Source organism: Camelus ferus, chromosome 4 (genome assembly GCF_009834535.1).
Source record: "Camelus ferus isolate YT-003-E chromosome 4, BCGSAC_Cfer_1.0, whole genome shotgun sequence".
Taxonomy (NCBI): Eukaryota; Metazoa; Chordata; class Mammalia; order Artiodactyla; family Camelidae; genus Camelus; species Camelus ferus.
Window position 1 is genome coordinate 4,295,169 of NC_045699.1, and position 266,694 is coordinate 4,561,862.

A 266,694-nucleotide genomic window follows, 5' to 3' on the forward strand; every position below is an offset into this window, starting at 1 on the left:
GTTCAGACCACGTGCAGGTCGACACCCAGGGGTTCCCAGGGGTGCTGGCTGCCCTCAAGGCATGGTAGTCCAAGGGTGTGGTGGCTGACCCCAGGGGCTGTGGGGGGACATTTGGAAGAGTGTGGGCAGCTGCTCCCCTCCCATGGGGTCCTCCCTCCTTTTCATTCTTCCTAGACTCCCCCATCCAGTGGGAACAGCCTCTCTTCCCCCACAGGGTTCTGCCATGGGACCCCCTTTGCCCCAGGGCATGCTGGGTGTTTGTGTGATACATTACCAGATTGGTGTGATGCTCTGAGGTCCCCTGTTTCCCTTACGTTTCAAAGGTGTGGCCTGAGGTTAGCATGCTGGCTCTCTCCTGACTTCCCCAGGGCAGGACAGGTACAGTGAGAGCCCTGCCCTGCCTTCCCCAAACCCTGATCTCCTTTCCCCAGCCTTCAGATCCCAATGTACCCGCCGTGTCTCAGGTCCAGGTTGACTTCTGTTTGTGTGTCCTCTTCCTGGTCCTCTTCAATTGATTCATGAAGATGCAGTTGTTGTTTTATATGTGGATCAGGCACTGTGTGCCGTGGGAGGGGCCTGGGCCCTAGGGGGTCACTGAGCCCCTTCCAGTGATGTGGATGCTGGGGCAGGCAGGTCCAGCTGAGCTGTGGGGTCAAGGCCCTGGGGGGCCTGCGGACCTCACCTCCTGTTTCAGCACAACCCTCAGGCACACAGGACCACCCTAGCACAGATGGACACCTGAGGGCACTGAGGGTGAAGGGCTCCCATGGACACAACCAAGCAGTGACAGCTGCGCCCCTTTGGTACCAAGTGATGTACTGACTCAGCAGTAATGACTGAGCCCCGATTCTGCCCCAGCCACCGTCCTAGGTGCTCCCTGAGGTCTGAGAGTAACCTGGTCACTGCCTCTTCCAGGGGACAAGGACAGAACCCCCACTGCAGCCTGCTTGCCTGACATCTCCACCCCTCACCTCATCCCCATGTGAAGCAGCCCAGGGCCAGGAGTCCCGAGGTCTCTGAAGTTGTTGGCCAGGGGCTGATGTCATCCCCGGAGCCTCAGCTTTCTCATCTGCAAAGTGGGCTTGGCGAGACAGTTGAGTTTGCTCACAGCATTGCCACAGCAGATGAGAAGCCTCCTGGCTCTTGTCTCTCCAAAGCCCAGGACTGGGGAGGTGGCCATGCTGTGGGAGCCCACGGGAGTCATAGAGAATAAAGTTATGGTTCCAGAAAAACGCTGTGGCCATGGATTTTATAGAAAGAACAAACATGAAAAATATAACCTCGTTTACTCACCAGGGAGCCCTTGACAGGATCAGCCAGCAAGGCAACTCTCAGAGCGCTCATCTAAGGTGCCTGCTGCTCCAGGGGGTGGGGATCTCAGCTTGCTTCCTTTCAAACAAATATTTCTCATGGTTTTCATCCTCCCCTCCCCCTTTTATGACTTGGATTTGTTTCGAACGATTAATTGCTCTGTTGCCTTTTTCTTGGTTATTCTGTGACATTTGTAAGCAATATCCTGATGATTCTAAAATGTGTGTGATTTAGAACCGAGAGTCTAGTATGGCCAGGGTGTTGAGCAGTACGAAACCTTGGCTCCTCACTGGGCATGTGAACCTGCCTGGGCGCTGGGAAAACCAGTATGGCACCAGCTGGCAAAGCTGAGGAGTCCTGACAGTTCCACCCCTGGGCAAGTGCCTGCATGACAGGTGTCAGGAGACCAGCACGGGAGCATCTCCAGGAAGCTCCTCTCGGCAGCGAGGTTGTGGGGCAGCCACGTGTCCCCTGGCAGGACAGTGGACAAGTGGTGCGTGTTCATACAATGAGAACGATGCTGTCCTGAGAGTAAATTAATTACAGCTACGTCCGTAGCCACGCGAAGAGGCAGGTCACAGAAGAATGTGTATCACATGGTCCTATTTATCTAAAGTCTGACAGTATTCAAGATTACACACTACGTCAGTTAGGGAGGCACGCATCGGTGGCAAGGCTGTGTCTGAAAGACACAGGGCAGGTCGGCACGGAATTCAGGGCGGCAGTCACGTCTGTGGAGGACGATGGGAGGCGGGATGAGGACAACCTGACGGACACACAGGTGCTCACTTCTTGGTCTTCTTTTGGCATGCTTTATACCTCACACACGTGCTAGAAATAATCACGTCTGTGAACTCGCTGTTGTTAAAAAGAAGTTTTTGAAGGTCTATCTGGAAAGTCTCCCAGGTCTCCACGCTTCAGAAATTCCACTCCCCCACCTTCCTGCCCTCAGCCCCAAACGCCTGCGCACTTTCCTCTCCGTCCACCTCCGAGTCTCTCTCCTTCCCACGGGCCCCTGGGCTTTGCTCTTCCTCCCCCGGGGCCAAGTCCCCTCCGTTTCTGCCAAAGGGAAGACTCTACCATCTCATCCCGTCCTCCAGAATGAACAAAGGATTCATGATAAAATATTCTGGCTTAATATTCTCAGCATGCATTCCTGTTGAATTAGTTCATCCACAGTGTCCATGCACGTAGCACCCTTCCAGTGTGTTGGAAAACTTGCTAGAGCTTTCAGATCCCTTGCCAGGTGTCCCCTGTCATCCTACCAGAGACCCAGCCTCTGTCCCAGGGCATGGCCCCTTCTTTCCCAGGGATCCTTTCTCATGGAGCAGCTCTGTATTTGGGACACTCTGCTTGGGGGGGCTTCCCACAGCAGTGGGGGAAGCTGTGACTTTCCGGAAACACATAGGGTCAGTCCCTGAGTGATGGACATGTTCACAGCCTGAATTGGGGTCTGCCTACAATTTATAGATGGCCATTTTCTCATCACTGTGCCCACTCTTCAAAGTTATGTTGAAGTCCTGACTCCCCAGGACCTCAAAATGTTACCTTTTTAGAAATAGCGTCATTACAAATGCAATTAAGATGAGGTCATGCTAGAGTAGGGGGGGCTCTGATCCAACACGATTGGTGCCCTTAAAGAGGTGACACAGCCATAGACACAGAGGGTAGAGGCCACCTGAAGACAGAGGCCTAGGCTGGAATGCTGTGGCGGCGAGCTGAGGAGCCCAAGGATGGCCAGCCACTGACCAAACCCGGGAGAGGCAGGGAAGGATCCCGAGGGACCTTGGACTTCTGGCCTCCAGACCGCGAGACAATAAATGTCTGCTGCCTAAGTCACCCCCTCCGTGGTACTTCACCGTGGCCGTCGGAGGCAAACATACCAGGTGTCGTCACAGAATAAAGCTAAAGCCACCTGGAGCCCCGTCACTCCGAGGAAATGGCCACTGAGCTTCCGATGACCACCCTTCTAGCAGTTTCAATGCACAGAGTCGGACACTGACTCACAGCTTCTCTAGGCTGCTCTGAGACCTGCTTTGCCACCTAAGGATGTATACTGTAGATCTTCACATGTAGATTTTCAGCATCACTTTAAATGACTGCAACATCCCACGCACAGATTGAACATACTTTAACAAAGCCCCGTTGGTGGATACTAAGGTTGTGCTCTCTTCTCCCCCCTCCCTTCATCCTTTCTCCATCCTTCCTCCCTCCCTCCCTCCCTCTTCCTTCTCCTCCCTTCTCTCTCGCCCTCTCCTCCTCACCCTTCCTCTCCCTCCCTCCCTGTATCTCTCCCTTTCTCCTCTTGCTCTCTCTCCCTCACTCTCTGTCTCTCACTCTCAAACCTCCCTGACTCTGTAAAGAAATGAGAAAACACAGACCTTTCTGATCACAAATGTTTTTAAATGCCTGCGTATTAATGACTGGTGAGTATGTGCGTTGGCGAGAGGAGGGCGATCTTTCTTGTCTTAAATGAGAAAAAGTCATAGGAAAAATGGGCTTTGTGTTGTCAAACATTAGCCTGAGCAGACACCCTCTGAGAGCTGGACCCCAGGGGCTTCCTGAGACCAATTGCATTTTTCCTGAAGGAGTGTGTTTAACGTCAGCACCCTGAGGAGCTTGGCCCAGAAGAGCCCTGAAGGCCAAATATTTACACAGCCAACCTCAAAGCCCCATGGAAATGACCTCATGAACATTGTTTTTAATTCATAAGACATGGTGATGAATAAGAAGCACTGCCTTGTCTAACACTCATTTCTGGACAGTGGGAGCTGGGGGACTGGGTTCCTGAGAGACAGCGGCACAGGGATGGCATTCAGTCCTGGCTCCTGCTCCCTCGCTGTGTGGCCTTACGTAAGTCACTGCAGTTCTCTGAGCCCATTTCTGCTATGGAATGTAGATGGGAGCGGTGCCAACCTGCAGCTGTATGGTGAGGATGAGATGTAATGGTGAGTGCAGATCTGTCTGCGTGGGCGTTTTTCAGTTGGTGGTGGGACTCGGGGTCCACAGCCTTGCTGAACTGGGGTCGTCTTGTTTGCTGTTGAGGGCTTGACGAAGAGCCACCGTGCCCTGCTCAGGGTTAAATTAGATGGCAGGGGAGCCTCCAGGAAACAGCCAAGCCAATAGGATATACGAGGGGTGTTCTCTTTCCCAAATTTGGAACCTCCCGGCTCATGAATAGCTGATAAGTGACTGTCCTCTGGTCCACCACCCAGCCCCCTGCCTGCATCCCCTTGGACCACAGCAGCCAATACTCAACTGCCAGCACCTGCATCTCCAGCTGAGGACTTCCACCTCAGGCCCTTGCTCTCTGCCTGTGCGAGGCAGGCCAGAGATGCCTGAGGAGTAATGAGTGACCTTCAGGGCCAGCCCTCAAACAGAGACTGATGGGAGCCAGCGGATCAATACTATATCTCCTTTGTCCCCTGGGTTGGCTACTCCTGAGGAGTGGGTTCTACACTGGGCCCCAGAATTCTCCTGGGGGAGTAAGCTGCCTACAGTGGTAACCGTGACAACACACCCTCTGTGAGTGTGCCTTCCCTTCCTTGCCCCACATCCCTCCCGGTTTGTGTTACTACCTGGGATCACCGCTCAGACAAGGCATCTGCACTGTAACGCTTGTCTATGGCTCTGCTTCTGAGGCAGCCTGAGGGGCATGTCTTCATCTCTGAATCACCCAAACCGCGACCCCCTATGGCCTGTACCAGCTGTCTTCCTCTTCTCAGCACATTGTACTCCATCCTTCTGGTTGCTCAAACTCAAACTCTTGGCAACGTCTTTGATGCCTTTCCGTCTTGACTACTCCCCACATCTGTTCCATCACCGGCTGGCTCTAACTACAAAACCCATTAACAGACTTCATATATCCCAACTGTGTTTCTGAAAAATGATTATAAAGGAAAAATCCTGAGAAGAAGAAAAGAAACATTGCATACAGAAGAATATAGATAAAAACAGCAGACTTGTCAGAAGGCATGCGAATCAGAAAATAATAGAGGAATGTTTATTTTTCACTGTGTGATTTCACTTACTAGAATTTTTTATTGAGGTAGAGTTGATTCCCAATATTATATTAGTTTTCAGGTATACAACATGATTCAATATTTTTATAGATTATACTCCATTTAAAATTATTGTAAAATATTGTCTATATTCTTTGAGCTGTACAATATATCCTTGTAGTTTGTTTATTTATGGAGAGAGCCTTGATGTACAATATTATATAATTTACAGGTTTACAGCATAGTGATTCACAATTTTAAAAGGATATACTCCATTTATAGTTATTAGAACATATAGGTTATATTCAATGTGATGTGCAGTATGGTTTTGTAGCTTTTTTATTTTATACATAGCAGTTTGCACCTCTTAACCCTCTACCCCTGTCTTGCCCTCCCCCTTCCTTCTCCCCACTGGTAACTACTAGTTTGTTCTCTTTATCTGTGAGTCTATTTCCTTTTAGTTATATTCCCTAGTTTGCTTTCTTTTTTAGATTCCACATATAAATGAGATCATACAGAATTTGTCCTTCTCTATCTGATTTATTTCACTTAGCATAATGCCCTCCAAGTTCACCCATGTTGCTGCAAATGGCAAAATTTCATTCTTCTTCATGACTGAGTAGTATTCCATTGTGTGTGTGTGTGTGTGTGTGTGTGTGTGTGTGTGTGTGTGTGTGTGTGTATCACATCTTCTTTATTCATTCATCTGTTGATTGACACTTTCACATCTTGGCAATTGTAAATAATGCTGCCATGAACATTGGGGTGCATGCATTGTTTTGAATTAGTATTTTGGGTGGGGTTTTTTGGATATAGATCCAGCAGTGGAATTGCTGGGTCATATGGTAGTTCTATTTTTAATTTTTTGAGAAACTGCCATATTGTTTTCCACAGTGGCTACACCAATTTACATTCCCACCAACAGTGTACAAGACTTCCCTTTTCTCCACATCCTCACCAATATTTGTTTCCTGTGTTCTTTTTGATCATGGCCATTCTGACAGGTGTGAAGGGACAGCTCATTGTGGTTTTGATTTGCATTTCCCTGATGATTAGTGATATTGAGCATCTTTTCATGTGCCTGTTGGCCATTTGCATTTCCTCTTTGGAAAAATGTCTATTCAGTTTTTCTGTCAATTTTTAAATTGAGTTGTTTGCTCTTTTGATGTCAATTTGTATGATCTGTTTACATATGTTGAATATTAACCCCTTATCAGTCATATTGTTTGCAAATATTTTCTCCCGTTTAATGTATTGTCTTTTTGTTTGGTTTCTGGTTTCCTTTATTGTGCAAAAGCTTTTAAGTTTAATTAGATCATATTTGTTTATTTTTGGTTTTGTTTCCTTTGCCTAGCAGTCCAAACCAAAATATATCACTATGATTTGTGCCAGACAGTGTTCTGCCTATGTTTTCTTCTAAGAGTTTTATGGTGTCCAGTCTTACACTTAGATCTTTAATCCATTTTGTATTTATTTTTGTATATGGTGTGAGAAAATCTTCTAATTTCATTCTTTTACATATAGTTGTCCAGTTTTCCCGCACCACTTATTGGAGACACTTTTTTTCACCACTGTATATTCTTTCATCTTTTCTCATATATTAATTGACCATAAATGTGTGGGTTTATTTCTGAGTTCCCTGTTCGGTTCCATTGATTTCTGTGTGTTTTTGTGCTGGTACCATACTGTTTTGATGACTGTAGATTTGTAGGATAGTCTAAAGCCAGGGAGCATGATGCCTCCAGCTCTGTTCTTTCTCAAGTTTGCTTTAGCTATTAGGGGTCTTTTGAGTTTCCATGGAAATTTTAGAATTATTTCTTCTACTTCTGTGAAAATGCCATTGGTAATTTGATAAGATTGCATTGAATCTGTATATTACCTTGGATAGTATGGTTATTTTCAAGAATGTCAATTCTCTCAATCCAAGAACATGGTTTATCTTTCCATCTGTTTGTGTCATCTTCGATTTCTTTCATCTATGTCTTAAAGTTTTCCGAGTACAACTCTTTTGCCTCCTTAGAAAAGTTTATTCCTAGGTATTTTATTCTTTTTGATGTGCTGGTAAATGGGATTGCTTCCTTAATTTCTCTTTCTGATAGTTTGTTGATAGTGTATAGAAATGCAACAGATTTCTGTGTATTAATTTTGTATCTTGCAACTTTACTGAAATCATTGATGAGCTGCAGTAATTTTTGGTGGTGTCTTTAAGATTTTCTATGCATAGTATCATATCATCTGTAAACAGTACAGTTTTACTTGTTCCTTTCCAATTGGGTTCCTTTTATTTCTTTTTCTTGTCTAATTGCTGTGGACAGGACTTTGACTACTATGTTGAATAAAAGTAGTAAGAGTGGGCATCCTTGTCTTGGTCCTGGTCTTAGAGAAAGTGCTTTCAGCTTTTCACCATTGAGTATGTTAGCTGTGGGCTTGACATATATGGGCTTTATTATGTTGAGGTATGTTCCCTCTTATACCCACTTTCTAGAGAGTTTTTATCATAAATGGGTGTTGAATTTTGTCAAAAGCCTTTTATGCTTCTGTTGAGATGATTCTGATTTTTATTCTTTGATTTGTTAATGTGTGTATCACATTGATTGATTTGCAGGTATTGAAAAATCCTTACATCCCTGGAATAAATTCCACTTGATCATGGTGTATAATCTTTTTAATGTATTGTTGGTTTGGTTGCTAATATTTGTTGAGGATTTTTATAGCTAGGTTCATTAGTGATATTGACCTGTCCTTTAATTTTTTTGTGATATCTTTGTCTGATTTTGGTAACAGGGTGATGCTGACCTTGTAGAATGAGTTTTGGAAGACTTCCTCCTGCAATTTTTTGGAATAGTTTCAGAAGGATAAGTGTTAACTCTTCTCCATATGTTTGGTGGAATTCATCTATGAAGCCATCTGGACCTAGACGTTTGTTTGCTGGGAGTTTTAAAATTACTAATTCATTTTCTTTAATGGTAATTTGTTCATATTTTATTTCCTCCTGGTTCAGTTTTGTATTTCTAGGAATTTGTCCATTTTTCTAGATTATCCATTTAACTGGCAAATGGTTGTTCATAGTAATCTCTTATGATCCTTTGTATGTCTGTGGTACTGGTTTTAACTTCTTCCTCATTTCTGATTTTATTGATTTGGCTCCTCATTTTTCCTTGCTATATCTGACTAGAGGCTTAATAATTTTGCTTATATTTTCAAAGAACCAGCTCTTAGCTTCATCAATATTTTCTAATTTAAGTCTCTCATTTATTTCTGCTCTGATCTTTATGATTTCTTTCCTCCTAATAATTTTGTGTTTTGTTTGTTCATCTTTTTCTAGTTCCTTTAGGTGCATAGTTAGGTTGTTTATTTGAGATTTTTCTTGCTTTCTGAGGTAAGCTTGTATCCCTATAAACTTCCCTCTTAGAATTGCTTTTGCTACAATCCCATAGATTTTGTCTGATACAACTATTGTCGCTCTGACTTTCTTTTCATTTCTGTTTTTATGAATACCTTTTTCCATACCCTCATTTTCAGTCTTTGTGTGTCTTCAGATTTAGAGTGTGTCTCTTGTAAGCAGCGTTTACAGGACTATTGTTTTTGTATAATTTCAGCCATTTCATATCTTTTAATTCAGCATTGAGTCCGTTTACATTTAAAATAATTATTGAAAGCTGTGTACTTATTGCCCTATTGTTAATTGATTTGGGGTTGTTTCTGTAATTCATTTTGTTTCTGTCTTTTTTGTTGTTGTTGTTGTTCTCTTCCCTTGTGATTTGATGACTCTCTCTACTGCTATGGTTGAATTCCTTTCTGTGTGTGTGTGTAGATACGTGTCCCAATTATAAATTTTAGGTTTGTGGTTACTGTGAGTTTTATATATTGATATATATAACCTTTACCAATGCTATTTTTACTTTCATAATTTTTATGTTTCTACTTTTAGCCTTTTCTTTTTTGCTTAGAGAAGTCTCTTTAACATTTCTTGTAAAGCTGGTTTGGTGGTGCTGAACTTTTCTAGCTTTTACTTGTCTGTAAATTTTTGATCTCTCCATCAAATCTGAACAAAAGTCTTGCTGGGTAGAGTATTCTTGTTTGTAGATTTTCCCCTTTCATCACTTTAAATATATCATACCACTCCTTTCTGGCTTGCAGAGTATCTGTTGAAAAGTCAGCTGATAGCTTTATGGGCATTCCCTTGTAACATAATTTGTACTTTTTCCTTGCTGCTTTTAATATTCTTCCTTTAATTTCTGTCATTTTATTTACAGTATGTCTTGGTATGTTCCTCTTTGAGTTGATCCTATTTGGCACTTTCTGTGCTTCCTCGACCTAGATGTCTGTTTCCTTTCCCAGGTTAAGGAGTTTTTCAGCTATTATGTCTTCAGATATTTTCTGTGCCCTTTTGTCTCTCTCCTCCCCCTGGAACCCTTATAACATGTGTCTTAGTGCACATGATGTTGTCCCAGTGGCCTCTTAAACTGTTGTCATCTCATTTTATTCTTTTTTCTTTTTCCTGTTCAATGGCAGTGGTTTCCTTCTGTCTTCCAGCTCGCTGACCAGTTCTTCTGTAACATCTAATCTACTGTTGATTCTTTGCAGTATATTTTAAATTTCAGTTATTGTATTCTTCATCCATGCTTGGTTCTTTATATTTTCTAATTCTTTGTTTAAAATGTCTAATCTCTCATTCTGTCCGTCCATTCTTCTCCTGAGTTCTTTGATCATCTTTTTGATCATCACCTTGAACTCTTTATCAGGTAGGTTGGCTACTTCCACTTCACTTAGTTCTTCTCCTGGGTTTTTTGCATCTTGTCCTTTCATTTGGAACAAGTTCCTCTGCCACCTCATTGTGCCTAGTTTAATTCTTTTAATTTCTTTTTTTAATTATTTATTTATTTAACATTTTTTATTGATTTATAATCATTTTACAATGTTGTGTCAAATTCCAGTGTTCAGTTAATTCTTTTAATTTCAATGTGTCTGGTAAGCTGGTTATGTTGATTGACCTTGAAGAAGTGGCCTGTGTGTCCCCTCGGTGCACTGTCCTCTGGTCACCAGAGCTATATACTCTAGGGGTGCCTCCTACGTGGGCTGTTTCCTGCTGTTGTGGTGGGCTGACTACTGTGCCTAGCTGGCCCCTAGCTCCGGTTGCTTCCAGGCCCTGCATTATGCAGAGGCTACTGGCCACTGGTGGCTGGCTGCTGTACCTGGGGTCCTGGGGCTGGTGCTGGCTCGGTGGTGGACAGAGCTGTGCTCTGGAGGGCTCAATGGTGGGCAGAGCCAGTGTTCCGAGATCTACTTCTGACTTGATGGTGGGTGCGACCAGTTTCTGACATGGTTGGTTGCATGTTCTTGGATGTCTCAAACCTGGTGCTGGCCCGTTCGTGAGTGGAGCTGTGTCTTAAGTTGGCTGACTGAGGAGGCCAGCATATCTTAGAGCTGCTGCTGGTCTGCTGGTGGGTGGGACCAGGCCTTGGGGAGTCCAGGGGCTGTTATCAGCCTGCTGGTGGCTGGGGTGGGGCTCAGAGTTTCCTACAGCTAGTGCCAACTGACCAATGGGTGGAGCCATGTCCTGTTATCTCTGGCTGCAGGCTCGTGGTATCTTTGAGCTGGTGTTGGCCTGCTTCTGCTTGGGGCCATTTCCTGACACAGCTGGCCGTGGGGCTCAGGGTGTCCTGAAGCTTCTGTTGTCTGCTGGTAGAGGGAGCTGGATCCCAAGGTGGGTGGCTGAGGGGACTATGGTGTCTCAGTACTGGTGTTGGCCTGCCTGTGGGTGGGGTCAGGAAGCAGGTAGTGTCAGGGCTGGTACCATCCTACTGGTATGTGGCCTGTATCCTGTCACAGTAGGCCCCAGTGCTGCAGTGGTCCTGGGGCTGGTATCCACCCACTGGTGGGTGAAGATGGTTCTGGGGCTAGTGCTGGCTCATTGATGAGTGGAGATGGGCCCAGGTATTTCTAGTTGTAGGGCCCTGAGGGTCCAGGAGCTGATGTTGGCTCACTGGTGGACAAGGCCAGTGCTTGACACAGCTGGCTAAAATTAAAAGCACAACATTATTTGCATCGGCACCAAAAACTGAACTGTTTAGGTAAAAATCTAACAAAATATATATATGATATTTCTGTATGAGGATTATACTATATTGATATATGAAAAAAAACTATAAAGTTCTAATAAAAGAATCAAAGAAGTTTTAAATAAATGGAAAGATTTTCCATTTTCAAAGGTAGGAAGACTGAATGTCAAGATGTCAGTTCTTCCCAATTTGATCTAAAAATCCAATGCAATCTCCCTCAAAATCCCAGCAAGTCATTTTGTGGATATTGATAAAGTGATTATAAAGTTTATATGGAAAGGCAAGAGACCCAGAATAAGCAACCCAATGATGAAGTAGGGAAAAATTGAAAGGACTGACACTGTTTGATTTAAAGAAATATAATAAAACCATCATAATCAAGACAGTGTAGTATTGGTGAATAAAACAGAAAAATAGATCAGTGGAACAAAAGACAGCCTGGAAAAGACAGCCTAGACTGACTACAAATAAAGTCAATGGGTATTCAATAAATGAGCAAAAGCAATTCAATGGAGAAAGGATAGTTTTCAACAACTGGTGCTGAAACAACCAGACATCCACATAATTTAAAAATTAACCTAGACATAGACCTTATACCTTTCACAAACATTACTTCAAAATAGAACACAGACTTCAATATGAAATGGAAAATGATAAAACTTCTAGAAGGTAAAGTAGGAGAAAAATCTAGGTGACTGTGGATTTGGTGAAGATTGTTTAGATACAACAGCAGATGCATGGTCTAATGAAAGAAAAAAAGAAGTTGGATTCCATTAAAGTTAAAAACCTTTGCTGAGTGAAATATGCTGTTCAGAGAATGGGAAGACAAGCCACAGACTCAGAGAAATTATTTTAAAATACATATCTGATAAAAGGCTTGTATCTAAAATACACAAAGAGCCCTTAAAACTCAAAAATAAGAAAACAAACAACTCAATTAAAAATGGGCAAAAGATCTGAAAAGGTAACTCACCAGATAAGACATATAGATGGCAAATGAGTATATGAAAAGATGGTCAACATCATATGTAATTACAGAATTGCTAATTAAAACAATGAGATTCCATTACACACCTATTTGAATGGTTAAATTCCAAAACACTTCCAACACCAAATGCTGGTGAGCATGTGAAGCAACAAGAATTCTCATTCTGTGCTAGTAGGAATGCAAAATGGCATAGCCACTTTGGAAGTCAGTTTGGCATTCCTTAGAAAGCTAGACATTTTCCTACCATACAATCCAGAAATTGTGCTCATTGATATTTCCCCCCAGCTGTATTGGGACATTATTGATGCATAACATGTGGAAGTTATTTAAGCTATTCAATGTGATGATTTAATACATGTATATATTGCAAAATGACTACCACAATAAGGTGAGTTAACAAATTCATTCCTCACATAATTATCACTTTTGTGGTGATAAAATTTAAAAGCTACTCTCTTAACAACTTTAAAGTATATAATATAGCATTGTTAATTATAGTCACCATACTGTACATTACATTACCAGAACTTACTCATCTTATAACTGGAAGTTTGTACCCATTGCACAGCATTTCCCTATTTCCCCCATCCTTTGGCTGTTGGCAACCAACATTTTGTCTGACTTATTTTACTTTCTCAAGGTCCATCCATGTTATTTCAAAAAGCAGGATTTCCTTCCTTTTTTGTGTCTAAATTGTATATAAATTATATATAAATACCACAATTTCTTTATCTGTTCATCCACTGATGGACACTTAGGTTTCCATGTCTTGTCTATTGTAAATAATGTCCCAAATACCATGGAGTGTAGACATCTCCTCAAGACAGTGTTTTCATTTCCTTCAGATATATACACAGAAGTGGGATTGTTGGATCATACGGTAGTTCTAGTTTTTATTTTTTGTGGAACTTCCCGTATTTTTCTCCATGGCAGTTGTACCAATTTGCATTCCCACCAAAACTGCACAAAGGTTTCATTTTCTCCATTGTCTATTTGTCTATTTTTATTCCAATAACATACTGTTTTGATTACTATCGCCTTGTAGTAAAGTTTGAAATCAGAAATTATGATACCTCAAACTATGTTCTTCTTTCTCTAGATTGCTTTAAGCATTCTGAGTCTTTTGTGTTCCACACAAATTTTAGGACTATTTTTTTCTATTTCTGCAAAAAGGGTCCTTGAAATTTTGTCAGGGATTACATCTATAGATGCCTTTGGATAGTATGGAAATTTTAAACAATATTAAATATTAATTCTTCTAATCCATGGACACTGGATATCTTTCCATTTATTTGTGCTTTCTTCAATTTCCTTCATCAGTGTGTTGTAATTTTTAGTTTACAGATTTTATGCCTCTTTGGTTAAATGTATTCCTAAATATTTTTTTTTTAATTGGGGCTATTGTTCGATTTTTTCTTTATTTTTCTGGATAGTTCATTGTTATTGAATCAAAACACAAAAGCTTTTTGTATGTTGATTTCTTATCCTACAAATTTACTTAATTTATAACTTGTAAGAGTTTTTGGTAGAGTATTTAAGGTTTACCTTATATATAATATTTGAAACAGTGTCAGTTTTATTTCTTCCTTTCCAATTTGAATGCCTTTTATTTCTTTTTCTTGCCCAATTGCTATGACTAGGACTTCCAGTACTACGTTGAATAAGAGTAGGTAGAGTGGGCATCCATGTCTTACTCCTGATCTTAGCAGAAAAACTCTTAATCCTTCACTGTTGAGTATGATGTTTTCTGTGGGCTTGTCAGACATGGCCTTTATTATGTTGAGGTACATTCTCTACCCAATTTGTTGAGAGCTTTTATCATAGAAAATGTTGTATTTTGTCAGTTGGTTTTTCTGCATCTATTGAGGTGATAATATAATTTGTATCTTTCATTCTATTAATGTGTTATATCACATTTATTGATTTACATATGTTGAACCATCCTTGCATCCTGAGGATAAATTGCACTGGATGATGATATATAATCCTTTTACTCTACTACTGAATTCAGTTTGCTAGTATTTTATTGAGTCTTTTTGTTTGTTTGTTTGTTTGCATCTTTGTTAATCACTGATTTTGGCCTGTATTATTCATTACTTGTAGTGTGCTTATCTGACTTTAGTATCAGGGTAATTTTGTCCTGGTAAAATGAATTTGGGGTGTTCTTTCTTTTTCAATTTTTTGAAGAGTTTGAGAGGGATTAATGTTAATTCTGCTTTAAATGTTTCATAGAATTTACCAGTGAAACCATCTGTTCCTGAGATTTTTTGATTACTGTTTCAATCTCCTCACTCATTATTGGTCTGTTAAATTTTTCTGTTTCTTCATGATTCAGTCTTTTTAGGTTCTATGTTTCTAGAAATGTATACATTTGTTCTAAGTTATCCTTTTTTTTGGTGTGTAATTTTCATAGTAGTCTCTTATGGACGTTTGTGTAATGTCTCCTCTTTCATTTCTTTCTTTCTTTTTTTTTTTTACTGGAAGAATTAGGGATTGAACCCAGGACCTCATGCATGCTAAGCATGTGCTCTACCACTGAACTATTACCCTCTCCCTCCTCTTTCATTTCTAATTTTACTTAGTCCTATCTTTTTTTCTTAGTCTAGCTAAGGGTTTGTCAATTTTATGTATATTATCAAAAAGTCAACTCAGTTTTGTTGACATTTTCTACTGTTTTCTGGTCTTTGTTTTATTTATTTATGCTCTGATTTTTGTTATCAACTGTTAACTTTGGGAATGATTTGTTCTTTTTCTTATTACTTGAGATGTAAAGTTAGGTTGTTTAATTGTGATCTTTCTTTTCTTTTCTTTTTTTCTTAGCATAAGCATTGGTTAAAGGATGAGATAGATTTGTGGACCAAATTAAACACACGCTTTTGGCTTCTATTGTTTGTTTTATGAGGGGGAGGCAATTAGGTTTCTTCATTGATTTCTGCTTGGAGGAGGTACTGGAGATTGAACCCCTAACCTCTTGAGTGCTGAGCATGCGCTCTACCACTTGAGCTGCACCCTTCCCCCTTTTCTTCTTTCTTAATGCTGCCATTTATCACTATAAATTTCCCTCTTAGGCATGCTTTTTGCTGCATCCCTTAAGTTTTGATATGTTGTGTTTCCATTTTTGTTTTAAGATTTTAAAATTTCTCTTTTGATTTCTTTTTTGATCCAGTGGTTTTGCAAGAGTATGTTGTTTAACTTCCCCACATTTTTGAATTCCCACTTTTCCTCCTGTTATTGATTTCAGTTTTCTACAATTGTGGTCAAAAAATGATAATTGATACAATGTCAATCTTACATTTGCTAAGGCTTTTTTTGTGACTTAACATATGATCTGTCCTGGAGAATGTTCTGTGTGCACTTGAGAAGAATGTATATTCTGTGTTGGGTGTAATATTCCATGTATGTGTTAGGTCCATTTGGTCTAAGGTATAGTTCAAGTCCAGTGTGTCCTTATTGCTTTTGTCTGGGTGACCTTATGCATTGTTGAAAGTGAGGTAGTGAAGTCCCTTACTATTGTTGTACTTTTGTCTGTTTCTTTTTTCAGATCTGTTAAGTATTTGCTTAATATATTTAAGTATTCTGATTTGGGGTACATATATATTTATGATTATTGTATCTGCTTAATGAATTAACCCCTTTATCATTATATAATGACCTTCTTTGTCTCTTGTTATGGTTTTTGACTTAAAGTATATTTTATCAAAGTCTCCTGCTCTCTTTTGTTTTCCATTTGCCTGGAATATTTCTTTTCCATCTCTCTACTTTGAGCCTATGAGATCCTTAAAGGTGAAGGGAGTCTCAGGTAGAAAGTATATAGCTGGACCTTGTTTTTAAATCAATTTAGCCACTCTGTGCCTTTTGATTAGAAAAATTAATTAAGTTACAATTAAAGTAATTATCAACAGGTGAGAGTTTACTGATTTTATCTTACTATTTTCTGGACATTTTGTAGTTCTCTTGTTTTTATCCTTTTCTAATGCTGTCTTTCTTTGTGGGTTGGTTTTCCAAGTTGATATTTTTTCTCTATCGTTTATATATCTATTTCAGGTTTTTTCTTTGTAGTTACCATGACACATAAAACATCTTATAGGTATAAAAGTCTGTTTTACACTGATAACAACTGAACTTTGATCACATACTAAAAGTGTACCTTTTTACCCACCCCATAATATGTTTTAATGTTATAATTTACCTTTTTATTTGTATATCCATTAACAAATTCTTGTATGTATAAATATTTTTAATAATTTCATTTTTAAAATCTTTACACTAAAGTGATTAACATGTCACCACTTTATAATACTAGAACGTTCTGAATTTGACTATCTTCCTACTTTTACCAGCATGTTTTATATTTTCATATGTTTTCTTGTTACTAATCAGCTCTCCTTCATTTTATCTTGAAGAACTCCTTTAAGCATTTCTTGTAAGGTGGGTCTAGAGCTGATGAACTCTATCAGCTTTTGTTTGTTTGTTTTAGAAACTTTATCTCTCCTTCATTCCTGAAAGACAGCTTTGCTGGGTAAAATATTCTTGGTTGGAACCTTTCCTATTCAACACTTGGAATATATCACTTCATTCTCTCAGCAAGGTTTCTAATGAGAAATATGCTGTTCATCTTATGGGATTTTTTTTTTTTTATGTGTGAACATTTTTTTCTTTTGCTACTTTTGAAATTTTCTGTTTGAGTTTAGACAGTTTTATGATAATGTGTCTTAAAGAATATCATTTTGAAATGTTGAAATTTGGGGATTACCAACTAGCTTTATGAACTGGGATGTCTAAGTATGTCCCCAGATTTGAGAACTTCTCTGTCATTATTTCCTTAAATAAATTTTGTTTTTTCCCCTTTGTTTCTACTCTTTCTGAGACTTCAATAATGTGCTGTTTCTTTTAATGTTATAATTCATTAAATTTTTCTTTCCTTTCTTTTTCATTGTTTTTGTTTTTGCTCCTCTGACAGGATGACTTCAAATGACCTGTCTTCTAGTTCACTAAATCTTTCTTCTGCTTGATTAATTTAGTTGTTGAAGTTCTCCTTTGACCTCTTCAGTTCAGTCATTGTAGTCTGCAATTCTAGGATTTTTGTTTTATAGAAATGATTTCTATTTCTTTTTTGATCTCTCATTTTGTTCATGTACTGTTTTCCTAACTTCATTTACTTGTCTATCTTTGTTTTCTTGTAGCTCACTGAATTACTTTAGGGGTATTATTTTTAATTCTTTGTTAGACAGTTATCTCTATATCTTTAGGTTCAGTTATTAGAATTTTATTAATTTCCTTTGGTTGTATTCTTTTTCTTTAATTATTTATGATCCTTGTGGTCTTGTAGTGGTGTCTGCAAATTTTGAGGGCACAGGCACTTCTTCCAGTCACTACAGACTAGCTTCACCACTAAAAGTCCTTTGCCAGCCAACATGTCAAGATATTCTTGGTGGGAAGTCTGGTGGTATCCATTGGCAGGCTTGCTGCTGGAGCTCTTGGGTGACTTGGTGTTGAGGTGAGTCAAAATCATTGCATCTCTGCAGAATTGCCAAAGAAATACTGAAGAAAAAGAATGAAGCTGGAGGAATAAGCTTCCCAGACTTCAGACAATACTACAGAGCTACAGGAATCAAAATAGCATGATATTGGTGCAGAAACAGACATATGGATCAATGAAACAGAATAGAGAGTCCAGAAATAAACCCACAAACTTTTGGTCAATTAACCTTTGATAAAGGAGGCAAGAATATACAATGGAGTAAAGACTGTCTCTTCAGCAAATGGTGTTGGGAAAATGGGACAACTGTATATAAATCAATGAAGTTAGAATACTCTCTCATACCATACACAAAAATAAACTCAAAATGGCTTAAAGACTTAAACATAAGACTAGACATTATAAACCTTTTAGAAGAAAACATAGACAAAACATCTGACATAAATCTCAGCAATGTTCTCCTAGGGCAGTCTACACAGGCAATAGAAATAAAAGCAAAAACTAACAAATAGGGCCTAATTAAACTTATAAGCTTTTGCAAAGCAAAGAAAACCATAAACAAAATGAGAAAAAAACCTATGGAATGGGAGAAAATATGTGCAAATGATGAGACTGACAAGGGCTTAATTTCCAGAATACATAAACATCCCATACAACTTAGCAGAGGGAAATATATACAGGATCTTGTGATAGCTCACAGAGAAAAAAATGACAATGAATATATATATGTTCATGTATAACTGAAAAATTGTGCTCTACACTGGAATTTGACACAACATTGTAAAATGATTATAACTCAATAAAAATGTTTAAGAACAAACAAACAAACAACTCAATCCAAAACAGGGCAAAAGACCTAAACAAGCAATTCTCCAATGAATACATACAAATGGCCAATAAGCACATGAAATGATGCTCAACATTGATAATTATTAGAGAAATGCTAATCAAAACTACAATGAGGTATCACCTCACACCAGTCAGACTCACCATCAACAGAAAGTCTACAAATAATGAATGCTGTAGAGGGCGTGAAAAAAGGGAACCCTCCTACATTGTTGGTGGGAATGTAAATTGATGTAGTCACTATGGAGAACAGTATTGAGCTTCCTTTAAAAACTAAAACTAGACTTACCATATGATCAGCAATCCCACTCCTGGGCATTTATCTAGAGAAAATTCTAATTAGAAAAGATACACATACCCCAATGCCTACAGAAACACTGTTTACAATAGCCAAGACATAGAAGCAAACTAAATGTCCCCTGACAGATGACTGGGTAAAGAAGACTGATATATAGATATAGATATAGACATAGATATAGATATAGATATAGATATAGATATAGATATATTTCACGATGGAATACTATTCAGCCATAAAAAGAATGAAATAATGCCATTTGCAGCAACATGGATGGATCTAAAAATTATCATATTAAATGAAATAAGTCATACAAAGAAAGACAGAGAAAGACAAATATATGATATCACTTATATGTTGAATCTAAAAAATTATGGCACAAGTGAACTCAGTTTACAAACCAGAAATAGACTCATAGACATGGAAAATAAAATTATGGTTACCAAAGGTGGAAGGGGTGGGAGGAAGGGATAAATTAGAAGTTTGGGATTAACACACACATTATTATATATAAAATAGATACATAACAAGGACCTACTGTATAGCACAGGGAACTATTTTCAATGTCTTATAATAACCTATAATTGAAAAAAATCTGAAAAAAGAATATATATGTATGTATAACTGAATCACTCTGCTGTATACTTAAAACTAGCACAATATTATAATTCAACTATACTTCAATAAAAGTGAACAAACAAATGAAAAACCAGTCTGGCATCAAGATAGACATATAGAACAATGGAATCAAATTGGGAGCCCAGAAATAAACACATACATCTTAAGTTAAATTGATTTTTGATAAGCATGCCAAGACCACTCAAGGGTGAAAGAATAATCTCTTCAGTAATTGTTCCTGGCAACTGAATTTCCACATGCAAAAGAATGAAATTTTATCCCTATCTCACTCTCTCTATAAAAATTAACTCAAAATGGGTCAATGACCAAAGCATAAGAGTAAAAATAATAAAACGTTTAGAAGAAAACTGGGGTGAATCCTCATGACAATTGATTCTTAAGCATGACACTAAAAGCAGAAGCAACAAAAGGAAACATAGGTACATTGGATTTCATCAAAGTTAGACATTTTGTGCATCAAAAGACCTAAATAAGGAAATGTAGAGGATAAAACTTGCCAATTATATATCTAACTGAAAGGTCTAGTTTTCAGAATGAGGAAGGAATTCTTACAACTCAACAACAAAAAAGACAATTTTTTTTAATGGGCAAAAGACTTGACTAGACATTTCCGAAAGAAGATACACAAATTTCCAACAAGCACATCAACATGTGTTCCACATAATTACGGTCACGTAAATTGAAGTCACAATGAAACACCTCAACGTAGCCTCTAGAATGGCGAAAAATAAATAAACAATTAAAAATACTGACAATCGTAAGTGCTGTTGAGGCTGGCACTCATATTGCTTGTGGGAGTGAAAATCTCTGTGGTCACCTGGAAACAATTTTCCAATTTCTCCTGAATTTAAACATATACTTAACATGACTCAACTATTTCATTTCTAGGTAGTAGACCCGAGATAAATTCAAACAATATCCACCCAAAGATTTGTACTTTAATGTTCATGTTATCTTTATTTACACTGGTTCCAAAACTGGGAATAATGCAAATGTTCGTTAATTAGTGAATGGGTAAATTGTGGTACCTCCATCCAATGGAACACTACTCGGCAACCAAGAGGAAGAATTAACTAGACAGACAGCAGCATGGCTGACTCTCAAAGCATTATGCTGAGTGAAAGAAGCCATCCTCAAAAGCCTGCATGTGACTCTTCTTATGTGAGAGTCTGCCAAAGGCAAAGCTATACTGACAGAGAAAAGATCAGTGGTTGCCAGGAAATGGGAGTGGGTTGACTGAAAATGGGCCTAAGGGAACATTTCAGGGTGATGGAAATGTTCTGTATTACGATTGTGGCAGTGTTATATGATTGAGTGTATTTGTCTAAACTTATCGAGCTATACATTTAAAATGGTTATATTTTATTGATGTAAATTATATCTCAATAAAGCTAATTTTAAAAATCATATTCATGATCTATCCCCTTATTGCCATCTCACTGCCCTCCGGGCTCTTGTTTGGACAACTGAATTTTCCTCCTGGCTGGAGCCCCCTACCGTCCATTTTCCACACACAGCCAGCAGGTCCTTCCTTGACACTTGAGAGTAGCCAGATGGATCTTTGTAAACAGACATCAAATCTCATAATCTCTCCATTTAAATCCCTGCAGCAGCTTCCTATTTTACTTAGAAGAAAACCTACCCCTTTCTGTGGCCTCTGGGTTCTCTGCTGGCCTCTGCCCCTTTCCCTCTACTCTCAGACTTGCCCACGGTCCTCCAGACACACTGGCCGAGGCTGCTCTGGCTTCAGGCTTTCCTGACATGCCTTCCTGTGGCCACCATTTTGACTGTGGCCTCTGCTGCACTCACCTCATAACAACTCAGCTCATGCCACTTCCAAAACCCTGCAGTTGGCATTTCCCAAACTTTACCACTCTGTGAAATTTCGTCCCCATCTTCACTTTACCAGCATACTATGCTATCTATACTATACTGTCTATACTATCATTTTGTAATTTTTTATTTAAACTTACTCTATTTTAATTTCAGCCGATGTACTTCAAAAAGAAAACTAGGGTGCAGGGGCTGGAGGGAACTGGGTGTTACTCTAAAAAGGCCATACGAAGGGCCCCTGCGGTGGAGACATCCTGTGTCTTGACTCCATCAATTTCAACACCAAGTTCAACATCATGGTTGTGATATTTTACTATATGGTTTTGCAACGTTATTAGTGGGAGAAACTGGGTGAAGTGTACTTTGAATCTCTGTATTATTTTACACAACTGCATATAAATCTACCACAATCTCAAAATAAAAAGTTTAAATTAAAAATACGTAGAATGAAAATTAATCGAAAAATAATACAAGAGACAAAAGGAGATAAATGGATTTTATGTGTTCTAAGATCCTTATGCTGCTCAGCAATTCATAAAAATATACATTTAAGTTAGATTTTAATAAAATAGGGTTACATGCTGTGGTCTCTGGTTACTACAGAAAGAACAGTAAGCAAAGGTATTTTATAGCCAAGAAGCTAATAGAGTGGGAAAATGAGAAAATAAAATCCAGAATAAAGCAAGAAACAAGGGAAAAAAGGAACACAGGACAGGTGAAACAAATGAAAAATGAGTGAATGGTAGCTTTGAAATACATCAATAATTATCAAATGTAAATGGACTCAACATCCTAAGTAAAAGATAAAGATTGCTAGACTGGATTTTAAAAATCAACATGTTGCTTACAAGAAATATGCCTTGATTATAAGGTTATAAACTAAAAGGACATAAAAATATATCTTTCAAACTATACAAAAATAAGCCAATATCTGGCAAAAATCACATTAAGTAATAATATTAAAAATAAAGGAAGACATCTCATAATGATGCAATTTAATTTGAATGTTCTACATTTGCATACACCTTATAATACGGCCTGAAAATATATAAAATTAAAATTAACAAAATTAAAAAGAAAAAGAAATAAAAGGAACACTTACGCATTTTTCCCCACTTTGGTGGGATATAAATTGGTGCAGCCACCATGGAAAAAAACAGTATGGAGATTCCTCAGAAATTAAAAGTAGAATTACCATGTAATCCAGCAATTCCACTCCTGGCTATTTATCAGAAGACAACAAAATTACTAATTAGAAAAAATATATACCGCTATGTTCATTGCAGCATTATTTATAATAGCCAAGATGTGGAAGCCACAAGTGTTCATAAACAGCTGAATGGATAAAGAAGATGAGATACACATACACAATGCAATATTATTCAGCCATAAAAAATAATGAAATCTTGCCATTTGCAACAACATGTTTGGAGCTAGAGGGCATTATGCTAAGTGAAATAAGTCAGACAGAGAAAGACAAAAACCATATGATTTCACTTATGTGTGGAATCTAAAAACACACAGCAAATGAACAAACACAACAAAACATAAACAAAGTTATAGATACAGAGAACAAACATGTATTTCCCAGAGGGAAGGGAGGGAGGAGGAGGAAGGAAATAGGTGACGGAGATTAAGAGGTACAAACTTCCAGCTGCAAAAAAGAAAAAAGAGATTAAGTCTACAATCACGGTAGGAAATTTTAACACATCTCTCTTGGTAACTGATGGGAAAAGCAAAATATATCTGTTGGTATATAAAAGATTTGAACAACATGAGTAAAATAGTGTCACTTGTAAGCTCAAGTGTATCTTGAGCTGAGATCTAATCTATATTTTGTGACTCATTTGACAATGCTTTTCAGCATAACCTTGTGATAACAGAATGAATGCAAGTAATAGGAGTGGAAAGTTAGGGCGATTTTAGGGACTGAAACAACTCAAGGCATTTGCAGAAGCTCTCTCATAGCAAAAGTTATGTTCTTGTTTCAGTCCCTGTTCTATTTAAATCATATATAACTAATACCAGTGAGGATAGAATTAGACTCAAAATTCTTTTAATAGTTTGAAACATTGGTTGAATGCCTTGAAACTGATTCTGTGAGACGAAAACTGAATTGGTAAAGGTAAAGTATTATATGTTTCATTTTGGTGTGAAAATAGTTTAACATTTAAAAAATTGAGAAATAACATACATATATACAAAAATGCCCAATTCAATGAATTTTTGCTTATGTGTATACACATCTAACCAGGTCATAGGCTATTTCCAGCACCCTGGAAAGCTCCTCATGCCTCTTCCCAGTCAACGCCCTCCCCACAGAGGAAAAAGCAATGTTCTGCCTTCTATTATCATTGGTAAGTGTTGCCTGTTCTTGAACATTATATGCATGGAATCATTTATACATGCATACATGTATATGTATATGTGTGTGTGTGTGTGTGTAAATGTACATGTGTTCATCTGTCTACCTATCATCTGTTTGTCTATCAACAGATGAATGGATAAGGAAGATATGATATATATACACACATACAATGAAATATTTACTGAGTCATGAAAAGAATAAAATATTGCCACTTGCAGCAACATGGATGGACCAAGAGATTATCAAACTCAATCAGACAAAGACAAATATTATATATCATGGATACGTAGAACCTAAAAAAATAACACAAATGAATTTATTCACAAAACAGACACAGACTTATAGATATAGAAAACGAACTTATGGCTACCAAAGGAGGGGGGATATATTAGGAGTATGGGATTAACAGATGCATACTATTGTATATAAAATAGTTAAATAATAAGGATTTACTGTACAGCACAGGGAACTATATTGAATATCTTGTAGTAATCTATAATGGAATAGACTCTGAAAAGAATATATATATTTATATCTGAATCACTTTGCTATACACCTGAGAATAACACAACATTGTAAATCAACCATACTTCAATTTTAAAAGAATTGAATTATAATTTAAAGCATAAATAATATTCATTGCAAACATACTGATACAAATAAATTGTTGAATAAATAAACAAATGGGGAAAGTAGACAAATCTCTCAGGGAGAATTTCATACAATTTTTTAGATATCCTGCTCTTAAAGAGATGGAACATAATTCCTCTTTTCTTAATTCTGGGTTACTCATGGTGACTTTCTTCTAAAGAATGTAGTATGTCAAGGGAGGCCAAAAGAGTAGTTACAATGGAAAAATATGATGAAAATATGGGCTATCTCAAGGCAGGTGACCAATGATAGCATCAAGAGTGATAAATCCTATTGATAGTATGTAACCTTGATATAATGTGATGAGAATGATACTTTACATCTATGGTCTTCCTCTGAAAAACGTATTACCCCATTATAATCATAAGAGAAACATCAGGTGAATCCCAGTTCAGGAGATTTCTGCAAAGCTCCTGGCCAATAATCCTCAAAACCATCAAGGCTTTCAAAAACACAAAGACAGTCTGAAAACCGTCACAACTGATAGAAGCCTAAGCAAACAAGACTACTAAATGTAACATGGCATTCTGGGTGGGACCTTGAAAATTTTTTTTAAATAGGGGAAAATTAGGAAATTTGAATAAAGTTAATAAGATATCAATATTGATTGTGACAGGGTAAGCCATTAATAGGGAAAACTGAGTGTAGGGAATATGGAAACACCGCAGTTTCTTTGTGGTAATTCTGTAAATCTAAAATTGTTCTAAAATCATAAGTTTACTTAAAAATTAACTGGGCATACTTGTGTGGATCTATTTCTGGGTTCTCTGTTCTGTTCCATTATCTGTATGTCTGCTCCTCCTCCTTGGGCTTTGTCAATTCTGCTGATCTTTTCAAAGAATCAACTTTTGGTTTCGCTGATTTTCTCTACTGCTTTTCTGTTCTCTATTTTGTTAATCTCCCCTCTAATCATTATCATTTCCCTTTTCCTGCTAGGTGTGGGTTAGTTTGTTCTTTTTGCTAGTTCCTTAAGGTGGAAATTTTGATTGATTTGAGGGTCTCTTCTTTTTTTAAGAACTGTTGTGCTGTTATATGAGTTTTGATAACTACATAATATGTTATAATGACTGGGGTGATAGTGTATCACTAAGTCCCTCATCTGTCCTTGGGGTGATAGTAAGATCTCTTTGTTCTCCATCTGTACATTCAGGAGATCATGGTATCCCTTGGATCCTCATTGCATTTTTGGTTGAAAGTAGTATCATTTGGTTCGCTATCTGTGCATTAGGATTACGCTAGATCTCACGATTAAGTTTAGGGAACTATGACATTCTACTCCCCAAACCGCATTACTGTCTTGAAGCAATTTTATAAGTGGGAGAGACATTTCCCACAGAGTGCCCTTAATATTAAAATCTATGATGTCAGTCCTAATGGCCCAAACACCTGACTCAGGTTTATTTACATGACTCAGTAAATTCATCTTGTTCTGGAGATCACCTGTGGGACATTGGTTGACAACCTACAGATTTTTATAAGCAGCCAGAAGTCAGAGGTCTACAAAATACGTCATAATGGTGGAGTCACGGTTCAGCATGGGGATCAAATCTCAGAAGTGTTCTGCTGCACAGCACCCAGAAGAACCTGAGGACAATGACTGTGGATTTTCAGTTGAAGATGTTCTTCTGAGGAAGCAGAGTGAGCGTCCTGCTGTGTGAACTTGTGCTTGTTGCCTGTCTTTGCAGAGCCCTACCCTGCTGCCCACCTGTTTGGGGTTTCCAGAACAGGTACAATTTCATTCTGGATGGACACATCTGATGACCACCCCAACCCTTGGCTTTGAAGTCACATTCTGAGGAACCATCTCTGGCAGGACCTGGAGCTCCTCCAGTTCCAGCAGCCCCTCACACACACCACTGTGTGGGGCTACCTGTTTGCAGGTCCAGCTTCCCCTTGGACTGGGAGCTGGGGACTCCATGACAACCACAGCCCAGCCAGGGGCCAAGGGAGTTCTTTACCCAATAGTGTAAGAGCCAGCTCACTGGGAGCCAGGCCAGCCAGACCTCAATGGAGGATGCATGGGGGCTGGACAGTGACTGCTTAGCAGCTGCCTCTTCCAGTTGACACCTCGTCTGAGTCAGGGAGACTCGCCAGTCAGATCCTGAACTGCCCCTTCCTGACTGTGTGAGCTAGAGGCAGTGATGCCCTCACTCTGACCTCAGTCCTCCCACCTGCAAAATGGGGTCATAATGATGTAAGACAATGCACTGAAAGCGTTTTGTGCACCAGAAGGGCTCAGTGACCATCAGCCCTCATCGAAGCCTGCTGGGAGGACTGCAGGGGCAGGCTAGAGATGGCTCCACTCTCTCTAGGGACCAGGCCTTGCAGGTGTTGGGCTACAGGGAACCTAGGTGGGGGTGTGGAGTGGGACAGACCTCTGCCCCTGGCTGTGTGGCTGCTCTGTGCCTCGGCGGTCTCGGCTGTTCTGTGTTTACTTCACAGACCCTTGCTGGGGGGGGGGGGGGAAGCAGTCCTGGCAGGAAGCTTTCCCCCCAGTTCTGCACACCACAGCAACCATAATGGTGGCAGTCGTGGCCAGCCAGCCTCACACAGTGCTGTCCGGGTTCCAGGCCCCACTTTGAAGCTCCTTAACACACGTTATTTCACTTAATTGGCACAAACCCTACGAGGCAGAAGCAGAGATGTTTTCATTTTCGGTTGAGGATGTAGGCTCAGGGAGATAAAGGTCCTAGCCTGGGGTCCCATAGCCACCACTTTTCGAGCCCCTGGGGCCAGCAGAAGCACTGTTCCCACCTCGGTCACTCAGTCAGCAACAGATGTGAAGATTCAGAGGAGGAAAACCAGGCTGGGGGAGGTCAGGGGACCTCCCCACATGGGGCCAGAGAGAGCAGATGGGAGTTACTGGCTGGGACTAAAACCGGAAGCCCACTCTACCGATGGCAGAACAGGGCCAGCCCTCCACTCAGATTGCCGGAGGCCCCATGTGATCAATCCCAGAGCAGCAGCAGTCGCCATAAGGTGACAGCAGCTCCTGCCCTGGCCATGTGCTGACCCAGCACCATTCTGAAGCCTCTCTCAGAACCCGCACAGCCTCCAGGGACAAATCCCCAGGCCCAAGTTCACACCCTGACATGCCCACTCACTGTGTGACCTTGGTCGCCCACTTCACACCTCTGTGCCTCGGTTTTCTCATCTGTAAATGGGGCCAACACAGCTCAGGTAAAACCACCATCCACACTATGGGCATCTGTTAGTCATCATGAACTGATTTCATGGGGCTGCGACAAGCCCACAATCACCCAGTGGGCAGATGGTAGACCAGAAATCTCGCCCAGGTCAGTCTGGGGTGATCACAACTCCCTTTGATGAGGGCAGGATTCACCGTGTTCAAAGTACTTTATATAGATTATATTATGTAACCCTTACAGCGGACTGAATTGTGTTCCCCAAGTCCGTTTGTTGAAGCCCTAACACCCCAAGTGTGGTGGTGTTAGAGGTGGGGCCTTTGGGACGTAATTGGATTTAGCTGAGATCATGGGGGTGGGGCCCTCAAACTGGACAATCACCAGCAGATGTTCTGTTCCCCGCCCCCCGCCCAGGTACCCCTTCCCCGCCCCACCCCTGCGTGTCCCCTCTGCCATGGGGAGCGGCTGGCGGTTGTGTCTGAGTAATTTGGGCCCCTGTTTAAGGAAAGGAAGCAATAATAGGGGCCGTAATTGCCCAAATTACTGCTGCCCCTTCGAGCATGACATCTGCTGATGACGGCGGATGGAAACCTGACCCAGGCAGCGGGTGCAGCGTGGCTCGGGGAGCGGAGAGTCCCCAGCGCTGTCCCAGCTGGGCGGGAGGAGCACCTGGCCTGGACCCCGTGGTCTCCACGAGAGGGGAGAGCCCACCTCATCTCAGGGGGGTGGGGACTCACCCCGCAACCACACAATAAGTCAATAAATGCTTGCTGAGCGCCTGCTGTGTGAAGGGCCCAGGTCAGGGCGAGGGCCAGGCCAGCACGGGCAGTCCTCGTGTCCCTGGTCCCCAGAGCGACGTGGAGGGCCAGCTTGTGCAGCTGTGAGCCCGGGTGGGGCACACCCGCTCCTCCCTGAGAGTCGGTGTCTGCTTGCCTTTGCTGTATCCTTTTTGAGAACGTGTGAGGGGATAGGAGAGGTGGAGGCCCAGGGTCAGAGGGCACTGGGGGACCCTGTGGGGGTGGTGGGATGAGAGGTGGGTTTGGGGGTCCGGGGGTCAGAGGGAGCTTGGCAGCCTCTCCAGGGGAGGGTCTCCCAGGCACAGGCTGACTGGAAGGTGAGCAGGCCTCAGCTGGGGAGAGGGTCCAGCAGAGGGGAGAGGAAGGAGGGGTTGGCAAAGGGCAGCTGGACAGGGGGATGAGGCTGGAGAGGAGGAAGCGGTCTGATCATGAAAGGTAAATGCGTCACGCTATCAACGTGGTTTTTGTTTCTGTCTATTTTTAGCAGGGTCTTGATGTGACTCAGTGAGCATTATAAAAACTTCAAAGGCTGCTCTGCACTGAGTCGTGGGAGCAGGAAAGCTGGGGCCTGAACTGAGCGATGGTGGCGCCAGTTGGGCAGGTGCTCGGACCTCAGGGCTGTCCCATCCCTCGCTCTTGCCCCAACTTTTGCTTTGCAAGTTTTCCACCTTGACGGGGGTCCCCAGGACCCCATTAGTTCAGCCAGACTCTTGGTGTTCTCCGAGAAGCTGACTTGCAAGGTCTTTATCTGGGAGCTAATTCCAGGAAGCACCAGTAGACGGGAAGTAGAGCTGGGAGGGGACAGTGACAACCATGAGTGCAGTGTCACCATTAACCACTGTGGGCAGCTACACTTCAGTCCCGGGAGGGCTCCAGCACCACTGTGGATGGAGCCCCACCAGGTGAGGATGCAGTGAACCCCCGCCAGGCACCCTCCCACCTGCCCTTCCTGCCCGCACAGGTGGGGGACACAAACCAGAGGACGGAGGCTGCTTTGGGGACAGCCTCGATGGGTAGGGTGTCTGTCATTTGGTATATTTTGCATATTGAACTATGTATTGAGTTATCTATTAAAAACTGATAGCCCCTCTTTACCGTTTGCTTTGATTTCTCCCAAAGGTCAGAGGTGCCTGAGGGACCTAGAATCCAGGTCAGAGGTGCCTCGTGTACCTGGCATTCAGGTGAGCAGCTCGGCTGTCACCAAGGTCCCTCAGCCAGGACTTCTCTGGAGGACACAGGGCATGAACACAGCTGAGATGTCTGAAGGTTCCCCTCTGAAGTTTCTGATGGTCGGTGGGCCCAGAAGCCCCTGGTAGTGAGATTTTATGGGTCTATAATCTTTAAAATGCTGGGGAGAAACTGCCCCTGGCTGCGCACAGAGTCATCAAGCAAAGACCCATGGACATTTGTTATTACAAAGAGCAGGGCTCTCAGCGTCCAGCAGTAGTCCTTTCCAAGAAAGAACAAGGTGATGGCTTTGGGGTTCCCCAGGGGAACCAACTCCCATGGCTTAAGGAAAAAGGAGCGGGCTGGTCCAGGGCTGAGAGGCAAGGAGGAAGGTGGCTTTAGGCTTCGACATCCAGGGAAGGTCACCATCCACTTCCCGGCTCCATCTCGTGGGTGGTCTCCACGCACAGGCAGGATCCCCACTGTCCCCCAGTCCCCTCCTGTGTTTGGAAAAGCTCAGACTTATTGAAAAGATGGGTGTCCTGGGTGCGAGGAGGGAGAAACAAAGGCAGCTTTGGGGCAAGAAGAGAAGAAGTTCAGGGTCTAGGAGATGTGGTGGCGAGGATGCCCCACCCAGATGCCAGTGTCTGGGGCTGCCCCTCTGTTTCTGGTTTTTCTGTTGGGGACTTGTAGTTTCTCTCCCTGCTCCCTGCTCACCTCCTCCCCAGCTTCTGCAGCCATGCAGACCAGTGTCACTTGGGTGTTGTGGCAACCCTAGGGCCTTGGAATGATCTTGAATGTTTGTTTTCAGCTGGAGCCCCTGCGCCCTGGCAGGCTTTGGCGGGTAATGTCTCAGGTGCTCTTAGAGGTTCCACTTGTACCTGTCATGATCTTATGAGGCCCCCTCCCAACCTGACCCAACAGCTGGCCTCACGAGTTAACCCCCGCGGGGATGTGTACGTGTGTTGGCACCTGCCTTCGGGACCATGGACCCTCTGGCACCACAGCACCTCTGGGAGCCTCAGAAAGGATAGCCGATTTCTACTCGTATCCCTCTCACTCTGCACGTCTCAGAGACAAATGGCATTCCCCATCTCTTCCTGGCACTGGGGAGGGCAGACTGCACATTTCACCGGGGTCCAGATACAGAAGGGGCCAGGGCACAGTGGCATGCTGCTCCCTGAGGGGTCTGTCTTGCCCAGATTCCAGCGAATAATCCGTTACAGTTCTGAAAAAAGTACCAAATAGTGCAACTGGTACAAATATTATTGAGAAATAATCTATTTCGAAGCCAAGTGATAGTTTTAGAGTTTGAATTGTGATTCAGTGTCTGAGATAATTTTTTCTTGTCCAGCATACGTAATTATTATTGTGGGAATTAGGCTGCAGGCGCTAGGCGCCCAGCTCGCTTACCTAGATGGCCAGGCCAAGGGGGCAAAAACCATGGATTTCTCAGGGGCCAACTGAGGATCAGTGTCCCCCCCATGGGGACCGGAGGGGCCTGGGTACCCCTGCTCCTGGGGAGCTCAATGCTGAGGCTGGCCCAGGAGGTGGGGCTTAGTGTCAGGTTTAGGTTGGTAAGAAAAAGCTAAAGAACATGCTGTTTATTCCTCTGTGAGTGGCTCTTTTTTTTTTTAATTGAAGTATAGTCAGTTACAATGTGTTGATTGCTGACGGTATAATGTTCCAGGCATGCATACACATACATATATTTGTTTTCATATTCTTTCACATTAAAGGTTATTACAAGATATTGAATATACTTCCTGTCTCTGAGTGGCTCTTAACAAATCTCTCCGATCTGCTTTTCCAGAAACCTCTGAGTTCCACGTGGGACTTTGGCACCCGGAGAGGCATATCAGGGCTATTGATCAAATACTAAATCACTTATGATTTCCTTTTCCAGCGGGCTTCTTTATTCAGCCATTTAGCAGGCATTGCGTGTCTGCTGACCAAGCGGCAGGCACAGAGATTGCAAAGAATTCTGTCCTAGAGTCAAGCACAGACGTGTTTGAATCCAAAATCCTGCTCTTTTGCTACCTTGAGCAGATCTGTTCATGTCTTGTGCCTCAATGTACCCCTCTAGAAAATGGGGATATTGATGCTGGGGTTGCAGGGCTGCCGTGGAGACATGAGGAACCCACTGGCCTTGCACGGACCTCAGGCTCTCCCTGCAGGGGGCGGGACACTCCTCTGTGGGTCCACTTACCACCACCCCCTGTGGCCTAGTGCGTGTTACCTGACCCTTATGTTCGGGGCCTGGAGTGGGTTGGGGCTTGCCTGGAGCTACAGGATCACAGTCTGATGGACAAGGGGGATTCCAAGACATCAGAATGGAGGGCGGGCTGAGCAGGCCTGGGGTGCTGGCTGGAGAGAGGGCTGCAAGACTGAACGCTGAGTACTCGACCCCAGAGACTCGTGGCCTGGGCTTCAATGGGCAAGTCTCTGGCCCCAGCTCTGCTTCCCTCTCCTGGCGGTGTGCCCTCTGCTGGCCCGGCGTTCTCCTTTGTGAATGGGGATGCAGATCGAGGAGGGAAACGGAAGGGAAATGTCCTGAGCACTGACTAGCTGATGGCCTGGTCTCAGGGCCCCACTGTCCCCACTCCTGAAGCTCCTCAAACTATAACAGTCACAGGCAGGGGCTCAAGTCACAGGCAGGGCCCCCCAGGCCTCTGAGCCTCCATATGGGGGGCAATGGTGCTGCTGGGCTGGGAGCCCCGAGGACAGCCTGGTGGTGAAAAACTGGGTGTTCCTCAGACCCAAGCTCAGGCAGTCTCCCACCCCACTCGCCACATGCCCCCCGGAGACGCAGCTCTGAGCAGGCTGGCAAGTTCCCAGTCACGGGCGGTCGTCATAATTCCTTCAAAGGAGGGGCTGGGGCTGACTCGGTTGGAAAGGGGGCCCGGAGCCGCGCCCAGGCCTCCGACCCCCGTGCTCCCTCTCAGGCTTGGAACCTGCTAAAAGCAGCCGCTTCCCCAGGCCACTTGCTAAAAGCCCCAGGTCCTTCCGGCCGCGCGGCAGCTGGGGCCTCAAGAAGAGCATAAAAATGTCTGGATGACACTTTTCACCTTTATTATATACAGAGGCCCCTCATCTCCTGCCTTTCAAGAGGGCCTCTCCGATGGGCTGCCGCGGGGGCGGCCACTCAGGGGCCGTTTATCTGCAGGGAGGAATGTCTGTGAGACCCGCGGTGGGATGGAGCCTTCTCGGCCCATCCATCACCACCTGCCCGGGAGCCCCTCGCTGCGCTGGGTAGTGGGGGGCCTTTGGGGGTGGGGGGCTGAGGCCTGCCCAGGCCTGTGCCTAGCCCCAGCAGAGGGGTTCACACAGCCTGACACCAGGGCCTCCCAGCCTGCCTGGGCCCGAGTTAGGCCAGGCCGGCCTCCGGGAGGAGGGGCATTAGAAACGAGGCAGAGGCCGAGCGAGTGAGGTCTGGGGCTTTGCCTGCTCAGCCAAGCTGGGGAAGGGCCAGGGGAGATGGAGGGTCAGAGCAGGGCCAGGCTGGAGAGCAGTGAGGGAAATCTGGGGGTGTGGCATCGAGCACGCAGGGCTCTGAGTGCTGGGTGGAGCCCAGGTCCACGGGGCAAGACACATTCACACAGTGAGCGTCTCTTCAGTGTCCCAGCCTGGAACCCAGCTCCATCTTATACAAAAATATAGGGTGTCTTTTCCACGTTCTGATGTATTCTGAATTTTCCACCACTGCAATGCCTGTGTGACAAAAGGGACAATCACACTGCATTTTCTAAAGCATTCCTATTGGTAGAAAACTGTAAGCCAGAGTGTGACCAGTGCTGAGGGCACCCCCAGCCCTGCCCAGGCAAGCCCAGCCTGCCCTTCACACAGACGTGTGTTCATACACAAGCAGCTAGCCCCAGATTTCACGTAGGAGAACACGGTGTTGGCAGTCAGCACAGCCGATCCCAGTCCTCGCTCTGATTCGTACTTGCTACACCGTGTACCATCCGGGTGCCTCCTCGTGTTGTGTGGTGTAGCCAGGCCTCCCACACGTTTGTGTGTTGAAACATACACTTTAAAAACATTAGGTTAATTTCCTTTACGTCTCCTTCCACCGCAGTTGAAGTATCATACGGAGGCTTGAAATGATGTGCATGGGGAGGCTGTGTTGTTGACCGATTCCACCCCAGGATGTAGGTGCTCCAACAGGGGCAGAGGGAGTGGAACCCTCAGCCGATGATAATTTGGCCCTTGGATGGCAATGCATGCTGAGCGCTCGTTCATGTACGAAACAACATTTTGGGGCACCTGCTCTGTGTCAAGCCCTGCTCCAGGTAGAAGACACACGTGTGAGCAAAACAAGCCCAAATCCCATGCCGAAGCTGATGTTCCAAGAGGAATGTCTAGGGAGAAAACATGATTTTGGAGAGAGAGAGAGAAGGGCAATGAAGAAAGCGATACAGGTTTGGGCTGGCATACAGGGGCCTCTAGCTCAGGTGGTCCGGGAGGGCTTCTTGGGGCAGTATTGTTTGTCAGAGGTGTGTCACATTTACAGAGCCAGGCCTCACACAGCGTTCGGGGTTGGGGGAGGGGTAGCAGCTCTTCTCCCTTTCTGGGTGCTCAGCTCAGGGCTCTGTAGTGTTTCATGGGCACAAGGTGGCTGCCAGCACTCCAGACAACCCATGCACACAGGATCACAGCCAAAGGCAAAGATGTGGAGCGTATGTAGGGGAGGCTGGGGGCGGCATGTGGAAAAGTCCCTGTCATCTTCTCAGGGAGGATAAATCCTCGCAACACCCCTTCCCTGGGGAGCTCTCTCTACATCTCATTGGCCAGAAAATCCCACCCTCTTCTGCCCTGCTTTGTTACAAAGTAAGATGAGGATCTGACTCTTCCTCCCTTACAGTGAAGAATGGAGGGAGAGAGGTGGGGCTAGATGTGGGGGTCAGCCAGCCTTGTCCCATAGCAGGACATCTCAGAACCTGCTTCTCTCCCTCCCTCCCTCCCTCCCTCCCTCCCTTTCTCTGTCTTTGTCTCTGTCTCTCTTTCTCTTCCTCACAGGGGTCTTATTGAGTCATCCTTTTCACTGTTCCTGGAACCTCCCTAGGCTGGTATTGCCCCAGGGTCTTTGCACATGCCCTTCCCCCAAACACCCTTCCTCACGTGTCTGTCCGCGTAGCTCCCTCCCTCACCTCCTCAGGCCTTTGTTCAAAGCCCCTTTCTCAGCAAGCCCCCTCCCCACCCAACCCCAGCGGTCCCCCAGGTGACCCGGGACACAGACCACCACACGCCTCCCGACATGCTGGTCCAGCTCGTGCTCCCAGCCTCCACACAGGGCCTGGCACGTGGTAGGTGCTCAAGAATTCATTCATTCCTTTATCCATTCATTCAAGAAACACTGATTAGCGATGACAGGGGAGGTGGAGGTCATTAAAATCCCTCAAGAGCCCCGCGTCTGGTGCGGAAGACAGCCTTGTAAACAGACCATCACAGCCGTGTGGTAAGTGCTGGGCGGGGGTAGGGGGCGGGGGGCAGAGGGGCTGCCACGTGAGCCCAGGGAGCTGAAATGGACTCAGCGCCGGCTCCACACACAGCAGGGGGACACCCAGGTGCCAGGCCCGGAGGCGGACTCGGCATGGGCACCCTTCTGGGTCTTCGGTGTCCAGTTATGGGGCTGCGGTGGGCTACACTCTGGCGGGAGCAGGGTGGGTGTGCCTTCTCCTCTGTCTCTCCCTGTGTGCAGAGACACGCAAGGTGGCACTCGCCTTGTCCAGGGTGCCAGGGTGCCAGGGTGCCAGCGCAGGGCAGATGGGCCCTGGCGCGTGTCTGTGGATGGCCACTCAGGTGCGCCAGGTGCATTCCCAGCCTCCCCTCCTCTCCAGCTCCCTAAGCCCTCTGTTTACACAAGACGCAGCAAGCAATACAAATCACCTGCCTCCGCTAATGGACGGCCTGCCTGCCAAGGCGGCCCCTGACAGCTGCGAGATGCTTTCGGGAAAAGCTTTTGATAGGAGGGTGCGATCTCCTGCTCAGAGCCTCTCACCCCCAGCCTGGCTGCCGGAGGTTCACACAAAGGATGCTTCGAGAACAAAACGCTGCAGGAGGACCTGGTTCTGGAGGCCCCAGGGTTGTCCTCTTCCTGTGGACATGGGCATCCAGCAGCCCCTCTCACCCAGAAATGCTCCAGCTCTGATGTTCTGAGAAGACAGGGAAGCCCCGTGTACCCAGCCAGGCGAGGTTCAGACTCAGAGCGGGCAGCACCTGGCCCGGGGGCCCTGGGCGGGTGGCCGCACACAGCACAGGGGTTCAGGGGGCACAGATGCGGGGCTTCCTAATGGGGATGGAAGGCGGCACTTCTTTCCCATCCTCTGGAAACCTCTAGGATCAAGCCCCCATCTGCTGGTTTCTAGGCTCCGGGCTGGGTGGAAGGCAGCAGGTCTGGTGGAATTGATGCCATTATTCGGCTCCTACTGTCTTCAGTTTCCTAGTTATGCTTCCATGTGCGGATTTTATGGTGGGGGCAAAATGCCTCCTTGCAAGTAAATTATTTTGAGGAAAAGAGACAACATTCGTGGAAAGGAAATTAGTCTTGCCACAGTCAAGGTGACCTGAGTCCTGGCTGAGGCTGAAGGGGGCACGTGAGACATCGGCTAGTGGGCCTGGGGCCCTGGTTTGTCCAAAGACCCAGCAGAAGGCCCAGCCCCTCACCGTTGTGCTGGCCGAGAGCTGCTGGCCCCAAGATCCCTCCCTCTCTCTCCCCTGCCCCGAACGACGTCTCCAGTGGGCTGAAAGGAACAGTCCCCTCCCATGTCTAATCAGCACTGTCCTGTGGGAGCCCCGGCCACATGGCCCCCCGGCCACATGGCCCCCCAGCCAGATGGTGGGATGCCCAGCAAGCACTGATGTTCAGGGACAGCTCCCACCTCCTCCATCACCTGCACAACCAGTTCTCCGCATGAGAGGCCCTGTCTTCTAACCTGAGAGGAGCTTCCTGCCCCAGCCAAGGTTCCACCTCTGTCTGTGAGCTAAGATGTGCATTTTTCTCCAGGAAGCTGTGGAGCTAACACACGTATACCCGTCCCTCCCAGCAGGCCCCACGGCATTGCCCACTCACCTGCAAATTCTGTCTCTATGCCTTCCACGTAGCCTGTTGGCCACCCTGGGATTTGGGCTTCCTCTGATTTCTGTGGGCGCTTGTTTGATGTAAAGATGTGAACACAGCCATCTCCAGTGAAGCCACTCACCCACCTTCTACACCTTGGATCTCCCTCCCTCCAGCCCTGACACAGGTCACCTGATGAAATGGCGTTGCTAGAAGCACTCACATGCACACAGCTTTTTGCTTTTTAAATAATTTCCATAGGAAAAACATTCCCAAGGGGGGCTTTGCCAAAAGGATATGAGCAATCGGGGGGGGGGGCTGTTTCCAATGCTTTTAATGTCTCAATTGCAGACAGTTAAACATGCTGAACCCACTTATCATCTTGGGTTCTGATGAACAATTTTCCCCTTTATTTATGAACCACAAGCAGGCTGGTCTCTCTGTTGCAAAACTCCAAGCAGTCATTAATTATTCCCAAAGATTGTAGGGTTTTGAAGGAGGTTTGGAGCCAAATGGTGGAGGAATCCGAACTCCACCATGAAATCTGTTGGCCCCTCACCCGCCTGATGGAAACTTAGGGCCAGAATGAAAAAGGCAGAAATGGCTTTGAGACCCTGCCTGGTGCCAACTCAGATAATTACTTTTTAATATAACACCTGTATTGAGATGTAATTCACATGTCATAAAGTTCACCCCCTTTAAGTGTACAATTCAGTGACTTTTAGTATTTGAAGTCCTGGAACCATCACCATTAATCCCAGATTTTCATCACCCCAAGAGGAAACCCCATATGCCTTAGCAGTTGCTCCTAATTCATGCCCCACCCCACCACCCTCGGCCCCCTGGCAACCAGTGATCTCCTTTCTGCCTCTATGACTTCCTCTATTTTGGACATTTCATACAAATGGATCATGTGATTTGGGATCTTTCATGACTAGCTCCTTTCACTCCATGTAATGTCCTCAAAGTTTATCCACATTTCAAAGCTTCATTCCTTTTTATGACCAAATAATTTTCCATTGTGTGGATGGGGCACATTTGCTCACCCACTCGTCTGCTTGATGGACATTTGGGTTAATACCATTTTGGGTTGTCAGGAATAACGCTGCTTGAACACTCCTGTACAAGCCTTTGCATGGCTGCATGTTTTAAGTTCCTCTGGGCATATATGTAGGAGGGAACCTCTGGGTCATGTGATAACTGTGTTTAATACTTTGAGGAACCACCAAGCTGTTTGCCAAAGCAGTGCACAATTTTCCATTCCAACCAGCAAAGCATGAGGGTCCCAAGTTCTCCACATTCTCGCCAACACTTACTACTATCTGTCCTTTTGCGTTTAGCTGTCCTCGTGTGTATGATGTAGTGTTGCCCTATGGATGTGGTTTGCGTTTCTCTCATGAGAAATGATATTTTGGCTTTTTATTTTAGTTGTAAGAGCTTTTTGTTGTGTGTATTGAGTGTAGGACCCCTGCCAGATACATGATTTTCAAACATTTTCTCCCATTCTGTGGCTGTATTTTTACCTTCTTGATGGAGTCACTTGAAGCACAAAAGTTTTCAATTTTGATGCCGTTCCATTCAGCTTTTCCTCTTTTGTTGCCTGTGATTCTTGTGTAGGATCTAAGGAACCGTTGTCAAATCCAAGGTCACAAAGATTGTCCCATTTTCTTCTAAGAGCTTTATCATTTTGACTCCTTAACACTTGGGTCTTCAATCCACTTTGAGCTAATCTCTTCACAGATGGATCTGCACACTGTTCTTTGGAACAATTAGCGTTTCACACCGACTCCATGGAGGTAGCACTTCATGAAGAACGCCTGTGAGGCCAGGTTTACGTTCCTCCATCATTCACAGCACTTCTGGGTTTTGGAAGATGCCTCACCGTGAGGAATGTGACATCGTAGCCATTATCCCCATCTCTCCGCACCACAGCCCCGTGATTTCCCTTCACGTGGGTGGTGGGAGGCTCTTGAATAAGGAGTGAGGCCACCTGCCCAGAGGAGCAGAGAGACGAGAACCCACGTTTTTGCTACAATCCCTCCTGCCCCTACTCCTAGCAAAAACGTTCTGCTACAGAGCGAGGAGACGTCCTTGCCCACCAGAGTCTTTTTTCTCAGAAACTCCTATCTACTGGTGGCTTGGGGTTGTTTGGGGTACAGGCAGTGACGGAGGGCTGGATTTCCTGTGTCCTCTGTTTTCTTAAACCAACAATCATCTGCTGAATAAAGGAAGAGGGGAAAGGAAAGAGAGAGGTTTAGGGAGGAAGGCAAGGGGAAGTTACTTCCCTAAAGCGGGGGTTGAGCCACCCCCGGCCCCGAGTGTGATCACACAGGACATGAGTTTAACCATACAACAGGCTTATCTCCGGGGAGAGCCTGGTTATCACGACCGCAGGGACAAGCAGACAGCTCAGTGGGTGCACGGGATGGCCGAGCCCCAGGAGCCCTGTCCGGGCTCTAGCTGGCGTCCCTGGCAGCCACGTGCCCCGTGGGGCTCTGTCCCTATCTGTCACACACCGGCTGTATGGGACCCTCGGGCCTGACAGGCTAAGACTCTAAGTGCTGTTGGAGCAAAAGCAGCAAAACAACCTGGGGGCCTGTCGGGGACGCCTGGTAGCTGGGGTGAGTGATGGTCCCGGGGAATTGACCGGCTGTTTGGGTGTCCCATAAACATGGACTTCAAGTGGCCGGGTGACGCCCATCCATCACGCCGGGAGGCCGCGGCCTGGCGGCTCTCTGCAGTGGTCCGAGCTGACTCCACTTTGGCCCCTTCCGGGTGGTGTGCAAGCTGGGCCTGACCGCTGATGCCTCATTGATGGATGGGTCCCTCCCCTGCGGAGGTGCCACATCCAGCGGGCCTGAGGGACACCACGGGCTTTAGCACGAAGAGCCCGGGCCTGGGCAGAGGCAGAGCTGTCCTGCTGGGCAGCAGTCCTGAACCTGAGAGCAGGTTGTGAAGCCACAGGCCTCTGGGTCCACAGAGGAAGCCTTTAGCTCAGCTGCCTGTACATGGTTGTTCCCAGGGTTCTGCCAACAACCCGCTCGCTCCCCTACAGCTAAAGCCATGCAGCCCTCCCAGGTTCCCTCTTGGCCACAGATGGACACGTGCCCCATCCTGGTGGGAAACAGCCAGCAGAGGTCCTCCTTTGGGGGACAATATGGAGTAGTGGGGACTGTGGCAACCAGCACACAGGCTGGCCGGACCACTCAGGGGTCTGTATCTAGAAGAGCCATGTCTTCTGATTCCTCCAGGGACCCCCTGAATGACCCAAACACGGCCATTCCCTGCAACCTGTGGGTCTGACTACAGGCAACCAGCTACTTTCTCCTCTTTGCATTTTATGACACCTCCATCAGGGTGGAGGGCTGGAGAGAGAAATAACAAACTTACCTGGAACTCTGTTGGGTGTGGCATGTGACTCGCTCGGCTAGTGTTATGCCCACCCATCCCCTGCCACAGCCTAGAGGCTGGGGTCCCCAGGGCCAGTGACTCGCTGGCCATCAGCACACGGTGTGACTGTTGTGCTCAGCCCCGAGATGTGGGCTTGTCTGTTACCGCACAGAGCCCAGCCCGTCCTGACTCACGGACCTCTGAGACTACCCTTAGGGCTAAACCAGTGCCCTTCCTTGTAAGCAGAATTTCCCTCCTCCCAATGCCATGGCTGTTTCAGTAGCACGAGAAACCCTCTTCCTGGACCCCATAACCTTTTCCAAACTGTCTGGATCACAGACAGGGGTAAAAATGCTTGTTGAATGATAACGCTGCCTTCACTCAATGTCACCCCCAGGGCTACGGTCAGCCCCATTCCACCTATGGCCCTAAGGCCAAATCCCAGACCCCCCACCTGGACGTGCCGGGTCCCTGCCGACTTCCCCAACTTCACAGCCACCCTGTCCCTCACCCACTGCACCCCCAGGGCCTAAGCACAGGCTACCCCTCCCTCTGGAACATTCTTTCTCAATGGCTTCTTCTCCCATTTCACACCTCATTCCAAACATCCCCTCACCAAGGGTGTGCCCCCATCCCATTTCAAGTGGCCTCTTACCCACATCATTCTTTTTTATTTTTTTAAATTTGGAAACCATTTAACATTTACAGAAAAGCTGGAGGAATGAGAACGGGACAGAGACCACTGGCACCTCACCTACTGCTAATCTTTTGTTGTCACAGTGTTACTGGCTCTCTTTCTGTCTCTGTCACACACACAGTTCGAGGATCCGGCCCAGGTCCGGGTGTTGCTCCCAGCCATCACGTCTCTTCGGCCCCTTTAGTCTGAAGCAGGGCCCGTGCCTTTTTTGTCTTTTATCGCAATGGCCTTTTGGACGAATACAGTTTCTCATGGGTCTGTGAGTTTCCTCCTGATTAGGGCCAGGCTGTGTCTCTCCAGCTGGGGGTGAGGGCCGTGCGGGATGCGTCCTTCTGCGGGGACCGCGTGGAGGCCCGCGGCCCGCTTGCCCTCCGCAGTGACGGTCAGCAGGGTCGCCCGCGAGGTGCTGCCTGTTTTCTCCATTCTGTAGCGTTTTACCTCCTTGCATCGAATCCACAGTCTGTTGGGGGGCTCCATCTCCTCGCTCAAGTTTCCCACTGAACTTAGCAGCCGTGGTTGACTCCTCCCAAAGGAGGAGGCTTTTTAACAAGGGCTGCAAAACATTAATTTCAAACCAAGCCTCCCTCCACATTTGCCAGCTGTTGACAGGACCCTCCGCTTTCTCCTGTTTAAAAAAAAAAAAAAAAAAAAAAAAGGGCCTCTCTTCTCCCCCGCTTATTTATCTATTATAAATAACTTAACTATTTTGCTGCTCAGATTGTTTCAGATTTAGCCAGTGGAGGCCCCCTGCAAGCTGGCTCCTGTAACCTTTGACATGCCACCATCATTTTTTCTTTCTTTCTTTTTTTTTTTTTGAGTACTTTCTTTACCATGTCACACATGGTCCAGGCTTATATTGCATCAACCCTGCCCCAGCTTTGGAACGGGCTGTGTTCTGAGGAGCTGGATTCCTTTTCCTGGGCCACGGCATTAGGACCAAGATCTGGGTGCTGAGTGTGCTCAGAGCTCCCAGTGGCCAGCTTCCAAGTTCTCTCATCAGACAGAGCCAGATACGTGTGATGGACAATGTATTCAAAACCTGACACATACGTACACGCACCACGTTGTGTCCCCTCATAGTCCCCATCGAGGTTTTCATGGGATGCTCTGAAACCAACTGGTTTCCTAATCTGTCTGCCTGTTTATCTGTCCCCCTGAGGCTTCCCCAAGTCCCAAAGAAGCAGGGATCAGCCTGCCTTGTCCTTCACAGTGGGCCCAGAGTGGAGGAGGCCTTTAAAGAGTCTCTAATGAGCGGGTGTACCTCTGTGGCCCCAGAGATTTGCCTGAGGTTCCTGGGTTTGGAGTGAGGGTCCAAGGAACAAGCCATCTGGCTGGGCTGGGTGGTCTCAGCCACTGGCAGTGAGATAAGCTTGCTTGGCAGAAGCTATGTGTATCCACCTCCCCCCACCCTCACCCTAGGGGGTGGGGGCCGGCACCTGAGTCCTCACGGCGGCCCTGCCCTTTGGGGAACCATAGCCTCATTTTCCAGATTAGAAAAGCAAGGCTCAGAGAGGCTGTGGCAGGTCTGTGGAAAGAGGCTGCAGAGCAGATCCTGTCCAAGGGCTTTGGTTCTGATGCTTGTGGGCAACCAGGTCTCCCACATGCAGTGGGGCAGCTGCACCCTGGCACCATCTGAAATTTTCACTTCTCAGGTTGACACCTGAACGATGTTTTAATCCTCATTCAATGTCCCAGACCCTAGGGGCTGCTGTGGGAGCCTCCTCCATCAGACTCACCTTGTCCCAGTCCTAAGGGTTAAAGATCCCCTGAGGCTGTCCTCTGCACCCCTCCCTGTCTCCTGGCCCCGTTGGGTCTGACTCCTGCCGGCCTGGGCTCTGATCCTCACTCTGCCACTGTTTGCTGTGTGACCTTCAACACAATCCCCCCAGCCTCAGTTTCCTCGTCTGTAACTGGGGCTAAGTGCCCCACTTTAGTGGGGTCATTGGGGAGTGTGGTCCCACCCCCCAGAGTCCTGCAAATGAGCCCCATGGAGGTCCCGAGTTCGTCCCCTAAACTTTACTGGCTGTGTGACCAGCAGACACGAGAAAGGGGAGGGTAGCTCATTTTTCAAACAAAACGGTATCAGATGTGTGATTTGGTTAAAAAAATATATTTCTGGCAATGGCTTGAGCTTTGCTCAAGAACGAACGGGGAAGGGGGACGAGGGGGAGGGTCCAGACCCATTCCAGTGGCTTAAAAAACCCCAGATAAGTGTGTGGTGATTAAGCGCAACCATTAGCTCTAATGGGCAATAATTGTCGATGAGAAATAATTTTCTGGGGCACAACTGCCCCTGGTGCCCCCTCGCCCCAGCCCAGCGGGGGGACGGCCAAGGGGCTGATTAACTCCTGGGCTGGAGGAAATGTCGGAGGCACAAAAAGTTTCCAGATTCGAGGGTAATTGGGAGAAGTTATTTCACTTTCCACATCAGGCTGATGAGGGGCCACCCACCTGCCGCTGACGGAGGGGCTGAGCGGAGCTGCTTCCTGCCCCGGGACGCAGGGTGTGGGGGCGTCCTAGGCCAAGGGGCTGGGGGGGCAGTTCGCCCCTGCCTCGGGGCCCACTGTGCAACCTGGTCATGTCATGAGCCTACAGACATTGGTCCCTCCCTGTCCCAGCAGGGCTGAGGATAATAGCTGCATGAAGGTTGGCTGTGGGTCCGAGAGGAGATGGAGGATGGAGGATGGAGGATGGAGGCAAGAGCCCCTAGCACTGTCAGAGGTGAGTGCCACTCAGACAAGGACCCTGGGCTTGGCCCCTCCCTCCTGACTTGCCTCCCAACCATCAACAGGGTCTTGTCCTTCCCATCCTACAATTCACGGACAGACAAACCCACAAGTTGGCAGCCCAGTGGTCCCAAGTCTCCCCTTCCCCCAGAGTGAGCCAACCCAAGGCCCCTCTGGTCTTAGGGCATCTTTGTGGGATTCAGGGAAAGACATCCCTCCTTGCTGGTGGACGCAGCCTCCCCACTCCCGAGTACTCTGTGCATCCAGCAGAACTGGCTGGACTCCACGGAGCCTTGTGTGCAGTGCCCAACGTGCCCAGCAGGCCTCCGTAGCCATGCTCACCTCTCCATCCTCCACTCCTCTCCCCTCTCACTCAGCCTGACCCTAGAAGCAGACCTGGTCACTTCACACGGTTAAACCCAAAGGCCCCGCCCACCTGCCCACTCTGTTTCCAAGGCCTGGCCTCCCTCTCCGCCAGGGCCCCTACTCCCCTCTTCCCCCATCCAAAGCACAATCCCTTGATCCCACCTCTCGCTTCCTTTCTCCCTCTCTCTCCCCTTCTCTCTCTGTCTCTGTCTCTCTCTGATCCAGGCAAGGGAGATGGACATGGTTCCTGCCCTGGTGAAGCTGATGGTCTAACAGGGACCCTGGCAAGAGCCAACCAACCCATGAACCAGCTCATGTCAAAGAGGAATCAGCGCTGAGAATTCCATGAAATATACTCAAGGATGGGGAGACAACTAAGGTAGATGGTCAGAGAAGGTCTCAGTGAATGAATGAGAGGAAGAGAGCTAAGATCTGACTAGAGGGCCTTAAAGCACGCACCCAAGGCTGTCAGAAGGGGGCTCTGTTTAATAGGGAACTTTCCCTCCCAGCTCGACCAGATGTGGGACTGCTCTCCCCTTCTCAGGAAGCCTACCACCAGGGCTGGGACGTTGCAGAGGGGAGTCCTGCCCTGAGAGGGACCAGCAGGGATGATCTTGGGGGTGCTGGCTCCGCCTGAGCTGAGGTCCCTGGGCCGACCCCAGAACACCCCACAGCAGCACCCCCTGGATGTCCCTCTCTGCCATCTGCAGGCCAGGGCTCAGCTCTGAAGTCGCAGGTATGAGCTGGGCCCTCAGGACATCTCCACTGTTGACCAGCTGTGTGACCTCGGGCCTTTCCTACCCACAGTGTTGTCCACTGAGAATGAGACTCAGGGTGCCACCACCCTAACAGGATGGGTAGGGTGGGGCACTTACACAGGGCTGGCTGGTACAGAGAAGTCTCCAGCAACCATAGGTGCTGGCCTGTTTCAGGAGCAGTGAAATGTCTGCAGACAGACTCCAGACTTCTCTGGGGGGGACGGTGGTGGTATTGCCACACAGAGCCTTCTTTTTGCACAATGTCCCCAGAAGTCATGGTGACAAGTGACAGTTGTGCATACTCGTGCCTGGTGCTGTTATGAGCAGCTAGATATAGCTGTTTATTCTGTCCCCAACACCTCTAGGAGGCAAGGACTCAAGTCCCCATTCTGTAGGTAAGGATCAGAGACCAACATGGAATAACTAGCCAGTGTCTCATCTGAGCCCTGGCTTCTTGTATGTATCATGCTCACTGCGGCCGAGGAGGCATCTCTCACTCCGTCAACATGCCCTTTCCACAGATGAGCAGACTGAGGCTCAGGTGTCACCCCCGGGGCGCTACAGGCGTGCCGAGCCCTGCAGGTGCGGCTCGTGGTGACCCGGCCCTGCACACACCTGCATGGCGGGCGCCTGCGCCTCGGCGGGAGCTGGCTGGGAGGCCAGGGGCTCTCAGCAGCTCGTCGGCGGAACATTTGCATGTAATTTGGGAGCGGGTCACATGTGGGAGTCATCAGGCAGAGGAAAGGCTCAATCAGGGCCTAATCACTGTCTGTTTGGAGGGGTCTGGGCCCAAGTGAAAAATGAAAACGGGCCTATTTTGCTTGAGTGACAACCATCAGCGGTCACCTTTGACCTCCACACTCAGGCGCGGGGTCTGCCTGAGCTTTAAAAACCAATCACCAGGGGGAGGCCCCTCCCCCAGTCCCTTTGCTCCGTGGACCTTGGCTGGTAGAATTCATTCGTTCATCTCTCCTGCTTTCATTCTTTCAACAACCCAGCATTGGGCAGCACAGCCCAGTAGTTAGGACCCTCTGGAGTGCACCTGGGGTTTGAGTCCTGACTATGGCTGTTACCAGCCAGGTGACCTTGGCCAGGTGACTGTTGGACATCAGTGTTCCCATCCGTGGAATGGGCCCACGTGGCACTATGAGAAGAGCGTTCAGTAAAGGCTGGTGAGTGTGGTGGGGTCTTGGAGCATGACCAGGCTGTGGGCTGCAGTACTAGGGACAGGGGCAGGGGCATTGGGCCCCAAGGGAAGGGGGCTCCTGAGTGTGAGGTGCGGGGAGTCCCCATCCTATAGAGGAGGGGGCTGGGGCTTGGCCAGGCGGACAGGAAGAAGGGCCATGCAGGCTGGGGAGGCAGAGCTAAGAGACTTCCAGGAGCAAACAGGCCTCAAGGAGGCCGTCCATGGGCAGGGATGTTCAGCTGAGTCCCCACTAGGCGGGGGTGCAGTTCCCTACTGGGTCCACCCCTGCAGCAAGGGACTGCATCCACCAGGCATCCTCCAAAAGTGGTCTCCCAGGAGTCCAGGGGCTTGTGAAGGGGCCACCAGGCCTCAGGTTCTCCCCTGACCACCTCCAGGGCTTGTCCGGGGGCAGACTCCACCGAGCGAAGAAATGACTGACGGCCTGAATGAATGAACAGGCGAACAAACAAGCAGCAGAACGCGCTTCCTGCCCTCACAGCCGGAAATCTGGGGTGACCCGTCTCTTCCCAGGTGCCAGGACCTGGCCAGCGCGGCCAGGGGACCCGGCCACCAGGACCAGCTCAGGCGGGCGGTGCCGTCCACCATCCCACAGCCAGAAAGGGGCGGACCGGGCCCGACCCTGCTGGCGCCCTGCTGTGTGAGGCTGGAGTTCCAGGTCGGGGCCCTTTCAGGCTTGAGGAATGGCTCTGGGGCTGCAGCGCGGGCGGGGCGCCCACTACATTAGCGCCTGCCTTGCTCCCTGATGGTGTTTATCGGGATGTGGAACGGGCCTCCAGGAAACCGTCTGGCAGCCCAGGCTTCGGCAAATGGATTGCCAATTAATCAACATCTATTTATGAGAACGTTTAAACCATTATTAATGTAGTGTAAATACGGAACCGCTGGCGGCCCAGGGTGGGCGGGAGGGGGCCATCTGCCTAGGAGGAGGCTGCCTTCGCATTCCTGGGGCCTGTTCCCACCCCACCCTCCTGGGCAGGGCCCCCACCCCCGGGAGCCGCGGCTGCAGGTGACGGCTTCCTCCTGGCGGCGGCCAGTTGGGTTTCTGAGGTCTGCGAAGATTTCCCCACGTTGAAGGGCTTTCAACATGTTCTCACTTGAGACGCTGAGCAGCAACGTGAGGGTTGAGTCCCGTCACTCAGTCACTCGGCAGAGGTCTGGCAGCAGCCCCGGGTCCCCTGGGCGGGGTGTGTGTCCCCCCTCCCAGGCAGCACCCTTCCTCCCTTCCTCGCCTCTCCTCTCGCTGCTCTGGACCCACCATCCCGGGAGGCAGCAGCAGGAGGTGGGAGGGCAGGGAGAGAGGGGATCAGGTGCGTTCCCAGCCCCTCCCTCATTGCAGGCCCGGCTCCCAGGCCTGGGGCTAACCGCTGCCCCACCTTGCCCTCCAGATCCCCACCTTCCTCCTGTACCACGTCCCTACCTTCACTTCCCTTCAGAGGCAGCACCCAGCCCTGTCGGCCTCCTCTCACGTTCACACGATCTGGGCCTCCAGTGCACATAGGGCCAACCTGAACCAGCCACTCCCAGGACTGGGTGTTGGACCAGACACCATGGGCCGGCCAGGCTGGTGGACAGAAGGAACCCCCAGGGCTTCCAGGTTCATCAGGGTAGGAACCTGATCCCCTCCTGAGCACCCATGATCCTTCCTGCTCAGATCACTTCAGTTGGATTTCTTTGCCATATGTACTCATTTTACCAGTGAGCGACTGTGGCCACAGTGACAGGAAGCCAGGACAGGACCCCCTCCCGGCCCTCGACCCCGGCCTGTGTGGCTGTGTCCTCAAAGAGAACTGAAGCACAGTTGACCCTAACCTACATGGCCACATACATCTGCGATTTGTGCTTTTTTACTAATTTTTCCTAGAGTTTCCCAATTTCTATATTTTGTGACAACTTCCTGCCTTCTCTCTCTCAGTGCTTTGCGTCAAAATAACTGTACATCTGAGAACTGGTTGTCAAGAAGAGCTGTTAGCCTGAGAGCTTCCTCTGCAAAAATAAGAAGGAAAAAAAGGCTTGGCTTTGGTGCTGGACGCTACCAAATGCCATGGTGATTCCGAGGATGTTCCCTGCTCTGGTTAATTGAGGTGCCAGCTAACCAGGCACCTGATGGGATGTCGAGACCGGATGGCATGATGCTGAAGGCCGAGACAGGGCTTCCGAGGCATGGCCTTCATCCTCTAAGCAATGGGGTGCCGCCCCTGCTGTACCCATCCTGAGGGTCACGGGGGCATCTAAAGCCCCCTCCCAGGGCCGCTGCCTTGAGCCACTGCGCCAGGCTCATGGCTGGTGTGTTGGAGGAGTATTGGCCAGACAGACCCTGTGCTCCTCGAGGGTGGGGCAGCGTCTTCACCACCTTCACATCTCGGTGCCTCAGGGAGATGCTAACAAGTGTTTGCTGACCGACTGACCGACCAAAGATTTGGGAATTTCCACTCAGAGTCATTTTCCCAGGCTCCTCTCCTTTGTCCCTGGCCATCTGCTCAGCTGGCCCCGACCCTTGCACTCCACCAGCCCCCCAGAGCAGGCCCAGGGCTTGAAGCCTGAGGGGATCAAGGGACCAGGACTGGCTGCTCCTTATGGAGAACCTGGACACCCACAGAGTCCGTCTGTCCCCTCCGCTAGGACAGGAACATGGGGCCTTCGAGCAGGGTTTGCCCATGGTCACTCAGCACCCCAGAAGCCTGGGCTTCTGACGCCCTGAGGCCCCCACACCGGCCTGCTCCAGACCCCGGGCCCCGGCCCAGCCGCACAGGCACGCTGGGAGGGGAGAGAACAAAGAGGCAGCATGCGCCCCTGTTTTCTGGCCCCGCTCCCCCGCCCCCCATTAGCCGAGCAAGGATTGTTTATATTACAGCAGAAATTATTCCAGCCCTAATCAGAGGCCCTGCGAGGTTTCGGCATTCGAGGTATTTCTTTACCCAAGGACACTCTCCAATCCTATAATTTCCATTTCCCCAGACGCCCCTGATTGAAAGCAAACATTTTATATTTGGAAAGGAAAAGGGCCATGTGCTATTCATAGCCCAGCTAGGCTGTCCGAGCTAGGCCCTGGGCGGGGGCAGGGGGGGCTTAGTGGGACGGACAGATCGGAGAGGGCAGCAGGGGTGTGGGCTGGGTCCCTGGGGGTGAAGGGGTGGGCAGACCCTAGAGCACCATGCCATGGGGAGACTGAGGGCAGGTGGGGGTGCGGGGCGAGCCCCTTCCTGCTCCTCCTCCTCGTCACCACCTCGCCAGGTAGCTCCCACTGCAGTTTCCAGGTGAGGGCGTCAATGCCTCCCCCATCTCGGGATGGGGGTGAATGTAGTACTAATGGCAAAGGGGCCTGTGGGGTCCAGCATTTGCCTGGAGGCACTTTGAGAAGCACATGGTGGTGGAGAATCTAGTCTCAACCTTGGGCCTGTCCGTGGTCCCAGGACCCTCTCCCTTGTCTCTTCCAGGCGCAGTACACCCCTCCCAGGTTACTTACCCACCCCGGCTCCAGAACCTCCCAGGGGCCAAGATGTGCTCCAAGGCCACGGCCAGCACCAGGCCTGGCCTCTGCCCTCACCCCCCTCCCTTGACATGGGGTCGCCCCTCTTGTCTCAGAGGTCCAGGCAAGGACCATGTGTCCTCTATTGGGAGGCCAGAGCCTGCACAGCAAGCTACACTTAGCTGATGGGTATCCAGCCCTTTCCACATGCCAGAAGGTTGTTAAGCCTTTTCTAAGATGCTTCTGTAAATCCTCTGAAGTAGATCTTATTGTTATTCCATTTTATGGATGAGGAAATCAAGGCTTGGAGAGCTTAAGTGAAGCCTAAGTGAAGCTTAATTGAAGCTTAAGTGAAGTTGCCATGGTCTCGTTTCTGGTTTTTTGCATCTCAGTGTCTCAGTGCTTGCCTCTTAGGGCCAGTGAGATGAACTGAGGTAACATGTCCAGGACACAGCCCACCTGGTACCTGCTAAGTGATACGCATTTGATTCTCATTTGAATGAACACCTCCCAAGGCAGCAGGGATGTGTACACAAACATTGTTTTGTTTTGTATACATCTGTGCTATTGAAAAATAATTTTTTCTTAAAATTTAATTTGTACTTTTATCAAAGTAACGCATGCTTAATTTTGTTAGCTGCTTTATTGAAATATAACTGACATACAATAAAAGGCACATGTAAACAGTGTAAAAGTTGATCACTTTTGGAGGCAGCTTCATTGAGATACAATTCACATACCGTACAATTCATCTGTTTAAAGTGTACCATTCAATGGCTTTTGGCATATTGAATTATTATTTTCAGTTGTAGTGAAATGTATACGACAGAAAAATTTCATTTTTAACCATTTTAAGCACACAGTTCAGCGGCATTACTTATATTCGCGATGTTGTGCAACCAATCAGAAACTCTGTCTCTGTCAAACAGTAACTCCCCATTCCCCAGGCCCCCAAGCCCCTGGCACCCTCTAATCTACTTCCTGTCTCTATGAATTTTCCTGTTCTAGTTATTTCGTATAAGTATGATCATACAATATTGTCCTTCTGTATATGGTTTATTTCATTTATCATAATGTTTTCAAGGTTCATCCCTGCTGTAGTATGTGTCAGAATGTCCTTCTTTTAAGGGTGAATAATATTTCCTTGCCTGTGTGATTTCTTCATCCATTCATCTGCTGGTGGAAACTTGGGTTGTTCAGATTTTGGCTACTGCGATTAGCGCTGCTATGAACATTGGCATAAAATATCTGTTCATGTCCTTGCTTTCAATTCTTTTAGGTATATGCTGAGGAGTGAAATTTCTCGGTCATATGGTAATTTCTCTGTTTAATTTTTTGAGGAGCTGCCAAACTTTTTCACAGTGGCTGCCCTATTTTATACTACCACCAGGAATGTTGGAGGGTTCCAATTTCTCCACATCCTCACCGACACTGGTCATTTTCCATTTGTTGATTATAAGCCTCCTCATAAGTGTAAACCGGTGTCTCATTCTGGTTTTGATTTGCATTTCCCTAGTGATTCATGAAGCATCTTTTCATATGCTTGTTGGTCACTTGTATGTCTCCACTGGAGGAATGTCTATTCAAATCCTTTGCCTAAATTGTGTTGCTTGTTGTTTTGTTGTTGAGTTGTAGGGGTTCTTTGTATATTCTGGATGTTAAACCCTTGTCAGACATATGATTTGCAAATACTTTCTTCCATTCTGCAGGTTGTCTTTTTGCTTTCTTAATATGTTTTGACATACACACATACATTATCTATCTATCTATCTATCTATCTATCTATCTATCTATCTATCTATCTATCTATCTCCATGGAACTCTTACTACAATCAAAATGCTGAACACGTACATTGCCCTCAAAATTTTGTCATACATAGTTTTTTTCCACTCAGCATAATTATGTGGAAATGTATTCACTTTGTTGCATGTATCAACATTTCATTCCTTTTTTATTGCTAAGTAGTATTCCATGGAATGAATATATATATATATACCATGGTTTGTTTAGCCAGTCACTCATTGAAGGACATCTGATCTGGGTTGGCTCCAATTTTGAACCTTTTTTTTTTTTTTGGTTATTAAAGCTGCTCTGAACATTCATATGCAAGGTTTGGTGTGGACTTATGTTTTCACTTCTCTTGGGTAAGTACCTAGGAGTGGAATTGCTAGGTCATATATTAATTCTATATTTAATTCTTTGAGGAAACACCAAGCTGTTTGCCAAAGCAGCCGTACAATTTACAGTCCTACCAGAGTGTATGAGCGTTCCAGTTTCTCCACATCCTTGCTAACACTTGCTACTGTTGGCTATAGCCATTCTAGTGAGTGTGAAGTAGTAGCTCATGGTTTGCACTGGCATTTCCCTGATGGCTAATGATAATGAGCATTCTTTTATATCCTTATTGGCTATGCATATGTCTGCCTTGGAGAAATGTCTATTCAGATCTTTTGCTCAGTTTTAATTTTTTTTTTTTTTTTATTGTTGAGTAGTAATAGCACTTTATGTATTCTGGATACAATTCCCTTATAAGATATAAGATTTGCAAGTATTTTACCTCACTTTGGTTGTCTTTTTACTTTCTTGACAGCTCCCTTTGAAGCACAAAAAGTCTTAATTTTGATGATATCCAGTCTATCTTTTTCTTTTGTTGTTTACACTTTTGGTGTCATTTCTAAGAAACCATTTGCTAATCCAAGGTTGTGAAGATTTACACCAATGTTTTCTTCTAAGACATACGATTTTAGCCCTTACGTTTAGAACTTTGATCCATTTTGAGTTAATTTTTGTATATGGTGTGAGGTAGGGATTCAGTTTTATTCTTTGGCATGTGGATATGCATTTGTTGAAACACCATTTGTTAAAAAGGCTATTCTTTATCCATTGAATCATGTTGACATTCTTATAGAAAATCAATTGACTATAAACATGAGGATTTACTTCTGAGCTCTCAATTCTATTCCCTCAATTGACATGTCTTTCCTATGTCAGCACCACACTGTCTTGATTACTATAGTCTTGTAGTAAGTTTCAAAATGAGGAAAGGTGGGTTCTCCAGCTTTGGTCTTTTTCAAGGTTATTGTGGTTATTCTGGTTCCCTTAAATTTCTATAAGAATTTTAGGATCAGCTTGACAGTTTTCTGAAAAGAAATCAACTAGGATTTTGATAGGGATTGTGTTGAATCTGTGACTCATTTGGGGGTAGTATTGGCATTGTAACAATATTAAGTCTTTCAATCCATAAACATGGTTTAGGTGAAACACATGTCTTTCCATTCATTTAGGTGTTCTTTAATTTCTTTCAATAATAGCTTTCAGTTTTCAGAGTAAAAGTTTTATACTACTTTTGTTAAACTTATTCATAAGTATTTTATTCTTTGATGTTATTGTAAACAGAATTGTTTTGAAATATTTGATTTTTATATTTTTCTAGTATTCTGCAAACTTGATGGAATTGTTTATTGTTTCTAATGGATTTTAGTGGATTCTTTAGGATTTTATCATACAAGGCCATGCCATCTGCAAATAGAGATCATTTTACTTCTTTCTTTCTACTCTATATGACTCTTATTTCATTTTCTTGCCCAATTACCCGAGCTAGAACCTCCAGTACAAGTTGAATAAAAGTGGTTAGTACAGATATCATTGTTTTGTTCCTGATCTTAGGGGGAGAGCATTTGGTTTTCACCATTATCTATGAATTTAGCTGTGGGTTTTTGCAGTTGTGGTTTTTAATATATTGAGGTAGTTTCCTTTTGTTCCTAGTTTGTCTAATATTTTTATGATGAAAGGGTGTTAAATTTTGTCAAATTACGTTTTTTCATCAACTGAAATGATAATGTGTTTTTTTCTCCTTTTAATTGTTGTGGTGTATTACATCAACTGATTTTCAGATGTTAAAACCAATCTGGCATTCCTGGGATAAATCCCACTTGGCCATGGTATATAATTCTTTTTATACATTGGTGGATTCTATTCAATAGTATTTTGTTGGGAGTTTTATGTCGATATTCATGAGAAAATATGAATGAATTGTATATAGTTTTCTTTTCTTGTGATGATTCTGTCTGATTTTGATATAATAACAATATTGACCTCATAGAATCAGTTGGGATGTGTCCCATCTACTTTTATTTTTGGAAGAGTTTGTGAAGAATTCATATTAGCTCTTTTTCAAATGTTTGGTAGAATTTACCAGTGAAGCCGTTTGGTCTTGGACTTATTTGCGGAAGTTTTTTGGTTACTAAGTCAATCTCTTTACTTGAGTAGGTCTATTCAGATTTTCTATTTCTTCTTTTTCTTTTTTATTGAGGTACAGTTGATATATAACATTATATTTGTTTTGATGTCATTTGATATTTGATAATGATTTGATATTTGTATATATTGTGAAATGATCACTGCACAGTGTATTTCTTCTTGAGTCAATTTTAGTTGTTCTTCTTTCTAAAATTTTGTCCATTTCATCTAAGTTATCTAATTTGTGGCATACAGTTATTCATAATATTCTCCTATAATTATTTTTCTTTCTGGAAGGTCAGTAGTTATGTACCCTCTTTCATTTCTGATTTTATTTCTTTTTTTCCTTATCAGTCTAGTTTAAGTTCCGTCTATTTGATGGAACTTTTCTGGAAACCAACATTTGATTTAGTTTGAACTTCTCTATTGTTTCTCTGTTCTCTATTTCATTGATTTCCACTGTGGTACTTATTTTATTCCTGCTGCATGCTTTGAGTTCAGTTTGCACTTTTTGTTCGAGGTTCTTAATGTGGAAAGTTGTTGATTTGAGCTCTTTCTTCTTCTTTCATGTAAGTTACACCTATAAATTGTCCTCTAAGCACAACTAGCTGCATCCCAGAAATTTTCATATGTCATTTTTAATTTTTATTAATCTAAAAGTATTTTCTAATTTCCTTTGTGATTTCTTCTTTGATCCATTTGCATTTAGTAATATGTTGTTTAACTTCCACATGTTTGTGAATGTCCCAGATTTCTTTCTTTCCAATTTCACTCCATTGTGATTGGAGGTCATACTTTGTATGATGTCAATCCTTTTCATTTAATTGAGGTTTGTTTTGTGGCCTGCCATATGATCTGGCCTGCAGAATGCTTCAAGTGTACTTGAGAAAAATTTGTATTCTGCTCCTGTTAGTCTGCAGTGTTCTACAGATATCAGTTAGGTCTAATTGATATATATTGTTGTTCTAGTCTTCTCTCTCCTTGTTGATCTTCTGCCTGGTTGTTCTATCTATTATTGGAATGTGCAGTATTGAAGTCTCTGATGATTATTGTTGAATTATCTATGTCTATCTACCCTCAGTTCTATCAGCCTTTGCTTCACATATTTCAGGGCTTTGTTGTTAGATGCATATATAGTTACAATTGTTATAACTTCCTGATGGAGTGACACTCTTACCACTATAAAATGTCCCTCTTTGTCTCTAGTAAAAAATGCTAAAGCTATTTTGCCTGATATTAGCATAGCCACTCCAATTTTCTTATAGTTGCTGTATGTACGATATATCTCATGCCATCATTTTAGTTTCAACCTATTTGTATCTCTGAATCTAACGTGTGTCTCCTAGAGCCAGCACGTAGTTGGATGGTGTTTTTGTTTTATTTACTATGACAATCTCTGTGTTTTGATTGGATTGTTTCATCCATTCATAGTTAATGAAATTATTGGTATAGCTGGACTTACATCTGCCATTTTACTTTTTGTTTACTCTGTATCATCCTTCTTTACTTCTTTCTCGTGCATGAAGTGAGTGTTTTCTAGTGTAACATTTTAATTCCTTTAATAATTCTTCCTCTATTTTTTTTAGTCATTTCTATAGTAGTTGCTCTAGGACCTACCATACATAACTTACAAGAATCTACTTTAGATTTCTACTAAATTGATTCTAGTGTGATAAAGAAATGTTATTCCTAGATAGCTCTAACCCCGCTTCCCCTTTGTGTACTATTATTGTTATACATATTACACTTATATATGTTACAAAACTGGCAGTACATTATTATAATTGCTACTTTATATATAAAGGAAAGCTGAGAACAGAAAGGAGAACAAGTTTGTATTTATTAAGTTATTATTTACCATTTCTGTTTCTCTTTATTGACTCCTGTAGGTTCAAGATACAATCTGGTGTCATTTTTAAACTCCAATATAACTCAGGTCCTTTCTACCTCATTTGTGCCATTATGATCAAATGTATATTTTCATTTCAACAATACATTTATATACATATGGTTCCATACAATTGCTTTTTGAATCAGTTAAGAGAAGAAAGAAAAACATGCATTTATTCTGGGTTTTTATATAATTACATAATTACTTTTACCAGGTTTTTTTTTTTTCATGTGGATTGTAATTTTCATGAGTTTATTTGCTTTCAGCCTGAAGAACTTCTTTTAAGATTTCTTATAAGTCAGGCTGCTAGCAATAGATTCTCTCAGTTTTTGTTTACCCAAGGATGTTGTTATTTCACTTTTGTTTTTGAAAGATAGTTTTGCTGGATATAAGATTCATTTTCTCTTGTTGCTGTCAAGATGTTTTTCTTTGTCTTTCTGCATTTTTACTATGATGTAACTGGGTGTGGATTTCTTTGCAATTACCCTATTTGGAATTTGTTGAGCTTCATGGTTGTGTGGATTAATGTGTTTCATCAATTGGGATGATTATTTCTTCTAATATTATTTCAGCTTCTTTCTCCTCTCTTCTTAGTATTTTCATTACATGTAGGTTCATGTGCTTAAAGGCATCCCAGATTTTCCTGGGGCTCTGATCAATTTTCTTCATTCTATTTTCTATTTCCTCTCTGTTCTTTGAATTTCATAATCCCTACTAATCTACTTTTAAGTTGGTTAAGCCTCTCTAATAATTTTTAAGTTTTATTTATTATACTTATCAACCCCAGAATTTTCATTTGGTTCTTTTTTTTTAAACAGTTTCTATGTCTATTGATATTCTCTATCTGTTGTAACATTGTCTTCATATTTTCCTTAGCTTCTTGAAGCATGGTTTCCTTTAGTTCTTTGAACATATTTACAATGGCAACTTTGAAGTCTTTGTCTGTTAAATATGACATATGGGCTCTCTTAAAAGCACTCTCTCCTTTCTTTTTATTTCTGTGTAAAGATATTTCTGTTTCTTTGCATGTCACAATTTTTTGTTGAAAACTGGGCATTTTAGGTAACGTATTGTTCCAAGTGTGGATTGCCTTTCCCCCTCTGAGGGGCTTATTTATGTTTTTTTGTTGTTTATTTTGTGATGACTGTTTTAGTGAAGTCTACCTCCCCCACGGTGTGAAACCATTTTGTTACTCCTCTCAGGGCAGAGCCTTGAGCATGTACACAGCCACCCTGGGATGCCAGTGGTTTCAGCAGGGCTCTCTTTGACTGTCTCTTTCCCTGATTTCTCTATTAGTCTGTCTTCTTCATTTGATATTACTCTCTATCCTTTCAGCACCACTGATTACCAACAGATTGCTTTACACTTTTGGCAATGCACTGGGCATGTATTTCTCAGCAGGCTGATCCAATTAAATGTGGACAGGGGTAGATACTGAGACCAGTCTTTGAGGTTTGTTTTGTCCCCAGGGGAAGTCTTCTCAGCTGTATCTTTCCCTGGTTCTCTTTGGTGAACTAGATGGCCGATGGTTTAGCTTGCTGCTCTTAATTAATAAAAGCTATTGTGTTTGAGGGCAACTTTAGTCTTAAACTTCTCCATGCACTTTTCCAACTAATGTCAGTTCCTTTGTGGAGAGTTTGGAGCTCATATGAGCTGCCTCTCCTCCCAGACATAGTATCAGATCCACTATTCTGGGCTCTGAATAGGGCAGTAGACTTGCTTTTCATGACTTACCTTTCTTGGTCTGGAAAATCTTTCCTAAACTGGAGTAGGGATGATTAGGTCCTATTATTCTTGGCCTCCTGTACCTAGGATAGGACCTCTGTCCTATGGGTGCAGGGCTGGTGGAGGAAGGGACCTTCTGACCTCTTAGCCACACTCACCAGAAATTCTTCAAATTGGAATTTCAGGCAATGAGAAATTCTTGTGGCCTGCCCTTCTCTGTGAGGTATAGTAAGGCTTGGTAGGGACCTGAAGGGAGAGGGAGCACCATCTTCTTGGCTCCACCCAGAGTGAGGCATCCAGGAAGCTGAGAGTGGGGAGGGACAGAAGAAATGTCTCTCTTATTTCCCAGGTGTCTTAAATGCCACAGATTCTTGCTATTCTTACCAAGTCTTAGTATGCTTTCTTAAATGAATATTCTTTATTATATGCCCTTAGGACAATTTTCAAAGACTTTAAATAATTATGTTTTAAAAATATGTATTGCCAGCTTTGCTTTTTGTCTCTGCTGAATGAATCTATGGAGCTCCTCATGCTGACATCCCACTATAACTTTTTAATGAACCATCAAATTGTCTTCCAAAGTGTTTGTACCATGTTATCTTCCCGCTGGTCCCAGTTTCTCTGCACTCTCAGTCAGTCTTTGGTCAATGTTTTTAATTTTTGCGTTAGTTTTGGGTGTACAAAAAATGATTCAGTTATATATCTATATCTACATATTCCTTTCCATATGGATTATTACAAGCTACTGAATATTGTTCCCTGTGTTATACAGTATGGCATTGTTTATCCATTTTATATATAATAGTACATATCTGTCAATCCCATATTCCTAATTTATTCCTCCTACCCTTTCCCTTTTGGTAGCCAGAAATTTCTTGTCTATGTATGTGATTCTGTTTTGTAAATAAGTTTATTTGTATCTTTTTTTTTTGATTCCACATATAAGTGATATCATATGGTATTTGTCTTTCTCTCTCTGACTTACTACATTAGTATGATAACTCTAGGTCCATCTCTGTTGCTGCAAATGGTATATTTCATTCTTTTTTATGACTGAGTAATATGACATTATGTATATATATAACTTCTTCTTTATCCATTCATCTGTTGATGGACACAGGTTGCTTCCATGTCTTGGCTATTGTAAATAGTGCTGCTATGAATACTGGGGTGCGTGTATCTTTCGAGTTAGAGTTTTCTCTGGATACGTGCCCAGGAGTGGGATTGCTGGATCACACGGTAAGTCTATTTTTAGTTATTTAAGGAACCTCCATACTGTTCTCCATAGTGGTTGTACCAATTTACATTCCCACCAACAGTGTAGGAATGTTCCCTTTTCTCCACACCCTCTCCACCATTTGTTACTTGTAGACTTTTTGATGATAGCCATTCTGACTGGTGTGAGGTGATACCTCATTGTAGTTTTGATTTGCATTTCTCTAATATTTAGCGATGTTGAGCGTCTTTTCATGTGCTTGTTGGCCATCTGGATGTCTTTGGAGAATTACTTGTTTAGGTCTTCTGCCTATCTTTTTGATTGGGCTGTTTGTTTGTTTGTTTTGATAATGAGCTGTATGAGCTGTTTGTATATTTTGTAAATTAGACCCTTGTTAGTCACGTCATTTGCAAACATTTTCTCCCATCCCATAGATTGCTTTTTCATTTTGTTTATGGTTTCCTTTGCCGTGCAAAAGCTTATAAATTTGATTAGGTCTCATTTGTTTATTTTGCTTTTATTTCTTTTGACTTGGGAGATTGACCTAAGAAAACACTGCTACAATTAATGTCAGAGAATGTTTTGCCTATGTTCTCTTCTAGGATCTTTATGGTGTCATGTCTTGTAAGTCATTAAGCTATTTTGAGTTTATTTTTGTGTATGGTGTGAAGGAGTGTTCATTGATTTACGTGTGACTGTCCAACTTCCAACACCACTTGTTGAAAAGACTGTCTTTTCTCTGTTGTATATTCTTGCCTCCTTTATTGAAGATTAATTGACTGTAGTTGTGTGGGTTTATTTCTGGGCTCTCTGTTCTGTTGATCTATGTTTCTGTTTTTGTGTCAATACCATGCTGGTTTTTTTAAATTGAAGCACAATCAATTACATTGTGTCTATCTCTGGTGTACAGCACAATATTGCAGTCATGCATATACATACATATATTCATGGCACTGTTTTGATTACTGTAGCTCTGTAGTATTGTCTGAAGTCTGGGAGGGTTATGCCTCCAGCTTTGTTCTTTTTCCTTAGGATTGCTTTGGCAATTCTGGGTCTTTTATGGTTCCTTATAAATTTTAGGATTATTTGTTCTAGTTCTGTGAAAAATGTCATGGGTAATTTGATGGGGATCACATTAAATCTGTATGTTTCTTTGGGAAGTATGGCCATTTTAACAATATTAATTATTTAAGTTCAAGAACATTGGACATCTTTCCATTTCTTTGAATCATCTTCAGTTTCTTTTATCACTGTTTTATAGTTCTCAGCATATAAGTCTTTGACCTCCTTGGTCAGGTTTATCCCTAAGTATATTATTTGGTATTTACTATTTATTGCTTTGATACTTCCTTAATAATTATAGACATAATTTTTTTATGGGATATAGGCTTTGCAAAGGTTTCTCCCAGTATATGGCTTGTCTTTTTATTTTCTTAAAAGTGTCTGTTGCAAAGCAGATGTTTTTACTTTTTATGATGTCCAAGTTATCAATTTCTTCTTTATGGGTGGTGCTTTTGGTTTTGTAGCTAATAAATCTTTGCCTAGCCCAAATCAAGTTTTTCTCTTGTGCTTTGTTCTAGAAGTTTTTTAGTTTTGAGTTCTACATTTCATATATGATACATTTTGAGTTTAATTTTAGACATAAGTTTTGGATTACAGTTCAGTTTTTTTGTCTTTTGATATCCAATTATTTTAGCACCATTTGTTAAAAAGACTCTCCTTTCTTCACTGAATTGCCTTTGACCATTGTTAAAAATCAGCTAATTGTACTTCTATATTTGGGAGAAATTGATTTCTAGATTCTATTCTGTTCCATCAATGTATTTTACAATCTTTTTGCCAATACCACACTGTTTTGATTACTGTAGTTTTATGATATACTATAATCAGCTAGTGTTAGTCTTCTAACTTTTTCTTTTTAAAAGAAGTTTGGTTTTCAGTCTTTTTTATATTTTCCATGAGTCTACTTAACTTTTTAAACATAGAGAATATAATAACTGTTTGATATTCTTGTTTGCTAATTCTACTATGTGTGTCACTTCTACGTCAGTTTGATTCATTTTCCTCCTCATTGTAGGTTGCATATTCTTGCCTCTTTTCATGCCTGGTAATTTTTTATTGGATGCCAGGCATTGTAGATTTTACCTTGTTGGTTGCTGAATAATTTTGTATTCCTACAAATATTATTGGGCTTCATTCTGGAACACAGTTAAGTTACTTGAAAATACTTGATGATTTGAGGTCTTGCTTTTAAGATTTATTAGGTGGGACCGGAGTAGTGCTCAGTCTGGGGAAAATGACTCCCTATTAATGAGGTAAGACTTTTCTGTATGTTCTATCCAATGCCCTGTTAATCATGAGGTTTCCTAATCTGCTTGGTGGGAACAGGCACCGTTCCTGGTCCTGTGTGAATGCTGGGCGTTGGTACCTAGAGTCTTCTGGTAGTTCTTTCTCCATCCTTGACTAGTTTCTTCGCATGCTTGTGCTGATTCGTACTTTGCTGCAAACCTGAGGGGGACCCTCTGCAGTTTTTTTGGAATTATCTCTCTGTGCAAGTCTCCATTCACTAGTACTCTTTCCTACAGTTCTAGCTATCTGTTCTCCCCAGACTCTCAGCTTTGTCTCTCAACTAAGCGGGACCACCAGACTCCATCTGGTTTCCCTCTCCCTGCATTGTGGCCTGGAAACTCTCAAAGGAGTAATTGCAGGGCTGACCCCCACTGTTTCCTGGCCCTTATAGATTACAGTCCATTGTCTGATGCCCAATGTCTTGAAAAATCATTGCTTCAAATACCATGTTTATTTTTTGTTGTTGTTTCAAGCAAGAGGGTAAATCTGGATTCTATTTTTCTATATTGACCAGAAGCAGAAATATTTTCATAATTTAATTTTATAGGTTTGTTTTCATAAAGAATGATTGCATTGGGGGGTGGGTATGAAGGGTGGACTGGAAAGCTAGGGTTTGAGGGGGTTGGATCAGACTCAGAGATAGGTGTGGAGGCTGGCAAGAAGAGAAAGACCAGGAGGTACCAGTCAGGCATATTGGGGTTTTGACCCATGAGACCTGGTCCAGTTCCCTGCTTTTGCTGCCACTGCCCCAGTCTTATAACCCAGGGTAGTTGGAGACTTGGCAAGAAGGACTTTGCATATGGGCTCTGGCTGTCGCTTCTGTGGGGTAGAAGACCTGGCCCCTTTGGTGTTCAAACAAAGCTCTGTGTTGGGCAGATCTTCTCCCAGGTTTCTTTCAATCTGCTGACCTGTAGGTAGGCAGGAATACCTTGAGGTCTAGCATATAGCATGGCCCTGGTCAGGTATTCAGCGCTACTTAAGGCTCAGCTATCACCTGAGGCTGCCAACACTATCTTTATGGCTGGTAGTGATTCTTAAAACTGGAAATTCTAGACTCATGGTCCTTCATGTGCTTTGAGATGGCCCAGGAAAGCCCTTGTCTCCTGATGAGCTTTTAGCTGTGTTTTGGCTTCCCAGGAAAAACCCCAGTGCATTCCTTTGGCCCTAAGAGTCCATTCTAGGAATTTGTACTCCATCAAGATAGATTTATTGACATGTGCCAGACATGTGTACAAGGAGTTTCACTGTGCTGGCACTATGAGAACAAAAGATTGGAAACAATCTCTGTCTTCCATAGCAGGCTGGGTAAATAATTTTCTATGTACACAAGTGTGTCATCTGCAAATAAAGATATTTTTTGTTTCTTTCTTTCCAGTCTGTGTGTATTTTATTTCTATTTTCTTGCCTTACTCTACTGGCTATAGCCTCAAGTACAATGAAGGAATGAGAGCAGATATCCCTACCTTATTCTCCATACAAGAAGCAAAGCATGCAATCTTTCACTATTATATGAAATGATAACTTGATTTCTTGTAGATACTCTGTCAGGTTAAGGAAGTGTCCCTCTGTTACTAGAATCTGCTAAGAGTTGTTTATTTTTCCTCCAAATCATAGGATTTAGGTAGATGTTGAATTTTTTTAAGTCTTTCTCTGCATCTATGGAGGTGATCATATACATTTTCCCTCATTCTGTTATTGTGGTGAATTATATTGATTTTGAATGGTAAACCAACCTTGCATTCCTGGCATTAACACATGCACGTATGCATGTGCAAAAACACACAAACATACACGCACTTTTTTTCCCTGGAATTGATTTGCTAATATTTGTTAAGGACTTTTTAACCATATTTTAAAATAATATTGGTCTATAATTTTCTTTTCTTGTAATGTGTTTTTATTAGTTTTGTTATTAAGGTTATACTACCTCATAGAATAGTTGGGAAGTTTTTCCTCCTCCTTTATTTGAGGATATTCTTATTACCTTATTGTTATAAATTTCTACTTTAACTCTGCAGTGGCTAGAAAACATACTCTGTATTTCAATCTTTTTTTAATTGATTAAGACTTGTTTTGCTAAATTTCCATTGTACACAAAAAAATCACATTCTCCAGTACTGTATTCTATGAATGTCAATTAGATTAATATTGTTTATGATGTTGTTCAGATCTTCTATATCCTTATTAAATTGTCTATTTTTAATCAGTTACTCAGAAAGGAAGGTTAAATACACAACTATATATGTTGTTATGTCTATTTCTCTCTTTAGTTATCTCAGTTTTTACTACTCTGCAATTTACTTCTCTGTTATTAGGTGCATTAATGTTTAGAATCACTATATTTTCCTGAAGAACTCACTCTTACCATTAAAATTTTTCTTCTCTAATAAGAGTTATGTGTTTTATATTTTCCCACATATTTATCATTTCTGACACTCTTCATTCCTTCATGTAAATATGCTTCCATTAGATATCATTCCTTTTCAGTCCAAAGAACTTTCTTCAAATTTTCTGGTATTTCAAATCTCTGGTGATATATTCTCTCAGCTTTTGTTTGTATAAAAATACATTTATTTTTTCCTTTATTTTAAGGAGTGTTTTTGCTAGCTATAGAATTCTAGATTGAAAGGGTTTTTTTTTTCTTTCAGAATTTTGTTAACATCATTCTGTTGTCTTTTGACTTGCCTTGTTTCTGATGATAACTCAGTAGTACTTAATGTTTGTTGTCCTATATATAATTGTGTCTTTTTGTCTGACTGAGTTTAAGATTTTTCTCTTTAACTTTGCATTTCAACTATTTGAATAAGATGAGCCCTTGTGGGTTTTTTTTTCCCCTGCTTATTCCACTTGAGTTCCTTTATGTTTCTTTCATCTGTACAGTTTTTCACCAATTTCAGAAATTTTCTGCCACTATTTCTTCAAAATTTTTCCCGCTCCAATTTCTCTCTCTTCTCCCTTTGGGACTTCAATTGTACATTTGTTAGACTGACATTTTTGCACACAATCCTAAGACTCTCTATTTATTTTCTGTTTTTATTTTGCCTCTGTATGTTTCAGTTGGATAGTTTCTATTGCCTTGTCTTCAAGTTTACTGATCTCTTCTCCTTCAGTGTCCAAACTGCTATCAAAACTATCTAGAGAATTTCACTTTGCAAACATTTTTTCTATCTGCTCTAGAATTTCCACTTGATTTTTCTGTATAGTTTTATTTTTTCTGATGAAATTCCATTTTTACTTCTCTCCATTCTCTACTTTAAATTCTTAACCAGAGTATAATAAATAATATAGTATCTATAACAATCATTTAAAGTTCTTGTCTGCTAATTCAACATATGTTTTCTGTGTCTGTTTACATTGATATATTTTTGCTCCCCATTGTGTGTCCCTTTTCCTTCTTCTTTGCATGCCTAATCATTTTTATTGCATTTCAAACACTGTGAATGTTATGCTGTTGAGATCCTACATGTTTTTCTTTAAAAACTGTTGACTGGTTTTCTGACAGGCAGTCAATTTACTGGTAAATAAACTTGATCCTAGGAGGTTTGTTTTCAGGTGTTTTATGATGGGTTTAGAGTAGCCCTTCACACTGGCTGGGCAGAACTCCAGTGTCCCTAAGCACCGTACAACTTGCAGAATCTGCAAACAGCTCTCAACTACCCCATAGTTGTTCTCTGTCCTATCTTTGTGCACTTATAGGATGGACCAGTAGGTGGACAAGGGGATGGATTGGTGAATGGATGCATGGGTGGGTGAGTGGATGGATGAATAATTTAAAGTGAGGTCAGGGTAGGGCTGAGAAGAAAACAAAATGGGACAGTGGACCAGAATAACAGATGGTCAGAGCCCTCTGAACAGAGAAGAAACTGGCAATGCAATTGTTGGTGAGGGGTGTCCTGGGCAGAGGGGCAGAGTAAACATCTGCAAAGGCCCTGAGACAGGAGCAAGAAACCACAAGAAGTGGCTGGAGCATGGGGATGAGGGGAAGGACAGGAGGTGATGGAACTGATGAGGCCCAAAACCGGGTGTGGCTTGACATGTCCAATGTGTAAAAATATGAAATAGGTGCCAAACTTGGAAAATTTGAGTATTTCACATCAAAAGCTAGATACCCCGTTCTCCTAAAATTTGGCATTGCTGGCCCCACCAGGCTCATTGTCTGGAACAGAGACGCTGCCTTACCCCTCACTGGGCAAGAATCTCTCTCCCACCCCTGCTGGGACACAGTCGGCCCCTTTAGTAAGGGTGGGATCTACACACCCAAGCCCCTCACTGCACCTGCCCCTTGCCCTCCCTTGTCCCCACAGCACAGAGGCCTCTTGTTGCTCCTACACCCCTGACCTCGGGTCCATCTCCAGCTTGTCCTCTGAAAGGGCCTCTGCTCCCGCCTTCTTGCTGGCTGCCTCTCTTTCTTCTCACCTCAGCTTAGTTGTGCCAGGCTTGTGGGCTCCTCATCCCATGAGGCACCTCGGATAGACTGGCATAAAGGAGGAGAACCCCAGGAGGAGTGGGGGCTCCATCCTGCCCTGCAGTTGCCCTCTCCCCAGTCCAGGAAAAGCCTGGCCTCCCATCCTTGGTGAGATGCAGCCCCCTGAGTCCCCCATCTGCCCCCACAGGAGTTTCTGAAGCCATCACTACATCCCTTCATTTCATCCTCATGGCAACTTTGGTGCCCCTGTCTTAGAGAGAGGGGCTGAGGCCCTGTGAAGGGCTGCAGTGAGGCCCACGTAGCTGGAACACAGTGACTGGAGAGGGTGGACGGATCGGCAGGCCTCAGGGAGGAGAGCCCTCGCTCTGAACCACATGGGGTCTGAATGGTTTGGACGAGGGAAGGACACAGTCTGACTAGGAGGAGAATGGAGTGTGCGGGTCAGATGGAGTGGAGCTGAGGAGAAGGGTCAGATTTCCGATTCCCTTTGGGGTCAGCTGAGGCACATGAGGAAGAGTCCCAGGTGTGATGCCTGTGTACCCCTCATCCAGTTCCCACCAAAGGGTGTAGCGAAGACAGTCCAATTGGCCTGCTCTGACCCCTCTCAGACTCACACCCAAGCCCTCAGCGGGCCCTGCCCACCTCTCTCCAAGCCCCAGGGGTTCTCAGCCGTTGGGCTGCACACCAGACCCCCAGGGGTGCTGTCCCCTGACGCGGGTGCTCAGTTGCATCACCCCATGCCGAAGCGATGGCCTCGAACATCCTGCATCCCCAGCGGCCCATGAGCAAGTCATTAAGACCAAGCAGAGCTTTATAAACGTGGCTTAAAGTTAAGTACATAAGAAAATCTCTGTAATTTCCCGCCGGGCAATGGGGATGTTGTCTGGTTCCTACAGGCCATAATTTTTGGGGAGAGAAACGTTTTTTTCCCCCACAAATGATGGGAAGTCGGTGGTTACGGTTACGGCTGGCTGTTGACGTTGGGAAGCTGTTCTGATGCCCAGAATCCCACCTACCTCAGCTAAATGGTATCTTTATGAAATTAGCAGAACACGGCTGCACCGAGGGGAGGCAAAAAAAAAAAAAAAATGAACTTTCAAATTTTAAGTATAATTGGAAAACTGACCTTTGGAAAATATTTTCCCACCTCAGCCCCACGCTGGGGAAGAATGGGCGCTTTATGCTGAGGGTGAGCAGCGACCTTGAGGAATTAGCTGGTCTCTCTGGAGGTGGAAGCAGAGTGGTGTGATGGGTTGTCGGTTCCCTCTGGGCATCCTCGGGTTACGCGGCTTGTGGTCACTGAGCAAGGAAGAGCCAAAAGTGCCGAGGCTGCCAGGGAAGGGCACATGGAGGAACAGCTGAGGATGGGGCCCTGTCCAAGAGCACTTGGAGGGGGGGGTGTCCAGCAGTAGAAAGTGCCCCTCCTGGGCTGGGCAGCTGGGTGGCTGCATGCCCACCTCCTGCGCTCCTGTCCACTGTCTCAGAAAATGTCAGAGAGGAGATGTTGGGGATGGTGCAGATAGGCGTGCCCCTGCATCCATTTCTGGGCTGATGGAGCTGAGATGTCATGGAGGCCTGCAGGTGGAGGGGAGAAGGTGCCAACGGGACCTCCAGGACACGCCGTGCTCTGTGCCAGGTGCTTGGGGGGGATGCAGGGTGACTATAACAAGGCCCAATTCCATCCAGCAACTCGCCAAACATCCATTCGAGCCTTGAATGCACAGTTCCATCCCCTCTGATCCTCAGTTCTTCTCATCTATAAAATGGGGTAATAATGGGAGGGAGGAATAAGTGATCAATTTGGGGAGCCCTGGTGGCCCCCCTTGTTGCTTAGGCCATATGACCTGTGCCTCCACTGGAAGTCGAGCCCTGGCTTTCCGGCTCATGGTTTTATCTTCCCTCTGCTGTGACTGTCTCTGGGCAGATCCCTTCCACATCATGGAGGTTGCTCAGGCTGGGACAGAGCTGCCGGGACTCCTCTTTCCCTGTGACCTCTGTCCCGCTGCTCCCAGCTTGCTGACTCAGGCTCCTGGGCCAGCTGGGGACAGTCTTGCTTGTCCCATGCTCAGCCCACAGAGTGTATAAAAGATAAGAGCGCGGCTGCTAGGCTGTCCCAGGGCCTCTGTAGGGAGGAGCCATGAGTTCAACTGGAGGGAGGAGGGCAGGCCGGCCAGACCCTTCTTCAAATTCGACTTGGGTGCTGCTTTGTCTCAGCAGATCCTGCAGTGATAGGTTGCTTGCTGGCGGCGGGGTGGGGGCGGGTCCCCATCAGCACACAAACCCAGGCGGCTCTGTACCACTGTGGGCCCCCCGGGCCTGGTCTGACTGCCTCCGTCTTTCTGTAGCCATAGGAGGAAGGGATATGCTTAGTCCTGTCTTCTGATGAGGAGCCCCCGCTCAGTGCCAACAAAGAACAAAGGGGCAGAGTGGGGTTGGGCCCAATCACCCGGTTGCCACCTGTGCCTTTAAGGTCAGTCCAGCTGTCAGTGCCCCCTGGGAGCTGATGTCTCCATAGATGCAGGTCACGGGGGCTGCAGCCGCACCTGTGTGGCTTCAGGTGATGGGTTTGCAAGGTGCCTGGGGAAAGGCGGTGGGAAGCAGATGGCAGGGCCTCCCTCCCACCCCAACAGGTTCTGGTCTCTTTTCCTTCCCTTTCGGGGTGTCTGTGTCTCTTGCCTCATTGAAGAGTTCGCTCCCTTCTTCCCTGGGGCTGCACTGGCCAGTCCCCCCAGATTCCTGGGCACAACAGTGATGACGTTTGCAGGTGCCACCTACGTGCCGGGAACTGTTCGAGTGTTGGGCACACTTTCCATTCCCTCCTCACGACCCCATCACCCTGCTGACAGATGGGGAAACGGAGGCATACCAGTCACGTGTGAAGGCACAAGGCCCTGCCCCAGGACTCTCCCACCAACCCCCCCCACCCCACCCCCCAGCCTGGCTTGGAAAGTGGAGGAGAGGACCACAGCCAGGCAGGGCAGATTTGTCATGTGTCCTCCTTGGAAGAAAGGAGAGTTCGCTAATTACCTTTCACTAATTACCACTCAAGCAATTTCCATAATTGCCTCAAGAAGGGATTTTATAGGCCACATGTGAGCAGAAACAGCCTGGAGCGGCGGGGGGGGGGGGGGCGCGGGGGGCAAAGCTACAGGCTTGTGCTCAGGGAGCAAAAACCAGAGGAAGTAAAACCAGGAGGGTCGCGAGGAGTTCCATCCACGCCCTTCTGACTCCCAGGAAAGGGAAACGTGGACCCAGCGAGGCCGGGGAGCAAGGGCAAGCTCGGATGGAAAGTCCCTGCCGAGCGGAAGATGCGCGCGCGCGGCGTGGAAACGCACCGCGGCGCGCTCCGGCTGGCTGCTGAACGCCCTCCCAAAGACAGCGCTCGTCTCCTTGAAGCTAATTGCTTTAGTTCGAGGTAATATTCGTCACAGAAACACCAGCAGTAACCTTTGGTCTTGGCAAATTCTCCCCTCAATCACGTAACGTAAACAGCGATAAACGAGGGCTTTTTAAGGCTTTCTTCATAATGCGTTGCACATGCATTTGTTACTGAATCTGCGTGAGCTCCAAGCCCTGAAACCTGAGCGTGGCTGGGAGGTGAGCGGCTGGGCCGCCGGAGGTGGGGTCAGGGTTCCCCGGAGACAGCCGAGCCTGGCCCCTCCTCCCCCTGCCGCCCCCTCTTCCTCCCCCTCCCTCCCTCCCTCCCCCTGCTTCCCTTCCTTCTCCTAGGCAGGTGGGCAGGCGGGGCGGGAGTGGCTCTAGCTGGTTGATTTCTCTCTGTCCCTTTCTCTTAGTCTGTTTCCTGGTGTCTTACCTCCGTGCTGGCCTCCCTGTCCCTCCCTCTCCCTCTCTCTCTCTCCCCCCTCCAACTCCCTCTCCCTCCCTCCCTCCCACTCTGTCTCTCATTCTCTCTGTTTCTTTTCTTGTCTGATTCTCTTTCTGTCTCTCTAATGCTGCTCTCCTTCTCTCACTGCCTGTCTCTCTCCCCTTGTCCCTCTCTTTCCTTATCTGTCCGATGCTGACTTCTGATCTCTATCCCTCTTTGTCCATTTCCCATCTCTCATCCTCCAACTCTGCCTCCTCCCTTGCACAGAGAGAGGTTCCCCTGCCCTACCCCAAACACATGTCCTATGAAGAGTGTGGGCCCAATTCCTCCCTTCTCAGCCCTGGGAGCTCAGTGGGAGGAGTTTGGACATGGCCCCCTAGCCTGGGGTGGGGGAAGATTTCAGCAGTGGAGGATGAACAAAGTATATTGGGAAGACCACAGGGAGGACTACTGTCTTATGGCGGGAGTAAGAAATCAGGGTTGGCTGCATGGAGGTGGTGACATCTAAGCAGTTGGGAAGGAGACAGTAGGCACAGAGGGACCGTGGAGCAAAAGGCACAGAGAGTGAAATCAGGGGTGGCCCTTAGACTGGGATGACTGGTGGGGGCAGGACAGGGAGGGTGGGACGCCATGGGATGTAGAGGGTGGGGAATGGGCACTGCCTTGTGGGTGGAAAGGGCGTCCCAAGGGCCCTGGGTAAGGGGCAGGGCACGGGAGGGGGGGGGGTCAGCTCAGACAGAAGAATTTGGAGAGCCCCATCAATGGAGAGAAAGGTGAGACTGCTGGCCAGGGTTCCAGGGCCTTCGGGAGAGAAGTGGCTGGGGTAGGGTCCACCACAGGCCTGGACACCAGGGCCCAGCCTGACCACACCACTGTGAGCCCTCCCATGAGGCCTTCCATTTCCAGGGGTGCTCATGTGGAACAACTGGGAGGGCTCAGGAGCATCGTGGACAAGAACTTGCCCTGACATTGGCTGAGACACGCGTCACCCCAGTAGCTGCCATGCACCCCAGGCACACAGTCCCTCCCTGCAGTCATGTGACTATCAGAGGCTGGTTGCTGGTAACCTCATATTTTCAAAGCTTGGAAACTGAGGCACACAGAGGTTCACGAACTGGCCCAGGACCATGAAGCCAGAAGGCACAGGGCCAGGGCCAGGCCTTGCCCTGGAGCCCACACTCCTGCACTGTACCACATGCGTGTGGTCCAGAGGGGCACAGAGCCCTCACCTGGTGGTACACCCCTCTTACCCTCGCCCTGTTGTCGCCAAGGCTCTTATGGCAAATAGGGCGAGTGGGGGCAGAACTGGACCCCAACTTGTCGCCTGACCCTTTGTGCCCCACTTCCCATCCCATATGATTCCGGAAGCACTTGTCCACAGGTGGACAAATGAGAGAGCGTGTGTGGATGGAGGAGACACGTCCAGGGAGCAGGGCTGGTTAAGAGGCGGAAACGGGCAGACAGGGACAGGAGCAGAGGGCAGAGGAGCAGTCTATGTGAAGACAGGAACTGCCCTGGTCTGGTCAAGCCTGGGTCTCACTGATCCACCCCCCAGAGTGGATGTCCAGAGCCCCAGCAGGGACCACCAGCCCAGACCTGATCCCAGAGATGAGTCATCTGGCGCCTCCCTTCCTTCATTCATTGAAAGATGTTTTACATTTAAAAATTGGTAGTAGGAGATAATGCTCATTTGTTGCTTAAACTAAATAAATAAGTGATTCAGAATTAAAGGCTTCAGCTCCTCAGTGAAAATTTTCGAAAACACACGCAGCACTTCTCCCCTCGGGATGTCTCCAGGGCTTTCCTCGTCCTGTGGAATCCGTCTCCTCAGACCATCGGCAGCACGCCTGCCTGCTTGTCTGCAAACCACGCTTTTCACCACCCATGCCTCAGGCATATCTTCACACCAGCAAGGAGTGAGTGTTCGCGCGCCCGCCAGGGCCCTGCATTCTGGGCTGGAATCCAGGCTGTAAGAGCGTGCGTCAGGGAGAGGGATTGGGGATGCCGTGAAATGCTACAGGGCTGTAGTACAAGTCCATTATCTTCCCCCAGACCTGCCTGTCTAGGCCGTAAATCTTGGGGTCATCTTCCACCCTTTCTTCACCTGTTATTCCCCCATCTGTCCTCGGGTCCCACTCTATCCACCCTTACGACCCACTCCCCCCAACAGAGCCTTAGCCCAAGTCCAAACATCCCTCATGGCTTAGACCCTCCTGGACCCCGTCTCTCAGAGAGAAGCCAACCCCACAGTGGTCCCCAGGCCACTGCCTGCTGCTCTGACCTCTAAGATGCTGCCTGGCCTCACCTCCCCTGAGTCTATCCTGAAATGTCACCTTCTCAGGGACCCCTGCTTTGTTTCTTTCAAAATACCCCACCTCATTTCTAGAGTCATTTTCTGTCCCCAGAGCTGAACGTGGGTCCTGAGAGCAGAGATCTTGCCTGATGGGGCTCAGCCTGTCAGCCCCATTCCCACACTGACTCCCTGCCATGGACCCAGGCGGAGGTGCCCAGATGGGGAGGCAGGAGCAGGCTGGGAGAGAGAGTGCAGGGGGGCTGGGAGCTGGGCGGTGGTGGTGGGGGACCCTGGGAGGGGAGGACCCTGGGAGGGAGCGTCAGGGTCGGGTGGGAGAGGTGGGTCTGTGTGTGGGTAGGTGGGTTGTAGACCCGGTTCCATCCAGGAGCCAGAGTCCCGGCCGTGGGGCAGAGGGGGAGCTGGAGATCTGTGCTTTCACCCAAGGGCCCTTCCCATGGGCACCTCTGACCCTCGGATGTCCCACACCCCTCAGGGGAGCCGTACCCTGCTGGTTGGGCTCTGGTATTGCCCAGCCCCGGGCTACTGCAGGAAGGGAGACAGAAGGCCTCAGCAGGCCTAGAGCTGCTCAAATATCAAGCAAGTTGAAAACTGAAGCAATTTAAAGTAAAAGGCCATTTTCCTGTAGCACTCACTGGAGGCGGACCTTAAAGTGACTTCCTAAAGGGTCCAGACCCCGGAGCTCCCATCCCTTATCCCCTGTCCCTCATCCCTTACTGCTCGGGCACCAGCAGACCTTGGGTGCTGCCTCTCCAGGGGGTTCCCTGAGGATCCCTGGCCTCCCACCTGGCCTCCAAAGTGCTTTTGGCCACGGAGAAGTTCCTGCAGACACCCTTCCCTTCCAGAGGCCATTTTTCCCCACCCTGACCTCCGACCTCTGACCTCCCACCTGGATCCTACATCACCCTCCTCTTCAGACAGTGGGGGTGTTCCTGTGATACCCCAAACCAAGGGTCCCTTCAGGGAATCTGTAATGCAGCACCAGCTGCTCATGACCCCCAGACAGAACCCTCTCTGAGGCCAGGCCATCGCCTTGAGCATTGGTCCTCATGGGACCTCAGCTTCTCATCAGTAAGATGGTCATAAATTCCCCGACATTTGTTTCAGGGACCCCAGTCAGATGAAGCTGATGGAATGCCTGGCACAGGCGTGTGCAATGGACATGGATGGGGAAGACAATGGTGACCATGAGAATGATCCGTGTGTGTGTGTGTACATGTGTCTATGTATTGTGTTATGTGTGCATGTATGTTTGTGTGTATCTGTGTGTCTATGAATATATGTGTATACATGTGTGTATTATGCGTGTGTGTTCTCATCACCAACTTTATCACACCAGCCCTATGGGTTTTCATTCCCAGACCCACATTTGTCTCAAACTTTTACCCAGGGGCCTGGCTGCAGTTACTCCAAAGCCAAAGGACTTCGGATTCTCTGCCTGGGCCTCTGTTCTGAGCTGGCCAGGGCACCAAGGACCTCTGTCACTTTTAAAAGTGTTCTCATTTCACACAGGTCCCAGAGGGGCCAAGGAAGGGGTATGAGGAGAGATTTGTTGAGACCAGAGGGAGCCGAAGGTGGCCAGGGGAAAGGAAGGTGACCTTCCCTACTTGGAGGGCCAGGCGACAATAAGAGGCATGGATCAACTTTCAAAATGCAGGGCTGAGCAAAAAAAAGTGAAAACCCAAATGAAAAACTCTCATGCACAAAACAGCGTGTGCTCAAGCAATAAATCCTAGACAGAAAGCATCACCATACACAGCAGAGTGGGCCTCTGGGGCAGAAACGGAGCAGTCAAACCCAGCCCATGCTGGCAGGTCCCTGCAAACCGAAGGCTCTGGTTAGCTTGCCCAGATGGCAGTAACGACCACAGTTTATGTACAAAACTCACAAACCTGCAAAACACTGTCAAAGTGGGGCTTGAGAGAATCACTCAGGGCTTGAGTTTCCTGGGCCTTCTGGAAGTTTCCCACTTGGCTGTATGAGGGAGGATTTGATCTGTGCAGCAAGGAAGGCTTCCAGCCTGAGTTCCTGTCCACACATTCCCGCCAGGAGTCCCTGCTCTGGGAGCGAAGGCCTCTGGGGCCTGCCCTGGGAGCCCCCACCCTGTCCCTGGCTCGGCAGTGGGGAGGGCTGAGGCCAGGGCTCCAGTGTCCGTTGCACATTATGGGTAGCTACTGGGGAGCCCTGCCCTGACTGCCTGCAGGGCGGGGAAGGGAACGCCTCCTCCTGGCCCCACCTGCCCCCTGTGGCCCACCTCCCCTCCTCTGAGAGTCCCAGACCGGGGCCTGGACCCGGGGCTCCGTGGGGCTTGCTTATGGCTCAGGACACCAAGGACGGGGCAAATAGCCCAAGGGGACCGGCCCAGTAGGCATAGCCACTGTCTGCCCTAGACAAGGGCCTGGTGCTTGTAGGGGTAACCCAGGGGAGGGCAGGAGCTGGGCTGAGCAGCACACTGAGCATTCAAGAGATGAGGGTGGCAGGTGGTTTCAAGTGGAAGGACTGTGAATTGCCAGCAATGAGCTGTGGGTTGGAAATGATGAGCTCAGATCAAGGAATCACCGACTTGGGGCGGGGCGGAACCCAGGCCTCACGATGGCGTTGGGAGCCCCCGTCCCCTGCAGCTGCGCAGAAGGCTGTAAAGAGCTGATCTCCAAGGAGGCCTGAATTCACAGCTTCATCACAGCCTCAGTGGGAAGCAGTGGGGCCCTGAGGCCTGCTGAATTCATTTCCCATAGTTCTCGTAACACTGACTGCCGCAAACGGAGCAGCTCAAAACACACAAATTCATTTCCTTACCTTTGTGTGGACCAGAAGTTCAGAAGTCTGGGGTCAGCGAGACCCAGTGGGGTCCCCTGCCCAGGTTCTCCAAGGCTGAAGCCATGGTGCCGGCCAGGCTGCACCCACTTCCGGAGCCACTGAGCATCAGTCTGTTCCCACACTCATGCAGGTTGACAGCTGAATACCTTTCCTTTGTCCCCTAGGAATGAGGTCCCGTTTCTCTGCTGGCTGTTGCATGGGGGCCGGTCTTTGTTCCTAGAAGCTGCCCATGTTCCTTCTTATGCTTTCTTTCCAGGTGACCCCTCGAACAATGGGGGATCAAGTCCCTTTTGAGAGAGGAGATCAACTCTCTCACTTCCTCTTCAGCCACACCTCAGACACCAGTTAGGAGAGATTCTCTGCTTTTAAGGACACCAATGAACAGACCGGCCCAAGTGGAGGACCTTAGATGATCTCACTGTTTAAGGCCTGTAGCCTCGTCACATCGTCAAAGTCTCTTTGGCCATGTAAAGTGACATATTCAGGGTGTCCAGGGATTGGGGTGTGGACTCCTTTGAGAGGCCAGGATTTTGATCACACCTGGGATAAGGATATCTTGGTGAACGTGTGCCATGGCAGCAAACCCCAGATCCCTTGATCTGCATGCAAGGAAGAGTGGCCCCGCCCCTTGCTGGAGAGTAGCAGCCTCGCTTAAAAACCACGCAGATATTCCCCTCAGGGGAATGCCCTTCACAAGATCCTCTCCCCCTTTCCCTCTTGGATGTAAAGTAAAAAGTAGTAGTCATGTCGCAGTGTGACCCAGGAGAGAAGGACCTGCCAACAGAGGAGAGAAATACTCACCAAACAAGGTGGGGGACCTGGTTAACGTGATCCATCACAAACTGAGGGAATATACCTGGGGGTAACCTTGAGGATGCTAGCACTGAGGGTCCAGGATGCAGAATAGAGGGCTGTGGTGGGGGGAGGTGTTCATACAAGGGTACTTTCCTATAACTGAGGATTTACCCCCTACCCTGTTGTTTGAGTCCCCTGAATATTCATGTGTTGAAGCCTTACCACCCAATGTGATGGTGTCTCGAGGTGGGCCCTTTGGAAAGTGATTAAGCTTAGATGAGGTCATGAAGGTGGGATCCTCATGAAAGGATTCATGCCCCTATAAGAAAAGGAAGAGCCACGACCTCACACATGCACCAAGGAAAGGCCATGTGAGCATGTAGAGAGAAGGCACCATCTGTCAGCCAGGAGGCAGGTTCTCATCAGACACTAAATTTTCCAACACCTTGATATCGGAGTTTGCAGCCTCTAGAATAGTAAGAAATAAACTTATGTTGTTTAAGGCCCCCCATCTGTGGTATTTAATTGTGGCAACCTAAACTGAGTAAGATAGGACCAGGCAGAACACCAGAAACTAGTCTTAACACACTATTGGGATGGCACCTGGAAGCTTGAAAAAAATCAAATTAAATGGAGGTGCTAAAACTGTTTTGGCAGAGTGATGCAGGTAGGATCAAATACTCTGATACGTTGGTATGCTAGAACAGCTCTCTACTGAGGTCCAAAAACCCCTCCAGTTTACTGTGCTCCCCAGGGAGAATGCAGAAGACATTTCCTCACTGAAGCAGTGAGGCTGAGGAACTGTTGTGAATCCAGACTCTGCTATGACACCGGGCTCCCTAGCACCAAGGAGGACAACAGGAATGGCTACTAGATCATTGTGCTCCTAGGGGCAAGAAAGATGGAAAGTCATCAAGGGTAGGACTTGATATATATACACATTTAAAGATTAAGAATACTTGAGCAGAATGACATCAGCAACATGGTGCAAATGAGCTCTAAACTTCTGTCCTTCCACAGAAACATCAAAAAACAAGCAAAAACTATCAAAACTCTGGAAAATAGTCAAAAATTTACAGCAACCAAATGAACAATGAATCAAGACCACAGCAATTTGAAAAACAGTAGGAAACTTCATGGCATTTTTACCTGCCCTTGGCCCACTCCCTGCCTGGTGCAGTGGTCATCTTCAAGTGGCAGTAGCCCAAATTCAGTGTGAGATCCTGGTTCCCTTGTTCTGTAGGAGTAGAAAAGACCTTATTTGAAAGTCATTGTGTGTGTCTGTTCTAAGCTGTCTGGGAGCCACCTGAAGGACTGATGAAAGGCTTTGATCTCTGTTTCACCTAACTCAGACCTCAGGCCAGAAAACTGGTGAGCATTGCTCAAAAATGCTGCAAGGCAAACCAAGAAGCCTCAGGCAAAAGACCATGGTTGCGACAAATAATAGATCACCTAAAGCCTGAGAGGAAGAAGTTGGGAAATATTCTTGATTCTTTGGGAACTTAGAGTACTCAAAAGCAACAGGGATATAGAGAATTTTAGACAGACTGACACATGCCCAGGACAAGATACGTGTTCAGAAAGGGCATATGAAGACCCTAAGCTTTCATGTTGAGGGAATCCTGAGGCTCAGTGCAAATCTGCCTAAGTGTTAATGTGCCCCAGTGCAGAGACATTCTTCAAAGACTGGGAAAGGTGTTTGGTTTTGTTGTTTATTGTTTGTGTTTGTATTTTTTCATTCTTTTCCTTGCAATGAAAGGCATGCAATGAAATCTGTCAAAATATTAGCTGGACATGAGATAAAAGAACAAAGAGTCCAGTAACTACACATGACAAGGATTAAAGTCTTTGCAAAAATACTTTGGGAAAGTCACTAACTAAATATGCTACTAAAGCTATATCCTTCAACAGTCAAAACCAAACAAAACAGCAAATGCCATGGAAGAAGAAGAATCTAATCCTCAAAGTCACCATATTATAACATTCAAATGTTTAGTTTTCAACAACAACAAAAAATATCATAAAGTATGCAAAAAAAAAATTGTGTCACCTATTTAAAGGGGAAAAAATGACAAAAATTGTCCCTGTGGAAGCCCAGATACCAGACTTACTAGATTACAAAGACTTTAAACATGGACAAAGAATTAAAGGAAATCAGAAAAATGATACACGAACAACATAAGAATTTCAGTAAACACATAGAAATTATAGAAAGAAACCAAACAAACATTCTGAAGCTAAAAAGCACAATAACTGAAATGCAAAATTCACTAAGGGGCTTAACAACAAATTTGAGCAAGAAAAAGAAATAATCATCAAGCTTGAAGATAGGCCAATTGAAATTATTGAATCTGAAGAGAAGAGAGAACAAAATAATGCAGAAAAGTGAACAGATCTTAAAGAACCTGTGGGATACATCAAGTGGACCAACATATGCATAATGGGAGTCTCAAAAGGAGAGGAGAGAAAGGTGTGGAAAGAATATCTGAAGGAATAATTACCAAAAATTTCACAAAGTTGATGAATCTACAAATCCAAGAAGCTCAACAAACTCCAAAATGGATAAACTCAGAGACTTATGCTGAGATGCCTTATAAACTATTGAAAGACAAAAACAAAGAGAGAATCTCGAAAGCAGTAAGAAAGAAGTGACTTATCAGGTACAAGAGATCTTTGATAATATTAATAACTGATTTCTCATCAGAAACCTTGGAAGCCAGGAGGCAGTGGGATGACATTTAAAGTGCTGAAAGGGGGAAAAAAAAAAAACCTGTCAACTAAGAATTCTATATCTGGTAAACCTGCTTTTTAAAAATATAAGAGAAGGTAAGACATCCCCACATAACCAAAAGCTGAGGACGTGTATTACCACCAGACCTTCCCTATAAGAAATGCTAAAGGGAATCATTCAGATTGAAATGAAAGAACTGGAGACAGTAACTCTAAGATGTATGAAGAAATAAAGATCTCCATTAAAGGTAAATACATGGGTTTTATAAACATCAGCATTATTGAATCTTTGGCTTCTAACTCCAGTTTTTATCTCCTACATGATTAAAAGGGCAAAAAATAATTATAAATCTGTGTTATTGGGCACCCAGTGTATAAAGATGCAATTTGTGACAACAAGTATGCAAAGGGGGCAGAGCTGTATAGAAGCAAATGTTTGTATATTATTGATGTCAAATTGGTATCAATTAAAGTTAGACTGATGCAAATTTAGGATATTAAGTGTAACCCTTGTGGTAACAAAGAAAATATTAAAGAATATACATAAAAGGAAATGAGAAAAAAATCAAAATGACTCTCTACAAAATCAACTAAACATAAAAGAAGGCAGGAACTGAGGAAATGGTGGGCATAAAAAGCAATTTTTAGAGGTGGTGGATATGTTCATTATCTTGGTTGTGGTGATAGATGTTCACAAGCCAAAATTTATTGATTTGAACACTTTTCAGTATGTGCAATTTTTGTATGTCAATTACACCTCAATAAAGCTGCTTTAAAACCTGGTGTGAGGGGAGGAATAAAATAATATAACAAAGTTCACTGGATTAAAAAAAAAAAACTAAACTCATAGAAACAGAGAATAGACTTACAGTTGCCAGGGGCAGAGGTGGTGGGGACAGGAGGATGGATGAAAGTGGTCAATGGGTAAAACTTTCAGTTATAAAACAAATAAGTTCTGAGAATCTAATGTACAGGATGATGACTACAGTTGCAATGCTGTAAGGTATACTCGAAAGTTACTAAGGGAGTAGATCTTAAAAGTTTTCACCACTCACACATACACACATGTAACTATGTAGCTGAGGTATTAACCTACCTTATTGGGGTAATCATATCAAAACATACATGTATCAGATCATCACTAAAAGCTGGTTGATATGGACTTAATTGTTGTCCTGAAATTCCTACATTGAGGCTCTAACCTTCAATGTGACTGTATTGGAAATACAGCCTTTAGGGAGGGAATTAAAGGTTGAATAGAATCATAAGTGTGGGGACTTAATCCAACAGGGTTGGTGTCCTTATAAGAAGGGGACAAAAACAAGCAAGCAGAAGAAAGGTGATATAAGAAGGCCAAGAGCTCTTATCAGAAACCAAATTTGCCAGCACCTTGATCATGATCTTTTAACCTCCAGAACAGAAGCAGAAATATCTGTTCTTTATGCCACCTGGTTTGTGGTATTTTGTCATGGCAGCCTAAGTGTGTGATGTTTTGTTATAGTTCTTTGAAAAGATCAACAAAATTAACAAACCTTTAAGTAGACTGACGAAGAACAAAACTAGGACTAGAACTTACAACGAAAATAAAAAATGAAAGTGGGGACATTACTACCAACCCTACAGAAGTAAGAGGCTTATGTAAGGGAACACTGTGGGCAATTTTGCATGAATGAATTAGGATAACCTAGGTAAAATGGACAAATTTCTAGAAACACAGAGGTTAATTTATTTCAGCAATGTTTTGTAGTTTTCAGTGAACAAGTCTTTACTTCCCTGGGTAAATTTATTCCACGTATTTTATTCTTGTACATTGCTGTCATAAATGAAATTGCTTTCATAATTTCACTTTGGATTGTTCATTGTTTGTGTTATAAACACGACTGATTTTCATGTATTGATCTTGTACCCCATAAATTTTGCTGAATTTTGCAATTAGCTTTAGTAGCTTTCTTATGGAATTCCTTGGGATTTTCTAGATACAGGGTTATGTCATCTGCAGATAGAGGTAGTTTTGTGTCTGTCTTTCTAATTTAAATGCCTTTTAATTTCTTTTTCTTATCTAATTGCTTTGGCTAGTTCATTGTAGTGGAGAACATCAGTGATGAAAGAGCTTCCTTGTCTTGATCTTAGGGGGAGAACTTTCAACCTTTCAGCATTGAATACGATGTTTGCTGCGAGTTTGTTGGTTTTTTTTTTTTTAATGTATGTATAAATGCCCTTTATTGTATTGAGGAGGCTTCCTTCTATTTGTAGTTTTATGAGTATTTTTATCACGAAAGGGTGTTGGATTTTGTCAAATGCCTTTTCTGTGTCAGTTGAGATGATCATGTGGTTTTATTCCTTCCTTCTATTAATGTGACATATTACATTGATTGATTTTCTTATGTTTTTTATGCTAGACCAACTTTGCATTTATAGGATAAATTTCACTGAACGCATCATTTGGTGTATAATCTTTCAAATATTCTGTTAACTTCAGCTTGCTAGTTATTGTGGAATGAACGTTAAAGAAGACCTAAATAAATGGGAAAATGTCCTTTCTTCATGAATAGGAAGATTTAATATTTTTAATATTACCCAAAGGATCTACAGATTGAATACAATTGCTACAAAAATTCCACAGTATTTTTGCAGAAATGGAAAAAATCTGATCTTCTATTTCATTGTACATGGAATTGCAAAGGGCCATGAATATCCAAAACAATCTTGAAAATGAAGAACAATTTGGAGGACTCACAGCTTCCAAATTCAAAACTTACTACAAATCTACAGTAATCAAAATAGTGTGGTACTGGCATAAGGATAGATGTGCATACCAATGGAATAGAGTTTAGAGTCCAGAAGTAAACCCATATACCTATGGCCAACTAATTTTTTATGAGTGCCAAGTCCATTCTTGAGAAAATAATAGTCTCCAAAAAATGGTGCTTAGACAGTTGGATTCTACAAGCAAAAGAATGAAGTTGGAGCCTTACTTCACATCATAGATAAAAATTAACTAAAATGGATCAATGATCTAAATATAAGAGCTAAACCCATAAACACTTTTAGAAGAAAACATGGGAGTAAATCTGCACAATCCTGGGTTTAGCAATGATTTCCTAGGCGTGACACCAAAAGCATGAAAAACACAAGAATAAATAGATAAATTATACTTCGACAAAATTAAAAACTTTGTGCAACAAAGAACATTATCAAGGAAGTGAAAAGATGGCCCATGGAATGGAAGGAAATATTGCAAATAATATATCTGCTATTGGCTTCATATCCAGACTATATAAAGAACCCCTACAACTCAACAACAAAAATGTAAATGACTCAATTAAATAATGGGCAAAGGATTTTTATCCACGAAGATGCTAAAATGGCCAAAAAGTACATGAAAAGATGTTCAACTTTATTAGACATTAGGGAAATGCCAATAAATGAAAACCACAATGAGATGCCAGTTCACGCCTACTAGGTGGCTATAATTTAGAACACTGAAAATTAAGTATGTGTTAGCTAAGTAAATGGCTTGTGGGTGGTGGAGCCAGGTGTCTGACTTGTGGGTGGAAATTTACAGATAAACAAGAAGAGGCAGTTATAACAATCCATGTGGAATTTGAGTGGAAGCCGTCAGTATGAACTCATGTTTAACTAATAAAGACATAGATGGTTCCATATAGAAATATGTGCATATATATATATATACAAGTTATCATAAAATGATCTGGTTTTTGCTCTATTAGCTGATGGAGCCTAGAAGAAATGATACCCCAGTAGCAATGAGCACACTCAGCACCCAGATCTTGGTTTCCAGTGCTGTTCTCCAATAAGAGAAATCAGGGCTCCTTGGAAAAATAGGAGATTCTAAGGCTGGGGAGGAAATATACAAGATGTAGCCGGAGCACGTTGCAGTGGAAGAGAATAAGAAAGTGCTCATAACACACACACACACACACACACACACACACACACACACACACACACACACACACACCCCTCTGCCCCCACCCCCAACACATGCAAACACATTGATGGAGGCGTTTTCAAAGGCACACAGGAAGCAACTGAAAGATCCCCCAGTGGACAAAGATGGAAAAATTCGAGCAAGAAAATCAAGTAGTATTGAGTTACAACACAAAGTATAAAATAAACATCCATACTGATACAATTAGATGACTGAACAAATTAACAAATGGGAGAGAGGATACAACTCTCCCACTCAGATGCAGCTACTCCACTTTCAAACACAGAAGCATGCCTCCCCACGCAGGTGTGAGCTGCACGAAGTGACTTCCTCCAAAACAGCATGGTGTGGAAAGGAGGGGAGAGAGCAACTTTATAGCAGAGACACTTCACAAATGACGCCTCGGCCAGGTGACCAAGGCCGACATCAACAGTGACAAGTCATGCAGGTAGCGTGTACCCTTGATATGATGTGAGGAGAACGGCACCTCACCACTGAGAGGTGGAAGTGTGCCAGGCTCTGAGGGTTAGGCTCGGATCCAACACTCTGTTTGCTCCACCTCGTTCTGTTGACCGAGCGAGTAGAGAAGCCAGCCCAGATTCATGGGGTGGGACCCTCACTCCACCTCTGGATGGAAGGAGCTGAACATCACACTTGTAGGGTGTACATACAGAGGCGTGTAAAGGACGTTTTGCAATCAACCTAGTACTGGACTTGGTGAGTCTGGCCCACCGCCTGATTCTATAAATAGTTTTATAGGGGCACAGCCATACCTCTTTGTTTACAGTTGCCTGTGGTTTTTTCATGCTACAAAAGCATTGTCAAGTAGTTGTGACAGAGACCGTTCACTCAAGCAAGGCGCAGATCCCCTCTGTGAAATGCCGCCACGTGCAGGTGGAGAAACCAAGGCTCATCATGAGCAAGCCAGCTGCCCAAAGCCTTCCTCCCCGAGGAATTCTCTCCCACCCGCCCCATCCCTATGCAGGACTCCTCCTGCTCCTGCTGTGATTGGATCCACCATCACCTCCTCCAGGAAGCCTTCCAGGAGCCCATCAAGAAGCTCCTGCTTCTGTGACTGTGAGTAGCACTTAACAGAAGTTTGCTGGCCCTATTCTAGCCCAAGGAGGAGAGGATCCAAAGGCACAGAGGCCTTTGGGATGCATCTAGAATGACCAAGGAGGCAGCTGACTCAGACCAGCACTGCCCAGTGGCAGTGGGAACAGAATGCTGATTTGGGTTAAGAGGCAGCAATCAGTGGCAACCCCGACACTCACCACCCCTTCCTGGCTGTGGGTCTCTGAATGGGCCACTTCACCAGCTGAGCTCAGTATTGTGCTTATAAAATGGTCAGAACGACAAGCCCACCCGGGGGTCTGCAGGCTTCAGGGACAGCCCCTGAGCACCTGCAGAGCACCCTTCCCAGAGCTTGGTCAGGTGAGTGCTCAGCAGAGCGGAGCCCCCTGGGGGCTCCGGAGCAGCCCCCAGCTGTAGCACAACCCCCCACCCATCCACCCACAACCCAGCACTGCCTTCCCTCTGCTGGGAGGGCGCATTCCTGCCGCCCAGCATCTGTGAGGAGATCGCCTTCCCTATCTGTGTTCTGCTAATAAAGAGAAACACACTTGGCGAGGTTAGACAAACAGCGGTGAGTGATTGACAGCCGCAGCCCTCAGCGGAGCAGCACGGCCGAGCCGCTAGCTGCTGAGAAAACACCGTGTGGGCTGTGCGTCCCTTGCTGTTTGCTTTCCATTAGCCTCACATTTTGCCCTTTAGTCACACTCTGTCCATCAAGGCTGGCCGGGGGAGGAGCCTGCTCCCGGATGCCCTGGCTCGCGCTTCAGGGGCAGCCCCTGGAGGGTCCCGAAGTGTCCCCCAGCGTATCCTGGTTCGTCCAGCCACTGCAAGGGCAGCTCTGCCAGGAGAGAGTTGGGGCTCTGAGCCCGGTTCCTCTGTCTGGAGCCACACCCAGGCCACCCTGGGAGCTGAGCTGAGCTATGTTGGGCCAGAGCCCGGGTTTAATAGCTTCCCGGATATGTCCCATGTGCCTCCGACCAGGGCTCTGCCTGGGGCTTAGGAGCCAATGAAACAGCAGGCCAGACCGGTGATGGACAGGCGGGGCACTTGTCTGTGGGCAGAGTGTCCACAGTGCCCATTCGGTTTCTAAAACAGACCTACCTAGGGTGGAAGGCCAGGTCCCCAGCACCCCCCCCAACCCCCGACAGTCACTGCCAAGATGGAGAGGCTGTGAGTTCCAAAACCCCTGCTCCTTCCTGCCTTTCCCATGGGGATTCCCTCCACCTGCTCCCCACTCAGGAGCCATCCCTTCAGTTCCAGATGCTGGCCTTGTAAAAGTCACTCAACACCCACCAAGGGACAGCGGGCTATCCATGGGCATTTTCTGGGCATCCCTGGAGGCGATGGTCACAAAGCTGTGAGCAGGTTTCAAGGGTGGTGAGAGAGTGGGCAGGGAAGGAGGTCCCAGAATCTAAAATCTCGTTGTGGGCAAGCCAGCTGCCCAGAGCCTTCTGAGGTGGGCCAGGAGTCGTTCCCAGGGCCTCTGCTCTGTTGTCCTTCTCAGAATGGTTTTCAGTCTGGGAATCTGACCATTCTGCACCATTCCTTGGCTCTCAGTCCCTCTGTCCCATGCCCTCTTGTTTTGTAGCACTGTCAACAGCACAGAACTCAGACGATGCTGGAGCCTGGCTACCCACAAAGTGTACTTGGATAAACCAGAGCCACTGCCCATGGGGATCCCGGCGGGCAGAGGCCAAGAGGTGACCCAGCTATGCCCACCCGGTCTTAGAGGCTCCAGGCTGGAGGGCCGAGTGCCGCCTGCCTCCCTGACAAGGCTCTCTCCTCCTCCCTCCCTCCCTCCCTCCACTCGAGGGGAAATTACCCATTAATGAAGGAGAATTACAAATGCAGCATCTGGCCCCACGCCCAAGGTCCTTGGGAGAGAGGGAGGGAGCAAGCGTGCTGGAAGGGGAATTGGAAACAAATGCACGGGGGTGTTTTCTTTGGTGGATCCACGGTCCCCTCCCCACCCCCTGCTCCCACCACTGTCCCAAATTTGGACTTTTACGGAAACGGATTCATTCCTGGGCTTCCCATGAACTCTCTTAATTCAATTGAGGGGCCATTATCGGTACTGGGTGTAATGGGCTGTTTCCGCAGCCTGGGGGAGGCTTGTGGAGGCGAGGGGTGGGTGCCCCTCCCCTCTGCAGGTGGGGGCCGGGATGAGGTGACAAAGAGGGGCATGTGGGCTAAAGTCCTTGCCCCGGCAGGTACCCAGAGGGATGGAAAGGGAGGTGGCAGATCCTTTGGGTGGGAGAGCGCCAGGACCGAAAGGGGCAGGAGGCAAAGGGACAGCAGGTGAATCTGGGGCGGAGATGGCCATCGGCCATCGAGGGTCGGGATGGCTATGGGTCCCAGGTGACTTGGTGGGAGGTGTTGTCAGGGCCATAGCAGGCAGGAGCCATCTGTCCAGATGCAGGAGTCCCTCCCCGAGGAAGCCCCTTTGCCCATCCCTCCTCCATGGGATTTCTCTCCCACCTGCCCCATCCCTACGCAGAGTCCCTCCTGCTTCTCTTCTGGTTGGACCCACAATCACTTCCTCCAGGAAGCCTTCCAGGGGCCCACCCAGGAGCCCCCACTTCCACCCTCATGGTATTGTGACAGTGAGTGGCTCTGTCCCCCGCGGTCTGAGGGCTCTGAGAGAACAGAACCAGCATAGGGTCTGAAACAATACAGGATCCTGGACAGAGGGGCCAGGAAGTGGGCTGAGGTTCGGAGAAGGGGTAAGGGGACTGGACAGTTCCTCCTAGCAGGGGACTCCAGACTGGTGTGGACAGACAGGGAGCAGGTCCTGTCCCCACATGGGAACAGGCCTGGGGAGCTGACTGTGACCTGGGCCAGCCCCTTGGCCTCTCCTCAGTCCTCATCTATCAATGGAGTCCTCATAGCCAGTCTCAAAGGCTGGACCTGGTGCAAGCACGCACTTAACTGGTCCATAGGAGCAGATATCTGGAAGGCTTTGCTTCTGCAGTGAGGTCACAGTCCCTTTTGGGGACTGGCAGGAGGGACAACTGGACCCCAGCCCCAGCCCTGTGGCAGTCCCTTGAGAAATGCAGGGCTGGTCCAAACCCTTGTGGGGGAGGGGGCAGGACGAAGGACCCCGGAGACCCACCCTGCCTCCCCCACAGAGGCCCCTGCCTCCTATTCTTAGGCAGGAGCTTGGTGAACTCAGTGGTAGGTGGGCAGCCCCCGGGCTTCAGTTTTCCTTTTTTCTCAGGACCATATCCAGAGTTGAGACTCCCAACAGCCCCGAGCGATACCCAGGAGCCTGAGGTGAGCCTCAAAGGGGTGGGGCGAAGTGCATCCCTAGGCCCGATACACACTGGGCAGGTGCAGAGGGGAGGCAGGCTGCACCTGGGCCCCCAAGGCCTCCTGCTTCTGTAGGTGTCTCTACAGTTTCCCACACAAAATGGCCTGAGTTCAGCAAACACTCCACATTCTCAACCTTTTTGCAGTTAAGCAGATCTGTGGGATTAGTTTTGGCCTGGGGCCTATGAGCGGAGTGACTTCCTTGCTGGAGCAGAGAAGAGCCAGTCTCCACCTCCCAGCTCTTTCTTCTTCAGTTTGTGGTACCCAAGGAGCCACAGGAGTCACTGCAAGATGGCGGGACTGCTGCCGGCCTGGAGCCCTGAGCAACTGGTGGGGTGCAGGGTCCCAGCTGACCTGAGAGCAAGATGGGACGTGCATGAGAAACAAGACTTCGAGGTGCCTTTGTTTTTGCAGCAGAACCTAGCTTATCCTGACTCATGCCAAGGACTGGATTGGTACCAGAAAGGGGGAGGCGACTGAAAATTACCAGAATGCATGACACTGGTGTGGTGGTGTTGATGTAGGGGCTGGGCAGGAGGTGGGGTGAAGTCCATATCAGAAGCTAGAAAGATGGTGACCCATGGAATTACAGCAGCAAGTCGAACTTTGAATGAGTGGCTTTGGGAGGAGAGGTGGGGAAAGCTGACACTAACCGTGTGGGGTTGCAACTGCCTGTGCTTGTGCAGAGGTTAAGAAAAGAAATGTGTTCAGGACAGAGCCAACCAGAAGAGGCGTAGAGGGTGCTCGGGAAATCTGGCCTGGAAGACTGAGAAGACTGACTCAACCACACACAGAGGGGGAGTTTGAGACGCCTTTGAGGTCAATGTCTAGTAAAATCTCCTAATCCATCAAATTGCCTCAGGCAAATGAGCATAAGGGTGGAACAGACCCAGAGCAGCTTTAGCCCTGCAACAGGCTGATAAGGACTTTGCCAGGGCTGCGTAACAAAGCATCCCAGCCCGGGCAGCCTAAACCACGATCCTGCAGGCAGGATCGGTTTCCCCTGAGGCCTCTCTCCTTGGCTTGCAGACTGGCCACCTTCTCCCTGGGTCCTCACATGGTCTCCCTCTGGGCGCTTCTGTGTTCTGATCTCCTCTTCTTACAAGGACACCAGTCTCATTGGATTAGGGCCCACCCTAACAGCCTCGTTTTACCTGAATCACCTCTGTGGAGACCTTATCTCCGAACACAGCCACCTTCTGAGGTACTGGGGTAAGATTTCGCTCACCAGGGCACCACAGGGGAGAGCCCCTCTTAAACGGGGAGGACTGTGAACGTTCTGAGGCTGTAAGGATGCACCGTTGTAGCATCCTGAGAGAAAGAGCCTGTGTTCCCAGGCCTGCCCGGTTCAGGCTCTGGGACTGGGTTTGTCAGTAGCCTGGCAGGACTAAGGGGCTGGGTGGAGCCGGCTGGAGCCTGGGGCGCACAGGGAAAGGGTGTTCTGGGGACCCAAGTCTGAAGCAGTGCCAACCCAGCCCCCGGGGAAGGCAGCCAAGGCGGGCAGAACTTCAAATGCTTTGGGGTTATTTTATTTTATTTTCTTTAAGTGGAGGCAAAAATTGGTTTCTCGTGTGGTCTGATGCTTTCCAAGTTGTAACATCACTCCTGAGCTTCTTGCCACTCAGGGTGGAGCCGGGAAGGGAAGAGGAGGGGTGGGGGTTGTGTTCCAGCTCCCCCTCCTCATGTGAAGCCACCTTGGGTCACAGCCACAGCAGCCTGAACCTCTGGTCCTCAGGGACTGGCGTCCTCCACTCAGACCCCTTCCCTTCTGGCCATCTGTTCGATGTTAGGCAGGTTACTCCACCCCTCCAAACCTCAGACTCCTGGACTGTGAAATGGTTGTAAGGTTTTCTGCACATGAGCCCGTTTGGGACTGTTCGGGGGAGTGATGCGCTGTGATCACATTTTTTAGCTATCCTGGGAGGTCCCCGGCTCGAAGCCCCCAGAGCTCCCTGTGCTGTGTTTCTCAAGCCTTCTCTGCTGGTTTGTAGGTGTTAACAAACCATATCAGTTAGCTCCCGCTGCATAACAAAGTACCCAGCACTTGCTGATCTAAATCAGCAAGTGTTTAGTTTTGCTCATGAGTCTACTGGGCCAGCTGGTTCTCCCAGGCTCAGCTGATCTTGTCTGGGGCATCTGTGGTCACCTGGCAGTTTTGCCAGGAGCTGGCTTGTATAGGATGACCTCTGTATTCACTTTCTATGCTGCATAAAGAATCACTCCACACTTAGTGGCTTAAAACAATACCACTTTGTCATCTCACAGTTCTGCACCACTGCCCCTGGGTGTGGGACCCCCGAGTGGCCGCCAGCTCCCCACACGAGAATGGCCTGTTCATGCATATCCTCCACATAAACTGGGCCAGGGGCTGCTAATGACAGCATGGAGAGCTGGGGCTGGCCATGTCCCACCTTCACGGCAGCCAGGTCAATGGATTCTGTGACCCCTCCAGGCCTCATCGGTCCTCTCCAAGCCAGGAGCAGCTAGGAACCAATCCATGCCCGGTCAACAGCCCCATGTGCAGTAAAGCCCTTGCCAGGAGAATGCTGGACCCGCGTAGAGGATGCTGGTCATTGGTACCATGGCTTCCGTGCCCCAGGAGCCCTGTGGGAGAGAGGCTGGCCTTGTGCCTGAAGGGCTCCATCCCACGGCCCCGCCGCTCAGCCCATCTGTCTTGTCTGCTGGCTGAGCAGAGGAACAGCAGGACCAGAGGCGGGCAGAGCTGCAGTGGGGAGGGAGCCGGGGTCCTGCTGATCGTGGAGGGCAGGGCTGGCCAGGGCTGCGCTGTGGCTCCTAGGAGGACACACCCGTATCCCCGCATGCCTGCTCTTGGGCTCCGGATGAAGGACCAGCGGAGAGGAAGAAGCAGGGGGAGTCAGGGTGAGGTGGGCAGATGTCACCTTGCCAAGCACCCGCTTTGTCTCAGTTCCCTGTGTCCACAGCCACTGACTGCCCCATCCCAGCCCAGTGAGACAGGAATGGCCACCCCTCCTTTACAGAGGGACACAGATCCAGGGAACTGCAGGGCTGGGGCAGGGCAGGCAGGCACATCCCTGCTGCCACGAGCGGACTTTGAGGCCCCACATGCGGTGGCTGGTCTCAGAGGCAGACCTCCCCTCCAGCTCCTCCAGCCCCTCCAGCCCACCAGAGCTTGGATGCTTCTCTCCCCATCGCAGGCAAGACTCAGATGCTGAAAGGGCCACTTGGGCTTCTCGCCTTCGCCCCAGTCCCCTCGGGGTGGCTGGACACACTCAGGGCACCACCCGATGACATCCCCCAACCCCCTCCCCCAGCACCTCACAATGATGCCCCTATTTCCAGCCTCCATTCAACAGGCATCCTGGGCCCCTAGCAGCCGGGCTGATTCCGTTTGCTCACCTGCAAAGTGGGAACTGGCACTGGCTGCCTTAGGGGAAGTCCAGAAGAAATTAGGGACGGCAGGTTGGTGCCAGGGAGGTGTGCACTTGGGGTTACAGCCCCGGGCTCCCATCCTGGCCTTGCCCGTCTCCGGCTGGGTGGCTTTGGCCCAGGTGGAGGACAGTCGGACCAGCAGGTCTGCCAGGCAGGGGATGATGTGAGTGTTCCATGAGGCCCGGGGCCACCCTGGGCGGGAGTGATGACAGACATCCAGCTATTACTGCAGCTCGGGGCCAGGCCCTTCCCACTCGCTCGCTCGGGGCAGAGGCAGCCTCAGCAAGGATTCACCCAGGGCGCTGTCGGGCCTGTCATTCAGGCCTAATCCCTGCCCTTTGTCCGCCTGCCACCAGGGCTTTGGGTTGCCACCTGCCTGCGCCGGGTGATGTCACCGGCAAAGAATGTGGGGGGCGGGGGCAGGTGAGGGGCTGTCCTGGAGAAGGTCTGCCTCCCTGCGCCAGGTGGGCGGGGGCTGCAGGAGACAGTACGGAAACTCAGGACTCCCCTCCACTGTGGCCTTCGGCATAATCCTGTCCTGCAGATGGCATGTGTTCCATGAGGTCAAGAATTTGAAAGTCCTGGAAGTTTCCAGAGCCTTGTTTAAGGGAAGTGTGTTCCCTGCCTCATGGTTACAAATCGGTGCATGAAAACAAAACAGTGGGGGCGTCTGTGTCCCAGACGCCATCGACTCCAGGAAAGGACTGGAGAACTGGGCGTGGACACGCTCGCTGGAGGAGCAGCCCTGGTTTCATCGGCTCCCCAGGGCTCCAGCCATGTGGGGGCCCGCCCTCCTGTTAGCTCAGAGCAGGGGCTTCCACGGGCCTCTTTGAGCCTCAGTTTCCCTATCTCTGAAGCAACTTTGATGTTCTCCCATTGGTCTCCAACCAGCCCGGGAAATCCCAGGCAGTTTTCCTAACCTCCTGTGGTCACTCTTGGTCAGCTCATTCCTGTAATTTCCCACACAGGGTGGTAGAAAAGGAGGGAGCTACCCTGGAGGTTGTGTGCACTGACCTCGTGATGTCCTTCCTACCCGCCCTGTGACCCTCTGCAGCTTCTGGGACCCTCCTCATGTCTCTCCAGAGATTTCCTTCCCTCATTCATAGGATAACTGGGGATACAGCCTCCTTCCTCATGGTAACTCTGCCATCTCCAGGGCCTCAGCATCCTTGACTGTGTCTTCTGCAAGGGCCGAGAGAGGATAAAAGACAGAGGGTGCAGGAGATTTGGGGGCCAAGCCAGGAAAGGCACACATGTCCCCTGTCCCGCTTGTAGAGTGGCTCGAACCAGTCACCCAGCCCTGGGACTTCAGCGGAGCCAGGGAAAGGCTCTCCACTCATGTGATGGGAGAAACAAAATGGGGTTCGGTGAACACGTGGCGTTTTTCTCACCACACCTGGTTGTGTCCAGTAACTCCCGGTCTGTCTTTTAGGAATGGAGCTATTTCAGAGATTAGAGTGTTCCATCCTGCAGGACAATGAAACCTCTGACCCTGATCCATATGGCACCGTCTCCCTGCAGGAGCCCAGGTGGGTTTCCTTCCTGCTCAGCAGCTGCCCAGTCCGAGCCTGACTGTGGGAGGGATGCGGGAGGAGGGCAGTGGGTCCTTTTGCAGATGGGTCACTCTCCCTGAGCCTGGCCAGTGGGTGACGTTGTCTCTCGAGGTACATCTGTGGGCATTTGAGAAGACACCTTTGCTGGCCCCTTTCTGTGGCTTCTTTGGAACAGGCAACATCACCTCTTTGGCCAACTCCCCCGCCCCGGCTCCCACATTCATGACTGTCCCCCAGCTGCTGAAGCTTCACACTGCCTCCTCCTGGGCAGTGTGGTTGGCAGGATGCTGAGCTGGCCCACATCCAGGGTCGCATCCTGTGACCGTGACAAGACCCACGAACAGGTTACTGATCGGACTGTTTCGGGGTGGGCCTGACCTAATCGGGAGGAGAGCTTTAAAACAAGGTGACGCATCAGAGAGGTGCCCTTCTGAAGGCCTGGATCACCTTTTTGGGGGGCCCATGTGGCTACCTTGGTGGCCTCGGAGTGAGAGCCATTTCCGGCGGACAGCCTCAACCCATAGCTGCGTGGACCTGAGTTCTGCCAAGCACGGGGAGCTTGGCGAGGACCCGAGCCCCAGCCCTGGGTGATGCACGGACATCAGCCTGGAGACCCTGAGCAGACGAGCCAGCTAGGCCACCCCTGGACCCCTGACCGTGGAGACTAGGCGATCAGCAGTGTGTGTGGTTGTGACCACTGTGTGGCGGCCCCTTGGGCAGCTTAGAAAACAAACACCAGCAGGACTTAAAAGGCTCCTGCCTGGGAGGAGCATGCCTCCTTCCCGAGGCTGCCGCAGCCCCCCAAGCAGCTCCCAGATTCCCCAGCGGGTGAGGTCCAAGTTCACTGTGACTCCAGGGTACACACCACCTAGAGGTATAATGGTGTCTCTCCAAATGTCACATTTGCCCGGTATTTCTGAGTGTGACTTTATGCGCAAGGAGGATCTTTGCAGGTTAATGAGTTGAGGATCTTGCGATGTGATCACCCTGGATTATTCTGTTGGGACTGAAATCCGACTGGTGAGGACACAGACACACAGGGAAAGGCCACGTGACGACAGAGGCAGAGGCTGGAGTGATGAGGCCACAGCCAAAGGGAGGCCTGGGGCCAGCAGAAACTGGAGGAGGCAAGAAAGATCCTCCCAAGAGTCTCCAGAGGGATCGTGGCCCTACTGTTAGCTTTATTTCAGACTTCCGGCCTCCAAAACTAGGAGAAGACACATTTCTGTGTGAGCCCCTGGGGGTCAGCTGGGAGAGTCTGGGACAGCCAACAGCCCAGACAACGGAAAGGAGCCTCATCAGAAACTCAGATCCTTGCCACTGAGACCCTCCATCTGGGACACACTGTAACGGTGCCTCCAAGATGGGGCAAAGCGCCTCCTCTCCCTTCTCAGGGAAAAATGAGGGCTCCTGGTGGATGATTTCGGGGAGCCATCCTGGATACCAATGCCGACAGCATCTAGGCAATTTCCACTCTAAAGGGAAACCGAGGCTCAGGGAGCGGAAGTGGTTTGCCCAAGAGCCAGCCTTTGTCCCCAGAAAAACACTCAGAGGGCAGGACAAGAATGTTAATTGCAGCCTTGTTTTTGTAGCAAAACCCCAGACCAGCCGAAATGTGTCTTCATCAATAGAGGTGTGACTAAATAAATTAGGAAGCCCTCTGAGGTTTTCTGCAGGTTCGGACAGGATGAGTCTCTGAGGCGCGATGGGGAGTGGAGGAAGCAACCTGCATGGTGAAGTGTAGAAACATGATCCCCGGGAGGCCCTTTGACAGCCCAGCAAATCCCGAGTCAAACAAACTAATCGCAAGAAGACATTTTTGGAACAATCAGGGGAAATTTGAAGACAGATGGGGCATTAGATGATATTAAGGAATGACTGCTAATTTTGTTAAGTGTGCTGATGGAATGGTGTTGTTGAAGGCAAAAGGAGCCCCACCTCTGGGAGACTGGAAGATACCGAAGATGCTTGTAAATGAGAGAGGTGGTGCCTGGGGTTTGCTTGGAATAAGTCCTTGGGGGAGGGGATATGGAGGCCATGAGAGGCCACGAGAGGAGGCTGGTGGAGCTGGGCAATGGGTACATGGCCATTCACTGCCTATTTGCAATCTCAACAGAAAAAATTAAGCCCCATAAAGCAATACTATATGTTTTCTACACACACACACATGCACATAAATAAAGGTATGTTTTAATGCCTGAAGGATGTGCTCCAAACAGGCAAAGGTGGATACCTGTGGAAGTGAGACAGGGAATCAGAAGTGGGGTGGCTGGGCTATCCGTGGGGACAAGGGAATTTTCGCTTGTAAATTTTTAATATTTTTACATAGAGAATGCCTAGAAGTTTTACTCATGTACTTGAATGCTGTTCCCAACCAAATAAGCTAAGAGAAGAGAAAAGGCTGAGGGGCACAAAGATTCTGCTACAAAATGAGTAAGTTTTGAGGCTCTAACGCATGGCATAGTGCCTACAGTTAACAGCGCTGCATTGTGTTTTTGAAATTTGCCAAGAAAATAGATCTTAAGTGTTCTCACCACGTACGCGTGCACACGCACACGCACACAAACAGACAAAAAAAGAAGTAACTATGTGAGGCGATGGTAATTAGCTTAACTATGGTAATGATTTCACAGAGCATAGGTATATCAAAACATCACATTGTATGCCTTAAATATATACAAGTTTTATTTGTCAATTAAAAAAAAAAAAAAGAACAATCTGGTGCTGTGAGCTCAATGGTGACTTGAGAGCCCAGTGTCCCCACGACCCCACTCACTCTGCCACCAAGTTCCAGGGAGGTGGCTGCCCCCTCAGTGCATGTACATCCCCCTGGAGCTGCCTCAGTGCAGCCCGTGGACGGGCGTGGACAGCAGGGCCCTCACCAGATGTGGGGGCCGGGGAAGCCCCCTCCACTCCTGCAACACCCCTCGAATGCTGCTGTATTCATTATACAGCACAGTACTGACAGCCCAGAGGCCAAATGCGCCCAGAGTGATCAGCTGTTTGGTTTTCAGTCACCCCAAGAGGGGAAGAGGGAAGTTTGCCGTGGGGGTGGAGCAGGTGGGGCACCCACAGGCCCAGCGGGAATCTCAGATCTGCTGCCTGGTCCATGTGGCTGGAGACAGCCACTTCTGGGCTCGGTCTCCAGAGTAGATGGAATAACATCTCCAAAAGTCATGTCCACCTGGAGTCCAGGAACATTATCTTACTTAGAAGTAGGGTTTCTGCGAATGTGATTAGTTAAGACGTGGTTGTACTGGAGGAGGGTGGGCCCCAGGTCCAATGACTAGTGTCCTCGTAAGAAGAAGAGATGAGGACACAGAGGCACACGAAGACAGGGGCTACATGATTCTGGAGGCAGAACTTGGACTGAGTGGCCACAAGCCCAGGGACACCTGGAGCCCCCAGAAGCTGGAAGAGGCACAAAGGACCCTCCACTGGGGCCATCAGAGGGGGTGCAGCCCTGTGACACCTTGGTCACAGACATCCAGCCTCTGGAACCAGGAGAGGATAACTGTCTGTTGTTTAAAGCTCTTAGTTTGTGGCCCTTTGTCACATCAACCCCCAGGTGTAAAATGGGGACAATAGCAGTGTCTGTGTTGCAGGTGTGATTGTTCTGAGGGTGACCTTGGGTGGTATTCACTGAAAAACAGACACACCAGTGCAGATGACCTGAATGGAGGCTGGTGACCTCAGCCCATGCTGGTCAGTGGCTTCATACTGGTCACAGTGGCTGGGTGGGTGGTCACGTGCCTCGGCTGGTCACACGGCCTGACCCCACTTTCTTCAGCCTGGGGCAGAAACCTGGGGACCAAATAAGAGAAGGGTGGGATCCCCACTCACTATGGGAGCCACAGACCAATGACCATGTCCCACACGGTGGTGTCAGGGACGATGCCGGCTGAGGAAAGAGCCCCACACAAGACTCACCTTCTTGGTTGCTGTCTCGGTCCACTTGGGCCGCCACAACAGAATGCCACGGGCTGGGGGCTGAAATGACAGACATTTCTTCCTCACAGTTCTGGAGGCTGGAAGTCCAAGTTCAAGATTCTGGTGCGGACTCTCTTCCTCGCTTGGAGACAGCCGCCTCCTTGCTGCATCTGCACATGACGGAGAGGGAGCGCTCTGGTGTCGCTTCCTTCTCCTATAAAGACACAAATCCTACGGGACCAGGGTCCACCCTTATGACCTCCTTGAGCCTGGGTCACCTCCTCACAGGCCTCATCTCTAAGACAGTCACGCTGGGGGATGGGCTTCAACATGTGGACTTGGGGGGCAGGATTCAGCTCTTGGCAGCCCCTCTACTTCTCACTCTAGCCTACCCCCACACTGGCCCCCAAAGACCCTGTGTCAAACCCACACCTGACCTTGTCCTCGCCCTCCTTCCAAGGCTTTCCCCAAGTCTGTCAGCATCGGGACAGTTGCTGGTGTGGCCTCAGCACCTTACAGATGGTCTGCAGGGACAAGCCAAGGATTCCTCCTCTCTGTCCCCACAACCGCTCCTCCCTGGAAGGTGACATCATCTCCCCTCCCCTCGCATCTGGACCAGCCTTGTGACTTGCTCTGACCAATGCACAGGAGTAGGAGGGACTCCATCCCTGCAGGGCCTCGTAGTTCCCATGCCCTCCTCCTGGAGCAGCCCCTTTCAGAGTGCTCTGGCCTCCCAGACCACTAGGACCAGAAGACTTCCAGGGTCCTGGCAAGACAAAGCTGTATGGGGAGAGGGGCCCTGGAGAGGAGAGAGCATGGAAAGATGGGCAGGCAGCCCCCACTCTCCCAAGCCAGGCATCAGGCTGTGAGTGGGACCGCCTTAGAATGGCTGGATTCACCAGCCAATGCCACATGGAGCAGAGATGAACTGTCCTAGTTCCACCCAAACTGCAGAATCTGGAGCAATTAAGTTATTGTTGCTGGGTCTTGGGGTGATTTGTTACACAGCAATGTCTAACTGATGCAAGTCCCTACTCATCTTTGGGATTTTGACCAGAGAGATGGGGAAGGGTAACGCAAGCTGAGAAATAGCTACTGCCCTTGGTGCCTTAAAGAGAAACTTTGGGAAAGGGCAGAGGTGAGTGGGAGGTGAGGGCACAAGTTCTGGAAGTTTGGTTCAACTTCCATCCCTGCTCTGGACCTCGGTTTCCCACATTTGCAAAGTAAGTGGCTTGGATAGGTCTGCTGACTTTCCAAGGTATTATTTTGCCCTTTTGGTGGACATGGGGGAGATTGGGCCAGCCAGAATCCACGGCACCTTGTTCTGAAAATAACTCCCAGGTTCCTTTCCAGATCCCTAGTTCCCTTGGAGATGATCGTCTTGGGCCATGGCTCTAATGCCTGCCTTCCCGTTATCGAGAGGCAGGCATGCGGCCAAAGGCTTATCTTCCCTGACATCCCAACAGGAAGCAGAGCTCTGAGATCCTCTTCCTGAGCCGTCCCCAGCTGAGGACTTTGTGCAGCTGACAGGAGCAGAGCCAGCCAGCCACGTCCTAAGTCCAAGTCCGGCTTCTGGAATCCCAGCTTCCCCACTCACCAGTTGCATGACCTCGAGCAAGCTGCTCGCTGGTTCTGTGCCTCAGTTTCCCCATCTGTACAATAGGCTAACGAGAGCTGGTGAGATGATCTGATAACATGGTGCCTGGCACACCACGAGAGCTCACAAAACCTTTACCCAGGTAGCTGTTGCTGACATTACTACCATCAGCCTCCTAGGGCTGGGCCATTTACTGTCTCTTTCCAGACTCAACGTTTGGGCCTCCTCTCACCTTCCAGGTCATCCCCACCCTGCTACGGCTGGCGGCCAAGCTCCCTGAGCTGTCATGGCCCACACACAACTTTGAGTCACTGCGCAGAGATGCCCAGTGGAAACAAACGGGCCAGCATGGCCACCTGGCTGGAGCAGGACAGGGTGGCCACATGGCCCGTGGTTGCCCCTCACCTTCTAGGACTCCAGAGGGCCCCAGGGCTCAGGCCCCAGCAGGCGGTGCAGAACTCCTGGGGGGCATGCACAAGCCCTTCCCCTAGGGAACCCAAGACCAGAGCATTTTACTCAGCAGGAAGACTAGTCAAAGGAACACTGCTGGGCAGGGGACAGGAACAACCCCCATGGAGCACTTGCTGTGGGCCAGCCCTGTGCCTGAGGATCCTGCCGGTCACTGAGGGGCACCAAACATTAACAACAACAGAAGTCACGGCCCATGACCACCCTCCTCCTTCACGTGTATTATTAACTCAGTCAAGCCAGGCAAGAGGGACGCTTAGTGTCCCATTTCACAGATGAGCAAACTGAGGCACTGAGCGTGTCCATGATGGGGCCAGCACTGGATGCAGTCAGCTGGGGTCCAGGTTCTGATGCCCAAGGTCCACACCAGGACTCCCAAAGGAAAGGAGCTTTTGGGAGTCACTCGACCAGAGTGGAAGCCGGGAGCTGCTGTGCTGGCCCCTCCACCCCGTCCCGCTCCCCGCCAGCCACGCTCCCACCTCTGGCTACCGTGGGGTGTGATGGGCACCGCTAGAATCTGGATGGGGTGGGGACCCCCGGTGTCCAATCCTCCTGCCCTAATTGGAGGAGTCAGGGAAAGCCACGGCAGAGCCCGGCGCCATGGATGCCGCCCGCCGGAGGCCTCGCGGCCGCAGAACCTGCAGTCATGCAAATGATTAATGTCAGCTCCGTGGAGGGCTGGGGTCCACAGGAAATTGGAGTCGATGAATTTAAGAGAGAAACGCCTTGTTTAAACAGAACTACTTTAGAAAATAAATACTGCCGAAGTTGATGGTAAATACAGATATTTGTGCCGGACGGAGGTGGAAATATGAATTTAATAAAGCTAGCGGCACGTGGCCCCGCTCTGTGGGCCCCTGAGTCAGTGTCCCAGCAGCCTGGGCTGCTCAGAACAGGGCTGGGAGGGCTGGCTTCCTGTCTCATACTGTGACCTTGTCAATTTACATCCCCGCCCAAGCCTGATCCTCAGAGTGGTCTGCAAACTCTCCTGCAGGCGAGTGTACAGCTGACAACCAACCATGTCCCTGTCCATAGCCTTCACGCTGCCACCATTCAAGGCCATCCAGACTCTGAGGCTTTGCTTGCGTTGCCCCTCCCACTAGGATGCCCCTCCTAGTGAAGTCCTCCGCTCTGTGACTAGCACATCCCTTCCTCCAGGAAGCCCTCCTGTGACTTTGCTGATGAGGCCAACATCCTGAATGCTAAGGACCACAACCACAGTGCTGTGGGCCCACAGCATCTCAGACCTGCCCTGGGTGCGGCAGGCCTTCATGAGGGCTTTCCTACCCCCGCTTGACAGGGTGAGACTGGGTCTCCATGGAAATGAAGCAACTTTCCCAGAAGCAAGTGGCAGAGTGGAGAGGAAGTGGGACCCACTAGGTGTGCCATTTCTGGAGAGGGTCTAGGGCAGGGTAACCCCTACCCAGCTCTACAGAGTCCCTGTATGCCCAGCAGCGGTGTAGGGGAGCAATGGGACGGGAGACCGCCACGGGAGGCAAGGGAGGGTGCCCGTAACTCCCACGTTCGCACATCTGCTCACATCGTACCTCCTGCCCCTTACCCATCCTGCGACACTTACTGAGCACTTTTTGTATATGAAGGCCAGAGACTCAGACAGAATCAGACCAGTCCCCACCCTGGTTGGGAGCCCAGATATGGCTGGTGGAATGTGCCAGAGAAGATGTGTCCACAAGCTGTGAGCCAGGTCAGGGGAGTGGGGCAGACAGCTTGCCCTTGGGTGGCTGGGAATCCCAGTGCTGCGGGGACCATCCACATCCTCTCCTAGCATCCTCAGGGTGGTTGATGTCCATAAAGACAGGGTCAGAGGGTGCCGAGCACCCAGGGCACCCCCTACGCACACGCACACACACACAACCCTCAGAGGCCACTGCAAGGCCACCACAGAGGCCAGTCAACACTGCAAGACACAGCCTCCCTCCGCCCCCTTCCTGTCAGAGCCTCAGCCCCACAGGAAGCATCCAGAAGCCCTTGGCAGACATACGAGCCACTCTGGGTCTGGCCCAGTGGGCGGAGCCCTTGCTCACAGCCCTGCTCAGAGTCAGATGCTGTCACTGCCTCCACTTCTCAGGTGGAGAAACCAAGGCACACAAAGGGTGAGACCTCCCAGAGGCCACACAGGTATATGGCAGCCCTGGGATGCGCCCAAACTGGTCGGCTGCGGTCTTCAGGGCAAGACTGCCTGGAAGCTGGACCCCCATGCCTCTCCCACCAGCCTCACCCGGCTGGGCACCCGGAATGGGCTCCACCGCTGGAGCTGAGCCGAGGCCAGTGGTCCACTCCATGCACCCGTTTCTCAAATGAGAAGACTGAGTCTCCAGAGATATCGGCCTTGAGGACCATCCTGCCTGGAGCATCTCAAGGCTTCCTGAGGGAGGACGTGTCCCCCCTACCCCCCACCCCCACCCCACCGGCCCGAGGACAGCGGCACCCCGGCGGTGGAGACAGGTCTCAGGAACAACGGCTCCGCTGTGCCAACACGTGCAAGATGACGGTGAGTTACACGGGCCCCTAATCCCCTACCGGGCACCCTGACTCATGGGCCTGGCACCCCTGCCCGCGCCCGCAGGTGGATGGGCATTCACCGCGACGGCTGCGCCACTGTTATTTTTTCATAAGCCTGCCTTGAAATTTGTCAAACCACATATTGTTCTCCCACACGCCCGTCGGCGAGGCCCGCGCCAGATGGGCTGGCTCCCCACATGTGCTCCAGGCAGCGAAGTTCCACATCGACTTCAGTTTTATGTCAAACCTTTAAAAGGGGGAAATAAAAAAGAAGACAGAGGAGAGATTTTTTTAAAAAGAAGAAAGAAACGAGCCAGAGTCAGAACAGGCAGGACTGTGATCGTGCGCAAATCCTGGCTCGCTGGTGCCGGGTTTTATATGGAAACTCGGGGCCCCCAGTAAATAGAACTTCCCGGCTGTCAGGTCCTTCATTAGCGAGGTGTGCATAATTTATGTATTTAAGAGCTGCCTTCAGCCAAGCTATCACATGGGGAGCATGCTTCATAGGTGTTAGTGTTTATACGGACAGTAAATAAATGTCACACACACACAAAATCCACTCTCAGGCCAGTGCTGACGCGGCCCCATCCATCATTCGCCCAGCTGGAGGTTTCGCGGGGCTGCCAAGGCCCGAGGGCTGCCTGGCCTGGCAAAGGAGCTGGCAGGGCCGGAAAAGGCTGTGTGAAGGCGGGAGGCCTAGGGGCTCTCACACCTGTCCAGGGGCCGCAGGAGCCTCTGGCGGGAGTGGGGCCGGCCCATTAGGAGGCCCCCTCATCAGCCTGTCCCCCTGGGATCACCCACGTCAGGCCAAGCCAGGCCATGCTGGCTCTGAGGGTTCCCCGGGGCACGGCTGGAAGGACCTGGCCCATCTCTGCTCAGCCAAGGCTGCCGAGCCTGGAGCCACCTCAGAGGCCAGCAAGGGCCGGTAGCTAATAATAGCACGGCGAGCAGGGGCCAGGCCAGTGGTGTTTCCATCCATTAGTTCACTGGCTCCTCACCCTGCCTACCTGGTAGGTCCTGTTTTTTAACGTTTGGAGCTACTTTTAATAAAAAAAATTTTTTAAATAGTTTTTGCAATTCTTTTTCATGGTCCACAATTAAAATGTACACGTGGGCAGGCCATCAAGGGTGAGTCCCCAACTCTGTCTCCTCTCACACATTCTCTGTCCCAGAGACAGTGTTTCTACTGTTCTGGGGGCCATTGGAGGAGAGCACGTGTGTAAAGGCCCCTTCCCTTTCTCTGGCAAAGCAGTGACCCACCCCACACGGCCCTGTCCCTTGCTTGCTTTCTAAAACCACACGTAGGGCTAAGGGCTCAGCCTTCAGCAGACACAGAATTCCTGAGTAGGGAGGGTGGGTACCCCACCAAGTGTGTGCCCCCACTTCCCTAGTGGCCAAAACCCAGCCAGGGCTGTAGCTATAACACCAACATCCATGCTGGGGGGCTGTTAGGGGCTGAATTGTGCACCCCCAAAATTCATATACTGAAGGACCTCAGAATGTGATTTTATTTGGAACTAGAGATATTGCAGAGGTAATTAGTTAAGATGCAGTCATGCGGAAGTATGGCTGGTGTCCTTATAAAAAAGGAAAGACTGAACACAGACACACAAGGAGAACGCCACATGAAGACGAAGGCAGAGATTGGGGTGATGCCCCCTGCAAGCTGGGGATGGCCGAAGATTGCCAGCAAAGCATGAAGGGTAGGGGAGAGCCCGGGACCAGATTCTCCCTCCCTGCCGAGGAAGGAACCAACCAGTGCAACACCTGGATCTCAGACTTCTGATCTCCAGAACAGTGGGAGAATACAATTCTGTTGTTTAGGTCCCTGAGGAGGCTCATACAGGGCCACTGAGGGTTTAGAGCTCGCCTACCACGCCCCAGATAGCCCAGGCGGGTGGTTGGGGGGTGATTAAGGGCAAAGACTTTGGGACGGGACAGGCCTCACCTCCCTGGCTCGAGCTTTGGTGAGTCACCTACCCACTCTGGGCTCAGTCTTTCCATCTGCACAATGGGACCACACTGAACTTGTCTCAGGGCCGCTTCAACTACGGAGGGCTGCAGTCCACATGAAGTAATGTAGCTCTGCGCCTGGCACTCAGGCTGCCTCAGGTGGAAGTTGATAATGCAGTTCTTTGGAGACAGCTCAAGCGTAGGGCCATAATTAAACCTACCACCAGGAACCACTCTCTGCTGCGTGGCTTGGGGACACCACCCAGAGGTGTCACATGTAGTCAGGTGGACCAGAGGCTGCTGGAAGGAGCGAGAGTGGATCCGGGTGACCCCTACATCAGAGACAAGTCCAGCCTCCTTGTTCTGCGGATGAGAAAGCTGAGCCAGAGAAGGTGAGATTCGGTTCAAAATCTCTATCAAGTAGGTGGCCAAGATAGGGCTGGACCTCAGGGGTCCCACCTCCAGCATCACCCTCCACAAGGGACATGCGCGTTGGGGAGGCCCGCCATAGGTGTGGCTCTGCGTGTCCCTTCTTAGATCATCCCTAGGCAGAGCCACTCAGGACCTGAGGCCTGGCCCTCGCCCTGTGTGGGTCACAGCTGGGGCATGGGAGCTCATATGACTAAGCAGGGGTTTACCCCATGCGCCTGTGGCCTGGTGGCCATGTGGCTGCCTCCTCATCTCTTGGACCAGCAGGCATGTGCCTGGCCAGCGGGGCACGTTCATCCTGCAACGATGTCACACATACGAGGGAACATGCACTTTCAGGGCTTATGCCCCAAACAGGCCCACCTGCCCAGCACCTCGGCTCAATTCCATGGGCCCAAGTACCAGGAGTGGGAACCCCACCTCTTTCTAGGCCCAATTCCACGAGCCCAAGTAACCCCCTCTTTCTAGGAGGAATTGCAAAGCAGGGTAAAGCGTTGAGACTAAGAAAGGGGTCAACCACAGCCCTCCCTCACGGGGCCTGTGCGGAGCACCGTGGACCGCGGGCCGAGGCGGGGAAGGCAGCACACTGAGATCACGTGTTAGAGAAACGTAACCAGCACACAAGCATCACTGTGCACTACGGTCTCTTTGGACACGCACAGTGCAAACAACAAGGGCGGGCCCGCTGCAAGAACGATGTTAAATGCATGAGATCCTGCAGCCTGCAGCCTGTGACGCCCACAGGGCTGGAGTTTGGGAAAAACTGACCTAATCCAGGCCCATCTCCTGCTCAGAGAATGTTCACATTTTTAATAGGGACTTCCAAAGAAGAAACCAAAAGCATGGTGACATTTCAGGCCCTAAAACAGTGGTGGGGGTGGGGGGAAACACCTCAAATCTCCAGGGACAAAGGCAGCTTTGGAGAACACAGATAGGGACAAGCCTTGGCTAGTGTCAGGATTAGGGGCAGAAACACCCCAGTGTGAAGGACCAGAGCCCTGCTCTCAGCAACCACGGAGTTTATTCCACGGGGTATCAAGGCTCCTGTGAAAATGATCTAACGGTCTTAGTTGACCACAAACTGAAATGTGGCATTGATAGCTAAATAAAGACATAGTCAGTCTGCACAAAAAGAACAGTACCATCTCACAAGCTGAGAGGGGTTGTCACCTACACGACAGCTAGAGGGACCCCCTGTCCCCATCTGAAGAAAGGATCTCCATTTCTTGCTCTGCGTTACACAAAGGACTTTCACAAACCATAGTGGGGCACTGGGGGCAGTCAATAAACTAGTGTCAGCTCCCGCACCAGGGAGGTTGGACCAGATCTGTGAGGAAACGGCTCGCTTCAGGACTGGAGGGCAGGGCTGGGTCACCCACCTGCAGGCGAGCTGCTGCAGGTCCTCGCCACCACTTCCGGCCGGCAGTCCAGATCTGTGTTCCCTCAGTATGGAGACTCTGAGGGTGGCCCACACCCGCTGGGTGCCACAGGCCCCGCCCACCACCCACCCAGCTCCCTCTCTCTGCACATCCAGATCCCTCCATGCTGCTCTCCTGGTCCTCCTCTGCTCCCACTCACTCCTCCTTCATCCTCCACCCTGGCCCACGGTGTTCCCCATCAATACCCTCCATGGCTCACCATGGCTCTCCTTGCCCAGCTCAGTGGCTGTAGGACAAGGCATTCTACCCCTCTAAGCCTCAGTTGTCTCTCTTGCAGAATGGGTGACAGCGTGCATCTCTCTGGAAAGGCTCGGCCTATCAGCCTTGCATGCCTCCTGCCAGGGGATGGGGACATAAAGCAGAGGCTGCAGGGACACACAAGGCTATTCCAACCAGGATGGTGGTTGTTACTGCAGAATCTCCTGGCCACTGCCTTACAACACAACCACGGGGCTGGCACTCTACAGTTTGCTGGAGATTTTCCTGTCTGTGGTTTCACTGACCACTCTGCAGGGTGCACGGGGACAGAGGACATGATCCCCACAGATTGGTGTTCTGGTGTTGTGTCCTCCTTTTCTGGGACTAACTCCCAGTTTCCGTTAGGGACAGGCCCCCTGCTCAGTTCATGTGGCTCTGGCAGGTCAGCCCCCATGCTGGTACAGAGGAGCAAATGCACTCCCGTCCACGCCAGTGCCTAGCTGGCTTGTGTCTGGGAGCCTCGGCTGGAGCCCAGTAGGAAAAGTGCTGCCCCTCTGACCACCGTGGGACTCGAAGCTTCCCTGGGTGTCCGCACTAAGTCTGGTTCCACAGCGGGGAGACTCTGAGAAGGAAGCCAGCAGAGAAGGACGTGGTGGAGCTGCTGGAGCCAGCTGCACCTGCAGGCAGACCTCCTGGACTGGTCAGCTACACGCCCCGCCTTCACATGCTGATGCTGGCAAGGAAGTGAGACCTCTGCTGGGCAAACGTGAGCAGACTTTAATCTCAGAGCCCGTGGCCTCCTCCACGTGACAGCCCTCCTGCTGTAGGCTCTGTAGTGCACTTGTGTGTGCCAGAGGGTGTGTGAGAGTGAGTGTGTGTGAGAGAGAGAGAATAGGTGTGTATATGTGTGTGTGTGTGTGTGCAAGTGTATGTGAGCGTATGCCTGTTAGAATTGTGCGCTAGTGCGTGAGTGTGTGTGAAAGTGCACGCATGCATATATGAGAGGCAAGCGTGAGTGTGCACTGTAATTGCCCAGACCCCCAGGGAGAGGAAACCCCAAGAGAAACCCCCTGAGGGCAGAGGCAGAAGCCAGAGCAGATGTCCAGTGGGGAGGTTTGGCTTCCAGCCGCCGCCCCAGCACGACAGGGCTGGGCCTCTGAGTGCGCTGGGATGGGAGCCGGGGAACGCTTTGTGTGAATGGGCAATGCTGGGAGATGGTCTGGGCTGTGCCACAAAGCACCAGAAGCCTCTGCTCTCTGGGCTGCCGACTCTGAGCCCAGGCTGGGCCCCCAGAAAGTAGGCAGGCAGCCAAGGATGTCTGCCCAGCTCCACGGAAAGGACCGCTGAGGGCGGCACAGCCCTGGAGCCAGAACACTGCGCGCTTCCCGACCTTAACCTCCTGGTTTGTCAGAGGAGCCAATGGCTTTCGCCCTCCAGGAAACGGAGGCCCCAGAGGGCTGGATTCTGGGAACAGTCTTCACACAACAGTTCCTGGGACCTGGGTCCTTAGCAGGGAGGATTCCACAGCCGTGGACCCATGATGACATCTGGTGACATCTCGGTCACCCTCCTCCCCTGTGACAGGTGGCACAGAGCAAGCTACACCACCGGCACCAGGGCCCGGGCTTCTCGTCGCCACTCCACCCTCACCTTCCAGAAGCCTCTGCGTGGACCTCGTCCCACCTCCCATGCACAGCCCTGGCCCCAACCCCTGCCCCACCGAGCTAACTGCTCCCTGGCCTCGCCTCCCCCTAAACTTTGAAAAGTCCAGATCAGTTCTGTGCCCTGGTGGACACCCTCACCTCGAGCACTTGGCTCCGAATTCCTTTTCCCCAGCAGGCCGTCAGGAAAGGAATTTGGAGACCCCGTGTGTAGGCTTACTTAGGTGGAAATTGTTTGCCCACCCTGCTCCCGCCATTTTCAAGCAGCGAGTTATTGTCACTCTGTGCCTTGGTTTCCCATCGGTATGGAGGAGGCTTATACGCACACCTGCCCCCGGGGCTGCTCTGACGGTGCTGATCCAGCAGGGGGTGCTGTCCCAAGTGTGCCTGGCCTCGGGAGACCCTCCCACCTTGCAGCATCACCGCAAACCCCTCGGGAAGCTTGCACCGTGGCCCTGGGCTGGGACATCCCCAAAGCAGAGGAACATAGCCCCTCATCCTTCAAGATGTGGAAACCTCACCCCCTGGACCTGTGTGACGGTGACGCAGACACAGAACCCCAGCCTCCCTTGGGAGACATGCTTCCTTTCTTTCTCCCATCTTTAGGTTAGAAGGTGCCGTGGTTCTGTTCGTGCCCAGGCACTGTTGGCTCTGGGCTGTACTCACCCACCCTGGGGAGACCCCCAACAGCCAGACAGGCTGGGCTCAGTTTCCTTGCCACCTCCCACTTCCCCCTCCCCTCCCCAGACCCACCCAGTCCCCCCCAGCTCTCTGCCCACACCTCCCTCCTGGCCAGTTTCCCCCGCCACGTGGGAGGTCATCATCTCTGCTCTGAGCTACCTAGTCCTTTGGTATATGCCACCATCCCTCTGGTCTGTCTCTCCCCAGCCCTTCAGAGTCTGGGCCAGCTTGACATCTGACAACATCACGACTGGGGCTGGGGGTGTTACTGGCCTCTGGTGGGCAGAGGCAACCCCACAGGGCCCCAGGTAACCCCACAGCAGAGGATGGTCCGGCCCCGGAAACCAGAGCCCGGGTGGGGTCTGCTGAGTGGAGCGGCGGGCTGGGACCCTCACAGTCCACAGTCCTCCCCACATTGCTTTTCTTTCCCCCAATCCTGTTGTCAGAAGACAGCCAAGGAAAACACACAGCAGTCCCCACTGACCGGAGCACGCAGCCTGGAAGAATTAGGTTTCATGGTAATTAGGCCCATCCGGTGCATGTGGTGGCGAGGAATGGCCCCTGCCCGGACACAACAGGGGACAAGGGACCAGTGATGAGGTGAGGAGTGTTGGGGGGACAGACATTGGTGGGGGGCACGGGCTGATGAGGGTGGACAGGGGGCCTTAGGAAGTGCCTTGGTCCATCTTTGTACATGAGGGACCCAGACTAGAATTGGATGGACATCCTGGCTCCTGCTGGGCCCCTGGGCCCATGGGGGATGGATGGTTGCGGCTGTGCTGGGTGGAGACAGATGGTTGCTGCTCTGCCCTTACACGCAAGGTGCCCTCGAGGTCCTCATCCCCTGAGCCATCGCTGCACATGGTGGGTGCCAACAAGAGAACCACAGGGGCTTCTAACCCCCACCCAGCCCCCAGCAGCCCGCAGGGAGCAGAGCCAGGGGCGGAGGTTCCTCACATCCACCCCCTTGGGGAAGGCCTCTCCTGGGCTCCGGGCAGTAAGCTCTCACCTGTCATCACCACCTTCAGCCACTCTGCGCTACCACTGTCTTTCTAAATAGAAAGTCTGACCATGTCCCTACACCGCAGGGTCACACACAGACCTCCAAGCTGGCCTCAGGCCCATCACCAGCCTCATCTCCCACACTTGCGGCAGCCTCAAGAATTCCACTAAGTGCCTGCACCTGACACGTGACCTCTGGTCAAACGCACATGAGGGATGGACGCCGGAGGTGGGGTGGGCAGCCGTGGGCTTGGCTCGCCTGACACAGGTTCAAGTCCTTGGCCAGGAGAGGGAGAGGGAGGAGGAAGGAGGGGAGGAGGGGCGGAGCAGCAGCGACCATAGACGGCCAGCAAAGCCTAAAATATGACCCTTACAGAAAAGTTTGCAGAACTTTCACTTAGAGGATCTGCAGATCCATCAACGCAGCCTTACTCTGTAGCATTCACAGTTTTCCACGGTGTCTGTGGCTGCCCTGGGAAGGAAGGTGGCCGTCCTGCAGTGCTTCCCGAACAGACACAGAGGCTACAAGTCCTCAAGAGTGTGAGTAATAGTAACATAGTTGCTGTTGTTCTTAATACTTTACATACATCACTTAAATGTACATTTATATCATTTATTTTTCAAAATGACCATGCTGACCCCCGGCCCACAAATTCTGCAGGCTGATAAGCCCCCAGGGTGGTGCCTGGAAAGAGGCAGGAGCTGGCCTGTGGCCCATGCCCCTCCCCCTCACTGTGCCAGGGAGTGCCAGGCCAAGGTCAGAGTCACCAGAAGTGGGTCTGTGGCACCAGCCACATTTCGTCATTGAAGAAAATTCCATCATTCAAAAGTCCACAAACGATAAATGCTGGAGAGGGTGTGGAGAAAAGGGAACCCTCCTACACTGTCGGTAGGAATGCAATTTGGTGCAGCCATTATGGAAAACAGTATGGAGATTCCTCAAAACACTAAACATAGACTTACCATGTGATCCAGCAATCCCACTCCTGGGCATATATCCAGAGGGAACCTTAATTCAAAGATACATGCACCCCAGTGTTCATAGCAGCACTATTTACAATAGGCAAGACAGGAAACAACCTAAATGTCCATTGACAGATGACTGGATAAAGAAGATGTGGTATATTTAGACAATGGAATACTACTCAGCCATAAAAAAGAATAAAGTAATGCCATTTGCAGCAACATGGATGGACCTAGAGATCATCATTCTAAGTGAAGTAAGCCAGAAAGAGAAAGAAAAATACCATATGATATCACTTATATGTGGAATCCAAAAAAAAGACAAATAAACTTATTTACAAAACAGAAACAGACTCACAAACATAGAAAACAAATTTATGGTTACCAGAGGGGAAAGGGGTGGGAAGGGATAAATTTGGAGTTCAAGATTTGCAGATACTGACTTATATATATAAAATAGATAAACAAGTTCATGCTGTATAGCACAGGGAACTATATTCAACATCTTGTTGTAATTTATGGTGAAAAAGAATATGAAAATGAATATATGTATGTTCATGTAAGACTGAAGCATCGTGCTGTACACCAGAAATTGACACAACATTGTAAACTGACTATACTTCAATAAAAATATATACACACAAAAAATTAAAGAAAAAGAAAAAGGAAGCTCTATTGGCCAGTGTTGCCCCAGCCTTCAGAAAGGCTATGTTTGAATGCTCTGGTCTTTTCTAAAGTGTTCCACAAAGGATGAGATGCTTGTACGCCCATCCTGGGAATGCCAACAGGGGAGTACCCTGAAGCCGGGAGGGTGACGGCAGAAAGAGTGAGGTGAGGCCCCCACACGGAAGAGAGATCTCAGGGCAGAGCTCAGCTTGGAAATCCAGGAGCTTCCGCTCATGAGGATGTCCACTGATTGCAAACCCTACAGGACCGGGGTCAGATTGCCTGGCACTTGTCATGATGCTCAGTAAAGACTGGTTGGAGGACTTTGTGTTTGTAGAAAGGAAGGTGTAAAGGCTTTACACATTCAGCCCAAGGCATAGCCTGGTCTGCTCCGCCCCCCTGAAGTCTTTGGAATATAGGAAGAGACATGAGCTTCCACGGGCCAGAGCTGCCCCTTCCCCACTGCATCCCCATCCCAGCTCACATCCTGCCTCCAGCAATGGCTCAGCAAGTATCTGTTGAGTGGAACTCACATAAATGAACAGCAACCTCAGGACTTCAAAAAAAATATTTTGTCAGCAAAGCTCGGCTGCTACAGCTGACAACCACCTTCTGATGGGATCTCAGTGGTGTCTCCCCGTGTAAGACCCTGCTGGGCTGTGCCCGGTGACCTTGCGTGAGCACTGTGAATTCCTCAGGGGATCCTTCTGGTCACTCTTCCATTCCAACCTGGTGAACCCCACAGGGAAGGCTGGCTTGTCATGCAGGAGAGGTGGCAAGGAGGGACAGAACAGAATGGACCCTGGGATGCTATCCCGGCAGTGATGCCCCACCTGGGGCTCAGGTTTGAACCTGGTGCCCCCGTGGTGAGCAGTGAGGTTTGGTGGCTGTAGTGAAGCTTGTCAGCAGCCCCTCCCTTCCCCTATCCTTCTCCAAACACATCCTCTGACTTTCCTTGGGGACCTCACCCTATCCTTGTGGTCTGAGGGACTAGCCAGGCCCTGGGATGCAGGATGAGGATGTAGCCTAGGCCCCACTCACCATGGTGATTGTTACATGAACCAGCACAGGACTCTGAGAGAGGCGATGCCACCTTTACTGAAAAAGACCGTCTTCTCTGTACAGTGGTCGACAGGCTGGGAGCTCTGCCTAGAGCCCGCCATCAGCTTGCCCCACCACGACAGGGGGCCAGAGTGAAGGGCTAGGGGAGACACCTGGCTGAAGGCATTTTTTCCTTTCCCTGGATCCCCTTAGCCTCTGGGCTTCTCAGTGATGTGAGCTGGCAAATTCCTTTCTGTGTTCCTACACTTGAGGGTTGGTTTCTGTCACTCGCGACCAGCAGTGTCTGGGCTAACGTGGAAGGTTGCTTCATTTCAACTTCCCCATCTGTAAAGCACAGGCTGCCCCATCTTCTCCAAGGCTCACTATGAGGGGAACACTGTCACCTACGAGCTTCAGTGGGAGAGTGACCCCAGGGAACGGTGTGCCCAGGAATTCCAAGGAGAGGACCTTGGGAGAAGAGCGGGGACCAGGCGTATCCAGCTGAGGCGTTGGGAAGGCTCCAGGGAGGGTCTAGGATGTCAGCTCCCTCCCAGGCATGCCAACCTCTGAGCCCATGTTAGTAAGAGTGGTGAGGACCACAGCCCCTCCCTACCCTCCCCAAAGCATGCCCCCAACCTCAGCCCTGCCCTGACACCCCAGGCCTGTCACACTGCTGGCCCTGGCTCGGTGGGGTGACCACCTGCTTCTCCCAAAGGCCCAGATCCAGGGTCTCCTCTGGCATCTTGACACCCCTTGAAATCGGGGTCCCCCGCCGAGGAGCTGATCCATCGCAGCCCTGCCATGAGTCCCCTCCGGCTCTGTCCTCGCCCCGGGGAGGGCCCGGCCCCAAGCCCAGCCCCTGACGGCAGAGGGCGGGCACTGATGAGCCAGGATCTGGTTCATCTGACCATCATCTGAGACCCGCAGCCAGCTCCTCCAATGAAGGCCAAGCCACAGAGGTATTTCTTTCATTAAAACTCTACCAGAGGAAGGGGCGAGCACACACCGGAAAAGAGGCGGCCACCGCGCAGGGCGCTCCTCCCGCCCCGCTCTGGCCCTGCTCCGGCCGCTCCATCTTGGTCAGACATTCAATACTTCCTTTTGGAGAACACATAGATTTGTTTGACTTTGAATATTGAATTTGGAGGCTGTTCAGCAATTTCAAATTTCAGGAGTGGGGCGATGGGGAGACAGTTGTAAATTAAAAAATTCTTTCCTCTTCGGTTTCTACCCAGGATTGTATATTTTTTGATGGCAAAATTAGGGATTAACTATAAACATCTGTTTGTTCGATACTGACATGGTTGTGAGAACAATGACCAAACCATTGGTGTGGGGGGAGGTTTGGGTGCTGTAAGCCCATGGTGGAAAGCTCTGGGCTTCCTACCAGGATTCTGGAAGGGTGAGAAAAAGAGAGGTGTGGAGTGGGGACAGTGGGGAGGAGGGAGAGGCTCGAGAGAAGGCAGCAGGGCACCCCTCTGTCCCCAGGGCACCTGCGCAAACCTCAACCATCACTCATCCTCACCCCTCCACCCTGCTCTCTCCGCTCACTCCTCCTTGTCAAAACCTCATTTCCTCATCAGCCTCCGCAGATCCTTCCTGTGCGCTTTCTGTGCGTCAGGCACTGTGCTGGGCTCCGAGGCCACGTGAGGACTCATTTTACCTTAATCATCTTTTTAAAAGCCCCATCTCCATCCAACTGCAGGCACATTCTGAGGTTCTACGGGTCAGAGCTTCAATATATGATTTTTCGGGGGACACAATTCAGGCAATGTTGGTGGAGTGATGGGAAAAGGGTAGACATGGGACATGGGAGTGTAGGGTGAACTGGAGATAGCTGGTGAGGACAGCTCTTTTGAGAAGTTTAGCTGTAAATGGGAGTTCTGGCTATCTATTGCTGGGGAGCGAATCATGCCAACACTTAGTAGCTTAAAATAATTTATTTTTCTCACGACTCTGTGAGTTGATTAGATACTTCTGTCTCACTTGAGTTTGACTGTATCCTGGGACAACGGGGAGGTCTAGGGTGGCCTCATCTACAGAGCAGGCTGTCAGTTTTCGCCATCGGCTAGGAGCTCCCTGCGGTTGCCACTCAGGGCATCTGGGTTCTCACCCAGGTGTCCTTTCCACATGACTGCCTGGGCTTCCTCACAGTATAGCACTGGGTGTAACGAGCCAGCACTCCAAAAAAGACAAGCTCTGTGGGACAAGTGTGCGTGTATCAGGACTCTGCCTGCAACATGCTTGCTAATGGCCCGTGGCCCATGCGGCCAAGCCCAGAGTGGTGTGGGAGGGTGAGAGACCCTGGGAGGCCCAGCTCCCGTCCAGGAGACTGAACATAATACAGTGTGCTTCGCGTTTATATGCCTACTTCACGGAGGTCTCAGTGCCCTGCGTCTGAGCTGGGTGCAGGGCAAAGCCAAGAGGCCTCTGGCTGTGTTGACCTCAAAGTCCCCAACCACCGCACTCACTGCATCCTAATGACAGATGTCCCCTCAAATCCATACGTTCAAGTCCTGACGTATGACCATTCTGATATCAGAATGTGGCCTTATTCGGAAATAGGATCATTACAGATGTCGTGAGTTAAGATGAGGTCACAGTAGACTAGGATGGGCCCCCAATCCAATGTGATTGGTATCCCGATTAAAAGGGCAAGTTTGGACACACACACACACACACCATGTGCAGGTGAAGGCAGAGATCAGGATGGTGCTTCCAACAAGCCGAGGAGCACCAGCAAACCACGAGAAGCCTGAGGGAAAGGCCTGGAACAGATTCCACCTGCAGCCCTCAGGAGAAACCCACCCTGCTGACACCTTGATCTTGGACTTCCGGCCTCCAGGACTGAGAGACAATACATTTCTGTTGTTCAGGCCACCCAGTCAGGGTGCTTTGTTTTGGCCACCCCAGGAAGCTGATATCCTGGGGGATGCAGTCAGGGAGGCTGACAGGAGTGGGGCGCAGAGCTCAGGGAGGGGCCTGGCTCACGCGGGAGGAGACTCCAGTCCCCGCCCTAAGGAGACGCAATGGGCTCAGGCATAAATATGTATGCTTGCTTTTCCTACTTTGTCAGAAAGCCAGGGTTTTCACTGAGAGGATGAAGGACAGACTGGCCCCTGAGTACCAGTGCATCAATTAGCTCTTGAGACAGAAGAAATCCCCCAAAATTTAGAGGTGTAAATCCACAACCGCTGCTTATGGCTCACAAGTCTACGGAGGAGCCAGACGCCTTCATGATGGTAACTTCCGAACGCTGGTGCGGTGGCCACCGGCACCATGGCATTTGGACGCAGGCTGGCTGGCCCCTGCCATCTCTGCTTGTCCTCACAGCCAAGGCAGGAGCCAGGACAGAGCTGACCTGGCAAAGACTCCAGGCCGAGCTCAGAACTGGCATGGCTTTTTAATGCCACCACGTTCTACTGGACCCAAGAGAAAGGGGACTAGATTCCAGAAGGGCTTGGGTACAGGGATAGAAGGGGTGTAATCAGCACCACACGTGGGGAAGGCAAAATCATTGCCATAGAGGATGGGGGACAGGACTGGCTGGGATCCCCGGGAGAATTTCTAAGCAGTGCCCATCACCTGGCTGAGGTGGGAGACTCTGAGTTTGCCCTGGGGTAGTTCTGAACACTTGCTCACCTGAGTCAACATCTCTGACTTCAGGAAGAAAAGTTCGCAGGACACTCTGGTCTGTCCTATACTTACTGTCCCTTATCTGGGACAAGCCCATGACCTGGCACACAGGCAGAGAGCCATCAGAGCCAGGTTGGAGGCCCAGCTTCCCCACCCCGTTGCCAGGCAGGCAACTCACTTCTCTACATCTCTATTTCCTCATCTGTGAAATGGAGAAACAAAAAAGACTAGAAACTAGAAAGACTAGAAAGTTCTCAAATCTCAAAGATCCAGAAACAGCTCCCAGGTGGCAGGTCCTGATCTCACATGAGGCCATCTGTGCACCGTCCGCTTTCTCAGAATATCATTCCCCAATTCCGTTCAGTAGACTGAACATAGTATACGGTGTCCATGTCTCCCAACATCTGAAATCCTTGAAGCTGGAAACTATCTGGCACCAAGGTTTCCTATAAAGCACTCTGGACCTGAGCTATCTTTCCAGTTGCTGGAGACATGGCAAAGTCATGAAGCGCCCAGAAGGTGCCTGGGACATGGCAGGAGCCTCCTGATGATACAGAGAAGGGACTGGAGGGGTTTCAGAGGGCTGGAGAGTCAGCCTGGTTACCCACTCCCTGGCGTGTTTCATAGTCCCTCAAGGCACAGCGCCCAGTAGGAACTGACAATTGTCCAATGAATGAATGAATGAGTTCCCAGCTCCTTGGCTGCTCCTGTTTTCCTTGAGCACAGGGGCTGTGCCCCTCTCACTTCTGTGACGCCATCAGAGTCTGGCTCTGAGCACAACTAATTCAAACCGCAGCAGATACAGAATGAATGAAAAGGAACCTCATCTTTGCAGCCCGAACATGAACACCTCAAGGCCAAGTGGAGTCTCCTGAACTCATGGGACCTCACTCAGAGCTCAGGTAGACTGAACAGCTCACTGAGCTGTTAGATCTAAGGCTTATAGACTTGTTTTTATTTGTTTCCAGAAGCACCACAAGAATTTTAAAAGTCTAACCTCAATACTGTACAAACAAGAAAAAAAAAAAACAGTCCAGGGGATTTTATTAATATGCTAGGGCTGTTGTAACAAAATACCATAGAAAGGGTATTTTTGAAACACCAGAAGTTTATTTCCTCCTAGTTCTGAAGGCTGCAAGTCTGAGATCAAAGTGTAAGCAGGCTGGTTTCCTCCTAAGACCTCTCTCCTTGCCTTGTAGTTGGCTGTCTTTCCTCTGTCCTCACATGCTCTTCCCTCTGTATCTGCATCCGAAAATCCTCTCCTATAAAGACACCAGTCACACTGGATTAGAACCCACCCTATTGTAACTCAATTACCTCTTCAAAGACCCTGTCTCCCAATACGGTCACATTCTGAGGTGCTGGGGGTGGGAACCAGACATATTCTTGCCATATGATCCAGGAGTCACGCTCCCTGCGCCAAAGGAGCTGAACACTTAGGTCGCACAAAAGCTGCACAAAAGTGTTTACAGCAGCTTTATTCATAATCGCCAAAACTTGGAAACCACTAAGACATCCTTCAGTAGGTGAATGAATGAACAAACTGGAACATCCAGATAATGGAATATTAACTCAGCACTAAAATGAAATAAGCTATCAAGCCAAGACAGAAAGGAAACTTAATTGCATATTGCTAAGTGAGAGAAGCCAGGCTGAGAAGCCTACATACTTGTATGATTCAAGCTATATGACATTCTGGAAAAGCCCAAACTTTGGACACATTAGAAAGATCAGTGGTTGCCAGGGGGAGGGGAGGGAAAGGGATGAAGAAGCGAGACACGGAATTTTCACAGACGGTACCATAATGACAGACATGTGTCCCTGTACATAAGTCAAAATCCATAGAATGTACAGCACTGAGAGAGAACCCTAATTTAAACCACGGACTTGAGTGATCATGAGGTGATGTGGCCATGTCAGCTTACCAGTAGTAGTAACTGTCCCGCCCTGGCAGGGAGCGTTGATAATGGCAGATGAGGGAATGGGGGGAAATTGGGACATTCTTGTACCTTCTGCTCAATTTTGCTATGAATCTAAAACTAACTCTAAAAACTAAAGTCCTTTTTAAAATATTTATTTATCACTGCATTATTTATTATATTTTGGCAGGGGTGGGGGTAATTAGGTTTTATTTTTATTTTTAGAGGAGGTACTGGGGACTGAACCCAGGACCTTGTGCATGCTAAGCATGCGCTCTACCGCTTGAGCTATACCCTCCCTTTAAAAACCAAAGTGTTTTTTAAAAAAGATATTGGAGAAAAGAAATTGTAATTAAAAAAAATGAAAAGATCTAGTAACCAACCAAACTGAAAAAAAAAAAAAGATTTAAAGAGAAACATGAGGTGAACTGTCATGGATCGGTTCTGCAGCTAAGAAAGGCACATAGCAAGAACTCAGGCAGCTAACGCTTAGGACGTGATGAGAAAGCCTTGACATTAGAGTCCCCACAAGAGGACTTGAGAGCTTTTGCAACCAGGAGAAGACACAGCTCTGAGACGCAGACTTGTGGCTTAGTTCAGCGTTCAAACGTCACACACTGAGCACCTACTGTGTGCAGGCATTAGGTCCTGAGTGCCCAGGGAAGCACTGACCCTGCCCACCCAAGTCACCCAGTTGGCTGGGGAAACAGATAATTGGACACGATGATGCAACAGAGTGAATTGTAATAGCACCAAGGAGGCACCTACCTCTGGTTTGGAACAGTGTGGAGGGCTTCCTGGAGGACGCAGTCTCTAATCTGACTCTGAAGAGAAGCAGGATGACAAAAATTCAGATGACAAAAAGAGGAGGCTTTAGGAAAGCAAACCCAATGAGCACATTTGTTCCCCTGGTAACCCTGTAGCCCCCTCCCCGGGGACAGGCTTCGGAATAGCATGCCAGCACACACCCAGCTCCCAGCAGACAGAAAGGGAATGAGTGTGGTGGGCATGCGGCATGCCACGGGAACTAGGGCCTCTTTGCCACCCATGCAATGACCAAGGGTTTTATCCAGAATATGTACCGTGTCCTAAGTTTAATAATAATAAATTAAAAACAAGTAGCCCCGTAGGAAACTGAGCAGAAATCTTGAATAAGCATTTCACAGACGAGCATATATATGTGACAGCAAACACAGGAAAAGACAATAATGCGAATTAAAATTTCGGTGAGCCACCACTACCCAGGCACAGAAGAGCTAGAATGAGAGAGACTTGCAGTGCCAGGTGTGGGGAGGACGGGGAACGACCTGAATCCCACGGAAGGAGGCTGAGACAGTGCAGAGCTGCTGGGAGCTTCCACCCAAGCAGAACCTGAGTGTATTTTGGACCCTGTGGTTCCCACCCCTGGTAGATACCCAATTAAAATGTGGGCAATACATTCACCAGGAGCCCAGACTCAATCAATCAACGCATCGGTCCGGTCTACAAACACTTATCGGGCACCTACTGTGTGCAGGCACTCTCCTGGAAGCTGAGGACACATGAGGGATGGAAGAGACGAGGCACTTAGAGATTTCACTTGAGATGGGGAGACAGACATAAACAAGATAAAGCAAAAACAATGGCCAATGCAATGCGGTTTCTAGGGATGCATGCTAAGCGTGGGTTCAAGTTTCCTTCCCACTCCAGAGCACTGACCTGACACTTTGCAGGTTCTCAAAAATTCACCAAGATTAGTTGTCCCCACAAGGACAGGACCTAGGATCTGCCGCCCAGTGCCTGCCCCCCTGCCCACCCATTGTGTAGACCAGGACCTGACAACATTTCTTACCTGACGAACCTCTTCTCGGGGGGCTTGGAGCAGGTCCTGGGGGTCCCCCAGGAAGCACCTCATGCTGCTGCGTGCAGGAGGCCAGCAGCCTGAGCACCCTGGCCCTGGAGTCTGCGGCACCCCAGAGGTGACCACCAGGCACAGGCATCACCAGAATCCCACGCGGCAGAGCCGCCCTCCACGCTGCTCACCACTCTGAGTCCCTGTAAATACCCCGGGCTCGGCAGAGCACCTCCTGATCATATTATGACCAGCCTAAATAAGACTCCTTTAATAAGAAGAAACACACGGCCCCATTTATACACAAGTGTGTAAAATATATTAAAATAATTTTAAATGCATGAGTCACTCACAGAGAGTGTGTTTTTTAAAAAAAATCACAAACGGCACTTTGTGGAGATGACGGCCGTGAACAGGGGCTTGTCCTGCGGACGCGGGACCCCGGCAGGGAAGGACGTGCGTGGGACACGACCCCGTGCCCCCTGCAGGTCAGCGGTCCCTAGGTGGGGACACTGAGTCCAGGCTTGCTCCCAGACTGCAAGTGGCACCGTCAGCGTCGGAGCCAGCATCCTCTGACTTCCCGCACTTCACGCGCCAGCACAGACACTGCAGGCAGAGCTGGTGGCCCTGCGGTCTGGGGGACCCAGAAATGACAACTTTGTGTTTCACTGGCACATTCTGGGCTTCAGTTTCCTCATTCACCAACTGAAGAGAAGATGCCTGACTCTCAGGGCTGGAGGTGCCCTCAGACACAGCCCTCCTTGCCACACTGTCCCCCCACAGCTCCTCTCACGTCACACACCTCTCCTGAGGGGGGCGCTCACCCCGTCATAGGCATCCCTGGCAGCTGATGCTGGGAGAAAGCCCTTGTTTGCCAGCACCAGTCTCACTGAGGGGAAAGGAGACCACGTGGAGGCTCCGAGGACTGTCTCCCAGGGTTCCGTCCAAAACGGAGCCCCCAGCCCCTCCCTGCTCCTTGCCCTGAGGCTCAACCCACCACTTTGGGGGTTAGGATATCGACAGATAAATTTGAGGGGAACACAAACATTGGGTCCATAACACCTAGCACCCTCCAAAAGCTGCTAATGAGTTTTCCTTAGTCTTGAGTTTTGGGTTTTTTTCCCAAATGTCTGATGTGTTTCAAACCAATGTGGTTATTACTGTTGCTCAAATTATCCCATATTGGACGGGGTTGGAGGTGGGGCCTCTTCTCCTTGGCCCCTGGGTCCTTTCCACATGTGCCCAGTATCCCTTGTCACCTCATTGCTGTCTGTTATAACAAGAAACTCCAAGCTCAACTTGTCTGTTTCCCACCCCAGACATAGACCAGCTATTTCTCTACGGAGCCCTGGTTCCTTTCAGTGGGAAATAATAGGGCTCACAGTGAGGGCACCAGACATGCTCACTGCTACTGGATTTATCCAGTAAAGGAATATTCAGTGGATAGAGTTAAAACACATGAATTAAAAATTTTTCTTTCGTTGTGTTAAAATCCACGTAACATAACATTTACCATTAACCATTTTTAAGCGTACAGCGGTATGAAACACATTCACATTGCTGTTCAGCCATCACCACCATCCCTCCGCATAACTCTTTTCGTCTTGTAAGACTGACGCTCTGTACATACTAAACAGTAGCTTCCCATCCTCCCCTCCCCCAGCCCCTGGCACCCACCATTCTACTTTCTGTCTGTACGATTTTGACAAAAGCACTTCACGTAAGTGGAATCACACAGGATTTGTCTTTCTGTAACTGGCTTACTTCACTGAGCACAATGTCTTTGAGGTTCCTCCATGTTGTCACGTGTGTCAGAATTTCCTTATTTTAAGGCTGAATTCTATTCCGTTGTACAGATAGACCATGTCTTGCTTATCCATCATCCGTCGATGGCTGTCTGGGTTGTTTCCACCTTTTGGTTTCTGTGACTAATGTTGTTACGAGCATGGGTGTACAAGTAAGCATATATAGCTTTTTGTTGCAGATCAAAGGTGGGAGTGAAGACATGAATGCATGAACAAATGAAGGGCGCATGCTCAGAGCATCCAGGCCTGGACTTTCTCCCACAGACCCGGGAGGCATGGTTTCTGTGTCCTCCCTCCCACCCTCCCTCCTCTTGACTTGTACATCTTCCAATTGGGCCACTGGGCAGGGCCACGGCTACAAAGAAACACGATGTCCCTCCTTTAGAAGGGCCTCTCCCAGTTCATTTCACACAATGCCCAAAGTCTCTCTGACAAGCGGGAAGTGCAGGCAGACATCCAGAGGTTTCTGCCCAGCAGCTGTTGGCATTACACAGACAGGACATGAGGGCAGCGCTGATGTACTTCTCCACTTTCTCCCCGCCCTTCCCCATCTTCTGCTTCCTCCCTGCTCCTCCTCCTCCTTCATCTTGCCCCTGCCCTTTCTCCTCCTCCTCCTCCCCCTCTTCCTCCTCGTCATCCACCAGGGTGGCTGCTGCCTGGTTGAAGCAAAGCCAGCGGCTGCTTGAAGGTGAGGGGAAAGCATCAAAGGCTTCCAGGAGCTGTTGAAAGCAGACGAACAGCATCAGAGGTCCAGATGCTCTTGGAGGTGGACGAAGAGCATCGGAGGACCCCAGAAGCTCTGAGCTGGGGTGAGTCCTCGGAAAGCATCTGGCCATCTTAGACTTCATTTAGCAGCTATTCCTTGTTCAATAAAATCCTACTAGAGCCCCAATAACTCTGACTGTCAGTGGAGATGCTTCTGTGGTTGCCCATCCCAGTGGCCCTCCTGGAGCTGACCCCATGTGCCTATGTTACAGAGGGCGAAATGCCACACGGTTGAAAAGGGTGTATTTTCCAGCACATTCCCAGTAGGGGTGACTCGGGGTAAGGAACTGTGCTTACCCACCAATTCCTGGTAGCCACTGGTTGGAGATCGCTTGTTGGGGGCATAGAATGTGAATTCCTGTGAGGGTGGCAGCCAACACCCTCCAGCTGCCTGAAGCCAGCGTTTGCAGGTGGAAGTCAGACCCGGGCCCTCATTCATCCATTCACTCACTTAATTCATTCACTGGGGGCCTGGCAGTCTGCCCACTGCCTGGAGGGGACGTGCGTGATTGTCCAGGTTCAGGGCAAGCCCCCGGGGATGTGGGAGCACACCCCCTGCCCAACCCAGACAGGGATGAAGCTGGGGAGGTCTCTGGAGAAGCCGTGCCTGAAAGTATTTACAGTTGGCCAACTGAGGAAGGGCAGAGATGGTGCCGCAGGCAGGGGAGGGTGCTCTGGAGGGTGATAGGGTCTAGACATGATGGAACCCACTGAGTGGACCAGGGCATGGCCAGGCAGAGGGTGGTGAGAGGAGAGGGTGGATAGAGGGCCTGTCCAGGAGCTCTGGGTCTGACCTGGGAAAATGGGAGCTGTTGAAGACAAAGTGTAGGAATGACACGGCGCTGTGGCTTGGGGCAGCCACCTGCACCAGCAGAGCTCCCCTAAGGACACACCTAAGGGCCTGCCAATCACCCTGCCCCTGCCTCAGTTTACCACCACAAGGCCCTGGGAGGAGAAGAATTCATTCTAGAGCCTGCTGGAGCAAAGACCAGGATAACTATTTCACATGAGATCTTCACACACATCCTCAGCACACACACGGTACAGGGCAGGAGTGATGCGGGGTGTGCTTGGCCCAGGAGCTCCCAGCTTGTAAGTGGCATCCACTCTTCTGGCCCATAGTTGTTTCTTGTGCACTGACAACACCCCAGGCACTGTCTCAGGAGTGAGGGTGCAGGGGTGAGCAGAGCAGCCAGGGTCCCCACCCTCCCAGTGCAGACAGACCAGTGGGGAGAGAAGGCCAGAGATCCATCAACGGATAACCTCTCAAAAAATTGTACACAATGATAAATGCCCTGAAGACACGTGTGAGAGGAGGGCGGGGCAGGGGGGTTGCTTCCTTGTCAACACCCAAGTCACTCCCTTCAGCCCCTGAGACACTGCAGAAAAACATCAAGTCATACCCAGCAAATAACTTCAAAAATCCCTTGTGAGGAAACCCTGCTCCTCAAGGAGGATATGAGATGTTATTGTTTGTCCCTATTTTAAAGAGAAGGAAATTGAGGCAGAGAGAGGACAGGTAACTTGCCACACAGCTCATGAGTGATGTGTCAGGATTTGAACCTAAGCTAGCCTGGCTTGGAACCCATGTCCCTCAAGCTTGAAGCCAAGCTGCCTCCGCCGATCTCAGCGCTGATCTCAGCTAATCCTTTGTAGGAACTTACTCAGGTTGAGGATATAGAGCTGAAGCAGTAAGTTGCTCTGGCCTAATTTACATCCTAGCTCTGCCCATGTAAGGATAGGCAAGTTACCCTTTTCTGAACTTCAGGCTCCTCGTCTATGAAGCGGACTTGATTAACCTGGATGAGGATTAACACAAGCACTGCCCAGCGTCGGTGTTCCATGAATGGTGGGGGCAGTGGTGGAACACTTACAAGTTCAGGGAGGGTCCTGGGTCCCAGTCTGGCTCCAAGGCTGGGGGACCATGCTGCTCCGAGCTCCCACATCACACCCCCAGGAGGCACACTGAAAGGTGCGTGGCTCCAGGACCAGGTCAAACCCCTCCAGAGCCCACCCTGCTTATGCCCAGCCCACCTGCCCCTGACAAGAAAGAAGTATCCGGCAAGGACCCTGGAAGGGAAGGAGCTCCGCCTGGCATCCTCCTAGCTCTGGGAATTTCCTGAGCATCTGCAGAGGACGACCAACCCAGCAAGAGCCAGGACATCTGGGTCCAGATCCGTCTGGCTGCAGACCCAGTGTTTCCTGTTGCTCAGGAGAATGTCAGGTGGAAAGGAGCTGCTGCCGGGGGCTGTCAGGCTGTGCCAGGACTGAGACTGACACGCCCAAAAAGAGACCACAGGGCCGCACAGCAGAGGTGAGGGCCAGCCAGCAAGGCGGGGCAGTCAGAGTCGGCCACCCTGGAAATCATGTGGGAGCCCAGACCTGGAGGAAGAGGAAGGACACACAGCAGCAGGGGAGTGCAGGGAAGAACACCAAGGACTGGGAACAACATATGCAAGGACCCTGAGGAAGAAAGGAGCTTGGTGTGTTTGAGAGGCTGAAACAAGGCAAGTCAACCACAGGCAAAGGCACTTCAGACTGCTTTCCATTTTCCACGCCGTCTACCAAGCAGCACACTCCCGCGCACAAGGTCACACGGGGATCTGGGAGACAAGCATTCCCAAGAAAGAACCCCATTCCTGCTACCACTTACCTTGCCCCCTCCCCTTTTCTTTTATTACCTGCTGCCTGTAACTCCCATTTCTTCCCTCTACCCCTACCTTCCTCTCCCCTTTTCTCCTCTGTCCCTCTCCATCTCCACTGAGTCTCCTCTCCATCTCCACTGAGTCTCCTCCCCACCCCTTTTGGCTTTCTTTACCTCCACATACCCACCCCCTCCACCGTGTCTCTTTTTCTCCCTCTTTCTCTCTCTCTCTCCCCCACCCCTCCTCTCTTTCCCTCTCTTACCCACGCCCTCATTGGTAATGTTCAATATTGGATCCCACCTCTCTCTTTTGTCTCTCCTCTCTCCTGGGTTCTTCCCACCTCCTGCCCTAGGCCGGTCCCCAGGGCCTGCTCCCACCTCCACCTGCCCCTTCCCCGCGCGGGTGCCGCCTCCTGCGCGCAGTGCCTCGAGCCTCTCGCTAATGCGTTTCGCATGGCGCGTCAGTCAAACGCCCTTCTAATGTCCTTAAAGCACGCAGAAAATTGCATCCTTATGAAAAAGAAAAAAAAAAAGCAAATTGCCTGTGGAGGCGGAGCTGCCGCGGGGCTCTGACGGCTGTGAGTTCAGAGGGGCTGAGCTGGCGGAGGCGTCTGCCCTTGGCGGGAACCAGAAAGCCGCCTTTTCCCCACTGCCTTCCACGCAGCGCCTAGGCCCACCTCCTCACCCTTATCTACTGCCTTTGCCCACTTCTCCATACTTGGTCCCACCACCTGGACCTTTCTCCTCCGTCTTTAAGGGCAAGCTCCGAAGTGCCTCAGGACCTTTGCACTTGTTATGCCCCCTGCCGGGCACACATTCCTTCTTGTCATTCAAGTCTCAATTGAAAGGTCAGCTCACGAGAGAGCCTCTCCCTGGCCACTCTGACTAAAGCCCCCATACCACTCATTGCCTATCACCTGCTTGATTCCCTTACAAGGCATTTATCCTTCCCTGAAATCATCCTGTGGATTGAATTGTGGCATCTTTGTGGTCTACCCAAATGCCCTCACCTCCAACGTGAGCTCCTGGAGTCAGAGGCTGTATGCCCCATGCCTAGCACAGTGCCTGGCACGCAGCAGGCACTTAATAGATACTTTATAGACAAATGGTGAGACTCATTCTGGGCAGGCAGAAGCTGTTTGGGGCCCTAAGGCATCTGGGACACCCCAAGCTGAACCTTGAGGCAGATGGGTGAGGGGCCACAGAGAACCACAGAGCTGAAGTCAGATCAACATTCTGCTGCTAACTGCTGTGTGTCCCTGGGCAACTTGCCTAACATCTCTGAGCAGTATCTCCATCTAGAAAATGGGAGTAGGGCACCTGTCTTATTGGCCTGTAACTGGATCGGTGATGGGGGAAAGGTCCTGTGTCTCAGTATTGGGAACCCCACCACATTCAGTAACTGCTTGTTAAATAAATGAATGGACCAAGAAAGAGCCTGATTGATATCAGAGAGTCCACGCTAGCACTGATGTCAGACACTGTTATTTCCTGAAACACTAAGAAAGAAAAATTTTTAAACATTACCAATGAAGCCATGACCCAATGCTCTTTTGGCACCCAGAATTTTTATCTTATACTTACACAAGGATCTCTTTGGGGCTTATTAAGACATAAATTTCTATCACTGCGTTTGCATAAAAAGGAAACAATCAGGGAACTCAATGGATTGAGGTGTTCCTCAGTGTCTCCGAGGTCAGAGCCACCTGCGAACGGGTCCCCTCTGACAGCCCACAGCCCTGTCCCACTTGGCCTCTGCCTGGTGGGTAAGTAGAGCTGAGATCCTTCCCTGCTTTTGCCCCGTGTCTTCCTGTGCCTTGAGGAAGGCCCCTTCCTCCCTCCTTGTCTTCATGGTTTTCTCCACTGAGAATTGGTGCCTGAGAGGTAAGGGGCCATCACTGTCCAGCCAAGGACACATGCCTTGGGGACAGTCATATCCTGCAGACACAGGGCCCACAGCACCTGAAACACCCCCTCCCCACTGTCATATGAACCCAGGTTTCAGAAACAGGAAGGTGCTGCCTTAAAGTCAATGAGATGCAGTGTAATACAGAGTGAGAACTAAGACCAAGGGAACTTTTGAAGTCACAAAAGTGACAGGCCCCCTGCAAAGTCAGGGAGGACCTGCCTTCTGCTGCACAGTGTGCAGTGGCCTGGGACCAGAGCCAGTGGAGAATTGGGCCTCGAGCCAGGCTGACTCAGATGCACAGCCTTGTCACTGTTGTCACCTTTCTGCCCTGCCCACTGATGAGGAATGAGGAGTCCTGGCTTCCTTACCTCCCTCAAGTGCAGCTGGGAAGGTGGTTGTCGAGAAGTTTCTTTCAGCTCAGAAAGTCTGGGGCCAGGCTGGGCTAGAGGGGCCCATGGGGCCTTTGTGGTCATTCTCAGCCTGGCTGTAGCCCCTGAGAAACCTGGATCTGAAAGACCTTGGGGGCAGAGGCTCCAGCGGTCAGTCGGTCCCCTCTGTGGACAGAAGAACCTAGTGTGGGATCAGAGATGTAACTTATGGGGCAGGGATCCCCCTTGAGTGCAGAAATGAAATCAAATAGCAGGGCAACAGGAAACAGAGGAGCTGCCTTGTTTCCCCTGACCCTGGAGCTCCAGGAAGGTCCCCATGCACGGCTGCCCACTCCTGGTTGAGAGGCCAGTGCTGCTCCTGCTGGGGTTCCCGTAGGTATAGTAAGAGAGATGCTCCGCTCCAGGAGATGCAACCTTTACATCTGGCTGGGTTACTTAATGTGGCCCCAGCCCTTGTTCTTTCCTTCCACCTTATGGGTTCCCACCACTGACTCTCCAAGAGAACCCAGAAGAGGGAAAGGAAATGAACAAGAGTAACTTATTTTTCACAAAGAGGGGCGGCCCGAGGAGGGATGGAGAGACCCCATTCGGCTGCGCCTGTCACATCCTCGAGGCGCCCCGCTCCGCATAAAACCAGCGGCTAGCCGGAGACGGGCTGCAGAGCTCAGGCCCGCCGCGACAGGCCCACATCTTCCCGAGGGTCCTTCCTGAGCGCCCGCGCAGAGCTAGGCTCCCGGGACTGCCGACGGGAAGCACGATCTTGGGGTCACAGTCCCCCCCATCCCGGGCCAGGCCTTCAGCCAACTCTCCCTCAGAATCTCCCTTCCTGTCCCGCCCCCTCCCCCCATCCCATAGAGCCCAGAAGCGCAAATTTCGTGCTTGTTCCGGAGCGCGGCCGCAAAGCTAATCTCGGGTGCCGCTCAGCTCTCGCGCCCATCCCGGCCCTTCCAGTCTCGGGGTGGCGGGTCCTCGCCGCCGCGGGCACTCCCCCCACCCACCCCAACTCCATTCCCGGGCCACGTCTCTCGCGAGACGCCTGAGCCGCTCCCTGTCCCGGTTTCGGGGACCCGGCCCCCCGGAGGCACAGCGGCAACCTCGTTTGCGTGCTGGTGTGGCCTCTGGGTTTTGTTTCCCAGGATCTTGGAGTGGTGAAGAGATTTGTTTGGCTTGGGAGGGGGAAGAAGCGAGGGGACCGTCCCTTTCCAAATCCCTGGGCCTGGGGTGAGGGGCTGGGTTGCCTCCGGGCAGGGAGGGGACTTTTGTACTGGGTGGCCTCAGTGGCCGGGGCGGGGTGGCACTCAGGCTGGGCGACAGCGTCACCGTCTGTGGATAGGATGCGGCCCGTTTACCTAGAGTCCCGGCTGTGGGGGATGCGGTTCGCTCTCCAAATTTAGGGATGGGAGGAAAATCTGCCTCTGCGCCTTCTCTTCTGCCTGGAGCGGACCTAAGCTTCCATCGGGTCTCATCCGGAATTACCCAAGCAAGGAGCTTCCAGGTGTCCGGACGCGGCCGGCGCGGGGCCCGCTCCTCTTCCGGGCCTCCGGGGCTCAGTCTGCTGCAGTCGCCCGGTCCCCTGTCGGCCCAGGAGCACAGCGGCGCAGGCAGTGACAGAAACCCCTCCCACCCCCCACCCCCGCCCACGCTGGAATCTGGACCCCCTCGTTTGGGGCCCAGCTCCCCCACTGACCGGCTGGTGACCTCGTGACAGCAGTGCCCGAGTCAGGTTCCCCATCTGTTCCTGGAGGGGCTGAACATGCTAAAATATCGGGGCCCTTGTGCTCTGGCGCAGGACTCGCCGGAGGCCCTCCCTCCCTCTTACAGCCCTAGTCCCTTACAGCCCTTTCCTCCAGTCCAGTGAGGGAGCTGCCTTGGGGAAACACCATAGAACCACCAGGCAATCTGCCTGAGGTCTCTCTCATTCCTCAGACTTAATAAAACCTGAAGACCCAGAAGGGACTGGAGAAGTGTAGGTCAGAACTCCTCCTTTCCCCCACCCCTCCTCCATCTCCCTTCTACAACTCTGCACTGCTGACAAAGGCTGTATCTGGAATCTCTGTCCCCCAGACCCACCAGGGACAGAACTCGAATTTTCACTCCCATGCCTGCCCCCTTTGAGGTGAAGAAGATTAAATTCAGTAGTGTACCTGACTTGGCTAGCCTGGGCCTGATACAGGAAAATTACAGCTAGACCGCTACACTGAGCAGAACTGGGGGTACCCTGAGGGTTGGAAGGAATCAGGAGGCGCAGTCACACACTGAAGGTCCATTCCTTCCCTCTGGCCAGGGTCCTGCAGGTTTTCTGGGGCTCCTCAGGGGACACTGGCAAGGATGAGTCTGGGAGCTGTTTGCAAGGTTGAGTTAAGAGCCTAGAAAGGAAGTTGACTTCCCAAAGACTTGGCAGGGTTGGGGCTTGCGGAAAATCACCTGCTCCCTAAGAAAACACTCCCTTTCTCACTCCTCCCAGCCTTAAACCAAAGTCTGGGATGCTCAGGTACCAGAAACCCAAGTGTATGTTTCAGGAAAGGACGATCAAGCAGTGATTTAAAAAGGAAACCATCAGCCACTGCAGGTGGAGACCATAACGGTTGTTTTCATAATTTAAAACGCGAAGCCTGTATCTGAGCATAGTGTTCCTGATTCTCTTTCCCTCCTATTTGGACCTGCAAGGAACTGGTTTGGAATCTTGACTCTCTTTGGAACTCTGCAGGGCCAAGTTTCTGTCTCTCCCCTAGATTTAACAAGCAGAGTGGCCATTTCTCCAACCCCGTACCTAGTCGTCATCCTAGAAAGCACAAAGACAGGAACCTACTTGAGGGCTCCCACCCAGCTGAGACCCGAGAGAAAGCAACTGATGCCTTACCCATGGGCAGGGCGGCTGGCAAGCACGTGCCATCAGGCCGCGCCCCTGGAAAGGGCACCCTGCCTGAACTTGATGAGTTCGAAATCCTTTGCACTCTGCCTCGGTCTGGTGCCCCCACTGCCCGGAACCATACTCTGCTGCCAGGCGCCTCCGCCCTGTGTATCCCGCGGAAAACGTGAAAACTCCGGGAGGCAGGAGCCGCTGCAGGCGGGGCTGATGATGGTGGCGGGCCTGTGTGCGAACCTCCAGTCCTTGGCTTCCCCTTGGCCTCAGGAAGGCTGGGCCTGACCATCTCAAGCAACTCGAAATTAGTCCTTCAAGTCCCAGGAGACCCAAACAGCAATAGGAGGCAGCTCTCAGCTCCCGGCAACTTCCGGAGTGAGCCCCTCGGTGGCCTGGGGCTTCTGCTCCTTTGGACGACCCCTGGGTAGGCCGGTTGCTGCACTCCGAAGCGCCCTGGGCTGAGAAGGAAGGGGAGAGGGTACAGCCTTGCCCCACAAGCCCATAGAGAAAGCGGTTCCTAGGATCCTGCAGCATCCGAGCTGCCTGCGTGCCTAGCCCGGTCCGGGTGGAGCAGGTCACCGCTCTCATCCACATAGCCCTGGGAAAGGATGTTTCAAAAGCCACTGCGAGTGTCCCTCTTACCTCGCCCCTCCTCCCTCCCACCTCGCGGATTCAGAAACCCCCTCATCAAGGCCCGCTGTGTCATAAAATATTTTATTGGAAAAAAAAATCACCGTCTTCGTAAGAGAAGGGTAGGGGCCCCAGCGACGTCGGGGACCGGGCCTCAGGGCCGAGCCGCCAGGTTGTCCGGACACCATCTCCGGCCGAGGTGGCCTGCGCCGGGCCGAGGGGGTCCCCGACGAGCGGAAGCGGGCGTGTGCCTGGAGACGTCCCGGCCCGGAGGGCCGGCCGGAGGCGAGTGGGGGTGCAGGAGGGAAGCGGGGCGTGACTGCGCACGGAGCGCCTGGCGCCGCGGAGCTCCGGGCGGTGGCGGCCTCCCGCTAACGCGGGGTGTGAGTCTCCAGGCGAGGGCCCGCGAGCGCGCTGGGGCCTGGGTTTCGCTTCAGGATCTGTCCTTTCTTGTTTGGCCCCTAACTGTCCGCATTCAAGGTAGTAAGTTTAGAAAGCAAACGTCATGGACTCGTAAGGGCCGACTCGCGGCTTCCGGCGGGTTGCGCCGGGTGTTTCCTGGGCCCGCACCCTCTGCCGCGCTCAGTCCTCCTGGCTCCTATCGCCCGCCTCGCCCGGCGCCTCTGCCGGCTTCTCTGCCTCCTTGGCGCGCTCCTGCTCCGTGAGCTGCTCGCTCGTGGGGATGGAGTTCTTCTTTGGCCTCCCTTTGGGCTTGGTGGGAGACTCCAGGCCGCCGCCCTGCAGCACCTGCGCAGGAGACGAGCGGCACCGCAGTGAGCTGGGGCAGGGCCGGGGAACCCCGCACCCTGTGCCCAGGCAGGGGCCTTGAAGAGCCCAACGAGGCCATTTGAGGCCGCGCCCAGCCCCGGGGAGATGGCGACCATTTGAGCTCTCCTGGGCATAAAAGCGACAAGAGGGTTCAGCAGAGGGGTTCGAGGCTTCCTGGAGTCCTAGGGGTTCTGGGAGCACGAAGGAATGCGGACTGGGCTAGGACACCCAGAGGGACAGAGAACAGAGAGGGTCCCTCTGGGCACCAGGCACCGAGGAAACCGGGACGGTTGGGCAGAAGTCTCCACGGTGGAGAGGAGAGCAGCTCTTGAAGGCTACAGAAGCATGGCGGCAAACAGAGGGCGCGGAAAGCCACGGGCACACTCACTATTTTCTTCCACTTCATCCTTCGATTCTGGTACCAAGTCTTCACCTGCAACTGGCTCAGACCCAGGGACTCGGCGAGATCTATTCTGGAAAGAGCGGGATGCACCCTCATCAGGGCAAGCAGCACCCTTCCCACCACCCGCTGGGCTCAGCCTGGCCCCGTGCTACCTGTCGGGCGTGGAGAGGTACTTCTGCTTCTCGAAGCGTTTCTCTAGGCCCATCAGCTGCAACTCGGTGAACACGGTGCGGCTCCGACGCCCCTTCTTGGCCTTAGTGCCCGGCTCCCCTGCGCCTGGTGCCTCCAGCTTCCCGCGGAGCTGCAGCTCGAGCGGCAGGTGCGGTGCGCCCGCAGCGCCGGGCAGCCCAGGCCCCGCGGCAAGCAGCGCCGAGCCTAGCCCGGAGCAGCCCAGCGGCGCCAGCGGGAACTTAAACACTGCCGCCTGCTCGGCTTTCAACACAGCTGCGGGGAGAGAGTGGGGAGCCGGGTGAGCTCGGGCCGTGCTCCTCCTCCTGGAGATCCTCGCACCATGCGCCCCGGCCAGTGCCACCCAGCACAAAAGCTTCGCGCTGGCCGAGAAGTGAAAGATTTGTTCCAGGCACCTAGGCTGACCCTCTTCGACGCCAGGGTCCCCAGAGTCTGGGAGGGGGAACTCCCCAACCCGGGCTATGCCTGGCATTCCCCAGGCACCAGCCGCCTCTGAGACTTAAGAATTCTCAATGAACAAGGTCGCAGCTCCCAAACGCACAGAGTATGTTTCACGGAAAAGGGAAACCAAGAAAAAGAAAGAAAGAAAGCGTTAGGAAGACGAGCGTTTGCCCCAACTAAATCGGCTTTGCTGCGTTCAGAAAAAAAAAATAATAAATAAGGAGAAAGCGCATGTGCTCTTCTGTGCGGGGCACAACAGCCTCCCCAGCGGGCAGGCAGCCGGTTGTCAGCAGGGGTGAAGGTGGGTGTTTCCCAGAGATTACAAAGCACCCCAAGAATTGAGAAATTTGTTCCTCCTGTTTTCTCTGTTTATGCGCTTCCCCCACGAAAACGTTTTCATTTTCATTAGTCCTAAACGATATTTTTTTTGCCCGCTTCAAACGAATTAACACTGCAGCTGGAGGCAAAAGGCAGCAGAAACTGGACTTAAAACGAACAAACTGGTCCTGCTGCCCCCTAGACAGGCGGAGCACTGGCTGGACGGTCATGGGATGTGGAGGAAGTCAGCTTGCTGGGCTGGGGTCCCGCTAGAACACAGCAGGCCTCCCTGCCCGGATAGTCATCTCACTACGGGGCGAGTGCTAACCCCGCCGCAGTCCGGGAGGGCCTGGGTAAGATGCGAGAGTAAATATGAGGAGAGGGCCCAGAGGGAAGAAGGGATCCTTGGGGAAAGGTGGGAGAGGAAGAGCAGACCCACCCTACTGAGAGATGCCGACTGACGGTTGTAAAAGAGACAGGGAAATCCAGAAGAAGGGGTGCAGTGAAGAGGGCACGGCGGGTCAGCAAAGAAGAGAATCAAAAGGGGCAGAAAAAGCCTGAGCTGCCGGCTCAAGCTCTGCCACGGCACAGCTGACCTGGCGCGGAAGGGCCAGTCGGGCAGCAGCTCACAACCAGGCCCCTTGTCCCCAGGCAAGGCCCAAGGGGATCGGCGCTACAGCACAGGGCAGTTCGTTGCCAGCCTAAGACCCTGGGCTCTTGGAGGCTCCGGGCTGGCCCGGGCCAGCGTCAGCCCCCAGCACAGCACTCGGAGACACGGGCCTCCTTCCCAAAGGTCCGGCTTGTCCGGCTTCCCCGGCTTGGGCAGCCGCGGCCACTCCCAGCCAGCCCTCTGCGGCGAAGGCCCAGGCGCCCGCGGCCTGAGGTCGCTTTGACCCGAAGTCTGACATTAGCAGTCTGGTCCAGCGCCCGCGATGGGGATGCGGGCTCGGGTCCCCGGGCCTGGACTCCTCGGGACTGGAAGCCGCAGGGTCTCAGTGAAGGAGAGAGAGAACGCCCTCCCGGCCGGCCTGGCCCACGGGCACGAGGCCTTGTTTCTGCGCGGCCGGGCGCCTGCCGCCTCTGCTTCCCGGCCGGGAGCGCGCCGAGGGACTAGCCCCGGGCCTGCGCGCCCGGAGCTGCGTTTTGGAGACGCTGCGGCTCGCTTCCTCCCGCCGAGCCCGGCCAGCGCCCCGCGGCCCCCGGCCCCGCACGTACCCAGGTGGCTGTGGAAGGGCCGCGCCGCCAGCAGCGCCTGCACGCCGAACTTGAGCAGCTCGCCCGCGGCGGCGGCGGCGGCGGCAGGAGCGGCGCCCTTGGGCCCCGGAGGCTCAGTGAGGATTTCCTCGATCATGAAGCTGCGGTAGCGGTGCGGCCGGTGGTCGGCACAGCCCTCGGGCGGCCCGAACCGCGCTGCGCCCGGCTCCCCCGGCCGCTGCATCGCGGCGCCCCGGGGCTCGGCGGCGGCAGCGGCTGGGGCGCGGGGCCCGCGCGGGGGTCTAGGCCGGCCCGCAGCTCCGGGCGGCGCGCGGGCGCCGGCTCATGCCCCCTCCCCCGCCAGCCGGCCGGGCGGAGGCGCAGGGCGCGGGCGGGGCGCGCGGGGCTCGGCCGGTCGGACCCGGGACTGCGCCCCCGCCCCACTCTGCCGCGCCTCTAGCCCCGCCGGCCCCGCGTCACGGCCCCGCCCCGCCCCGCCCGGCCGCCCCGCCCCGCGTCGCCGCCCCCCACCCCCCAGGCCGAGCCCGAGGGAGGGCCAGAGATGGAAGGGTGGCAGGAGGGAGGGGGCCGGGAGAGGGGCCGACCGACCGAGACCGAGGGAGACCCAGCGGAGCACACGCCCAAGAAGGATCGAGCCGAGGAGAGCGGGAGACAAGACCCCCAGGGATGGGAGCTGAGGGATCCAGAGAGAGGTGAGAGAGGGTCTAGAGCGAGACAGCGAGGGCCACACAAGATGCGAGACAGTGACGTGAGGATGCCAGGGACGCCGAGACGTGCGCAGAGAGCGACCGACAGAGGCGCGGGAGCCAGCGGGCCGTGACGTGCCGGAGAGCACAGAGGCTCACAGGACCGAGAGAGGGGGCAGTAAAGAAAGAGCTGGGACAGCTAGCAAGGCGAGCGGCCTGGGAAGGGGAGAATGGGAGGAGGAGAGGCAGAGGCCGCGAAACTCGGCCGGGAAAGGGGTAGCGGTGCGCAGCCTCAGGGCCACGATGCAGGACGGCCCGCCAGGCAGAAGTGCAGCGGCGCCTGGGTGCAATTCGCAGAGCAGTGGCCGCACCTGTGCACTCCAGCCTCAGTTTACCAGGCACGGCCTCATTTCTTCTGAACTGCCCTGAGAGGCAAATGTTCTCCAGCCAGAATTGGCTTAAATTGCCAAGTGATATGTGAACACATCCACACAACCCTGGATGCTGTGGGGTGTTCGCCTACTTAGACGAAGAGATGGATCCTAGGATAAGGAAAGGCTGCAGCTTTGCCTTCTCCCAGTTCTGGAGCATTAGATAAAACCAGTACTGGATGGAGCTGAGTGAGGGGCCACAGGGTGCCCTGGGATTCTGGGGATGAACTCTGGTGTGACCTTCCTCCTCTCTGAGCCTTAAAGTCCCCAAAGTAATTGAGGAAGGCCAGAGACTTTGCTAGCTCCTTCTTTTCATCACTGAGGAAGTCCAAGTCCAAGTCATGGGGTGAAGAATCTCAAAGCTCAACTCTCCACTGAGTTTCTCTCTTTGACCCTGCCACTCAAGGCAAGCCACTGCCCCATTCTGGACCTCAGCCTCCTGATTTGTCCTAAGAAGATGCTGACACTTGGCTCCAGGGAAGCTGTGAGGGCTTAATGGGGGTCCTGTCCCCATGGGCCCCACAGGCTCTGTCAGGGAGGAGTATAATAGTTTGTCCAAGCAAGGAGGGTGGGGTATCAGTGGAGATGGATAGGGCCCCCCTACCCTGGGGAGACTGGGGAGAGTGCCTGCTCCTCTCCTCTTGCCCCTTGGAGTCCTTCATTGGGAGTTCTGGGCCACTCCTTCCCATGTGAGCTCTGCATGGGGCCTTGGTGGTCACCTCTGGGCAATAGGGCTAACATACCCATGACCCTGCCCTGCCTCAACATGATGTAGCTTCTCCAGCTGCTGGTGGTGAGACCGTGGCACCTGCCCCAGGCCCCGTGTAGACTAGGAGATAGCCAAGACTTTGTCCATAGGGACAAAGAGAATGTCTTACCAGAGGCTCTGAGAGCCTCTCTCCCTAGCTGTTGAGTGACTTCAGCCATGGTTGCCCCTTCCTGAGCCTCCTAGCCACCATCAGGGCTGAAAGGTGGCCTCTAGGTGCTCCATCTGTGGGTGATCTTGTGAGTCATATGGCTTCTCAGAAGGGGACAGCGTGGGACCCGCTAAGAATGGTGGTGTCCCACACAAGGCAGGCCTCTCTCCCAGTGAGCGACAGAGAGGCAGGAGATGGGCTGTGCCACCTGGTTGGCCCAGCAGCCACCAGGCAAAGAGAGAAAAGACGGTGTCTCCTGGAGCCCTGGGCAGTCCAGCTGGGACCCCTCCCCACTTACAGGCAAAGAGAACCCCTCCCTAGATGGAATTTTGGGTGTCACCCAGTCCAACCACCTACTTTCTCAGGTGGTGAAACTGAGGCCCAGCAAGAGAAAATTAAGTGGCCCGGGGACCACAGTAAGCAGGGTTTGTTTTCTAATGGGGCCCGTTTTCTCTCACCTCCCTTCACCAAGTAGGGCCCACCGGCCTCCCCCCCCCCCCACTCCTCCTCCTCTTCACAAGAACCCAGCCTAGGGGCAGTCTGTGAGGGTTAGACCCAGCCACCCCCACTCCATCCCTTCAGCTCCTATTTGGGTCCCTGAATGAAGCCACTAGACTTCGAACCATCCCTACTCTAGGCAATTACCTCCCTGAGAGTCTCAGGTTCTCCAGATGGGAGCTCAGGACCCAGATCAAAGGACTTGAGAATCACGCTCAAGGGTGCGATCAGCGCTCACCAAACCCATTTGGCCCCCAGTCCTGGGTCAGGTTTAGGGGTTGAGAGCTTTTTTCAGGATCGAGGCCCCACCTTTAGGTTTGGGGGCGGGGGGGGGGGGAGAAGACCAGTGCCGTCCAGCCCCCACCGCGGTGAGGTGGCAGGGTGCTCCCTCCCAGCTCCCTGGGCTACTTCCCAGCCTCAGCCTCAGCTGAGGTCTGAGCGATGGCAGCCGCTGAGAATGAGGCCCCAGGGCTCTTTTGAGGAATGCCCTGTATGCCGGAGCATTGGAAACCTTGGCTGGCCCGAAGGGCTGAGAGACCCCGGGACCCCTGTCACTTCTCCAGGCCCTCCCCTCGGTGGCTAGGCCTCTGATCTCCCCGCTCCCGAGCGGTCTACGGCGGGCGTGATCCCGAAGCAGACCTGCAGATAAACCCGTTTTAGGCGAAAACATGCGCACCAACTGCAGCAGCAAGGCCTCCTCTGCTCGGGAACCGCAGCGTTGTTGGCCCGCAAAGGATTCCCGGAGAGTGGGGTTCCCCCCTCCCGGTCGGGAACAGAGGCCCAGGAAAGGGAAGCCCCCTGGGCGGAGGCGCCTCCCGGGCTCCTCCGCCGCCCCGACCCCAGGGGCGCAGCCGCGGGGCCGACTCCTGAGACCCAGTCCGGGCCTCCCGCCGCCGCCGCCGCCGCCGCCGCTGCCGCGAAAATCCCGGAAACCGTCCGCTCGAGGCGGGCGCAGTGGAAAAGGTGACCTCAGCGCCCGCGGCCAGCCGCCCTCACCGGCAGCCGGGCGGCGAGGGGCTTCGGGCGGCAGGGGGGTCTCGGCGCCGCCCCGACGCCGGGTGGGCCCCCCTCCCCACCTCCGCTCCGCTCCTCGGACCCCACAGCCGCGTTGGAGGGCAACCCTGGGGAGAGGGTTACCTCCCTCCTTAACCGAACCCCCTCAGCCCAGGTATGTAGGTCCCAGATCTCCCCCTGATCCAGCCGAGCCCCCCTCCTCCCCTGGCGCCTCCCGTGTTGGTTCCCGGAGCCGATCGGCGAAGGGGTCCCGAACCATTGTACAGATGGGGATGCTGAGTCTGGGTATGAGCAGGCCTGGACAATGTCGGCGGTCAGCATCTGCAATACCTGGAGTGTTCTGGGCCCAGCTCCCCCTCCAGCCCCCACCCAACCGCGCGGCCCTTTTCTGTTAGTCCCCTAGTTGTCGCGGGTTTGCATCCTGCTCGGAAACACAGAGCAGGGGACAAGAACCAAGGGGCGGTTTCTTCTGGACTTGTCAGCTCACCTCCAGGTGCAACGGCCCAGCCTCAGGGAAGTCCCACACCTCCCTTCCCACCCTCCACCCCCCCACCCACCCACCCCTCACCAGACAGAACTCGAGCTCCGATGGACTTAGTGGTCTCTGGTCCCCTCCTTGTGGCCCTGTGCCCCACGCCCTGTGCCGGGCATAGGTCTGTCAGCGCCGAGAAGGTCATCCTCCACTCGCTTCTTTCTTTGAGTGGTTGCTTTTGATTGTCCCCGGCCCAGGGCAGGCTGGCGCTGGTGGCAGTGGCTCTCAGGCGGGCGCGCTGGCTTGGTCTTGGTGGGCAATGCCAGGAGGAGACCACCTGCACCCTGTCAGGAACGCATTGTCTGGCCGGAGGCCCATGCCCCGGTTCTTGCTCATAGTGTCTGGAACTGAGACTGGCGACATCTATCTTGCCTTCAAAACGGAAAATCTCGAGGTTATAAAATTACCCGGTCTTCAGTCTTGCAGGTCAGCTCTCCTGGTGACTGCATAGCCACTTTCTCAGTTGGAGAAGTGGGTCTCTCTGCCACCTTCCTTTATGAACTTTTTGAAGTCTTGTGTGGACTTTTCGTTTTGTATCATTTCAAACACCTGTGAACTCCGGGTTCAAAGCGCGTTTTGAGACTGCGCCTTGAGACACATCCCTCCCTCTCCCCTTCAAATTCTCCCTCTCCAAGTAATTTACGAATTTGTTCCTTTGGAAATAGTTGCTTTATTTTTGTTTTGTAGCTATTGTGTGTGTGTGTGTGTGTGTGTGTGTGTGTGTGTGTGTGTGTGTGTGTCCAGCGCGCGCGCAGGCGATTTTCTTTGCAAATGTAAGCTTTAAAACTTTAGATCCATAGAGAGTAACTGCCTTGACCCAGCGAGAATCGGGTTCTTGATGCCCTCCCAGGAACCCAAGGTAATTCTGCTGGTCACACTGCAGACCCCAGACGTTCGGAAACACCTCCCTCCCCGGGCTTCCTGGGCAGGTTTGGGTTGCTTTTCATGCCCACCCCTCAGCCTGGCCCGGGGGGCTCTGGCAGCTACCTTGCTTCCCAGGGGAGTCGTGAGAACTAGCTGCGCCAGCGGCCACACCTGGGGCCAGGAAGTAGTGGCCGCGGGTGCCTCGGCCCCGGACGCTCCGCGCGGATGGAGAGGCCGCGTGTGGACCACCTGGGGCACTGCCGCGGGCTTCTCCCAGTGGTGGTCGCTGGCCCTCCAAAAAGGTGCCCTGAGCCAAGGGCGCCAGACGGGTTCTGACTCCCGCCGGGGCGCCAGTCGGGGATCCCAGTCTGGGCTTGGAGCCGGTCTGGCCTTCGGAGAGTACGAGGGCCAGTGCTGGCCGCCCCATCCCGGCAAGTGCCAGGTCGCCCGCCCGCCCGCCCGCGCGCCCGGGTCACTGGCTCTTCTGAAGCCGCGGGACTGGCCTCGGCGACGCGGCAGAAAAGGAGGCCCCACGACGGAGGCCGGTGCCTCCAGCTAGACGAGCGAGGCTCTTGAAAACGCCTTGTGCTTTGCTTTTCTGTTTTCCTTCCCTTCCTTCTTCGCACTCCTTTCTCTCTTCCCTGCATCCTTCCGTTTACCTTCTTTCTTCTTTTACTTTTCACTCACCCTCCTCTGCCTGCTTCTCCTTCCCTCTGTTGCGCTCCCCCTCTCTTTCCCTGCTGCTCCTCGCTCTCTCCCTTTCCCTGTTTTCTTTAGTCCAAAGGGCACCCAAGCCCCAGTCTGTCCTCCCAGTAATAAGGGCAGCGGCCTTGTACTCACCCGGGGACCCCCAGGTACTGGAGGCAGCGGCCTTGAAAGCTTTTGTAGGCTGTGTACCTGAGCCAGGGTCTCCTCCCCACAGCTCGGCAGCCTGGGGGACCCGGCTGGGTGAGGGAAAAGACCCAAGGTGAGGGGGGCACATCTCCTCCACGGTGTCTTCCAGTAGCAGGTGGGAAACCGGATCACATTGCCTCTTAAAGAGGGACTTATACTTGCATATGTCCCCCCAGCGCAAAAGTCCTGAGGATGGAGGCGGGTGGGAAGGCGCTCTACAGGGGACAGAGAGAGGCCACAGTCACCTCACTCCTTTGACACCAGGCCAAGCCCAGCCCCTGGTCCCTGGGTTCCAGTCCAGTCCTCCTCCTCCTGCTGGTCTGAGTGAGAAAAAGGGTCCAGGAACTTGGTACCCAGCTCACAAACACTGGGCTTTCCTGCTCAGTCCCCTCCCCCATACACACCTGTACTTCCTGCACCATCTTGCAGGAATGGGCACAGAGGTCCTGCTCACAAATGCTCAAATGCCCTGTGGGACATCAAGGGACCCCACGATGTAAGGCCATTCCCTGTCTAAGCTTCAGTTTCCCAAAATGAAAAAAAAACAGGAGGATGTGGACGGGATGAATACTTCTTGCCAGTTTAACAGCCTAGATCAGGGGTCGAAAAACCTTTTCTGTAAAGGGCCATAGAGTGGCCACATAGTTGCAGTGACTCCACGCTGTCTTTCAGTGTGAACGCTGCCACAGATAACATATAAGTGAATGAATGTGGCTGTGTGCTGATCATAGTCTATGCATTCTAAAACTGGAATTTCATGTAATTTTCACAAAATGCTACATCACAAATATTATTCCCATCTTTGTTTCAACCATTTCAAAATGTGAAAACCATTCTCAGTTCATAGGCTGTACAAAAACAGGCAGTGGGGGCATAGTTGCCAATTCCTAGTCTAGATTCAATTCCTCTGATTGCACAAAATATGTGTACATTCATATCAGAAGTGTTACCTTACCTAAAAAAAATTTTTTTAAATTTTTTCCATGAAAGCACCCACTGGTTTTGCAGTATTGGGGCCAAGTTCATTTCCTAGTCCCATGTTGAAATTCTCAACAATCTAAATTCTTCCTAATACAAATATACGTGGACACTAGGCTGGATCATCTCATATAATCCCATGTTAGTCTTTACAGAAGGGATCGTTCATCCCCTCTTTCCAGCTCCTTGCATACTTCTGATGACAGTATGCTCACTCCCTTCAGTGGCAGCCCTAACGGAATCTAAGGGTCAATTCCTCTGGAGAACCCCAGCTGCTGAGAGCCCAGTGACCTGACTGCTGGCCCTGGAGGGTCGAAGGCCATCAAGGGTGTGAGTGCTTCCTCCAGGGTCCATCCTTTCCCATCTCCTCTCAGTTCCAACTAAATCCTCTCCAGCTGTTGAACTGTGGATCGGACAAGGAGACCACAGCCTTGACTTTCTGGGAGTTTCCCAAGCCCTGAGCCTTTGCAGGCCTTTGCAGCTGCCAAGTGACAAATCCTGCAAGGAATAGGCAAAGAGGAAGAATATGACAGAAAAATAGCTATTATAAATGTGTTACTTGCTTAAAGTGTTTCCAGGAAATCTTGCTCGTGTGGAAGCCTCCGCAGCCACTGCCCCCGCAACAGTCTGTGTTTGCAATGACTCTTGCTCCCTCTGCTGGTCAGACTGAGTCCTAACCAGGGCTCGCGTGGACTAGTCTTTTCCTCTTTAAAAGGAAAAAACAGCCCAGAACTTTCTCTCCTTTTTATGCACCAGATGCTGGCTGGATACTGAGAAGGCAAGAGGAAGTGTCTTTAGGGAGTGCAGTTTAGCCATAGAGAGAGACAGACAGATGTGCTCACAACAGATAGCAAGGACCAGGCTGTGGACCCAGGTGAGGAGGTGGCGGCTTCCCAGAGCAGGTGACATGCCCTAAGCACGGAGCCTTGAGGGGTGAGGAGCTTGCAGACACAGACACTGTAAGCTCACGCTTCTGGAGGGTGTCGCTGTTCCAATCAGTGGCTGGCAGCACATGTCAGTTCTTCAATGTTTGCCTCCTTTAGTGCTAGCCACAGCTGGCCTTTGGCCTTCGGAGACATGACAGGCCGGAGCTCCATGCACCTTGCCTTTTCCTAAGGTCCATGGGGACATTTTCTGGCCCCTGCTGCTGAGAAGGGTGTCTCTCAGTCCAGTGATGGGCCCCTCTGTGTATTCCCCAGCATGGAACAGTGTTAAGAACCATCTGGGGAGCATGTCTTCTCTGGGGAAGTTGTGTCACCCCACCTTCCATCATCTCATTTAATTTCACTCTAGGAAGAGGGCATTTTTACCCTGGATTTACAAGTAAAAAAAAAAACAAAAACAAATGCAGAGGGACAATCTCATTTGCCCAAGTGGCAGAGCTGGGGTTTGAACCAGCATCCTGTCCATGGCATTTCTGACTTAACTCGCATTTTCTCTCCAGCCCTGATGGCTACTGAGGCCCTCGCCTCTCCCCAGGCTGCTGCGCCTGAGAGGTCTGGGCAGGCACCCACTTTGAGGCTGAAAGACTTATTCCAGGAACAAGTTCGTTCCCAAATGGCTTTGCATTGGATGCTGCGGTGCCCACAACAGCTTGTCCTCAGCCAGGGAGTTACAGCTGCAGACCCTCCTGGTGCTGAGGGGCTGCCTGTAGACAGAGCCTGGGGCAGGTCTGGGGACTTCTGTTGTAACCACGTAACCAGAATCACCATTCACAGGCTACATAACTCCCGGGGTATCATTGGCTGAGCTGGGAATGGCACTTCTGGGTTGTGCAGTGCACGACCCCTGCCACTGTGTCCAGCAGTCCTGCCAATTATTTGTTTCCTTCTGTTTTCATAGATCAAAGGAGATTATGGCTGTTATCATTGAGTTCTGTCACATTCTAGTATGTCCCTTTCCCAGATGGTGAGCTACATCGAGACAAGGGAGGAAAACGTTCCCATTATGAGCCCTCCCCTTGAGTGTGTGACAGGCTATTGTCACCTAATCATGTTACCTTGTATGGCCATGGGGCCGGGACCCCACAGGGGCCTCAAGGAGCTGAGAGCAAGGAAGGAGATTCTGCCGACAGCCTGAAGGAGCTTCAAAGTGGATCCATCCCCAGCTGAGCCACCAGACGAGAACTCAGCCCTGACTGCCACCTTGTGAGACCTGGAGCCGAAGACCCAGCTGAGCCCTACCTGGACTCCCTGACCCATGGATACCCTGAGATAACAAGCGTGTGTTGTTTTAAGCAACTGTATTTGCAGGAATTTGTCATACAGCAACAGAAACTTTCAGTGAGTTGTGCATGGGTGGAACCTGACTTCTGCCTCAGGAGAGAGAACACAAGAGGACGGGACACCCCTTTGGGGACCTTTGCCCTTTACAGGGACCCACGGGCAAAGTTGGGAGTCCACCCTGAGGCAATGAGCTCACCTGCCAAGGGACCACACTGTGCCTCCTTCCCCCCTGCCTGCTGACCCCCGCGGAAGCCCCTTTGGCAGGCAGCTGGGCACAGTGTGGGCAGGATCTTTGTGGTGCTTCCTCACCTGGGGTGGAGAACAAGAGAGGTCGTTCTGGTCACCAGTGTCCTATGACTGCCCTCTCACTGTGATTGGCAGCGAATCGAAGGAAGACTCCGCCCAGAGAGGGGAAGCTGCCCCTAAGCCTCTCTGAGGCTGAAGAGCTGGCCAGTGGTGTGCGCATCCCAGGGGAAACAGGGGAGAGAGGAGGGGGGAGGCGTGTGTCCAGTTCCTCTGTCTCCCATCCCCAGCCGACTCTCCTGGGCTCTGGGAGGCAGGCCAAGGTAGCACATGGAATTCAACCCCATTCTCAGACCCTGGGTTTGGTGCACTGGAGCCAGTCTGCTCAGCCCCCACCCCCAAATTTGGAGTTTGCTCTGCAGCCAGGTCTCAGTCCCTGCCCCACCCAGCCCTGCTCTCAGGGCAAACACAGACTTCAGTCATGGGTCCCAGCTTCTGCCTGCTGCACCCGGACTCGGGCTCCTGGCAGGAGTCCGACGTGGCCCCAGAGACCAGACCTTCCTGCTGGCCAGGTCGGCATGGTCTTCATACACTGCTGACCCCCGCTCTACACCTGTGTCCTCTTCTCCCTCCCCTTAAGTTAGAGGAAAGCAGGGCTGCCTGCGGGCTGGTGGCAGACCCTGGCTCATTCCTACCAGGTGCACTGACAGCCTGTGAACAGCTGCCGGAGCACCGCGCTAATAACATGGCATCACGTACATTCCTCCCTTTCCAGTTACTTCTTCCTCTTCCTGATTTTCTTAAGTCCCAAGTCCCAGCTTGCTGCTGGTGCGGCTCTGCTGCGTTCATGGACTGGCCACTCTCCTTTCGGTGGACAAGTCCAGCCTCAGTTCCACAGCACTGAGCAGGCAACGGTGCCGGGGGATGCAGGGACAGTTCCGTGTTGTAACTGTATGCATCTTTACAGTTAACTAATTTCCACTTTTGCTAAGTGATGCTGGGTGTTTTGGGGTATATGTGTGTGGTTTTTTAGGATCTAGGTAAAATTTTTTTTTTTTTAGGATCTAGGTAAATTTTAAATGCATTGAGTTAGTGAGAATAAAACTGTCATTGGAAGGGAAAGAAGCAGATACATGATAGCACAGGTGACTCAGGAGGAAATGACGTGATCGTGGAGGTGATGTGAGCGGGGCAGCCGAGATCCGGGTTCGAATCTTGCTCAGTGACCTGGGGCCCAAGCCTTCCCTGTGCTTCCGTTTCTTCTACTAACAAAGGATAACATTGGGAGGACCTGCTATGTGCATAGTCACGAAGCCCTTAGCTGGCGCTGGCCTTCAGCACATGCTGAGTGTTTGTTGAATAGAATCGACTGGAGTTTGGGAAGCCTGCACGGTGTGGCCTCCCAGCAGAACACATGGCACCCTTCCAGAGCTGTCAAAGGCCATTCCTTCAGGGACCTTCTGGCCCGAGTCAGAGTGGGACTGCCCCAGCACTGAGACCCACAGCCCCGGCTTTCCTCTGCCACTTGCTTCTCTTGTCCCCTGGACAGGACCTCAGCTCCTGGCAGGAGGAAGTGCACTACCTGGCAGGGGGCTTGGACCAGTCAGTGACTATGAATGAATGAATGAATGAATGAATGAATGAATGAAGTATCCGGAAAGCTCTGACTGCTCCATGGCCATGCAGCTCTCTGGATGCTGTAGAAAGAGCCCTGAGCCTTCGAGCAGGAAGCGCCAGCATCCAGCAGAAGTTCACCCAAGTCACTCGCAGCTGAACTTGACCCCTGGGAGGTGCACCACAACAAGATGGACACAGTGGATCCATTGCCACATGTCGAGGAGACAGGTCCTACAGTCAGGGCCTAACTCAGTGTCCGCACGCTTTCCTGACAGGCAACAAAATTAACTGGGCCTGCCGGTGGCAGCCGGATGGGCGATGGCCACCAGGAGCACCTAAGTGGGCGCTGGCGGGCAGGGCCTCCCAGGGTCTGCCTGCACCCTGATGGTTGCCAGCCCAGGGCGGTGTGAGGGGTGCAGCTGGGCTGGGGTGAGGGCAGTTCCTGGGGCAGACACTGAGGTGAGGAGGCCATGGCTGTTCCTCTCGAGAGTGTACAGTGCTGGCAGCCAGGGCTTGGAAGGAACGATCCGGTTTCTGGGCCCTGCTGCCCTCCCAGAGTGGGCTGGAGCTCCTGATGCCAGGACACTCTCGAGTTGGGCAGAGGCTTTGTTCCAGATCAGCACTCTGGCAAAGCAGTCATGCCAAAATGTCCTTCCTAAGGCCTTTGTCACTGGGGTGGTGTTGGTTCCCATAGAACTCCGACATCTGATGAGATGGAGGGGCCGGGAGGGCCTCAGATGCCACCTCTGCCCCACCACCCAGGGACTTCTCACCGCATTCCCAGTGTCCAGCCAAATCCCCTCCCGTAGGCCTCGCCCTCCAGCCCTGCGTTTGTCACAAGGAGTCCATTCACTCCTCCCACCTGCTGAAAGATAAGGCGGCAGGACCGGGACCTCACCAAGCTGCTCCCCACCCACAGCCCAGCTGCCCTGTTTCCCTGGGGGCCCCTTCAATCTCAAGGGCCAGAATCCCTTGTAAATACCATGCAGTTCAGCGGACTATGCCCCATGTCACGGATGCGGGGGCTCAGTTGGGTCAATACTGTCACTTCACCCCTAGGGCCTCAGTTTCCCATCGTAACGTACAAATCAGGTCAGCTTCCTGTAAGGGTGGGTGTGAGGGTGAAAAGGCCCCCCAGATCAGCGCCCAGCCCACAGCAGGTGCTGAATGAACGGGCGCACCCCCTCGCTCCACACGAGGCGGACTGGGCGTCAGCTCCTAGTGACATGGCATCACTCAGGGCTCTGGTTCTCCCTAGATCTCATTCCATTCTCCATCTGACCCCGCTGGCCTGCTTCCAGAATGCTTCCCGCTCACTCCCTCACACTCCCTTGTGCTCCTTCCCTTCCAGACCCCACTTTCCAGCCTGATCATTGGATGGGAAACTGGCCCAGGCTAGAGCAGGGGTGGGGAGGGTCATTCCAAGCCACACGGTTGGTGGCAGGATTGGGCGGACACGTCAGTCAAGACACGCTGTGCCGAGAGCCCCCCTCTCCTCCGGGGCCGGCGAGGCCGAGGTTTGGGCCCACTCCTGCAGGAAGTCCATCACCCACTGATCTACCGGGTGGCTCTGCGCGGGGATGGCTGTCCACAGGGTAGAGGGCATTCTGGAGAGTTTCACATTGGTGATTAAGTGGTCCAGCTTGGAGGTGATGTTGGTCATTTTCCCCAACAACTCAACCAGAGCCGGGACAATCCTACCCCACACCCCGCAGTGCTGGGACCAGCGCTCCAGGCAGCCAAACCTCAGAGCCTGGGGTCCTGACTCCAGGCTGTCCCTGCTCTGTGGCATCCCCGGGCCATCTCCCTTTGTGAAGTAGGACCACAGCAGTGACGGGATCTCCAAGTGCCCTCCTAGTCCAGCATTCCATGGCAACCAGTTGACATGTGTTTCCGCAACCTGTCACATCTCTCTGACAGTTCCGACTCCTCCCCTCACCAGTCTGAGGGCCAAGCACCAGCACCTCTCTAAGCTTTCAGCCCTACATCCGGGGATCACAGTGAGGATGAAATGAGATAATACTTTCAAGGTGTCTAGCAGAAGGCCAGGAACAGAGTAAGTGCTCACAAAATTGGAATGATAAGATGCTTGTAAGTGCTCAGAAAATCCTTACTAGTGGTTACTGTTAGAATGAGTACCTACCACCACATGCATAAGTCCTTTGGCGGTAGGTAGTATCGCCCCCGTCTTTCTGATGAGAAAATGGAGGCATTGCAGGATTTGCCCAAGGCAGGTCGTTAGATTTCAACCCTACGCTAGAAGATCTACGGGCACCCAGACCTGGATGGGGGAACTTAGCGGCCAGGTGGCAGAGATGAGACCCGTATGTACCGATCCCCAGAATAAGAGATGGAGAGTGAAGCCCTGACAGGCACAGTGCAGGGATCGGGGGAGGAGACGCCGGAGCAGCATGTGTGCACTTCAGAGCAGCCGTGGAGACCTGAATGCAAAGACACGGCCAGGTGGCTCTAGGTGGAGATGCAGCCTTGGGTTTCAGAACGTGATGTGAAGCCAGGCGCCCTCCCAGGATGGGTGAGGAGAGAGGAGATGCAGATACTCCAACTGGACCAGTGACTCCAGGTGAATCCACGCTCCTTCCCTCCAGCCTCAGCTTTCTCCCCCAGGGACTTTGGGCAGTTCCCTCCCCTGGGAGCCAAGAGAGCCCTTCGGGGGTGAGTGGCTTCCCAGAGGGTGTGACAGACCTGGGGTGGCCCCAAGATAGCCAAGTTGGGGTGTGGAATTTCCAAGGAAAGGAAGAGGGAGCTGTGCTGTGGAAGGTGCCCCACAGGTCTGAACACAGCCTCCCCGTTGACCCAGCAGGGGCTTGCAGACGACTGGCTTGCCAGGCACCAGCCCAAGAGCAGCGGGTGTGCGCCGCCAAGCCTGCGTGCGGCCCTGGCGCCCTCTGCCGGCTTCTCCCGGAGCAACAACTTAGCACCCAGCTTTCTCCAGCCGGCCCTTCTGGTGGGACAGAACTCCCAAGGAAACAGGTATTTATTTACTATCATGTGTTTATTTTTTAAAATTTCTGCCACTAGGCTTTTAAGATTCTTGAGAATAAGATCTTGAGAACAAGACCGACCAATCCCACCTCCACCCCAGTGCTGAGAACCTTATGTTTTCCAGGGAGATGGAAGGGGGACATTCCGATATTTAAAAGCACTCAAAGGAGGATTCTCTTACAGGGCCATCACTGCCCGGACGAGTTTCCTGTGGCTGCCATAAGAAAGCACCACAGACAGTGTGCTGGTTTAAAACAACAGAAATCTGTTTTTTGTTTTTGTTTTTGTTTTTGTTTTTGTTTTTTTTCCAATTCTGGAGGTTGCAAATCCAAAATCAAGGTGTCAGCAGGGCCATGCTCCCTTTGAAGGCTCCTGGGAGGATCCTTTCTCTTCTCTTTCAGCTTCTGGTGGCTGCCAGCAGCCCTTGGCTTGTGGATGCATCACTCTAGTCTCTGCCCCTCTGATCAAATGGCCTTTTCCCCCGTGTCTGTGTCTCCAAATCTCCCTCCTTATAAGGCTTCCAGTCATTACATTAGGGTCCACTAATTAACTAGTTACATCTGCAAAGACCCCGTTTCCAAATAAAGTGACACTCCCAGGTTCCAGGATTTAGGACTTCAACATATCTCTTTGGGGGACACAGTTCTCCCCACAGCACTGCCCATATAGCATCTTTGTTCAAGTCACATAAAGACACCCCCTCCTGAAGGCAGGCATTGCTGCAATAGTCTTGCACAGGCTGGATCTGAGCACCTCACTCACCCCTGAGCCAGGCACCCTTGCACAGTTAACAACCTGCACAACTGTAAGCAGCAGCCCTATTCTGGAAACTCTCGTTTAAAAGCTAAGCATCCATCCCAGGTAGAAGGTCCACTTCAACCTGGGCCAAAGGTGCCCAGAGCTCAAAGGAGGGGCCTGAGTGGCCTCACCCCGAGGGGTGGGGTGGCGAGGCAGGGCCTGCAGCAGGCGAGGCCGTAAGTGATGCATTATCTGCAGGGAATTTAAGAACAGCAACAAGGCTGACTAAAAGTTGGTCTGTTTCTTATTATCACCATGCATCCACTATTTTAAACAATGTCAGTCATGAAACTCTCCTCCTCCACCCAAATCTGCTGGTTTTAAGTTCCAAACAACTGCTGTTATCATTGACTTGTCATCACATACAGAAGCTTCAGACCAGCACACATTCATTACTCACCTTTTCACAAACACCGTGGCCTGCTGGAAGTTATCCAGAGAGCTGGAAGTTAGCAGCTGGACCCGACATACACATTCATCTTGAGCTGGTGAGGTTTGGGGACCACTGGCGATCACAGCCCCAGTAAGATCACAGACCACTGAGAGCAGTGGTAAAATCAATGTCCATCCTGAAAGCAGCGTGACTGGCAAGACAAAGACAGATCTCAGGCTCCTTCAAACCTGCTGCTCTGCTGGACACTGGGAGTGTTTATTCGTTTGTAAGCCTTACAACAATGAAACGGAGAGCCAAGTGCGAGATGGGACAGGTCTGTATCCTGAATGTGGTGGTTACTACGCAGATGATAAAACGGCAAAAGAACAACACACGTGGACCAACATCAACTTCCTGCTTTTGATTTTGATTCACTCTAGTTAATCTAAGATGCCACTAGGGGAGCAGGGTGGAGGGTACCCAGGGACCTCTCTCTATCACCTTTGCAACTTCCTCTGGATCTATAATACAGCTCAAAATAAAAAGTTAAAAAGACAACAGTGGATGAGAATATTCTCAAAAACCAAACAGAACAATGAAACGCTGCAAATCACAAGGTGGAATCGTTTTGTGAATGCAACTTTATTTTGTACATGAGATATTTTACTTAATTTGAATATCTTTTAAATTGAAAGTTATTATTTTTTTTAAAGTATGTTGCTATGTCAGCTGAAAACTTGACCCACCTCAAAAAAGACATTAAAGTAAATTAAAAATTTTAATCCATTCAAGTTTTTCTGGTTTGTACTATAATGATTTGGGGGGGGGGCTTGAAGTTATGTAAAAGTTTGCTGTCTGAGTTCCTTTTCTGTCACATGACGACTCTAATTCATGTCATTTAGTGATGATTACTGGAAAGAGTGCTACATAATGATCCACTCAGTTGTTTGATTTGCCCAGGATGGCGCTGGGCCCGACTGACCCTGTTAACCCGAATTGTCTTCTCCCAGCACCAGAGTCTGACCCCGGCTCTGCTCAGAGACTTCGGCTCTGACTTGTCTGCACGTCTCCGCGCTCAGGAGCTGCCAGGTAAACACAAGTGCACATTAGCCCCAGAATCCTCAAGGACAGGCTGGCTCTGCACTTGGTTCTCAGAAGGAAACCGTTTAAGGATCTTTTTGCCCCACCGAAGACTAAAATTGCACAATTCAGGGGTTATGACACCTACCTCTTAAGGGGTGACTCTTGGTCACTCGGGACCCGCCACGCGTGGACATCTGGGAAGAAGCTGCAGCAGGCCCAGGAGGACCTCCCGGCCTGGGTCTTCCTGGGTCAGGCCAGCGGATGGGGTCCTCGGAAGCAGCCCTGGACCGCGCAGGCTGGTGCCCGGGATGTGGTGCTCCGTGCATGGGCCTTATCTCTCAAGAGATCCACGGACACCTGTCCCTGTGCTTGGGCACACCTGCATCCCTGCATCCCTGCATCCTCACCACTGCACACACATCCCTGCTCTCTGCTGCCTTCTACACAGCTTTAGGGCACTGGCCTTGCAGACCCCACTGCCATTTCACCTCTGGGCCTCTGTCTCCATCTCTGTGACAGGAAGGCTGGATTGGACAGTTCTTGAGGCTCCCACCAGCTCTGATGTCATCATTGTCCCAGCTCTCATTGCCCAGGACCTATTTCTCCATGTGGCTACTCAAGCCATGAGCCACTTACCCCTCAACAGCCCTAGGGGTTTGACATGATTGTCTCCTCTTTACGGAGGTTCAGCAAAACTGGTAACTTGCCTGGTTTACTCTGTAACAAGTGGCAGAGCTGGCACTTGAACTTGAGCATACTCTCAAAGCCCTCTGATCACTAGTCCAATCCGTCGGAGGCAGAAGGGAGCCTCTCTGGACCAACTGCCCACTGGTAAAAGTGAATTCCTGCTGTGGGGGTGAGAACCCTGTCATACGTGGTGTTCAAGCAGAGAAAGGTTCATTTGCCAGGAAAGTTATAGAAGGCCAGGTAGAGGGTTGGTTAGGATCCACAAGCTTCAGTGGTAGCATCTTATTAGTGTAGTGTTTCCAGTTTTGGGAAGTACCCCAAATAGTTTATTCTTATTGATCTGTGAATAAGTTATATTTATATAATTAAATTTAAAATTCATACTTTAGTATGAAAGAGTGGAAATTCAGGGTTATACCTGTAACAATGCCGTTCTCAACCCCCTGCCTTCCAACATGCTTTCCTGAGTGGGGAGAGGAAGGGACGGAGTCCCAGCCCTGGGTGTGCGCAGATGAGCAGGTCCACAGTGAACCTTATCTACACCACGTATGCAACAAAAACCATTACTCTAAGGTGCCTTAAATGTCCCTCCAATCTGGAGACACCAGATCCCTTGATCCCACCCTGACATTCTCATAGCCCAGGCTGGGATGGTAATTGCCAGGAGCACCAGCCATATGCCTGGTAAATTCCAGGAATTCTGACAGCTCCAGAAAGTGCCCAGCAGAGGGTTCCTTGGCCCCTTTTCACCGAGATGTTTCATCATCCTGGGACTGGCATTCTTTGGCAAAGGTCTTAGTGTCTTCCCCTCCTGGTTCTGTTTCTACTTCCCATGTTTCAGCAGTACTTTTGAATGTATAACCTGTTTCTAATGATTACAATATTACTATTTGCTTTAATTTAAGAGGATAGAAATTATTTCAAGCATCTTTTCTGACCACAATGCCATGAAACTAGAAATCAACCACAGAAAAACGAAGGAGAAAAAAAAAATTACAGCATGGAGATTAAACAATATGTTACTAAAAAACCAGTGGGTCAATGATGACATCAAAAAAGAAATTAAAAAATACTTTGAGACAATGACAATGGAAACACAACCACACAAAATCTATGGGATGCAGCAAAAGCAGTGCTAAGAGGGACACTCATAGCAATGCAGGCCTTCCTCAAAAAAGAACAATCTCAAATAAACAATCTAACCTATCATCTAAAAGAATTATAAAAAGAAGGGCAAACAAAGCCAAAAGTCAGCAGAAGGAAGGAAATAATAAAGATCAGGGAGGAAACAAATAAAATAGAGATGAAAAAACAATAGAAATCAATCAGACCAAGAGCTGGTTTTTTGGAAGTCTAAACAAAATTGACAAACCTCTGGCCAGGCTCACCAAGAAGAAAAGAGAGAGAACACAGGTAAACACAATAAGAAAGGAAAATGGAGTGATTACAACCAATACTACAGAAATGCAAAACAAGTAAACCTCAAGAGTTCTGTGGCTTTACCCACCTGCAGTTTCTTTCTCATTCACATGCCTGTCTGATGGGGCTGGGCCTGGTCTGTGGACAGTGTTTTTTTCTCCATGCAGTGACTCAGGGATCTAGGCTCCTTCCATCTCACAGCTCCTCCATCCTCTGGGGTCCTCTCTGTCTAGACAGTGGGGACAAGTTATGTGCTGAATTGTGTCCCTTGTGACACTTGATTTTTCTGCCCAGTGCTTAGTCTGTTTTGATGAATGTTGTACACGCACTTGTACACAACGTGTATAACACCGTTGTGGGTGGGCATTCTATAAGTGTCAATTACCTCAAGCTGGTCAATATCCTTACTGATTTTTTTGAGTCAGTTTTTCCTCTCAGAGACAAATGTTTAAATCTCCAACTACACATGAGGACTTGTCTGTTTCTCCTTTTTTATTCTACCAGTTTTGCTTCATGTATTTTGAAGCTCTGTTGTTAGATGCCCATCCATTTAAGATTAAGTCTTTTTGAAGAATCAACTCCCTTATCATTATGATTTGCCCTTCATTATTTGGGTCAATACTCCTTGTTCTGAAATCTACTTTGTCTAATGTCAATATAGCCACTCTAGGTTTCATTTGGTTAGAGTTTGCACTGTATATCTTTTACAATTTTTTAACTTTCAGCCTGTATGTATTTTTTTAATTGGGTTATAATTGACATGTAACGTTGTATTAGTTTCAAGTGTGCCGCATAATTATTTGATATTTGTAAATATTGTAAAATTATCACCACAATAAGTCTAGTTAACACCCATCACCACACAGTCACAAAAATTTTTTTCCTGAGAGTTTTTAAGATCTACTCTTAGCAACTTTCAAATGTAAAATAGAGTATTATGAACTATAGTCACCAGGCCATACATTACATCCCCAGGGCTTATTTATTTTGTAACTGGAAGTTTTTACTGTTTGACCACTTCACCCATTTTACCCACCCCATATCCCCCACCTCTGGCAACCACCAGTCTGTTCTCTGAATCTGTGAGTTGGTGTTTTGTTTTGTTTTACTTTAGATTCCACATATAAGTGATATCATAAAGTTTTTGTTTTTCTCTGTCAGACAGATAGATAAATAGATAGATAGATAGATAGATAGATAGATAGATAGATAGATAGATAGATCGATCGATCACATCTTTTTTATCCATTCATCCATCAGTGGGCACTTAGGTTGTTTCCATGTCTTGCCAATTGTAACTAGTGCTGCAGTGCACATGGGGTTATGTATATCTTTTCAAGTTTGTATTTTTGTTTCCTTCAGATATATACCCAGAAGTGGAATTTCTGGATCATATGGTAGTTCTATTTTTATTTTTTGAGGACTCTCCATACTGTTTTCCATAGTGGCTGCATCAATTTACATTCACACCAACAGTGCACCAGTGTTCTCTTTTACCCACAGCCTTGTCTGCATTTGTTCTCGGCTCATCTTTTTGATGATAGCCATTCTAACAGTAGACAAAGCAGCAGCAAACCAATCGCTTTAGCAGAATATTGTCTTCATTGCATGTGTAGTTTGAATACAGATTCCCAATCTATGGCTGAATTTCTTCTAGTATGATCAAAAGTTTATTCTTTCTTTGCTCTGAGTAAAATTGAACAGTGAGTTCTCTATTAAAAAAATAAACAAGTGTGAGGTGTTATCTTATTGTGGTTTTGATTTACATTTCCTCTAATGATCAGTGATGTTGAGCATCTTTTCATGTACCTGTTGGCCATCTGTATGTCTTCTTTGGAAAAATGTCTGTTCAGATTCTCTGCTCATTTTTAAATCAAATTGTTTGGGTTCTTGTTGTTGTTGTTATTGAGTTGTAGGTGTTCTTTTTGTATTTTGGATATTAACCCCTTATCCAATATGCGATTTGCAAATATTTTCTCCCATTCAGAAGGTTGACTTTTCATTTTGGTGATGGTTTCCTTTGCTATGCAGAAGATTTTTAGTTTGATGTAGTCCCGTTGTTTATTTTTAACTTTTGCTGCCTTTGCTTTTGGTGTCAAATCCAAAAAACCATCACCAAGACCATGTCAGGGAGTTTACTGCCTGTATTTTCTTTTAGGAATATTATGGTTCCTGGTCTTACATTCACATCTCTAATCCATTGAGTCAATTTTTGCATATAATGTAAGGTAGTGGTCCAGTTTCATTGTTTTGCATGTGGTTGTGCAGTTTTCCCAACACCATTTATTAAAGAGACTGTCCTTTCCCCATTGTATATTCTTGGTTGTTTTGTCGTAAATTAATTGACCATATTTGCATAGGTTTATTTCTCTGTTCTGTTCTGTGTAGCTGTGTGTCTGTGTCTATGCCAATACCATACTGTTTTGATTACTATAGTCTTGTAATATAGTTTGAAATCAGGACACATTATGATGTCATCTTTGTCTTCTTGGTCTTCAGTGGTTCCATACAAATTTTGGGGTTGTTGGTTCTATTTCTATGAAAAATGCCATTGGAATTTTGATAGGGATTGCACTGAATCTGTAGATTGTTTTGGGTAGTATGGACATTTTAAAACTATTAATTCTTTCAATCCATGGGCACATAATAGCTTTCCATTTATTTGTGTCTTCTTCAGTTTCTTTCCTTAATGTCTTTTAGTTCTCAGTACACAAGTCTTTCACCTCCTTGGTTAAATGTATTCCTATATATTTTATTCTTTTGGATGCAAATTGTAAAAGGGATCTTTTTTACTTTTTACAATTTTTTTATTAAGTACAGTCAATTTCAATGTGTCGATTTCTGGTGTACAGCACAGTGTCCCAGTCATGCATGTACATACATGGATTCATTTTCATACTGGGATTTTTTTCCCTTGATTTCTATGTTAGTTTGTTATTAGCGTACAGAAAAGCAACAGATTTCTGCATGTTGATTTTGTATCCTGCAGCACTATTGAATTCATTTATTAGTTCTAATCATTTTTAGGTAAAGTCTTTAGGGTTTTCTATATATGACATCACAACATTTGCAAATAGGGACAGCTTTGTCTTCATTTACAGTTTGGATGCCTTTTATTTCTTTTTCTTACTGATTGTTCTCACTAGGAGTCTGTGTTTTTACATTTAAATGAATTTCTTGTAGACAACACATAATTAGGTCTTGCTTTTTTATCTAGCTGACTATCTCTGCCTTTTAGTAAGAATGTTTAAATGACTTACATTTCATGTAATTATCCATATGGTTGGATTTAGTCTACTATACTGATATTTTTCATTTGTTTTGTTGTTGTTGTTGTTGTTGTTGTTGATCTCTTTCCATTCTTCTTTTAGGGTGAATACTTTTTATGATTTTGTTTTGTCTCCATGCTTGTCTTATTAATTAAATTGCTTTATTTACTTACTCTAGGGTTTACACTGATCACAGTCTATATTCAAATATTTTTTCACATAAAATATATGAACCTTACAATGGCAAACTTGTATTTCCTTCCCCTCATCCAATATTCTGTGCTATCATTATTACACATTTTAGTCCTACATATGTTATAAACACTAAAATACATTGTTATTTTTTGCTTTAAATGGTCAGTTGTCTTTTAAAAGATTTTTTAAATGGGAAATGTATTTCAAATTTATCCATGTACTTGACATTTTAGACATCCTTCATTTCTTTTATGTAGAAACACAGTTTCATCCTGGCATCTTTTTCTTTATTCTTTAAGCAATTCCTTTAACATTTCTTGTAGTACAAATCTGCTAGTGATAAATTATCTCAGCTTTTGTTCCATCTTTTTTGAAAGATATTTTCACTGAGTATAGAATTCTGGGTTGACTTTTCTAGTACTTAAAAATTGGTTGCATTGTCTTCGGACCTGCACAGTTTCTGAGGAGAAGTTTATTATCATTCTTACATTTGCTCTTATAATATGCCTTTTCTTCTCTAGCTGTTTTAAGAGATTTTCTCTTTATCATTGGTTTTCAGCAATCTGATTATGATGTACTTTGGTGTGGTTTTCTTTATGTTTCTTCTGTTTGAGGTTTGCTCAGTTTCATAAATACTTGGGTTTGCACTTTTCCTCCAACTTGAAAATTTTCAAGTATGATTTCTTTAAATATTTTTCTTCCTTTTCTCTCCTTCTAGGACTCCATTTACAAGTCTGTTAGACCACTTTATACTGTAACACAACTCAGTAAAGTTTTGTTCTTTTTTTCAGTCTTTTTTAACTCTGTGTGCTTTATTTTGGATAATTTCTATTGCTACAGCTATAAGTTCACTGATCTGTTCTTCTGCAGAATCTAATTTGTTTTTAATTCCATCCAGTGTGTTTTTCATTTCAGTATCAGGTTTTTCATCTCTATAACTTCTACTAGGGTCTTTTTTCTTTTTTCTTTCCTCTTCCAGTTCTATTGCTATATAATTGACATATATCACTGTATATGTTTCAGGTGTACAGGAATAGTGATTTGACTTTCATACACCATGAATCCACTTGGATCTGTTTTATGTCTTCATTTCCTCATTATGTTTACATTTTTTGTTGCCTTGACCATAGTTATAAGATTCATAAATTGTTTTAATATCATTATCAGTTAACTCTATTATCTATGTCATTTCTCAATCTGTTTCTACTGACTGATTTTTCTCCTGATTATGAGTCATATCTTCTTGTTTCTTGGCCTGTCTGGTAACTTATGTTTGAATATTGGGTATTGTAAGTTTTGCAGTGTTGTTCAGTGCCGGATACTGTTAATTGTCTTAAAGAGTGTTGCATTTTGTTTTGGCAGCAGTTAAGTTACTTTCAGGTCAATTTGATCATTTTGAAGTTTATTTTAAGATTTGTTATAGGAATTTCAGAGCAGCTCTTATTCTGGGGAAAATTCAGCCCTGTTCAGCCCTTATGAACATGCTACTCAATGCCCTAGGCATTAGGAGGCCTGTGGGAATTAAAATTATTTCGAGCCTTATCTAAGCTTCAGAAATTATTCTGTCTACTGCTTTCTGGGAATTCTTTCCTTGGTCTTAGAGTTTCCTCCCCAAAATGCACAAGTTACTCTAACAAAGTTTCAACAAGATGCCTCTGCAGATGTCTGGAACTCTTTCCATAGCCCAATCCTTTTCTAGATTCTGTCCCCAAATTTCTAACTTTCTGACATCTCCAAAACCCAATTATCTGTCTTCTGAGTACTGCTGGGTTTTCCTGTCCTGTCCTGCATTGCACCCTGGAAGTTGAATCCAGGAAGTAAGTTGGGGCAATTGTAGAGCTCACCTCATTTGCTTTCTTTCAGCTTCTCAGTCCTTTGCTATCTGTCTTCCCACGTCTGAAAACTGTTATTTCAGATATCTTGTCCAGTTGTCTAATTCTTATGTATGGCCAAAGGGCAATTCCCATGGCATTTAATCCTTCATAGACAAAAGTACAAATCATCCCTTGAGTTCTTAATCTCAGTTACCATAGTTCTCACTTCTAGAATTTCCATTTGATTGTTTTTAATAGTTTCCAGTTCTCTGAAAAAAACTCTCCATTTTCTCATTGGATGTATTGAAGAAATATGAAACAGTTATTTTAAAGTTTGTGTCTGATGATCCCAGTATCTGGGCCATCTGTGCGTCTGCCTTTGGTCTTATTTTTTCCTCTTAATTTTTGGTCAATTATTGTCCTTTTTATGCCTGCCTATATTTGGTTGAGTGCCAGAAGTTTGTGGTTTAAAAATTCTGGAGATAATTTGAGACTTTGGATCTCTTCTCATAAAGAGAGAATGTATTTTTACTTCTGGTAGGCAATTAGTAAGAAACAGACCACCTTATTTGAACAAAAGACTGAACTGACTTAAAACTGGATTTTTCCTTGTGAGAGCTGATCTGCTTCTTACTTGCGCTTTCTCTTAGTGTATAACCTCTCAGAGACCAACCTGAGAGCCTGGGTATTGGACAGGCCTTCCTTCTTTGGCCAACTTCGACGACTGTTGCCCCAGGGCCCATGGAACCATCAATGATCTCATTGAACTTCTCAGCCTCTCTGCAGCAGCAGCATTTATTACTGGAAAATATCTTGAGGAGAAAATGTACCAGATGCCAGGTTCCCCAAACTAGGCTTTCTATCTCTGCAATGCTATCAAAAGATATGTATTTGGATTTTGTCTAGATTTTCTTTGTTATTCTTTGTTGTGAGGGTTAGTTTGAAACAAGCTGGTTCACCATTACAGAAAATGAAACAGCCCTGATTTCTTTTCAGTAACATTTTTTTAAGTTAAGAGGGTAGAGGTTGTGTCCAATGATGAAATCTACTCAACTACAAACATTCTTGTAGTCAAATTTAACTCAAATTCCCTGAACACTAAGATCATAAACAAGAATGGAACTGTCCCCAAATAGCTAGGGTTGATATACCCCTTAATGAGGCCAGAGAGCAGAATCCTTAAACTAAAGCAATTTCAAGCAGAAATTTACCACCAGAACATGTGCAAATACCCTATCGAAAAAAGGGTGTGGTCATCTATGTGCTGTGTGCTTAGGGACAATGCTTATAATATTAATACCCAGGAAATATCATTATAATGGCAGTTGCCAGCACATCCAGGCTTCAGAAATTGAATTTTCTGAGGATATAATCTTCATTCCAGATCCTTCTATTAAACACTAGACATCTTTTCTCCATTGCCTCCAGGATTCTTCCCCCAGATGTCCAACAGCACCTCAGACTCAAGAGTCCAGACTAAATTTCCTCTCTTCGGCCCAAATCTTTGCTTTCCAGAGAAAAAACTTTGAAAGTACAGAGATGAAATAATAGAGGCTACACTGGGAATTTTGTGGAATTGGAGAGAAATGGAAGGCAAGGAGCAGCTTGCAAACTTTGAGGCTCAGTTTTCTCTTCCAAAAAGAGAATCTCATGGGGTTGTTTGGGGGATGAAAAGGGAAAGAGGTATTAGGTCCCAAGCACAGCTCCTGGCTCAGCAAGTTGCAGGACTGACCCTTGCTCTCCAGGACCCCTGTCCTTACAGTGCCTTCTTAATAGAAGTCCTCCCTCAACCTTCAGCATCCAGCTTGAGGTCACCTGCTCTGTGGTCCTGCAGTACAGTTGGGGCATTATAAGAAAATCAGAAACAAATGACTCTTAGGCCCGAAAATTTCTTAACAAAATTTAGCAATTTGAATCCAGCAATAGAGAAAAATAAAACATTTCATGACCATGTGGGGTTTATTCTAGGAATGGACAATTGTTTTAATATTTTAAAATAAATGTATTCCCCATATTAATAAGTAAAAGGGGAAATATAATTATTTCAATAGATAAAGAAGAAGGATTTGACAGAATTCAACACTTATTCATAATAAAAAAAATTCCAACAGACTGTAAATAGAAAAGAACTTCCTCAACCTGAGAAAGAACATCCCCAAAAAACTAAAGTGAACATTTTCTTGAATGGTGTCAGATTGAATGCTTTCCAACTAAGAACAGAAATAAGATAATACGCATTTTCAACACTTGTATTCAACATTGTATTGGAAAGTAGACAGTGCAATAAGGCAAGAAAAACAAATAAGAGCCCTACAGTTTGGAGACATAGAAGTAAAATTTTTATTCACAGATGACTAGATTATTTATGTAGAAAATAATAAGGAATCTACAAGGAAGTTTCTAGAATTAATAAATTTAGCAAGTGAGCTCAGAATAGAACTACAATATACAAAGATCAACTATCTCAATATATGAGCAACAACAATTGAAAGATGAAGGGGATAAAACAGGTCCTTTTATAATAATATCAAAAATGAAATACTTTGAAATAAATTTAACAAAATATTTGCAAAACCTATCCACTGAAGCCTGCAAAACATTGCTGAGTGAATACAAGAAGACCTAAATAAATGGAGTGATTAATGGGGTCATGAGTCAAAAGAAAATTACAAAATAAAAAAGCTCATCAGTAAAGGCAAACATACAATAAAGATAGTAAGTCAGCCACACACAAAGCTAGTAGGAAGATTAAAAGACAAAAATAGTAAAATCATCTATATCCAAAATAAATAGTTAAGGGATACACAAAACATTTAGATATAAAATATGATACCAAACAGTTTCATGAGGGGAAGAGAGTACAAAAGCAGGATTGTTAAAATGTATTTGAAAGTAAGAGATCAGCAACATTAAAAATCACATGTATATAAAAATATATGTATAGATTGCTATATAAAAACCTAGTGGTAATCACAAACCACATATCTATAATAGATACACACACACAAAATAAAAAGGAACCCAAACATAACACTAAGGATAGTCATCAAATCCCAGGGGAAGAGAACAAAAGAAGAAGAAATGAACAAAAAAGACCTACAAAAAACTCCTAAACAATTAAGAAAATGGCAATAGGAAAATATGTATGGATAATTACCATAAATGTAAATGGACTAAATCATCCAATCGAAAGACATTGAGTGGCTGAACGGGTACAAAACAAGATCTGTGTACAGGCTGCTTACAAGAGACCCACTTCAGACCTAAAGACACACAGACTGAAAATGAGGGAATGAGAAAAGGTATTCCATGCAAATGGAAATCAGAAGAAAGCCAGGGTAGCAATTCTTATATCAGACAAAATAGACCTTAAAATAAAGACTGTTACATGAGGCAAAGGAGGACATTATATAATGATCAAGGGATCAACCAAGAAGAAGATAAAACAATTACAAATATATATGCATCCAACAGAGAAGAATCTAAATACATAAAGCAGATATTAACAGACATAAATGGAGAAATCAACATTAACAGAATAATAGTAGGGGACTTCAACACCCCACTTACATCAATGTACAGACTGTCCATACGGAAAATCAATAAGGAAACACTGGTGACTTTTAAATCTTATTTTTTATTGAAGTATAATTGATTTACATGTTTCAGGTGTACAGCAAAGCGACTGAGTTATACATATACACATTTTTTTTTCTTTTCAGATTCTTTCCCATTATATGTTATTACAAGAAATTGTATATAATTCCCTGTGCTATAACATAGGTCTTTGTTGCACATCTATTTTGTACATAGTAATGTGTATCTGTTAATCCCAAACTCCTAATTTATCCCTCCCCTGCCCTTTTTCCTTTGGTAATCATAGTTTTGTTTTCTACTTCCATGAATCTGTTTTAGCTTGTAAATAGAATTTATATCATTTTTTTAGATTGCACATACAAGTGATAAATCATATGATATATGTCTTTCTTTGTCTGACTTATTTCACTTAATATGATAATCTCCAGGGCCATCCATGTTGCTGCAAATGGCATTATTTCATTCTTTTTTATGGCTGAGTAATATTCCATTCGTATACATGTATATGTATACACACACACACACACACACACACATGTACATCACATCTTTATCCATTCATCTGTTGATGGATGTTTAGGTTGTTTCCATGTCTTGGCTATTGTAAATAGTGCTGCTGTGAACATTGGGGTGCATGTGTCTTTTCAAATTATAGTTTTTCTGGATATATCCCCAGGAGTGGGACTGCTGGATCATATGGTAAGAATATTTTTAATTTTTTAAGGAACCTTCATACTGTCTTCAATAGTGGCTGCACCAATTTACATTCTCACCAACAGTGTAAGAGGGTTCCCTTTTCTCCACACCCTCTCCAGCATTTATTAATTATAGACTTTTTAATGATGGCTATTCTGACTAGTGCGAGGTTATATCTCATTATAGTTTGATTTGCACTTCTCTAATAATTAGCAATATTGAACATCTTTTCATGTGCCTGTTAGCCATCTAGATGTCTTCTTTGGAGAAATGTCTATTTAGGTCTTATGCCCATTTTTTGATTGGATTGTTTGTTTTTGATATTGAGCTGTATAAGTTGTTTGTATATTTTGGAAATTACTTCCTTATTGGTCGTGTCATTTGCAAACATTTTGTCCCACTCTGTAGGTTGTCTTTTCATTTTGTTTATGGTTTCCTGCGCTGTGCAAAAGCTGTTAAGTTTAATTAAGTCCCATTTGTTTATTTTTGTTTTTATTTCTATTACTCTAGGAGATGGAGCCAAAAAATATTGCTGCAATTTATATCAAAGAGTGTTTTATGTTTTCCTCTAGGAGTTTTATAGTTTCTGGTCTTACACTTAGGTCTTTAATCCATTCTGAGTTTTTTTTTAATATAGTGCTAGAAAATGTTATAATTTCATTCCTTTACATGTAGCTGTCCATGTTCCCAGCACTTGTTGAAGAAACTGTCTTTTCTCCATTGTATACTCTTGCCTCCTTTGTCATAGATTAATTAACCATAAGTGTGTGGGTTTATTTCTAGACTTTCTATCCTGTTCCACTGATCTATGTGTCCAATTTTGTGCCAGTACCACACTGTTTTGATTACTGTAGCTTTGTGGTATAGTCTGAAGTCAGGATATGTGATTCCTCCAGCTTCATTCTTCTTTCTCAAGATTGTTTTGCCTGTTTGGAGTCTTTTGTGTTTCCATACAAATTTTAACATGTTTTTGTTCCAGTTTAGTGAAAAATGTCATTGGTAATTTGATAGGGATTGCACTGAATCTGTAGATTGCCTTAGGTATTGTGGCCATTTTAACCATATTGATTCTTCTAATTCAAGAACATGGCAAATCTTTTGATCTGCTTCCATCTTCAATTTCTTTCATTAGTGTCATAATTTTCAGAGTACAGGTCCTTTGCCTCCTTAGGTGGGTTCATTCCTAGCTATTTTATTCTTTTTGATGCAATGGTAAATGGTATTGTTCCTGTAATTTCTTTTTCTGCTATTTCATTGTCAGTGTATAGAAATGCAACTGATTTCTGTATATTAATTTTGTATCCTGCAACTTTACTGAATTCATTGATGAGCTCTAGTAGTTTTTGGTGGTGTCTTTAGGATTTTCTATGTGTAGTATCATGTCATCTGCAAACAGTGACAGTTTTACTTCTTTTCCATTTTGGATTCCTTTTATGTCTTTTTCTTCTCTGGTTACTGTGGCGAGGACCTCTGTTCCAGGATCAGATGGCTTCACAGGGGAATTCTACTAAACATTTAGAGAAAAGTTAACATCTATCCTTCTGAAACTATTCCAAAAAATTACAGAGGAAGGAACACTACTGAATTCATTCTATGAGGCCACCATCACCCTGATACCAAAACCAGACAAAGAGATCACAAAAAAGAAAATTACAGGACAATATCACTTATAAATATAGATGCAAAAATCCTCATCAAAATACTAGCAAATCCACTCCAATAATACATTAAAAGAATCATACACCATGATTTATCCCAGGAATGGAAGGATTTTTTTAATATCTTCAAATCAATCAATGTAATAGACCACAGTAACAAACTGAATAAAAACCACATGATCATCTCAATAAATGCAGAAAAGGCTTTTGATAAAATTCAACATCCATTTATGATAAAAACTCTCCAGAACATAGGCATAGAGGGAAAATACCTCAACATAATAAAGGCCATATATGACAAACCCACAGCTAACATCATAATCAATGGTGAAAAGCTGAAAGCATTTGCTTTAACATTGGAAACAAGACAAAGATGCCCACTCTCACCACTCGCACTCAACATAGTTCTGGTAAGGATTTTAAAACAGCCATCATAAAAATACTTCAATGAAGAAACATGAACACGCTTGAAACAAATGAAAAATAGAAAGTCTCAGCAAAGAAACAGGAGGTGTAAAGAAGAGTCAGATGAAAATTTTAGAACAGAAAACTACAAATGAGAAACTCAGTGGATGGGTACCATGGGAAATGGAGGGGAAATGACACCGTGAAGAATCCATACAGTTGAAGGTAGAATAAATGGAAAGTACCCAATCTGAACAACAGAAAAAAAAACTGATTGAAAAAAAAATGAACAGAGCCCCCAGGTCCTGTGGAACGATAACAAAAATCTCACATTTCATCAGTCTCAGGAGAAGAGGAGAAAGAAGATAACACTGAAAAGCTTTCAAAGAAATAATGGTTGAATGTTTCCCAAATTTAGCAGAAGACATAAACCTACAGATTTAAGAAGCTGAATTAACTCCAAACAGGATAAACCCAATGGAACCCATGCCAAAACATCCCAGTCAAACTCCTGAAAACTAAAGACCAAGAAATCTTGAAATCAGCAAAAGAAATGCTACTTTACCTTTGGAAGAAACAATTCAAATGACCATATTTCTCATCAAAAGCCACAGTGGCCAGAAGGAAGTGGCACTGGCACATTTCAAACACAGAAAGAATAGAACTATGAACCCAGAATTCTACATCCAGTGAAAACATCCCTCAAGGACAAAGATGAAATCCAGACAGTCTTAGAGCCAGGAAAACTACATGTCACAAGCAGACTTCCCTAGAAGACGCTCTTGAGACAGAAATGACAATAAAAGGAGGAATTTTGGAACAACAGGAAGGAAGAAGGAAAAACAGAAGGAGTAAAAGTGTGGGTGAACACCATAGACTTCCTTCTCGCCCTGAGGACTCTAAATCATGCTGATGGCTGAAGCCAATCAGTGTTACCTGGAGTTGAGACGTTGACAAGGAGCATAAGGGAGAGCCCCGCCCTGTCCTTGAGGAAGTTAAATGCTAAATGGAATAGTTTGTGTTTGCAGGATACTTAGAACAGCACCGGACACCTCATTAAGCAATATAAAATGATTTGTTAACTAAACACAATAAATGCAAGAAGAGAAGCAAAAGTCAGTGGGACACTCAGTAGCAAAGAAGCCCTTAAATTCTCTTTGCTTCTCCCATAAATGTGGCGGCAAAGTGCAGGGAGGCAGAAATCCATCATCTCCTCCGTTTGAGATCCTAGGCTGAACTATTTGTCCCTAGCGTGCCGGCGTCAAGGCGGTCACAGATACCCTGAGGGGAGATGTGAATTCTTCCTGGTCCTCATTCCTCCGTAGGCTCCCACATCACCAACACAATCAAACTCTAATATTTGTTTTCAGGAGAAAAGGTCTTGCCCCCATGCTCTGTTCTGGATAAACACTTTGACCTCAGCCCCCAGCCACAGGACCAGGAACATCAGGAAGAAGCTCGGTTCCCACTGCCCTCATCCAACCCCTTTCGTCTGACTATTAACGTGAATTAGGTAATGAATTAATCAACAAAGCCATCGGTTAAGTGGCTTTCATTTCTTCCAGAAATGTTAGGAGAAATGACATTTTTCAGAACTTAAAATGCATTCCCCAGCCTGAAACCCTGGGCTACACAGGAGGTTTCCTGCTGGGCCAGATCAGAGTGGTCTGGGGCCAGGGGTGCGGAGTGGGGACAGGCAGCAAGGAAGGTTTCTCTCGTGGTTCCCACTCTCTCGATGGCAGCCTGTCACGGTTTGGACGGCACACCCTCTGCTTACTCCTCTGATTCTGTTTCACAGGGGGAAGAGCCCTGCACTAGACTGACCTGTTTATCACTAACTAGCCATGTGACCTTGGACAAGTCAACTCCCTGAGATATGATGGGTACAAATCTACCTGATCTAGCTTTTGAAAAGAATTGATGGTTATGCATGTAAAAGCACTTCGTAAACTGCAATATACTGCAATTGTACAGTCCTTTTTAGAAGATGGGCACCTAACTCAGGCTGGAGTATAGAGAGAAGAAATAATAACTGAGATGAATCATGAAGAAGGAAGAAAAGAGAGGAGGGGTATCTACGACAAGAAAGCAGCATGGCCAGGTGAGGGAAGGCTGGGTATATCTGAAAAACTGCCCCAAATATGCACAGTCAGATTAAAGGGTTAAGGGAAATGGGTGGGTGGAAACACAATGCTAGTAATACAGGCAGGGCAAGGTCGTGAAGCACTCTGCACATCACCCCAAGGAGTTTGGACTTTCGAAGGATACAGGAAACGAGGCATTTGGAGAGGGAGTGGAGTGACCAGATTCGTGGTGTGGAAGTCTCCCCGGGAGGGCAGCGCAGAAGGAGGGCTGGGAAGCGGTCAGACTGGTCTGAGAGATCACTCAGGAGGCAGGTGCAGTGACCCAGGCCAGGCACGTCAAGGACCCAAGTTAAGGTGTTTGCACCACAGATGGAGAAGGGCATATAACCCAGGTGCCTCAGGAGGCAGGGTCCATAGGACAGAACGCCAGTGAGCAGGGAGGTAAAGGAAGGATGAAGGATGACTCCTGGCTTCTGATTTGAGCTGATGCATCAAAAGTGGTTCCATTCACTCAGGTAGAAAGAGAAGCAGTTTGAGGGAGAGAGAATCCAGTTTTAGAATGTGGAGTTGGAGCTACCTGTGGAATAAGCAAGTAGGGATGTCCAACAGACTGCCAAATACATGGATCTGAAACGTAGGAGGGAGACGTGGGACAGAGATAAACGGAAGACGCTCTTGGTGTGTTATCGAGATCACTGTCTCATAGCTTGAAGGATACGCTAGATCCAGTGGCTTTCAAACCCTCCACCTTCATTCCTCAGAATTTGTTTATGAAGAAAACCAAACAAGGAGCCCCTCTTTTAAAAACACACCTTGAAGGTTCTTTACACAGATTAAATCTTCATCTTGCATGATTCAGTTTGAAAATGTTCAGATTCGTAGCGAACCTATTCTGAGAACACTGCTGCCTGGGTGCTTTTCCAGGATGGAAGATGCTCTGTAGTGCACCAGTGTCACACACTGGTCCAGAATATCCATCTACATTCAACCTCCATCTCTTCTGTCTGGTTACACCCGTTGCTTTTGTTTCTTATTCTCACCAAAACAAATTAATTTCTTACTGTCCGCTTACACAATAACACTTCATAACTTTAAACCTAGGATGAACTATGCCAAACACATGGATGAAAAATTATAAATGTATTTGTCAAGATGTTTCCAAATCTAAACCACGACTAACATTCTTTAATAGTTTCCCATGCCCTCCCCTCCCTCTTCCCCACTCCTCACCTGCCGCGTTGGGCTTCTTTGCATTTCTGGGAGGGACCAGACCTTATTTTTACTAACTGCTTCTTCATAATGACTGTAAATAAATTGACGTACAATTTAAGATCCAGAGCAGAAATGGGGTCACTTCCTTTCTCTAGTGTCATAGTTTCTTCATCTGTGCAGTAAGAAGGTTGAACTCAGTTGGGATTAGACGCCAAGAATGGGACCCCTGGATCCCCAGGCAGCCCTTGGTGATATGAACAAGGATCAGTAAGCTAATAAAATAGAACTTTTGCCCACAAAAGGCTACGAAAGGAATAAACCTTTACTAAGTATCCATGTTTGGGTCTCATGTTTCCTTGAAGTTATGTAACGAAGTAGGTGTTGAAGTGTTACTATATTTATTTTGCTATTTCCATTTTCAGATGAAGAAATAGTTCACAGAGAAAGGATAACTTTCCCAAGGCAGAACTGGGGTTTTACAAAGTGAAATAAAACCAAAACCCAAGTTTCTTTTCTTCTAAATGGAATTACATGAACTTAATAATGTAGCCAGGACTATCCAGTTAACAGAGGGAGAAAAAGGAAAAGAATGTTTTTCTGTTTGACAGATATCTTTCAAAACATGACCCATAAGGGGAGGCAGATAGTCATGTGTACCCTTCTCGATAAAGTTAGAGACTCACGGAATAGCTGTTTTCTAAAGCAAGGACCTTCCAGCTCAAAAAAATTCTAGGATTCCAAGAAAACCTGCTGATACACAGTATGTGCATTGGCAATTAGCTGCCACAAGGTGGCACAGTTCTCAGTAAATGCAATGCGGTTGGTCTAAATCAATAGTCTCACCCTTGCTTTCTCCACTTACGGCATCCTTTCTCTTCTGGAAATTCAGTGTTGATTTTTCTAGTTAATAAGGACTAGCTCACATGAGTGTGGTATCCCTTTAATCTGGAATCCCTCCCACCCAGCCTCTTCTCCCTCCTTTCACGAACTCACAGTCATCTTTAGTTATCACTTAAAATATTATTTCCTTAGAGAGTATCACCTCCCTGAAAGAGGTTAGTTCCCTGAGAACACACTCCTGGAGGATCTTGTCCTCGGTCATCATAAAACTTTACACTCTTGAAAAATTTCTAACTTCTACATTTAAAGCTTCATATGAGGACAGGAACCACGTTGATCTCATTTGCATCTCAAACCTAGAGGCCAGCTCAGTATCTGAGTCTCAATAGACACTCAATAATTAACATTTTTCAACGAGTAAATTAATGGTAGAGAAATAGGTAACCTCTAGGGTTTCCTCCAGACTGAAACGTAAAAGCTTTCAGGGAAAACAAATTTTTCCCACCAAAAAGAAACAAAAGCTTGACCAACCAAGTTTCCATCTTGCCTGGTCTTTAGCTCCGTATAACGGTGAGAGGAGATGAGCAATGCTTAGGAGCTACTCAGATAATTCCTCAGTAAGTGTCGCACAATTATCCATAATTGTGTAATTTAACTATCAACTCACAAAGCAGTCAGCTGGAGTAGGAATAAGTGAGTGTCCCGTGATGGCAACAACTTGGATCTAGTGTGGAGGGGGGATTCCCGCCCCGCTTGCTTCTGGCAGCTGAATGACTCTGCCCCAGGAACAACGTGTCCCAGAGAAGTGTGCTCTAACCGATTGGCTCTGTGCTTTGAGGCCACTCTGGTTTGGTGCGTGCAAAAACCCTCAGCACTAGCCATCAGGGCGGATTTTGACATGATCTCTGCTTCTTTTTTATTTGCATGCTAATTCAACTTATCTCAGATTAAATCCAGCACTGAGCAATCTGCTGTGTGCCGGAAACCAATGCTGAGTGCCTTGGAAGACAGGGAGTGATGCGGAGATGTGAAAGGCAAGACGCCTGTCCTCAAGGAGTTTACAATCCAGCAATTCTTATTTCAGCACTATTAATCATAATTCACATCAAGCCTATATTTTGGACAAGAGATTCGTAATCCTCAGGAGAGCCTAATGGGATCTTGAGTTGGGTGGCAGGACGGGATGGTGGTGAGGCCATTGGAAATGGTCAATTTAATATGTGCTTATTGATTTGATAATTCTAACTATAGGAAGTAAAGCACAACAAAACTGTCCTTCAGCGGGAATGTGCACAAGATTAAAGGACGAAAAAATATCAATTATGTGGATTTAAAATTAGAGGTGATGTCAGATTCGGAAGGTTCGACATGTTGAGCGCGGTGGTCCCTTAATCCCCTTCTGCCCCCAGCATGCCCTCTCCAAATGCTCCAACAATAGTCAGCTAGCAGTTCCCACCGACTGAACACCCACCTGGCTTTAGGATCAGCAAGTGTTACCCACACTTTCACATATCCTGTAGCCTCTGTTTGGGCTGCTCCAACCCAGTGTGGCTGGCAAATCCCCTACCCTCAAAACCCAGCCCAAGTTCATAGACGCCCCTGACAAAGCCTCTCTTCTCATCACTTCGTTGTCACGGCTTCATCTTGTGGACATCGCCCTCCCACAGCGCGAGGGAGGAGCTGCGCCTCGTTCCTACGGCACCTCCGACCCATATAGCACAGATGCCTCATGACACAGGAGGGCGTCCTTCCTTCTGTGTGTTCCCCAGTGTCTGCCACAGTGGAGAGGGGGCCCTCTGGACTCAGAAATTCGCTCTTCCCTATGGCCCTAAAATATAGATTTTCATGGGAAACTGTCCTAGACGATCCCAAGAGGGCATGAGATGACTAGAAACATGATTCGATTGATTACTAGCCTCAGTTTGTGTATTTTCTCAAGATTAAAGTGCTTTCACATGCATTATTTTCATTCAATCTTTATAAAAACACAGTTTCAAGAATCTTAGAGTCATCTGAGCTGGAAGGACATTAGAGATCACATCAACTCTCTTTCAAACAAAAATGAAGACCAGAAAATTTAGAAGACTTGCTCCAAGTCCTTATTCAGCCAATAAAGCAAGCTGCAAAACAAATTCCCACAAAATTAGTGGCTCAAGACAACACCCATTTACTAACTCACAGTTCTGTGGGTCAGAAGCCTTGCCCAGCCCGGCATGACTGGTTCCCTGCTCAGGGTCTCACGAGGCTGAAATCAAGGTGTCAGTGGGCTGAAGTTCCTGTCTGGAGGCTCTGGGGAAGGACCCACTCCCCCAAGCTCATCCTTATTGGCAGGACTCAGTTGCAGGATTGAAGGCCCTGTTTCCTTGCTGGCCATTGGCTCTCAGCTCCTCAAGGCCCTTCTCAGGCTCTTTCCATCCGGCCCACTCATCATCGAGCCAAAAACAGCCCATCAAATCCTTCTCATACTTCAAATCTCTGACTTCCAGCTGCTGCTACCGGCTACAGAAAATCCTTGCTTTTAAAGGTCTCGTGTGATTAAGTTAGGCTCACCAGAATCCTCTCTTTTTCTTAACATCAACTGTGCCAGTTGGCATAACCTAATTATGGCAGTAAAACCCATCAAACTCAATCCCAAGGATTATCTGGGACGTGTGTGTGGAAAGTGGGCAGGAATTCTTGGAAAACATGTTAGAATCCTGCCTACACTCAGGGGTATGGGAATCACAGATGCGGATTTGACACCAGCATCACTATTCACCATCTCTGTGATTGGACGTATTATTTCATTTGACTGAACCTGTGCTTCTTCATCGGTAGGATAAAAATAATAAATATCCCATGGGTTTTTGTAAGGGTTAATGAGAAAGTAGATATGCCAGTGGCCTTAAGGTAGAAGGTACAACTTGGCAGGCTCTGGTTGAAGTAAGATGTACAAGTGTGTGGCACCACTAAGCTCCTAAAAGCTACAGGAAAACTTGTCTCTTTCCACCTGCCAAAAATAAGGCTTCCTCCTCTGCAGCGTGAGCCTTAATTTAGTCACAATGACGTGAAAGTTGAGGGCGTCAAGAAATGGAGAGGAGCTGCAGGGTTTCAGATGGCCATTTCTTCCTAACCAGGACAATGCTAGACTGTATTTGGACGTATCTGGACTGCTCTAGCCCTCGGCTGGCGCTGGGACTTCAAGTGACCGAACAGTCCTGGGCACCCAAGCTGACGTGGCTCATCTGGAAAAGTCAGGGCCTAACTCAGAGGGAAGGAGGCACGGCAGAGATGATCAGATACGTGCTTCGGCAGGGAAGACAGCTCTACCCCTCCCTGCTCTCAAATGTTCCTTAGGGCAGAAATTGTGTCATGGTAACATCTAACCGTAACTCTTAATTTAGAACACCGAGGGGCAAGGTTCGCCATTATCTGAAAGAAATACTGAAAGAAAGCCAGGCTGCACACCTGCAGGAGCCCCATTTTCTCTTCCTTCAGTGTGGCTTATTATCTGAGAAAGGACTGCACAGATCTCGATGGAACTTGCTTAAGAATGATGGTTACATGTATTAACCCCATTTTCCCCTCCAGCAGAAGAAATCATATGATGGTCTCCCTCAACCCTTTCTTGCTAAATGCATAGAACAGAGCACAGGGTCTGGCACATAACAGATATTTCAGAAAGCATCTGCTGAATGAATAAATTCATAATAATAGTAATAGTAATAATAATAATAATAAACAGTGAGCTGAACCCGGACCTCCTACTTCCTGCCCACCACTCTTTCTAGTAAACTGTTTCCCGCTATATTGGCCTGGTGGCTGCCTTTTGAACAGATTTAATAAGCAGCTGTTACGGCTCAAGCTGAACTTGAATGTGTCAGCTCCCACAGCCACTGGAAATTCCAAGCCCACTTGTCAAGTTAAATGTCTCTAGAAATAGCCATGCAGCTGAGGAAGTGAACAGCACATTGACCATCTGTTGTCTTTCTTCTGCGAGGCACTGAGTTGAAGGAATTTGGAACATTAATGAGCTCTCTCTGGCTAGTGTGGTCTTACCAATCTTTGTCCATTTTATAAGACTAAACACCCACAAGAAATGCTTTGGGTTCGCACATGCCTATACAATGGTTAGAGTGTTCTTGCCATAGCGGTTTGTGAACTTTTTAGAGGTTATCAAGCAATACTGGAAAAATACTTGGACTTTGTAATTAAGACAGCTCAGGGTTTTTAAACCTTGATTCCTCCACTTAATTGGATAACTTTTGCTCCTCTCTGAGCATCTGTTTCTTCCCTGTAAAATTGGACTTATAATAATACTTATATCATGGAACTATCATGAAGATTAAATAAACTAAGAGCAGAAAGCTAGCATAGAAATAGGCACTTCATAAATAGGCTGCTATGATTGTTGGTGTGTATCTAAACTCCCTCTTGAATACGTATACATTTATTTCTTCAAACCATCCAATCATTTATTCCATAAACATTCACTAAATGCTTAATAATATGCCAGTCACTGTGCTAAGTCATAGGCATTGAGACAAATAAAAGAATGGCTTAGGGAAAAGGGAGAGGAAATTTACATTCATTGACAACCCACTTTGAGCCAGACTACGTGCTAAGTGTTGGCAATTGCAGGTAAACACGTCAGAGCAGTTTGAATCTCATATCTGCTTTGGCTTCTTCATTTCGCACATTCCTTCATTTAAGACACCTCGAAGTTCACAAAAGCTACTGTGGCTTTCTGGTCACCAAAATTTCTTTTTTCTTTTTTAACATTTTTTTATTAAGTTATAGTCATTTTACAATGTTGTGTCAATTTCCAGTGTAGAGCACAACTTTTCAGTTATACATGAACATGCATATATTCATTGTCACATTTTTTTTCGCTGTGAGCCACCACAAGAGCTTGTATATATTTCCCTGTGCCATACAGTATATGGTCACCAAAATTTCTTTTGGAATCAGTCTTCTCTGAATTTCGCTGGGGCAGGAGAGTGTACCCCAGAGGCTTGCTTTACGCTCCAGCCAGACCTGAGCTCTGTCTTGGCTTCGCTCTGCTCCCTGACCATCTTTGGTTTCCCACTTGCAGTGATGAATGACTTCACTCTCTCAACAGAAGCCTCAGTGCCCTTGGCCTCAACATTATTGCTTTTGAAAGTAATTGTGTTGTGGCAAGATCGTCCTGCTCTCTTAATTAAGGGCTTTGTGGTTTGATCCTTGTCCCAGGCCCTCTTAATTTATTCCCTGCTGTCAATTTCATCACTAAGAATGTTCTCTTATATAATGTTATTATAGCACAAGTGACATAATTCCACAAAATTTCAAGAAAAAGTGGCTGTTACTGGAAATAAAAGCGCTCAGACAACCGCATGATGAAGAAAACATTCCACAGTGCTGATCTGTTCTCTATTTCCCACAAATTTACAGCAACGTGACTCATTTTTTGAATAGCTCTAGAGTTGCCCGTCTAGAATAACTCAAAACAAAACAAAAAAAGACAATTGTCATGGTTGTCACTAAACCAATCAGCCAATCTTACAAGACAATAGTTCCAGAACAATTAAAACTAAAACAAGATATGAAACTATAAGAATTTCAGAATCACAAACATGCAAAAATTTTTACACTTCTGAGATGGGAAAGGAGTTTCTAAGCATGACATCAAAGGAACAAGCATTAAGAAAATGACCAATAGAATTGACTTCTGAAAGAAGTGTGTATGAAACTGAAAAAACTTGTATATGGCCAACAATTCCCCCAAATATTAACAAACATAAATTAGGAAAAATATTTGCAATCCACAAAGAGCACTTAACATACAAAGTGTTTAATGATTACAAAATGGGCAAAAGTCAGGAAACAACAATTCACAAGACACAATGTCCAGTATCATACAAACACGTTTGACATCACCAAAGAAATACAAATTGGAACAAAGAAATGTAATTTTTCTTCATTAGATTGGCAGAGCTTGAACTTATGGATAAGGCCAGCGTTGGCAAGTATGTGCACACACCACCAGTCTCATACATTCTTAGTGGAAGTATGGGGTTAGTTTTCTGGATGGCTGTTTTGCAATATGTACATAGTTTTTAAAGTGCATACCATTTGACTCAGAAATTCCACTTCTGGGCATTATCCTAAGGAAATAACTGGAGAATTCACAAAGGTGTATTGTAGCATTGCTTATAATAAAGAAATATTTGAAGCATTCTTAAATCTATAAAGGGTAGTTAAAAGATGTTAAATCTGTACAGTAGAATATTATGCTTCCATTAAAATGATAATGATTCTCTTTTCTTTGTTGGCTTTGAAGAAGCTGCCAGGTTGTAAGAGGCTCTATGGTGAGAACCATGTGGCGAGGAACCGAGGGTGGCTTCTAGTAGCTGAGAGCAGCCCACTGCTGACTGTCAGCTAGAAAACAGGGACCTTAGTCTAGAAAAGGAAGGAGATGAATCCGGCCAATAATCCGAGGCAGCTTGGAAGCAGATCTTTCCCTGGTCAAGCCTCTGATGAGACTGCAGCCCTGGCCAACACCTGGATTGCAGCCTGGCAACAAAAAAATGTAAGATAACAAATGTGTGTTGTTTTAAGCCACTAAGTTTGTGGTAACTTGTTATGCAAAGCTGTCTATGTTATGTTAAGTAAATAATAGGTTATGAAACAGTATGTGATACGATCTTATATGAAATTAAACTTATGTTTGAATAAATATTCATGGAAAAGTATCTTGGACAATATAAACCACTTTTATATATGTTATACAAGAGTCCTCATGCATTTCTGCCTCTCTTGAAATTTATCTTTTCAATGAACATGTACTTTATAATTGAAGATAGATGCATTCCCATTTTTAAAGAAAAATATATATTCAGAACCTTGGGAGGAGAGCTTATCTGTGATGGCGTCATTTTTGTGTCATAATGATGCAACATTTTGGGGGGGGGGATTTAGAACATATTGAAATTCATTTATCTAAAGATAATGGAACACATTCTTGTTCATTAAGGTAATCTGTGGATAAGATTAAACATGGATGTCCATCTTATTCTAAGGATCAAATGAAAACAATCGTAATCCAAGATTTTGCACTGCTAAAAATACTCATATTAAATTAAGAAGAGTGCATTATGGCTTATTTCAAACACAACTGCAAATTGTAAGATTACAAGGAAATAAAATCACAACTTGAATAGCTGCTATGCAGAACATTCATTCTACCTAATAATGGGATTTTCAAGCTAGACTAAAAGGGCAAGTTCTTCAATAAGAACTTACCATTCAAGAATGATTGCCCATTTATCTCCCTTACAGCAGATGCGTTCAGAGAGATGGTCAATGGTTACGGTATATTATTGAGGAGAACAGAACTGGAGATGATGCCACGGAATGAATTGTTTTAATATTAAAATAAAGACTGCATTTTAAAAAAGAGACCAAAAAAAAAAAAAAAGAGAGAGAGAAAAGTACATTTGGTGAAATGTTGGAAATATAGCTTAAAGATTCATAGTCATATCAGGATTTCCTTTTTAATGCTCTAATTCATAAATCAGTATACTGAGTTAGGTCTAATCAATCATTAATTTTCAGAGATTCAAATCTGGGAAGCAAAACAAAAGTGAAAAAAAAAAAAAACGGTGAGGATTGAAATCCACAGAAATGCTTTTAAAACTATCATTTTCATCTAACCTAACTTGTAAGCTTTCTATTCCTTAAGAAAAAACTTTATTTTGAAAGTGTCACCAGAAACACAATATCAGTCATCAAAAATAAGTTAAAATAAATAGGTTTATACCATATAGCACAGGAAACTGTATTCAATATCTTACAGTAACCTATAGTGAAAAAGAATGTGAAAAGGACTATATATATATATATATACATATGTATGACTGAAACATTATGCTGCACACTGGAAATTGACACAACATTGTAAACTGACTATACTTCAACCAATCAATCGATCAATCAATCAATCAATCAATGGTTAGAAAAGAGGTTTCTAGCAAGTGGCTGTAATTAGTGGCCCTCCAGGAACTCAAGAACAAAGCTCTATTTTTATTCCGTATCACCCACAGTTGTCTTTTCTCAACATTATTGCTCTTCCTCATGAACACAATACTTTTACTCTAGGGCAGCAGTGAAAGGAGAGAAATTATGCTAGCATGTGAGTTCTACTTGACTTTCAACCATCAGAAACCCTATCTACTCTAAAATCCACAACTTTATTCATTAAGAAAGAATGACTCAGACTCACAGGAATACATTTAGTTGATCTCTAAATTCTCCAATCATTTTTTTCTTCATCAATATTTTGATTAGAAAGCCAGTATTATTTGGCGAAGGATGCAAAACTGCTGCTCCTGCTTAAAATTAGGGTTTATACGTAGTAGCTTATTCTTTCATGTTTAAAAATTATGCACCTTTGCTTTTAAGAGATCAAAAATGACGTGCAGAAACTCCAGCCTGGCTTCTGCATACGCATCAGAGCATCCCTGGGGAGGATGGAGGATAAAAGTGAGACCTGACCATCCCTCCTTCACCAGACCATTGAATGACCTCTCCACATGGCGGATAATGTGAATTGATCCCTGGGACCATTCCCATTCCAGCCGCCTTCTGGTTGGAGATGCCGGCAACTACACTTCCCACATTCTCTTGAAGCTACGTTCTTGTATAAATTAGGATTCTGAGGTTTGAAGGCGGAAGTGAGGTACAGGTTCTCTGCCTTCACCTTCAGCTCTTTCTACTAGGAAGCAAAGTTTTGGATAGGTTAAGGTTTTCCCGTCAAGTTCCCAATATCCCTTCTCCATCCCAGACACTATTACAGCAGCTTCAGCAGCAGCACCTACTATCCACTCTGGCTTCCTATTCCTGGATTGCAGCTACTAGGTGTGTCTTGAACTCACAATACTGGTGGAGGTGTTGAAAGTAGACGCTCTCCTAGGTCGTCAGTTCTGTTTCATTTTGGGTGGAAGGATACAACAGTTTTAAGCCTTTCAAAATTTAGAAATCGAGAGAATCCATGCATAACGTCAAAGTAATCCTTTTTCCACTGGGGAACCTTGTTTGTTGTTGAGTTGAAACCCCAAGAAGCCTGTTAGGTGACCATGGAATGAGAATAAATTTGGATACGGTTTGAGTTATTGTTGCACACATTATTCAAAAAAAATGTTTTTGTGGAACATCCCATGCAAGTTGTCATAGAGAAATGATGTCTGCATAGTCCATATTTTCCATAATAGTGCTGATTTAAAATATGAAGTGTTTAATTTTTGGTTAGAAAATACGATCACAATAACTAAAGAGTACATATTTTCAGGAACTAAAATATAGTATTTATATCCAGTTGTGAGATGTGGAAATGAAGTAATGAGAGTCTAGGTTATTGGGTTTGCTAAAGGAAATATCACACGCATAACCTCTACCCTCAGTTGTGTTTCCATACAATCTTGTAATCTTTTCATGATCCACAGGCAACTCCCTCACCCTCTCTCTCGTGGGGATGTTTAAACACCCAACTCCCCATCCCACAACTTTTCCTCCCACTCTTGGTAGGTGATCTGATTGGCTTTTCTTGAGTCAACTGCCCATGCCTTAGCTGGGGAAGCAGAGGATGTCTAAATTAAGAACGCCACCAAGAATGCAAACAAGGTAAAGTAACTCCCTCCAAAACTAGGAGGAAATGGATGCCAGTGGCCAAAGTATACAAACTCCTTGGTGTACATATATGATCCATCATAAGGCACTGCTTAACTCTTCAGTACGCTGTCCTATCCCCTCTCTCTTCATACCCAGCAGTCACATACATACAACTCACCCTCTTTGCCATGAACTACCATTTCCTATGCTTAGCTTGCTGGTCTCCAGTTCAATTTTCAAGAACTCGTTCAGTCATCATTTCTAGAAAGTCTTCTCTGACAACTCCCCACTCCTCCCTCCCCTCCCCTCCAGGTTGGATGCCCTTCTCATGTGTTCCCATACCACACATAGTTACCATGATGTGTTAAATTTATACTCTTGTCTTTCTCCTCATAGACTGTGGGCTCCCTAAAAGCAGGGATTATCTCACTAATCATTTATGCTTAATGCAGCAGCAAGTAATTCATAGGCATTGAAGTTTATTGATTGCAAAACAAAAACAAAAACAACCCCCCAAAGCTAATCCTGTTTCTTATTAATAAACCCTATTACGGGCACTCTTCTCCCCTGGACAGTGCTGAGAAACACCAAGTTCAACCATTTCAATTCTCTTTTAGATTCTGTTTATCAAGTTTTTGTTTTTACATCCCTGTTCTGGTGTTTTGACATGACTATATTTTTACATTGGTCTATTATGTGATGTCTCTTCCTATGCTACAGGGGAGTGGCCTTATCCTTGATTGATTCTTGGCAGCTTTAGAACAAGTGGCCCTTGTTAACTTAATACACAAAATTATATTCCTTCCGCCCATGTGCTTGTAATACTGCATAGCAACTCATACCAGACCATTTGGTTTATCTACCATTTGTCACCCATTTCTTTGCATTCATCTGCATCACAGGTCTGGTAATGCCCACCCATCTTGCAGATTGTTGAAAATTAAATAGGAAAACATACATATAGCCTCTAGCACAGGGTCAGCCAGAGTATACATTTGTCTAGTAAGTTGTTCAGCACATCCAGGGGAAGGATTTATTTCTACGAGTTGTGTGATACAGGACCACTTGCAAAACTTTATAAAAAGAAAAAAGAAAAAGAGGTGATAGCAGAGACTATTAGCTGTCCTGTTGCAAAAAAATGTTACAGCTCGGTGTTACAGCTCAGTTATGACAGCAACCTAGAACCAGGCGAGAGACAAAGCAGCACTTGGAGAGTTGGAGAACTCAGGTTTATTATGCCAGCAGGCCCAAAGGAGTTAACACTCCAAACTCTGGACCCCATCTGTACATTTACACAGGCTTTTATAGACTGCCAGTTTACACTTTGCAATATCGTAGGCAAATAAGGTGTAACAGAAGTTGACTAATTAGGAACAAGCTTTGTAGAAATGGACCAATCAGGAGGGAGAGAAATAACCAACCAGGAGTGAGCTCCATGCAAATGAAGTACTACAAACGGACCAATCAGAAGTTAGGGAAATGGACCAATCAGGAGTGAAGGAAATAACCAAACAGGAGTGAGCTCAGGGAATCAATAGAATTATAGGGATAAGTTTGGCTTTCCTAGAAGTAAGCCATTTCAGAGGCAAAAAGTGATATAGAGCCTCTGGGCCAGGGAACCGGATTGTGCTGGCAGGAGAGTAGTGGCCGTACCTAGGGGTCCTGCCGGTCTTTTTATGGGGCTTCCCACCTCAGTCCCTCCAAATGCATTCTTCCCTTCTTTTTTTTGAAAGGGGATTTTATTGCGGGCAGAAATATATTTAGGCTACATTTCCCAGCTAGGTGAGGCCATGTTGCTAAGCTCAAGTCTACAAGATGTGGGTATAAGTTGTTTGGGGCTTCTGGAAAGGCCCTTTCTAAAATAAGGACGTGATGTCTGGAGCCCCAACAATCATTTTTGGCCCAATTTGGGGATAGAAGCCAAGCAGTAAGGATAGAGCAGAGAGTCTGGATCTCTGAAGTACTTACCTAACACTTTCTGAGAGACGTAAAAAAGACTTATGGATTTAGGATATTGGAATCTGGGGATTTCTGTTATACAAAGGCTAACTCATGAGTCCATCTGTTAACGGAGCTGGTGTGGAGCTGACTCCTGGCCTTGCTCTAATCCTAGTACTCCTATGCCTCCTGGCGTCCTTGGGAACATTGGGACCATCTTGATGCCAGGTGGCCAGTACGATGACACTACAGGAAGAAAAGGCGGGAAACAGGCTCCTGATCCTCGGGGGAGAGGCTGGCCAAACCCCATACTCTGTGAGCCCTCCTCCCACGTACTCCTTTCCCTTCTTTCTCCCGCCGAACTCCGGTGTGTTCCACACAGCAGGAGTCAGAGCCGGACTTCGGTTACTCGCAGCCATGCAGAATCCAGCCCCAGAGCAGCCAACGCCGTCAGGCCCCAACCCCCAATCGCGGCCCTGAAGCGGCTCCCCATCGACCCTTTGGCCCGCGCCAGCCGCCCGCTTTCAAAGCGCCGGGAGTCGCCGGCGGCGTCACAGGCCGTCTCGAGCTGCCATTGGCCAGCGCGTGTCACGTGCGGCAGCGCGCGGCGGTGATTGGTGCGGTGCTAGGCGGCGGGGGCGGACGCGCCGAGGACAACAGAGGGAGCGGTTCCTCCACCCGAGCGCCTGGTTGCAGTGAGTGGTAGGCTTGGCGGGCTGCGTGGTCGGGCGGGGCCGTGAGGGGCGGTAGTGGTGCCCATCCTGCCGAGGGTGGTGAGGGGGCCGCGGGGCCTTCGGGACGCCCCGGCGAAGCGAGGCTTGCGGAGCCCGGTTGGGGCCGGGGCCGGGGCCGGGGTCAGCTGGGGCGGCGGGGCGGGGCCGGCGCGGGAGGCTGCACCGCCGACCCGCCCGCCGCCGCGAGGGCTCTGGATGCTGAGCCGGGGACGGGCTCGCGACCTGCAGTTGATGTAGCTGCGCGTGCGACTCCAGCCGCGTCTTAAACGTCTGGTTCCTCGCGCGGTGAGTGCTGGAGGGCACCTCAGTGCGGGGGATGGGCCTGGATCTCGGGGGCTACAGGGCCGGGGCGCGAGGGGCCGCCCGCTCCCGGACCCGACCTTATCTGGGGAGGGTGAAGTCGGTATTCTCCCGTAAAAGCCCCTGATTTTTAAACACTGGCAGCTAATTAAAAGTAAACAAGTAAACACGGGGGGAGCCAAACAGCTCGTTGACGGGCTGGTTCTAGACCGTTAGTTTGTAGCTCAGACGCAGACCCGATTCTGCCTCTGATTTGTGGTATGACCTTGACCAAGTCTCCTCTCATATCCTTCGGGGACAAAAGGGTCTTAGTGCCGTGGCTTGTGGCCTTCCAGAGGGACACAGAACATAAACAGATGTACAGTCTGTCTGTGGCGTTAAGATGTTAATGGGGGCTGAGGGATTAGAATAGAAAATGTCTACAAAGGCTCCTGCGGGGAGACGGAGGGAAATGGGAAAAAGGTGAGAAACAGTGTTTTAAGGGAAGGGATAAACAGACGTTCGTGTGATGCTGGTGTATATTGAGGGGTTAAAACAAGCTAGCCTTCATAGACTTAGAGCTGGAAGTAACCCGAGAGGTCATCTAAGTATTAGAAAAGTTTTGTGACACCATACATGTGCACACACGTAATTTTACATCGTCTCCATACAGTCATTCCACTTTCTGTATGAGAAAATTGCGGGCCAGAGGGTTTGAGTGCCTTGCTGCAGCCAGAGCTATTAAATGGGAGAGCTGGGGTTTAAACCCAAGTGTGTGTGGCTCCAAACCTGCCCACTCTTCATGTTGCGTCTCAGCGTCGGATCCAGTTGTGTCCCAGTCTCTTTGTGCACAAGTATTCCACTTTGTGACTTTTTAAAAATGAAGATTTCTAGCCCCCGACTTCAGAAACGTGAATTCAGTGTCTGGGACCGGGCCTGGAAATCTGCATTTTAACAACTTTCCTGGGTGATTCCATTTTGGTGATCCTGGGACCATTTTGAGAATAACTACTCAAGTCTAATTTCCCACCCAGTACTCATGTCGTCATGGGGTTGTACCTAAGGGATTTAAAATTCCCCTTTCCAGAGCAGAGATTCCATCTCCTCTTCCAGATAGGTAACTGGCCAGACTTTGGGAGGAAATCTTTTGTTGGGAGAAGCCAAGGTTTATGAAATAGCACCTTCTACAGCTCTCAGTTTGAGAGAAAGTGCTGACAATTTTGCTTTGCTTTTTTTTTTTCTTTCTTCTTTTTTTTTTTTTTCAGTACTAGTCTGATCCTCCTTTTAAAAAAAAAAAACAGGCTCATGGCATTTATTTTAAAGTTAATATTGAACAAACTTTAAAACGCCATGAAAAATTTAAAAACCCATATGTAAAAACACAATTCACCCATAATGCTACCAGTTTAACAGTTATTTTCGTGTTCTGTTAGATTGTTCTATTATCTCCCACTTGTTAATCATATACATTGCTCAGGTTCACATGATTTAGAAAATTCTTCTAAGAGATAGTCTTGAACCTCATAATTCCAATTGGAAGTCTGAAAATTATTCTGAAGATAAACCTTAAATCATAGCTCTCACAAGGCATATCTCATTCTTTTTCCGAATGTCTCAAATTCTGAAGATTTTTCTTTAGTTCTAAAACAAGTGGTATAGCAGGTATGAAAAGGTACACATTGGAGAGTTTCTTTTCCAGTGACTTCATCTGTTCTTTCCCGTATCACTTCAGCCTGACCAAAAGATATATTTAGTTACTTAATTTGCTTGTATGTTTCCTATTCTAAAAATTGTATGACTTGAATCATCGAAGCATTTCTTTGCAAATATTAACTATCATTTAATGCACTTTGTTGCTTAAAAGGTTTTATTTATTTTTTCTGGTTCTAGTGGAGGCAATATGGGATAGAGGAAATAAAGTGGACTTTGGTTTAAGGAAGAACAGGTTGTCCAGTCCCAATTCCAGCACTTTTTTGACCTTTGGCCAGTGACTTCCTCTCTGATCCTCACTTTGCTCATCTTCAAGATGGGGACAGTGCCACCAGGGTTTTATCTGAGACAGCATTTATATGAGAACCAAGCACAACTGTTTTCAGTTCTCTTTCTCCTTCACTCTCTTTACAGCAAATTTGTAAGTTCCAGTCCTGCTGTATAATATTTGAGATCATTTTCATTTCCAAAAAAGATGTAGGGTTTGTTTTTTTTTTTGGAGGCTCTTCTTTGTGTGAGACATAAAAAGATCCAAAAAATTATAGTGAGCCACCTTAAAAAAATTGGGGGCGGGGGGGAATCTAATGGCATAGACCATCCATCTCTTAATCATATTTTTGCCCTCTGTGACTAAAATCATCCTTTTGTTAATTCAGTAAGTATTTATAAACACTTATTAGTGCCAGGCACTGTGTTAGAGGTGGAGGCTAAAACAGCGAAGAAGACAAACAGCCCTGCCTTATCTTAGAGAAATCATATAGGAAAAGGATAATAAATGAATAAAACAAGATAGTTACAGATTGTGATAAATGCAGAGACAATAAGACTATACAGTGTCTGAATTTTAACATGATGGGGAAATGTTCCTCACTAAGTTTAATTTGTAACAAAATACTGGTTAGAAAATTCTCAAAAAGTCTCAGTTAAGATTGTGGAAGTAGGTTGTGTGTCAGAAAATGAGGAACTCAAGGAAAACAAAGGAGCCCAGTTAAAGGTTTCCAAGGTCCAAAATACTTTGATAGTTGATCCAAGAGACATAAACCTGTCAATGTTTTGATAGTTCTTTGCCTTGACATTTAAGAAATTATAATCTTATTTTTCTTGGAAATCATTCCCTTTATTAACAGTTAGTATGGGCACCTAGTTTGGTAGAAAACTGTGTCCAAACAAAATCTTTCTCAGTGGTTTCGGTAAAATTCATTGATTCTTAAGCCCATAGGAATTTTAACACAAACAATGAGTATGGACTGATCATTAAAACAGGTGTCTGAGAGAACTAGTCCAGTAACTTTAGACATAATTTAGATGTTATGTATCTTTATTTTTCTAGTTATTCAGTAATCAGTCTGATCACAGTAAGTTGAACAAATTGGATTTTTAAGGAAACTGAATTTTGCAAGTGACTAGTTGCAATGATGAGAATTTGAAACTCCCTTATCTTTTTACTTGCATGAAAAAAATAACTTGAAAACATTGATAGGGGATTCTGCTTCAGCATGTTTTTAGTTTGTTATTGATCATCTTTTTTCGGCTATCTAGTTAAGTATTTGGACATTACTTTTTTGGTCATCATTTAAAACCTAACTTTTATTCTCTTGGGTGGTAAATAAACCTTTATCACTTTAATCCCTAGCTTTTTGAGCAGCAGGTTCTAGCTTCTTTGTTCTTTCTCTGTGGGTCTGGATAAGTGTCAGTCTCTGGACCATAGTTTCCTGTCTGAATGCTGCCGTGTTTATAGCACAAGGAGTTGGCCGTTGCAGGTGGAGAATGGTTTGGAAAAGGCCCACGAATAGTTGAGGAAAACAAAGGCATGCCTATTTGTCTCTGAGTCATTTCTATTCACTACAGCTCAAGCAGCACCATTTCTTTTGCCCATTTGATCTAGTAATTCCCTTCAGAAGGGAAAGTTGTTTGGCCTTATAAAATTCAGGACTTTATTTCATCAGAAATTTTTGAGCACTTACTATATCCTAGACATTGTGATAGTTTAAGTGGATCTATGATAGATTCAGTGGCAAATTCCTCTATGTTTAAGGAGGCCCACGTGATCTTAGCTACTCATGGAAACAGCTTCTCATTTAGAATCATGTCTTTGCAAAGTCAGTCTTAATGTTACTTTTATAGCTTTATTGAGACTAATTCAACAACTAATTAATATAGCTAGGTGGAAAGTGTTCTAAAGAGTTTGTATCTTCTCCATTTAAAAAAAATCTGTTTTAGGAATTAAATTGCCCAATAGTTTAATCAGTGCCGTGACTGTGTTTTTATTCTATGCACAGTGCTGTTTCCCAAGAAGTTTGCATGTAATATGTATCAACTTCTAAAAGTAATGTTTTTTATATAAAGGTAATATGTATTCAGCGTCAAACTTAGAAAATATCGATAGTCAGAAAATAAAAAATACTTTGTTAATATTTTTATATATATTCTTCCAGTCTTTGTGTACATATTTTATTTGATAAAAATGAGATTGTACTCTGCATTCCATTTTACAGCTTATTTTTAATCTAGTATTATAGGGCAGATAAATGTGTTTCCTACTCACATGATTCCAGTTTTTTTTAAGCAGATGTTTTATTGCTAGAATAGGGACCACAAAAAACTATTTATTAAAATACTCTGCAGAGTAAATTCAGAAACCTGATCTACTCACTCAGGAACAAAATGCACTTCTCTGCCCCTTTCCTTCCTTAATTCTGTCCCACTTACCCCCACACTGCCCACTTGCCCATCCCCAGGAGGGTTCTCCTGGGGCAGTCTCGGAATGGAGGTTTATCTAGTCAGTTACACATTGTTAGCACTTTTAATTTTCTTCTTTTCAAACTTGTTCAGCCAATCCTTCAGAATTTTTATTTTTTGCTTTATTTGCTAAAGGCAAACATCAAGAATGGAGTTGGGAGGATTTGGAGTAATAAGGAAAAATAAAATCATAGGCTAGTAATCTTTCTCAGAATTGTAGGGAAAGGGGAGATAATTGAATAAAAATACGTTTAGAGTTGAATAATAGACATTAGAGTTTTAAATTTATGTGTTCCAAAGAAAATGGCCCAATTTTCAAATTCCATTTTGCCTTTTTATATTACTTCAAACTTTATAGCAATTTTGTTATATCTATTGCTGATGTGCAAATATATTTGACTTATTATCCTTGTTTGGAAATATTCATTGTGTTTTTTTTAATGGAAGTATAGTTGATTTACAATGTGTTAGTTTCAGGTATACAGCAGAGTGATTCAGTTATATATATTCTTTTTCAGATTCTTTTCCATTATAGGTTATTATAAGATATTGAATGTAGTTCCCTATGCTATACAGTAGGTCCTTGTTGTTTATCTACTTTGTATATAGTAGTGTGTTTATGTTAATCCCAAGCTCCTAATTTATCCCTCTGGCCCCAATTCCCCTTTGGTAACCAAATATTTGTTTTCTGTGAGTCTATTTTTGACCTAAATAAGTTCATATGTATCAGGTTTTTTTAGATCCCACTTTATAAGTGATACTGTATGATAGTTATCTTTCTTACTTCACTTAATATGATCATCTTGAGGTCCATCTGGAAATACACAATATCTTTGTCTTCATTCTCAGTTCTTTATATTATATGAGAAATTATGTATAAATGACTCAAGTCACAGATTATGTTTATATTAAATATTAAAAACAATGGCAGGAGTGGGTTTTAAATTATAGCATGAAAGCAAATACCTAAAGATGTACATAATTGTAACCAGCGCAACTATAAAATCTTTTGAAAATAAATTTATTTCTATAAATGTAAAATATTGAGTTTAAAAATTCAGATAATATCAATAGACCAAAAAGAAAAAGCGCTTAGCATCCCACCACTGTTAATACTCCATCATTTTACTAGTCTAATTTGCCTTTCTCTTCCCTAATCTATAGTGGATTCTGTTCTTAATGGTCATATAAAATAACAACTCTCCTGCGAGTGCTTTAACTCTTTATTTGAAATAAATAGATATATGTTATCTATTTTGAAAGTTTGTTTAAAGTTTGTTTTAGTCACCTGGGTGGTAACAAAATAGGAAATAATATAAGTAATAACGGTAGTATAATTAATAATGGAAAATGTAAAAATTGTATAAAGGAAAAAAAATGTTTTGTGAAGGTCCTAGTATGCCTCTAACTTAGCTTGCCTAGTTTTGTCAGTAGAAGGTTGTACAGAATCAGCTGACTCTTGTTCAGCACTTTCTTTTCCTTTGAGCAAAAGTTTATTGAAAACAGGAGGTTTTCTTCTCTCTGTGACTGTGTGTGTGATGCACGTGGGAAAAGTATTCTCATTTAGATAATTTTCTTCGCTTCCATCTGATGCAAATGACTAGACATTTCAAAACAGGAAAAACAGAGTTCTAATTATTTGTGAATTTTTAAAGTGTGAATGCCATCAATGATCTATATTGCTATAAAGAGAATATAGAATAATTACGCTTCTAGCTCGCGTACCTTTCAAAGTATTTCTAATTGATGATTACATGGATCAGTGGTAGACCTCCTTGACAGACAAATCCAACTTCAAAATTCCTCACGTTGGTGAAGATGGAAGTAAAATTGAACTATTTTTCTTTATATTAAATTTTGGACTTAAATTTTATACTCTTTTTAAAACTAACTTTTCTAAGTGATGGTAACAGTATAGAATGGAAGTAATATAATATCCTTTTGCCACATAAATGGTGAAATGTATTGGTTTCAGCAGAGTGGATCCTGTTGTACTGGGCATTTGGAGAAGAGATTTTAACATATATCAATCACTTACTTTGTGTTAGACTTTTGCAATCAAGTCAGCCCATTACAGTACTAACCTTCATTCATAAGCCTGTCCCTCAGGTCGTAATGAACAACTCTGACCCCTTTTCTGTACAACAGTCCTTTAACTATTTGGATTTGTTACTCCCTGGATATGTGCTTTCGTCCTTTCTTCCAGACAACAACCTTTTAAAAGGTCAGGGGCTAGTTTATCTAACTATGTATTCCCCCATGCCTCTCATAGTTCTCAGTAGCTAGCAGGGGCTCAAATATTTATTCCATTGAATTGGACTGTTGTTCATGTGGGTTCCTAACTATCCTGGCCTTGTCCCGTCTATACATATTCCAGTTTGTCTCTCCCTTGTAAGGTATGTTCCTGGTATGTTCTGTCTTCCTACTTGGAAAAAAATTGAAAATTTTAATTTGAAAAATCGAATTAAAAAAATACTTGCACAAAGACACAATTTTATTTGGTTGAAAATTGGAAAAAATATCAAAGATGACCTAATTTTATTACTATGGAGCATGTCAAAGTTTTCTGTTACCAGACAGTTACAACTGAAAGCGGCGTTGTGTTCCTTAATGCTCAGCGTGTTGGAGCATTTGCCACTGGGGGCTCTTCCAGTTGGCTTCTGTATCCCTTTGACATATCCCCACCAGTTTGTGTTTTGAACACCTCGCTGCTTTCTGGCACTACATACTCCGGGACCGTCTTGTATATTCCCTCCCAGATCAGCCACTTCATCAAGGGTCCCTGGGTCCTTTTATTGGAGAATGGTATTAGAAACCAGGATTTGCTCCAGGGTGCTTATCATTGCAGCTGGGGTCTGAATTCTTCTTAGACCTGTCAGTGACCAGAGCCAGGAAGTAAATGTACGTGCATTAACTTGTGAATGCGTACATGTCTGTGTTATTTCTGCTGTTACTCATCAGTTCCTAAATTAAGGAGTAAAGTCGTGTAGGAGTTCCCACTGATGTCTCAGACTCTTAATTCAGAACTACATGGTTCATTCTAGCCTTTTCCCTTTACTTATCTGTAACCTCTCATTCCCCATCTTTTTACTTAGGTTTTCAGTCCCAGGATACAGGTATAGCAGCATCAGAATTGTTACCCAGTACCTTTATGAGAAACATTACAGCTACAGCATGGTGCTTATGTACGGTTCCTTTGGTTTTGTCATGCAGTTTCCAGTCATTTCCAAAGTTATTTAGATCCTTTTCTTCCTATCCTCTCCTGTAGGGTTATATCATACATTGTAATACAATTAAATTCTTTTTGTCAGAGTCTGCATTCCCTGACTCCCATCCCCAGTTGATTTTTTTTTTTTCATTTTAAAATGTTACATTGAGGTTCATTCCTTGTGGTATAAAGTTCCCTGGGTTTTGACAAGTGGATAACATCACTGTAGTACTAGACAGAATAGTTTAATGGCTCTAAAAAAAACCGTGCTCTACTTAGCCACCCCTGCCCCTTTCCAAACCACTTGCAAAAACTGATCTGTTTTCTGTCTTTTCCAGAAAGTCATATAAATGGAATTAAACAGTATGTAGCCTGTTCCCAGACTGGATTTTTTCATTTAGCATAATGAATGCATTTAAGATTTATCCATGTTGTTGCATAGATTAACGGCTCTTTCTGTCTGATCACAAAATGATATTCATGGCATGATTATAACATCTTGGTTGTTTCCAGGTATTGGCATTTGGTAATCACGAATAAAGCTGCTGTAAAGATTCACACACACGTTTTTTTTGTGGACATACATTTTTAAATCATTTGGGTAAATACCTGGGAACACAGTTTCTGGGTCTTATGCTAAGGCTGTGTTTAGTTTTGCAAGAAACTACCAAACTATCGTCTTAAGTAGCCACTACTTTGCATTCATTCCCACCAGCGATGAAGTGAGGGTTCCTGTTGCTCCCCATCCTTGCCAGCACTTGGTGTTGCTAGGTCGTTTTTTGTTGTTTGTCTGTATATTTGTTTAGCCATTCTAATAGCTTTGTAATAGTACATCATTGTGGTTTTACTTTGCACTTCTCTGTGCTGGGCATCTTTGCGTACGCTTATTTGCATCTGTATATCATCAATGAGGTGTCTCTTCAGACTGTTTGCCGATTTTTTTTATTTAAGTAGAAACTAAAAAAATATAATATTGAGGGTTTATTTTTAATTTCAGAGCAAAGTTCAGACAATACAGAAGTACATAAAGGACATAAAATAAGATAAACGCTACCTTTTTGCTCCAAACCTAAATCTCTTAAAATAACTGATGTTAAGAGATGAACACATACGCTGCTGGTTTCCCCCCGTGCTTCTAGTAACACAAATGTATTTTTCCTATAATTTTGAAAACATGAAAGTAACTAGATTAAAATGACTACTGTGCAACTTGCTTTTAGTTTTTAATCACTGTATTATAGTCATTTTTTCAGGCCAGTGCATATGAATCTAACTTGTTAAAAATGTAACTGGTTTTCATTCCATGAAAAATGTATGCTGTAATTTGCTCAACCGTTTCTTACTCAAAAGTATTTAAATTAATACCACTATTTTTATTATGTTGGTTCAAGTTGGGTATACTGACAATTTTTCTTTTTCAAAGTAGACGCTTTGCATTTCCATGAGAGTTCTATAATTGGCTTGTCAATTTCTACCCAAAAAAAAGAATCTTACCAAATTTTGGTTGAGATTACAATGGATCTATAGGTCATCGTGGGGAGAATTGATGATATCTTAGTCTTCTGAACTACTGACACAGTAGATCTTGCCTTTTTTTAGGTCCTCTTTTTGTTTTTTCCCATTAGTATTTTACAGTTTTCAGTATACAGCCTTTTCACATCTTTTGTCAGATGTATCACTAAATAGTTCATACTTCTTGATGCTATTGTAAATGTGTTTTCTAATTTTAATTTTGTTTATATTTATTATATAAAAACATGATTAATTTTTGTATGTTGATCATGCATACCACAACCTTATTAAGTTGGCTTATTATTTCTAGTAGATTTTTTATGGATTGCATCAGATGTTCTATATAGATGATAAGTCATTCTGAATAAATGTAATTTTTCCTGCCTCCAAATTGTATTTAATAAAAGTGGTGAGAGTGGACATGCTTGTTTCAATGGGGAGAATACATGGAATTGAATGAAATTTTAACATAGCAAAAATTTGTGGGCCACCGAAAGCAGTGCTGAGAGAAGGTGCAAGACTGGTTCAGTATTTGAAAATCAGTGAATGTAACTCACCGTATTAGCAGATTAAAGAGACAAAAATCATAATTATATCAATTGATACAGAAAAAGCATTTGGCGTAATTCAACGTTGACTCATAAAAAAAAAAAAAACAACTCTCAGAAAGTTAGGAATAGAGGGGAACTGCCTCAACTTGAAAAAGAGCAGTTTAAGAAAACAATCCCATTTTTCTGTGTGTATTGAGATGGTTATATGTTTTTTACCCTGCATGTTGTTTACATGGTATATATCACATTGATTTGAGGGTGTTGAACCATTCTTGCCTCCCCAGAATAAATCCCATTTGATCATGGTGTATGATCCTTTTAATGTATTGTATTCAGTTTGCTAATATTTTGTTGAGGATTTTTGCATCTAAGTTTGTCAGAGATTTTGGCCTGTAATTTTCTTTTTTTGGTTTGTCTTTATCTGGTTTGGTATCAGGGTGATGTTGGCGTCACGAAATGGGTTAGAAAGCATTCTCTCTTCTTTGGTATTTTGGATGAGCTTGATAAGGATAGAGATTAAATCTTCTTTGAATGTTTGAAAGAATTTACCTGTGAAGCTGTCTGGTCCTGGACTTTTGCTTTGGGGAAGGTATTTTATAACTGTTTTAATCTCTATACTAGTGATTTGTGTAATCAGATTTTCTGTTTCTTCGTGATTCCAGTTTTGGAAGGTTGTATGATTCTAAGAATTATTCTATTTCTTCTAGGTTGTCCAATTTATTAGCATATAGTTTCATAATATTCTCTTATAATTCTTTGTATTTCTGTGGTATTCGATCTGGTCTATTTCCCTTGCTTCCTAATGTATTCTGTATCACGTGTATTGAGTTCTTCAGCTGCAGAATTTGTTTGTTTGTTTTTTAAGAGTTTCAATCTCTTTAGTGAAGTATTCTTTCTGTTTATTAATTATGTTTCTGTGCTCACTGAACTGCCTTTCTGAGTTTTCTCGTAGCTCGTTGAGTTTCTTCGTGACAGCTATTTTGAATTCTCTGTCAGATCACAGCATTCCATGAGATTAAATTCGGTTTCTGGGAAGTTGTTTTCTTTTTGTGGTCCACTGTTCACTGTTGTTTATGAGATGCTTGATGAGTTGTTCCTACGCCAGTGCCTTTGAAGTAGTGAATACTTTTCTACTTGATTCTAATAATTCAGCAGAAAGATACTAGAGGATTTTCTTTTGTTTTCTAGTAGGTGGCACTGTAGTACAAGTTTTTGTTTTGTCTGACAGGATCCCCTGAGTCACAGACTCTGCCACCAAGGATGAGGGTGGGGAGCTGGGGTCATGCAGACACCTCTGCTGTGTCTGGTGTTGTAAGGTTTGCAGACTCCATTGCTGCGGGTACAGTAACGGAGCCAGACTCGTGGGCATCTAGGTGGCTGGGAGGATGGGGTCCTGGGCTGCTAGTACTGCTAGTACTAGTTGCTGCCCAGTTACCTGTGGCCGTGGGTGCCACTGCTGCCTGTCGGGAGGTCAGAGTCATGGTACACACGACTCAGGAGGGTGGAACGTGCCAACTCAGTGGAAGCTCAGCTAAGAGAGAACAAAAACTTGTGCTATAGTGCCACCTACTGGAAAACAAAGGAAAATTCTCTAATTTCTTCCCTGTTGAATTATTAGAATCAAGTAGAAAAGCGTTCACTACTTCAAATAGACTGGCAGAGGAACAACTCATTAAGCATTACAAAGAACCAGAGTTCTTGGTGTACAGGTGTGTGGTGTTCTCCAACATCCTGTTGTGTTGGACAGAAGGAGCCTTGCTGAGTGATGGTCGTTCTACTGGTTGTTGATTGAAGGGGAGCATCTCATTCCACCGTGCTGCTCACGTCACTCTCCCAGGTTTTCTGTTTCTTCTTGAAGGTGTTCCTGGTAGTTTGTGTCTTTCTAGGAATTTTTTTGGTCTTTGTTACCTATTTGTTGGCATACTTTTCTTCATAGCATTCTCTTACAATCATTATTTCTGTAAGTTCCCTCTTTTGTTCCTGATTTAGTGTGAGTTTTCTGTTGGAGACGGGGAGCAGTCTAGCTAAAAATTTATAAATTTTGTTGTTTTTTTTAAAAGAACCAACTTTGGGGTTCATTGATCTTTCTCTGTGATTTTTCTCTGTTTCATTTTTTCCCACTCTAATCATTTGCATTCATACCTTCTGCTTGCTTTGGGTTCATCTTGCTCTTCTTTTTCCAGTTGCTTAAGGTGAAAAGTTACTGATTTGAGTTCTTTCTCCTTTTTTAATATATGCATTTACAGCTATAAATTTAAATACCACTATAACTGTGCATATCATAAATTTTGACTTTTTTAATGTTTTTTTTCATTCATCCCAGAGTACTTTGATTTCCATTGTGTTTTGTTTTACCCATGGTAACTTATGCATATGTTGCTTAACTTTTATGTATCTGTAATTTTTCCACATTTTCTTCCGTTACTGATTTCTAGTTTAATTTCATTGTGATCAAAGAACATACTTTGCACGATTTAATTCTTTTTTAATTTACTGAGGTTTGTTTGATCACCTAGCATATGGTCTGTCATGGAGAATGTTTTGTGTGCACTTGAGAAAGATGTGATTTTCTGTTCTTTTTGGATCTTTAGTGCTCTGTAGGTATCTGCTGTGACTAAGTAGTTTATGGTCTTCTTCAAGTCTTCTGTTTTTGGTTGATCTTCTGCTTTGATTTCAATCCAATGTTAAAAGTGGAGTGTTGAAGTCTCCAGCTATTTTTGATGAATTGTCTGTTTCCCCTTCAGGTTTTCAGTTTTACTTCATGTATTTTGGGGCTCTGTTTTTAAGTGCAAGTATATTTATAGTCACTTTATCTTCCTGATAAATCAACCTTCTTATCGTTTTAAAATGTCTTTCTTTTGTGTTAACAGAATTTTGTGTGATATTAGTATAGCCACCTCAGCTGTATTTTGGTTACTGCTTGCACAGTCTGTATTTTTCCATCCTTTTGTTTTCAGACTAGTTTTGTGTCATTGAATCTAATGTGTCTTTTGTAGATAGTGTATAGTTGGATCTTTTTTTTTATTTTGATGGAATCTAATTTATGCTGTTTTGCTTTATGTCTTCTGGATTCACTTTTTAAAAGCAGTTTTAAAGCTCATAACAGAATTGAAAGGAAAGGTACAGAGATTTCCCATATTTCCCTTGCCCCGGCACATGCATGGCACGTTATCAACATCATTTGCTAGAAAGGTACATTTGTTACAATCAATGAACCTACACTGACACATCGTAATCTAATTATAGTTTACTTTAGGGCTCTTGATGTTGTGCATTTAATTGATTTGGACAAATGTGTAGTGACATATTTATCATCATGACATCATACAGAGTATTTTCACTGCCCTGAAGTTCCTTTAGCTCTGGCTATTCATCCCTTCCTTACCTCCTTTTCTCCCCCACCCCCAGCAACCACTGGTCTTTTTATTGTCTTCGTAGTTTTGCTTTTTCCAGAATGTCATATAGTTGGACGCATACGGTATGTAGCCTTTTCAGGTTGATTTCACTTAGTGATGTGCATTTAAGATTCCTCCATGTTTTTCATGGCCTGATAGCTCATTTCTTTTTAATATTGAATAATATTCCATTATCCGAATGTACTAAAGTTTGCTTATTCATTCACTTATTGAAAGGCATCTTGTTGCTTCCAAGTTTTATGAATAAAGCTGCCGTGAACATCCATGTGCAGGTTTTTGTGTGGACATAGTTTTCAGCCCCTTTGGGAAAATACCAAAGAGCACAAATGCTGGATTGTATAGTAAGAGTACGTGTAGTTTTGTAAGAAACTACCAAGCTTTTCCAAAGTGGCTGTACCATTTTGCATTCCCACCAGCAGTATACAAGAGGATTGCTCCACATTCTCGCCAATCACTGTTCCAAATTACTGCCATTCTAATAGGTGTGTAATGGTATCTCGTTGTTTCAGTTTGCTTTTTGCCGGTGAACTGTGATGTGGAGCTCCTTTTCATACGCTTATTTGCCATATATTTTCTTTGGTGGGATCTCCATTAAGGTCTTTGGCCTTTTTTTTAATCACATTGTTCTATTATTGTTGGATTTTAAGGGGTTTTGTATATTTTGGCTAACAGTCCATTACCAGCTGTCTCTTTTGCAAGTATTTCTCCCAATCTGTAGCTTTTCTTCTCCTTCTCTTAACATTGTCTCTCACAGAGCAGAAATTTTTAATTTTAATTAAGTCCAGCTTTTTAGTTATTTCTTTCATGGATTGTACCTTTAGTGTTGTGTCTCAAAAGGCATTACCATACTCAAGGTCTTCTCCTGTTTTTTTTTTTTTAGGAGTTTTAATAGTTTTGCATTTTACATTTGGGCCTATTATTGATTTTAAGTTAATTTTTGTAATCAGTCTAAAGGCTACATCTAGATTCTTCTTTTTTTTTTTTTAATGTGGGTGTCCTGTTGTTCCAGCATCATTTGTTTCAGAGACTGTCTTTGCTGCATTGTTTAGCTTTTGCTCCTTCATCAAAGATCACTTGACTGTACTTATGTGGATTTATTTCTGTGTTACTTGTTTTGGTGTGTTGTTCTGTATCTGTTCTTTTGCTGGTACCACATTGTTTTGATTACTGTAGCTTTATAGTAAGTTTTAAAGTTGGGTGGTGTCAGTTCTCCAGCTTAGTTTTTCTTTTGTTTTTTTATTGTGATTGGCTGTTCTAGGTCTTCTGCTTCTCCGTATGAACTTTAGAGTCATTTTGTTGATGTCCATAAAATAACTCGCTGGGGTTTTTTGGCTGAGACAGCCCTGAATCTATAGATCAAGTTGGGAAGAACTGACATCTTGACAACATTGAATCTTCCTACCCATAAACATGGAATATTTTTACATTTATTTAGTTCTTCTTTGAATTTGTTCATCAGAGTTTTATAGTTTTCCTCATACGGATTATATATGTTTATGCATATGTAGATCATTTTTTAAATCTGTTCTGCCAGTCTCTTACTTTTGAATTGGGATATGTGTATGTGATCCATTTACATTTAATATAATAAGTGATAAATTAGGATTTACACCTGCCTTTTTCCTATTTTTATCTCATATCTTTTACATTCCTTTATTCCTTGATTTTTGCCTTCCTTTGTGTTAGATATTTTTATTATATCTTTCCAATTTCCTTTTTTTTTTTTTTTTCCTTTTATATTTATTTTCAGGTTTTTTCCTTGGAATTTACCCTGGGATTTTAATTAGCATCTTAAAACAGTCTAGTTCAGATTAATATTAGTTTAATTTCAGTAGTATACAAAAGCTTTCCTGCAGTATATCTCAGTTTCCTTCTCCGTCTTTTGTACTATTATTGTCATCAAATTATACCTTTAGGCATTATAAACTTAACAACTCATTTTTTTAAATTATTGCTCTATCCAGGTATCTTTTAAAACAAGTCAACAAGAGAGTTATATTTAAAGAGTTATGTTTATATATCTTTTCATAATACCTGTTTAGTTAGCTTTTGAGGGGGGTGCTTTTTATTTCTTTGTTTGGATTCAGGTTACCTTAATATTTATTTCAGCTTGAAGGATAGCCTTTAGTTATTCCTTATAGGGCAGATCTGCTAACAACAACTCGTTCACAGTTGCTTTTTGGTTTTTGATTGATTGTTTTTATGTTTAGAGATGTCTTAATTGCTCCTTCATTTTTCAAGGAGAGTTTAGCTGAATATAGAATTCTTGGTTGACTATTTCTTTCAACACTTTGAAAGTGGTCATCTCACTGTTTTCCATCTTTGATGAGACACAGCCATCTGTTGTGTACCCTCTTCATGGGCATATTTTGTTCTACAACTTCCTCCACTCGGTTTTAGTTGGCCTCCTTACTTCCATCTGCTTTCTTTCATCCAGAAGCTTACTGAGGTAGCTAATCCATTGAATTGTTCTCTTGCTTCTTGCTCTGTGGGCTTATTCTTTTTTTAATTTCTTCTCACCAGGCTCTTAGGAGGAAGAGGAAGCTAGGGTATGAGTTCAACCCACTGCTTAAACCAGACAGTCTATGTATTTTTCTGTAGAAGGTCTAGTTTAAGCCTTTGACAGCTACACACCTGCCTGTGTGTTAAGTCATCCAAACTTGTCACCCAGATACTAGAAATATGTTTCACAGAATAGTTTTTCTTTTTGAGAAGTAGCTCGGGAAGTGGAGAGGTGTAAAATCTTGTTATCCTTCCTAGTCTGTAAATAAATGAGAAGAGTAAAGTGAGTAACAAACCCCACTTCACCCAGTGTTTTAAGCTTTTCATGTTGAATTACCTGAAAATTATATTTAAAATCTAAACAGTATGTCACAAAATATGTATTTAAAGGTCAACGTAATTATATAGCCAAATATTTGTATATTTAAGAGGAATATTCAGATAATTAACATCGGTTGGTTAGGATCCAGATTATGGTATCCAAAATGGTGCGGTATGTGATACTTGACCAAAAAGTAGCTGATGGGGAGAGTCTTTCTTACTGCTAATGCCACCTGCATAGCAGTCCCCTGATTAGGTGATGTGTTTGGTTCAAAATAGAATTTTGGTAGGAACATTAGTACCAGGTCTTACCCAGGAGTATAAGGCTCTTTCTAGATCTGGTTGATGATACAGGACTTCTTCATGTGTTTCAAGACATTGTGAAGATTGGCCCAAGAACTGTAAAAAGAAAGTTTTATTGGCTGACACTAAACAGAAGCCAGGAGACACACCTTAGCAACAATCTATAGGATACCTGCTCTTAGGTAAGTGCAAACTGCTTACCTGATGTAGTGGCTCTCAAAGCATCATCATTTCTGGAACCTAGTTAAACATGCAGATTCTTAGCCCCACCCAGACCTACGGAGTGGAAATTCTGAGGGGTGGGACCCAGGAGTCTGGATTTTTTAATAAAGCCCTCCAAGTGATTCTGATGAGTGTTGAATCGGGAACTGTTGGCCTGTTTATGAGTTCAGAAGTATCTGTGGTGGTGACGCTCATATGAGGTTGGTTCAGACCTATAGGAATAATCCACTGGGTGTGGCTGGTTGTGGGAGAAGGCTAGGGAGTGTGGAAACCTGGCTTGTGAAAACTGCTTTCGCCTGCTGTTAACATCTTACTCATCTGTTTTTATCATAATACGCTTTTTGAAGAATCTGAACCAAGCATCATATTTCTCTAAATGATGAAATAGCAAGGATCCTGCTGTAGTGTTGTTTTTCACTGATCTATGATGGGTCTCCTGAGAGCCAGGGGCCCTCCCTAAGGTGCATTTCAGGTGTGAGATTGCGGGAACCAGTGAAGTCCATCGTGAACTGCCAGACGTAATATTCAAAGCAGCCCTTAGTTCTTCCCCTGAGGAAGGAAGGAAGGAAAAGTTGTTTTTTAAATGTTGCCTGCCTGCTGCTGCTGCCCCTACCCACCCACCCCCAGGTTATTTGAGGAGAAAAGAGATTTTATGAAGTTGTTTTGTTTGTTTTTTGAGGTTGCAGATTCAGAGGTGAGGATTCACAGTTTAAATGAAACGAGTTTTTGTCTTGTTTTACTGTGCAAGGAGTCATAAGGAGCGCTTTAATTCTTTCAAGGACAAAAATACTGCTGTGGTATCAGGAAGCTATGTTTTACAGCGTCTGAGCCACTAGATAAATCTTCGTAGAGGCAATGTGAATAAAAATGTGATTGGTATTAGGGAAGGCATCCTAAAGGAGAGAAAATTAGGGCTGAGGGTTGAATGCATTATCATCACGCGTATTTGACTGGAGAGAAAACAGTTTCACCCTCAAGGAGTTAGAAGGAATCTAAGTCTGTCAGGTTGAATACTGGCAAGAAGTTGGAGATGTAGCTGTGATCGGGAAAGCTAAGGTAGGGGGAAGGCTGTTCTTTGCATTTGTGTAGTGTTGGCACGTAATTGATAGGCTCTTAGCAATAATTGTGAGATAAGTAAGGTATGATTACTACAATTACTCCTTTACAGATGAAAAAGCTGAAGTTCAGAGAGATTAAATGGTGGTGGTGTGGTGGCACACCTTTTATTGTACGTATATGCATGTATTTATTCCATACATGTCTAAGCACCTACATACTCTGCGCCAGGCCCTGTTCTGGGCTTCGGAGACACAACGACAAAGCAGACAAAGACCTTTGCCTTCGGGGAGCTTCCATTCTAGTAAACAAGGGCGGATAATAAATGAGATAAGTAAGTAAACTATGTAACTGCTAGATGTGTTTTCTTTATAAATCCTGAGGAGAAGAGTGAAACAGGGAAAGGGAGCTGATTTAAATTGTAAACAGAGTGCCTAGAAGGACTTTGAAGAGGAACGTGACATGACCTGTATGAAGTTAACAGGATCACTCTGGCTGCTGTGAACTGTCGATCAGGCACAGAGTTAGGTCTGTGTACCAGCTCTCAGGTAATCTTTACAACTACTGCCGGGCAGATAGGGAGTCTCAAGTTAATAAGTGTGTTTAAGATCACAAAGCCAGTAGGTGCCAACAACTCGATCGAAAATATGTTTGTATTTTGAAACCTTCCATTCAGACCAGTTGCATTTCTGTTTCTGTTAGAAGGGAGGAGCCTAAAATGTGTAAAGGGGCTATGTTCTTGATACTTGACTTTGGGACAGCAGTAAATGATGATTTGGATGAAGGATCAGCAAATTGCACAAAGCAAAACAGATTCGAAATTTTGCAGTGGAAGGGAGATCTGAAAATTTTTTGAAAGCGAAGGAATTCTAAACAGTATGGAATCCAGTGTAGCTGAGTTAGAGTTACAGCGCATAGTGTCACTGAGTAACAGTGACGTTCCTTTTATTTAGTGTGAGGCCTTATTGTTGAGAAACTGTATGTGCAGTGACTAAGAGCACAAATTCTGGAGCTGAACCGTGTGAATTCAGATCCCAGCTCAAATCCCAGCTCAAGTAATAGCTGTGACTTCAGGCAAATTGTCTGACTCCTCTTTGCCTTAAGTTCCTAATCTGTAAAGTAGAAATAATATGCAAACCAAGCATGTTCTTACCTTATGACCCAGTAGTCATGCTCCGTGGTTTACCCAAAGGAGCTGAAGAAGCTATGTTCACACAAAAACCTGCACACAGATGTTTGTAGCAGCTATATTCATAATTACCAAAACTTGGAAGCAACCACGTTATCCTTCAGTAGGTAAATGAGTAAATAAACTGTGGCACAGCCAGAGAATGGAATATTATTCAGCACTAAAAAGAAATGAGCTAGCAAACCATGAAAAGACATGGAGGGACCTTAATTGTATATTACTAAGTGAAAGAAGCCAATCAGAGAAGGCTACATACAGTGATTCCAACTGTGTGACATTCTGGAAAAGACAAAACAATGGAGACAGAAGATCAGTGGTTGCTGGGGTGGGGCAGGGGGCATGACTGAGTGGAGCACAGAGGATTTTTAGGACAGTGAAAATACTCTGTATGATATCATAATGGTGGATACATGTCATATGTTTGTCCACATCCATAGTGTCCAACACCAAGGGGGGAGCCCTAAGGTAAACTATGGATTCTGGGTAATTATGGTGTGTCAGTATAGGCTCATGGATTGTACCAAGTGTACCACTCTGGTGGGGGGTGTTGATAATGGGAGAGGCTGTATATGTAGATGGTGGGGCCGGGGGTATGTGGGAAATCTCTGTACCTTCCACTCAGTTTTGCTGTGGGCCTGAAACTGCTCTAAAAAATAAACTTTTTTTAAAAATCTGTTTTGGATGGGAATAATGGTAGTACTCACCTAGTAGTGTTGTTTTGAGGATTATATGAGTTAAGGTGTATAAACCATTTGGAACAGTTCTTGGCTTGGAGTAAGCTTGTATGTTTTATTTGCTGTGTTATTCACAAACATGAAAACGTGTATATAGGTTTCATAGGTTCACTGATAGACTTTCCACCTCTATTTTTTCCCCATACAAAAGTGAGTTTTGCAGCCTCAAATTCTTCTATCATGACTACTGTGTAGAATCAAATCATATTGACTGTATATTTCTTTAAGTGTAGGGTGTGGGCCTCATATCAGAACGAGCTGGAGTGTAGGCTGACAACACAGATTGTTACACTCCTCACCACACTTACGAACCCAAGACATTTGGAGGGTGGGCCAAGGAATTTGCATTTTCCACCAGCACCCAGGGTGATTCTGACGCAAGTTGGAGTGCTGGTGCTTTTCAGAGTCTGGGAAGGATTATACTGCACTTCTTAACGCAGTCCTCACAAATTCCCTCCCCAAAATACACGTGTAGATTTTGGCAGATCACTGTGTATCTGGAAGATGGAAGGGGAAGTAGTGACCTGAGAACTCCTCTGTCCACCTCAGAGCCCAGTCTCTTGTGTGAAATGCCTTTTTAATGAAGTGCGACATTCTTTATGTCAGACCTTTACTTTGTGACGGCTCTTAACACTATGAGTAATAGTCCGTTGCTGTTCTAAGTTGTAAGCATTGAGTGCTAATTAGCCAGAGTATGATTAATCCTAAACCGTTGAGTCATTTGGAAGGACTTTTTGGGATAAAAGCAAACTGTAGGACAGAGTAAGCAAAATAACTGTCATCAGAAACAGGAAATGAAACTAACGTATGATTGTACAGTGAAATGACAGGATTACTATTCAAACCCTTTTTGTCCTGGCTCCACACCCAGGCACATAAAGTAAATTCAGTTGTGAATGGAGATAATATTTTCATAAATCTTTTTTTTTAACATTTCTTAACTGAAGTGTAGTTGATTTACAGTATTATAATAGGTTCTGGTGTACACTATAGTGACTCAGTTATGCATATATATATTCTTTTTCAATACAGAATAGTACAGGCCTTTGAGTAGAGTTCCCTGTGCTATACATTAGAACCTTATTGTTTATTTGGTATGTAGTAGTTTGTATCTGCTAATCCAAAACTCCCAGTTTATCCCTCCCTCTCCCCTTTCCCCCTTGGTAACCATACTTTGTTTTCTACATCTGTGAGTCTCTTTCTGTTTTGTAAATAAGGTTGTGTCATTTTTTTAGTGTCCACATATCAGTATATTTGTCTTTCTCTGACTTAGTATGATAATTTATAGGTCCATCCATGTTGCTGCAAATGGCATTATTTCATTCCTGTTTATGGCTGAGTATTATTCCATTGTAGGTATATACACCACATTTTCTTTATCTGTTCATCTGTCAGTGGACATTTAGGTTGCTTCCACGTCTTGGCTGTTGTAAATAGTGCTGCTGTGAACACTGGGGAGTGTATATCTTTTTGAATTAGAGTTTCCTCCATCAGGAATGGGATTGCTGGATAATATGGTAATTCTGTTTTTAGTTTTTTAAGGAACCGCAGCAATGTTCTCCATAGTAGCCGCACCAGTTTACATTCCCACCGACAGTGTAGGAGGGGTCCTTTCCCTCCATATTCTCTCTAGCATTTTATTGTTTGTAGATTTTCTGATGATGGCCATTCTGACCAGTTCGTGAAGTGATACCTCATAGTAGTTTTGATTTGCATTTCTCTGATAATTAGTGATGTTGAACATCTTTTCATGTGCCTGTTGGCTGTTTGTATGTCTTTGGAGAAATGTCTGTTTAGGTCTTCTGCCCATTTTGTGATTGGATTGTTTGTTTTTTTGTTACTGAGCTGTGTGAGCTGCCTGTGTTATTTTGGAATTAATCTCATCAGTTACATCATTTGCACATATTTTCTCCTGTTCCATAGGTTGTCTCTTCATTTGATTATGGTTTCCTCTGCTGTGCAAAAGCTTTTAAGTTTAATTAGGTCCCACTTGTTTGTTTTTGGTTTTATTTCCATTATTCTAGGAAGTAGATCCAAAAAAATATTGCTGTGATTTATGTCAGAGTGTTCTGCCATTGTTTTTCTCTTGGAGTTTTACAGTATTTGGCCTTACATTTAGGTGTTTAACCCATTTTGAATTTATTTTTGTTTATGGTGTTAGAGAATGCTCTAATTTCCTTCTTTTCCATGTAGCTGTCTAGTTTTCCCAGCACCACTTATTGAAGAGATTGGGTTTCTCCACTACATATTCCTGCCTCCTTTACTGTAGGTTTATTGACCGCAAATGTGTGGGTTTATTTCTAGACTTTCTGCCCTGTGCCATTGATCTATGCATCTGTTTTTGTGCCAGTACCATACTATTTTGATTACTGTAGCTTTGTAGTATAGTCTAAAGTCAGGGAGCCTGATTACTGAGGGGCTAGTTAAAAAGAAAGTTTTAAGACAGGCCACAGTTGTATTTGTACTCTTTAGTACCCAAAAGGGTAAAATTAATTCTACACTCTTTAAAGCCATGTTTTCAGTGGGCTTTAGATGTTGGGGATACAGCGGTAAATAAGACACAAATAGATCCATGAAACTCAGCCTAGGATGCCCATTTCAGCTCAACAGATGTGCAGTAAATGTGCCCCTTACACCAGACTCTCCCCTTCTCTAGAGACAGAAGTGAGTGACTCTTGGCTTCTCCTCTTGAGACCGTATGGTGTGCAGGGGAGCCAGTCCCGTAGTCATATATTTCATTACCACTGCAGAGCTTAGGGTGGTATCAGGGAAGGCTTCACAGAGAAAGTGACAGCTGGTTCTGTCTTGTCACCACCACATGCTGGGGCACCTGGGACGTGCTTCATAGCTCCTCATCTACAAAACAGCCAAGGCTAAAACTGACTGCTCTAAAATTCCCTGGTTCTAAAACGGTGATAATTGTTTTTTCGTCAAAATGTTTTAAAGGTCCAAATTTATGAAAAATAATACGGTAAAAATGTTTACTGTATATTTAATATTAATGGATATTCTTTCAAATTAAATTTTTGCTAATGAGTTTCCTGGAACTTCTTGTTCTATTAGTCCATTGACTTCTTGTCTTTGTGTAACATTCATTTGGAACGTTATATACCTTATAAAATTTTGTATTCATTAATATGGTATAAGATTTGGCATTTCAATATTGTAGGAATTTCTTTTTTCTTTCATGTTAGAACATCCCTATGATTTTAATTCTTATCTTTCTTTTGACGGGAGATGGTTTCATCAAGTAGGACTTTATGTTTTATACCTATTGAGCATTTATTTTAGAAATAAAATTTTAATGAGTTTGAAATTCCTAGAGGATCACTGAAATTTGTGATTTTTCCCACAGAAATAAATGCTCCAAGAAAAAAATTAAGGCTATATTTAATTACCACTGTTAATTTATTGGTGCAAGAAATTTCAACAGATTTTTAAAGCATTTTTTAAAAATACAAAACCATTTAATAAGCTAATAAAAATTATGGTGTTTAACCCCCGTCCCATCATTGATACCCAAACAGTACACATGCTTTTTCAGAGAAAGATATTGAAATCATTATTTAGAAAAACTATACAATATTATGTATGACTTTCTGTTGTATCACAGTCAGCTCTCTCTTCTCTAGAAAATTCCAAGCTTCTAATCATGGCTTTGTCTTTCTGGGGACCATCCCCTATCCAGGAGCCACCCAGGGGCCTACCTAGAGTTAGAGCTGGTTCACTAGAACTAGGACAGAAGATGCTCGACGGCTCTTATCTCTTAGGAATTTGCAAGAGTCTAGCTGCTCTCTGTCAGGAACCAGGGGGACAGAGGCCAATATGTGAATTTCTTATTTCACAATCCACACATAATCAGAGCTTAATAAAAGTGACAATTTTTGCTTTTTTTTTTTTTTTTTGACACATAGAAAGATTTACTCGCCTTTCCTCAGTGGAAACCATAGCAACACAATGATCACTTAGCCGTGTAGCATTTAGCATGAGCCAGGTGAAGTCTGTTAACTATAGATTAAAGTCATAAATTCAGCAAATTGAATTGAATTAGTAAAGAATGAAGGGTTCTGTTCAGTTGCATATTATACTGTCATGTCCACAATAAATGTTACTCCTCGAGGCCAGATCAAGTGCAGATCCCTTCTTAAAGCCTTGCACCTGCCCTCAAATTGGGCAGCCCTCCTGCTTGTCCAAGCCTGTCTTGTGACACTTAGCACATGTTAACATTTTTGTGTCTACCTCTTATCTTCCAGTCGTCTGTAAATGCATGAGGGAGAGTATGTCTTGTTTTTCTCTATAATATCTTTACTGTCTAGAATAGCACTGTCCAGTAGAATATCATGTGAGTCAGGTATTCACATTTAGATTTTCCAGTAGCAGCATTAAAAATAAAATGAGTCAAAAACTGATTTTAATAATTCAATTCAATATATTAAAAACATTATTAAATTCAGCATATTAAAAATATTTCAAATGTAGAATCAACATAAGAAATCAGATCTTTTGCATTCTTTTTTCTGTACAAGTTGCCAGAATCTTGTATTTTATACCTGCAGCATTTCTCAGATCTGTACTAGCCACATTTCAAGTGCTGAATAACCACTTCGCTAACGACTGCCATATAAGGCAGCAAAGTCTAGCATGTTGTAGGTGATGAGCAATTGAATATCCCATAGGCAGACTTTCAAAAAATAATCTTTTTTTTTCCCCCAACAGACTACCATGTCTGCGGGACTCTTGCCTCAGAATGAACAGCCATATTCCCCTATGCTGAATAACAGTGGGTGTGCTGCAGACATGAAAGGTAATAGTTCTTTAATGTGCTTTTCGTCTCTGTGCAAACGAGAGTTTAGTAAATCTACGTGAATGGACATGAAAGAAGAATCTTGATCCTTCATATTGGAACCCCAAGTTGCAGGTCCTATTTGTGGCCTTTTGTTTATTTCTGCCTTACCATTTTGGCCCATTAAAATTCCTTTTCAAAATCCTGAGTAATGACCTTAGCCTTTTAAGAAGGAATGCTGAAAACTGTTTATCTCCTGCATTATCCTCTTAGACTGAAGTTATGTGGTTATCAAACTCCTACTGGGAACCGACCTTTCATTTCTGTATTCTTTCGTTACTCACAGGCATCACTTATAAAGCACATGCAGAAGCAGGCTAGCCCTCCTCCTCTCAATTTTTTCCTCTCCTCTGTCACTGTCCCACGGTTCTGATTTTTACCCCACGTACCCCGGGAAAGGAAGGGTGCTGTGGCTCACTCTTACTGCCACTCTCACCTGCACTCTTAACTGTTGCAAGTTCTAAGCTGGGAGTACACCCTGATTTCCTGCCACTGAGGTACCACTGGTCCTATTTCTGTCATCGCCGGTTAGCCAAGAGAGGTGCTGAATAATTTTTCTTGGCATTACCCCTTGCATGATTTTCTTACTGCCTACTCTGGATGTTGCCCAAGTTCACTTTAGTGCTCCTCTTTAGGGAACTTTGAAGTATCTTTTTTTACCTCCTAAATATGGCTTAGATAATATAAGGAAAAGTAAAGGAGTTAGGTTCTAAAGGCATTGGAGTCTAATGCTAGCTGGAAATAATCGATTCTCCAAATAGATTGTGCCTCTTGTTGGAATCTAACCACTCCACCAGGGGGAGCTCCTTTTCATCAAGAAAACCAGAGTTTCCTGCTTCTGACCTTGTCTCAATTCCAGGTCCTCGGAGATCCTCCTTCATGTCTGTGCTGTGTCTGACCCTAGGGGGACTGGTACTGCTGATAACTGCCGTCTGTGGGCAGCTTCTGTGTGTCAGACTTTATGTTCATTTCCCTGGTTTTAGAAAGAAGTGCTACTGAAGCAAATGCAATAATGTGTCTGCTTGCTGCTTCTCTTGTAGAATAATGGGGTTTTTTCCCTCAAGTGACTTCCCAACTAACAAATGTAAGAATCAAATGAGCCTTTTTCTCCGTCCTTTCTTGTGTTGGAATGTTACCTCTTAGTTGGTGTTTCTCATCTGGGATTCTGTTGGCTTTTGAGGTAGGGCAACTCCTCATTGCAACAGGAGCCCTGAGCACTGAAGACATTTAGTATCCCTGCTCCCCCCAACCCAGTAATGTCCCCAGATTTTAGTGACAACCAAAAAAAAAATACATACATTTCCAAATGCCCCTAGGAAGGTTGTAAGACCCCTATTGTCATCCACTAGATAAGCTGATTTTTACCTTTCCCAAAACCATTTTTTAAATTAAAAATTTCCTCATTGTATAAATGTAGCTAACTTTTAATTAGGAAAAAATCTGAAAAAGTTAAAAAGTATACCTAGCTTTCTTAAAGCGCATCTCATGTATGAAGGTATTTAGTTATACTTCATTACGTTAACATTGGGATGGGCTAGTATTTTTTTAATGTTAGCTAATGGATCATCGGAAGTTTTAATTAGAGGATATATAAATAGAGTACTCAAATTATTTTTAAAGGAAAATGGAAAACTCAGCAAGAATTCGCTTTGGAATTAGATAGACCTAGATTTAAATCTGGTTCTACTACTTTTGGGGGAAAAAAACCCCACAACTCTTTATTTTGGGAAATTTCAAACATTCACAAAAGTATACAGACTCTCCATTTGGGTACCACCGCCCCATGGAGGTACCATCCCCCACATAGTTACCATCGCCCAGTTTTAACAGTTTTAGCTCACTTCCTCCACTTCTTTCCTCTACTTCCTTATTACTTCATTTTATTCATTAACCACATCATCAATATAGTAACTAAAAAAATTGCTTAAATATCTAAATATTGCTCAGATTTCTAATTGTCTCATAGATGTATCTGTGTTTGTTTGAATCGGCATCCAACAATATATCCCTCAGTATATTGTAATTGATACGTATCTCACATCTCTTTTAAACTTGGGTTTTCCCTGTCTCTTTTTCCTTATAGTTTATTTCTTGAAGAAACCAGGTTTTTTGCCCTGTAGAGTCTGGCACATTCTGTATTTTGCCAATTGTGTCCTCATGGTATTTCCTGTAAATTGAATTGATAGAGGGATATAGAGTCTAGTTGGGTTTTTAATTGGCACAGAGTTTCATGGATGGTGCCTTATTCCTCCATCAGAACGCCCAGAATGCCTGCGCGTCTCTCTTCTTGTGATATTAGTTCTTCTACTTTGAAATAATTTCAGACTTACAGAAAAGTCCCTGTATATTTTTCACCCAGAGACCCTCCACTCAAGTTTTGTCAACTGTCTGAATAATATCCTTTAATAGCAAAATGACACTTGCAATATTTTTTCAGTTTCTTTCAGTGACCATTATTAGTCCTTTCCTGACCTTTATGCAGATTATAGGCCAGTTATTTTGCAGTATGTTCCTCAAATAGGTTTGTCTACTGTTTCATCAGGAGATTGAGGTTGTGCATTTCTGGCAGGAACATCACACAAGTGATTCTATGCTTGTCTTATACTGCATCCTGCCAGGTGACACAAGGTATCATTTCTCCATGTCACTGGAAATGTTCAGTTTGATCACATCAGTAAAGTGGTATCTGCCAAGATTTACTTACTATAAATTATTCTTTCTCCCTCCACAGTTAATATTTTATGGAGAGATGCTTTGAAACCATGTATATATCCTGGTCCTCATCTAGGTTTTACGCAGGACTTTCAGCTCCTAATCATTACTGTGGTAGATAACTAAATGGAGGTTTCCAATTCTGTCGTTCCTTCTGCCTTTCTTAGTTGGCACGTTGTGCAGTAAGGAAGAACGTGCTCTTTCCATTGATTGGTTTGGTTTTCTTTATTTCAGTGTAGAGTCATGTTTTGTTCAATGGAAAATCATCTTTTACTGTCATTTGTTTGATATTCTTTTACTATCATTTATTTTGATGCTTAAATATGATACTATCATATTTGGCCAGTAAGAGCCCCTTCAAGATGTTAGCTGTGTCATTTTGACGTGTCCCCACCACTCCTGCATCCCTTGCTTTCTAGCACAGTGAGAGCTTACACTCTCATCTTGTACTCTCCCTGCCCCAGCCCTGAGGTCAGCCATTTCTCCAGGAAGCCCTGGCTTCTTGTAGTGGGAAATGGTATCTAGAAACCAGGAAGTGCTTGCTACTGACGTGCTGGCTGCTATTGGAATGTCACAGTCCCCACGCTCCCTAGGAGACAAAGCTAGGAAGTGTACGTTAATATATGTACATATATATACACACACACACACACACTCGCTTTTACATGTGTATTTATTTTTGTTTCTATCTGTGCATACTGAAACCGTAACTTTGCATTGGCACTTCTGTTCTAATGCAACACTATACCATCATTCTAGTTTTCCCTATTTTTATGTTTATAATTTCCTTCTCTAAGAATGAGAAACCTGGCTCTTAATATCCTCAGAATGTTTACTTATTTATTCTGCACTCCTTTTCATAACCAGTCTCCCAACCTGCCCAGCCATTACCCAACTTAGCTCTTTTTTCATATGGAGCCCAAACTCTGCCGGGTCACATGCCATATACTCTTTATTAGTTGCCCTCCCTGTATTGTCCCTGACCTCTGCTAAATGACCCTCATTTAGGCCTGCCTTGTTTTTTTTTTTTTCTTTGATTATATATATATATTTTTAATTAAAATATTGGGATGATTGTACAGTCACGTGCAATTGTAAGAAATAGTACAGAAAGATCCCATTTACCCTTTACTCAGTTTCCACCAATAGTAACATCTTACAAAACTACAGCACAACATCACAGCCAGGATATTGACTGTTATAGTCTGTTACGGTCAAGATACAGGACACTTCCATCACTGCAGGATCCTTCTTGTTGCCCTTTTATAGCCAAACCCACTTCCACCTGTGACTCTTGGCATGGACCCCTTTGGGGATGTCCTATTTAGGGTTCATTTAGCTTCTTGAACATACAAGTTTATGCCTTCCCCCGAATTTGGGAAGTTCTCAACCATAATTTTTTACAGTGTTTTTTTAGTCCCACACTTTTTATTCTCTCTGTGTGGGACTCACCGATACGGATATGAGCTCCTGTGTTAATCCCTTGAGAATCTATTCAATTTCTATTAGTCTATTTTCTCTCTGTTTAGATTATATAACTTCTGTTGATCTGTCCTCCAGGTCACTAATTCTATTCTCTGTCCTATGCACTGTATACTATTGAGCCCATCCAGGGAGTTTTTAAATTTTGGTTATGTGTTTTTCAGTTCTGTAATTTCTGTTTGGTTGTCTTTTATAACATGCACTTCTTTGCTGTGAATTTTATGTTTATTCATTTGTTTTAAGACAAATTTGTAATTTCCTGTTGAATTTTACTGTCTTATATTCCTATGTACTCAGTCTTTTATATATACTGTCTTTTGTAATGTACCAATATCCTTTCTTTTTTTATGTGGATTCACATTCATGTCTTGGGTCACTAGCTTTCAACATGAAGAACTTCCTTTATTATTTCTTGTAAGCTGGCTCTCCTAGCAAGACAGTCTCTGTTTTTTGTCTATCTGGAAATATCTGTATTTCCCCTTCAGTTTTGAGAGATAATCTTGCTTGCTATAATATTTTTGGTTGACAGTGTTTAATTCCCAGTATTTTGAGTGTGTCATCCCTTTGCCCTTTTGCCTCTTGTTTCTGACTGAGCGGTCGGTGTAAACCTTACTGCGGTTCCCTTGTACAGGAGGAATCATTCTTCTCTTTGTGTCTCACTGTCAGTGTTTTTGCTATGACGTGTCTTGGTGTGACTCTCTCTCTGTGTACCCTGCTTGGAGTTCGTTGAATTCTTGGATGTATAGATTATAATGTTTCATCAAGTATGGAAAGTTTTAAACCATTATTTCTTCTAATATTTTTCCTGCTCCCTCCTCACCTCTCTGGTGCATCCATTACGTGCATGTTGGTACACACAAGTGTCCTGTATTTCTCAGATTCTCTGTTCTTTCTTTATCATTCTTTATTCTCTCTGTCCTTCAGAGTACGTAATCTCTCTCAGTCTGTCTTCCAATGATCTAATTCCCCCTTCTGCCCCTTCACATCTGCTGAGCCCCTCTGGTGAATTTTTTATTGTACTTTTCAACCTCTGGATTTCCATTTGTTTCTTTTTTTAAATTTCTCTCTGTTTGATGAGACATCATCATCGTACCTTCCTTAACTTCCTTAAGCATGGTTTCCTTTAGTTCTCTGGTCATGTTTATAATGACCACTTTGAAGTGTTTTCTGAAAATCTGACGTCCACCTCACAGGTAGCGTCCGATGACGCCTCTACAGGCTGATTTCCCCGTCCCTTCTCCAGGCCTGTTTTGTTGCTTTTGCTTGCCTGTGTTCAGAGACTTGACTCTCCACCGTTTCAGTGAAGTCTGTTTTCTCCACAGTCTGAAGCCTCGGAGGGCACAGCCTGAGGCAGGCAGATGCAGTCACCCCGGGATGCCAGTGGTGTGTCAGGGCTCTCTTTCACTAATGTTTCTGCTAAGCTGTCTCCCTCTGTTGGTATCATACCCAGCCGCTGGGTTCCACTAGTTGCCTGCTGCTCACTCTGCTGGGACATATATTGCTCTACAGGTTGATCCAGTAAAGTTTTGGTGTGGTAACTTTTGAAGCCAGTGTTTGAGGTTTGTTCTTGCCCTTTGAAGGCTTTCCTTTCTCAGCATGGAACTTCTGAGCTAGAAAGGGGATTGAGTGAGGGCAGTCAGGGCCACAGTGTCCTTAGCTTGTCTCAGTTGAAAACTACAAAACATCACTGAAAGAAATTGAAGAAGATCTGGATGAGCAGAAAGACGTCCTGTGTTTATGGACTGGAAGACTTAATATTGTTAAGATGTCAGTACAACCCGACAGAATCTACAGATTCAGGACCATCCCTATCAAAATCCCAATGATGTTTTTTTTTTTTGCAGAAGTAGAAAAATGTATCCCCAAACTCACATGGAATCTCAAAGGACCCCCAAATAGCCAAAATTATCTTGAAAAAGAAGAACAAAGTTGGAGGACTTGCTTCCTGATTTCAAAACTTACTACAAAGATACAGCAATCAAAACAGTGTGGTACTGGCATAAACACAGACATACAAAAAATGGAATAGAATAGAGATTCCAGCAGGGGAGGAAAAAACCTTGCTTATGTGGTCAAATGATTCTTACAAGGATGCCAAGACTATTCAATGAGGAAAAGATAATCTTTCCATCAATTGGTGGTGGGAAAACTGTTGTATGCACATGCAAAAGAATGATATTGGACCCTTACCTTATGCCATATACAAAAACTAACTCAAACTCAAAAACCTGAACGTAGGAGCTCAAAGTATGAAACTCTTAGAACAAAATATAGGGGAAAATCTTGATGACATTGGATTTGGTGATGATTTCTTGGCTATAACACCAAAGCAAAGGCAAAAAAGGAAAAGATAGATAAATTAGACTTCATCAAAATTTAAAACTTTTGTGCATCAAAAGATACTGCTAGCAGAATCAGGAGTCATCCTACAGAATGGGGGAAACTATTTGCAAATCATGTACCTAATAAGGGACTAATATCCAGAATTTTATACAACTCCTAAAACTCAACAACCAAAAACAAACAACCCAGTTCAAAAATGCACAAAGGACTTGAAATGCTCAACATAATTAACTATTAGGAAAATGCAAATCAAAACCACAGTAAGCGAAACAAAACGACAACCTACAGAATGGGAGAAAATTTTTGCATATGAAACCAATAAAGGCTTGATCTCCAGAATATATAAGCAGCTCATACAACTTAATAAGAAAAAAACAACCCAATCCAAAAATGGGCAGAAGACCTAAATAGGCAATTCTCCAAGGAAGACATACAAATGATCAATAGGCACATGAAAAAATGCTCAATATCACTAACTATCAGAGAAATGCAAATCAAAACTACAATGAGGTATCACCTCACACCAGTCAGAATGGCCGTCATTCAAAAATCCACAAATGACAAATGCTGGAGAGGCTGTGGAGAAAGGGGAACCCTCCTACACTGCTGGTGGGAATGTAGGTTGGTGCAGCCACTATGGAAAACAGTGTGGAGATTCCTCAAAAGACTAGGAATAGACTTACCATATGACCCAGGAATCCTGCTCCTGGGCTTGTATCCAGAAGGAACCCTACTTCAAAATGACACCTGCACCCCAAGTGTTCATAGCAGCACTATTTACAATAGCCAAGACATGGAAACAGCCTATATGTCCATCAACAGGTGACTGGATAAAGAAGAGGTGGTATATTTATACAATGGAATACTATTCAGCCATAAAAACCGACAACGTAACGCCATTTGCAGCAACATGGATGTTCCTGAAGAATGTCATTCTAAGTGAAGTAAGCCAGAAAGAGAAAGAAAAATACCATATGAGATTACTCATATGTGGAATCTAAAACAAAACAAAATATAAATACATAACAGAAACAGACTCATAGACATAGAATACAAACTTGTGGTTGCCAAGTGTGCGGGGGTGGGAAGGGACAGACTGGGATTTCAAAATTTAGAATAGATAAACAAGATTATACTGTATAGCACATGGAAATATATACAAGATTTGTGGTAGCTCACAGCAAAAAAGAATGTGACGATGAATACATGTATGTTCATGTATAACTGAAAAATTTTGTGCTCTATACTGGCATTTGACACAACATTGTAAAATGACTATAACTCAGTAAAAAATGTTTAAAAAAAAGTGACATACCACTGCATGTCCATTTAGGATGGCTGTTATCAAAAACACAGAAATAACAAATGTTGGTGAGGATGTGGAGAAAGTTGGAACCCTAGTATATTGCTGGTAGTGTTAAATGGTACAGCCACTGTTGAAAAACAGTATGGTAGTTCCTCAAAAAATTAAAAATAGAATTAGCGTATGACCCAGCATTTTCACTTCTAGGTATATACCAGAAAGAATTGAAAGCAGGGACTTGAGCAGGCATTTGTACACCCGTATTTCTGGCGGCTCTCACAATAACCAAAAGTTGAAAACGACTGAATGTCTGTGAATAGATGAAAGGATAAGCTGTAGCATGTACGTACAGCCTTAGACAGGAAAGGAGGTCTGGCACATGCTTCAGTACGGGTGAACTTTGAAGGGACTTTGCTAAGTGAAATAAGCTAGTCACAAAAAACCAAAATAATTATGTGGTTGCACGTATATGAGGTACCTAGAATAGTCAGGTTCACAGAAGAAGAAAGTACAGTGGTGGCTGCCAGGCACTATGGCAAGAGACAGGTGGGAACTTAGTGTTTGAGGGGTGCAGAGTTTCAGTTTTGAAAAATGAAGTTCTGGAGGGGGATGGCGGTGATGGTTGCAGAAGAGTCTGAATGTACATAATGCTATTACACTGGACACTGAAAAATGGTTAAAATGGTACTTTTAAGTTATATATGTTTTACCACAATTAACAAAGAAAAAAAAAAGAAGGAGACTTCTCTTCCTCATCTTTTTCCTTCCCTTCCTGAACTGAACAGTCCAAAAGTCACTGGGGCAAGGCCATAAAAGGTAGGATGGGTGAGGCTGCAGGGTGTGGAAGGAAGGAAGCCAAGTAGGGTGTGGGAGACCTGTACGGGGGCAGCCTGGCAGTCATGTCTCCTGAGCAGGACAATGTCACGTGAGAGGCTGACCTGACTCCTGGGTGTTTGAATGCTCCAGGTGTCAGAACACACGCAGGGTGAGAGGCACCCACGCAGGTGGGTGGCAGCAGCAGCCTAGCTTGGGGTGTTAGAGTTCAGTCGTGGGGAGGGAGGCATCCACTTATAATGAGGGGGCAGCAGCAGTGAGGGGAGTGTGGTCACATGGAGGAGGCCTAGTCAGATAAGTAAATACAGTAAGGGTAATGGTAGCAGGGTTCTCACCAACAGAGAAGGGGGTTATAGAAAGGGGGAAATTATGGGGATCCCTGCACTGTTGGATTGGAATGGGTGATATCAGGGTGAACTCTCCGTTTTCATTGTATGTGCATACATATATATGGATGTAAATGTGTGTATGCTTATATATAATGCACATACTCTTTTTTCAATTGAAGTTTAGTTGATTTACAGTGTTGTGTTAGTTTCTGGTGTTCAACATAACTGGATTCAGTTATGCATATATATATGTATATATATTCTTCTCATTTTAGGTTATTACAAGATATTAAATATGTTATATATTATATAACATATATATGTGTTACCTGTGCTATACATTAGAAACTTGTTATTTATTTTATATATAGTAGTTTGTATCTGCTAGTTCGAAAGTCCTCATTTATCCCTCCCCCCTCCTGCTTTCCCCTTTGGTAACCGTTTTCTATGTCTATGAATAAGTTCATTTGTATCATTTTTTTTAGATCCCACATATAAGTGATACCATATGACATTTGTCTTTCTCTGATTTACTTCACTTAGTATGATCATCTCTGGGTCCGTCAATGTTGCTGCAAATGGCATTATTTCATTCTTTTTTATGACTGAGTAGTATTCCATTGTGTGTGTGTGTGTGTGTGTGTGTGTGTGTGTACAAATTACATTCCCACCAGCAGTGCAGGAGGGTTCCCTTTTCTCCACACCCTCTCCTCATTTATTATTTGTAGACTTTTTAATGATGGCTATTCTGACTAGTGTGAGGTGACACCTCATTGTAGTTTTGGTTTGCATTTCCCTGATGCTTAGTGATGTTGAGCATTTTTTATGTGCCTATTGGTCATTTGTATGTCTTCCTTGGAGAAATGCCTATTTAGGTCTTCAGCACATTTTTTGATTGGGTGGTGGTGTTGTTACTGCATTGTATGAGCTGTTTGTATATTCTGGAAATTAAATCCTTGTCAGTTGCATCATTTGCAAATATCTTCTCCCATTCCATAGGTTGTCTTTTCATTTTGTTTGTGATTTCCTTTGTTGTAATGCACGTGTTCTTTAGCTCTGTCCACTGAGAGGGCCTGCTGGCAACAACACTTTAACAGTCATGAGCACACCTAGTGCCCAGACTTGGTTTCTAAATACCATTCTTCACAAGTAAACACCAGGGCTTCTTGGATCTAATCATGAGGAAGCAGACACACCCAAATTGAGAGATGTTCTACAAAATAACTGGCCTGTACTCTTTAAAAGATGAAGGCATCAGGAATCAAGGAAAGACTGAGGGACTCATTCTAAAGTAAAATAAGTGAGAGGGCAACTAAATGCAACTGTGATTCTGATTTTACCACCAGGAACATTGAGATTATCAGTGAAGCTTGAGTGAGGTCTGAGGACTAGCAGGCAACTACTAATATATCAATCATACATTTCTGATTTGGGGGAAATTTTAGAGAATGTCTTTGTTTACAGGAAACATACGCTGAGTTATTTAGAGTAATCAGGAAGCATGTCTGCAGCTTATTCTCAGGTGGTTAAAAAAATCTTTGTATTACACTTAAAACTTTTCTGTAAGTTTGAGATTGCTTCAAAAAAAGAAAATCCTCTCCAAAAAGCTTTTTAAATTAAAACGAAATTGTCCAGCTGTGTTGAATGTCCTGTGCAGTCCCAGTGAGACAGAAACTATAAAGAGGCCATCGGGGACCTTAGCAAGATCAGGTTTTTGGTGGATGGTGCAGGCAGGGCCAAGAGTTGAATAGACTGAGAATGACTGAGGATGTGGCAAAGTCGGCTCTATCAGAAGTTCACCTGTGAAGAGGGGAGGGCGGGCTCTCTGAAGAAGGGGGATTACAGTGAAGGATTTGGAAGCAAAGTCCTACCCAGGAATGTTCGGGGAAAAAAAGGGTTTTACCTTTTAGGTATCCATTGAGACCTGGCCCTTCATAAAATTACTCTTACTCGAAAATAATTCATTTTCTATAAAACATAAAGTAGAAATTAAGGTGGTCTTGTTGCTCCTGTTTATCTAAAAAACAAGGCTTCATTTTTTTCCTGTTGCGAAGTCAAATAAAAATTAAAATATTATTTCTGAGTCTGAATATGCTGGGAGGGAGGACTGCAGTCATGCTTTGGATACCAGTTTGCCTTCAGCTCCGCTTTCCTGAGGACCTGGGCCGAGCATCCCTGACTGTCTGGTAACTGAGTCTGCTCAGTGGTTACATATTTATTTGAGGGCAGCCCAGTTCTTAAGATTTTACAGCAGAAATTGTTTTTGAGATGATACATAAGCCTTCCCTTCTTTAGCTTGGTCCAGAGAAGTCCTGTCCTCATCAGATTCATTTTTATTCTCCGAACCGTTGAGAGCAGTTGCTCTCTGTGGTTGTCCTCAGAGCTGCACAGATCAGGCGTTTCCCACTCCCTGGCTGAGGCCTCCTGGTTGCCGCCTCGCATGCCTTTCATCTCAAATGGACCTGGCCTGCTGGGTGTTCCTCTCACTGTCTCCTCACGGACTCCCATATTAATCAGCCGCAGCATCTCGCTGCCGCTCGTTTAAGCTCCAAGTCTTGGCACCCCATGTAGTACCCGCCCCTGTGCGGTCTCACTCCCCTGCTTAGCTCCTGTCATGCACTGTCCCAGCAGGTCCCCAGTCCTTGGCCCCCGGCTCTGTCTTTACTGGGGGTGTTAACAGAGACTAAGAAACCTGAGTCAGGTTCCCTATTCCCCACATAGCACACTTGGACCCCTCAGTTTGAGCATTTAGGGCTTCCTGCCGGCAGGTTGCAACTTGCCTTCCACATCCCATCTTCTCTTTCCTCTCCTGTAAAGCTCTGTGGAAGCTGTGCCTTCCAGATTGGGAACATTAAAAATTGTCTTTCGTTGCTGTGTACAAAATAACAGAGGCATCGTGCTGCACTCAGTGTAGCAATGTGGGCACCAAATTGTGCTGCTCTAATTTGACAAAGTGCTTCCAGCTGGGGAGATCTGGGGGCGTTTTAAAAGGAGTGTACTTTAAAGCACTATTAGTTGTTAAAGTAAAACAGAACAAAACAAAGAACCTATCTGTGACAGTAGGTTGTTTCCGTCTGCACATGGCTGAAATACCATTTGGAAAGAGAGAGCAACACGGGGGTGGGGTTGGGGTGTGCAGCCTGACATTAACAGAGAGGAGGCGGACAATGGGTGGCTGTAACAGTTTCTGTGTTCTTTCTGTCCTTTATCTTCAAGTTGCAACGTCCCCCTCATCTAGTTCCTTTAAAAAAAATGTGATATTTAGTGAATTTTCTTCCTGTGCCTCTGCCAAGACATGATTGAAACTTCTCCTTTCCCCACAGTCAGCAACAAAAAGCACAGAACTGTGTCTGAGCTTTTGATGGCATGACTAATATAGCTATCCAATAATGCACAACCAAGAATTAGGTTTTCACATTCTGAAAATAAAAATATGAAAGTAAATATCTTGATTAATGTATCAGCCCTACAGATATCTTTCTTTATTCTGTCCAAGTATTCCTTTAATAGTTCTATAAAGAAAATATAGGGGGGGGGGGTTTGTTTTGAAAAATTAAATGGTATTTTAATAATGTTAAAGTTATCTAGTCTATCCCATTTTTACAATTAACTTTTTATTCACCCTGTTCCAGAAACAGAATTTTTTCCAGATGTTCAGAAGGTAGATATGAAAGAAAGAAGCAACATTTAAATATTTAAATATGTGTGTTTACATCATAAAAACATTTTTCTAAATGTATTACAATATTTTAGATGTAATTCTTTGAGCAGTCAGATCTTTTAAATGGGTTTGAGAAGTAAAACGGAATAGTCGCATTTTATAAAATACGTGTTATTCTTCCTCATATTTGAACAATCTGTTCAAAATGCAGTCCATTCATAGGAGATTTTGCTTGTGCAGATCTGAGTGGGAATCAGTAGTTCTTTGTTCGTCACTATGGGAACAAGTCAGCCTATCCTGAATGGCTGTTAGATCATGCAGAGTGATGCTCGTGTCTCAGTGTAAGTTCATCGCGGAGCAGGCTGGCGCTGCCATCGCCTCACCTCCAGCTCTTGCCTCCTGGAAAGCCAGCGCCATGCAGGACCCCCCTCGGAGGCTGTCTGCCATGCCGTTCCTCAGCGCCTTTCTCCAGGGCCGCCGACACTCTGCCTCCGACCCCCTGCTGCGTCTGCAGCAGGGGCGGCGCAGCTCCGCCGCCAAGATGCTGTCCTCGTCCTCTCTCCAGGTGATGGTGGCGATGTCCTCCGTCAGCTGTGCCGAGAGAAGCCCAACTTGCCCCGAGAGAAAAAGTAAAGCTCCTTTTCTTCTTAAAGATTGCCACACCTTTGAGTTTAAATAGAAGGACTGAACAGGCTATGCTGTGTTTAGACTTTTTAAAATTTTGAAAATTCTTGGTTATACTTTTTGCCGTCTGTTATGCTAAAAGTTTCAGTGGACGTATAATAGGAGATAAAAATGACCGAATGTTCTGTGTTTTTTAATTTAAAAATGTAGTTTTTGCACAAAACTCATTCCCTCGTAGAAGATCTTGTTTTTTCCTTCTCGTTACCAATATGACATGTGGAAATGATTGTGTGCTAAAGCCTTTTCTGTAGTAAGGGAGGGTGCACTTCCATGAGAAGGAGACAGTGTTATTTGTGACAAAATGAAGGGGATTCAGCACCAGCGAATCATGGAAAATGGAAGCTGCTCCCCGTGTTACTCTTCTGTTTGGAGAATTAGAACTTTGACTCTTCCTTTGTGTGTACGTTCTAGGAAATCCCGGACGTCCAACACCAAAGTACACGAAAGTCGGAGAGCGTTTACGGCATGTCATTCCTGGACATGTGGCCTGCTCCGTGGCATGTGGTGGCAAAGCTTGCAAGTATGAAAACCCAGCGTGCTGGAGCGAGCAGGAGCAGGCTATCAAGGGGGTCTACTCGTCATGGTAAGTGATCCGGTCCGTCTTCAGTAGCTCCCACCTGCTGCTGAGCAGGAAAAGGGAATGGACACGTGGGCGATGCTGGGGACGGTGGGCTGCAGAAGAAGGAATATGGGGTTTGCAGTCAGAGGAACTCACCTCCCCTCCCTGGCCTGACAAACTGTGTGATCTTGGCTTACTCACACAGGCACTCCGAACCAAGTTCCTCATCTGTAAAATGGAAATAATAAAACCAACCTTACAGGTTTGTTTTTTTTAATTCAGTGAAATGCTCTATGTAAAGTATCTCAAAGAAATGATACCTAGATGGCTCTTAAATTTCAGAAATTGCGAGGAATAATTAAAACATTCAGCTATAAATTTGAGAAATTATGAGGTACACATGTAGCTTTTTTATCTCATACAGGTAAACTTTAGCCTCGTTTTTATTCTGTTGCTGTATTCTGTGTGAAAGGACACCTTTTCATGCCAGTACGTGTACTTCCCGTGTAGCAGGTGTACAGGCTATGAGTTCAGTAAATGGTATAACATGCTTATGTTGTTTGTGGTCAGTGTAACTCATTCATTATTGAATCATACTGCTTTTATTATTAATAGTAAACTTGCATAGACCTCTTTTGATATAGTGATCTCTCTGAAAAATTCTGATATTCAAACCAAATCCCATTTGGAAAGCACTAAGAGGAATGTTTAAAGAACTCTAGCAGTGAATCATTTTATACGGCAAGAATCCTTTTACAGCTTAGATATTTGTCAACCAGCTGATCTAACTTGCAACCCTCTTTGGATTTGCTAGGTACACGTGTAGTGACATAGTCTGGGGTCCACTGTCACATGTTCCCCACAGATCATGTTCTACTTTATCACTGTCTTAAAGAATGTTGTGAAAGTGTGGTCAGACAAGTAAATTCCTAATAATGCAGCTTAAGGTCACATTAATATTTTTGGTTTATTGTCGACTAAACCATCTGAATATTTTTCACCTCTACTGCTTTCATGTTACATCCCTCCTCATCTTAAACTAAGGACTATTAAGTTTGGGGGGCTCCCCAAGCCTTTGAGGGGCCCTGTTAAGTTTTAGACTTTGCCTCGGGCAGGAGGGGTGGTATCTTCCTGAATCCTGCCCTGCTCATTTAATGTCTTTGTTACTCCACTCAGGCTCATGTGACCCCCAGTTCCGGTAGGCTACCTTATGTATCTTTTAGCAGGCCACTGATGAGAAATTCGACCAGAACAGAGTGGAGCCAGATCCCTAATGAGAGTGACAGCTCTTTATTGGGCTTTTGTCCATGTGTACATTCAGTAAATATCCATTTGGCCACAGGCCAGGCATCGTGCTAGACACTTTGAATTATTATTTTCATAAAACTTTTAAAGTAGACATTATTAATGTAATTTTATTGATGAAGGGATTGAGGTCCAGAGAGACTAAGTAATTTGCTACACAGCTAGAAAGTGAAAAAGCCAGTATTTGAAACCAGGCCTGACTGACTCCAAAGCCCATGTTTCTGGCTAACAATAACTGAGCATTTATTCATAGCTACATGCCAGGACTTGTGCTAAAGACTTCCCATTCACATCATATTGAATTCTCACAGCAACCCTGCAAGGCGGTCATTACTGTCCCCACTCAAAACTTCAGGTAACTGGGGTATAGAGAGCTGAGTAAGAAAATTCCTCCCATTGGCCCTCCTCATTTAGTCAGTAACCTTTGGATAAATAATCCAGATGCTACCTTTGCAGCCAGCTGTTTCTCCATCACATCCGCTAGAATCTCATGAGAGTCCTGGAAAATACTGTGCTGGAGTCCATCTCTTTTTCCAGACATTTAAGAAGCTAGGGTTTCTTGGATCCCTAATCATGATACAGAATTGAAGCCAGATTTTTGTCTAAGCAGACTTTTATCTTACAGAGTTGTTGAAATCATGGGAAAAGGGCTTGAAATCTTGCATTCTCTTTCTCAGACCTTAGAGCTGGAATGTTCTCGGTTTTATGCATCTCACCAGTCCCTCCTCCCATCTGCAGGGTCACTGATCATATCCTGGCCATGGCGCGCCCGTCCACGGAGCTCCTAGAGAAGTACTGCATCATCGAGCAGTTCCGAAGGTAAACGGCGTGTTGTTTACACACTTTAATAAGCCAGCTCATGTTTGCTCTTGCCATCCTTTTGACTTCAAGTGGAAAAGTGCTTTTATTTTAACTACAGGAGTGTGAAGAGCTTATTTCAAATAAGATGTTACTGTTTTCAGAGTAATTAATGGTGTTTATGAATGCCAAAAATGGTTATTTTTTTTCAGCAGTACCTCCCAGTATGACTGATTTTGTTTTTTCTTCTTCCTTTAAGTCACGGTATAAAAACTATCATCAACCTGCAGCGTCCTGGTGAGCATGCCAGCTGTGGGAATCCTCTGGAACAAGAAAGTGGCTTCACGTACCTTCCTGAAGCTTTCATGGAGGCTGGCAGTAAGTCCTTCCACCCTCCTCTCTGTGAGTTACCAACGACAGAGCTCAAAGACTTGTTGTCTGCTCAGCTCTTGGGTTAAAAAGGTGATGGGAATAAACAGCTACTGCATAGTAGTAGGGCTCCTAAAAGTAAAGGAGAGCTAACTTTCAGTAGTGCTACCATCCTCCTTCGGTACTGCTGTTGAAAGTCCAGGGTCTCTTTTCCCCTGTCAGAGGGATCTTGAGAGGAGACTGGAGACCTTGTAGAAATAATTAACATAAACAGCATGCTGGATCTCTCATATTTACTCCTGAAAGCTGATGTGCAATAGTGTTCTGCGTCACACATGAGGCCACGCAGGCTGAGCAAGGTGTGATGTGCCCGGGGTCACAGCGCTCAGTCATGGCAGCAGGCTCGGAGCCTTGGACCCACTCGTGCTTTGAGCTGCTGCCCGGCTCTGCCCCGGGTGGGTGCAGGGAGTCTTCACGTGGCATCACCAGAAGCCCCTCGGTCATGGGAGCGTCAGGATGGAAACCGCGAAACGCGTGTTACTCATACTGAGCTGGGAAGGGTCAGCCCGTGCCAGTTTTAGAACTTATATTTATTTTAGAGGTTTGTGTCTAGCTGTTTTCTCCCACTGGGCAGAAGACCTCTGTGTACTTACTGCCTTATGCCATTCATCAGTCAGTTAGACGTGTTTCCATGCTTAAACACGGTTGCACGCTTTCCCTCCATGGTTGAATAATTTTGGCATAAATCGCTGACTGTAATTTGCAATCTTGCTTTTCCTTAATTCTTTCTGGCTGAGTTTCAGCAGGAAATGTGTTAAGTAATATAGAATGTGCTTTGTAAGAAATGTTAACAGTAAATTTACTAGAAACGTATAAAGCCTTTTATTTTAGGCCTGCACACCCAGTGAGATCTGTGTGCTTTATAGCTTTATACTTTCCATAAATTAACTCACTTTGCCAATATTTTTCTTATACATTGATTTTTTTTCCTGTTCTCTTTTTTATTGTTCAGTTTATTTCTACAATTTCGGGTGGAAGGATTATGGTGTAGCGTCACTTACCACCATCTTAGATATGGTAAAGGTGATGACATTTGCCTTACAAGAAGGAAAAGTAGCTGTCCACTGTCATGCAGGGCTTGGTCGAACAGGTAAATTCCAGGAGGTGGTTTTAATGGTCTGGTAGCATACTTAGACATATAAGGAATAATATTTCCTTATTCTAGAGGGTAAATATTTTTCAGAATCCTATCAAAGCTTTGGAGTCAAATGGAACAAGTCAATAAAAGATACTTGAAATATCTTAAACAGTTTTAGTGACCATATATTCATGAGAGTATTTTTGGATGACTGAGGGTTAAAACCTCATTATATTGAGTAATAAACAGGTGGATTGCCACAACGAGCTAAATGACCTTTCTGATTTTCCTCTTTAAAGGAAAAAAAGTCAACACTTTGTTTTTAATACATAAGGTCTTTTAAAAATGTAATTTTCCTTAACCAAAGTAATAATGAAAGTAGCAAGTGTTATTTCTCCTACTGTCTTTTTTTTTTTTTAAGTCTCTAGCAACAATGTAAGTGTTAAAGGAAGTTAATTAATTTGCTACATCAAGTAAGTGTCAAGGCCATGATTTAATTCCATGGCTATAAGGATTTTGTTTGTGAAGGAGAGTCTTATCTGTGCCTAGAATTCTGTATGAAAATCGAAGATTTACTAAAAAACGCAGCAGAGCATCAGTGCTGTGCTGAAATTGGGGCACAAGAAGAGTGGGGAACTTCATTGTCATCTGGTCCAGCCAGACATCCGAGCTCGACTCTGCCCACAGTGTGCCTGTGTACCTGCCTTTTTATTATTCATTTTAATTTGGTACTAATTAAAAAGAATACATAATATTTATACTCTTAAGGCTGTTTTCCTTAATACTAAGTACTTATAGAAAAATAGAGTTATAGCATGGTCTGGAGGAAAATGCATGTTAGTTTAGGCACAAATCTTGAAGAAGACTCATCAGGAAAAAAAAAAGTCGATTTTGAATGTGAATAATCCCCAAAGATAAAAATACCCAAGTAAAAAACAAAAATGCCCAAGTAGGAAAAATGCCAGTCTAGAACGTACCACCAACTGATGGCAAGGTTGGCAGGGATGGGAAGTTCCAAGCAGAGTGTATGGATTGATTGGATGGAAATTTTTAAGAGCTGTTCAGAATGGAAAGAGGGTTTGCTTTTTTCCATGATGGAGTTGGGAATGATCAAGATAAATGGGCCAGGTAATCAGTTCATTCAGTCATCCCCCTCATACACAGCTAGGTATCCCCCCTCACTCCACACTTACTCGGCTTCACTCTGACAGTTCTTGTGCTTGCCCTGGGGTGCAGAGGTGGCTAAGGGTTCTCAGTTAAGGGAAAGGTTGCCACACAGACAAGTAAATAGATAAACACCCACACAGAAGTTCAAAAGTTTTCATTGTCCTCACAATATTTCTGTATTTATATGGTTTCCTAACAGCAAATTTTAAATCATCAAAGAATATGAATAAAAACATAAGTTTTTCTCATATCAATCTTTTCTTCTTCACTGTTTAGGTGTTTTAATAGCATGTTACTTAGTTTTTGCAACAAGAATGACTGCTGACCAAGCAATTATATTTGTTCGGGCAAAACGACCTAATTCCATACAAACGCGAGGACAGCTACTGTGTGTAAGGGAATTCACCCAGTTTCTGGTTCCTCTTCGCAATGTCTTCTCTTGCTGTGACCCCAAGGCCCATGCTGTCACCCTAGCACAGTACCTAATTCGCCAGCACCATCTGCTTCATGGATACGAGGCCCGACTTCTGAAACACGTACCAAAAATTATCCACCTCGTTTGCAGATTGCTGCTGGACTTGGCTGAGAACAGGCCGGTGGTGAGGCAGGAAGTGGCGGCAGTACCTGGCCTCTCTGCTGAGATTGAAAAGACCGTTTCTGAGGTGGTCACAAGGCAGCTGGAGAAGGCGTTGCTGAGACATGACAGCTACGCGTCGGGCTCTTTCGCCCCCAGCGCAGTGGTGGCAGATTGTGAGAATCAGGATGCAGTTCTTTCCAGTGAGCAAGAGTTTGACCCTCTGTGGAAGAGGCGGAACATTGAGTGTCTTCAGCCCCTGACTCATCTGAAAAGACGGCTTAGCTACAGCGACTCGGATTTAAAGAGGGCCGAGTCCGTCCTGGAGCGAGGGGGCACGCCGTGGACGGCGCCTGCCCAGGGCTTGCTCTGCCACAAGCCCATCAGCCGTTGTGACTCTTCACGGTCCCCACAGCCAGATTTAAATAAGGAAATGCTGGCTTGCAGCGCTTTTTCTTTCTGGAATCAGGCTAAATTTGGAGGCCTGGAAAGACTGAGAGATGACGGGTCACCAGTTTCCTCTAGGACGAACATTCCAAAGGAAATACAGCGAAGTAGAACCTTTTCTTCAGGTGTTTCGGGATCATGCAACCCTGGGGAACCAGTTACACCAAACTTGGCACATATCCCTAAGGAACCAAACTGTTCTCACCAGCAGGTGTCCCACTGTGGACGTGAAGCTCTCGGTGGTTGTGGCCCGGGCTCTGCTGCAGGGCATGGGGAGACTTGCCGCTGCCCTTGGGGCTGTGGGTCCGGTCCCAAAGCACAGCTCTCGGTTGGACTTGAAACCCAAGACGGCAGAGATCTGTCTAAAGTCACGCCAAGCACAGTTTTACAGTCTGAACTGAGTGTTGAAGCAAGGAGAATAGTGGCAGCCAAAGCCCTGGCAAATTTAGATGAGTTTGCAGAAGAGGAGGAGGTGAAAAGGAAGGTAGAAATGTGGCAGGTACTCGCACTTCGCTTGATTATATACACGTGGGAAGTATTTGCGTCGGAGCAAAAGGAATATATTTTCCAAATTCATTTGTTACGGGAATTTGAAGACATATTTGTATAATACTTAACTTTTGAACGTCAGGCTTCTCAGCCGTAATACCAGCTTTGCTGTCATAGAAACAGCAGACACAGGGCTGCTGTGTGGGTCCGTTCCAATCCCTGTGAGAGAGAGCACTTGGTGCTTAGCACTGAGCAGGGTGCTTGGCTGCACAGGGCATCAGTATTGATGGATGTCGATGCCTGCCTTCTCTCTCGCTGGGTTTGTGGGACGGATGGACAGACGAATGGACCCCAAGCAGACAGCTGTAGGAGCTGACCTGAAGCATCTCTAACCTGAGGCCTGGCAGGGAGCCCCACTCTGAGACCCATTGACAGTTCAGAGACAGTTCTTTTCCAAAACTCATCAACGCAAGTGTCGAGTGAGGTCAGAGGATGAGAAACGGGTGCTGTCTGCTCAGCGTTCCCTCCTGCAGACTTCCCAGTCCACCCCAGTGAGGCAGCTGTTGGATTCCAGGAAGCAAATGGGAATGACCACATAGTATTTTTGCGCCACTAGTTTTATCTGAGATTGGGTCTTTGGGGTCTACTTCCTGGCTTTTACTTAAATTAGAATGAGAAGTTGTTAATTTTAACCCCTTTTTGTGTTGTCACTTTCACTAGAAAGACAGTCTTTTTTTTTTTTAATTTTATATTTTAAATTTTTTAAAAATTTAACAACTTGTGGCATAGTCTATGTACAGTAAACTACACACATTTCAGATGTGCAATTTGATGCATTTTGATAGATGTGCACACCTGTAAACCCCCTGCCACAGTCAAGACACCTGACATTCCATCACTCCCTAAGAGGTTCACGTTTTGAACTCCCAGTTTATCCCTTCCCAGCACATTTACCCCCTGGTTACCATAAGTCTGTTTTCTGTCTGTGAGTCTGTGTTTTGTAAATAAGTTCATTTGTGCCCTTTTTTTTAGATTCCACATGTAAGTGGTAGCATATGGTAGTTTTCTTGCTCTTTCTGGCTTGTTTCACTTAAAATGACCGTCTCCAGGGCCATCCGTGTACTTTTGTGTCTGTTGAGTTGATGTATGTTTTTGTTCTTCAGTTTGTTAACATGGTGTATCAGATTGATTGATTCGCAGATACTGAAAACTCCGTGCGTTCCTGGGATAAATCCTTGCACGCCACTTGACCGTGGGGTACATGATCTTTTTAATGCATTGTTGGAGTTGACTTGCTAGTGTTTTGTTGAGGATTTTGCATCTATATTCATAAGTGATATTGGCCTGTAATTTTCATTTTTGTGATACCTTTGTCTGGTTTTGGTATCAGGGTGATGGTGGCCTGTTAGAATGAGTTTGGAAGTGTTCCTGCCTCTGCAATCTTTTGGAATAGTTTCAGAAGGGTAGGTGTTAACTCTTCTCTAAATGTTTGGTAGAATCAGCCTGTGAAGCCACCTGGTCCTGGACTTTTGTTCGTTGGGAGTTTTTTAATTACTGATTGAATTTCAGGACTGGTAATTGGTCCGTTCATGATTTCTGTTTTCTTCCGTTCAGTCTTGGCAGATTATACCTTTCTAAGAAATTGTCCGTTTCTTCTGAGTTGTCCTTTTTGTTGGTGTGGAGTTGCTCATTGTAGCCTCTCAGGATCCCTTGCATTTCTGTGGTGTCAGCTGTGACTTCTTTTTCATTTCTGATTTTATTGATTTGGGCCCTCTCCCTTTTTTCTGTTGATGAGTCTGACTAAAGGTTTATCAATTTTGTTTATCTTTTCAAAGAACCAGCTTTTAGTTTCATTGATCTTTTCTGTTGTTTTTTTAGTCTCTATTTCATATATTTCTGCTCTAATCTTACGATTTCTCTTCTTCTACTAACTTTGGGTTTTGCCTGTTCTTCTTTCTGTAATCACATTAGGTGTAAGGTTAGGTTGTTTATTTGAGATTTTCCTTGTTTCTTGAGGTAATAAAACCAATCAGTTGAATTCTGGAACAACTAAAATGATTTGAGCACATAATACTGCCTGTGCGCCTGCTGGGCCTTTCACATCTGTTATTTCATGTGGTTTTCACAGTAATCCTGAGAGACAGGTGATATTATTTATGGATTCTTTGTTAGATTTTCAGTCCTTATGAATTAAGTATCACAGATGGGGAAACTAAGGGTCACAGGGGTCCGGTGATACACTTGAGGTCATGTGGTTCAAATGCAGCCGACCCAGGATACAGTCTATGTGTTTAATGCTTTCCATCATCCCTGCTGTCCTTCCCAACCCCACTGGAAGACTTCAGAAAACAACAATGATGTAATGGTCGTTTTACTAATAGGGTCTTTGAGTCGTGCCATTTCTGCTCAGCTTCTCTTCGTATTATCTACATAAAATTGAATAAAAGACTGTATACATGATCTGTGGGATATGAAGAACTATACACAACTATTTGTGAGATAATAGAGAGAAACTCAGTGCCAGAGGACCCTGGTGGTGTGGCAGGAACGTCACGGACTGGGGTGGAGCTGGGCTGGGGACGCCTCTTTTGGCCTCTCTCACCGTGGGCTCCTGGGCAAGTTGCTTTATCTTTCCTGAGCCCCTCAGTACACTCACCTGTAAAAGGGGGCCTCCTTGATGGGCTGTTGTAGAAATCAGAGAGAAGTCATGTATTACCATTACTGCCATACTGTTAGTGTTCTGTGAATATTGGATGCGTGAGTGAATGAGTGGTGCTTATTCCTGTTGTATGTTTTATTTACCTAAACATAAATATAAACCCTGTCAGAAATTAAAATTCTTATCTCACTTTTCCCCTGTTCTCTGAGGCAAAGTCTTAAAATCTGCTTAAATTAGCTCCAAGCATTTGGCATGTTGGCAAGACTTCCTAGTTACTTCACCCTGTCAAATTTTGAGAATGCCCAGCCTGTTGGTTAAGTTCTATGTAGGATTCTTAAAAACGAATTTGAAAGAAATATATGTAAGACATTTACCAGCTTTTGGTCCTTTTTTTTTTTTTTTTTTTTGACACTTTTTTTGGCATTTTGACATTTCATGCAGAAGCTTTTCCTTATCCCAGGTTTACTTGTAGGTGTTCCCATATTCACACTTTTTTCATCCCCCATTCTGCTTCACTGCAGTGAATATTCCTCTTTTGTTCCAAGGAGTCTGAAAAGGATTATTCCCTCTTCTTGAACCATTACAGTGGTTTCTGAACAAAGTGGAGAACTCGGGTTAACTAAGTCCTTCTCTGTACCCGGAGCTTCAGTGGTCCTCTGTTAGTCAGCCCACCTGAGGGGCAGGATGACCTCCACAAAGGAAACTGAGGCTTAGAGAAGTTAAATGTCTCAGCCCGAGGTGCAGCCTGGAAGTTGGGGGCGCTGGGAGGGTTCTCAGTCCACACCCCAGAGCCTGAGGCTTGACCCTCCTGGGCAGCCTAAAGACCATCAGATGTCAGCCGGTGCCTGCCTCCCTCGCTGCCTCACTTTGTCTCTCTTCCTCCTCCTCCGTCTCCCCCTCTTCTGTCCTGTGTTCTCCCTTCTCCCTTTCTCTTTCTCTTCCTTCCTTCTTTTTTAGAAAGAACTAAATTCCCGAGATGGAGCTTGGGAAAGACTGTGTGGCGAGAGGGATCCTCTCACCCTGTGCAGCTTGATGTGGTCCTGGGTGGAGCAGCTGAAGGAGCCTGTGATCCCCAGACGGGACGTGGACACGCTGCTTGACAGGCGGGCGGAGGCCGCGGAAGCGCTGTTTCTGTTAGACAAGGTAATTGGACAGCTGATGAGGTTCGTTGGCTAAAGGGCCTCAATACACGTTTCACACGCTAAAAAAATCCACTATAAAAAAGAGAATTCGTACAGGATCCCATATCAGTGTCTAATTTCAGTTCTTCCGAGGTAAGAGAAGAAATGCACGCCCAGTATAAACATTTAGAAGGTACAAAAATAAAACGGGAAAGTGCCCATGGCCCCAGGGGAGCCACTTCAAACATTTTCATGTCTTTTCTGTTACCAGCACGTATGTCAACTTGGTAAAAATCATTTCACGTACAACTTTATACTTTGTTTTTCTTCAAAATTATAACATAGGTATTTTTCCGTGTTGCATTTAATTTTTCATAAATGTTAACTTGAGTGGGTAGGTAATGCTCTGATGGGGGAATAAGTTATAACCATTTTTTCACTTTCAAGCATTTGTTTCTACTTATTTCCTAGGAGCATAAGAGGTGGAGAACTGTGAGGTGGGCTAGAATATGCACTTGCTTTTATTTCTTAAAAAGGGCTGTGTGTGTCACATACATACATTTAGTGGATGTGCATTGCTCCAGTGCTGGAGCTTCTACCTTACTTCTCCAAAGTAAACAGCCCTCAGGAGCCAGGTTGGGGACACGTTCTTTAGGGACTTCCCCCCCTTAGTTTATGGCGTGCTCCCGGGGGGCTGTGGCTGTCTTCCTTCTCCTGCCCCTCCTCCCTCAGTAGTGCCTGCACCTGGCAGGACATGATCAAGTCCTGAGCACTGGGGACGCGGCCGAGCAGGCCAGGTACTGCCGTGACGTGTCAGCACGCGCGAGCCGGGTTGAAGCGACTGTGTCCATTAATAACAAGAGTGGATCGTCTTCAGTTCACTGCGTGGAGGGTATTTGACTGAAAATTGTCCTTATCTTCAGATTCACCTGTACCCTGTGTAATAACTCACCAGCTTTAATTTTTATTTCCTGAAAGCCTTTCCAGTAAGCAAGTAACAGTAAATATTGGTAGAACCCTTGGTGGGTTGTTCAGTATGTGAGATGATGAATACTTGGCCGCAAACCGCTTCTTGGCTCAGCAGTTGTTTGGGGTTTATTTCGTGAGGCATTTTTCAGATGACTTACTTGATTTCGATCTCTGCAAAAACAGGGCCAGCACCAGACCATCCTGTGTGTGTTGCACTGCGTAGCGAGCCTGCGGGCGATTCCTGCAGACGTGGAGGAGGCCATTCTTGCCCGCGCCATCAAAGCTTTCACTAAGGTGGGTCCCACTCCTCCTTCCTCGGCCAGACCCGGTCAGCATAGTCTGTAAATCAGACTCCAGAGGTCACCGGCCTCCTCTAAAATAAAACTTCTAGCCGTGTTTCCCCTGACTGGAAATGTGTTTGACGTTTCTTGAAAGTAATTGCAGACATTTGGCCAAAAAAATACCAGTTTCCTAACAATGATGTTAGAAAAGGCTGAACTGTGGGTTTTTTGAAGGAAAACTTTACAACAAAGAACTTTTATAGAGAGAGAGAGACACTTGGGTGTTGAGAAAATATTTTTAAATCACGTGCCTAGTAGAAGTCAGAGAACCTTTTCTTGTTCAGCCAGTCCTGCCCTGGGTCTGAACCATCTATTGGGAATTTAACATCCAGTATTGGCAGTCCGGTACCGTGCCTGATTGGTTGGCAAATCCTCAGCAACAAGTTAAAAAAAAAAAAGTGTTTTTTTTTCCATGCACATCCTTTTGGCCTGCAGCAGTCTTCCCTGGCTGAAGAAAGAGGCCAGGTTCGTGCCAAAAGAAAAGGTTCCCCTCACCCTTTCAGCTCCTTTGGTGTCTCTCGTATGAGATACAAAAATGTCATTAAGCAGAGAACGCAGGTTTTCCATGACAGCATCTGTGGTAAATGTTAGTGATAATACCACTATACAATAATATTAGTCATAGTATTATTTGTGCTCGTTCTCCATGTCTTTCCTCCTCCACTCTTTCCACGGTGATGTCCTTGCAGGCTTCCGTGTCCCTCTTCGGAACTTTACAGCACTGACCGCTCTGCGTCCTCTCCATCTCTTCTTGACCATCTCCGGAGTCAGTGGCTCAAACCCAAATCCTGTGATCCCTTCCGTCTCTGTTTGTGTTTTCACAGACCCAGAGGCTGCCTGCTGTGTGGGGAGGGTTGTGGTTTGGTGTTTAACAAAGTATACAGTTTAAACCATTATTAATAAGAAGTTTTTGCAGATAGGATTGACAAAGTAATGAGATAAAGTTAAATTCTGAATTTAACTGAAAAAAATCCTTAATACCAGTCTCTGCAAGTGGCAGGAGTTCTTTACCTTCTGTTGGCCTTTTAGGGGGATACTAATGAAAAGTTAAATATACCGGTTGTTCCAAAGCTGTCTCTGAAAACGTTAGAGGAGCGTTCTTGGGTTTCTCCCATTGTACATAATCTTAGGAGCAGAGGCCCTGATAGCTTTTGTTCCAGGCTGGCCCTTCAAAGAAATCTGTGTAGCATCTGCTTCCAGGGTCACAAAGACCATGTTTCCTCCAGGCCGAGGCTCAGCAGGCTTGCCACGGCTCTTCCATCAGATGTGGGACCGCCTAAGCATGGACTTCCCCAGCTGTGATGCAGACCGCCTGCCTGTGCAGCCTTCACCCGTGCCCCTCGGCAGCATGCCCTCGGGGCTGGGAGGGCAGGGCGAGCCCTTGTGGTTACGGGGCACATGCTGCCTTGAGTCATCAAGTTGTCTCTGACCCAGCGATCTTGTGCCTTCTGCCAGTGTCCACAAACCGTGTGAGCAGGGGGAGGTCTCAGACCCTCCTAGCCCTTCACAAGGGACTGACCTTTCGTCTCTCCCTCTAGGAGGGAGGGGTCACTGTCCAGGCGGTCCTGATCCCTTCCTAAGCAGTCGCACGTTACCTTGGCGGTGGGAGTGGGGTGGAGGTGTGGTGATTGCTCGGCTCTCTGTCCTGAGGTCACTCCTAACCCTATGGTATGGTGAACGTGGGCAGATAATCCAGATATGTGTACGTGGTGCCTTCCCACCAAGGGGAAAGGAGAGTAGCGTTTATGGAGGTTTTTACATGTGCCAAGCATGTATTAGAACTCGTATTTCGCACTCACAGAAATCCTAAGACGATGGGGGGATGTGATCTCCATTTTACAGAGGTGAAGTATGACCCAAGCCTACGACAGCCGGCAGGTGGAGAGCCAGGCTTCCCCATTTTTCCCTTAAACCATCCATGCTTAGTCTCTCGACGCGAAACTCGTATCACGCTCACTGTTGTACTTGCTTCATGACAGTGTGAGAGTACAATGCATATTTAGAGTTAATTTTTTTAGTTTTCATTCATAAGTTTGATATTGGCATGATTGGCCGTTCTAATGTCATCTTTTAATTAAAACTAGTATGTGAAATGTATTATGTGTGCTTTGTATAATACCTAATTTATTATGTGTGCTTTTTATAATATCTTATCTAATAGATCTTAATGTTTTCTTCACCCTCTTTCTTTTTTTCCCAAAACAGAGACTGCTTAAAATTCTTGTTACAATATCCTGACAGTGAAAGTCAGTATCCTGATTTTAAATCTTCTTTGTCGCTAGGTTAGTTTTGATTCTGAAAATGGACCAGTAGTTTACAACACCCTGAAGAAAATATTTAAGCACACGCTGGAAGAAAAAAGAAAAATGACAAAAGACGACCCTAAGCCTGACGTTTGGTGAAGCTGGCTTGCCCTGATGTTCGTGGGGACTGTTTCGGATCTGAAGATCTTGCTGGCGTTTCTGCTGGCGGGTGAACAGGTTGACGTGTGGGACCGGTCCCTCCTACAGCACTTCATTCCAGATGTTCTCGGTTTGTGCGAGGAATTCTTGTTCCTCTTTGGAGCAGTTATTTATTTTAAAATATCCTTGAGTTAACGTTTTTGGTTGAAAAGTTGCCATAAAGTTAGTGCCACTTCCTTTATTTATTGAACGGAATTAATATTGTGTTGCTATGTTAAGTATGTGCTGTTTACATCCTTGTTCCTTTTGACATTTGGGAAGAAGCTGTAACTCTTCTTTCCAAAACATTTTATTGACGGGACTCTTCCTAGAGTTTTTACCAAATAGATCATTTCAGTGGTGAAGCTTCACCGTGTGTCCGTCCGCCCGATACATGACCTAAGGAAGTCACCAAGTGTCTTAAACTGATTTATGCTTGCTCATAAGAAGGCCAGTGAGTCAACATTTTTAAAGGCATTTTTTTTATTGGTTTGAATTTGTTTGCTTTTTCTTTTTACAACTGTGGTAAACAGGTCTCAAAGTATATTATTTCTCAGAGTGATTTAGTTTTACTCCAAAGGATCGCCAGTGAGGTGTTTGGGATTTTTTCATTGTAGGAAATAGATTTGCTCTTCGTCGGGCTCCCAGACAGCCTCACTGACCTCTGCTGTCGTGGGAGGGAGGAGCAGTTCTCGACACGTGAAGCCTTCCTCCCGCTCCCCTGGGCTGTTGCTAAGCCAGACAGCATCTTCACAGAGAAGGCGGGACCAGTGGCAGGCGGCGTGGGGAGCTGCTAGACTCCGGCAGGAAGAACTGTCTTGCAGGGGCGGCTGCTGCCGGGAGGCAGCTCTGTTCATGCAGATGTGGGGACAGCATCCGCCCCAGCCCACACCTCCCACAGCCACCTGTTCCATAGCCCCAGTTGCCTCACGGCCCTATTTTTGGCTGCTTCTCTATCAGGAGAATTAAGTTTTTAAGTTGAATTTGACCCAGTAGGTTGCGCTCACCCTCCTGGTTTTAGATAAGAAGTAATTGCCTAAACTGTTTAGTTCCCGGTAAACCAAACTCTCAACTGGCAGTTGAAGCCAGAGCAATTATTTAAATGAATATGTGGGGCACGAGATGCTGTGCCGCAGAGAGGAGAGTAGTTTTTACCAATAAAGGTGATGTTAAACCAGTTCAAACCAAAGCTGCTGCTTGATCTTAAAGACGGAATTTCAGGGGAAGCCAGGCTAATTTACAACAAATGAAATTCCTCCAACTCCTGGCTTTCTGAGTCAGGCTCCAGCACATCAAAAACGGTTTAGTCACTGTCAGTCTTACAGACTCCAGGGGCAAATGCTAAATGCCGTTTTCTCCCACACTGTGTGAATTTTTAGGAAATCAAATCCAGTGAATTTTAACGAACGGGGTTGCCCACTCCTGAAATTTCTTATTTTCAAGTGCCTGATCTGGGAAAGAAGGAGAGAAAACAGTTACGTTCATCCAAAGGTACATTATAAAAATGTGATTTTTAAATCTAAAACTGTGGTTAACCTCATCTCTGTCAGTCTCGTATGGGCAGGTGCCACTGGGGCTCGTTTGACAAGTGGCTGTCGGCCTGTGCGTCCAAAATGATTGTTTCAAATTAGAGGCCAGATCCTGCACAGCCCTGATGTGACCACAGCAGTGAACGCTGAAAGTCTGAATGCACCAGCCTGGAAAAGAGAGACGGTAGGAGAAATGTACCGAGCTGTACACAGGTTTTGTATTTGAATAAAAGCGAAAAGAACGACCCATAGCCCTTGTCTTGTGCTTCTGCACACAGCGTGCTGCTCTTGAGCTCCTGGCGGTGCAGGGACACACGCCCCTGTGATTGAACTGCCCTGAGGGGCAGCCTGAGTCGTAGGCTGAATCGTCAGCTGGCCAGGTCTGGTCCGTCCCTGCTCTGCTGGTTCAGAATGACCAAGGGACGGAGGCGAGCAGAAAGGAGGCTTCCTGTATTTGAGCGGAGGGGGAGTTCTCTGTAGCCCAGAGGATAGAAATCTCCCTACTGGAGGGAGTTACGGGGCTCCCAAATTCAGATCAACAGAGTGGGAAGGGCCGGAAGCGCACACATTCGGAGCTGAACGCCCACGGCCAGGCGCGGGCCCTGTCTTGCTCGTGACCCCTCTGAGCCGCCCAGCGAGAAGCCGGCACCTCCGACTGCCTCTGAGCCGCGCTCTCCCCGCTCCTGAGGCCCTTTCCGCTCTAGGCTCCAGGGCAGCAGCGTAGAGCGGCTCCTGGGAAAGTGTTCCACATCTGCAATCCTCTGAAGAAGGCTGCGCTCACTCTGCAGTCACTATATATATGGCCTCTAGCACATCGCATTTAGGAAGTATGTGATTTCTTGCCGCTTGCGGGTTTTCCTGCTTCAGAGATCTTGCTGATGCTCTTTGAGGCGAAGTGCTGCTGGGTTAGCGACTGCTTCAGCTACACGCATCACCCAGAAATGCCGTGCCGGTCAACTGCGTCAGAGCTTCAGCGGCTTCCCAGTGTTACCTGAGAAAGCTGTGTGCTTTCATCGCTCTGAGTTCCACGAAAACAACAATATGCCATACTTCAGTGGGGAAAAAATTTCTCTGTTTTCTCTTAAGTGGAGGACACTTACTCATATGCTTCGGTGCTGTTCTGACTGTTCTCTAAAGATCTGAAAAGATTTCCAGAGGTAGTATGCTGTCAACAGAGGGCACGCCCCAAGTTCTTGCTGTCTGAATGCCCCCAAATAATTGGGGGGTTGATTAAAAATGACAGCTTACTCATAGAATCTTCGTTGTTATTGTTCAAAGTTAATAAGCACTGATATAATTTCTGTGCAGGTAATTCAAGAACAGCATTTCCTTTGGTGCTTTTTATTTTTACAAACGTGACCCAAGGTGAGCACCTTTACCAAAGGAGCCCTTTGCAGTGCTAGTGGTTGAAAATTATTTACAGGTAAAATGGCAGGAGAAGAATTCAACAAATCCTGTCACTCAGTGGTGTATTATTTTTTTAGTTATGCTTTTGGGCACAAGCTGATCTCTGCTTAGCCCAGTGCTGACAATAAAACTGATTTATAAATAACCACAATGGAGTCATTCAGTAGTGGAGCTGTGGTTGGCCTGCCTTCTAAGCCATCAGTTAAAACATCCAGTCACTAAAACTAATGTCCCAGTAAGTCTTTAGTATCATATTAATATAAAGTCTTCTGCACTGAAAATAAAAGATCTATGTTTCTATTGCAGCTTATATCACAGAAGGCTGTCACGCCCTTTCCTCCTGGCTTTCTTAATTAAAATGAAAAGATGTTTTAAGATTGCCTGTTAGAAGGAGAAGAATGTATTTTTAGAATACATTCCGACTTATGTGACTGTTTGATTACAGTCTACAAATACTCCTTGGTTCTGATTTGATGAATTGCTTTATCATTTTTTTCTCTTAAAAATAAAAACAGATTACTCAGACATTGAATTAGGTTGAAACATATTAAATGGCCATTTCTGCAGGGCAGAAATGATCAAATATTGGTCATTTCATATGATTTAACCTAACATTAAATTTAGTGTTCCTGGGACTGGTAGGTGACATTTTCTGAATTACTTTAGCAAAAATTAAATGATCAGTTACTTTCCAGGAACATCCTATGGGCTCACGTTAGAATCCCAATACAGTGGGAGAGGCCAGTATGAGATTCCTGTTCTTTCAGCAGCAGGTTTGTGCCTCCTCTGTGCTTGGTGCTCTGCTGATGCTGTGGACCCAGGAATCATTCATTCAGTCATTAACCCCTCCATCGGGTACCGAGTCCAGTGTGTGCCCATATCCACCACGTCACTTGTCGTCTTCACCTTGCCTTCTCCTCTTTCTCTGTCCTCTACATGTCTCTTATAAGGACACCTGTTATTAAATTTAGGGCCCATCTGGATAATCTAGGATGACCTCCTCATCTGAAAACCCTTAGCTACATCTGCAAAGAGCTTTTTCTAAATAAAATCGTGTTCTCGGGCTCTGGGAATTAGGACGTGGACATAGCTCGGGGGATGGGATGGGGGAGCAATGGTTCCATTCACCGCACCTGTACACTGAAAACTACAAAATGTAATAAATAATAAATACAAGAGAAACTTAGACCAAATTAAGACAGGGGAGTTGCACCTATCCGTGAGTCAGAGGACCCAAGGTTGTTAAAATGTCATTTCCCTCCAGGTTGTACACAATCCTAACCAATAACCAACCAGGCTTTTCTTGTTGAAATTGACAAATTGATCCTAAAATGTATATGGAAAGGCAGAGGACCTTGAACAGCTTCGAAAAAGAACAAAACCTGCAGGTTAGTGCTACCTGTTTTCTGGTATTATTATAAAGCTACAGTCATCAAACCTGTGGCAAATAGATCAATGGAACAGGAAAAAAGGAGTCCAAAAATAGACCCACACGTCCATGGACACCTGGTTTTTGACAGAGGTAAAAGGAATGGAATGGAGAAAGGACAGTCTGTCAACAAATGGCGCTAGGACAATTTGGATATTTATATTCCCCCCAAAAAGTATGGACCCATTTCTTGCACCATCTGCGGAAGTCAGCTTTTAAATGCAAAATCTAAAACTATAAAATTTCTTGGAGAAAATACATGTGATCTTAGGTTAGCCAGAGATTTGTTAGATAAGACACCAAAAGTGTGACTGAGCAGCAGTTCACTGCCCGATGTGCAGAGAAGCCAGCACTATGCCATCAGCTTTTGAGAAAGAGTTTTATTCAAGGTCGACAGTTAAGGAGACAGGAGGCAGAGCTCAAATCCATCTCCCTGATCCAGGGTACCAGGTACAATTTAAGGGATGAGGGGAATAAGCTGATTGGCTGGCCGCCATCAGTCCATACACGGTGATCAGCTGCTGGAAGCCAGATTTCCCTTCCTGGAGGACTTCTTGCTTCCTAAAGGGCCCCAGTGTCAACATTCTACTCTGGAGTTTCATAGACTAAAGATTCTTGGTTCTGAGGTCATTCTGGAGACATGGGTTCCCATCTTGCACACGTGGCAGTGTTACCTCTGTAAAATAACTCCAGGTTTGATTAATCAACAACCTGTTTTACGGAAGCAAAACCGGTTTAAGCTGGTCAGTCACGTGCTGTTTCAAAAGCACAGTCCATAAAATAATGTTGATAAATAAGACTACATCAGAATTAAAAACTTCTGCTCTTCAAAAGACACTATTAGGAAATGAAAAGACAAGCCACAGACCAGGAGAAAATCTTTGCAAAGCATATACTTGATAGAGGACTTGTATCCAGACTATATAAAACCTCTCAAAATTCAAGAATAAGACAATTTTTAAAACAGCCTAATTTTTTTAAAGTGCGAAAGATTTTAATACACCACCAAAGATGCATAGTTGGCAAATAGGCACATGAAAAGACGCTAAGCATTATTACTCAGAGGAGTGCAAATGAAAACCACAATGAGATACACTGCACATCTTTTAAAATGAAATGAAAAAGACCAATCATACCAGGTGTCGGAGAGCATGCAAAGAAATGGGAACTCTCTTAACACTGCTAGTGGGGGTGTAAAATGGGACACGCTTTGGGAAACAGTTTGGCAGTGCCTTAGAAAGTTAAGCAGGTACCTGCTACGTGGTCCAGCCATTCCACTCCTAGGCATTTACTCCAGAGGGGAAAGAAAAAATTTGTCTGTTCCTACAAAGACTTGTACACGAGTATTTGTATCAGCTGTGTTTGGAATAGCCCCAAACTGGAAATACACAAATGTCTACACACAGGTGCACAGATACTAAATTGTGGTACATCCACACCAGGAATGGCACGCAGCAATAAAAGGGAGTGGACTACTGATACACACAGCCACAGGAATGAGCCTCAGGCTAATTGTGCCGAGTGGAGGAAGCCAAGCTCCCCGCCTCCCCAGAGAAAGGACATATTGTATGATTCCATTTATATAAATCTCAAGAAGTTGCAACGTGATCTGTAGCGACAGAAAGTAGGTTTCATGAGTGTATACCTGTCAGAAGCTATCAGACTGTCCACTTTAAATATTGTATGTCAGTTTTACCCCCAATAAGGCTGTTCAAATAAAGAAAAGAAACTACATTTGTAAAGGACGAAAGAAAACATTTTGGAAGGAAAAAAATGTAAATGGTCACAGTGGTTTTCTCTATAGAGGGGATTGAATGGGGTGATTCCTTTCAAGGTGGACTGGAACTTTACCTGGATTATCTGAATTTTTAGAACACAAATATGCCCACATAGTAACTGTGCTATTTTTTAAAGTTAAAAAAGGGATGGATGGCGCACCAGTGGGCTCTGATATTCATTGACTCTGAATCTGCAGAGAACCTTGGTGAGTTACAGTATTTTTACAGAGAGAACTTTGTTTTTACAATCTAAAATATCTTTAAGTGAATTGAAATTTATTTCTTATTTTCAATGGTTTTTTTTCCCCTGAGAATTTCTAAAGGACTGAGTTTGGAAAACTCTGCTTTTTAACAGATGTCTTACATTCCCTGCTCAGTATTTTTCTAGACTCTGACGAATGCGTGCATGTTTTTGGCCACCGCCCATTCGGAACACAACCTCTGTTACCAGATGTTTGTCTTCCTGCTTTGTGTATTTAAAGGCTTCAGACGCCATTTAGCCATTATAGCCACATAATTGTTTTGAACCTTCAACAATTAAAAATTTTGACCCCTGGTAGCCACAAACTAATTAAATCGAGGCATAGAAACCTCAGTTTAATTAAAGAGCTTCAGAAAAGTTCCAGCCTCCTACGATGGTGCTAATGATGTGCCCAGAAGTCATCACCCCAGAAATTCTGATAGAGCCTCCTGGCTGCCGCCCAAGGACCGTGAGTCATGAAGAAACCCCGAGTGTAATATAAACTTTCAGGCAAATGAGAAATGGTCCTTCAGAAAGTACTGTGTCTGAGCCACAGAGTAGAAAGTTGAATTAAATGTAGGACCATCTAAATTCTTCCTCTCTGGAGTCATTCATTCTTGTCCTTGCTCAAGCACCTTCAGGCTCCCATACTCCATCCCCCACTTCGGAATGTGGGATGTGCAGCAGGCTCCCCTCTAAGGAGGCAGGTGGCCCTGGGAGCACACGGCAGCCCAGGCGGAACAGGTCCCTGGAGCCAAATTTTTTTGGAAAGAATGAGAGGCTCCCATGCCAGGGGACACTTGGACTTGGCCAAGGAAAATGAGAGACTTGGCCAAGGATGAGAACTCTGGATAAAGACACAATACGTCGAAATGTTTCTGGCCTTTGTTCTGAGACCAAATCATTCTGTCCCTGGACTCTAGGAGAGGGCTGGGGGAGAAATAAAGCCGAGGGTCATTCTGGTGCCAAATTTCAAAGAGCTCCCCCCTCTTCCACGCTTTTAAATCCACAAACAGCAGAAGGTAAGAAAGATCACATTTCTTTGCTCTCTTTAGATGAACTCAGTGTTGACTCCAAGTCCCCGTCTCCCCCCAGGGACTGGTGAAATATCTGATCTAGGTTATTCTGGGCCCCAAGATTATGCCCGGCCCAGTTCGGGGATCATTTGGAGCTAAGATGTCGAATATGCCTCCAGGCTTGGGTCCTCTGCTCCGTCTCCCAGCTGCTACACTGGGCTTGCTGCCTACGTACCTTCAGCAAGGCTGGAACACATACAGATTTTCTCCTTAAAATATAGGACTGTGTCCTGGAGGCTGGCCCCTTCTAAGCAGCCAGAGGGTGAGCCTGATAAGCAGATGAGCAGTTAGATGGAAGTGTGTGCTGTTTGATCCCCAGACATCCTGATGGAAGGGGCTCCAGGAGCTCAGAGACCTGTCTTCTAATCTGGGATCCACTCTCGACCCCGAGGAAATCACTTTCCTCTGTCCCTTTGTTTGAGGCTGGCTAAGGAGATGAGTTGTACAGGAGCTTCTGTAACTCTTGGGAGAAGGTGAAAAAAGAACTATGATCTTCTAAAGAAGTTGTGGTATTTTTATACAGTGGAATACTACCCAGCAATAAAAAAGAACAAAATAATGCCATTTGCAGCAACACGGATGGACCTGGAGATGGTCATTCTAAGTGAAGGAGGCCAGAAAGAGAAAAAAAATACCGTATGATGTCACTCATATGTGGAATCTAAAAAAATTAAGAAGAAGAAGGGAAAAGAGGGCACTAAAGAACTCATCTACAAAACAGAAACAGACTCACAGACATAGTAAACACTCTTAGGGTTACCAGAGGGGCAAGGGGGTGGGAAGGGATAAATTTGGGAGTTTGAGATTTGCAAATGTTAACCATTACATATTAAAAAAAACATTTCTTCTGTGTAGCACATGGAACGATACTCAATATCTTATAATAACCTTTTAATGAAAAAGAATATGAAAATGAGTATATGTATGTGCATGACTGGGACATTGAGCTGTACATCAGTAATTGACACATCGACTATACTTCAGTTAAAAACAAAAACAAACAAACAAAATGTACGATCTTCTCCAGTGCGCCCCTAGGGGTGCTGTCTTGGCTGAGGCTGTCTTGGGCATGGCACACTGACAGGAGGACCAGGATCTGTCCCTCCCTCAGCTCCGAGGACCAGGCTTGTATGCAGAAGCCCCTTCCTGAGTTCACCCCTAGGGCCTGACCCCGCGTTCCAGCCCCTCCTCGGCCCTTCACCACAGCATCAGCCACCACGACTCAACCACCTCCCCCCCGAAGGCTGTCACCCCAGTGGCTGCTGATTTTAAAGTCAGGTATATGTGATATAATTAATATACAGATTCTCTGCTTTTCATGTTCTAGGTTTTGACAAACACACAGTCATATGATCACCACCACAGTCAAGACACAGGATCACTCCGTCCACGCAGAAAGCCCCCTGGTGTCCCTTGGCAGCCCCCACCCCCGGCCCGGCACCTAGCCATCTGTTTTCTGTCCCCCTGGTTCTGCGTTTCCAGAACATCAGGCAGCGTGCAGCCTTTGGCATCTGGCTTTTCTCACTTTGGAAAATGCATTTGCGACTCTCCCGTGCTGCCCTGTCTATCCGTGGTTTGCTCATTTCTGTGCTGGGGAATTTCCACTGTGTGGATGGGCCACAGCGTGTGTTTATCCATTCACCCAAGGACACGCGTGTTGATTCTAGGCTTTGCCAACTGTGAATAAAGATGCGAAACACGTGCATGGATGGGTGGGTTCTCCTCTCCAAAAACTCAGTTTGGGTTTCTCCTGGTGAAGAAGCCTAGGAGAGGGGTGGCTGGGCCGGGGGGTGAGCAACTTTACAAGATGCAGCTGGTTTTTTATTGTTTCCTCCAGAGAACCTGGCTCCCCTCTCATCGCCTCTGCCTCGTCCCTCCCCCAGGCCCCAGCTTTCAATCTGTGAACCAGTTGTCCACGGATCTGTGGGTAACTGCCTTTCAGCTCCATCCCCTCCTCTGCACCCCCACCCCAGTTTCTGGGGCTCTCGCCACACGTCTCAGGACTTTCTAAAGACACATCTCATCACGTCCTCCCACCTCAGTCTCCCTGGGCTCTTACCCGATGGGTACCAAACTGGCACCTGCTCTGCACCACGCTGGACTCGGGGATCCAGGATCCCTGCCCCTGAGCCCTCCTGCTCTGTCTTTGCCCTTCCCCCAGGGACATCTGTCCTCCTGGGCCCACCCCAGGGGACACTTTCTCTTTGCAGCTTCTTGGGGGCCAGGCCAAGTACCTTGGGTACCTTCTCCCCCAAGGAGAGCGCTGACTTCCAGGGAAGAGTCTAGGGGCTGCGTGTTGGTTCCTCCACCCAAACACAGGTTCCTGGAAGGCAGGGGCAACTTCTGATTGAAGTCTGGCACAGAGGTGGTGTCCAACAGGGACATAGGTGGGGAAGACTGTGCCTTAGAAAGGAAGCAAGTGGAGAAAAGGGAACGAAGGGAAACCCCACTGTCCAGCACTCTCCAGCAGGAATGCGGCAGGGACAGGGAGGGGGGACAACGAGGCAGAAGGGTGTCCACCTCGTCCAGTCGGGTGGCCTCTGGGAGGCGCTCAGGGTGCCTGGAAGACATGCAGAGCCAGAGTGGGCCTGCTGCTCGCACACCTTCCTCTCCCACGTTCCTGAATCCCACTGTCCGGCCTCCACGTCCCGTTGCGCTCCAGGGAACTGAGGCCTGAGGACATCATTCGAGCCCAGACCCCAACCTCACCTGTGGCCAGTCCAAACTCTCTTAAGTGTGGGGCCAGTTTATTCCATTTTGTTTCCCCATTGGCCAGTTTGAGCTAGCAATTTCTAACACACGTAATAAAAAAGAATCCTAGTTCAAACACTAACTCTACTACTAAACCAGACGACTCACTGTCTCCATCTCATACTCCACAGTTTCCCACTCCACACCTGCTCCTGATGCTCCCTTTTTGGAAGATGCCTCCTCACCCTTGCCTCTGCACCTGCAAACGTGACCACGATGCCTGGTCCTCCGGAAAGCCTGCGTGCAAGCCAGGAATGAGCCACTGCACGCCCCACCGACAGGGCTTAAGCAATGAAAGCGTCTGCTCTTTCCTTCCGAGAAATCTGGAACCAGGCTTCTTTCAACAGCTCGTTGATGTCAGTGTCAGCAGTCTGGGTCGGCGTCTCTGCAGATCTTCGGGGATTTACGTCTCGATCATAGACGGCTGCTGTAGCTCCAAGATCACGTCTTCACGCAACCGTGCTCAAGGCAGGAAGAAACGGGGTGGGAGATTTCCCCCTATTAGAAACACTTCTCAGTAACCTTCTAGCCAGATTCCCCTAATGTCTCACTGGAAAGAAGTGGGCCATGTAATCAAGCTGGCCCTAAATGTCTGAGTGACTGGCCAGGGGGATGACACTGCTGTTAGGGTCTTGTCCCAGTGGATGGGGCACTTTGGGGTCTTGAGTGTAGTTGGGGGGCTGTTAGCAAGGCAGAAAGCATGGCTCTATGGAGTGAGCAACAGCCACGGCTGCTCCACTCTCCACGATCCTTTCTGTTGTGAGTCATCTCGTGTTCCCAAAAGGCTTCCAGCTTCTCTCCCGTGACTCATGATACTTCCTGCCTTGTTCTGTCAGTCAGGATTGCAAACCCAATTCAGGGTGGCTTTGTTTACTCGTACACAGTGAGCTGGAGGGACGTGAGACCTGACATCAGTGCAGCTGTTCACTGATGTCCGGCTCCATGTCTGTGATCCTCATGGTTGCAAAGTGGCTGCTGCAACTCCAAGTTTTGCATCTTCATACAAGGCAGAAAGATAAAGGGAAGTGTGGTGAAATCAGTAGACATCATTGCAAGTGTCATTGGCCAAAAGCACCTGACCACAACCACCCTCTCAATGTCAGACAGTCTAATGAGAGGGAGTTGACATTTCTGGCCACTGTCCTGGAAGACAGCCAGAGAAGGGATGGCTGGTGGGCCTTCTGGGACGTCTGCACCTCCTCTTCTACATCTGCCGTCTCCTTTGCACTGAGAGCTCTCTGAGAGCAGGGATTTGCCTTGTCTGCATTCATGAAGTAGAGCTGATTACACAGGAGCGATGTGGTGAGTAAATGGGATGGTGTGCGCTGAGCACTAATGAGCCTGCAGGCTGGCTGTCACCATCACGAATAACAAGCATCTTGAGCCCCCACATGCCCCATCATGTGTCTCAAACCTGTTCAGTGCTCCAGCTTGTGTCAAATGAAGCCTGAGAGCACATGGGGTAGGTTTTTACTCCTTTCTGCCTGCTCTCCATGGTCTCATAAGCACACCCAGGAGTGTAAGGAAATGGTGCATTTCACCAGGAGCCTTCCCATCTGCCGGAAGACCTCGTTTGCGAGGCAACAGCCCACTGGGGCAAATAAAGAGTCGTGGAGTGTGGTACATCACCAGTTCTGCCACTTACATGAACTGTAGCCCTGGACAAGTCATTCTACCTCTCCATCCTCTGCTTCCCAGACACAGGTGAAAGCTAGTTACTCGAGTCTCTTCCAGTTGTGGAGATAAAATGACAGATAATGTGACAGCTGTCTGGCCCAGCCTGGGTGCTCAATCAATGTTCCTTTTTAAGACTAGTTCATCTTCCCAAGAACCCACTGGCCAAGTAAGACCTATGCAGTTTTCCCATTAATGAAAGTGGGTGAGGTTAAGAAAGTCTAAGTAACATGCCAGTGACTGGATGTGCAGTGTTACAGAGCTGGTGGGGAGTACAGATGACCCGGGCAAAGTTTTGTAGATGAAGAAACATGAGCAAGGCCAGCTAACCCTCTTACAGTGTTGGTGGGAATGTAAATTGCTGCAGCCGCTAAGGTGGACAGTATGGAGATTTCTCAAAAAAACTAAAAATACGCTTACCATATGATCCAGCAATCCCACTCCTGAGCATATATCCAGAGGGAACGTTAATTCAAAAAGACACCTGCACCCCAATGTTCATAGCTGCACTATTTACAATAGCCAAGACATGAAAACAACCCAAATGTCCATCAACAGATGACTGGATAAAGAAGTTGTCATATATTTATATGATGGAATACTATTCAGCCATAAAAAAGAATAAAATAATGCCATTTGCAGCAACATGGATGGCCCCGGAGAATGTCACTCTAAATGAAGTAAGCCAGAAGGAGAAAGAAAAATACCATATGATACCACTCACATGTGGAATCTAAAAAAAAAAAAAAAAAGGCAAATGAACTTATATATAAAACAGAAACAGACTCACAGACATAGAAAACAAACTTATGGTTACCAGGGGGGTAGGGGGAAGGGATAAACTGGGAGTTCGAGATTTGCAGATACTGACTGGTATATATAAAATAGATAAATAAGTTTATACTGTATAGCACAGGGAACTATATTTAATATTTTGTAGTAGCTTACAGCAAAAAAGAATATGAAAATGAATATATGTACATGTACATGTATGACTGAAGCATTGTGCTGTACACCAGAATTGACACAACATTGTAAACTGACTATACTTCAAGTAAAAAAAAAAGAAAAGAGGAAAAAAAGAAGCCGCAGGCTGGATTTGGCTGGCGGGCCACAGTTTCCCACCTCGTGCCCAACACGTCCTTGGGCCCCGGGTGTCTGTGGAGGTCCCCTTGCTGCTCCCGTCCTCTGAGGAGAGCCTGGCCGTGTCTATTGTGACCCGTCCCACGTGGCTGTATTCTAGAAGCCCGGCGGGGACAGAAGGCCCCGGAGAGGGCGGGCGGCCACTGCCGCCATGGAGGCGCTGCGCGCGGCGCTGGCCTGCCCGGTGTGCGTGGAGCTGTTCACGCCCCCGGTGCTGCTCCTGTCCTGTTCCCACGGCTTCTGCAAACAGTGCCTGGAGCTGATCTTGGTGTGCCAGAGCTGCACGCACGCCAACGGACAGTTCTGCTGCCCGGTGTGCAGGAGAGTAAGAGAGGTTTCGGGCCCTTCTGCTGCTGGCCTAGCCGAGTTCTTCCCGGTCAGCACTTCGGGGAAGGTCTTCCAGGAAAGAACTGGGGATGCCTGGCCTGGCCGGCCAGAACTCACATCGCTGAAGGGCTATGGTGCGGTGGTTGGGAGCAGGCTTAGAAGACACGGTGAGGCCCAGGGGAGGAGCTGCAGGGAGACACGCATTGTGGCTTAATGGCAGAGAGAAGGCTCTCACGGCACCGCCAAGAGAGAAAGTACGCCAGCCTTCACGTATTCAGTGGGTGCTGGGGTGGGGAGGGCATTTATCAGCACCTGTTAGTGGCCTTGTCACTGTGCCAGGACCCCAGGGATGCAGAGATGAGGGGCGTCCTTGCAGGAGCCGGTGGCCCTGCGTACAGGGAAAGGTCCCACAGTGGAGGCAGGAAAGGCTTCAGAGGAGGTGACAGCTGGGGGAGTCTACAGAGCAGGGCAGACGTGAATGGAGAGGGCGCTTGGGGAGAGAGGGTAGCAGGTGCCAAAGGCCAAGAAAGGGGCCGGCGGTAAATGCTTGGAGCTGGTTAGCAGACAAGAAGGCTTCAGTGTGAGGCTGGAGGGGAGGCCAGGGCACCTAGGGTGCCCACCAGGAGGGCAGATTAGGACACGCTGAAGGAGGTCTCACCTGCCATGCCAGAGGCTTTGCATATCCTCCTGTAAGCAATGAGAGCCAGAAGCAATGTTTAACCTGGAAAGGGTCATAGAGCATCGGCTTTGAAATCACACCATCTTCTACATCACATCCTCTCATGGAGGCTTTGTGTACAATGGCTGGTGTAGTCTCTCTCCCCCACTGGGACGTAGGAACAGTGATCGGTGTTTCTCTAGGTTCTTTGGGTATTTGTGGAAGGGACGAAGGAAGAAAATGGAAAATGAATGGAAAATTGCAGGAAGAGGGAAGTAATGTAGGGACCTGGGTCAGAAGGAACAGAGTGGGGGCCAATTGGAGAGACAGGTGCCGACACTCCAAGGATAACTGACTGAATGTGTGTGTGTGTGTGTGTGTGTGTGTGTGTGCGCAGGGTGCGGTGGGGAGGGCGACAGCAGTTCAAAAGCACCAGCTGCTTAGATTTATGCACGCTTTCACTTTTCAGCCTGGAATTTTCACTTATTTGTGCATTTATTTAAAAATCATATCAAAGTAACACACACACGAGGTTAAAAGGGCAAACCCTGGAACAGAGTTTAGAGTGAAAAGCCATGCTCTCCGCTCCATGTCCTCTCACCCTAGTCCCGCTCCTGGGAGGCATCCTCTTCGAACTTTCTCTAGATAGTTCTCTCTGTGGTTGCCACCATACCTCACAATAATGTGCTCGTCTGCGCATCTCTTTACGATCAGCTGTGGACATTACTGGCGTTCACGTCCTCTGGTGGCCAAGGGTGTAGCTCACAGCTCCACCCCGACCGCCAGGGGCTTCGGCACTTCTTTTAGTCTCTAGGCTGTGATTTTTAAGAGATGCTCTCAAACCTTGGCTTCTTGGTCCCAGCAATGAGAGACGGCACCTCCGCCCACCCACTCCGTAACTGAGGCTGCTCTCCGGCTCTCCTCCTGCCAGGCCCGAGACCCTTCACACTCTGGGCGAAGAGCACAGGGCCCAGGAAGTGCGCGCTGGAGGCCTTCGTCGAGCTTGGACGTCGGGGTGGGGAGCGCTGTGCAGGTGCGATCGGTCCTAGAGGAGGGCGTGGCGCTGAGCCGGGGTAGCTGAGTGCGCCTGACCCTGATGGGACACAGCCCGCAGGGACGGGGCGCTTCCCTAGCCGCGCCTGTGAACAGGGAGGCGGAAAAAAGCTTGTGACTGATGAACTGGGGGCAGAGGCAGGGAGAGGAGAGAGGGGGCTAGAAGAGGACTGGCCCCTCTGGGACATCTCAGTGCTCTTCGATTTTGCTGCCCACAATTTTGTTGAAGATCCAGATTCTGGTACTGGGGATCTGGATAATTCATTTCCCATGGACCATGCAAGCCCCTGAATTCCTGGGGAATGGAACACACCACTGGCATTTTGCAGTGAGGGCTAGGCTGAGGTCCAAACCTAGCCCCAGCCCCTCTTAAACCGAATCTTTTTCTCATCCCAGAGGGACCAGAGAAATTCTGAGTAGGGTGTAACCCCTGTGGAAATGGCGTGCTGGCCGGGGAGAGCTGAGCAGCCCCACTCCTCTGTCCAGAGAGAGGGGCAATCGAAAAAAATACGCTAACATTTTCTACATCCAGATTACGGGCAAGATAATCTCTAAATCTAAGCCTGCTGATCCTTTATGGAACCTCTCTGAAAGCTTAAGAAGGCACTTTTTTTCAAAGAAGTAACAAAATTCACTTTAAGCTTAGCGACAGTGGCTCCTTTAAGGAGCATTCCCCAGCAGCGGTCTCAGTGGCCACAGAGAGAAGGGGTTGGTATTTCCATTTTGCAGACAAGGAAACCAAGGTTTGAAATTCAAGTTACAATGTTTAAGTTCACAGAGCTAGTTTTCCCCTCAAGGCATAAAATGCACACAGTAAGATGTGTGAAGGGCACATAATTTATCCCAATAAATTATATATGTGTATTTCCATCTAAGCCCCACCCAAAGCAAGATCTAGAGCACTTCCTTCGCCCCATGTGCTTCCCAGTGACACCCCCACCCCTGCCCCAACACACACACAGGACACTGTTCTGACTTCTTTCACCACGGGTTAGTTTTGCAGAAAAGGCAGCTGGGTCTGAGAAGGGTCTGATAACTTGTCTGGCTGGAGATCAGAGGACGGAGCTAGCACGTTGGCTTTTTGGCATCTATTTCCCTTCCTAGCAGATAACCCCTGGAGGGCAGGGCCAGGTGGGTCTGTCCTGTTCACTCTCGCACTCCCAGCATGATAGGTGCTTAATAAAAGTTTGTTAAACAAATGCGGTTTAAGGTTGTTGCCAGATGGGTGGACTGGGACGTGGCAACTGGCTTTGTGTTTCAAAGTGTAGGTTTGATTATTATTCAGGTATATACACAAGGCCAACAGATCGGGAGATGATTGCCATTGAAAGACAGTTTGTAACTCACAGAGTCCAAGAGGCGGGGCCACATGGAGAAGAATCAGAGCCCGTCAGGAAACAGAGGGAGATGGGGAAAATGTAGACAGGAACCTTTGCTGTGTTTCTTCAGGAAGAAACAGGTGAGGTAGGGGGAGAATCTCAGGACTGGCCAGTTTGAATACCTTCTGCAGTTTCTGGGACACAAGGGCGGTCCCTAGATTTCTAGTGCCCAGCCCTGGGTGATTAGGGCAGGGGCATAGGGAATAGGAAATATAAAGGACCCTGAGTTTGCTGGTTTGTATGTGAAAGGCATGATCCCAGGAGAATCTTTCTGTCTCTAGGAGTTGACTCGCCCTGGGAGGGGCCATTTCTCCAGGCCCCACCCACCAGGACACTGGAACACAGCAAATAAAAGATGTCTGGTTAATACATTTTGGTCTTCAAAGCTTACTTCAGGCTTCTTCTTGAGACTCCGGTCCTGATCTCCTCCATCACCCCAAGGAAACAGTCCTTCCTTCTCTGTGCTCCCCTGAGCATCCATCCACACGGTCCCCTGTGAGCTTGTCTTCCCACTGGGTTGGGCTTCCCCAGGAGACAGAGCAGGTGCTTACCAAGACTCATGGGGCAAAAGAAGGCAGGCTCCCATTTCATCTGATGGAGCATTTGGCAACTGTCTTTGCGGATGGAAATTACATGCACACACTAGCCCAGGCGAGAGGGCTTGGGAGCGGGGGTTATTTTGCAGGGATGAGAGACTTCACAGTCATTTCCTTCTGAAAGTCTGGTCAGCACTGAGTCACCTGCTCTCTCCTCCCGCTCAGCGGTGTTTATGTGCAGGAAGAGGGGTGTCTCATCCTTCCCCGCGACGATGTCACAGCTGACCACAGGAATCTGCCACAAGCTCATGCCAGCTCTGTGTTTTAGGTCATTTATTTGAAGGGAAGGGGAACACGTGGATTGCAGAGGAACATCCTGGCTGAAAACATACTGGAGAAGTTTAAGGAAGAACTTTAGAACCAGCTTGGTCAGACGTGTGAAAAGCATGGAGATAATGTGAATCTGGTATTCAATTACGCTTTGAGTTCGACCTTACTCTCGCTTAGCTACCCAATGTGCCAAATTACTCAGCAACTTTAAGGCTGGAACCGGGTATCTGCTCAGGTCCATAGTAGAGGATTACTTTCCAAATAAATGCACACACCAAGGTTGACTTCATTCCTCATTTAGTGATGGAGTCCAGGGAGGGGAGTGTGTGTGGTATTCAGCCACGCAGCCCACGGAAGAATCTAAAAGACCACAGAGAGAGGGGCTCAAGTAGGTACAGTGAAGTTGCATTAGATTCAGATTTATGAGAATTTAGTGAGCCTTGATCATCCCAGAGAGAGAGGGTGGGCTAAGACAGGACCAGTGAGCCTGCCATTCCTCCTGTTGGTTAAGCGTGCCTGTTTGAAGAGCTATGACTAATGCTGTTTAATCTTTTTTAATGAGTTTTCATACATCATATGAACTCTTTATTGTACTCTGTTCAATGCTGGATACATTGTACATTTATACACACATGTCTACAGTGTGATCTATATGAAACCACGTGTGTTCTACTCTAATTTCATATTTCCCAGCCAAGGGATCTTCAAGGGTAATTTGATGCACATAATCTTCCCCTTTGGCATTGACTTTAGGAAGATCTCCACATCAGATGTAAGTCAGAAATGAATCAGATGTAACACCATTTCATCTTTCATTCTTCTCTGCTGACAAAGCCCTTTCACGCCCTTGAGTCCATCTGATTCCCCCAACAACCCTGGAGGCGGCAGGATGAAGCAGAAGTTTCCATGTTTCACAGATTAGGCGGCACCAACCGCCAGGTGTAGGTGGCTTTGTCAGCTGTCAGGGATGAACTGAGTTGGTGGTTTTCTTGGAGAAGATCAAAAGTATTCCTAAGTCTTCATAAGTTGGCTCTGGCTTGAAGCCCTGCAGCCAACTCCGAAAACACGGACATGGCTCCAACAGAGGGTCTCCTCTCTCCAGGGGTCCCGGCTTTTCAGTGCAGAGTATCAAGGGTCTGTCCCCATAGGGCAGGGTTTCTCTGCGATTCTCCACCCTCAGCCAATCTCCTGGGCTGCTCTGAGCTCCACATGCCTCTGCTCTGTTCCTTCCAGCCACCCCGCCTCCTGTAAGGACATAAGTGGCATGCTTGGGGCAGGCTAGCTCAGGCCACTAAGAGGACTCAGGACAATAGGATGTGACTTGGCATTCCTGCTGGACTCTGCGTTTAAAAATCGGTTGCGTTTATCACTAGTTCTCCATAGTTCTTTCTCATCCTCAGCAGTTACCTCCCCTTCCAAGATTCCAAGAATGAGTTTTCATTCCAAGGCTCCCCTTAGCCAAGCTGAGGAGAGGAGGGGCCAGCAGGGCAGTGAGGGTCCTCGATCCCTTGCAACTAAAATAGGCCCAACTGAACTTGAGCCGGTAGTGGGTGGGGTCAGCTTTGTCAAGCTCCTTATGATATTATCGATGGCTACCATGTGTGTGATGTCTGCTGAGTGCCAGATACCACACCAAGCATGTTACATACATCACGGTATTTAATCCTCACAAGCGCCCTGTGAAGCACTGGCTTGGCCAAGTGGTAAAGGCTTTGCTCTTGGAGTCAGAAAACTCCTTGTCTTCTAATCTCAGTGCTACCCCTTCCAGGCAGTGTGTTGTTTGGCAAGTCACAGCTTGGAGACCTCTCAGCCTTCTCACCTGTAAAATGGGCACAATACTATCCAAATCAAAGGGTTGAGGTGAGGACTCCATGAAATACCAAGCATAGTATGTGCTTGCTAAATTACTGTTCAAGCATCCTGGTACGACCATCGTTTCTGTCCTCCACACACCAGGGCCTCCTCTGCAATTGACTTTTGATACCTGCTTAAGAATACATTTAGATGGTTGCTGGGAATGCAGCTTGGTACAGCCATTGTGGAAAACAGCATGGGGATTCCTCAAAAGACTAAAAATAGGCTTACCACATGATTCGGCAATCCTACTCCTGGGAATATATCCAGTGGAAACCTTAGTTCAAAAAGACACCTGCACCCCAGTGTTTATAGCAGCACTATTTACAATAGCCAAGACATGGAAACAATGTAAATGTCCATCAACAGATGTCTGGATAAAGAAGTTGTGGTATATTTATATGATGGAATATTACTCAGCCATAAAAAATATAAAATAACACCATTTGCAGCAACATGGATGGTGCTGGAGAATGTCATTCTAAGTGAAGTAAGCCAGAGAGAGAAAGAAAAATACCATATGATATCACTCATATGTGGACTCTATAAAATAAAAGACAAATGATCTTATATATAAAACAGAAACAGACTCACAGACATAGAATAAAGACTTGTGTTTGCCAGTGGGGAGAGGGGTGGGAAGGGATAAACTGGGAGTTCAAGATTTGCAGATACTGACTGGCATATATAAAATAGATAAACAAGTTCATACTGTATAGCACAGGAAACTATATTCAATATCTTATAGTAGTTTACAGTGAGAAAGAATATGAAAATGAATATATATATATCTCTCCATGTATGACACTGTGGTGTACACTAGAAATTGACACAATATTGTAAACTGACTATACCTCAATAAAAAAAAGTACACTTAGAATGTTACCAGCCTGAGATATGACCAGTCCTGAGTGTCAAGGACTGGAACAGGAAGGGAAATAAGTGTTATTGACTTTTCTTTTGTCAATCAGATGTGCCTAAGTGATGAAGAACCAATATGTGGAATATGCAAGCTCTTTGGGGACCACGAGTCTCACCCGGTAGCCAAGATTTCTGATGCCTACGCAGAGAAGAAAGTGAGCTTTGCTGAGGACATCCAGCTGGTGCTGCAGAAATGGGAGAGCACAGAACAGGCCATGCAGGTATGGCTCCCACGACTGGTGTCCTTTCTCCAGGGAAACAGGGAAATGTGTGGTTTCAGTCCAGACAGTTGGCTTTCTCTTGAGGGCACTAGACTGACAGAGGCAGTGTTTAAACATGAAGAAGGAATTCTCTAGAGACTAACTCTCCTTAAGTGTGTCCTGAAATGTGTTGAGTTTTGAAATGTGCAGCTTGAGAGATGGTGATTTCGCCATCGCTTTAAGGGGTTCCAAAATGGTAACTTAATGGCCATTTTACCCTCTTATGAGATGATTAAGCGAGAAGTATCCTAGCTTCTATGGCCTATTTTCCTTATCTCATGACTTTTTCCCCTTGCAAATATCCCCCTATCTGCAAATATAGGTTTTAGGAATTTACCTCTGGATACATCTGTCAAGAGAATAAAATTTTCTAAGTCAAACACACACATACACATGTTGAAGACTAGATGGTCTTTTAGAAATAAATTCTAGCAGTGAGCATTCTGCTCTTGTAGAGAAGGGACATCTATGAACGGCCAGGGCAGAGGCTTCTGGGGACTGATCTCTGGGCCACAGTAGCCACATAAGAGTTGGTATCTCAGGCTAGGTCCTCTGGAAGCTGAGACAGAGTTCGTGGTACAAGATATCCAAGTCTGACATCTGTAAAAGGAAGGAGGAAGAAGTAGATGAAACAGAAGGGAAGGCAAGCTACACGGCAGGCCTGACGAGCAGCACCTGATACAGTGAGGAATCTGGAGCCAGCCTTGCCATCAGAGTACCCCAAGCTGAGATGAAATGGCCAGGCTATCATAGGTCCTCTTGCTGAGCCACCAAAAGTGGGCTGCTCTGGGAGGGGCACTGCAACCCCAAAGGATCTGACCGCTGGAGGCTGGTCATACCATGGCAGCCAGCAAGTTCCCTCTGAAAAGGGGAATCTGGGCAGAAAATCTCTATCTACCACAGCTGACTTTTATAGATCTTCTTCTCAATACCAAATAATATTTGTTAATATTGGATGTATTATTTCCTCACCTGGCTAAGACAGAGTAACCATGCCTGAATTTATCCTCCTTTTTGGAAAAAATAAAACCAAAATAAACTAAAATTCATGAAAACCAGCTTTCAAGACACTGGAAGACATCAGACAATAAGAGACACTAACCCCTGAGAGAAGGGATATAAACAAGGTGAGGCCGGCAACTTGAGCCAGCTTACTGCCTGGAGCAGAAGGAGGGAACCCAAGCAAAGTCTGGCAGGTATCCCCCAGTGCAGGAGATGGAGCTGAGAGTCTGGGGAGATCAAGCCATTTCAAGTGCACAAGACAGAGTCCAGAGAACAGGGCAATGCACAGTGAGAGCGCCCAGAGATCTGCAGAGGGTGTCCTGTGAGTATTCAACAGAGAACTGGTCAGCACGTGTCTGTGAAGAAACTACCTAAGGCCAGGAAGAGAACGGTGGGAAAGGACTGAGGGAACAGTGCCTGGAGCTCAAACAGGATTAGAGCAATTCTCGTGCCCACTGATGAGACAGGAAAAAACTCGTAAATCATGGGACATTGGGATGAGTTCTCAGGAAGTGTTAGCCTCAGACTGCGCACTGCTCCAGACCCACCTAACAATGAAAGCAAGCACTAAAGGGTCACTCTTTCCAGACAACTTAACTGTACCCCCAAATTGAAGATTTATAGGAATACAAAAATACCCAACATCGAACAAGGTGAAACCCACAATGTCTGGCATTTGAAGATTACCAGGCAGGCAAAGAAGCAGGAAAACATGGCCCATTACGAAAACAACCATAAATGAATCAAAATCAAACCAGAACTGAGGCAGATGCTAGAATTAGCAAAGATATTTAAAATTATTACAATTGTTTTCCCTGTTTCAAAAAGTCAGGGACATGGAAGCTACTTAAAAAAAGATTCAGATCGAATTTCTAGAGCTAAAAAGTACAATGTCATGAAAAATACATTGGGGCAGAATTAACAGCAGGTTAGACACTGAGAAGAAAATCTTTGTGAACTTGAAGACAGTAACGATAAAAACTACTCAGAGTAGAGCCCAGAGAGGAACAAGAATTTTTTTTTAAAACAGCATTAGCTGTAGAACAGCTTCAAGTGTCCCAATATATGGGTGATTGGCGTCCCTGAAGAAAGTGACAGGGTAAGCGAGGGGTAGGAGAATTATTTTTTTAAATGATGGCCTAAAAATTTTCCAAACTTGATGAAAATTAGTAAGTCCACATCCAAGAAATTTGCCAAACATCAAACACAATAAATATGGCTAAAACTATACCAAAGCACACCATAGTCAAATTGCTGAAATCCAATGATAAAGAGAAAATATTAAAAGCAGACAGAGGGGGAGAAAAAGACGTATCATGTACAGAAGAACAAAAATAAGGATGACACCTGATTTCTTGTTGGAAACAATCCAAGCAGGAAGACAGTGGAGAAAATTTTTAAATGTGAATTTTAAAAAAGTCAACCTAGAATTTAAATGAAGGCAAAATCAGAACTTTTTCAGACATACGAAAGCTGAAAGAACTCGTCACCAGCAGAACCACACAGTAAGTAATGTTCAAGGAAGTTCTTCAGGCAGAAGGAAGATCCGAATCTGCACAAGAGAGTAACACTGAGAAATGTAACTATATAGGATTGTTTTCATATTACTTAAATCTTTCAAAAGATAACTCACTGTTTAAAAAAATAACAATAAATTGTGAGGTTTACAATATATAAAAGCAAAATACCTAACAATAATAGCACAATGCCTGGGAAATGCAAAATGGAAGTGCACTAGTATGGGGGTTTTGTACTATATGTGAAGTGGTGTAACATCACTTGAAGGTAGACTGTGATAAGTTAAAGGCATGTACGATAAGCCCTCAAGTAAACAGTAAAATAATAAAGAGTTATAGCTAATAAACCAGCAACAGAGATAAAATGGAATTATAAAAGATATACAATCTTAATGAAAGAAGAAAAAAAGGAGGAAGGAAACAAAAAAACGGAGAGATTGAAACAAATAGCAACAGATGAAACTTAAATCTAGCCTTATCAATAATCACATTAATGAAAATAGTCTAAATACTCCAATTAAAAAGGATTTTGTCAGAATGAAAAAAAATCAAGACCCAGCTATATGCTGCTTGTGATAAATGCACTTTAAGTATAAAGACACAAACAGGCTAAAAGTAAAAGAAAGGAAAGAGATATGTGATGCTGGCATGAATCAAAAGGAGCTAGAGTCGCTCTGTTAACATCAGGCAATGTAGGTTTCAGGCTGAATAATATTACCAAGGGTAAAGAAGGTCATTTCATTTTGATAAAGGGATCAATTAATCAAGAGAATAATAACAGTCGGAAATGCTTATGCACCTAATAAGGACGCTTCAAAATATATAAAGCAAAAACTGATAAAACTACCAGGAGAAACTGACAAATCCATAATTCTCAATACCATTCTCTCAATAATTGATGGAACAAGTAAGCAGGAAGTCAGCAAATATGCAGCAGACTTGAACAACCTTATTACCCAGACCTGACTGACATTTATAGAGTATTCCACCCAACAACAGCAGAACGCATTCTCAAGTGCACACAGCTCATCAAGATAGACCATAAAACAAGTCTCAATACATTTAAAAGGATTCAAATCATACAAAGCATGTTCTCTGACCCACAGTGGAATTAAATTAGAACTCACTAGCACAAAGATTTTTGGGAAATCTCCAATTATTTGGAAATTGAATAACAGATTCTAAATAACTCATAGATCAAAGAAGAAGCCAAAAGGGAAATTAGAAGGTACTTTGCACTGGATGAAAATGAAAACACAACATATCAGAATTACGTAGTGCCACTAAGGTGCTTAGTGGGAGATTTAAATTAGAAAAGAATAAAGATTTGGTGTTACTGACGTCAGCTTCCACCTTAAGAAAGTGCAGAAAAGAAGAGCAAAGTAATTCAAGTAAGCAGGATAAAGGAAATAATAAAAACAAAAGCAGAAAATAATGAGATAGAAAACCAAAAAGAATAGAGGAAATCAAAGAAACCAAAAACTAGTTCTCCGAGAAGATCAATAGAAGTAAACCTCTAGCCAGACTGCTCAAGGAGAGAGAAAGACAGACAGACAGACAGAGACAGAGACAGAGACAGAGAGACAGAGAGGAGAGAGAGAAAAGAGAATTCAATTTATCAAAACCAGGAATGAGAGAGGTGACATCACTACAAATTCTGCAGATATTTAAAAGATAGTATAATAGTCTGACTCCTTATTTGATGTTTGACACTGCTCACAGCTTTCAAGCCTCACTTTTCCCTCTTCCCCTTCTGTTCCACATCTGGAAAAACTGGTAAGCAAGTCTAGGTGCTCCCTTCTTTGGCACCTGCAGGAGTTTAGACTTGGTTGGAAGCTGCCCTGCTCTCCTCTAGAAAGCCTCATTATGTGAGTAATAGCCCTTTTCATCCCCTCTTGGTTTTTGTGGTGTCATCATCAGTCATTCTATTTCTGAGGATTGGCTCCAACAGGTTAATAAGGGACTGTTGTGAATAACTGTATGCCAGTAAATTTGACAACCTAGATTAAATTCTGTGGAGGATACAAACCATCAAATTCTCCCAGAAGAAACGTTACAAGAATAATCATTTATCTATTTAAAAAATTTATAGTTTAGAACTTTCTCACAGTAAAAACTCCTTATAGGTTCATTGATTAATTCCACCAAACATTTCAGGAAGAAGTGATACCAAATATACACAAACTTCTAGAAAATTAAAGACATGGGGATATATCCCAAGTCTTTCTATAGGACCAGGATTACCCTGAAGGCAAAACCAGGTAAAGAAAATTACAACCAATATCCCTTATGAACACTGATGAAAGAATTCGTTTAAAAATTTTGCAAATCAAATCCAACAATATACAAGAAGACTAATACATCATAACCAAAAGGGATCTCCCTGGAATATAGAATTGGTTTAACAATCAAAATGCAATTAATGTAATTCACTATAACAACAAAAGAAAAATGAAAAATCATATGATCTCAATAGACATAGAAATAATTTTTGAAAAAATTTAACATCAATTTGATAAAACTCAGCAATCTAGTAATATCTCAGATTAAGACACAAAGTGGGTGCCTAAAAACTTAATTCAGTTCTGACACTAACACTCTAATTAGTGCAGAGCCCACAGATTAAGGGCTGTTCCATAAGACTGCCCGACTTCAAAAAACCAGTCACAAGTGTGAGGTTCCCACCTGCACTTCTGACTGACTGGCTATAAACTTGGGAGTTCTTGCAACCCTCTCCTCAGGTTTGAGAATTCATGAGAATGATTCACATACTTCAGGAAACACTTTACCGTGTCCACCTCTTTATTATAAGGATACAACTCAGGAACAGCCAAATGGAAAAGGTGCATATAAGGGCTGGGGGTTGGCGAGAGGGGATAGCATCCATGACCTCTCTGGGTGCCCTATCCCCCCAGCCCATCAGTGTGTTCACCAACCTGGAAGCTCCTTGCACCCTTTTTAAAGGGGTTTTATGGACGTTCCATTGTGTAGGGCACGACTGATCCAATCATTGGCCATCGGTGATTGAACTCAGTCTCCAGACCCTCTCCTCTTTGCCAAGGTTGAGGGTGGTGATAAAAGTTCCAACTCTTCAATCGTGGTTTGCTCTTTCTGGCAATCAAGCCCCATCCTGAAGCTATCTGGGGAACCCACCAACAGTCACCTAATTAGCATAATCTCAGATACGTTTTAAAAGAGCTTATTATGAATAACAAAAGCTCTTTCTATCATTCAGGAAATTCGGAGAATTTTAGGAGCTCTGTAACAGGAACCAGGGGACAAATGACCATATATTTTCAGTTATATCACCAAACAGAAAATAATAAAAGGCATCTATGAAAACCTACAATTAACATCATGGTTAATCTTGAAACACTGAATGTTTTCCATCCAAAATCAAGAATAAGACAGAAATGTCATTCTCATCACTGCTATTTAACACTGTACTAGAGGTTCTAACCAGTGCAATTAGGCAAGAAAAAAATTTAAAAAGCATTCAGATAGGACAGCAAGAAGCAAAACTGTCTTTATTCATATATGATATCACTGTCTCTACAAAAATTCTGATGGATTTTATAAGCTACCAGAATAAGTGAGTTTAGCAACGTTGAAGGATATAAGATCAATATACAAAAAAATCGATTGTATTTCTAAATATTAGCAACAAACCAATTAAAATAAGAACATTTAAATATCACTTACAATAGCATCAAAGATAAAAAATGTTTTATGGATATATAAACCTTACAAAAGGTGTGTAAAATCTGTACCTTGAAATCTATTATATTGTTGAGAGAAACTGAGAATCTAAATAAATGGAGAAATATATACTGCTCATGCACAGGCTCAATGTTTCTGAGATATCAGTTCTCCCTCAATATTTCTATAGATTTAATGCAATTACAATTAACATTCCAGCAGACTTTTTTTTTAATTGACTAGGTGATTCTAAAGCGCATGTGGAAAGGCAAGGGCTACAGAATAACCAAAACAGTTTGAAAACAAAGGTGCAGAGTTAACACTACCTTAATTCAAGAATTATTCTAAAGCTTTGGTAATCAAAAGAGCATGGTATTGGTGTAAAGACAGACAAATAAAACAATGGAACGAAATAAAGAGTCCAGAAACAGATCTGTACACACATAGACACCTGAATTTTGACAAAGCTGCAAAGGCAATGCACTGGAGAGAGAATAGCCTCTTCAACAAATGGTGATGGAACAATTGAAAATCCATACGCAACAACAACAAAGGGAAGAAAGAAAGAAAGACAGGAAAGGAGGGAGGGAGGGAGGAAGAAAGGAAGGAAGGAAAGAAGGAAGGAAGGAAGGAAGGAAGGAAGGGAGAAAGAAAGAAAGAAAAGAAAGAAAGAAAGAAAGAAAGAAAGAAAGAAAGAAAGAAAGAAAGAAAGAAAGAAAAGAAAAGAAAGAAAGAAAAGAAGGAAGAAAAGAAAAGAAGACAAAACCACATCTGTCCTTCACACTATGTGCAAAAATTAACCCCTCATAGGTTGAAGACCTACATAAAACACCTAAAACCATGCAATTAGTAAGAATATGTAGGAGAAAAAAAAACTTTGTAAAGACATATCTGATAAAAAATAAAGACTATAAAAAGAACTCCCAAAACTCAACAATAGGAAATCAAACAACTCAATAAAAATAGGCAAATATTTGCACAGACTCTCCACCATATGAGCTGTACAGATGGCAAATAGCACATGAAAAGATTCTCAGCATCACTAGTCATCAGGGAAATGCAAATGAAAACCACAATGAGATACACAGCTATTAGAAATGCTAGATCATACTGAGTATTGGTGAGGATGTGGAGGAACTGGAACTCTCGTACACTGTTGTTGAGAATGTAGAATGGATACAGTTTGGAAACAGTTTGGTAATTTTTTTTTATAAGTTAAATAAATAGTTCAGTCATTCCACTCCTAGATTTCAAGACCCAAGAGAAAAGAAAATATATATGCATACAAAGACTTGTACACAAATGTTCATACAGCTACATTTGTAAGAGACAAAAACTGGGAGCAAGCCAAATGTCCAGATGAATGGATGAACAAATTGATACATACAATAACCCATGAGTGAATCTGAAAATTGCTGTGTGAAAGAGCCAGATCAAAAAAGAGAGAGAATGATTCCATTTATATAAAATTCTAGAAAATGCAAGCTAACATATATTTATAGAAAAAAGGTCAGTGATTGCTTGGGTAGGGGAGGTCAAGGATGGAGGGAGGAAGTTACAAAGAGACACAAGGAAATTTTTGAGGGTGATGAATAATTTCACTGTCTTAATTGTGGTGATGGCTTCAAAACATCCAATACGTTTCAAAAGTTATCAAATTGTGTATTTTTCCCATGTCAGTTATGCTCAAAAAAGCTGTTTTAAGAACTTAAAGGATATTTTGAAAAATTGGGTTTATTGAACGCTAGTAAGCATATGATGTTATCACTAGAGGAAATGATTTTCTCATTCGTTCATTCTGGCTTTTGTATCTGTTGGGTGACTTTTGGGTGCTAGACACTGTGAGCAGGACAGAGGCTCTAAGCAAAGAATTTATGCCCCAGCTGCTCACAATGCTTTGGTTTGACCAGCAGATTTGTCAATCATTAGTACCTAGGCTCTGCTAAAGGAATAGGATCATGTGACGCTGAAGTTCACTGGTGGTGAAGAACAAACACAAATAGTTTTGAGAGATGTCCCCACAGTAGACGCTGAGTGGGGAGACTCTGCCATAGGGCACCCTCCTGATCTCACTCCCACGTTCGCTCAAGAAAACCATCCCTCCCTGGCTTGGAGAATTCAAGTGTATTTTAAGTGAGATTCAGGATTGGGGGAAATAATCAAGCTTGTTCTTTTGTGACTTTGTGGGATTTGCTGTCCCTAGAAAAATATGGTGTTGAAATCTATTTATTTATTTATTTATCTATCTATCTATCTATCTATCTATCTATCTATCTATCTATCTATCTATCTATCTATTTATCTATCTATCCATCCATCCATCCATCCGTTTATTTATTTATTTATCTTTTTATTCATTCATTCATTCATTCATTCGGTTATTTGTGGCTCTGTTTTCTAAACAAAGCCTACAATACCAGAAAATACATCATTTTACATTTCTCTATCAGAAAATATACCATCTTACAAATATAAAACAATCCCACAATTTGTAGCATTTTAAAATTTCCTGTCTAGTACAGAACTGTAAATTTTCTTGGACGCTAAAGAACAACCAAATTAATACTAGAAGCTCAAAAGAAATAACAAAGAAATAGTCAAATTTTTAAAAGACCCAAGTGGATGGAGGATACAAATGAGATCATTGGCCTGCTCTTTATTCACTTCTTTCTCTCTTGCCTGAGCCAGCATCTCAGAAAACACTCATTTCCACAGCCAGTAACAGTTTCTGGATTGGAGTGAGTGAAAATGGCCACTTGACCTCCAAGACCCCAGCCTTTCCTGGCTGTCCCACCTTCAGCCGCTTACCCGGCCACTTCTGCTCAGTGTTCCTCCACCTCTGTCAGATCTATAAACTTGGGGTTGCCCCATATTTCAGCTCAGCCTTCTAGCTACACTCTCTCCATAAATAATCTCTCTGGTCACTAGTCTCTTAGCTTTAAAAATCCCCTATCGCTGATGATGCCAAAGTTTTATCTCCAACCCAGATGTCCATCCTGAGCCCCAGTCCCGCACCCACAACTGCCATGACACTTCCCTGATTTCCCCACCCCTCCCACCTCTCCTGCCCACTCTCATCACCATTGGCCTAGACACTCTAATGGCTCCCACTGTGAATAAATCCATCAGCAGTCCCCCACCCGCTTCTCTGCCCTCCTTGCTCCCATTCTGAGCCGGGCTCCGTCTCAGGCTCACCAGCCTCTGGAGGGCTCTTCAGACTCCTTGTTCCATCTCAAGCTTTGTCCTCCTCGCCATCCTGCCTGGAGGAATACCCCTCAGATATGACCACTGCGTGACCACCGTTCAGTCCTCTCCTCAGAGGTCAGTTGCTCCAGGGTGTCTTCCCAGACCACTCCAAATCCAGAGCTGCCTCCCTTCTCAGCCCTCTGCCCATGACCCCTTGTTTCATTGTGATAGAAGCTCATGAGCAGTGGCTTTTTATTTTTTTTAAGTTAGGGATTTTGGTTTTTTACCTTAGTGAAATGCCCACAGGTAGGGAGTCAAGGATGCCGGCCTGGTGGCCCCGTGGTGCTCCGCCCTCTTGTCTCAGCTGTGCTGTGTGTGCTCTGGTCAGCACCAGGTCACGAGGATGCTGCTCCATGTGGGCATCGACCCCGGGTCCCTGCAGGGCGGGGGGAGGATCAAGGCTTGTCCCAAAGGCATCTGCCCACGTTTAGGCAGCTTTCCCAGAAGCCGCACCCAACAACTCAGACTTCTGCTTCTGTTGCTCGGCTGGTCACCCCTAACTGCAAGGGAAACAGGAAATGAATGTAAGTATTTTTAGCTGCCCACACACTGCTGGCTGGGAGAATCAGAGTTCTTTGGAAGGAAAGAGTTGAAAACTGGGTACTGGGCGGGCAGCCAGCAGTGACCAACACCCCTGAAGAGTTCCTGGTTCAGTGCAGGACAGGAGGCAGTGCCAGGAACCGGGTGCTCAGGCCTGCCCCCTGGAGGGCTTTCCTAAGAAATGTTCACGCTGCCTCCACAGGCCACAGAGAAACTCATCAGGGAACTCGCCACCAGTGCTGCTGACACACTGGCCATGATCGACGCCATCGGTGACAGCCTGCTCGGTGGCATCAAACGCCGGGTTGCCACCTTGAAAAGGCAGCTGGAGAGCGAGCACTCCTCCAAGTTAGAGAAGTTACAGCTGGTGGCCCGGGAGCTTGAAGCCCCCCGACAGCTTTACCAGCAGATGAAGATGCTTCTGCAGCATCACACTAACGCTGTGCAGTTTCTCCATGAGCACAAAAGGCTGAAGGCAGAGATGGAGAGACTCGTGGAGGGCAGCGTGTTCCCCCACGTCCCCACCAAGGACGCTATTGCCATCAGGCGCTATTTTCAGGAGCTCATCAGAGGCATAGACATCACTGCCTTCGTCTTCCCTGAGACTGATCAAGTGCTGGTCAGCACGCCTGGGCTCCTAGAGGCTTGGCAGGCAGGCTGTGCCATGCAGGGCCGTCTGTCCCAACAGGTGCTTGAGGATACTTTGTACAAGGCATTGATGGGCTCAGCATCCAAACCAAATGAAGAGGCAAAGCTTCCTGGAAACCCATCTCATTCCTCCTCTTCTTCCTCCGCTAGCACGTCCTCAGCACAGAGAAGTGAGGTTGGGTCTAGGGAATCAACCGTATAACACGGTATTTTGGTCTCAAAACATCAGCATCCTTTATTGGCTGCAACTTGAAAGTTGCTAGACTTCACTTCTTGAAAAAAAAAAAGATCTACACTATTTTACATTGAGATTTCTCTCATAATTAACAATTATGTTGTTAATTGATCATCCAATGTTTTTTCTTTTCTTTCTTCTTTTTTAATGGGAATCTGCTTTGAAAGCTAGTTGCTTGAAGCTCACATAGAAGGCTTTGAATCGTGGGGACTGCTGGCTTGACCATCTGAGTGGGTGGTGCGGGACGTAATTTCTTGGCACAACAGAACAGAACAGCTTTGTGCTCTGATGACTTACTGTGCACTTTTAGCTCAATCGAGCCTCAGATAGTAGAAATCACAATAGCAATGATTCCCCAGAAATGAAACCTTTGACTAGCTCTCCCCTGTGTCTTTTGTTCTTTTTCCATCGCAATAATCACAATTTGTGGAATGCTGAGGATACAAACGCTACTAGGCACTCTTATGTTAATGAGTTCACTCTATTCCAAAATAAGTGAAAGAGATGAGAATTATTATCACCACTTTACAGGAGGAGCATCAGGGTCATAGAATTTAAGAGCCCAAGATGTTACAATCTTTGAAAGAGGGGACTGCAATGCAAATCCAGGTCCTTCTGGTGGAAGCCTGGCTTCTCCTAGCTTACCCCAGTTACTGATCTGGAAACAGCTCCTTAAAGAACAGTGCTATCATTCTTCAAGAGGGAGCTCACTTAATTCTAGCCCACCAATTTTTAGTTAACGTCTAGCATAAAATTCACTAAGTGCTTATGGAATCCTAAGTAGCACCTGTTATGCATAAACGTTGCATTTAATGTTTCACAGAAATGACGTTACTGGAACTCCACTCCACCTTAGGAGGTAAGCTGTAGAGTCCCCATTGTACAGATGAAGAAACTGAGACAGAGATCAGCAATTGGTCCAAAATCTCAGCATGTGCAGAAATGTGGACTCCTGATGTCATTTCTCAAGCCCAGCCTCCTTTCCGCTGCCTCACTGTTAGTTGCAACTGTGCACTGGGGAAAGGACGGGGAAGCCTCTGGAATGATAAGACCTAGACTCAGTTGCAGTCAGCGGCCCTCCTCTTTCTTTTGTCTCTGCTTCTCAATGCTTGTTTTGTTTCTTCCGTGCAGAATGGCCTCTTCTCCCCTGTCATCACAGCTTGGGGTCTGGGGCCAAGGGATTCTATTCTCCCAGTGCCTGTTTAAAGATATCTTCAGGAAAGGACCCTGCTTGGCCTAGACCAAACCCCTGTGGCCCAAGTCGGGCAGGAACAGTGCCCCAAAGAGGAGGCAGTGAGGACACAAGCTCAGATGAGCACGGGAACCAGGCTTGTAATAAAAATGAAGCAGGCTGGGGGTGGGGGCAGGATGGGGGCTGTGACAAATAGCAGAACCCACACTGCACATAAAGCAAATATTGTCCTCTTGGAATTTAAGCTGAGTGTAGCCAGAGATTTCAGTTTTTTGGTTTGTTTTTTTTTTTTTTTTTTTGAGAAAAGCAAGAAATCCAGACTTTTCAACGTTAAATGTCTTGATCCTTTTGAAAGCTGTCAGCTAATTAAAAATAGATGTAAAACACTGCATGGGCATAACAAAGCACTTCTGTGAACCAGATGTGACCTCCAGGCCATCACCAGTTTGCAGCCTCTGGTCGAGGTAGACAGTATAATAACTGAATAATAACAGCCCGCTCCGCCCCAGGGATGCTTGGGAGTGTTTGCCAAGCCTGGGGCCTCCCTCCTTCCGCTGTGACTCCTTAGGCAGGAGCACTTCCTGGCAAGGACACAGGAACGCAAGAGGCCCCTGGAATCACGGGCAGTCAGAGTGAGTGAGATATCCGGGGGCGTGGCCAGATATCAACCTCCAGATGACACATCCTCCCTGCTCCGTACTAAGACCTGGGCCCACTGAGGCGGGGATCCAGGATTAGGGGCAGGATTAAGGACGAGGGTATCTTCTATGAAAAGCGGGGAGACCAAGAGGCAAACTGATTATCTGGACCCAGTATGCTGAGTGGAGGGCCAGACATGGAGCAGCCAAACAGAGCTCCAGTCTCACCTGGGGAGGGGCGATGATGGGGGGTTGGGGCAGGGGCAGAGGGAGTTCCCAGGACTGTGTTTGCTTTACTCAGGGTAGTTTTGGTTGCAGGTAAACAAAGGTGGAGGGAAGGTTCTGTCCTGAAGCTGCCTGCAGAGAGGTGTGGACAAGAAGTGGGATCTGAGAAAGCAAGGCCTCAGGACCACTGGGCCTCTGGTCTTTTGGGGCTTGGCTGCTCTGGGAACCTTAGCCAAGGAAGCTTGTGGGTCTTCTCCGGACTCCAGACTCCTCCTCCCCCGGCCCCTCCTGGCTGTTGCTTCCTCCTCTTCACACTGTCTGCTAGTCCCTCTCTACCTAGACTCCCGCTCTTGGAGTTCACGTCCTTTGAGCTCAGCCTCCACGGCAAACTGCCCTAGTCTCTGTTTTCATTCCACACTTTAAAAGATCCTTGAGCACCTACTGTGTGCACAGGGCCCTGTACTAGAAGATGGGGACCCAGCTGTGGATATGCAGACAAGGTTCTTGTTCCATTGGGGGCGGGGAGAACAGGAAACAAGCAAGGTGGGTTCAGAGAGTGCCAAAATGCTGAAGGTGTTATAAAAATAGAGTGGTGATACAGTGATGGTTGGGGGTTAGACTGGGCGGTCAGGAAAGCTCTCTCTGAGCAGGCCAGGTTTTAGTGCCGTCAGTCAGACCAGGTCCGGCCAGGTGAAGATGGGGACGAACATTCTAGGTGGCCTGAGCAGTGGTAGGAGTTACACCCCAACAAGTGTGAAGAGTGGAGAGGGAGGTTGAGGCCAGGCTGGCAGTGGGGTGAAGTGTGGGGACAAGCTTGAACTGGAACCTAAGAGTTAATTACTGTGGGCTGGTCTGCATTGCTAGCAGTTGACTTGGTCCTGAGCGAGGATTCAAATGCAGTTCTTCCTAGCCCTTGCCACCTCTGCAAATAATGATTGTAACGACAACCAGGTTCCATGTGTCACTCAGCAGTTCCACATCACACCCTACTATGATTTAATTGAACACATTGTCTCTGTCCAAGAGTGCACCCCGGGACACATAAGCTGGGGTTTTCACCCACGTTCGCTCTATTCCAAAAGCTGCGTGTTCTTTCCGCGATACCCTCTTCATCTCCGAAGAATCCACAGGCAGAATGAGAGCACACCGTGTGAGCATGCCCACTTGATTAGGCTAGCTTCCTAAGGAAGTTTCCCTAAATTTAAGGGGCTTAGATGAGATAAGTCATGTCTCTTTCACTTCAAGTTCAAGCTTCAGGGGAGAACACTCTAGGATGCCAGCAGGGGACTGGGGCTCTCTGCATGTAGTTTGCCACTACACTTCCCTCCACCCAGGCAGCTGGAAATGAGAAAGGGGGGGAAGAAAGAGCAAGCCTCTCTCTTGGAGGGCAGAACCCAGAAACTCCACCCATCCTGCTCACATCTCCACACCCAGAACTTATGGCTACACCCTAGGGCACTCTAGCTCTGCCGTCACCCCAAAACCTGGTTTTTGTTTATTACAGAAGGAGTCAATGGATACTGGGGAACAACTAACCATCTCTGGATAACTTTGGTGTTTTTTCCTGATTATGAAAGCAATTCATACTTACTGCTACGAAATGTGTAAAGACAGTAAAAGTCACCAGTGATTCCAGAGCTAACCATTGTTTAAGATTTATGGGGTCATTATACACATTGTTTTGTAACCTTATTTCTCTCTTAACAATATAACCCTGATAATCTCCCCATATTGATAAATTTAGGTCTACATCAGCATCGTACTTTTTCATGGCATGTTTAAGTGATGACCTGTGATGACTTTGGGAAATGGCTATGATTCATATTTATTTGATTGCCAACAAGGATGAACACCTCTTCACACCCATTGGCCATTTTTATTTCTTTTGTGAACTGACAGTATGTCTTTTGTCTATATTTTAATGGACCATTCACTTTTTAACTATTGATTTTGGGGAAAAATTCACTTACATTAAGGATACCATATCAGCACTTACACAGTGCTTTTGTTACCAAGCACTGTTCTAAGTACTTGCAATGTTTATCTGTTTAATCCTTACAACAGTTCTATAAGGTAAGTGCTGTTATCGCCCCATTTTACAGATGGGAAACTGAGGCACAAGGAGGATAAGCAATCTGCCTGATGCCTCACTGTGTAGGTGGGAAGAGGGTGAACTGGGGTTAAGATTCAGCAGCCTGGTTTCAGGTCCTTCCTTGCTCTTGACCACTAGACATTCTAATTAATGTTTTGTTATATATTTTACAAAATGGTTTTTTTTCCAAATTTTCATTTGTTTTTTAACTTTAAAGTTTTTTTAAAGTTGGGTTTTCACTTACATGGTCAAAACTATTCATCTTTTTCATTACAGAATTCAGGGTTGTTTGGTTGGCTTTCAAGGGTAGAGAACGAAACACGGGTTGGAAAGCACGGAGTAATATATTTCACATTACTGTTTCAGACTTGCTAAAAACTTTCAAGTGAGTAGGTGAAGAAAATGTCAGAAAAGTTCACAGAGCCAAGGGGGCTCTGTTGTGTTGTTGACGCCCACAGCACCTCTCAACTCAAACACCGAACCACACGCTAACCAGTCTCCTTGTTGCACTCTCCTCCCACCTCGCCTACGTCAACAGTACCAGGTTCCATTTAACAGAGGTTTGTTTTTTTTTTACATTCCCAGACTACCTCCTCCTGTGCTAGGTACTGGGGACAGACACCGACGAGGATTCCATCTCTCCACGGCACAACTCTAGCCAGTCCAGTGGGCCAGGTCTCTTCTTTTTGAACACATCTTCCTTCCAGGAAGTGCTCTCTAAATCCTGCTCATCTTTCAGGCCCAAGCTCAAGTTTTCCCTCCTCTAGTTTCTTGCTCACTTCAGCCCACAAAATGAACTCTCCAAAGAATCCCTTGGGCATTTATCGCGTGTAGTAGACCAGTGCCACCTCAGAGCAGGAACATAAACGCACCAGGTAAACTAAGTGTTGTGAAAAACAGTTCTATTACCTGTGAGAATGCTTTTTTTTTTTTTTAATCTTTTTGGTTTTTGCTTTTGTTTTTAAAATCTTGCGCACAAAGTTACAGTGAGTTGGGAGAAACAGCGAGGCCCGCGTAGTGGGGCTCCCAGCCACAGGGAGACCTGAAGGGGAATCCTAACCAGTGTGTTCCCGGATCCTAGTTTGGGAAAGTCAAAGCCGGCACGGAGGAACTGTTTTAGGCTAATTTTCGGCAAGAAAAGTAAGAACTGCTTTGAAAAGACAAGGACCTTCAAAACTTGGGGCGGCCCACACGACAGTCTCATCTACAGATGGGTAAACTGAGACAAAACGGGCCGACCTGCCTAAGGCCCCAAGGGGTGGCTGGCGGGACGGTCCTTTGTGGTGCGCACCGAACACGCCCCCAACCCCAGGGCTAGCGGCACGGCCGCCTGGCGCGGTCTCGGCGGCCACGTGACGGCGCCGGTCCATCACGAGCGGAAGGCAGGACACCGCGCCGCCATTCTCCTGGTTGTCCAATAAGAAATGGGGAGCGGGCAAGGTGGGCGGGACTGGCCCGCCCCTCATGAGGAGGCCGCCCAGCGCGGGGCGGGCCCAGCCGCCGCCCTCCAGTGGGG

The 266,694-nt window shown here is 46.0% G+C and overlaps 3 protein-coding genes and 2 long non-coding RNA genes across 10 annotated transcripts; 3 read left to right on the plus strand and 2 right to left on the minus strand.

Moving 5' to 3' along the window:
- Positions 1-114,195: 114,195 nt before the first annotated feature.
- LOC116663016 lies at positions 114,196-125,897 on the minus strand. 2 transcript variants are annotated; one of them, XR_004319023.1, is made up of 4 exons: positions 125,680-125,897; positions 124,310-124,495; positions 115,756-115,811; positions 114,196-114,330 (listed from the first exon to the last, which is right to left on the minus strand). It is a non-coding gene; the product is annotated as an uncharacterized LOC116663016 (long non-coding RNA). The 2 variants fall into 2 exon arrangements; XR_004319022.1 differs by having other exon boundaries at positions 124,310-124,511.
- A 1,994-nt stretch (positions 125,898-127,891) lies between these two features.
- On the minus strand, positions 127,892-131,548 carry BARX1 (BARX homeobox 1). 2 transcript variants are annotated; one of them, XM_032477430.1, is made up of 4 exons: positions 131,158-131,548; positions 129,147-129,438; positions 128,980-129,059; positions 127,892-128,570 (listed from the first exon to the last, which is right to left on the minus strand). In XM_032477430.1, the coding sequence occupies exons 1-4, from the start codon at positions 131,378-131,380 to the stop codon at positions 128,422-128,424; spliced, it is 744 nt and encodes a 247-aa protein (XP_032333321.1). In that variant the 5' UTR covers positions 131,381-131,548; the 3' UTR covers positions 127,892-128,421. The 2 variants fall into 2 exon arrangements, with proteins under 2 accessions (XP_032333321.1, XP_032333320.1); XM_032477429.1 differs by having other exon boundaries at positions 128,980-129,064.
- A 104-nt stretch (positions 131,549-131,652) lies between these two features.
- On the plus strand, positions 131,653-146,984 carry LOC116663017. The gene is made up of 4 exons (XR_004319024.1): positions 131,653-131,849; positions 144,399-144,637; positions 144,875-145,047; positions 145,243-146,984. It is a non-coding gene; the product is annotated as an uncharacterized LOC116663017 (long non-coding RNA).
- A 30,403-nt stretch (positions 146,985-177,387) lies between these two features.
- Positions 177,388-231,574, plus strand: PTPDC1 (protein tyrosine phosphatase domain containing 1). 4 transcript variants are annotated; one of them, XM_032477433.1, is made up of 10 exons: positions 177,388-177,456; positions 201,947-202,034; positions 215,833-216,004; positions 218,024-218,104; positions 218,343-218,461; positions 219,465-219,602; positions 221,034-222,277; positions 225,884-226,069; positions 227,200-227,310; positions 229,640-231,574. In XM_032477433.1, exons 2-10 carry the CDS (start codon positions 201,953-201,955, stop codon positions 229,757-229,759), a joined length of 2,253 nt encoding a protein of 750 aa, XP_032333324.1. In that variant the 5' UTR covers positions 177,388-177,456; positions 201,947-201,952; the 3' UTR covers positions 229,760-231,574. The 4 variants fall into 4 exon arrangements, with proteins under 4 accessions (XP_032333324.1, XP_032333325.1, XP_032333323.1 ...); XM_032477434.1 differs by having other exon boundaries at positions 177,416-177,449; XM_032477432.1 differs by lacking the exon at positions 177,388-177,456 and adding an exon at positions 177,480-177,773.
- Positions 231,575-249,837: 18,263 nt separating this feature from the next.
- LOC116663018 (tripartite motif-containing protein 54) lies at positions 249,838-261,019 on the plus strand. The gene is made up of 2 exons (XM_032477435.1): positions 249,838-250,105; positions 260,351-261,019. The coding sequence occupies exons 1-2, from the start codon at positions 249,935-249,937 to the stop codon at positions 260,996-260,998; spliced, it is 819 nt and encodes a 272-aa protein (XP_032333326.1). The 5' UTR covers positions 249,838-249,934; the 3' UTR covers positions 260,999-261,019.
- Positions 261,020-266,694: the final 5,675 nt, after the last annotated feature.

Bases quoted from the DNA above. Each gene is read 5' to 3' on its own strand.
- BARX1 (XM_032477429.1), bottom strand. From the start codon at position 131,380: ATGCAGCGGCCGGGGGAGCCGGGCGCAGCGCGGTTCGGGCCGCCCGAG. The intron at 129,439-131,157 runs GTACGTGCGGGG...CTCTCCCCGCAG, and splicing joins GCCCTTCCACAGCCACCTGG to CTGTGTTGAAAGCCGAGCAG. The intron at 128,571-128,979 runs GTGAGTGTGCCC...TCTCCTGCGCAG, and splicing joins GGATGAAGTGGAAGAAAATA to GTGCTGCAGGGCGGCGGCCT.
- PTPDC1 (XM_014561442.2), top strand. From the start codon at position 215,039: ATGGCTGTTAGATCATGCAGAGTGATGCTCGTGTCTCAGTGTAAGTTC. The intron at 218,105-218,342 runs GTAAACGGCGTG...TCTTCCTTTAAG, and splicing joins ATCATCGAGCAGTTCCGAAG to TCACGGTATAAAAACTATCA. The intron at 218,462-219,464 runs GTAAGTCCTTCC...TTTATTGTTCAG, and splicing joins AGCTTTCATGGAGGCTGGCA to TTTATTTCTACAATTTCGGG.
- LOC116663018 (XM_032477435.1), top strand. From the start codon at position 249,935: ATGTGCCTAAGTGATGAAGAACCAATATGTGGAATATGCAAGCTCTTT. The intron at 250,106-260,350 runs GTATGGCTCCCA...CTGCCTCCACAG, and splicing joins GCACAGAACAGGCCATGCAG to GCCACAGAGAAACTCATCAG.